This window comes from Coenobita brevimanus, chromosome 20 (assembly GCF_032717465.1).
Source record: "Coenobita brevimanus isolate Jiangsu-jjx chromosome 20, ASM3271746v2, whole genome shotgun sequence".
In the NCBI taxonomy this organism is placed as follows: Eukaryota; Metazoa; Arthropoda; class Malacostraca; order Decapoda; family Coenobitidae; genus Coenobita; species Coenobita brevimanus.
In genome coordinates, this window is record NC_136973.1 from 8702311 (window position 1) to 8990668 (window position 288358).

The window sequence follows — 288358 nt, forward strand, 5'->3', positions numbered from 1 at the left end:
GAAGCCCTTTCCTGGTGGGGCCTTGACCTGGTGAATGGTCCTTGGGGCTGGGGCCAAGCAGTGTCAGGAGCTGGGCCTGCCACCTCTTACTCTGGGCGGAGGGCCAGTGGTGAGTGGGGTCAGGGCTGTCCCACCCTGGGGTCCTGGGGGTGTCCCTGGGAAGACGGGGGCTGCGGTCGCCTCTGCACTTGGGCGCCATCAGGGGTTGGCTGCGGTGTCTCATCCGTGGTGTGTCCATCAGGGCCGGGCGTCGTCCGGGGTCAGGCTGAGGGGTGTGGATCCCTTCCTAAGGTAACAGACCTCACCACCACTCCTCAAATGGCAGCTCCTCCAGGAAACCACATCTGGAGGGAGAGACAGAATGGCATCTTGTGGGGCCTCTGGCTAGAGAATGGGCCGCGCCAGAGACCTCCTCTGATGGGAGAACCCTCGGGGCAGTGAATGAAGGGTGTACAGTGACCGTCCCTTCCCCGGTGTGTACAATGGCCGTCGCCATGGTTTGACAGACTCTCGGGATAGCAGCAGAAGGACATACAGTGGCTGTTCCTTCCCCAGTACGTACAGTGGCCGTTACCACAGTGCTGCTCCCGAAAGAGGTACAGGCAGAAGAGGGATGTACAGTGGCCGTTCCCTCCCTGGTGTGTACAGTGGCCATCATTGCGGGTCTGCCTGCCTGACGGGAAGTAGCTGAGGGATATACAGTGGCCGTTCCCTCCCCAGTATGTACAGTGGCCGTTACCGCGGTGCTACTCCCGTAGGAGGAGGAGGTGGACGAGGGACGCACAGTGGCCGTTTCCTCCCTGGCGCATACAGTGGCCGTCGCCTTGGTTCCACCTCTCCTACTCCTGCCTGCCAGCATACGTGCAGTGGCTGTCACGCCGGGGCTAACCCCAGATGTTGCTGCAGCAGCAGGGCATACAGTGGCTGTCCCTTCCCCAGTACGTACATTGGCCGTTACCATGGGGCTGCAGGGGGAGACAGCAGAAGGGCATACAGTGGCCGTCCTTTCCCCGGTACGTACAGTGGCCATTACCGTGGTGTTGCCTGGGACTGTATCTGGAGCAGTCCCACCCTGATCCTGACAAAGGCTGGTCCAGCTGAGATGTAGGTGGCCGTTACTGAGATGTCATAGTTGGGCGTGTTGAGGGGAAGAGGGACATAGGGCTGGGGTGCACCTGTGCCCATTTTGCCCAAATTCTCCATTGCATTCACCTGCCCCACTGTGATGTCTTCCTGGGGTGAGGGTGAGGCTACGGCTCCGTCCTGGGGAGGGGGATTCAATGGGAGCACATATATAAATATATATATATATATATATATATATATATATATATATATATATGATCTTCAGAACATATCTTAAATTCAAAAGATTATTGGATGTTAAGAATGTGGGATACTGACTTTTTCTCTTCGACTTTTTCTTTTTATATATATATATATATATATATATTTTATATATATATATATATATATATATATATATATATATATATATGATCTTCAGAACATATCTTAAATTCAAAAGATTATTGGATGTTAAGAATGTGGGATACTGACTTTTTCTCTTCGACTTTTTTTTTTTTCTCTAAAAGCCTTCACTTCGGTATTTTTCACTGTATTTAAATTGCTGGGAATAGCGACTAAGGGCAAAACAACACCCCCAGGAGGAGCCTATGGAGGGGCAGACAGAGCACGACCCGACCCCAGGTGACAGGGCACACCCCTATGACCCGGAACTCCCCCCCCCCGTCGCCATAACAGGAAAAGGAGACTACCTGGCGGCCGAGCTGACCCTCAACAGGATCGGGGTGGACCTATTTCTCTAGCTCCAGGCAGCATCCCAGCGACAGCCGGTAGCCACACCCTTCTTGAGATGGCCTGCAGTTGCTCACCCCTTCTTCAGGAGACGGCTGGTGGCCGCTCCCGCCTTGATCTTGAGATGGCCAATAGCCGCTCCAAAGGTGCCCTTGAGATGGCCAGTAGCTGCTCACCCCTCTTTCAGGAAGCAGACAGTAGCCGCTCCCGCCTTCGTATTGAGACGGCCAGTAGCTGCTCTGAAAGTGCCCTTGAGATGTCCAGTAGCCATTCACTCCTCCTTCAGGAGACGGCCAGTAGCCGCTCGCGCCTTCGTCTTGAGACAGCCGGTAGCCGCTCTGAAGATGCCTTTGAGACGGCCAGTAGCTGCTCACCCCTCCTTCAGGAGATGGCCGGTAGCCGCTCACCCCTCCTTCAGGAGATGGCCGGTAGCCGCTCATCCCTCCCTTGGGAGACAGCTGGTAGCTGCTCCCGCCTTTGTCAGGAGACGGCCGGTAGCTGCTCCAAAGGTGCCCTTGAGACGGACAGTAGCCGCTCACCCCTCCATCAGGAGACGGCCGGTAGCCACCCCTGCCTTCGTCTTGAGACAGACAGTAGCCGCTCTGAAGGTGCCCTTGAGACGGCCAGTAGCTGCTCACCCCTCCTTCAGGAGACGGCTGGTAGCCTCTCCCCCACACAGGCCACGGCCAGTAGCCGGGCCCTATGGCAGGAGGCAGCCAGCAGCCGCTCCTCCATCAGGTGCTGCCACACCCCCATGACATAATATCCTCCAGGAGGAGGGTCCCAGTCCTGAGGACCTGTGGAGAGGCCCTATGCTATCCCCAGGGTTGTACTCCACCCAGCCAGCTCCAGAGGGACCCTACCTGACGGACTCCGATGACGACAGACGCCGCAGCTCATCCCTGACGGCGTCCCCGATGGCAGGAGGCTGCAGTCACCGGGCCCCCACGGCTGCCCCCAGGACCCCAGGCAAGGCCTCTCCCAACCCCGACGACGATGACCCTCGTCCTCCATCACGCGCCTGAGTGCATGTTTCAGGGAGCTGTCCGCCCCAGCCCTGAGGGCTGCACTCCAACCCCCAGCCCTGACAGTGCAGGGCCCTTCGCCGCCCCTAGCCCCGGACGAGAGAGAACGCCTCTACGAGTGATTCCGTGGCCGCTGGATACAGAGACCACAGGCGGGACTCAGCCTCCCATCAGGAGTTGGGCTGTGAGTCCTCCGGCCACCCCACTAACCACACCGCTGCCCTACCGACAGTGACTAGTGCAGTGACAGTGTGACAGTGACTAGAATATCGGGCAGGTGATATCCAATAGAATATAAGTCCAAGGCCTAGTAATATATGCTAATCAAGATCCGGGCAAATAGTGACATAGTGAGAGTAAGAACAGAGATTTATTAAGAGTACAGTGATATCAGTAAACATCAGACTCGACCCTTATAGTGTAATTCCTCTGCACTACAAGACCAGTGTAATACTTGCCCAGCCTAAGTGTAGCTTCTATTTCCCTCCATGTGACAGCAAGCTATTCTCCGTGCCCGAAATACTACAAACACTATTTATTGTGCATTCACCTGCTATCCTGAACTATTGACCAAATAGTATCCTGCGCGATACTACGATACCAGTATATAACTTATCATTACCCAGATTCCTGTTGTGACATCTACCTGTTCCACAAATAGAATTAGTCAATACACATGTAAGGTTGTTGCCTTGAGTTTTTGTGTCCTGCCTCTCTCTTATTTGTCTAAGCTCCAGTCTAGGAAGAGAACCCAGCTGCATACTAGGTACTGAAGGGACAGGAAGCTGACCCTTAAACACCTAGCATAACACCGGTGGACAGTGGTGGTTCTTGACCCGGGCATATAAGAGAGGCATTCAGCAAATACCAGCAAAATGGCAACCAAACTGCATGTGCAATTGTGTAAATTTGACCCAGAACAGTATGATGTCCACATGTATCTGGCGATTATTAAGCCATTGCTAGATATCAGGTTTGAGGAAGATAAACAAAAAATAGCAGTAACACTCCCACTACTGGGCAAAGTGGCGGCAAATATCGCGCCAAAAATCGTCCTGGGGCTCACCTGGCAAAACTTCACGAAGCTCATGATCCAAGCCATCACACCCTCACTAGGAAAAGTAGTAGCACTATCCCAGTTGGATAGCTTAACATACGATGGCAATCTTGATGATACTTTAATCCAGGCCAGACACCTGGTTACTGCCACCTACCCAGAGGCAGATGATGAAACCCGGGAGCAACACACCTTCAACACCCTCCTCTGAGTCCTCCCCAGCATGATCAAGGAGCACTTCACGATCCACGACCCAACAGGGGACCTGGACATGGACATCCAACTTATACAATGCCTTTTGACCTCCCGCCCTACCCCCCAACAAATCAACGTGGTGAATGAGTTCCCCACCAACAAACCTGCACCTCCAGTCAAGCCTCGTCTGCCTATACTGCACACCAGCCCCACCCCAACTTCCAGGGTGCACCCCACCCACAGACGCCCCAGCTACAAGGAGAATCCTAACTTCATCCTGATTAATCCCTGGGAGTTCTCGGCGTGCAGCTCCAGGTGCCCACTCCACAACATCAGAGACCAACTTAAGGCTGCTAGACGCAAGCGAATCACCCCAGGCCTACGTAAAGTCTCCTTCTTAGAAAACGAGGAGCCAGCTGACAAACCCGCACCCATGGAAGAAACCGAACCTGGGGAGATGGAACCAGAAGAGGAAGAAGGAGGTCCTCGACAACTGGATTTTTTAGGACCGCCCCCGCACCTCCCCACGGTGGCGGGAGCCACTTCCCCTAAATACCGTTCCCTAGTCTAGAACAAGATGAGTCTGAATGGGATGAAAGCCAGACTTCTGGTCGAAATGGGAGCGGCCAGATCCTGCTTGTACAGTCATTTTTACTCCTGTCACAAGTCGACCTTTGGCCCGCTCTTCCTGACGTCAACCCATCTTGTAGACGTGGGGGATGGCCACCTGCCTATCCGTGGGGAAACTCAGGCCCTTCGTGTTGACACACACCAGCCAGCATCGACACAACACAAATTCATCATATTCGACTCCACCTGTTGCAACTAAGATGGATACCTGGGGCTGGACCTGTTACAGAAATTAAGAACTACCATCAATTGCCACAACAGGCAGCTCCAGTTCCTGAAGTCCCCAGACCCTCCCCCCTCAGCAGTGTGCACTTGCACGCCTCGACCCCAGCCGATTCCCCCCCTTCTCTCCCTCTACCCCTCCCCTCCAACATTCCCCGCCATCACCTCCTCCACAGTAATGATTCCACCCCACCACGAAACCTGGTTGCCCCTGAACAGGCCCACGGGCATGTCCGTCCTGTTCTACCTCCACCTGCCAACCGGGACCCTCTCGGCCTGCCTTTTGTCCCCCACTTTTCTCCCCCCTCATGTCGCGGGAGTCCAGATTGCTACCCTCGCTCCCTCCCCCCTAACACTACACAAAGGGCTCTTAATAGGAGAGATGGAAGAAGCCGAGCCTTGCCCCTCCCCCCCCAGCTCCCCCTCTCCCCTGCCCCCCATCCCCGACCATCTCTTCCCCCACCAATCCGACACCCTCCGCCACCTTGTCCTGGACTTCCAGGACCTGTTCACAGCAGGACCCACTGACATTGGATGTACCACCTACCTTGCTCATGAGATTCACATGACAGGTCTGCCGATCTGCCATCCATCCCTGCAAAACAATCCCAAGCAACAGCAGGAAGAAGACCGCTAGGTCCAGGAAATGATCAAGGCTGGAGCCGTTTCCCCTTCTACCAGCCCCTGGTCTTCCCGTCATGCTCGTGAAGGAGAAGGATGGCACCAAGCAGTTCTGTGTCGATTATCACTGGCTTAATGACACCACCATCAAGGATGCCACCCCACTCCCCAGGATAGATGACTCCCTTGACTCCTTATACGGCGCCTCCTGGTTCTCCACCCTTGATCTCCAATCAGGGTACTGGCAGGTACCAGTACGGCCAGAAGATAGAGGCAAAACCGTTTTCTCTACCAGCAATGGAAAGCACTACGAGTTCAACGACTTGCCCTTTGGTCTCTGTAATGCCCCTACTACCGTCTCGCAAGTGATGGAGTCCGTCCTCAGCGCCCTCACCCGGGAGATCTGTTTGGCCTACTTGGATGACGTTATTGTATTCAGCAGGACCTGGGCCAACCACCTCCAGTGCCTCCAAAAAGTCTTTTCCCGCATCCGACAGGCCGGCCTCAAACTACGGCCCTCTAAGTGCGTCCTAGCCACCAGAACCGTCTCCTTCCTGGGGCATGTCATCTCACAGGACGGCATCTCCCCTGACCCAGACAAGCTCCGCGCCATCATGGACAATCCCCCTCCACAAGACGTCCACAAAGTCCGAGCCTTCCTCGGCCTGACCTCCTACTACCTACGCTTCGTGAAGGGATTTGCCCACATTGCCAAATCTCTCCACGACCTTACCCGGAAGGGAGAACCTTTCCTCTGGATGGATGAGACGAGCCACCTGCCAACAACTAAAGGACAAACTCTTCTCCGCCCCGATTGTGGCCTTCCCCGACTACTCCCTTCCACTCTATCTCTACACTGACGTCTCCTTGATAGCAATAGGCGCTGTGCTGGCCCAAGTCCAAGAGGGTCATGAACATATCATCGTCTGTGCCAGCCGCACCCTCAATCAGGTGGAGAAGAAATACACTGTTACGAAGAGAGAATGCCTGGGCATCGTCTGGGCTTTGGACCACTTCCGGGCATACCTGTCAGGGACCCAAGTTAACATCATTACCGACCACCAATCCTTCCAATGGCTGCGGCAGTCCGACACCCACAATGCCCAGCTCATCAGATGGCATGAAACACTGGAGGAATTTAACTATGAGATCTCCTACTGCCCCGGCAAACTTCACACAAACGCAGTTAGTCTCTCCCGACTTCCCATCAATGTCATACAGCCCAAGCCCGATCTCCTCTGACAGTGGCAGTATAAGGAAAGACCCCCTTGGATCCCCTAGCACCTCTTCCAAAAATTACACCACCAGGGCGACCACCTATTTACCCCATCGGGGCACATCGTCCTTTCCCCTGACACTGCTTTTGACACCCTCCGACACCAACACACCCACAACATGATCTACCAGGGCAAGAAGAAGCTCCTGCAGGCTTTCACTGACGCATAATGGACTCCCACCCCACCCACCCTAGCCAAGGATATTGTCCAATCCTCCCGGGCGTGCGCCTTAAGAAACAACATTACCTGCACTGCCAGCCCGTCAGGCCACATCACTGCCCACAAACCCTGGCAGTTACTATCCATCGACATAGTGGGGCCCCTGCCACCGAAATCAGGTTATCGGTATGTCATCACTTTTGTTGATACATGCTCAAAATTCCTCATTGCCTGCCCAGCAAAGGAACATCATGCCATTGCAGTTGCCAACGCAATGATCTGACATGTTTTCCCATATTTTGGCATCCCACAGGCTATCCACTCAGACAACGCCCCGGAGTTCACCAGTAAAATCTGGCAGGAATTAGCTCAAATCTTTGGTTATCACATCTCCCACTCGCCCCTCTACTGGCCACAGGGCAACACCATTTGTGAACTAAGTCATCGCACCTTAATGAACCAGCTCTGCACCTGGATAGAAGAAACAAAGAATGATGACTGGCCCACACACGTCAAGATCGTACAATGGGGCATAAACTCTTGCCCACAAGAAGACAGCATATCGCCCTACGAACGTGTTTGGGGAAGCGCCTCTCCTCCTACCAATGTGGTGACACATACAACCCCCCACAACCTCCCCCACATTTGACCCCCTTCACTATCTCAAAAGGTGGCTTTCTCCTTGCATAGTAGCCTGGACCGCCAACCTGACACCGCGTCCAACCCGTACAAGCCAGGTGACACTGTCATGATAGCACAGCTCCCTACATCCCACAAGCTTGCACCTCGCTTCATAAGACCCAACACCATCACCAACGTCCCCAACCCCTGCCAAATGACGGTCGATTATCATAACACACCCTGCACACTCAGGAATTGCCATGTGCACCCATTCCATGTCCCTGCTCCCCCAAACTCCACCCCGCGCCCCACACCACCTTCCATAAGCCTGCCCCACCTCCCCCTACCTCATACGACTGCTACATATCCCCCTCGCTTTCCCTCTCAGCCTCCCCCTCCCCGTCCTCTACCACCCCTCCCCCCATCACGCCCATCACACCTCACCTGAAGACTCAACGACGCCGTAAATTCCCAACCTCTCCCACTCCGTCCTTCCCATCCCCCACACCCCTACCACCTGTACCGCCCACGTGCCAACCTCTCCTCTGCCCACCCAGCCTTCACCCAACCCACCATCCATTCCCACCCCCAGCCCCGTTGTCGCCCCTCCACCTTCACGCTCCCCACCTGCCTCTCCATCCCCCACACCCATCACCACATGTCCTGCCCACGGACCAACCTCTCCTCCACCCACTCGAAGTGCACCCCGCCCACTGCCCATCACCACTCCCAGCCCCGCCACCACATCACCACCCCCATACAAAATGCCCACCTCCCCACCATCCTCAACTCCACCACACCACCCACATGCACCCAATTTGCCACCCACACCCACCCTAAAAACCACCATCACACTCTCTGGCCACCTTTCCCACCCACTTGCCTGATATGCCCCCACCCCTACACCACCCACCTCGCCCACAACACCACACTCCCCCTCCTAACACAGTCATGCTACACCAGGCCCAAATCCCAGCCACCACCACTCCCAGCAGACATCACGCCGCATTGCCCCATCATAAAACCCCACACTCCATGGCGATCTCCAGCATTCAGCAGGGCTCTCTGTGAGAGACAAGACCTACCGACATGAGAATCTGATGAGCCACATGGGCACCACCCACCGGATACCACCATCGCATCTGTGGCTCCCTTCATCTCCTGCGACTCCTCTGCAACACCACCGACATGTCCACCCTTTTCGTCACCTGTGACACCCAGATGTACGAAAATCCAGCCACCACAGCATGGAACGCCCTCCTTCAACATCTCCGACCTGTGCACCACACCACCACCACCAAAATCTGTCACCTCCAGTCACGGGTACGTGACTTTCTCCCCGATGGCGGCAGTAAAATGCCAGGAATAGCAACTGAGGGCAACACAACACCCCCAGGAGGAGCCTATGGAGGGGCAGACAGAGCACGACCCGACCCCGGGCGACAGGGACATACGGTAAATCCGCCCAGGCCACGCACCCCTATGACCCGGAACTCACCTGCCACCTCCATAGCAGGAAAAGAAGACTACCTTGCAGGCGAGCTGACCCTCAACAGGATCGGGGTGGAGCTATTACTCTAGCTCCAGGCAGCACCCCAGCGACGGCCGGTACCCATGCCCTTCTTGAGATGGCCTGCAGTCACTCACCCCTTCTTCAGGAGATGGCTGGTAGCTGCTCCCGCCTTCATCTTGAGATGGCCAATAGCCACTCCGAAAGTGCTCTCGAGACGGCCAGTAGCAGCTCACCCTTCCTTCAGGAGACGCCAGTAGCTGTGTCCACCTTCGTCTTGAGACAGCCGGTAGCTGCTCTGAAGGTGCCCTTGAGACAGCCAGTAGCTGCTCGCGCCTTCATCTTGAGATGACCGATAGCGGTCTCTGAGGGTGCCCTTGAGACGGCCAGTAGCTGCTCCCGCCTTCGTCTAGAGATGGCCGGTAGCCGCTCCGAAGGTGCCCTTGAGACAACCAGTAGCCACTCACCCCTCCTTCAGGAGATGGCCGGTAGCCACTCCCCCTCACAGCCATGGCCAGTAGCCGGGCCCCTAAAAGGCCACAGCCAGTAACCGGGCCCTACAACAGGAGGTGGCCAGCAGCCGCTCCTCCATCAGGTGCTGCCACACCCTCACAATGTGATATCCTCCAGGAGGAGGGTCCCAGTCCTGAGGACCTGTGGAGAGGCTCTGTGCTATCCCCAAGGTTGTATTCCGCCCAGCCGGCTCCAGAGGGATCCTACCTGACAGACTCCTGACGGCATCCCCGATGGCAGGAGGCTGCAGTCACCGGGCCCCTGCGGCCGCCCCCAGGACCCCCAGGCGAGGCCTCTCCCCAACCTGATGCCGACGACCCTCGTCCTCCATCAGGCGCCTGAGAGCATGTTTCAGGGAGCTGAAACATGCTTTCAGCCCTGAGGGCTGAACTCCAACCCTCAACCCTGACAGTGCAGGGCCCTTCACCGCCCACAGCCCCGGACGAGAGAGAACGCCTCTACAAGTGATTCCGTGGCCGCTGGATACAGAGACCACAGGCGGGACTCAGCCCCCCATCAGGAGTTGGGCTGCAAGTCCTCCGGCCACCCCACTAACCACGCCGCTGCCCTACCAACAGTGAGTAGTGCAGTGACAGTGTGATAGTGACTAGAACATCGGGCAGGTGATATCCAATAGAATATAAGTCCAAGGCCTAGTAATATGTGCTAATCAAGATCCGGGCAAATAGTGACATAGTGAGAGTAAGAACAGAGATTTAATAAGAGTGCAGTGATATCAGTAAACATCAGACTCGACCTTTATAGTGTAATTCCTCTGCACTACAAGACCAGTGTAATACTTGCCCAGCCTAAGTGTAGCTTCTATTTCCCTTCAAGTGACAGCAAGCTATTCCCCGTGCCCGAAATACTACAAACACTATTTATTGTGCATTCACCTGCTATCCTGAACTATTGACCAAACAGTATCCTGCGCGATACTACGATACCAGTATATAACTTATCATTACCCAGATTCCTGTTGTGACATCTACCTGTTCCACAAATAGAATTAGTCAATACACGTGTAAGGTTGTTGCCTTGAGTTTTTGTGTCCTGCCTCTCTCTTATTTGTCTAAGCTCCAGTCTAGAAAAAGAACCCAGCTGCATACTAGGCGTTCAAGGGACGGGAAGCTGACCCTTAAACACCTATCAACAGTATGCCTTAAAATGCGTGACTTACAGAACAGTGCCCTCGAAATATACCATTGTGCCCCCGACAACAGTGCAAACAAGATACAGTCCAGTATGCCCGGGAACGTGCCGACAGCCCCACACAGACCCCACGGGGTAGCCGCCACCAGTCGGAACAACCCCCGGCAACAACGACATGTCAGCCCGGGCCGTGCGCCCCTATGTCACGCAGCCACCACGCCGTCGCCATCGTAGGAGAAGGACACTACCTTCATGGAGTGGGACTGTTGAACCAACTAGGGGTGGAGTTGTTCTAGACACTCCAGACAGTGCCCCTCCTCGTGAGATGGCCTATTGTCACTCTGAAAGTGTCCCGGTAGAGACGGCCTATTGTCGCTCCCGCCCTCGTGAGATGGCCTATTGTCACTCTGAAAGTGTCCCGGTAGAGACGGCCTATTGTCGCTCCCGCCCTCGTGAGATGGCCTATTGTCGCTCCCCTCCTCATGAGACGGCCTATTGTCGCTCCGAAAGTGTCCCGGTAGAGACGGCCTATTGTCGCTTCCCTCCTCATGTGACGGCCTATTGTCGCTCCCCTCCTCATGAGACGGCCTATTGTCGCTCCGAAAGTGTCCAGGTAGAGACGGCCTATTGTCGCTCCCCTCCTCGTGAGACGGCCTATTGTCGCTCCGAAAGTGTCCAGGTAGAGACGGCCTATTGTCGCTCTGAAGGTGCCCTGGTAGAGACGGCCTATTGTCGCTCTGAAGGTGCCCTGGTAGAGACGGCCTATTGTCGCTCCCGCCCTCGTGAGACGGCCCACTGTCGCTCCGAAGGTGCACAGAAGGAGGCAAGGAGCGAGATGTCACCCCGGCAGGAGACAAGAGCCCAGGCCTCCCATACCAGAGTGGCCCAGACAGGCCTCACAGCCTCCCCTGGCCTCCGCTCCCTACGTTTGGCTCTAGAACAGACGCACCTGACGGGCCCCAGCGTAAGTTGATGCCGCAGCCCTCCCCTGTCGGCACCCCTAGACGCTGGAGACCGCAGTCCGCAGTCTCTCCCGATTCTTACCAGGACACCCGGGCGCGATCTCCATACGCCCCTACGACAACATAAGGCTCCCACCTCTGGCCGAGACTTACACCAGAGGTTCCTGGAGTTATTAGGCCCCAGTCCCGAGGGCTATACTCCTGAGCTCAGTCCGGAAGCCATGGGTAGCCCAGGACACGAGAGGACGCCCTGACGAGTTGTCCCGTGCCCTCTTGGTATGCCTCCCCTTGGCGGTGCCCCTAGCCCGGCAGGATTGCCGACGGCGTGTTCCCGCCTATCCCCACGATGAATACGCGTGGTGCTACCCAGAAACAGTGCAAGTGATTTAGGTTAAGTGTGACTTCGCCTAGTATAGTATCGTGCAGTGACTTATTATAGTGAATATCGGGGCAAGTAAGACCACAGTGAGAGAATAAAGGACGAGTGTGTGAACCAAGATCTGATGAACTATATTTATGAGTGACGTCCCTTATATACAATTAGTAAGACTGTGCCGCCTGGAAATTTCTCCGTAGTGATACACCCCTACTGCTGTGAGCTCTAAAAAAGTAATACGAGAAAGTATTAGTGATATTCCCCCACTCACGCTGCCCGTAAATCTTGTACGACACTCGTCCCAGTATCTAGTGTAAGTGTAAATCGAGAATAAAATCAATTACCAAAGTCCCTTTGCTATTGGAAAACGTGTAATCCTCATTGTTAATATTTGCCTTTCTCCAGTATTACCATAACTCCCTCCTAGCCGTCACAAGTCACTCCCCGCACCCTCCCCCTTTTCTCCCCCCCCCCCTTTGTGAGACTCACTCCCCGCGCCTGCCGCGCGCGCCTATATTCACTGTACCCTGAATACACTAGGATTGATTGTGTTGGCATTAATATCAGATAAGCAAGTATCCTGCGAGATACACATGTCCTAGATAAGGTTTTATATTGCTATATATTATGTTTTAATATCTGCTGATTTGTCCTGTGTCTGATTGTGGTAATATACGTGTTAAGGTTATTGCCTAGAATTTTTGTGTCCTGCTTCTCTTTATTGCACTAAGCTCCGGTCTCGAAAGAGGACCCCGCTCCACGTTAGGTGTATTAGGAATGAGAAGTCGAGCCTATTTACACCTAGCATTACACTGGTGGCCAGTGGTGGTTCTAGACCCGGGCGTAAAAGAGAGGTAATCAGGAATATTTGGCAAAATGGCAGCTAAACCGCACGTTCAGTTACCCAAGTTTGACCCCGCCCAGTATGATATACACACATATCTGGCAATAATTAAACCCTTACTGGATATTGGCTTTGAAAATGACCAACAGAAAACTGCAGTCACACTCCCACTATTGGGTAAAGCGGCGGTGAACATAACACCGAAAATCGTCCCAGAACTCACCTGGCAGTACTTTACAAAGTTCACTGTACAAGCCATCACCCCATCATTAGGGAAAGTGGTGGCTCTGTCCCAGTTGGATAGTTTTTCATTCGACGGGGATTTAGATAATACCCTGATACAGGCAAGACGCCTGGTTACTGCTGCCTACCCGGAGGCAGATGAGGAAACCCGGGATCAGCATACATTTAACACTCTGCTCAGAGTGCTCCCAAGTGTTGTGAAACAACACTTCACTATCCATGACCCAACAGGAGACATGGATAGAGATATACAGCTGATACGGTGCCTCCTGACCGCCTGCCCTTCTCCACAGCAAATCAATGTTGTTAAGAAATTCCCCACCCGACCCCCGGCTCCCCCAGCCACACCACGTCCACCTCTGCCTCACACCAGCCCGACCCTGGCACCTAGCCCGCCCAGGGCACACCTCTCCCGTCGGCGCCCTGTCCCGCGAGAAAACCCGAACCTAATTCTTGTCAACCCATGGGAATTCACAGCCTGCAACTCCCGCTGCCCCCTTCATGACATACGGGACCAGCTTAAAGCTGCTCGCCGCAGAATCACAGCCCCGGGTTTGCGTAAAGTGTCCGCCTTAGAAGGCGAGGCCCCCAGGGAACGAGCTGAGGCCCATGGACGAGCCCCAGTCAGGAGAACTGGAGCAGGAACAGGAGAATGAAAGCCCTAGCCAGCTGGATTTTTGGGCCCGCCCCCGCACCAACCCACGGTGGCGGGGGCCATTAACCCTAAGTATCGCCCCCCAGTATACCACAAGATGAATATAAACGGCGTGAAGGCCAGACTGCTAGTCGATACGGGAGCGGCCAGGTCCTGCCTTTACAGCCACTATTTCTCCCGCTACAAATCGCAGTTTGGCCCACTCTGCCCTACTACCACTCACCTTGTGGACGCGGGGGATGGCCCCCTGCCCATCCGTGGGGAAACTCGGGCCCTACGGGTCGACACCCACCAGCTGGTGTCCACCCAACATCCATTCATCATTTTTTATTCCTCCTGCTGGAGTTATGACGGGTATTTAGGACTGGACTTGCTCCAAAAACTCGGAGCCATGATCGACTGTCGCCACCGACAACTTCAGTTCCGCCCCCCACCCCGTTCCACCTCAGCCGTTTGCACATGCACGCCACGGCCCCTGTCGGAGGATTTGCCCCCTTCCTCCCCTCAGTGCCCCCCTTCCCCCCCTTCCCCCGCCCCCCTCTCCTCCCCCTCCCGTGCCTTTCCTCCCCACTCCTGCTCCTTCTTTCCCTGCCACTGTCTCCGCCGCTGTTACCATCCCCTCCCACCATGAGGCTTGGGTGCCCCTTAGCAGGCCCTCAGGTCCCTCCGTTTTGTTCTCCCTCCTCCTCCCCTCCGGAGCCCTTTCTGCCTGCCTTGTGTCCCCCACCTTCCTCCCACCCTACCACGCTGCCATCCGCATCACCAATCTCGCCCCGTCCCCTCTCACCCTCACCAAGGGGCTTATCATCGGAGAGATAGAGGAAGCCGAGCCCTGTGCCCCATCCTCCTCCCACCTCCCCACCCCTCTACCCCCCATCCCTGACAATCTCTCTGACCAGCAGTCAGACACCCTACGCCTCCTCCTCCTGGATTTCCAGGATTTGTTTGCGACAGGACCAGCAGTTATAGGGCATACCACGTACCTGTCGCATGAAATTCATATGACAGGCCCACCTATACAACAACCATCCCGACGTAAGAACCCCCGACAGAGAGAAGAGGAGGACCGCCAGGTGTGCGAAATGGTAGAGGCAGGTGTTATTTCCCTCTCGATCAGCCCATGGTCCTCCCCCATCGTTCTAGTAAAAAAAGAAAGATGGCACGATACGATTTTGCATCGACTACCGCCGTGTGAACGACGTCACCATTAAAGATGCCACCCCCCTCCCCCGCACTGACGATTCCCTAGACTCCCTCTACGGGGCGTCTTGGTTTTCTACCCTTGACCTCCAGTCTGGATACTGGCAGGTCCCCGTCCATCCGGACCATCGAGGCAAGACGGCCTTTTCCACCAGTAATGGCAAACATTACGAATTTAATGTTCTGCCATTCGGCCTCTGCAACACCCCTGCCACTTTCTCCAGACTAATGGAATCTGTCTTGAGCAGCCTCACTTGGGAAATATGTTTAGCTTATCTTGACGACGTCATTGTTTTTAGCCAGACCTGGGCCGACCACTTGCAGCACCTCCGTCGAGTTTTCACCAGAATTCGCCAGGCAGACCTCAAGCTACATCCTTCTAAATGTGTCCTAGCCATCTCGTTCCTGGGACATACTATTTCCCAAGCAGGAATTTCCCCAGATCCCGACAAGCTCCATGCCATAGCGGACATACCGCCGCCGCAGGATGTCCACGGCGTCTGCGCCTTCCTGGGACTCATGTCCTATTACTGTCGCTTTGTGAAGGGATTTGCGCAGATTGCCAAGCCTCTCCACGATTTGACACGGAAAGGGGAACCTTTTCTCTGGACTGAGGACCGACGAGCTGCTTTTCAACAGCTAAAAGACAAGCTCGTCTCTGCCCCCATCCCCTGCTATGCCCTCCCTTTTCGCCTCTACACCGATGTGTCCCTTACCGCGATAGGCGCCGTCCTAGCCCAGGTACAGGCCGACAGAGAACACATCATTGCCTGCGCCAGTCGCACTCTGAATCCAGCTGAAAAGAATTATGCCGCCACCAAGCGAGAATGCCTCGGCATAATCTGGGCCCTCCAATATTTTAGGGCTTATCTTTCCGGGACCCAAGTCACGATAATCACTGACCACCAATCACTCCAGTGGTTACGCCAGTCGGACTCCCATAACGCCCAACTCGTCAGGTGGCGCGACACCCTAGAGGAGTTTCAGTATGAAATTTCATACAGGCCCAGAAAGCTCCACACCAATGCGGATGCCCTCTCCCGCCTCCCCATCCACGCGGTACAGCCAGACCCGGACCTCCTACAACTCTGGCACCACAAGGAACGGCCCCCTTGGATCCCTGCCCACCTATTCTCTAAACTATGCCGACAGGGCGACCACCTCCTAACCCCATCTGGGCATATCCTCTTGGCCCCCGATGCGGCACGTGACACCCTGCGCCACCTCCATGCCCACAACGGCATCCACTTGGGCACCAAAATTTTATTACAGGTGTTCAACGACATTTATTGGGCCCCAAATCCCTCCACCCTCGCCAAGGAAATTATCCAGACTTGCCGTGCCTGCGTACTTGGGAAAGATATCACCCGGACCGCCGGACCATCGGGCCATATCACCACCCACAAGCCCTGGCAACTCCTGGCGATCGACGTAGTAGGCCCTCTTCCCCCCAAATCTGGATATAAATACGTGATCACTTTTGTAGACATGTATTCAAAATTTGTAGTAGCCTGCCCGGCTAAGGAACATCATGCCGTCGCTGTCGCCGATGCCCTTCTCCAACACGTGTTCCCTTACTTTGGCATCCCACAAGCCATCCATTCCGATAATGCCCCCGAGTTCTCCAGAAAAGTCTGGGAGGAGCTAGCCAGGATTTTCAGATATAAGATCTCCCACTCCTCACCATACTGGCCTCAAGGGAACGCCGTATGTGAACGTAGCCATCGTACCCTTATCAATCAGCTACGTACCCAAATCGAGGCTACAAAGAACGATGATTGGCCGGCGCATGTGAAAATTGTACAGTGTGGCATGAATTCATGCCACCGAGAAGACGAGGTTTCCCCCCACAAAAGAATCTTTGGGGAAACTCCCCTCCTAGTACTCCTACGCCACCACCTGCAGCCACCAGCTTCTGTTCCCACTACAGACCCGCTACACCTGCTAAAAGGGCGGATACACCACCTACAAAAGAATCTGGACCTTGGACCCGACACAGCCTCCAACCCCTTCAACCCGGGTGACACAGTCGTCATCGCCCAACTCCCCACTCCCCACAAGCTCGCCCCCCGCTTCACGGGACCCCACACAATCACCCGCATCCCCAACCCATACCAGGTGGTTATAGACTACCACGGCACTCCCCGTACCCTCCGCAACCGCCACGTGCGGCCTTTCCGCACGCCCACATCCCCCCCCCCGGCCCCACACCCCCAACCCCATCCAGCCCCCGCACCACCCTCTACATTCACATATGAGTGCTACATTTCCTCCTCACCCTCCCACTCCACCCCCCCTACCACCTCCGCCTCCCTGGCTGCCACCACCCCCAGCACCTCACCTGATGCCTCCCCCGCCACCCCTCCCTCACCCTCACCCCTTCCCTCTGTTGCCCCCCCCTCAACGCCCACTCCCACCTCTTCCGCCCATGCCACCACACCCTCACCACAACCCACTACCACCACCCCTCCCCCACCCACCATGCGTACACCCACTCCATCAACACAACGCCCCACTGCGCCCACAACACGCGAAACAACCCGCCCACCCCATACGTCCACTTCTCCTCCCACCCGGACCCTCAAGACCACCACCACCCGCTCGGGCCGCCTCTCACGCCCGCCCGCCGGATACACACACACCCCTACACCCCCCACCTCCCCACGACTTCACACCATCAAGCTACATCAGGCCCAAATCCCCTTTACCTTTACTCCCCAGAGACTCAACGCCGCATTACCACGGCACAAAACCCGGCCCTTACCCTCGGTATCCAGCATTCAGCTTCCGACCACACCGACAGCCACACCAAGCAAGATGAGAGTGAAGCGGGCCGTATGGGCGCCTACCCTCGGCAGGAACCACAGACTCCGTGGGCCACACCACCTGCTAACCCTCCTCCAGTCTACCACCACCGCCTCCACACTCTTCCTCACCTGCGACCCGGAGCAGGAAGAAAACCCCTACACCGTCACCTGGCAAACTGTGTTGCAACACCTCCAGACCATGTACACCACCTCCAACACACAAGCATTCCACCTCCAGCCACGAGGACGTGACTTTTTACAGGGGGAGAGTGGTAAAATACGTGACTTACAGAACAGTGCCCCCGAAATATACCATAGTGCCCCCGACAACGAGGCAAGCAAGATACAGCCCAGTATGCCCGGGAACGTGCCGACAGCCCCACACGGACCCCACGGGGTAGCTGCCACCAGACAGAACAACCCCCGGCAACAACGACATGTCAGCCCGGGCCGTGCGCCCCTATGTCACGCAGCCACCATGCCGTCGCCATCGTAGGAGAAGGACACTACCTTCATGGAGTGGGACTGTTGAACCAACTAGGGGTGGAGTTGTTCTGGACACTCCAGACAGTGCCCCTCCTCGTGAGATGGCCTATTGTCACTCCCCTCCTCATGAGACGACCTATTGTCGCTCCCCTCCTCATGAGACGACCTATTGTCGCTCCAAAAGTGTCCAGGTAGAGACGGCCTATTGTCGCTCCCCTCCTCATGAGACGGCCTATTGTCGCTCCGAAAGTGTCCAGGTAGAGACGGCCTATTGTCGCTCCGAAAGTGTCCAGGTAGAGACGGCCTATTGTCGCTCCGAAAGTGTCCTGGTAGAGACGGCCTATTGTCACTCCGAAGGTGCCCTGGTAGAGACGGCCTATTGTCGCTCCGAAAGTGTCCTGGTAGAGACGGCCTATTGTCACTCTGAAGGTGCCCTGGTAGAGACGGCCTATTGTCGCTCCCCTCCTCGTGAGACGGCCTATTGTCGCTCCGAAAGTGTCCAGGTAGAGACGGCCTATTGTCGCTCTGAAGGTGCCCTGGTAGAGACGGCCTATTGTCGCTCTGAAGGTGCCCTGGTAGAGACGGCCTATTGTCGCTCCCGCCCTCGTGAGACGGCCCACTGTCGCTCCGAAGGTGCACAGAAGGAGGCAAGGAGCGAGATGTCACCCCGGCAGGAGACAAGAGCCCAGGCCTCCCATACCAGAGTGGCCCAGACAGGCCTCACAGCCTCCCCTGGCCTCCGCTCCCTACGTTTGGCTCTAGAACAGACGCACCTGACGGGCCCCAGCGTAAGTTGATGCCGCAGCCCTCCCCTGTCGGCACCCCTAGACGCTGGAGACCGCAGTCCGCAGTCTCTCCCGATTCTTACCAGGACACCCGGGCGCGATCTCCATACGCCCCTACGACAACATAAGGCTCCCACCTCCGGCCGAGACTTACACCAGAGGTTCCTGGAGTTATTAGGCCCCAGTCCCGAGGGCTATACTCCTGAGCCCAGTCCGGAAGCCATGGGTAGCCCAGGACACGAGAGGACGCCCTGACGAGTTGTCCCGTGCCCTCTTGGTATGCCTCCCCTTGGCGGTGCCCCTAGCCCGGCAGGATTGCCGACGGCGTGTTCCCGCCTATCCCCACGATGAATACGCGTGGTGCTACCCAGAAACAGTGCAAGTGATTTAGGTTAAGTGTGACTTCGCCTAGTATAGTATCGTGCAGTGACTTAATATAGTGAATATCGGGGCAAGTAAGACCACAGTGAGAGAATAAAGGACGAGTGTGTGAACCAAGATCTGATGAACTATATTTATGAGTGACGTCCCTTATATACAATTAGTAAGACTGTGCCGCCTGGAAATTTCTCCGTAGTGATACACCCCTACTGCTGTGAGCTCTAAAAAAGTAATACGAGAAAGTATTAGTGATATTCCCCCACTCACGCTGCCCGTAAATCTTGTACGACACTCGTCCCAGTATCTAGTGTAAGTGTAAATCAAGAATAAAATCAATTACCAAAGTCCCTTTGCTATTGGAAAACGTGTAATCCTCATTGTTAATACTTGCCTTTCTCCAGTATTACCATAACTCCCTCCTAGCCGTCACAAGTCACTCCCCGCACCCTCCCCCTTTTCTCCCCCCCCCCTTTGTGAGACTCACTCCCCGCGCCTGCCGCGCGCGCCTATATTCACTGTACCCTGAATACACTAGGATTGATTGTGTTGGCATTAATATCAGATAAGCAAGTATCCTGCGAGATACACATGTCCTAGATAAGGTTTTATATTGCTATATATTATGTTGTAATATCTGCTGATTTGTCCTGTGTCTGATTGTGGTAATATACGTGTAAAGGTTATTGCCTAGAATTTTTGTGTCCTGCTTCTCTTTATTGCACTAAGCTCCGGTCTCGAAAGAGGACCCCGCTCCACGTTAGGTGTATTAGGAATGAGAAGTTAAGCCTATTTACACCTAGCATTACAATTCCTACCACCTATGGACGATTTTAATCAGTTTAGGGAGAGAAATACGGTCATGAAGGGGTTAATAGACTTTTAAACCCAGGCATTAGAAAATAATGATCTCGACAAAGTTTAAGGAAATCTTGTGGAGCTACAAAAATTACACATACAAAAAAGTCATCGGATTAAATGAAACGAACGAAAGTATATGGTGGTGGTGTTGACAAATGAACCAATATGGCTGTGTGTTCCAATGATATACTGATTCATATTAGTATCGGTGCATAAACGCGGAACACTAACACAGACAATGTTTTTTGCTAAATGTTCCTTGGTCCTCATTTACCCCACATTAGACACTCTTCACTTTAACTAGGCCTCCATCTTCAGTCCTAAACTGTAATATGAGGTTGACAATAGAATACGAGTTACGATGAGGTTATGGGAAGGACGTAGAATGGTACTGTCAAATGTAGTGAACTTAGGGTAGCGATGTTGTCTTCATTTCCGTTAGGCTGGTGTTACTGTAGCGATGTCTTCATATTCATTAGGCTGGTCTAGGCCTGAGGTATTTCTGTTGTCAGAGCTGGACACCTAAATATGAAGTTGTAAAGAGTGTCTTCAACCTTACATAACTGTGGTGTAGTCACTGGTATGTTTCTTACGGTTCAGTGCAAGTGTAGTTCTTGGCGGGATGAACGCACTTAACAGCGGTACAATAGCTCATCTTGCATTAGCGACATCTCTCCGTTTTAAAAAAATAAGCAAGTGCTCTTATCTTATACAATTATTAATTTCACATTTTATAATAACGATGCAATTTTGAAAAAAAAAAAATCACTAGGAACTTTGTGGGTCATAGTTTTCACCGAGTTGTAGGTTATTCTCACTTTCCGAAGTTATGCTGTAGGTTATTTTCATTTCCCGATTTGTCGGCTGAGCTCTACTATAGAGCTCAGTGGTTATGGGTTATTTTCACTTCCCGAATTGTAGATTATTCTCATTTCCTGAGTTGTTAGTTATTTTCACTTCCCAAGGTATAAATAGCCTCTGCCTGAGAAACTCGTCATTTCTATCCTGAGTTTGGGTGAGTGCATTGCCTGCTTTCACCTGAAATCAAAATGGATAGGGATATCACCATTCTGCTCGAATACGATGCAAGATTAAAAGACGTGGCTCGGCTGAACATAAATGATATAAGAAATTTGCTTCACAAAAGCAAATTAACCAAGCACTGGCGTATAGTTACCTCTCGAGATCTATACAGTTTCATTCTCAGACCGGGCTAGGGAATGCTGATGTTTTGTACTTCGCTAACGGGCATAGACTATGCTCCAGGCATGAGCGTGAGCCTTCCAGGCGAGGGGCTCCATATATATGCCCTGTGGCGGGGCCTAGATGGACACCTCGTTCACTTTGACTCAGCCGCTCTTCGAGGGCGTGAACTCCCAGCTGTAACCGCAGCCTGGCTGAGGATGGGAAAGCCTCGGCTATCCCGGCTGGTTACCCGGCTACAGGGAGTAGGAGCGGGCACTTGCGCCTACCATGTCATGTCATTCGTGCACTTTGTTGCCAGCCATTTGTTTCTTCCGTCCAAAGACGTTCTTGTCCACTATCGGTCTGTAATTTGTGGCATGTCGGACTGGAAGGCTGTTAGCTGTGTGGAGAGAATGATGAAGGCGGCAGGCTTGCCTGTAAAGGCGTTTAACCCAATAGACTGTAGTTCATACAGGATTTATGAACACATTACCTGATGGGCAACGATTTGCTCTACCCTGCTTGTACCTGGAACTAAAGTAGGTATCCGAATGTACAATTAACCGACGGTTGCGTGTCGTATTCCGAGAGAATGTTTGGGAGCTTACTTGCCTTGTCTGTTCATCGCCATGAGCAACGAAGGCTCTTGGTTAGAAGTATCTGTATGAAGAAAGGGAAGAGGCCCGCCCCTGGTTAAACAAAACCCCTTTCTAATGATTCTTTTACTTCGATGATCCCCAGGGGTGAGACAGTACATCATGTCGCCAAAGGCCAACAACAACAACAACACTGCACCAGTCACTAGTGCTACCCTGAAGGTTCCTGAACTACAAGAAAGGTTACATAACGACGAAAATCTCTATCTAGGTAAAATAAACTATAGTTTCCAAGCCATTATGTCACTTCTTTGCAATATTTTCTCTCTCAAAGTATTTTTATGCACACTAACATGCAAGCAAAATAATCTTCCTTGGACAGGTAGGGCTGTGTTTAGGGTATCATCAGATCCTTCCTCCGTGATATTTGTTGATCCTGTGTGCCAGCTGTTTGGAGAGCCTTTCTCACAGGTAGCACCGCGTAATTTATGTAGCCGCCGCCAGGGCAGCGCTGGTGTAGGGGCATACCATGTTACACCACGCCTGATGCCCGCGTTTTTGTACTGAGCTGCTGTGTGGGTTTTTGAAAGCAGCTGATGACTCCGGAAAATATAGTGTCATGGTCCACTGTGGAGCTTGCGGATACACAAATGGGCACAGGATTTCTTCGAAAAGAGATGGCGTTGCATCTCACAAGTAAGAAACATGATATCTTGTTGCTAATTCTTTAACATTATTAATTGTCCCTTGGGGTGGGGAGGGAAGATTCTTCCCCAGTATCCCTGCATGAATGAGGCTACTAAAAGGGACCCATTTATCTCCAGTCTTTGTCTCCATGTCCTCTTCTCTTCTGTTCACACTGTCATGTAGATATTTCCATGTTTCTTCCGGCCTTTATCAATCTGGACATTCGGTTTCATGACATGGACAGTCTAAGGACTTCCCACACCATTATTTCGACGTAAAACAACTTCAACATCACTACCATTTCAACGTTAATACCACACTATCTCTTCCCTTTTTACCATTACCTTTCTCTGCCTTAGTAGTCCAGGCTAGAAATCGTTAGACCTTGTCTTTAAACATATAGCAGTTTTCATGACTGTTTCTAGATTATTTTTTGTGCTGAATCCAAATATGATGAGTGCCAGACGTAAAACTTTGAACGTTTTTGTAAAAACGCAAAAATCCAAAATTACTGCCAGGAATCCTATGAAACGCTGAGAATGAATCTAAATGGTTATTAAAGGTATAAATTATATGTTATATTTTTGTTGACAAAACAGTTAGATAATATTGCCAAAAATGCGGCAATAATGATTTATCCATACATGAAAAAAGTACACAAAGCCTTATATCGTAATGGTATCATATGACGGGTTATGAGTGTTCAGTTCTAGAAATCAATTCAAGAAAATAATTCTGACAAAATATAATGTTTATAATAATATAGTCACACAATATTTATTCAGACTCATCGCCACTGTCAGCACTGCTGTCCATGTTCAGGTTGAACCTGGTTTTGATAGCTTGTCTGGCCCTTGCATTTGCAGAAGTCTGAGCACGGTGTCATATGCACGGAGTGACTTTATGCTGGAAGTTACCGTCCCCTTTTCTATTAAGCCTAAATTAACTTAACCTAACCAAACCTGACCTAACCTAACCTTAACCTAACCTTATCTTAGATCAACCTAACCTAAATAAACCTAAATTAAACTAATTTTAATTCACGAAATGACTTTTCACAATCTGCCTGTAAGATACATATATATCTTTATTTATATATAACCATATATCGACCTATAGTTACCTACAGGTTGATAAGACATCCAGCTATCTTCCTGACACATGTATTTCATACAGTGTTGTTGATAAATGGCACAAAATTTGAGATAACATGCAGATACTTTCAAAATAGAAGCTAAACGGCCATTCGGCGCATGCGCACTGAGCGAAACGGTAACTTTCAGCATGTCACTCCGTGCATACGACAACGGAAGTGAAATTTTTGTGCATGGACGGTGTGTCGTTTTGCAGCCACAGTTGGCGAGATTAAGCACTTCATCTGGTACAGTTAACTGTCCAGGCAGAGCATACTTTGGTCGCAATTCTTGTCCATTCATTTCCCAGCCATGCTGCAGAGGGTCCAAGTCGGGAGGCGAAACCATGCCTGCTGATTTCCACAAAGCTGTTTGGAAATGGACTCGCTCACAATGTAGCTTAAATGCACCTTGAGTAGGTGGAAGGCTGCTCAAGTTTGGTGGTACATGTTGTTTACCAGCAAGTTTTCTCGTGAATATATTAGCACGCATGTGGCCTAGTGATATCTTTGGCTCCTGCCCATGTAACATGGCTACATATTTCAAACAAGGGCTTGTGACGTCATCTGGTGATGCTGCAATATCACCTAGAGGAAGCAAAACTAGTGAACTTTTCAAGTGTTCTGAACACAGTTGCCTTGCCAACACCAGCAAATGAAGAGACTGCATCACATCCAGTTTAAGCATTTGCTCCAAGAAGGTTACGGGTGACTGCAGCATGCTTATTGACCACCTCACTGACATTGATGACAGTGTGCTTTCCAGAACATGACTCCATGGTTACCTCAACCGTAGTTGGCAAGCCGTTGGTTCGTGCATGCAGGTGATGTGCAAGGATAAGCACATCAGTGTTATCAGATACAACCCGAATTGGTGAAAAGCCTGCAGAAGCTTCGTGAATCATGTGATATGCCATGATGACATCTGCCTCCTCATGTGTTATTGCTGTCTGCTGTGGACCAACCCCAACTTCTATTGGATGTGGATCAGGGCCAGTCGCGATGATGCAATTTCCTTGTGGGACCTGGATGGAGCACAACTTTTTTACAATCATATGGATGACCTGTTCTTTGTTTGCACTTACATTCAACACGATGGCCTGTTTGGGTAAAGGCAATTCTTCTGTCAGCTTGAACACGCGACTCAATCCTTTCTGTCGTGAGGTTCGACAGCATGAGTTTGTACTCAGCTTACAGTATCTGTCAAACTCCACATGAAGGACTGATGCTATCTCAGTATATCTCATGATTCTGGACACTGCAGTGCTGATGAACGTTGAAAGCTTTGCAGGTAATGCTGGCCAAGGAATTGTCCATAACAAAGCACGACCATCTAGGATTCCCACCATTGGATGTTGACTGCCGTATTCCACATAGCCTACCATCTGAAGTTTATTCTTGAGTACAGACTTGCTGCTTGTCCTCATTTCACCATTCTACTCAAGAGTCTAGTGCACTGTCACCTGCCGTAGAAGTGGATTCAGTTGGACTGTTAGTGAAAAATTTAGCAAGACAGTCTTTGTGGTAACGGTCGTCTGCTGGATGCAGATCAGTCAATGCACAATTAACTCTGAATGTCCCATATTTTGCCCAGGCATCATTTCTTTCACTTGCTCTCCTTAGAATGGCTTCTCTTGATATGGTCTTTCCAACATCAGAAGTTCTACAAACATTTATTTCTCTCCAACGACTTGAATTCTTTGCGGGGCGTTCCACTGAGCATTTCTGACCACAAAACAAACAGTCTTCAAAGAAGTTAAATGCCTGACTTCCTCTCAGTCTTTTACTACTTGTGCCATCAGCTGGCTGCAATTTACGCTTTTTTAGAAATCGCTGTATATGATGCCTTGAGCAGTAAGTGCTGATGCAGTTCTTGTGACAGGTGAATTGTGTAACACCTTCTGCAAGACTTTCACTCAAACCATCACCACGTTGACGACTCGCATCATGTAGACTCTAGATTCTTGAAGACTGTATAAGCTTCGGTTTCTTGCTACCACATAATATGCAATCCATCACTGCAAGAAAGACAAAGACAAATATATACCAGCCTTATGATCAGAATTCAGTTTGGAATGCTACTATAAATTATAGCAACTTTAGTTTTTTTTAAATATACAATAATGACCTATTTTGTAATAGAAAATAAGAATGAAATGTAAGATTAAGTTAAAGAACTCCATACAAATTTGTCTATCTTGGCAGAGTTCTTGCTCTAGATAGGTATAAGAGGAGATAGTCAATGCCTTTTATCGTGATTTTATATACCTGCCTTCAAGAGATGTCTACAAAAACGCTCAACTTTTATCGTCTGACACTCATCACATCTGAAATCAGCAGGTCGAAATTGTCTAAAACCAGTGTAATATATATTATATATATATATATATATATATATATATCCATCCATCATCCAATCCTACGTTGCCCCATGAGGAGCGTAGAAGCCCGGGGCTAGGCAGTTGCTTCCGACACATAAGATGAGCGACCAGCCTCACTCATCCCTGAGTGGCATTATATGAGCAATAAACCCCAACCATCCTTTGAATATAAACCTTCACCGGTTCAATCCGACTGGAGCACAATAATTACCCACTAAACCACCAGGCGCCAAAATTTGATCATATGGTTACCACCCAGCGTAGTAAATGGTTTCCTGGTGTACAGGAAACCATTTGGCTTGTCACTCAGTGTACAGTCACCCCCAGGCAGAAGGAAGAGGAAAGATTGAAGGAAAGACAGAAGAGGGAGTGTTAAGTTACCCGTAGGCAGAAGGAAGAGAAAAGAATGAAGGAAAAAAAGACAGAAGAAATGGAAGAAAACAAGGATGGAGGAGAGGACAGGGCAGACACCCGAGAGCAGCACTACATTGAGTGAGTGGATAGTGGGCGCCCCACCTACCTACCTATATATATACTGTATATATATATATATATATATATATATATATATATATATATATATATATATATATATATATATATATGCTGAATGTGACATTGATGAGTTGAATGACAAACTAACAAAAGTACTAAAAGAATCAGCGGAGGTAGTAGGAGAACCTAATACAACCAAAGCCGGGAAGTATTCAGAGAAGACACTTGAGCTTATGAAAAAAAGAAAGGTAATGAAAGTAAAAACAAAGAAAGATGAAATAGAAAAAGCGGAATTAAATAAGCTTATCAACAAAAGACAAAGAGAAGAAAAAAGAAAGTGAAACATAGATCAAATCAAAGAAACCAAAAAAAAAGGAAAAAGTCTGAAACAGGACCGAAATAAAATGGCACTTCGAAAGCAACGAATGACATCACAAAAAGACAAAAACGGTGAAGCCATTAAATGCAGAGATATGATGCTGAAGCGAGTTGAAGAATTTTACAAAGAACTGTATGCATCAAAGACAGTAGTACCAATAGCTAACTTTTCATTTGACACAAGTGAAATACCTGAGGTAACACCAGACGAAGTAAATATTTCTCTTAAAATATGAAAAGAGGGAAGGCTCCGGGAGAAGATGGAATAGTAACAGATTTACTGTTGGATGCAGGAGTAGAAGTACAAAAAAGGCTTGCTCACTTATTTACCCAATGTATATAACAGAAGAAAATTCCAAAAACATGGTGTAATGCAATTGTTATTCTACTTTATAAAAAGGGCGACTCAAAAGACCTTAGTAACTATCGACCCATTAGCTTGCTATCAGTCATTTACATACTTTTCACCCAAGTCCTTACAAACAGAATAGCTACAAATTTGGAGGAAAACCAACCTCGTGAACAGACAGGATTCCGATGCTGGTATTCGACCACTGATCATCTGCACACAATGAATCAGCTAATTGAGAAAACTACGGAATATAATAAACCACTGCGCTTAGGTTTTGTTGATTATGAAAAGGCTTTCGACTCAGTGGAGCACATAGCAATTATAAATTCATTGCGAGAACAAGGAGTGAATGAGAACATTGTAAAACTGCTCGAAAACATATAAAGAGGGAACTGCTACAGTTAATTACATAAGGACTCAGAGACAATTAAGATTGAGAAGGGCGTGCGTCAGGGAGATACAATTTCACCAAAGTTATTTACAGCATGCCTAGAAAGTATTTTCAGAAAGCTAGACTGGGAAAACAAAGGAGTAAACATAGATGGAGAAAAGCTAAACCATTTAAGATTTGCAGATGACATTGTCCTAATCTCAGAAAAAGCCGAGACATTGCAAGAAATGTTAAATGACCTGAATAGAGAAAGTCTCAAAGTAAGGCTAAAGATGAACCGAAGTAAAACTAAAGGAATGTTTAATCCTCAAACACCAAAGAGCGTGATAAGAATAAGTGGAGAAATTCTTGAAGAATTTGAGGAGTACAATTACCTGGGACAAATACTAAAATTAACGAAAGATAATGATAGCGAAATAAAAAGACACATTACAATTGGATGGAAAGCTTTCGGTAAACATAGAGACATTATGAAAAGTAGCTTGCCAGTTTGTATGAAACGAAAGTATATAAAGAATGTATAATTCCAGCTATGACGTATGGTTGTGAGACTTGGAAACTGACAAAATCGATGGAAAATAAATTAATTCGTTCTCAGAGAGCAATGGAAAGGTCAATGTTGGGAATATCTTTAAGAGACAGGAAAAGATCAACTTGGGTGAGAGAGCAGACTAAAGTCAAAGATATTATAGAAGTTATAAAAGAACAGAAATGGAGGTGGGCAGGCCATGTAGCAAGAACAAGGGATAATCGATGGAGCAAGAGGTTGACTGACTGGACACCAAGAGATGGTAAGCGTAGCAGAAAAAGGCCAGACAGGAGGTGGAGAGATGAGATAGAGAAATTTGCAGGGAAAACGTGGCAAAGATTGGCTCAGCCAAAGAATTCGTGGAGAAGGTTGAGGGAGGCCTTTGTTCAACAGTGGACTTGTAATGGCTGATGATGATGATGATGATGATGATGATGATGATATATATCCAAGTGCAAGGTTCACTCAAAAATCGTACTTTCTAGCCGTAAAGGGTAAATTCTGCACTGCAGCAACCTATGGCGTTGTTTAATACTCATTGGCTAAACGTACCACATATAATTCGTTGAACCAGGCCGGGAAAGAAAACATCACAATCCATAAATGTTTTGTATTATAAGCGACGAGTGTAGGTGTGTCAATATGGCGGCCAAAATCACACGCTCGCGGCGAAGATAGCCTCTCCATGCTATAGAGCTCAGTGGTCAGGCCACACAGTGAACACACATGAGTGGATGGTGTTCCAAAAACTGTTATTTAACATTTTTGGTTTTCACTTGCTGTTACTTTTCTTCCGTTTTCAGACTCGACGTAGTTGTCGTCGGCGTCTTCTTCCTCATTATTATTATTATTATTATTATTATTATTATTATTATCATTATTATTTATTATTATTGTCAATGTTGTTATGTTTGTTGTTGTTGTGCTGATGTTTTTTCATGCCTGATACCCTTAATGGGATATTATAGCTTAGCGGTATTAGTTCTGTCTTTGCTATATATTTGAGGCTTTTTTTTTTTTTTACCTCATTTCCATGCAGTGTACAATATCACATTATGAAGACTGGCTTTTCCTTATTAACAGCATTCCTGTCACAGTAACGAAATGTGTCTAGAGTCGTAATATACTCGGTTTGCCGCAGCTTCTTTCACCAGAGTGATGAGGGACGCCTTCATGCGGTGGCACTGATAACGCCAGGCCACTCAACTGCTTGGCTAAATGAAGGTCCCTCAGCTATTTCCCCATCTCTTGAAAAGAGGACGGCGAGTTGCCGAAGAAGGCTAGTTCCCATCTGCATTGCCACCGCCCCTGCCATTGCTGGTACTGTGCGCTTTTTAAACCAACTTGGCCTAAAAATGCCATCTCTACATCTTGAATAGTGAGTTGTAACAAGAGATTAATGCTAGAATATGATGCTAGTCATGAAGAAGTGCTGCGGGAAAGATGTAGAGTCGTAATATTGTACTATTCTGCCACAGATACAGTAACTGAAGTAAGCTGCAACAGGACGAAAATTTGAGCCAGATTAAGGTCAAACAACTATAGACCACTACTACTGCTACTATACTACAACTACTACTACACTACACTACACTACTACTACACTACTACTACTGCTGCTGCTACTGCTACTTCTGCTACTACTACTATTACTACTACTACGTACTACTACTGCTTCTTTGACCTGACAGATCAGTTCGGCTCAGCTGATGATTAAGTGTAGTCACATTGGAGGGCTGATATGACTACTAACCAAGGAGACTCATTGGCACCCCATATATACAGGTCATCCAATTCCTTGCCACTACGTCATGTTCTTCAGGTGCTGAGAGTTGCCCAGTTACGCCAGATGAAAATACACCGAAGATAGCACCTGTGTCCATCAGCTTAGTTTGTTATGGCATGGTAGTGTGTGTGTGTGTGTGTGTGTGTGTGTGTGTATTTACCTATTTGTACCTATTTGTAGTATACAGGAATTGAGCAATGCTCGTGTTGTCCTGTCTCCAAATCCACATTTATCAAGTCTACCTTTACACACATGAATGTTTTTCTCCTGCACCACCTTTTCGTCTAAGTCGTTCCAAATATTTAAGTATTTACCTAATATACCTAATTGTGATATACACGGAATGTGCTATGCTCGTGGGTTTCCGTCGCTGTTTCTCAATAAGTCAAATTTAGCTTTAAACTCGTTTAAGTTTTTAGACTGGACGATCTCTTTGTCCAGGCTATTCCATAAGTCTATACTTCTGTAAGGAAAGCTATATTTCTTGATATCCTTCAAGCAGCTTGACTTTTTCAATTTCATTCCGTGTCCTCTTGTTGCTCTCTTATCCCATGCAAACAGATCTTCTTTGTCAATTATATCTACTCCCACCATGGTCCTGAACACTGCAATCATGTCTCCCCTCTTTCTCCTTTCCTCTAAGGAAGGCAAATCCAGCTTTTCCAGTCTCTCTCTGTATGACAGGTCTGTCAGACTGGGGACCATCTTGGTTGCTGTTCTTTGTATTCTCTCAATCTTGTTTATATCTTTCTTTTTGTGTGGGGACCACACTACCACTGCATATTCTAACCTGGGGCGGATCATGGCCACTATCAATTTTTTCATCATCTCCTCATCCATATAATGAAATGCTACTCTTATGTTAGTCAAGAGTTTATACGTCTCTCCAACTATCTTGTTAATGTGCTTTTCTGGTGACAAACTATCTTGGACCAGCACTCCCAAATCTTTCTCTTCTCTCCTTTTTGTGATTAATTCATTACCCAAAAAATAATTCAGTGATGGTCTCCTGGTACTTTTACCCATTTCCAATATTTTACATTTCTTTACATTAAATTTCATTTCCCACATCCGGCTCCAGTCATGTATCCTATCCAAATCCTCCTGCAATATTTTACAATCCTCCTCAACCTCTACCTTCCTCAAGATCTTTACATCATCAGCAAACAGGCTTGCATAACTATTCACTCCATCTACCATGTGTGTGTGTGTGTGTGTGTGTGTGTGTGTGTGTGTGTGTGTGTGTGTGTGTGCGCTTTAATGTAATCTCTCTCTCTCTCTCTCTCTCTCAGACGCAGCCCGTTTGTTGCTAATCAAAAACTTGTACAAGTACTTAACTACGAGAGAATAAAATCTAGCCTAGAGATACAAGTAAATCTTCATATGACAGTGCCCCATTTCTATTCTCTTTTCAATTTAAATAGGCGTAAAACTGTCATCTCTTTTGAATCCTGATCCATAGCAGCAGATTAACGCTAGAATAGGGTGCTAGTCACGAAGAAGTGCTGTGAAAAGGATCCCGAACAGTATTATTGTTTTACTGTGCCACTGAGCTACGGGAAAGAATCTGCAAATAGACGCATATCTCGGCATAGTTCAAATGAATGGACTTAACATTAACACACCACCGACTCTCCAACTCAGTAGAGTTTGGTTTCAGCCTGCACCCCACTGGGTTCACGTTCAGTTGAGCCTGGGTTGCTACTACTACTACTACTACTACAACTCAGGACTCTTGTGTGGCGAGCTACACCTCGCAATTGCGAGTATTTTTTCCCTTCGGCAAATAAATTTTATATGCAAGTCGCCATTTGGTGAGGAGAAAATACATCCACTTCAAAACCCAGTAAACAAAATAAGTAAATCTTACTTAAATGAACAGAAAAAGCACGTTGTGATCGATTATTAAGTCTTTCCTTGTCACCATTCTGAATGCTTAAAAATAGGCTGTGTAAATAAGTAAATAAATATATTTTAATGCTCGTAAAATATTTCGGTTGGTAGTCAGTTTGGCTACTAAAAATGTATTTGGCTAGTAAATTTGAAATCTTAGGAGCCAAATGGCTGGCAACCATCGGCTATTAGCAAGAACCATGCAACTACTGCTACATCTACTGCTACTATTACAGCTACAACGTGTTACGGGTAGTAGTAGTAGTAGTGGTAGCAGTAATATGGAATTTGGAGAGCTTTACCTACTAATGGGTTTCCATGGTTACTAGTTATACCGACCCTCCTTTCTGACTACCCTTGGCCAGTACAAGAGCGAAAAGGGGTTAGGGATCTTTGTCATAGGACAGAGTAGAATAATAATAATAATAATAATAATAATAATAATTATTATTATTAGTGGTAGTAGTAGTAGTAGTAGCAGTAGTAGTAGTAGTAGTAGTAGTAGTAGCAGTAGTAGAAGTAGTAGCAGTAGCAGTAGTAACAGTAGTAGTAGTAGTATAAATCCAACACCCATGGCAGGCTACGGCTCAATAACTTCAGTCAGGTTCACCGATTCCTTGTCACACAAGAGTTGCGTCCAGGCTGAGACGAGTGAAATCGACAACAAAGGCAGAAAGACATAAAGACACAGATAAGCAAAGAACGTGAAGCAAGACAAAAGAACCAGCTGCAGCACATAACTGGACAACTTACATCAGACCAGTGCAGAAGAGTTGAATTGGCACAGGAGGTTGGGGCATCAAACTGGCTGACAACCCTGCCGCACAAGGCAAAAGACTTCCACTTCAACAAACAAGAATATATTGACGCCATAGCCTTGAGATATAGGTGGCCAATAGAAAACCTACTCAACAATGTGCCTGTGGCACTGTCTTTGATGCAAACCATGCAATGGTTTGTGAGAAGGAAGGCTTTATGTGCATTCGACGTGATGAAACATGCGACCTCACTGCGGCAATGCTGCAGGAAATGTGCCATGATGCCGCCATAGAGCCAGCTGTGCTACCCCTAGACCCGTGGTTCTCAGCCTGGGTGACGTGCCGACCTAGAGGAAAAAACAGAGTGACCTGAGCAAGTGTGTGTGTGTGTGTGTGTGTGTGTGTGTGTGTGTGTGTGTGTGTGTGTGTGTGTGTGTGTGTGTGTGTTTGTGTCACGATGAATCACTGATTGATACTCATTGTTAATATTCTGTTCCTTACTCCAGCCTTCAAAGCACATAGTTCCTTGTACCTGTGTATTAAGTTGGTTTGTTTCCTTTTCTGTTTGTCGCCTGACTTTTTTCTCTAATCTGGTCGTGTCGAGAGATTAAAGATACCAAGGAGCATTATAGTGTATGATAGACCACAGCCCAATTAGTAAGGCTGGAGCATCAAAAAATTGGATTTCGTTCCTAGTCTGTGTATACATCTGCCCTGCTTTTTTCCACTGATCATTTAAAATTTCACCAACTTCAAATGCCAGTAGCTCGCCATGTCCACAGGTGACAACTTCCCGTCTCTGGCACCCACGTCCTTGTTTCTTGGACTGGCTGATGCTGAAAAATGTGAACCAAACAACATTATGCATCGGTACATCTGTAAACTGAAAGAATGCAAATTGGTGTGTGTGTGTGTGTGTGTGTGTGTGTGTGTGTGTGTGTGTGTGTGTGTGTGTGTGTGTGTGTGTGTGTCTTAACAAAAAGGAAATGTGATAAATAAAAAGCGACGATGAACATACATTTGCTGAGTGGATGTTTGTGGCGGAGGCTCTGTTTTTCACTCCTGGGTTGATTTGACGTTTATGACTCGGTGGAGCTGCCGTAGGACGATGTGCAAGTGTTGATGACCAAGTAGTGATGCTTCAGGACCATTTACTGTGTTTATGACTATGACCATTTTGTCTTGTTTATGACCGTGTGGTGGTTGTGTTTGGCTATGTGGTGATGTTAATGACCATGTGGTGGTGTTAATTCCTATGTGGTGGTGTTAATTACTATGGGTTGGTGTTAATTACTATGGGTTCGTGTTAATTACTATGGGTTCGTGTTAATTACTATGGGATGGTGTTAATTACTTTGGGTTGGTGTTAATTCCTATGTGGTGGTGTTAATTACTATGGGTTGGTGTTAATTACTATGGAGTGGTGTTAATTACTTTGGGTTGGTGTTAATTCCTATGTGGTGGTGTTAATTACTATGGGTTGGTGTTAATTACTATGGGTTGGTGTTAATTACTATGGGTTGGTGTTAATTACTATGGGTTGGTGTTAATTACTATGGGGTGGTGTTAATTACTATGGGGTGGTGTTAATTACTATGGAGTGGTGTTAATTACTATGGAGTGGTGTTCATAACTATGTGGTGTTTATGTCCATATGGCGATATTAATAAACCTATGGTGGTGTTTCTGACCATTTGCAGTGTTTATGATCTCTCCTGTGTCAGTCTTGTGTTGATGTGGTGGTTTTACAATCCAATGACCTCCAGAAACGAGTATTTCTGTGAGAACATTTTTTTTCTCCGTTCCTTGCCCTCAAACCAACACACACACACACACACACACACACACACACACACACACACACACACACACACACACACACACACAAAGGTGAATTTTGTGGTCTGCATCGTCTCTATGACACACGGCCTTGCACTCAAAATCAAGAACAAAGTATCAGTATTAAAATCTTTAGTTTGCTGTGTAATACTGGGTTGCTTATGTGGACTTGGTATAGTTACAAATTACTTATAAGGAAAACAGGATTATTGTTGTTATTTTGTCTTTCAATGAGATAAGTGTAGTAGAGGGGCGCCTTCACGTGGTGGCACCAAACCTGGGGGGTCCAGTACCAGATTATAAAAACTTTCCTCAGCTGCCGCTGTCCCCTGAAATTGGTAAGAGCGTATTGCAGGAGAGGGGCTAATTCAGTCTGTGTTCAACTGGGTTCGCGTCCATTTGAAACTGCAGCATTAGTAGTAACAACAGCGATTCAGGAGAGAAATGTTTGGAGTCTGAGAGTGACGGGAAGCTGGGGGGGGGAGGGGGGCTTGGATATGTGGACCAAGGCTAAGGGGAGCGCGGCCCGGAAAAGTTGAGAACTGCAGCTCCAGGCGGTGAGCACTTCATGCACTGCACAGCATACACATCAAATGATGCCAGAGTGGATGACAGTGCTCGAGGTATATATATATATATATATATATATATATATATATATATATATATATATATATATATATATATATATAATAATAATAATAAACAGAAACTATCAAGAACGGTCCACTGCCCTTGTGTTCACATCAGGTGGGATGGGTCCAGAGGCGGTGAGATTATATTCGAGACTGGCAGAGGTTCTTTCTGAGAAGAAGCGTCAGCCCGAGTTGTGTTATGATCTGGATGAGATGTGGACTGTCATTCTCCCTCGTGAGGTCTGCAGTCCTATGCCTCAGGGGCACAAGACCATCAACTCTCAGGCCTGTCTCTCTGGGGGGTATGGATTACGGAGCCACTGTGGTCGAGAGCCACACTGACCAGCGACTCCAATGGATTAATGGTTTTATTAGCATTGTAATGTCGATAAAAAATAAAGCAGCAATAAAAGTAGCAGTATATGGCTGGTAATTGGTGTGTTTAGAGCCAACGGATTGTATTAATAAGATTAGTGTTGATTTCAAAGTGTTATTCCCAAATGGAAGGAGGTTATCTGTCGTGGAAAACAGTAGTAATAGTAGTAGTAGAAACAGTAGCAGTAGCAGTAGCAGTAGTAGTAAGCGAAGTCGTGAAGTAGCAGCAGTAGCCCCTGGTTTATTTAAAACGAACTCAACGGACTGCAGGCTGAAGCTGTTCCTCTCCTGCAGTCCACCATCCTACTCTCGGGTGATAGGGAGTTGAGGAATGTTTGTATGACCATGTAGCTGCACCACACCTTCTGTCTGTGCCACCACATGAAGGCGTCCCTCTTCAGCACCCAGGTAGGAGTCAACGCACTAAACAAATCTGCTACCGACATCGATTTCCTGCCCTGACTGAAGATTTAGGGTTGCAGGAAGACCTAGGGACGCGGGAAACTTTCTCACATTCCTCTCCTAATTCATCCTGCAGAAAAAAAGACATAACCTAAGACTGTTTGCCGCCTAATTATGATGATGAGTACTATCGTTATTATTATTGTTATTACCGTATTATTATTGTTATTATTATTATTATTATCACCATCTTCATCGTCAATATCAAAATTATCGTCATCATTATTTTTCCAGATGATACGACATGGGAAGGCTATGCGCTGTCCTTAATATTAATAATCTATCTCTATAGCCAGACACCATAATCTCATCAGGGGTGGCCGTTTGTCTTTGAGTTGGCGGTTTAACAGGGGAGGACACTAACCCTCCACCAACTCTTGTTGACACGTAGGGAGCACATGTGGGTTGGATATATGGTTACCACCCAGCGTTGTAATTGGTTTCCTGGCTTACAGGAAATCAGTAGGCTTGCCACTCAATGTAGAGCCACCTGGAAAGGAAAGAAGAGTAATAAAAAGTGGCAGGAAAGATGAGAGACATAGGAAGAGAGGAGGACAGACACAGACAAAAAAAAAATGATAACGGTGAAGGAAGAAGCAGGCAGCACTTCAAATGAGTGTGTGATGGTCGCCACCACCTAATAATAATAATAATAATAATAATCATCATCATCATCATCATCATCATCATAATACCTGCGATAGGCCAGTTGGCCCATGCTAGGCAGTTCTTATAGGAGTAACTCAGCTAGTAGAATAAGACAAAGATAGCAAAGAACAAGGCTCTCTCCCGCCCTCTAAACCCTCCAGCGAACACCGACAGGGAAAACTCAGAAGGAACACCACACAGTATAGAAAAACTGGCGTGGATATTTTGTAGGAAAGTGTGAAAGGAGAAAAAAGACTATCGTAGTGTAACCTGAAAAGAAAAAAGATTGAACTGGTACTGGTTATTGGACTTTTTTGTTTTGTTTTAATATCCAACCCTTGCTTGACATATGCTTATCTAGCCTATGCTTGAATCTGTCAGTGGAAGGGGCAGCAACTACGTCACTAAGTAGCTTATTCCATTCGTCCACTGTTCTATTGCCAAACCAATTTCTACCTATTTCCTTATTAAGACGGACTTTATCTAGTATGAAACTATTACTTTAGTTCTGTCATGTGTGCTGACTTAAGCACCTTGCTAATATCTCCCTTGTTTATTCCCTTCATCCACGTCAACACCTCAGTTAAGTCTCCCCTCACTCTTCGCCTTTCTAGTGGGTGCAGATTTAGTCGTTTCAATCTGTCTTCATATGAAAGGTTTCGAATATTATTGTCATTCTTCTCTGTACATTTTCTAACGAAGAAGTGCTACTCTATTTTAGCAAATAAAATTAGAGAACACTTAAAAAAATTTAATCTCATAAATGAAAGTCAGCACGGATTCAGGCAAGGACGATCCTACCTCACAAACTCTGTCTGTCTCTCTGTCTGTCAACAACTTGACGCGATAACTACTGGTGCCATTTTGACTAAAATTTCAGGGATTATGGGCTATGAGCTTCTGATCTGATTAAATTTTGGGCCAAAGTGGGCCAAGGCCCAGGCTGTAGGCCCCAAAAAAGTTTTTTTTTTTTTTTCGCCATAACTCCTTTCAGATTCGTCATATCGACATGAAACCAAAACCTAAAAATGCATCTTTCAAATCTGCATCCTATAACATGCCTCAATACATTACGGGAGTCACCCCCCAGTTGCCGGTAGGAAGGTTAATGTCAGGTGGGTGGGGCCTAAAATTTCAAATGGGCTTAAAATCGTAAATTTTCACCCGATTTATTCCAAATTTGATATGTGACATTTTTTATTAGATATCCTGTTGTGTGTATACGTCAGCGCTAAATTGACTGTCTGGGACGGGTTTGCTGTGCCTTGGCACCGCTTGTTTGTTCCTGAAGGTAGGCCAAGAAGAGCACAGAGCGCAGTCTCCCCAGTTCCCCCAGTAAAGTCAATAAAGTTTTTTTTCTTTTTAATGCGAGGAAGAAGGAACCAAAGGCCATGAGCCCGCAATAACAGTTCCCTCCAAGAGAAAAATAAAATACAATAGTGAGCCAAATTAAAGATCCGATCATTTCGAGATGCCTGGACACACTGCGTTTGAAAGACTGGAGATCATAGGCAGCAGGAAATACAGACAGAGGGAGACAGTTCCAGAGTTGACCTGATGCATAAATGAAGGACTGGGAGTAACGGTTAACTCTTGCATTAGAGAGTTGGACAGAAAAGGGATGAGAGTGTCGCTAGACGGGTGCAACGCGCCCGTCGTAGAGGGCAGTGACCATTAAAGTAGCGATAGAAAAGAGATAAAGATGCAACAGTGCGGCGAAGAGACAGAGGTTGAAGGGAGTCAGTAAGAGGAGGAGAGTTAATGAGACGAAAAGCCTTTGACTCCACCCAATTGAGAAGAGCTGTATGTGGGGAGCCTCCCCACACATGAGAGTTGTATTCCACACAGCGGCAGATAAAACCTCTGTATAGAGTCAACAACTGTGCAGGGGTAAAGAAAGAACGGAGTCAGCTTAGCACACCCAATCTCTTGGAAGCAGATTTTACAAGAGATGTATTATGATCTTTCCAAGATAAGTCCCGAATAAATGAAACCCCAAGTCTGTTCAAGGATGATGCAGGATTAAGCTGAATATTATTAAACATTAGTGGGTACACCTGCAGAAGATTTTGTCGGGTTGATAGGTGTAAGAACTGAGTCTTAGATGCATTAAAAATAGCCAGATTATTTTTACCCTAGTCATAGATACGAGCCAAGTCAGACATTAGGTGTGCCATAGCCTCATCCCTTGTTTGTTGAAGTAACTGCTGAGATGGGCGTTGCGGGAACCGAATGGAAAGGTGAAGGGAGGAGTCATCAGCGTATGAGTGGATAGGGTTAGATGTACAGCTTAGAAGGTCATTGATGAATAAAAGGAAGAGAGTTGGTGATAGGACAGAGCCCTGAGGAAAACCACTGTTGATAGATCTAGGAGAAGAACGATGGCCGTCTACAACAGCGGCTATAGGACGACCAGAAAGGAAGCTAGTGATGAAGGCACAGATAGAAGGACAGAAACCGTAAGAGGGCAGTTTGGAAATTAAAGATTTATGCCAGACTCGATCAAAAGCCTTTGAGATGTCAAGTGCAATGGCAAAGCTTTCGCCAAAGTCCCTAAAGGAGGATGACCAGGAGTCTAAAAGGTAGGTGAGAAGATTGCCGGTGGAACGTCCCTGACGGAACCCGTACTGACGATCAGAAAGAAGATTGTGATAGGAAAGATGCCTTAAAATTTTTCTGTTGAGAATTGACTCGAAAACTTTTGAAATACAGGACGTTAAAGCAATTGGACGATAGTTGGAGGGTTGGGCATGGTCACCCTTCTTTGGGACTGGCTTAATGAGAGCAAACTTCCAGTAAGAGGGAAAGGTACAAGTTGACAGACAAAGGCGAAAGAGGTTGCCTAGGCAGGGTGTAAGCACAGAAGCACAGTTCTTGAGAACAACAGGAGGGACTCCATCAGGCCCATATGCCTTGTTAGTATTAAGGCCAGTGATGGCAGAAAATACATCAGCTGAAGAAATTTTAATATCAGCCATGAGGAAGTCGGGGGGGGGGGGGAAGTGATGGAGGAACAGCACCGGAATCGTCTAAGGTGGAATTGGAGGAGAAAGTCTGTACGAAGAGATCTGCTTTATCAGTAGAAGAAATAGCTACAGAACCATCAGAGTAGAAAAGAGGAGAGAAGGATGATGAGGTTAAGTTATTAGAAAGGTTTTTGGCAAGGTGCTAGAAGGAGCGGGAAGAATTCGAGTTGGAGAGTTGAAAGGATTTAGTACGGATGAAATTATTTTTAGTAGAGCGAAGAACAGACTTAGCACGATTCCGGGCAGAAACGTATAAAAGATGTGATTCAGGGGTGGGTTGGCTCCGGTTCCTTTTATAGGCCCTTTCCTTGTTGCGGACAGGATTAGAATAAGTGTGATTAAACCAAGGCTTTCTTGCGTTAGACAAAGGATACGAGAAAGGAATGTTTGCTTCCATGCCCGAGAGAATAACCTCCATAATGCGCAAGGCACACTCAGATGGCTCCCGGCCATGGAAGGAATAATCATTCCAGGGAAAATCAAAGAAGTACTGCCTGAGGGCCTCCCAATCTGCGGCTCCAAAATGCCACAGACGACATTTCCCTGGTGGGTCCACAGATCGTAACAGAGTGATAGGACAGGTTAAGGTGATAAGGTTGTGATCGGAGGAGCGCAATGGAGTGAAAAGATTAACAGTGTAAGCAGAAGGATTAGTTGTAAGGAAGAGGTCAAGTATGTTGGAGCTCTCACCAACGCGGTCTGGGATACGGGTAGGGTGCTGTACAAGCTGCTCTAGGTCATTAAGGATAGAAAAGATGTAGGCTTGTTCACCAGGTGGATCAGTGAAAGGAGAGGAGAGCCAAAGGTGGTGGTGAACATTGAAATCTAAAATGGAGATTTCAGAGAAAGGAGAAATGGATAGAATGTGTTCCATCGTAAAAGTAAGATAGTCGAAGAATTTTTGATAGTCAGTAGAATTAGGTGATAAGTAAACAGCACAGATATATTTAGTCAGAGAATGACAGGAAAGCCGAAGCCAGAGTGTAGAGAATTCAGAAGAATCGAGTTCAGGAACACGAGAGCAAGATAAGTCGTTGCGTACATATACACAACAGCCACCTTTGGCTTTGAAATGAGTATAGAGAAAGTAGGAGGATACAGAAAAAGGTTTGCTGTCAGTTGCCTCAGACAGCTGAGTCTCAGTTAGAAAGAGAAGGTGAGGTTTAGAGGAGGAGAGGTGGTGCTCAACAGAGCGAAAGTTAGAGGAAAGGCCGCGAATGCTGCAGAAATGAAGAAGTGAGTCAGACAGTGGTTCCAGGCACCTCGAGTCGTCACCGGGAGAGGGGCAAAAGGTGGGGGCATTTATGGTCCCCCCCCCCTGGGGACTCCGAGGCTGAGTGTTGAGACGCCATGATTTTTTTGAATTTTGGAAAGGGACGTGTAGTGTGTACTGTGCATGTAGTTTGGTGTAGATAGATAGAGAAATTTGTACTGGAGAACATGCTGGCCTACTCTCTGTGTAACTGAGACACTGAAAAAATTCAGCAAAGGGGGATGGTCAGGAACTAGTCCTGAGGGCTGATGAAACGGGAGCTTCAGTGCTCGCTGTCATCAGCTTTCCATCCAGAGGATATTCTTAGGTTTGACCTCTGTACACCTGTAGCATAGTCCCAGGCCGCTCCACCTTACTGCATCTCTCCTCTATATTTGTTAATAAAAGAAAATATCGTTGGCTTGATTTTTTTTTTTTCTGTAGCAAGGACAAGGGGAGGAATACACAGAATTTTCCCGTGCCTCTCGTCCTTCCTGCATTTTTTGTTTTGTTTTGTTTACTGCACCTCATTTGCCACATGCAAATGAACAGACCTAATAGCACAGATCATAAGTTACAAAAGGCGCTTGGGGTGTACCAGTACTGGCTCCTTATTTGTCTATAAGATTAATTAAGATAATGCAAATTTTAAGAACTTCTTGATTGTTTTTTGTAGCACGTGATGCTGCAGATGGTGCTGTGTTTGTTACTGAAATGTTGCTCCATCAGGAAGCCAGGATTGTTTTGTTGCAGGGCAGTGCAGTAGGTAGTACCTGAAGGAGTGTCCTCTTTCTTCTTCGCACAATCTACATTTGTGAAGGTCCAGATTGAGGATAACCCAAGCAAATTCTGGCTATGGCTGTATGGATTCTTTGTGATGGTATCTGTCGATAATCCACTGCATGATCACGGGTAACTAGGGTATAGTGTTGGAAGGTGTTACCGAACGGTATAATTCTGTCTACAGAGTTCCTGTAAGAAATATGCAGCTTCCTTGCAATGAGACTAGGCATTTGTTTGGTGGATAGTTGTACATTGCAGTCGACTTCCTCAATCTTGGTGGCTTCATTTGCGTAGCCTATACCTGTCGGCTGTTTCGTTCCCTGGTATTCCTGTGAGAGATGGAGACCAAACGAATGTGATCCTCTGGGATCTTGCATCTAGCAGGTTTAGTAGCCGGTGAATCTCATTAAGTAGCTCTTAATTTGCAGGATGTCGACTTGTAATAGATAACATTGCAGACGTACTGTCTGAGACTACGATGACATTGGATGTCCCAGTTACGATGTCTCTGAGGAGAAGTAGGATTGCTATTGTTTCAGCAGTTGTCATGGACGAGTGGTCTTGCATTCAAACACAGAAGGCTTTAATTGATTCCGTCCCATTTCTGGCTAGTGAATCACTGCAGATCTGCCCTGCCATTATTTTGTACACTGCCATCACAATAATAGACTTCTTCATGGTTAACTTCACCCATATCCCAAACTGTGAACGTATGAGTTGTGGATTGCTGTCATTCTTTGACACTGACAAGTCCATGATTTTCACATCTGGTTTGATGATGTTCCATGGTGGACTTCGGGGGAAGGTTATGAGTGGGGTGGTGTATATTTCTGCCATCTGGAGAGTATGAATGTGGTTCACTGTTGTGTCAAGCCACCAGTTGATTGGTCTCTTGTATGGAATATTTCTGGGATGGACAAGTCGTCTCTGGTGCTGGTATTCTGGGATGGACAAGTCGTCTCTGGTGTTGGTATACAGTGCACGAATATATCTCAGGAAGTGCACGAGACTAGTCTGTGTTACTCTGGCTGAAATGGCAGGAAGGTGAAGTTCTGATCTCATGACATCAAGTCTAACATTGTTGGGACACCCCAGAATGGTCCTCATGGCTGTATTCTGTATCATCTCTAGTTGGTGGAGTTGTTTCTGGGTGGCTAGCGCAAGAACAGGGACAGAGTAGGCTAAGTTACGACAGTAAGTAGATTGTAGATGTGTCTGAGAGGCTGGCATTGTCGTCGGTTAAGGAAGCTCCCTAAAACCTTTTCCTAAGTAATTTATTTGTTTATCAGCCTACACCTTATTGTCCTCTGTTACATAAATCCTTCCACTATTGCCATGCTCTACATACATAACGTACAAAACGATATTAAGCAGCCATCTCCAAAAATATACACCCAAGGAATGGATGTTAGGGAGCTTCCTTACCGAACTCCCATCCCTGTTCACTGGGGAAGTTGTTGACAAGCTATGCCCGTTTTATTCTAACTTGGCCTCTCCATCTTGAATGCCGAGTCAGAACAAGAGAATAACGCCAGAGTACGATGGTAGTCACGAAGTGCTGTGGAAAGGATGTAGAGCAGTACCATTATTATCACCCGTCTTTACAATGCGGAGCGATAATGTATTTGCCCGCCTCTGTGTGTGTGTGTGTGTGTGTGTGTAATTCACCGGGTCGGTCAGGATCACTTGATGGTCGTGATCGTCAGCTTTTACCCTCCCGTGTGTGTGTGTGTGTGTGTGTGTGTGTGTGTGTGTGTGTGTGTGTGTGTGTGTGTGTGTGTGTGTGTGTGTGTTTTCCCATTATATCTCATGAACGGCTTGAGCTATCAGAATGAAACCTTCAGGGTATCAAGATATGGCCAAAATCTTGGCCGAGTTCGAAAATGGGGACTCGGGGTCAATGCCAAGGTCACCAAAATGGCTGCCAAAGGTCAACTAGTTTTTATCGCCCCCGTTTAGCGCAATTACATATCATGAACGGCTTGAACTATCAACATAAAACCTTCAGAGTATCAAGACATGGTCAACAGCATATTCTGGAGGGCGATTAGCATTCTGCGCCCGATTGCTTTTCTTTCATTTTGTTCTGTCACTAAGTTACGTGAAATAAGGTGCAATAAGACAGAAATATGGGCCAAGTTAAAGGTAAAACGACTATAGTTATTATTTATTATTACGTTATTGTCAGTGCGGCGCCCATCATCCACTCACTCAATATAGTGCTACTCTACTCCAGGGTGACTCTGCACTGATTGACAAGCTAAATGATTTCCTGTAAGCCAGGAAATCATTTAATACGCTGGTACGTGGTAACCTTATAAGCAGCCAAGTCGTGTTCCCTCCGAGTTAACAAGTGGCTTACTGGAGGGTTAGTGCCCCTTCCCGGAAAACAACTAACTAAAAGACAAAAAAAAAAAAAATGCCTTGGACCAGGACAGACCAACAGGTGACGACCAAGGACCGTACAAAAGGACACGGTGCATTTTTTGAGTGGAATGTTTTACGGGTGCGAATGATGAGCTGAAGGAAGGAGATTTATCTCGCCCATGCGCTTGCGAATGCAAAAGTGGATATGTGTGGATTGACTGAGACCAAATGATGAAGTGAGAGTGTGAGAATGGGGATTGGGTATATGAGTAGGTGAGAATAAGAGGGCGAAGGAGGGTGCAACGGATTGACTTTGGAGCCGAGTCAGCTTGAAGGTTCAACATAGCGGATGGTTGCTTGTCACGCTTTGCGTGCGAAACTTGATGTTGTACAGTTTATCTTCAATATTACGCTTTGCCGCAACTTTTCAAAGTTATCACAGTGATAATTACATTAAAGTCTATCGAGAAAAAAATGGCAATTGTAAATTCTATACATGGGGAGCTCGTGCAGTTTCGCCATATAATTATAAAGGTATACAAAAGGAGGTGGTGGGTCTTGCCATACACCTTCAGCAGAGTTATAAACAGTTAGTGGTTATAAATTTGTGCATGTTATGCAGCGTAGTCTGGGCCCCGACTTCTCGGGTCCAGGTAGCCTACGGTGCGGGCCTTGGGTTCTTTGTTCTCAACCGAGCCAGAGTATGCAGACAAGGAGGGGAAGCCCAAACACCAACTGATCAAAGGCACACGTACATTGAACACAGAACAGGATACAAAGATAGGTACAACGATATACACAATGGTACGTGACCAAACCTGTTCAATACAGTTATACCAACTAATGCTGAGAAATACAATTCACACTTACATTAAATATTTCCACGATACAATACACATGTGGCACTTACAATATACTGAGTATGTGTCACTAGAATACACATAGAGATGAGGACACAATAGAACCTCTAACACAGGCTATCTCAGTGTGCATACGTGCACATGACAGGGACGGGGATATTCCCTTATTCCACAACACACCTGCGTGACAGACACAACTTTATATCACCTATAACACATCCGCGTGACATAGACGAGGTACAGGCTGTCTTATATTACATTCGCGTGACATGGGACGTGGGGATATATCACTTATTATATACCCGCGTGACATGGACGGGAGGTGATACTGTTTCACAGCATTCTCGCGTGACATGGATGCACAGAGTATTACCCTTAGCACACTCACTTGACATAGACGGGATATAACTATGAGGTACGTATTGTATACAACAACTCGGGGGACAGTGACATAACACTGAAACATGTATGGAGTTAACTGTGTATTGCACGGGGGGGGGGGGGAACGCACACGTCAGGTGGCTGGGGCCTAGTGCCTTTGTACCAACGTTAGCACTCGGTATGAGTTCTTTAGTGGGTTCACAATTCACTGGATGGGGGGGGCGGAATATCACTAGGGACACTGGGGGAATTTACTTCACACAGGGTCGTACTCTATCACGCAAGGGGGAATACTGATGGGGGATATAACGACAGTCTATAGTTCTTTTACTCACAGGTACAGGCGGTGAGTGGCGCTAGGGCGCTCCTGGGCCCACAACGCTGGCAGCCGCAGGTGGCGGCCGGGTGTAGGGGGCAGGCTGTTTGGAGTGCGCTCCAGGTGTGGGTTGCTGTCGGGATCGCCAGGTGTCCTGGTTGAGCTGAAGGGCAGCATGGTGAGCAGCCTTTTCCTAGTAGGGGCCCTAGGAGAGGAGTGTCCTCAGGACTAGGGCCGAACAGGGCCAGGAGGTGCGCAGCACGGAGCCTGCCTTTCATCATGGTGGGTGTCCTGGAGGCGGACCTGGCCAGGCTCGGGCCAAGGGTCGGCTGCGGAGCTGTGGTCGCACCTAGGGGAGGCAGTCATCAGGGGATGGCTGCGGCCGCCTGCGCTGGGGGAGTCCGGCAGTGGTGACGGGTGACAGGGGCGATCAACTCACCGCCACTGGGGGCTGCGGTCTCGCCTCGGGGAGGAGGCTGTCAGGGGTGGTCTGCAGCTGCTCACTCTGGGGGAGTCCAGCAGTGGCTGTCGGTGGCGAGGGTGGTGCCGCAGCGACAGGATGCCTGGCCTCAGGATGGTCTCGCCCTGGCATGTCTCTGGCAGGATACCTGCGAGGGAACAGTCTCCACTGTCCGTATAGGAGGAGCGGGGAGAGGGGCGCCTCACTCTGCCACAGGAGGGGCAGGCTGAGCAAGAGGCGTCACCTTCAGTAGGAGCTTCTGGGGTCATGGAGGGGGAGCGACCGGTGGTCTGCTCCCTGGCTTGGTGGGCCAGACCATCCCTGCTGGAACTCCATGCCAGGGTGCGAGAGGGAGACCCGGTGGGCGCTCCTTCGCCCAGACAAACCCGGTGGGCACTGCTCAGGTTCCTACACAGGGCAGTGGCCGAAGGAGATCTGGAGGACACTCCTTCGGGTGGCCACTTGTCCCGGGGACGACCGGAGGGGGAGGCCCAGTGGGTCTGCTGGCTGGCGCCGCATGTCCAGTGGACTCTACCCTCCTGGCGTCGGGGGATGATGCAACTGGGGGATGACCAGTGGTCCGGTGGATTCTACCCCTGGGTCCTCCTCACGCCTCGGGAGATTCAGCGAAGGTCGTCTGGGAGACGTGCCGACGTGCTGGCTCCCTAAGGTGGGTGGCAGAGGGAGAACCGGTGGTCGCTCCTCCCACAGTAGATCCAGAAGACGCTACTGTGCCGCTGCTCTCCTGGGGCATTGCAGGACGTGAGGCTCCGGTGGAGTCCCCTCCTCTTGTGAAGGCCGATCCAGTGGACACTGCGTCCGAAGGTCTGCTTGGGACTCGACTATTGCAAATCCCATCCCGATTCTGGCGAGTGCTTTCTCTGTCGGAGGGTAGTGCAGGCAAACTGAATACTGCCTGGGGCTGGTGGTCTGGCTGCGTGGAAGAGGGGTGTCGGGTCATGGGGGAGATATGTCGTTTCCGCTCGGGGCGGAAATACCTCCCCATTGTCTCCTTGTGGGGTGGGGGCTACCTCCCTCCGCCCTCCTCCTGAGGTTGTGGTATCGGGCTCGCTCCGCTGGCGGATATTTCAGTGCCTGCAGTAAAAAAAAAAGGTGGGTCTTGCCGTACACCCCTTGAGCAAAGAGGTGGAGTAATGAGGAATGTACAGCTTCGGCCAAGAGTAAGTATCCACCCTCTCCCAGCAAACCGGACATTTGGCACCGTCGCACTCATGGATACGAGAGATGATGCAGGGCACGACTCATCAACCTGAGTCAGACCAGCGTGTGTGTGTGTGTGTGTGTGTGTGTGTTTTATCGCTTTGAACGACTTTCGTCGAGGTTCTGCAAAATGGGAACCTAGAGACAAAATATTTTTAATGATACGCCTGAAAACGATAGATATTTCATGGTTCCATCTGCCACAAAAATGGCATGAGCCTTATACGACACATAAAGATATCGAGTGAATACTAGCCTATAGGTGACAATATAATTACGAGTATATTATAACAACAATGTTCTATGCCCATCTGTCATAAATGAGGAACACTGCCTTTTATTACCATCTCGCTAGCTCAAGTAAATGATTCGACTCAGGTTGATGAGTCTTGCCCTGCTTCACCTGTCAAATCCATAGTTGCGACGGTGCTACATGTACGGTTTGGCTGGGAGAGGGTGGATTCTTACATTTGGCCGAGGCTGTACAGTAAGAGTAGGCTTTATCAGTTGGGTTATTTTACAGTTTTCTATCTATAGCCAGACGCCAGAATCCCGTGTAAGGAGTGGCCTTTGAGTTAGTTGTTTTACGGGGAGGGGCACTAACCTTCCGCCAACCTACTTGTTGACACGTAGGGAACATGTATGGATTGGTTATATGGTCACCACCCGGCTTTGTAAATGGTTTCCTGACTTACAGACCATTTGGGTTGTCACTCAATGCAAAGCCATCTGAAAAGGAAATAAGTGCAATAAAAAGTGACAGGAAAGTTTGGAGACAGGAAGAGAGGAGAGCAGACACAAAAGGTGAGGGATGTAGGGCGCACTACATCACGTGAGTGGAAGATGGTCGCCACGATAATTATAAAGTATTCCCATGTTTAAGTGAATCCGAAATGATTATTTTACTCCGAGGGGAGAACTTTTCTGGACCAGGTGAGTGCATGAAGTTGGATTACAATCTTTAAAACCACCTATAAATGAGCAACAAAGGACATTGGTGTCTAAACGCATCAGTTATTACTCTTCCGGGCCTCGGTAGAGTTACCAAGCCGATCGCAAGTCTCGCTAAACTTGCTCTCAGAACCCGCTAAAGTGTCGGTGGGTACAAAAGTGACCAGAGAATTGCTAGAAGTGTTACAGTTTCTAGCTTATCACTAAACTGTATAAAAAGGATACTGGTAGCTTTCCTGTAGTCGGACATTAAAACTGCTGCTAAATGGAAGTTAACATATCTGACGCTAAACTGCCGACCCTCCTGTGATTGCCATTTCGTAGTCCATCTATTATGTCTCCCTAATTCTCATTGGTTCTTCAGCTCAAGAATAACCAATCACAGAACTTGTTTTATTCCTCGCTTCCGCCCATCAGATTTCATAAGGATGGCGCTGATTGGTAGTCGTCATCGATTTCAACCAATGGCAGCCGAGCTTCCTCACCCTGTTATGGTTGAGGTGAGATGTTGCTGTGTTGTTTTAGCAACCAGGGACTAATTTCGGCCTCATATAACGGTCTGTAAGCTTGTGTGCTGGCCCTATAGTGTCTGTATAAACTGTGTAAGCCATAGGGCCCCTTTGGTGCGTGTAAATACGGTATAAAAAGTTATTAAAGTCACGAAATACCCTAAAGTCAACCAGTATCCCACGAAACGGAAGCGTGTGCGGGAGTGCTCATTGTCCGTCATCCGAGTTATTATCCTCTTTATATCCCAGGATGTGGTAGGGAGTCATGGAGGTGGTGTGCAGTAACCGCTATCTATCTACAAACTACACTGGTGAGTATGGCTGATGTGGAGTGAACGTGACAGGGTTAATGGGGCAGCTAAGAGCTTGAAGTGCATGCGGGCTCAGCTGATTGTGTTCATCCCATGCTATTTTATATTTATTATTATGCTCTTATGCACGCTGTTTTTACTCCTTGGTTTTTATTATTGCCGGGGCTACAATGTTTCTTTATCGATGTTCAGTCTATAAATTTTTGCTCCCAGAATATAGGCTAATGGGTTATTAGGTTAACGAGGACAGCCCATTATAGTATTTACCAAATTCGCCGTTTTTGTAAAACTTTTGATGCTTTTCCCTCAGCATTACCAGGATTTTTATGTCTTGTATCATATTCACTGCACAGTATTAGAAATCCTCTTGGATATAACTGTGTTATCTGTTTCACAGTTGCTGTTGCTCAAACCTATATATGCCATGGTATACTTTTATGTTTAATTTCTCCTTTGCCAAGTTTTAGTGCCTTTTTCCTCGATTCATTTACATGTGAGTTGTAAGGGAAGTGAATGGAGATGTCAGAGTGTTATGGAGTCCTTTATCATGTGAGGCTAACAACCTAAAATCAAAGCCAAGGCTCCATAGGCTAACAATGCAAGGGTTAAGATTGGGCTGAGGTAAACTTTTATCCTTGGCAACTATTATGATGAAGCAGATTTTTAGAAGATTTTTTTTTTGGGCATTAATGTCATTTATTAGTCAAGCTTGTCAGGAATTCCAGCCTTTTCTGTGACATAAACTCAAATTAGGGGGAAGCCTTCTCAGTGACATTTCCTTTGCAAATGTGTCTACCGAAGGGTAGGGGTAGAGTTTGATGATGTCAGATTGGGTTAGGTTAGTTTAATTAAAAAAAGCACATCGGCGGAAATTAGTTTCAGAATCATTCGAAGTATGGATAAATCCTTCCTTTAATGAAAAAATTAAGAAAAATTTGTTTTTCCTGTTGATTTTGAGGATTTTATTTCATATTACAACAATAAATTTTATCAATCAATCATATATGACATCAACCCCAAGTAGGGGTTAGGGATCATGTGCCGTTGAAATTAATCCCTAAATCATTCGAAGTAGGGGTAAATCCTACCCCTAGTGAAAGAAAGAATTATATACCCTGACTGTAATAAACGACAAAAATTACATTTTTTTTCTTATGCAATATGTACAATTTTCAGCATTAAAGATGCATTGGTGATAGTAAAGATGGCCTATTAATTGAATAGTGTTGAATGTTTACCACAGCTTAGTCTTTTTTATATACAGATGCATTTCAGTTTGGGATTTTTCTTTTATGGTAATTTGGAACAAATTTGCTGTTATGAAGTTGCTGGCCTAATTATCAGTAGCCCAGCATCTATTAAAGGACAAGTATTCTTGGAGGAACCAAGTAGTTTTCTAATAATTTTTTTATGTGAGTCATTCAGTTTTGACCATCATTTGTCAGATGTTGCATTGCTACTGGAAAGGATAATAATCAAAGGTAATCCTGAAGGAGGCACAGGACCACATTATTTGGCAGTTTTCTTCTTTTTTCTTTACCTTAGGTTTTTGTGGGATTCTTTGAGTATTATCTGATTGCGTTCTCATGTTTCACTGTTTTTTTTTTTTTTTAACTGGTATTTGTAAAGTGGTGAAAAACGGTCTTGATCTGTAACGGCACCAAAGGTAGATGACTGCCATTTTCTGGTGCACTAAGATAGACAGGTGCCATCTTGATATTACCCTAATTAACGCTTATTGGTCCAAACCTAACCAATATGTGCATAGCTTGTCCCAACCTTATACTGTATATCCAAACCTAACCTGTTGTATGCTAACTTATCCAAACCTATGCCATATGTAGGCTAATCATATTTTCCTTGATTATTGATGGATCCTCTTCACACCGGTACTTGAATATCCACTTCTGTACACCTTTATAATTTTACAGTTGCTGAACCAGTTCAATGGTAGGTTAAACTTTTTAAAAATTTGAGGTGGTTAGATGTCTCCTAATGGATTGCATTCAAATCAGTTATTACTGGTATTGATAATATATTTGCCGTACATTATCTACTTACGATCTCACCACATGGATGCGTCAGTGCATTCTGCCCTAAACTGATGCAGCCTGACTGGAGGCTGTACTCCCACAAACCCCCCATATTTCCAAACACTAAGGATTGTCACTAAACCTAACCTTGAAAGCTTCTTATACCTATATCAACCTGTTAAAGCCTGCCACCCAGCATCAAGCCATTTTTGCTGAGAATTGCTTTCAGTGCAAGTATTCTCATAAATATCTAATTGTACAATGGTGAAATCATCCTTACAGAGCAAATGGAGTACCATACACTCAACCCTCAGCTATCACTCCCAGTTGGTCCCGCTATGGCTGCGCTATAGCCGAAACCGTGATAGCCGAATTAAAGAACTTATGGTAATAATTCTAATTGGTGCCATGACCTCAATATTTACCCCAGAGATACCTTTTTTGTACCACATATTAATATATAATAGTCTAAAAATGAGCATGTTTTATGATGTGATCACGATTCTTATAAATACCCCTCACAGTTGATTCATTCATGTATGTTTCTTCCCCACACTTCGCTTGGTCTCACCATTCTCCATAAGTTTCACATTTCCAGTTTATCTGCATAACTTAGGTTCTTCCTCTTCTTTATTTCCCTGCCAGGTGCCACAGCATTATGTTGGGTGATGGTAGGGGAACGGGGAGGGGGTACGTTGGCCATGGTCATATCATAAAAAAGGTTATTGTTCTCGCTGTCACTGTTCACGGTCTGAGGGCGCACACTTGAATGGTTTGGCGGGCAGGAGACTCGGTTGGGCGGCCAATCAGCACTTGGCTGGCGCTGACATCACACGACTAATCACGGAGTGAAGCTTTTGTTGGCTGGGCTGAGCACTGGAGCCTGGCCTTTTTAAAATTTTCGAACATTTGCGGTGCGCGATAGCAGGCATTTAGTGCATGATAAAGGTATTTGGGTAGTTTTTTATATAGGTGTGATAGCGAGATACGCTGTAGCGGAACCTGTGATAGCTGAAGGTTGAGTGTACTTGTAATTTTCTCGTAATTTAAACCCAGCGTCTTTACAAAGGGTGGTCTGTGTGGGGGATGGAATTTCAAGTGTACTGTTAGCACCACAAACATTCAGAAGGAATTCCGGTATAGTTTATTTGAATCGAATGCTTTTGTTTTCATTTTTAAAGGCTCCAACGTGCTTGCATGCATTGGACTTGGTCACCTAATGACAGCTTTCCATGCTGCTCAATCTTTAGCAGCCTCCCAATTCAGTCTCCTAATTCTGAGGTCACACTCAGTGACCTCACCCCAGGTCTTTTTCAGTCTGCCTCTTGCAGCCTTACCTGTAACATTAACACTTCTCTTTTTTACCTAATTGTCATCCCCCGTCCTCTCCACATGCCCAGACCACCTCAATCTTCTCCTCATCACAACACCAATACACTCCAGTCCCATTCTACCACTTAGCTCTTTCATCGTTAACTTTGCCCCCCCAGGCCTTGCGCTCAAGGACGTATATACTTCACATCGACCTAATCATTGTCATTTCTGTACGTTTGAGTCTGCGTATATCCTCTTCCTTTACTGACCAGGTCTCACTACCACACAGCATTACACTCGTAACATCTGTCACATACAAAGATCCTTTAGTATGGAGGGAGAGCCCTCTTAGTGTCAGGAGGGACAACAGATCACTGAACTTTTTCCAACCACTCCTCACTTTAGCCACAGAGCTAGCCCCAGCCCCACCTCCAGCACTTAACATGTCTCCCAAATAATAAAACTCTTCCACACACTTGATTGACTCACCAGCAAGGTCAGTTGTTTCACGCCAGACAGTCTCCGCATGCTTTCTGCGACACACTACACAAATAAATTCAGCATTATCTGGCAGTCTGCCTCTATCACTACATCTCTTATGCACCCAGTTATCACAAACACTGCACAAGATGGAATTACTTCCCATGCGCCTGTGGCAAACTGCACATTTTTTTTTTTTTTTTTTTTTTTTTATGTGTCCGACTCTGGGCAAAGGCTTCAGAGCCTATTGCTTGGGGGCACTGAACTATCCCAAGGCCCAGTAGTCCTCCTACACCTCCACATGTCACCACTTCGGCGCTAACACCCACCATCCATATTGAATACATGCTAGGGCTGTCTCATACAGGATTGGTGTATTGGTATTAGCGGGGGTATTTTTACGACATGTCGGCGGGTCATCTGGTAGATCAGGAAAGTCTGCTTTTAGGAAATTCAAATCCTCAAACTGTTCCCTGCCCCAGCCGGGATTCGATCCTGGGACCATTAGGACCGCAGGCCGCCTCTCTACCGATTCAGCCACGCCTCCCCCAACTCTCCCTCTTGTTTGACAATACTGTACTGTACTGCCACTAGCCCTAGATACCATCACCTTTGTTTTATCTGCATTTACTCCATCAGTCCCTTGTGTCTCATACCGGTACCATGTCTCCACTTTCTAAATCTTTCCTCCGTTTCCCTTTCATTCTCTGCAATCATCTTCATACAACATCTCCCACGGGAGCCCATTTCAGAAGTCACTTGAGAGGGCTTCAAGTACCATGGTAAACAACAAGGGGCTCAAGACTGTCCCTTGATGCAAACCAACATTCACAGAAAACTCATCACTCAAATCTGCGTTCACTCTTACCTGCGTGTGAGATTCCATGTACAGTACATAGCCATAACCACCCTAACCAGCCACTCCTCAATCCCAAGCTCTCTCATTGCCCTGTTCACCACCTCTCTAGGGACTCTGTCGCCTTCTCTAAGTCAACAGAAACAAAGTACAGGTCCCTTTTCATTCCTATATATTTTTCCTGAAGCTGTCAAACAATGAATATGGCATCAGTGGTCTCTTTGCCTGGCATAAACTCAAACTGAACATCATCCATGTTCACACTTTCTCAAATCATACCTTGTAGGACTCTTCATTGCCTTCATTATCTGGTCTTAAAAACACTATGCCTCTAAAATTTCCTCATTCCAGGGCATCACCCTTTCGCCTATACACTTTTACAATCAGTCTTCAGCCTGTCATCTGGGACAACACATTCATATAGCTGTGGGACCGGTATATACTGTATACAGTAATCATATTTATCAAGTCAGTATATAAATGATCCCCATCTCATATCTCCTGAGGCCATTAGCATTTCAGCAGCCAACCCAGACACCCAGAAATGTTAAAAGTGCCATACATAAAAGCATAAAGCTAGAATGCCCCTCCCCTTCCATTTTTATATATGGTATGGGCAAACATGATACTTAGTTGTGTGTTTGCTGTGGATTTCTTTCAAGAGCTAAAACTTTTCCAATTCCATTTCCTCTGGAAATTAGTAATAACAGAAGCATTACATAAGCTACAGGGGGGGTGAGAATAGGTTAGGTTATTAGAAAAATTTTTTGGTCCAAAATCTCGTGCTTGACTGAAACTTTATGGTATCGGGGCCAATACCAAACTGTGTAGGACATGAATGCCCGTGGGCAAGAAAAGAGGGGAACAGTTGTTGCAAGGGTTAGCTGCTGACTAACTGTTAGTTGTGTGCTTGCTAGTTTTACCTGTTGTTTGCTGGGGTTATATGTGCCAAGTGAGAAGTGACTCATTGACCTTTGTATACACTAGGAGTAGCTATATTTATACTGTGTATATATATATATATATGCAGTATATATATATATATATATATATATATATATATATATATATATATATATATATATATATATACCTGGTATATGTGAATATATATATATATATATATATATATATATATATATATATAGTATATACAGTACCTGGTATATGTGAATATATATATATATATATATATATATATATATATATTCATCATTCATTCATTGCCAGACGCCATGTATCCCAGATGGGGTGGCCAAGGGCTTAGAGTTAATTGTTTTACAGGGAGGGGCACTAATCGTCCACTAACCCCACTTCACACGTAGGGAGAACGTTATGCCAACAGCATCTGGTGTTCCCAGGCGGTCACCCATCCAAGTACTAACCAGACCCAACGTTGCTTAACTTCGCTGATCGAACGGGAAGCGGTGTACTCAACGTGGTATGGCCGTTGGCATATATATATACAGTAAAATCTCAAATTTCGACGGTTTAGAATTCGATGATTCGAATTTAGATGCATTTTGGAGTGGTCTGCCTACCTCACTTTTTGTTGCAAAATCGCGAATTTCGATGCTCTCAGGGGCTTCATAAGCAGAAACAGTCAAAGATCATCACCTTCTTCAGGCCAATTATGGTGTTGCAAGATATAACCATTCAAGAGGGTGAAGAGGAAGATGTTGACACTGCAGATGTCCAGATACCCAAGGATGATTTTCATTTTGAGGAATTTGGGTTGGATACCTCCACAGAGCAGGCTGCTTCAACTAAGTGGTCCACCCCTGGCACACACCACTAACACCAGCCAGCCAAGTGATAATATTCCATAACCTAAGGTTAATACTGTACTGTACAGTATGCTGTAACTACTGTAATAAAAACTGTGACAGGATACTGACAAACTGTAACAAATTTTGCTGTATTCTACACTACAGTACAGTATGGCAATACAGTGCAGAACTACAGTTACTCAACCACATTTATAGTTCATAAAGTTTACAGGGAGTGTGGGCAATAGATCATGATTTTACGTGGTGAAGTTGGGAGGCCCTGGACCCAAATTGATTTTTACCTTAACAAGTTCAGTGTAAATTTCGATGTTTTAAATTTAGATGCGGTTTTTTGGTACATATGTCCATCGAAATTTGAGCTTTTACTGTATATATTTTTAAAATTCTTTTGCTACTGGAGCCTGAGATCTTAACCACCCACACATGGTGGCCCCAGAATTGTTTTTTATTTATTTATTATTTAATGCAGAACTATACCACATGTCCTTTCCAATTGCTGCCACTTGGAGATATATCAGTCTTAGTAGATGATTGATTAAAAAAGATATCCCATTCTTTGGGTTGTATTTTCTGGTACGGTAGGTGGTGACGACCATCGTCCACTCACTTGATGTAGTGCTGCCTACTTCTTCCCTCACTTTTATCGTTGTTTTTCTCTGTCAGCCTTCCAGTATTCCTATTTATCCCATCTTTCCTGCCACTTTCTATTACTCTTCTATCATTTTAAGTGACAAGCCTAATGGTTTCCTGTAAGCCAGGAAACCATTTACAGTACAGGATGGTTTCCTTGTAACTAACCTGTACCTGTTCCTTATGTGTCAGCAAGTGTGTTGACGGAGGGTTTGTGTCCCTCCCTGTAAAACAAGTAGCACACTCAAAGTCAAACGGCCACCCCTTACAGGATTATGGTGTCTGGCTATACAATGGAATCTCCTGAATCATCATCTTTATGGAACTGAGCACACGCTGCGATTTGAGAATTCTGCTTCCTTATGGAGAAGATTACTTCTGGGTCTGTCATCTCGGAAAAGTTGTCCCCCTTACCCCCAAACCTACATCAAACTGGTCACCAGCAAACACTAACAACCTGGAAATGAAATTAGTAAAGACTATGTAATGGGACTGAACAATATTGTAAGATTCTTACCAGACTCTGAATGATGACATTGCTTGAATGGACTGGGGAGGGGCTTCGAGACTTGAGGCGGACTATGGCCTCACAGCATGAGGCAGCTGTGCTGCCATCTCTGTGTCGCCTTCTCCTCAGGAACTCCTCAAAGCTCAGTGTGGAGACAGTGAAAACGGTGTCATCGCAAGAGTCTATGATTCATTGAGATTAGTTCTTTATGAAATGTGCGTGGCCTTTCCATATATCCTGTTGAAAAGAGTCTTTCACAGGTTACTTGTTATTATTCTCGGATTACCACAGCTACAGGGTATCTTTATAAACTCTACCTCTGAAAGCTGTAAATGGGGATTTAGAGTTCGTGATGCACTGACACATTCAGTCAAAGCAGTGGTTGGTAAACAGTGCGGCTGCTTGGAGAGATCGTCAGTAAACACTGCTGCAGGCGACCATCCCACTTCCTTATATACCCCAAAATAGGTACCATATACAGTATTTTGTTGTTTTCCACTCACTTCTTGCAGTCACAATTCAACAGTTAACCATCTGTGTTGTGTATGTACCAAAGGTACCAAGCTTGAGATCATGTTTGTTATACAGTAGGTGGAATCTCCGTGCCCATTTGTTAAAGAATTATCTCGTTGAGTCCGTAATGGTAGGCAACATTGGCTTTTACCGCTGTCAGTCCTCCTAATTACATCTAACTTTTGGGTGTAAGTTAACATTGGCTTCTTCTTCTTCTCCATCCTCGAAGAAGTTGTAGGCATAGGAGAGTTATGACTGGCCATGGTAACACTAGGCAGGTGGAGGAAGCACAAGGGAAAAACTCATAAACCACACTGGAACCACATGCAAATAATGGAGAGGATGCAAATACTGTGTACTGAGCAAGGCACCGGGGTGTGAAGCGTGTGTGTCCTTCATGCTTTGCATGGTAGGGAGGTGCTGTGTGTAACTTATAGTAAGTGCTATGCTTGAATATGGTTGGTTTAGTAATTGTCGTGCTTGGCCACGATTGGTTTATGCTCTGCTAGACGTGCGGGCTTGAGGTAATGGCGGCATGTATTACTGTACATGAGGCATCAACAAAGCGTCACTTTTGAGGCTGCATTCACGATTTTTTGTAATTTCCGCAAGTTACTGATATTGTTAACAGTTGCATGATGTTGCCATGTATTGTGAATATGCAGTTTAGGATCACACAATTTAGGAGATACCACGGTTGATAGATTTTCTTTGTGCTAGTGTCTGCCTTACATTAGAGATTAAAAAGTGTGGTGATATTTGAAAGGTAAATGTCCAATTATGCAAAAGTTTACAGAAACATTTCTGCTGGCTGTGACAGTAGAAGGTACTATGTGCTGTTTTTGTGATTGTAATACAAAACACAAAAAGGAGTATGAGAAGGAAGGATACTGTTTGTCATTTGGGGAGGAATGAGAAGTATGTCTGCCATGGTCACTTAATGGTAACTGTCCATGTGGCTTGATCTCTGACAGCCTCTCTGTTTAGTCCCATAATCCTGGGGGCACATTGTATTACCTCGTCCCCCTCCCCCACAGCTCTGCCCTCAGTTTTCATCCTACCTTTCACACCTAGTTGTCATCTTCCCTCCTCTCCACTTGCCCAAACCATCTTGTTCTGGCCTTTCTCATTGTAACACTATAGGATAGTTCTTTTACTTTGACATTACCCCAATTTTTGTCCTTTTGTGGTTTATTTCATGCAGCTCAGTGACAGAGAAAGACAGTGCTGTGGCTGTACATCCTATCCATACCTCTTCTTCATGACCCGCATCACAATGTAGTGTTAATCTCTTGTTTATAATTCAGAATTCAGGATGTGGAGACAGCAGTTTTAGGCCAAGCCAGAGTAAAAGGAGTACAATACATTAAAGTCCTATCCTTCCTCTCAACTTTTCATTTGCAGTTCCCCCTCCCCTGCCCACCTGTTGTTCAACGATGCACTACACATGCAGCAGATTTTTCTGGTTCATTCATTCATCATCTAGGCCAATCCATTGTTGCCCCAGAGGAGTGTAGGAGCCCAGGGCTAGGCAAGTTGGTCCTGACATTTAAGATGAGAATGCTCAGCCTCACTCATCGCTTAGTGGCATTACGAGCAATAAACCCCAACCACCTTATGGATATAAACCTGCACTGGCTTAGTCCGACTGGAGTACCGGTACCTTAATTACCCACTAAACATCAGGTGCCACAATTTGGTTATGTGGTTGCCATCCAGTGTAGTAACTGCTTTCTTGGTGTATAGGAAACCATATGGCTTGTCACTCAGTGAAGTCACCTGTAGACAGAAGGAAGAGATAAGAATGAAGGAAAGAAAGACAGACAGAAAAGGAAAGAAGAGAAGAAAGGGCAGGCACCCGAGAGCAGCACTACATCAAGTGAGTGGATGGTGAGCTTCCCTACCTACCACTAATATTTTCTCGTGTCTGTATATTTGAGCCTATGAATATCCCCCTTCTCAACTTCCCATGTCTCATTACCATACAGCATTAGCCTCCTTAGCACATGCTGCATACAAAGACCCCTTAGCAGCAAGGGAGGGCCTTCTCATTGTCAGGAGAGGCAACAACTCCCTAAACTTCTTCCAACCACTCCTTACCTTTGCTACAGAGCTAGCTCCAGTCCCACCTTAACCTCTCCATGGCCGGCGGTGTCAAGTGATGTTTTACTGTAGCGTGGCTGCTGGCCTCAAATCATGTTTTACCATAGCGTGGCCACCGTCCTCAAATGTTGTTTTACCGTAGCGTGGCCGCTGGCCTCAAATGATGTTTTACCGTAGCTTGGCCTCTGGTGTCGTTCGAGCGCAGCTTAAAAAAAAAAAAAAAAAAAAAAAAAAAAAAAATTCTGGTAAGTGAGCTATCGATTTGAACGTCTTGAGACTGACCTACACTACACTCCCAGACACCTCATCAAGCATTTCAGAGCCTGCTGCTGTTATGAGTGGATTTTCAATTTTTTTTTTGCCTGCGGCCATGCCTAAACAAGGACAACTAAACCCATTATCACGACCCAGACAGAAAATATCATCTTTGTCCTCCCTTGCAAAACACACACAACCACCCTGTTTATGATTATGAATAAATACAGGCACAAACAAAAAAGACGATAATAAGAGAAATATATATTTTTGTCTTGGTATCTTTACCTATTTGCTCAGGTTTGTTGTACTGGTTTGGACCATTTGATGCAGTGCGACATTAGAAACCTGTGAAAACTTTCGGGAAGTGAACGAACATCTGGGACATGAAACTGACCTTCACTTCATGCTGTCACTCTTCATTTGTCATTGTCAGTTCACCACCTTCTGCTGTGATGAGTGGATGTACAGTTTTTTCACCCATGGCCGTGCCTAAACATACGTAGTTACCCCCATTATCTTGACCCAGACAGAGAATATCATCTTTCCCTTCCCTTGCGAAACACACACAACCACCTTGTTTACAATTATAAATAAACACAGGCATAAACAAAAAAGACGTGAAAATAAAAGAAAAATTACTTTTTGTGCGGTATCTTTACCTATTTGCTCAGGTTTGTTGCACTATTTTGAATCATTTTACATATTCTTTGCCTTCTACAAGCATAACAGGAAAGTTTTCTGTGTTCTGTGATGCTTTCGTGGGTGGAAAGGCCTCCCTTCCCTTCCTGCTAATCAGCTCATTTGAGGTGCAAATGGCAGATTGTCTCGCATTTCAACCCTCACTGTCCAGCCTGTACACTCAAGGGATGACGTTGATCTCATTTAGGTCTGAAACTAGAAGCTTTCGCCTCCCTTTTCCAACAGACTCCACCACCCAGACTACAAAAATGTCGATACCACCATAAACACAATAAAAGCCGAAAAATGCAAAATAAATTCATAATATGATCTTCAAAATTCAAACCTCGCATATTATGTACTGAAAAACTTCAAAATACACATATATAGTTATTTCACACCTTTTCAGCATCGTTGACAATGTTTTTTGGTAAAAAAAAAATGCAATGTTGCATCACTGCAATGCCTAAATTTATGCAACTTCCATATTCAATTGCACACCACAGGATGGGCCTAGGAAGCTGAAATTTGCACTACCAGGTGCTTCGGAACTTCCTCTTCAATATGGCAAAAATAAAAAAAGATTTTCAAAACTGAAAAATGGTTGTGGGGTCGGCCTGTGAGGCCCGACAAATTCCGCGTGGTCGGCCGTGGAGGGGTTAAGCATATATCGTTTACCTCAAATAACAGAACTCCCCGACACTTGAGAGACATCAGCAAGATTAATCTTTTCCCACCCTCTCACATGTGCTTTTCGTTTGATACTACACATTCAGAATCAGCATTATTTTGAAGCCTACTTTTAAAACCACTACATCTCTAAAGCACTCACTTATCACAAGCACAGCACTGTAGCACCAGTCGAGCAGGGGAATACTCCCAAGGTGGATGGAAAGCTGATGACAGGAAGAGCTGGAGTTCCCGTTTCATCAGCCCTTGGTACTAGTTCCTGACCATCCCCCTTTGCTGAACTTCTTCAGTGTTTCAGTAATAGAGAGAGTAGGCCAGCATACTCTCCAGTACAAATTACTCTGACTGTCAACACCAAACTACATGCACAGTACACAATACATTTCCTTTTCAAAATTCAACCAAAATGGTGTCTCATAATCAAGCCTCAGAGTTCCCGGGGGGGGGGGGACCATAAATGCCCCTACCATCCTCCCCTATCCCAGCAACCACCCAGTGAGTTGCCTGGATTCACTGTTTGACTCGCTTTTTCTTCAATTCCGCAACATTCACATCCTTTCCTCTAACTTCTCTCTGTTGAGCACCATCTCTCCCACTCTAAACCTCACCCTCTCTTCCTAACTGAGACTCGGCTGTCTGAGGCAGTTGACAGCAAAACCCTTCTCTGTATCCTCCTACTTTCTCTATAGCTACTCATTTCAAAGCCACATGTGGCCACATGTGGCTGTTATGTATATGTATCCAGTGACTTATATTACTGTATTTTGATCTTGTGTTCCTGAACTTGAATCTTCTGAATTCTTGACCCTCTTGCTTCTGCTTTCATGTCATTCTCAGACTAAATATATCTGTGCTGTTTACTTATCCACTAATTTTACTGACAATGGAAAATTCTTCGTCTGCCGTATCTTATTTCCACAATGTAACACATCCTGTCCATTTCTCTTTTCTCTGAAATCTCTTTTCTGGGAGATTCCAGTGTTCACCACCACCTTTGGCTCTCCTTTCCTTTCACTCATCCACCTAGTGAACATGCCTACATCTTTTTTTATCCTTAATGACCTAGAGAAGCTTGTACAGCACCCTGCCTGTACCCCTGACTGCCTTGAAGAGTTCCAACATACTTGACCTTTTCCATACAACTGATCCTTCTGCTTACACTGTTAATCTTTCCTTTCTGTTGTGCTCCTCCGACCACAACCATATCACCTTAACCCGTTCCGTCGCTCCAGTACAGCCTGTGGATCCTCCAAGGAAACATCAGTTGTGGCACTTTGGAGCCCCTGATTTGGTGTCCCTCAAGCAGTACATCTTTGATTTTCGATGGAATGATTATTGCTTCCATGGCTGAGGGCCATCTGAGTGTGCCATGCGCATTACGGAGGTTATTATCTGGATCATGGAAGCATACATTCCTTTCTCATATCCTTTGACTAATGCAAAAAAGCCTTGGTTTAATCATACTTGTTCTAATGGAGTCCACGACAAGAAGGTCTGCAAAAAGTACTAGTGGCAGCCCTTTCTTGAATCTCATCTTTTTTATAATACTGCCCAGAATCATGCTAAGTCTGTTCTTCACTCTGCTAAAAATAATTTCATCCATTCTAAATGCTCTGAACTCTCCAACTCGAATTTTTTCCACTCCTCCTGGCACCTTGCAAAAAACCTTTCTAACAACTTTATCTCAATCCTTCCCTCCTCTTTTCCACTCTGATGGCTCTGAAGCAATTTCTTCTGTTAATAAAGCAGATCTCATTGCTCAGACTTTCTCCTCCTATTCCACCTTAAACAATTCTGGTGCTGTTCCTCCATCACTTCCCCCCTCTGACTTCCTCATGGCCGACATTAAAATTTCTTCAGTTGATGTATTTTCTGACATCACTGGCCTCAATACTAACTAGGCATAAGGGCCTCTTGGGGTCCTTCCTGTTGCTCTCAAGAACTGTGCTTCTGTGCTTACACTCCTGCCTAGGTAAACTCTCTTGTCTTTGTCTGTCAACTTGTACCTTTCCTTCTCTGGAACTTTGCTCTCATTCAGCCGGTACCAAAGAGGGTGACCATTCCCAGCACTCTGACTATCGCCAATTGCTTTAACATCATGTGTCTCAAAATTTTTTGAGTCTGTTCTTAACATAAACATTTTTAAGCATCTTTCCTATAACACCCTTCTTTCTGCTCGTCAGGATGGGTTCTGTCAGGGACGCTCCACTGGCAATCTTCCCACCTACCTTTCAGACTGCTGGTCATCCTCCTTTTGGGACTTGGTGAAAGCTTTGTCATTGCACTGGACATCTTAAAGACATTCGATTGAGTCTGGCATAAGTCTTTAATTTCCAAACTGCCCTCTTTTGGTTTCTATCCTTCTATCTGTGCCGTCATCTATAGCTATAGCTGCTGTTGTAGATGGCCACTTTTCTTCTAGATCTGTCAGTAGTGATGTTCCTCAGGGCTCCATCCTATCACCAACTCTCTTCCTTTTATTCATTAATGACCTAAGCTGCTTATGATTCCACTTTTCACCTTTCCGTTTTGCTTCCCGCAGCATCCTTCTCAGCAGTTGCTTGATTAAACGAGGGATGGGGCTATGGCACACCTAATGTCTGACTTGGCTTATATCTCCGACTGTGGTAAAAGTAATAGTTTTGTTTATAATGCGTCAGAAACTCAGTTCTTACACCTATCAACTCGTCAGAATCTTCCACAGAAGTACCCACTGGTGTTTACTAATGTTTTGCTCAATCCTTCATCATCTTTACACATACTTGGGGTTTCATTGTCTCGTATTTTATCTTGGAAGGATCATATTTCTTGTAAAATCTGCTTCCAAGAGATTAGGGGTGCTAAGCCGACTCTGTACTTTCTTTGCCTCTGCACAGTCTTTAACTTCATGCACAGGTTTTATTCACCCCTGTGTATAGTACAACTTATGTGTGGGGAGGCTTTCCACATACAGCTCTTTTCAACAAGGTGGAGTCAAAGGCTTTTCTTCCCATTAACTCTCCACCTCTTACTGGCTCACTTCAGCCTCAGAGTCTTTGCTGCACTATTGCAGGTTTATCTCTTTTCTATCACTATATCAATAGTCACTGCTTCTCTGAACTATCTGGTTGTACCCCTCCACCACTACGATGGGCGTGTAGCACCCGTTTAGCAACAAACTCTCATTCAATTTCTTTCCATCTTTAATGTGAGAGTTAGCTGTTACTTCCAGTCCTTCATTTATGCAACAGGTCTTCTCTGGAACTGTCTCCCTCAGTCTGTATTACCTACTTTCTATGATCTCCAGTCTTTTGAATGCAGTGTGTCCAGGCATCTCGAAATGAACTGATCTTGAATTTGGCTCCCTGTTGTATTGTTTTTTTTGTTTTTGGAAGGAATGGGTAGTGGGCTTGTGGCCTTTGGTTCCTTCTCCCTTGGGGGGGGGAAAAAAAAAAAAAAAAAAAAAACTTACACCCTTGTGGCAAACTTCACATAGCCATACTCCTGCTTTGACAACACATCCATCTTCATCTTCATCTGGCGTAGATTTAATTTTCCTTTCTATTTGGTTTAAATCAAAATTTACATCCTCAGTATTCCCTGCTTGTCGTAAGAGGCGACTAAAAGGGACACTTTTATCTACATTCTTTTTGCTCTTTCTTTCCCTTGTACTTTGTCTGTCCAAACCCTCTGCATTTTACTTTCATTTAGTTAATTTCCTCTCTCCACTGTCTGGTTCCTGCGAGTCACTGGCATTGGCTCCGGGGTAATATATTTTACCGCCTAAGAAATCTTGATGAACTCTGGTGACAAAGCAATGGCCCTCAGTTCCGTGCAGCCCTTAAGTGGGCAGGGGGTGCTAAGAATCCCACGGTGTAAAAATAAGTTCATAAATCCAAAAAGAACCTTAAGAATAGGAAACTGGAATGTTCGAACTCTCAGTCAGGCTGGTAAAATGGAAGAACTTATTTCAGTGTTCAAGGAATACAAGATGGATATTTGTGCTCTTACAGAAACGAGGTTGCTTGGAGTTGATAAAATGAATTTGGAAGATGGTATTACTATGTTGGTTTCTGGTAGGATTAATGGAAATCATTACCAAGGAGTAGGCTTACTGCTGAGTAGAGATGCTTGCAAGGCACTATGTGAGTTTGAACCAATTAATGAGCGCTTGCTTTATGCTCGCTTAAAATCTGACCATGGTAATATCATTATGGTTGTAGGGTACGCTCCGACAAATGAGGCTGCTGATGAAATGAAGGATGACTTTTATGAGAAGCTGCAGGATGTAGTGAATAGAGTGGCAAGACATGATGTGTTAGTTTGCATTGCTGATGTTAATGCGATTGTTGGCAGTAGTAGGGATGGCTTTGAAGATTGTATGGGTAAGGAGGGTGTTGGTATAAGAAACGAAAATGGGGTGCGACTTGCAAGCTTTTGTTTGGCAAATGACCTTATAATTGGTGGAACTATCTTTGAGCATAGAAAAATACATAAGACTACTTTGATTTCACCATGTGGTAAATATTGTAACCAGATTGACCACATTGCAATTAGCAGAAGGCATAGGAGTTATTTGCAAGATGTTTGCGTACGGAGGGGGGGCAGATATAGGTAGTGATCATCAACTTGTTGTGTCAAAGATTAAAATAAAACTTAAGAGAAACGTTAATGGTAATTGTACAGGAGGTAATAATTATGATTTTGATGAGCTGAGAAGTGATGAGAGCACGAGGGAAAAGTTTCGGTGTGAATGTAGAAACAGGTTTCTAGTCCTGCAGACTTTGATGGAATCTGAAGACAATGATATTAATCAAATGTGGAGAGAGGTAAAAGAGGTTTTGCATGAGAGTGCTAAGGTTACTATTAAGAAAAAGGGAAAAGCGAGAAGGAAAAATTGGATGTCAGATGAAACATGGAATGTAATTCAGAAAAGGAAAGAGGCGAAGTTAAGAAGTGAAGAACAACATGTTGATGACCAGGTAGTTGAAGTACTTAGAGCAAAGTACTGGAGTTTACATTCTGAAGTAAAAAGACTCGTTAGACGTGATAAGAGGAGACTATGTGATGAAAGGGCAACAGAGACAGAAATTAAATTAAGTAAAAATGACGGTCAGAGCACAAGAGCAGCGTATCAGGCCATAAAGGAGTTAACTGGGACTAAAAGAGAAGGAAGGAAATACCTATACGAGATAGAAATGGTAATCTGATGACTAAAGATTTGGATATAAAAGGAAGATGGAAAGAGCACTTTGAATCTGTTCTAAATAGACCAATCCCAGCTGAAGAGGACATTTTGCCAGCTGAGAGAGATTTGCAGATAGAAACAGGGGATATAACTTTGGAAGAGGTAGCAAAATCTATAAAGGAGTTAAAGAATTTTAAGGCTCCAGGTGAGGATGGAATATTCGCTGAAATGCTTAAGGTGGAAAATGACGAGTTGATGAATGCGCTTTTGAAACTTTTTAATGTGGCTTGGGATAATGGTGGAATTCCAGAAGAGTGGAAAAATGGAGTGATTATAAAAATACCAAAAAAGGGAGATTTAAGTGTGTGTGGCAATTGGAGGGGGATAACTTTGACACCTGTAGTTGCAAAAGTCTTTTCCAAAATCTTGTTGAACAGAATAGAGCCAGTAATTGATAAAATTTTAAGAGAAGAACAAGCGGGATTTAGAAAGCGTCGAGGTTGTAATGATCAGATTTTTATTGTAAGGCATCTAATGCAACAAGCTAATGAGATGAAAATGCCACTTAACATGTGTTTTGTGGATTTTGAAAAGGCGTTTGATAGTGTGTCACGTGGAGCTATGTTGAAAATTATGAGATTCTATGGTATACCAGAAAAGATTGTAAATATTATTAGAAGCCTGCATGAAGGTACTTTTTGTAAGGTAATGGTGGGTGGTTCTTTGAGTGATCCATTTCAAGTTAGGTCAGGAGTGATTCAAGGAGGAGTTCTTTCGCCATTGTTGTTTGTTTTGGTTATGGATTATGTTATGAAAAAGGTTGTAAGGAGAACAGGTGCAGGAATTAACTGGAAAGAAAATAACAAGCTGATGGATTTGGACTATGCTGATGATATTGTACTGATTTGCGGAAGTATTTATGAGATGCAGAGGGTGCTCGATTGTCTGGTGGAGGAAGGAGAAAAAGTGGGATTGGTAATAAATTGTAGAAAGACTGAAATTATTAATATGAACGTGGAGAACCAAATCGATTGTGTAATTGGGAATAATGTGGTGAAGAATGTAGAAAACTTTAAATATCTGGGAACGATTGTATCATCTAATGGATCATTAAACAATGAAATTGAGGAGAGGATTAGACAGGCTTGGCGAGCTGTTGGAATGTTGAAATCTGTTTGGAATAATAATATGCTTTCAGTACATACTAAAGTGAAAATTTACAAGTCCATGGTTAGACCAATTTTAATTTACGGGCATGAGTCATGGTACAGTACAATTGCAACAGATCAGAAAGTATTAGGATTTGAGAATAAAATACTGAGAAGGATTCTTGGGGTAAAGTGGCAAGACAGAGTTACAAATGAAAGAGTAAGGGATATTACGAGAGTGGAACCAGTTAATGAATATGTGAGACTGTCTCGCTGGAAGTGGCTGGGGCACATATACAGAAAAGAAGGTTGTTTAATACAGGATGTGCCAGATTGGATTGCTAGAGGAAGAAGAGGTAGAGGTAGGCCGAGGGAAACCTGGTTGAGGACAATGAAAAAAGAAGCAGGAGAGGAGTGTTGGTGGGACCTGAAGGAGATGGCAAGAGACAAATATTGGTGGAGAGAGTTCATTGAGGCCCTATGCATCCCGTGGGGTGCCACAGGAAATGATTGATTGATTGATTGATTTCATTAATTTGCAATAACTAGAAGCCAGAAAAAAAGTAGCTAGCTATTATTTGTATTGCATCATTCCACTCCTGAATGACTGTTACATCATCCACAGCCAACTTATGTCATGCCAGTACCTCTGCCAGCTTGCATTGTTGCAATAGGCCTACCCCTTGATCACAGATGAGCAGTCACATAGGGAGGATGTAACTGTATTTACTGTAGTCTGGTACCATTACCAGATAGAGTATTGACTCCATGGAAATGTGAAGTAACCTAGCCTAACATAAGGTGGGTCAGTTTTCCATACAAGAAAATAGCAGTAGCTAACCCAGGGGACAGTTTTCCATGGGGTCAGGTTTCTTTTATGACACTGTTCAGTACAGTACAAGGCTAATTCTTAAAAAAGGCAATCAAATGTTGCAGTATATTGATTACTTCAAGCTGTGGCGAAGAATGTACGTCCAAGTGCAAAGAAAAGTTACGGTATTGGCTGGAGTTTAAGGGTCTTGTTGTAAGAAGAAAAAAATAAATCCAGTATCAGATGCCTACTGGTACTTTAAATTCCTGCTTGTTTGAAGCATAGGCTAAGTACAGTACATTACAAGATGTAGATAAACAATACTCACCAAAAAATAAATATTGATAACAAAGCATACCGGTAATCATTTACTTTGTGAGAACTCTAAAATGTCAATTTTACTGAAGTGGAAAGTCCTTGTGCTGAACTGATATTTAACTCTGTGCACTGTAAGAAGTAGCCATATTGTTTTTGTGGTTTATTGATGTAGCTATCATTTACAAAGACTCCAACATGCATACATGTGTTAGCCTTGGTCACCTAATGGCAGCTGTCCACATTGCTCGATCTCTGGCAGCCTCCCTATTCAGTCTCTTATCTGTGAGGTGACACTTCTTGACAATGTCCCAGGTCTTTTTCAGTCTGCTCGTTGCAACCCTACCTTCGATGTTCATACTTCTTACTTTCCCGCACCTGATTTTCATCCTCCATCCTCTCTGCGTGCTCAAACCATCTCAGTCTACACCTCCTCATCACAACACCAATACACTCCAGTCCCATCAATCCTTTTAACTTTTCAATTTGCAAGCAGTTTGTTTACTTGGATCTTCCTTTCCATTTATATTAACCCTCTTGCGCATGATAGGTTTTGGTAAGTTTTCTGGCGCACGATTTTATCCACCTGGCCACCCAGCCCGGCTGCCTGCGCGCGGCAAATAACACGTATATTCTCCTTATTTTCGCCACCCAAACATCAATATACTGCTATGAAACCTGTGTCATCTTATTCGTCGATGTTTGTTGTAGCTGATAAGCACCACAAAAAAACAGGAAAATACAAATAAAACAACATTAGGTGGCCGTGACAAAACATTTCGCTACGTCAATTTCACTTCCCAACATCACCATTCGAATGCTTTCCATCATACAGGAAAAGGTTATTAGAAGTTTTGATAGAAACTCTCATCAGCTTTCTATTGAGACAAATATGTTTGTGATAAGATTTGTAGTTTTCGAGAAAATAGCCAAAAACTGAAAGCCATTTTTGAAAAAATTCAGGGAGCTTTTAAGAAGAGCTTTTCACACACACCATATGTTTTTATTGCATAATAGTATGCAGAATTTCACGAGCTTTCACATGAACACCCCTTGGTTTCGATATGCCTCACATTTTTGAGTAAATCGCCAAAAACGACTGGGTACCCACGTCCGTGCGTCACTTTCGTGATGCACGCACAATAATTATTATATTCCCGTCTTTTCGTCAGAGATATTATATTGTTATGTCCTGAACATATGTAGAATTCACTGATCTTTATCATGGCTCTTACGGGAAATCGATAGGTACAATAGTTTTGGAGTAATTGGACGACAAACGTTGAGTACTCCTCCTCGCCCACGGGCTAGATAAAAACATTCTTTCCCTGCCTCACCCACACCTACATATTTTCGCTTGTTAGGTTTTATTATTTTCTTTTTTTACTCAAAGTATACATGTAAAATATCATAAGGTTTTTGATAGTGCCCTCAGAAACTGGACATGAGCACTAGTCTTTTTGCTAGGTACTGATACTGAAGCTGAACTTTCTTCCATCTCATATTTGTGTAGGTAAAAAACAATACTTATTTGTGTAAAAAAATATTGAACTATAGAAATAGGTCAATATACAAATCAACAAAATACGGATAACTCACTTCCTCCAGAGCTGTTGAGATGCTGGCAGAAGCTTGAAGGATTGCTGGAAGATGAGGAGTTATGTAGTGTGTAAGCATGTGTGTGTGTGGGTGAGTGTGTGTGCGTGTGTGTGTGGGTGTCTGTGGCTGTGGCGTATTTTCTTCTCTCCTTGCGATATGTTTGCCTAAAACACTTGCGATGCACTCAGTAGATTTCTCCACGAACATTCACTGCACGACATACATATCTATATGGGGCTGTGGCATATTTCTTTTCTCTGATACTTGCGCTATGTTTTCGCTAGGTCAGTCAGTGCATGCAATATTTCTTGGTGAACACACTCTGCACCATTTTATACGAATGTTTCATACTAAACCATATGCAATATAGCAGTGTTTGAGATTGGTACAATACCTTTTCACTGAAGTATGTGATCGTGTGGCGTATTTGTTGTCTCTGATACTTGCGCTGGGTTTGGGCTAAGTCAGTCAATGCATGCAATATTTCTCAGTGAACACTCGCTGCACTACATTATATGTATGTTTCACATTAAACCATACTCAATATAAAACACTATCACATGATTCCATCCCAACGTCCTCTATTTTTCCCTTCCTGACTCTATGGCGTACGTGACCGCTTGTTTCCTTAGCAACTATGGCATAAATATATGACATACATAATGCCTGCTATGGTAGGTCAGTTATTTCACTAGTCCATGCGCTATATGTTTCACAAAATATAAGTATTGGCTTCACTATAAAGGTAAAATACTCACATAATTTACGGGTAGGGTGAAGCAGAGTGGAAACCCCGTTAGAACAAACCACACTCCTGCCTCTAGGCCTAACGGCTGATAATGGGCCCCAATGCTTTGCCAACAATATATCTATGTTCCATAGACACAGTCACTTCACATTATAGTAAACAACACTGTACAATCACAATATTTCAATAATGGCTTCTGCCTCGGGTGGGAGGGGGTTTAAAGGGACGGCTGACAGCTCCAGCCCAGCTGCGTGTGAGATACTGAGGTTTCTCTGCTACGCATTGTCTCATCAGAGCAGTCACAGTGTTGCCAATGCCTTACCTCAGGACAAACATGCGCTTGCTAGAACGCACCAAAATTTGATGCAAATCGGCCGCAAACTTAATTTTTGGTTAATTTTTTTTTATGCTTAGGAACGCAATTCGCGTGTGTGCTTCATCCTACAAAACCACATGGAACGCGATTCGCGTGACTGTGCCGGAGAGGGTTAAGGTACATGTGAAATAAACATTTAAATCAGCTAGATTAAAATCAAACAATTCCAAGCCATGCAGCCCTAGCTCCATCCCTTCACCATGCACTCCCCCCAGACTCGTTCCCCTAAAAATGTATGCAGGCAGTTCTGTTTTTTTTTTTGACTCTGGGCATAGGCTTCACAGCCTGCTATCAAGGCCCAACAGTCCTCCTACATACCATACACCTCCTCATGTCACCACTTCGGTGCTAACACCCACCGTCCATATTGAATACATGCTAGGGCTGTCTCATACAGGACTGGTGTACTGGTATTAGTGGAGGTATTTTTACGACATGTCGGCGGGTCTTCTGGTAGATCAGTAAACCCTGACTTAATGAAATTCAAATCCTTAAACTGTTCCCTGCCTTAGCTGGGATTTGAACCTGGGTCCGTAAGAACGGCAGGCCACCTCTCTACCGATTGAGCCACGTCCACACATTAGGGAACTAAAAATTGGGAAACTGGCAGTTCAGCCTGACGGAGAGCAAAGGAATCTTAGAAAAAATTTCACATTTTTTACGTAGAACTTCACCGTTAACAAAGAACACACAAGGGGTGACTTACAATAAGGATGATTATGGTATTGTATCCTTTTGTAAATCTGCTTACCAGTATATATCCCTTGAGTCAGAGGACTTCAGTCGTATTTTACATAGGTTAATGATGCTCTCGTATTTGGCTTGTAAGAGATATTCTCGGGTTGAAGGAGTTATATTTTATTTATTTTTTTACTTGTGCTACAAAGCTTTAGGAGAAATAGTTTGAGATGGTTAAGCCATGTGGAAAGGATGGAGAAACAGACTATAATCCTTTTACTGTAACTTGGCGCAAAATTGCCATCTTTCCATCACAAATGCTGAGTTGTAAGTAAACATTAGGACTAGAATACAGTGCTTGTCACAAAGAAATGCTGTGCAAAGGATGTAGATTAGTACAGACTGTCTTCTTCTGCCATTGAGCTCCATGTTAAGGATGAAAATTTGGGCCAAGTTAGATTAAATGGAATATAGGAGAGTACATGTGAGCGAGGTGAAAGGGGAAGGGAGAATGGGATGGAGGGATGGGAAGGAGATAGATATGAGAGGGGGATGTGAGTTTGAAAGTGGGCTTGTAGCCTTGATGGCAGAGGACTGGATCACATGGAGGCTTGTCATTTTTGGTCAGCCAATAAAGAATTAAAGCATCTGCCAGTAGATAAATACTGGTAGTATAGCATGATGATGATTCATGTTTATTCTGGCTAACTGATGATTTAATTCAACATATACCGGTATATGACATTTCGTTAGCCAAGCAGGTTTTTGATTGGATACCGTATGTTGTTTATGTGTATGAGAATTTGTAGGAATCAATACTTATTCCCTTGAAATATTGAGTTGATATGAAAATATGAAATGCATTCAGTTTATTGCTTAGCTACTGTATGAGTAACACTCTGGCTTCTCTGATTCACTTAGGGTCTTATGACTCACTCAGGCTTTTATGACTCACTTGGGATCCAGTGGCTCATATGAATTGACTAAATACCATTGTTTTGTGTCAGCAGGAAAAGTGTAGGGGCATTCCATGCAAATGTCAGCCTTCAGTGTCAGTCTCAATTGATCAAAAATATAGAAATTATATTGTATATCATTTTAAAGCTTAAACTTTTAATTTTATGAATCTGGACAGAAAAAGTTCCTAAACTGTGTACTGTGAGTGAGGCATTAAAAAATATATCATGTTACTGAAGAAAAATTCATGTTGGAGTTAGTGATTTTATCATCATTGACCTCAGTATGTATTTATTGGGAATGCTTTTGTTGGTTTTTATTGAAATAGCATCTGTTTGAGTTGTAATTGCCACTATAGTTCTTTACATACCGGTATACTTTGCGGTCAGACTATGGCATGACCTTGAAGAGGAAGTACATCAAGAGTAACGTGTGACATTTTGATTAACATTTTTCCCATGCGCAGTTTACGAATTGGAGGAAACTAACATAAACTTTATACCGTATTATAAATAGGCATCTGAGCACCTTACTGGTGTAGCCCTGTGATATCTTGTAAAAGACTCTGGTAAGCCATATACGCTGTCACACATTACATGCATACCGTGAAGAACGTTACCGGAAAAAGATGTAACGTTTCTCATGCACAGCCTTAAACAAGAAATCATTGTAGCTACACTGAATTCAGGGAGAGATGGGTGGGTATGATGGGAGGGCTGGATGGGTTGATGTGATGGATAGCATTGTTAAGTGAGCAGGGTGGGTGGCATTCATGGGTGGGGAGGGTGGATGAATGTGGTTGGTGGGCAAAATGGATCGTCGGAATGTGTGGGTCACCAGGGTATGTGGTGACACGGTGGGTTGCCAGGGTGGCTGAGAAGATTGTGTAGCCAAGGTGCTCTGAGTGGGTGAGTGGGTTCAGGGTGGGTAGATGTGTTGGGTAGCATTGTTAGATGAGCCTGGTGGGTGGCATTTTTTGATGGGCAGGGTGGATGGCCGAGATCGATGTGCTTGGTGGGTCGCACAGGTGGCTGGGAAGGGTGAGTGTTGGATGGGAAGGGTGAGTGCTGGATGGGTTGAGTGAGCAGGTGGATATGTGGCTCCCCACATGACAAAGCAGGAGTGGAACTTTTAGGGTTAGTAGTCATATAACTTATCACTTAATTAGATTTAAGTACAGTATATCGTTTAGAAGACGAATACGCTTTTGTAATAAAAATTCTGTTCAGCGGGGTCTTTCTGTTGAATTGTTAAAGCTTCAGTATAATTATTTCTCTCTGAGCTGCGGGTGGGTCTATACTTGTAATAATACATGTAATAGTATAATAAATTACACTAATATTACATGCAAGAAGATGTGTGAGAGAGTGAAGCTTCAGAGATATGATCCATGCGTCTAACAAATCGGTGGTTTTGTGGGGGTAAGGAGGGGGAGTTGGGGGATAGACGTGTGTGATTAACCTGCCCTCTGGTGGCAGACTACCCTGTCCGTTTATTAGTGTTCATTGCTGTACTGGTTCATTATATAACCAAGAAGTTGTCCAAACATATGAACTGCAGTCATTGAGTCAGTGCCTGAAGAGGGTATGATCAAAGTTACTTATCTTAGAAAGAGGAACATCAACAGACTGGGTCATGCTCAGTTTCATAACCCAGAAAGAGGTGAGATAGCAGAAGACATGGTTGTGCAGGCTTTGCCAACAACTGAAGTATCAAGAATGGTACATACATTCATAGGGGTGACTCCCCTCCTTGTTCAGCTAGTCTGTGTTGATGTCATGTTGCTGTCACTTGAACATGTTGGTGTCACTTAAACAAGAATTGTCTTCTGGTTAGTGTATTGATTCATCATCTAATCCAGTGTTGCCCCATGAGGTGCATAGGAGCCCAGGGTTAGGCAAGTTGGTCCTGACATGTAAGATGAGAGTGACCAGCCTCACTCATCCCTGAGTAGCATTAGATGAGCAGTAAACCCCAACTACCCCTTGGATATAAACCTGCACGGGCTCAATCCGATATGAGCGCCTAATTGCCCACTAAACCACCAGGTGCCATAATTTGGTTATATAGGTACCACCCAGCATAGTAAATGTTTCCTGGTGTACAGGAAACCATTTGGCTTGTCACTCAGTGTAGAGTCACCCATAAACAGGAGAAGGAGGACGGAATGAAGGAAGGAAAGACAGAACAGGAAGGCTGGAAAGAAGGCTGGAAGAGAGAGTAGGGCATGCATCCAAGAGCAGCACTACATCGAATGAGTGGATGGTGAGCACCCCCACCATCCACTTTTTGGTTAGGTTATTATGTGAATTTCACGTCAGTACATGTTTTGTTTGTTTGTGACACAGTTACAATACTGTAACTGTAATAGGAGTGAATTGTATAGGCCTAATCATATTTCAATTGAAATCGCACAAGTAACGTTTCTCACTTTTCTGGCAGCGTGTCTCACAGTCACATTTTCTTAAACAGAACAACAGTTATTAGTAATAATCAGATTTGTTGGGTATGGTTATGATCCTTATCTGTTGACATGTATGAAGCACCCCATGATTGAACCAGTCAGATCACCAGGGTTGGCAAATATATATATATATATATATATATATATATATATATATATATATATTTGAATAAGCCCGTCATTTTTTTTTTTTTTTTTTTTTTTTTAAAAAAATAACCTGAAAATAACATGCAAAGATGGTTTTTTTCAAAGCGTACCATAAAACAAGTATGGTAGGACAAAAATATTTATACCTATGGACAGCCCAGTTAGATTTTAATTTTACACAATGAGAATTTTACACAATGAGTTGAATGAGGGGGATCATCATGTTTTGACTACTGTAGTCTCTTACCCCTGGGCTGCCTATCACACTGTAAAACATGTTCCAGCATGAGAGCACGCCTTGTAAGTTGACAGAGATCAGTGCACACTACACAGTAGTAGGAGAAGGACTCATTTTCTTTGGTGCTACTACACAGTAGTAGGAGAAGGACTTACTTTCTTTGCTGCTACAGCTTTCTTTGGTAATTTTACACTTACATGTCCCATTCTTCATACAAGTGAAAAATCACATCCATAAGTGAATGTACACATCATCTTAACAGTAATAATAGCCTTGGGGTAACAAATCTAGGTCTGTCAAATAGACCTATATTCAAAAAGTTGCAATGCTTATTATAAATTTCTTAAGATGATTGAGATTTGGTAATAATATGAGGCAACCATACCTGGCGTGGGCCTAAGCTAAGTGCTGATAACAAATTTAATCCTTAACTCCTTAACCACGGGGTGTCACTTTCGTGACGCTTGGGAGCAAGGGATCATACCGCGGTGCGTCGCTTTTGTGATTCTGTGTTATTTTGAATTCACCTGGGCTTCCAAGTGGGGGCTTGTATCATCTATCAGTACTGCCAATGTCCAACACTAGTCAGCACTCCTTATCTCATCTGTACTCCCATCCATTGTTGACAATTTAGCCATTTCTCCCTGTTCTTGACTCCTCTCCCTCCCCCCCCCCTCCATTACCCTATCCTCTCGCCTGCCCGGCCAAGCTACGCTAAGTAAATCTTCCCTGGAATTTTTCACTGATTTCATCCATTGAAATAAGCCCTATGCCCTATTCTTATACCAAATAATATATACAAGAAAGAAATAAGGTAAGTGAGAGTGCCATACACCTGGAATTGGCTAATTATCACCTGACAACACCTCACATGCACTCGTTCGCTAATTTTCGCTGTTTTTTTCCCCTTGAAATATGCCGTATAATCTATTTTCGTAATAAATATACATGTAAGGAGGGAAGGGAGAAGCCTAAGTGATATTTACATTCACCTGGAACTATCTAATTTATAATGTATTGTCTAGATTTCCTGCCAATCATTTCAGTGCTATACATAGCTGTTTCAAGAGCTAACATTGGTAGCACTGAATATCCCCTAAGTAGGCCTCTACCCCGGCCCTCCCTTATCAGTTTACTCATCTTCCGAAGTAGAGGTACGTCTGTTTCTTCTTGCTGACTTCAGGGACTTTTTCACCCCCATGCAAAGGGCCCTGTGACCTTTACCCCCTACTAAACCTCGTGTGGAAAGAGGTAAAGGGCTGACAATTGATAAAAGAGTGACTACGATCTTTCTATTGAGTAAAACAGTGCAAGTGGAATTGTAAATAATGTGTAAATAATGTGTAAACAGCAAGTGAAAGTAATGAATGTAAATATACGTGAAAAATGGAAAATAGTTTTATAAGTTACTTCAAGTGACAGTGAATAACACAGTGTAAATAAAATAGAAATGTAAATAACGTAAATAAAATAGAGAACGTAAATAGAAATGTAAATGAGTAGTATTATAAGAATACGAGTATATACCCTAGGAGTAATGAAAGTGAAAGTTTCACTCTAGCATGTCTGAATACTATGAGTTATGAGAGTGAAGATGAAAGTGACATTCACTCTCAGTGCTAGTATACAGGACGAGAAAGTGAATGCTACTTATTTTACTGAAAGAAATTGAATCCCTACAGTGACAATAAACTAATACTACTGAAGGAAACTTATGGCTAAAGACTGTAGATATATATAAGTGTTGTATAGTAATAGAAATATAAAGTGTGAGGGGTTTTATGAATAATAAATGACAGAGTACCAAGAACAAACTAGCGCAAGTGCGATGGTCAGATGCGCTCGTAATTTTCATTGCTTTCACAGTGGGTTTTTTTTTTTGGAGTATGGATCCCAAACTACTTGAAAATCATAGAGTAGTGTTTATAGTGTTAATATCTGGCTGTGGTAATCATATTACGGGTTGTCGGGAAGTGTAAAGTGGAGACTTCGTTACCCAACTTCAGAGGTCTCCACAAGTCCTACGGTAACTGACGAAGGCTCAACAAACATTCCAGGAGAAAGCTGAAGGTATGTGCCATAAGCATATGTAATTTTAATATTCTAGGACTAATAACTGATTTTTGGCAAATATTTTTTGAGAGTCTGTCGGAGCCCGAATAACCCCGCAGCACACGCAAAACATCGGTAAACATGCCCGCGGTGTAGGGGTTAACCCCTTAACCGCGGGTATTGTTTTGGTCTGACTGTCCTCTCCCGCGGTGGTTTCAGCCAAATGTAAACAAACCTTTAAACCTTAATAACTCTGCACAGAATAAAGCTAGAGAAAAAAATAAGGTACCATTAGAAAGTACAAACCTTCAGCTTTCCATTGATGTAGGTTTCATGACTTCGTTGACTTTCACAGGACGGGGAGAGCCGTTAGAAGTGAGGGGTGTGAAATAACTATTTTACGCCCCACACACCAGTACCAAATGCCAACCACTCTCTCATAATAGTAATATAAACATATATGAACACTGTACATACGATAAACACCCACTCTGTGTTCACTGAGGTAGGTAAAAGGCACTTCCCTGCGGCTGCGCCTCACTTCACTGCGGCGGCACCCGCTCACTGACGTTTCCTGCGATCTTTTCATTATTTCTAACTTCTATTATTATTTTACATATAATATGGGCAATGTACATTATATTTACAATGCACTTATTACTATATTGCGTCACTGGCGCATCACAGAATTACATAAGTGCCGCAGAATTCCACAAGTGCCGCAGATTCTCTTATTACAATATCACTTATTATACTGGCCAATATTTCCTTTATTTTCTAGGCAAAACATCCCTTATTACTACATTATCCATTATACAATTATTGGCAAAGCACGTCACTGTCGCATCACTATATATCACTGTCACTTTCAGTATTTACTCAGAGAGTGGTACTCGGCAAAGCACGGAGTTACACATAGAGCGACTTGGTATTCAAGGCACTGGTGTGTGCTCATTTTTCTCGTCGTAGGCCTTCGTGTGGTGGTTGAACATACTCTGCAGCGGCCCTGTGACAACCTGCCGCCTGCTTTAGGAGGCAATTTCACAAGCTGGTGCCGGCTCATGTAATTGCGGCACTCAAGACGGTGAGGTTGTGTGTCAGAGTGTCGCCTCGGGATCAATGCCGTCACCTGACCAAATCGTTCAAGTAGCTGCTGAACGACAGTCTTGGAAAACTGTCTCAGTGATGGTTGCCTTATGCCCCCGACTTGTGTCTTGTAAAGAATGAAGGCATTGAGCATGCACATATCGAGCATGTGCAGGCAAGCCTTCCTGTACCATCGGGTGTTTCTCCTGAGACAGTCTATTTCGCCAATCATCATATCAGACTTATCAACGAGTCTCATATTTACATTATAATCAATGACGGCATCAGGCTTCATGATTGGCTCTCCCGTCCTGTAGCTGACCTTCCCAGTTCTCTTCATTTCCCCCTTGTGGATGGTGCTGATCATATTGACAACCTTCTTGTCATGCCACCTGATCGCAAGAAGCTTTTCTGACTTCTTCAGGTGAACATCTCCCCTGGATGATGATGATGCTTCGGGGAAACTAGGCCACTCTTTCCTATAGCTCCGTACAGTGCCAACAGTGCCAATGCCGTGTTCAGCAAGGTATTTGGAGAGTTTCGGTGCTGTGTAATAATTGTCTGTGTACAGCACATGATTACCACCAAAATACCTCTCCATCAGCACTTTTACAACGGAGCCAGAGAAGCCAAGGGGGTCTTTCCTGTTCACATCCATTGTGCTAGCCGAGTAAATGACAAAATCCATTATATACCCCGTCTCACAGTCACACAGCACAAAGAACTTTATCCCAAAGCAGTGGCGTTTGCTGGGGATGTACTGCCTGAATTTGAGACGTCCTCTGAACAATACCAGGGACTCGTCTATGACGACTTTCTGCATAGGCCTGAAAAATCGCATAAATCGATCCCTAATCTTGTTGAGGAAATCCCTCACTTTCCACAAAGGGTCAGTTTGGGACGGGGTTGTCATTATCAGCGAAGTGCAGGTATCCAAGCAGCTGTCGGAACCGATCCCGTGACATATACTTCCCGAATATGGGGATAGTAGTTATGTCATCCACGAGCCAGTACTCCTCCAACTCATGTCTCTTTATATGGGGCATCAAAAACATGAGTGCAAAAAAACATACAGCTCTCTGATCCCGACAGGCAACCACGACACTTGCTTTGGCGAGCCAATAGGTCCCAGCCCTTGTGCTGCACACTGAGTTGCATACCTATTGGTCTCATCGCTGACATGCTGCACAATTTCATCATCAAGGAAGGCCAGGAAGTAATCAACAAACTCATCACCTGCGTTGCATGGGAAGGCAGGCTGTATTCCAGCATTTGTCATATCAAACGGTGGATTGTGTGGCTGGAAATCTCCACCGTCAGTCCAAACAAATGCATCAACTTGCCCTGTGCGTGGTTCAGTGGCAGGGGCAGGTTGCATTTCACTGCGTTTCCCCCGTGAGAAGGAGCTGATGTAGAGGCAATGGGTGAGGCAGGAGGGGAGGCAGGAGGCAAGCGGGAGGTGGGTGAGGCAGGAGGCAACGGGGAGGGGGGGTGAGTGCGGGGCGGTGAGCGGGGGTGGCGCGGGTGAGGGAACTGAGCGGGGGGCAGGCGGGGGGGTTTCTGACCTGGTGCGTGGTGAAACTTGACCCTTTCTACCCCGCTTATCACCTCGCTTATCACCTCGCTTATCGCCTAGCTTTGCCCTCCAACTGCCACGCATCCCCTTTGTTCTAGGCCTGCCTGCACGGCCTGCACGGCCTGCCTTCCCTCGCTTTGCAGGCTTTGGTAATTCGTACTCCTCAGATGATGTAGACTGAGGAGAGGGCACGACAGATGATGATGATGATGATGTGAGGCAATTGGGCTAGGGAACGGGAAATTGATGGGAAATGCGTACAGGGCCTGGTGTGGGAGACGTGAGCCTGCGCTTCACTCCCCTTCCCACGTGCAATACCAGATTTGCCCATAGGAGCCTTTCCTTTCCCAGAGTAAGTTGGGGTGGTGGGGGAATCAACACGATCACTTTCATCACTGTCACTATCAATGGAAAATGGTTCACCACCAATCACTGCCAAATCATCACTGCTTGCTGTGAGTGTGTCACTTTCACTGCCACAATCAAGAGTAGTACTTACTGTTTTGTCCAGCTCAGTTCTAATTTCAGGAGTGCTCAACCCCTTCTGCCTCATTGCGTCGGCAGTTCCTTTACCGGTGTAGAGGTAGAGGGAACACTAGCACTAAACATTGTAGAGGAGGAAGCGAGCAACGATGAGTCGGGACGGAGCGCCATTATCACGCACAGAGCTGGACAGATACTGACTGACGCGGGACAGGGCAGGGGTGGGGGGGGTCCCCTCGGGGTTGGAGGAGGGAGGTGTGGGATGGCTGGCGTGAAAGAACTCGACAGCTACTCTTGCGTGAGAATATTTGCGCGCCGGGAAAACGCGCGGTGTTCAAAATATTCACGATCATTCCAGAATGCCACCCGCGGTTTGGTCCAGTTTTGTCGCCGTCATTCTGGAATGACACCCGCGGTTAAGGGGTTAATAAACAAAAACCATATCTATCAAAAACAAACTTACTGGTAGCTAATCCTAAAAGGTTACAAAATTAGCTAATGCTGGATATAAAGTATATGCTCACTGGATAATTGCATGAGGAAATTTACCTTAAATTCAAACTACAGTACAGTATTAACATTTGTTTTCCCCACAGTTATCCATGTTTACAGTCATTGTCACACAGAATTTATGTGAGTAAATACATTACTGTATTTTGGGGAAAAAACTGAAGTGGGGGAAAATATTTTTTTAAAGTGGGTTTTATTGAAAAAAAACCCAGGTGGGCAAAAGTGGGTCACCTACTTTATTGAAATTACTAATGCCAACTACAAGAGGAGGTAACATCGCAGTAATGTTCCTCATGCAACTTTTGAAAATCTGTATAGCATCCAAATTAAAACATATAAACAATTTGACTGTGGTATGATGTAGGGTGAAGTGTTAGTTATATAGCCTACAAAAACCATTTATTTATAGTGCATACTTTTGCAGACATAACAGAGTAGTTCAGTAACTTGTCTCCAAATGTAATGTTCCTCAGTGGAATGACCATATACTGTAGAGAGGTGCCTCAACATAGGAAGTTAATGGCATTAACATTTATGTTCCTGTGACTTGCTCAAACGTGACTAAAATATTTCATTGACAACAGAATTGAAAAGAATTGTTTCATCTTGAGGAGGTTAATGGGATGAACTGAATCAGTCTGTATTCCTGGTACTAACTGGCCTTCCCACCCGGTCCTCTACTTCTTAATTCTTACAGTACCGGTATATAATGTAGGTTATATGGTACCGTACCATACTGTAGTGTGCTTATGTTAGTACCTCTGTTATCCAGTTTCTGTCACTCAGTATTGTCAGAACTTTTTAAGTTCTGTATGGTATTCACTGTTCAGTAATAAATTGATGACTTCAGAAGAGGGACTCCATTCGTGTTTTTTTTTTTTTTTCTCTCACCATCATTCCTTCTTCCCATCCTCCCATTTACTTCTAGGCTGATTTATCAGTAGTAAGTAACATATATATATATTTTTTCCTTATTATTTGTTCAGTGCAGTCCATGCTTTTACTGTACAGTTCATGTGATAGTTCATATAACCCTGCTGGTTCCCCATTGCCAAATTTTTGTGCTGTATTCTGGTGCTTCACCGTATAGTGAATGGCAATTTGTTTGCAGTAGACCCATCCACCCTTTGGATTTAAATGATTATTGGCTACATCCATTTAAAGCACCAGCCCACAAGACCACCAGATGTCCATTTGTTGCTTGTTTGGTTACCACTTAGTGCTAAATGATTTTAAGGTTCATGGGTTTTAATTTCTTGTGCCAAAATTCTCTCTCTCTCTCTCTCTCTCTCTCTCTCCATTTCCAGTTGTAATTTCTCATAAATATTTAACATGTTTACTGTAGCTCCCTGCCTTTTGGCATTTCCACCGATCTTTGTTGTTACTGATTCCCTTTCCATCTGGCTTGAGTTAATCCCTTCACTGTGATGTTTTTAATTCTTTCTGTCCCTGTATCATTTTACTTACTGTAAGTACTGTAATGAGAGTTTTCTGCCAGGTCCCTGTGCTGCTCATCCCTCTGTCTTAACACTTTCACTTCAGTGACTTATTTAATTCTTGCTATTACTGAATGATTCTATGGAACTTGGGAAGAATGTATAGCTTGGAGGGGTTAAGGAAAGCTGTCCAAATCTTTTAATTTGGAAGTCTTGCAGAAACTGGGTAAATCATCTGAAAGTAGGAAGAAGGCATAATAAAATATGCCTGCATGAGGCAGTTAACACAATCTATGTGATGAATTCATTTTTACTATATATGCTAGCTACCACAAGACAGTTTTTCTCACCTGAAGAGTTTGTAATTTTATGCATTTTAACTTTATATGAATGATTCTATGGAACTTGGGAAGAATGTATACCACTACTTGGTGGTGGCCAGAATTAGGATTCAAGTAAGATGGAGGAATAGAAGAAGGGCAAGACGAGAGGAAGGAGTAGTTGCAAAGAGAGTGGAAAGGTTACAAGAGGATGAGAAAAAGGCAGAGTATAAGACAGAAGTGGAGGAACGATTGGGCAAATATGAATTGGAGCAGATGGGGGACGTGGAAGGTGTGTGTAGGATATTTACAGAAGAAATATGTGCAGCATGTGATGTGGTGTTTGGACGGAAGAGAAGACGGAGGGGGGTGCAAGGAAAAGCGTGGTGGACTGAAGAGGTGAGACAGGCTGTGGCACAAAAGAAGAAAGCATACAATGAATGGATGAGAAATAGGGACGTGGAAGAAGTTGAGAGGCGGAAGAGAGAGTTATATGTAGAAAGAAAGAGAGAGGTGAAAAGATTAGTAAGAGAGAGTAAGAAGAGAGTGGATGAGGAATTTGGAAGGAATTTGAGTGTAAAATGGAGGGACTGTAAGAAAATGTTCTGGAAAGAGGTGAAAAGAGTAAGACAGGGTGGAAGTGAAGTTAGCAGGGGAGTGAAAGATAAAAATGGTAGATTACTAGTGGAGAAGGGAGAAAAAGTGAGCAGATGGAGAGAACACTTTAAGGAATTGTTGAATTATAGAGGATGGAAGTAATGCGAGTATAAGTGGCTGGGGAGTGGCTGGGAGAAGGAGGGAGGTGAGAAGACAGGAAGAAATCAGTAGGATAGAGGTTGTGGAAGCAATGAAGAAAGTTAAATCGGGGAAAGCCCCTGGAATTGATGAGTGTGTGGTGAAATGCTGAAGCATGGGGGAGAGATAGTAGTAGAATTGATGTGGTAGATGTGCAGATTGGCCTGGGAGGAAGGTAGAGTCCCGGAGGATTGGAAGTCAGGTATAACTATTCCCTTGTACAAAGGAAAAGGGGAAAAAGAAGTGTGTGGTAATCATAGGGGCATTTGTCTTCTTAGTATAATAGGAAAAGTGTATGGTATGATACTTATTGACAGAGTTAGAGAAAGAACAGAGAAATTGGTTGGAGAAGAAGAGGGAGGCTTTAGGAAGGGAAGAGGTTGTGTAGATCAGATATTCATTCTTAGATCTTTAGTGGAAAAGTTTCTAGAGAAGGGAAAGAAGTTGTATGCGGCTTTCATGGATTTGGAGAAAGCATATGACAGGGTGGATAGACAAGGATTGTGGAAAGTGTTAAGAATATATGGAGTAGATGGGAAGTTGTTGAATGCTGTGAAGAGTATGTATGATGGTGCGAAGTCTGCAGTGCGTGTGGATGGTGAACTAAGTGAATTTTTCTCTTTGAAAGTTGGGTTGAAACAGGGATGTGTCATGTCTCCATGGTTGTTCAATCTGTACATGGATGGGGTAATAAAAGAGGTACAAGGTAGGGTAGTGGATGTTGGAGTGGCCCTGGTGAGAGAGGATAGTGTTTGGAAACTCCCTGTACTGTTGTTTGCAGATGATACTGTGTTGTTGAGTGAAGATGAAGGGGAGCTGCAAGGCTTGGTGGATGTTTGGGAGAGTGTGTAAGAAACGGAATCTTAAGGTGAATGTAGGGAAGAGTTAAGTGATGGTCTTTGAGAGAGGTGAAGTCAGTTAATGTACAGCGAGGTTGGATGGTGAGGAATTAGAAAATGTGAGGACGTGTAAGTACTGTACTTGGGTAGTGTGATGAATAGGGATGGAGGTTTGGAGGGTGAAGTGCTTGAAAGGGTACAGCAGGGAAGAAAGGTTGCTGGTTCTTTGAAATCAGTGATAAGAAACAGGGAAGTGAGCATGGAAGTGAAAAAGTTAGTACATGACAGTATTGTGATACCAACTCTAATGTACGGAAGTGAAGCTTGGACGTTGTTGGAAGGATACAAGTCAAGAGTGAGAGCAGTGGAAATGAGTTATTTAAGAGGAGCCTGTGGAGTCACATGGAGAGACAGGCTGACGAATGAGGATATAAAGGAGCGTTGTGGTGTGGATGTGGATGTGATGGAAGCGTTATGAGGAACACACTGAGGTGGTTTGGCCATGTGGAGAGGATGGAGGGTGAAAGACTGATGAAGAGAGTGTATGTGAGTGAGATGGAGGGGGGAAGAGGGAGGGGGAGGCCGAGGATGAGATGGAAGGATGGGGTGGAGAGGTATATGAAAGAGGGGGGTGTGAGTTGGGAGCAGGGCAGTGAAATGGCGGGGGACAGGGCGACTTGGAGGCGATTTGTTTGTGGCCACCCCAAACGGGATTGAGGCGTCTGGCAATAGATAGATAGATAGACTTTATAGTATTTTATTTTAACAGGAGGAATGAGAAACAGCCTCCATTATGTTAACCCATTCACTGTGTGAGATCTTCATTGCACTGAATCATATCAGCAGGAAATAGCAGGAGTAAAATAAACAATTCCTTCAACCTCATAACGGTTTGTAAATTTCAGCTTTCGTGTTACTGTCGTTTCGTTTTAAAGGCTCCAACATGCTTGCATGCATTGGTCATGGTTACCTAGGCTAATGACGGCTCTCCATGCTGCTCTATCTCTGGCAGCTTCCCTATTCAGTCCCTTATCCCTGAGGTCACACTCAATGACCTCGTCCCAGGTTTGTCTCTTGCAACCGTACCCCTAATGTTAACATTTCTCATTTTCTGTGCCCAGTTATCATCCCCCATCCTCCCCACATGCCCAAACTATATCAGTCTACCTCCTCATCACAACACCAGCACACTCCAGTCCCAACCTATCTCAACTCCTCCGTCATAAACCTAGCACCCCCAGGTCTTGCACTCAAGGATGTACTGCATATCCATCTGTTACCATCAGGCTGTTTTACTGTATTCTGTGTGGGAGAGGATTAGAGAGGTTAAGTATAGCTTTCATTAACCTTCTAACAGCAAGAATGCTCTGCAGTGAAAGGAATTGACTCTGGGAGCAAGAGTAAACCAATAAAATACAGATGTGTCGCAAGGTTCAGGGGTTTGATTTCCAAATAGCCACATGCATTTTGCACTTCAGCTTCTCTTCCCTTTCATTTTATAATTTAGTATCAACTCCATATATCCATTTTTTCCTCCCTACTTCCAGAGGACTTTTCAGGTGCTTGATGTAGCTTTAATCCCTGTACCATTATGGCATTCAGTTGAGTAAAGCGTGTGGTAATAGTGAGAATCTATTGGTCTGTTTATGTGTAGCAACAAGTCGTAGAACCAGAAGGAATAGCCTGAAACGAATCCTCTCTGTGATTCCCTATCCTCTACCAGTCTGTCTCCACACTACTTCCTCTCAGAACTTATTTTCAGTCCTCACACTTGTAAATTGCTCTTCCAACAAGCCACATTTCTGTATGTTGAAATGGTGATAATGCTGTCATGCTGTGACTTTTCTTACATGCACACTTCCCTATTCCTTATCATATCTTCATATGCACCTGCAGCCATTCTTCTCTGCTGTACTCTTTCTTGCACTTCGTCCTCCATATTTCTGTCCTTGGTCATTACACTGCCTATGTTTGAAGGCACTCACATTTTCCATTTCCTGGCCATACAGTTTTTATTTCATTTTCTTGCAAAGGCTATAACTTTACTTTTTGCTTCATACACTTTTCAGTTTTGTTTCACTGACTGCACAGTATTTCCAAAATCATTTGCCAAACCTTTCAGGAATATAATAAGGTTACTTTATCAAAGAGATTAATGCAGTCACTCTCCTGCAACGCAGTCCCACCTAGCCTAAATAAAATAATTTGGCATTAGCGTAGGGTGGGAACATGGAATGTGAGAGGAGTGAATGATGAAGTGAAAGAGAGAGAGATTGTTCAGGTGCTTGAGGATGCAAAAGTGGATATATGTGGATTGACTGAAACTAAATGGAAAGGTGAAAGGGTGAGAGAATGGGAATATGGTGTAGGTATATGTGCGGGAGTCAGTGAGAATGAGAGTGCAAGAGAGGGAGTATGTCTGATGATAAGCAAGAAGTGGAAGGAGAATATAAGAGAGTATGGAACAGTGGGTGCAAGGATTGTATGGGTGAGGATGAAAGTAGGTATACAAGCATGGGCGATTGTATGTGTGTATGCTCCAACAGAGGATCGAGTGGCAAGAGTGAAAGAGGAGTTTTGGGCGAGAGTAGAAGCATGTATGGACAAGTTTGAGAGGAGCGAGAGAGTGCTGTTGATTGGAGACATGAATGGCAAAGTTGGGAATGTACGAGTGGATGGAGTGGTTGGTCAGTGGGGTGTGCCAGCTGAAGTAGATGGGAATGGTAGTGCTTTGGTGGACATCTGTGCTTGTAAGGGGTTGGCAATAGCCAACACCTACTTTCGTCATAAGATGATCCACCGGTATACATGGAGAGTAATGAGGAGGATGGATGGTGAACTTGTTGAACGAAAGGCAATGATAGACTATGTGTGTGTGGATGGGCGAATGAGAAGACAAATGTTGGATGCAAGAGTGTGGAGAGGGTGGGGGAATGGAGTCTCGGACCATCACTTAGTGATGGCCAAGGTAAAGATGCAAAGAAAGTGGTTGAGGAGGCGAAGGGGAAGACAGGAGGAAGCAGCTCCTGTGAGAAGAGTGGAGAAATTGCAAGATAGTGAGAAAATGACAGAGTATAAGAGCATAGTGGAAGAAAGATTGGGAAGGTATGAGCTAGAGCAGAAGGAAGGGGTGGAAGACGTATGTAAGATATTCACGGAAGAGATAGGCGCAACGTGTGAGGCGGTTTGTGGAGTGAGGAGGAGATGCAAGGGTGTGCAAGGGACAGCATGGTGGAATGATGAGGTGAAACGAACTGTGGAACAAAAGAAGAAGGCATATGGTGAATGGTTGGCGAGTAGAGGTAGGGGAGAAGATGAGAGAGAGAAGAGAGAGGTATATGTGAGCAGGAGAAGGGAGGTTAAGAGACTGGTGAAGGAGAGTAAGAAGAAAGTGGATGAAGAGTTTGGGAGGAATCTGAGTGTGAAATGGAGGGAGAGTAAGAAATTGTTTTGGAAGGAGGTAAAGAAAGTAAGGCAGTGTGAAAGGGGAAGTAATAGGGGAGTGAAAGATAGGAATAATAGATTGTTGGTGGAGAAGAGAGAGAAATTGAGGAGATGGAAGGAGCACTTTGAGGATTTGTTGAATGTAGAGAGTGAGAGCAGTGTGAGTATAAATGGTTGGGGAATGGCTGGGAGAAGAAGAGATGAGAGGAGGGAGGGTGAGATCAGTAGGGCGGAAGTAGTGGAAGCGATGAAGAAGATTAAGCTGGGAAAGGCCCCAGGAATTAATGGAGTGTATGGTGAAATGCTTAGGTATGGGGGTGAGATTGTTGTGGAGTGGATGTGGAAGTTGTGTAGATTGGCTTGGGAAGAGGGAAGGGTTCCAGAGGACTGGAGATCAGGTATAATTGTTCCTCTGTACAAAGGAAAAGGGGAGAGAGAAGTATGTGGTAACCATAGGGGTATTTGCCTTCTTAGTGTGACTGGTAAAATATATGGTAGAATACTCATTGATAGGGTTAGGCATATGACAGAGGAGCTAGTTGGAGAAGAACAAGGGGGATTTAGGAAGGGAAAAGGATGTGTAGATCATATATTTGTTCTAAGATGTTTAGTGGAGAAGTATCTAGAGAAGGGAAGGAAAGTGTATGCTGCCTTCATGGACTTGGAGAAAGCTTATGACAGAATAGATAGGCAAGGTATGTGGAAGGTATTAAGAATATATGGAGTGGAGGGGAAATTGTTGAGTGTTGTGAAGAGTATGTACGAGGGAGCCAGGGCTACGGTGCGAGTGGATAGTGAGCTGAGTGAGTTCTTTGATCTCAATGTGGAACTGAAACAGGGGTGTGTGATGTCTCCATGGCTGTTTAATATATATATGGATGGGGTTGTAAAGGAGGTGCAAGGTAGGGCAGTGGATGTGGGGCTGGCCCTAATGAATGAGGGTGAGATTTGGAAGCTTCCTGTGTTGCTGTTTGCTGATGATACAGTATTGTTGAGTGAAGATGAATGGGAGTTGCAAGGTTTGGTGAATGAATTTGGGACAGTGTGTAGGAGGAGGAAGCTGAAAGTTAATGTAAACAAAAGTAAAGTTATGGTGTTTGAGAGGAATGAAGTCACAGAGTGTGCAGTGAGGTTGGATGGTGAGGATATGGAGAATGTAAGTGCATTCAAGTACTTGGGTAGTGTGATGAGTAAGGATGGAACTTTGGGGGATGAAGTACGTGAAAGGGTACAGCAGGGAAGGAAGGTTGTTGGTACACTGAAAGCAGTGATGAGAAATAGGGAGGTGAGTATGGAAGTTAAGAAGTCACTGCATGATGGTATTGTGATCCCTACCCTGACGTATGGAAGCGAGGTGTGGACCTTGCAAGAGGGGAACAAGTCAAGAGTGAGAGCAGTGGAAATGAGTTACTTGAGAGGAGCATGTGGAGTGACGTGGAGGGACAGGTTGACGAATGAAGAAGTGAAGGAACTTTGTGGGGTAGATGTGGATGTGGTTGAGAAGATTAGGAGAAATACACTGAGGTGGTTTGGACATGTGGAGAGAATGGAGAATGAAAGACTGACTAAGAGGGTGTATGTAGGTGAGGTGGAGGGAGGGAGAGGGAGGGGTAGACCGAGGATGAGGTGGAGGGATGGAGTTGAGAGGTATATGAGGGAGGGGGGGGGTGAGTTGGGGGGAGGGTAGTCAAATGGTGGGTGACAGAGTGACTTGGAGGCGTTTTGTCTGCGGCCACCCTTTGCGGGATTAGGGCGTCGGGCTATAGATAGATAGATAGATAGAATAGAGTACTGTCCTAGAGTTCTCCCAACCATGAGAAGGTGACTTGCTTTGTTGAGTGAAGTAATTTGATATTAGGTGGAATCAAATATGAGACAAGCTATGATTACAGTATTAAAGGCTTAGCATGTTATGAGTCCCTTGTATATCTTAATTTTTGTTTTCAGTATCATATACTAGTCACTTTCTTCCTCACAGACTTTCATCATCATCATCATGACCTTTTCCCCCACCAAAGGGTGGGGTGAGGTAGCTAGGATCCAGAAAACAAGGAAAGAGAATCTCTCTCTCTCTCTTTCTCTCTCTCTCTCTATTGTTTTACCATTGTTGTTTCAGTGATCAGGCTCTTTGGATCTGCCTGTGTACATTCCACCTCTGTTACATAGGGCACGTAACACCTGTGTAGCAGTGCATTGTCATATATTTTCTGTCCAGATCTTTAAATCATTGAACAAATAATGCTCACTTCATCATATATGCAGTGTGTTGTCAACTCTTGGAACATACTTCCTTGGTTTGAATTTGCATCCACTTATGATCTTCAGGAATGCAGTGTGCAGGAATTGTTAAATGAATGGATCTTGGTATTCGGTATTGTAACATTTTTCTTGGATCATTCCATTCCTAGGTTCTCTTGCCTTTGCCAAAAATGGATAATCAAAGTCACATTCAAGGCAGCTTCCTAATTACAGTATATATGTATATGTACTGTGCACATATACAGTGCTCATCAGAAGTGTTGAGCGCGTATGGCAGGGCGCGCAATACTTATGGCCAAAAAAGAATCACTCGTTTTTGGTACTAAAAATTGAGCCAGATGTTTGGGGCGCTGGCATGACGTCACAGGAGCTTGAGGTCTTACTGCGCGCTGGTTGGTTCCTGCCTCAGTTGCCTACAGGCTGCGTGAGAGAGAGGAACTCTGCCGCGTCTCCCTCTTTTATTGCACCATTTTTTACTGAGTGTGCCGCAGTGTTTTGGCTTTTGCCACTTTGTTATGGCACCTACCCATGAACTATCGAGTGAAATCATATCCCAGATCATTGCTCTAAAGGAGGCAGGCCACCCCACGAAGGAAATTAGTGAATTGGTTGGTGTGGCTCGATCGACAGTGTGTGGGTGGTGCCCCCGTTTTCGAGTGGAAAACAGTGGTGACGTTCCCACAAAGAAACCGCGGTCTGTTAGGCCCAGGAAAACTTCCCCGAGGTCTGTTAATGTTTTAAAACGTGCAGTGGAGTCTAATCCTCGTGTGAGTGCAAGGAAAATAAAGGAGAGCAACCCGGAAGTGTTTGGTGAGGTTTCTGTGCGCACAGTGTCTTGAAGAGTCCATGAACTTGGTTACACAAGTCACAGGCCTGTGGGAAAGCCTCTTGTTACACATTACCAGCGACCTCGTAGGCTTGCTTTTGCTAACAAGTACCTTAACTGGGGTGAGGAGCAATGGTTGTCGGTGTTGTGGTCTGATGAGGCAACGTTTAGTGTTACCTGTAATCGAGGAGCACGGGTGTGCCGGCGCAAAGGTAGTGACCCGCTTGACCCCTGTTACATGGAAAGCACAGTTAAACACCCTGATTCACTCATGGTATGGGGTTGTTTTTCTGGTAAAGGTTTGGGGAAGCTTGTGCTAACCAAGAACTGCAGAGTGAATCAGGACGTTTATCTGGAGCTTCTTTGTGATCATTTACCTGAGTCCTTCGAGCTCACAGGTGCACGAGTGTTTCAGCAGGACGGTGCACCTGCTCATAAAGCCAGTTCGGTCACCAATTGGCTTCATGACTGTGAGGTACCATTCATGAAAGACTGGCCAGGCAATAGCCCAGACCTCAACCCGATTGAAAACCTCTGGTACCTTGTAAAGAAGAATCTCCAAGGGAAGGACGTGAGCTCTCTGCCTAAGCTGGAAGCCGGCATTCGTGACTCCTGGGACAAAATACCCCTCCAGCACCTCAGGAACCTTGCCCTTTCACTTCCAAGACGTCTCAGGTCCATGAAGAAGCGTAAAGGATACCCTATCAAGCACTAAAGGTAAATAAAATGCATTATATATATGTTTTTTCGATGTTGAAAGGTTTGTTTCGTAGGAGGGATGCAGGGCTCGATACTTCTGACGAGCACTGTACAGTATTCATGTCATCTCACTGTTTTTGCATTCACCTCACAACATTGCATGTTATATATAATACCCTCAGCACTCCCCATACTGGTACCAAAACAGTTTTGTATTTATTGTAATGTGCTTCATCTATAATTCATACCAGAGTTCTGCTCCTAAGACATTAGTCCTAGCAGTATGTTTAACATCCACAGGTAAAGAGCACTCAGCCATTGCCTGTTTGAAGTTGGTATATAGTACTCAGCTACTGCCTATTTATAGTTGGTATATAGTACTCAGCTACTGCTTATTTATAGTTGGTATATTGTAGTTGGCTACTGCATATTTGTAGCTGGTATAGAGCATTCAGCTACTACCTATTTGTAGCTGGTACAGAGCACACATATATTGACTATTTATAGTTGGTATACTGTATAGTACTCAGCTACTGCCTGTTAACCCCTAAAACGCGGCTGTGTACAGTCGATCCCCCCCCGAGTGGCGGGGTTGTATCGTGGTCTGAGTACCTGTAGGAAAATATTCGCCAAAAATCAGAGATTAACCCTAGAACATTATACTTTTTTTTTTTTTTTTTTTTTTTTTTTTTTTTTTTGTCCGACTTCTGGGCATAGGCTTCACAGCCTGCTCTCAAGGCCCAGCAGTCCTCCTACATACCATTCACCTCTCTACATGTCACCACTTCGGCGCTAACACCCACCGTCCATATTGAATACATGCTAGGGCTGTCTCATACAGGACTGGTGTATTGGTATTAGCGGGGGTACTTTTATGACATGTCGGCGGGTTATTTGGTAGATCAGGAAAGTCTGCTTTTTTATGATATTCAAATCCTTAAACTGTTCCCTGCCCCAGTCGGGATTCGAACCTGGGTCCATCAGGATTGCAGGCCGCCTCTCTACCGATTCAGCCACCTCCAGAGACAGGTGTTGAGCCTTCGTGGACTACCCAAGGACTTGTGGAGACTTGAAAAGTTGGGTAACCAAATCTTCACTTTCACACCTCCAGCAACCCGGTTTCCCCTCTACCACAGCCTCATTCTGTCACAGTAAACTTTATACTACAACGTAAAGGTAGTTAGGAATCCGTAATTGTACAATAAGCACTGAAAATAAGGCTAAAATCAACGGAGCGTATGGCCGACATGCACTGTGGCGGTGGTCTTCCCGTCACTCAACAAACATTTCCATTTTCACAGCTAAAAACATGTATACTACATTATTTTCAATCATATTACTTCCCAAAAATCACCACGGCGCGCTTTTTATTCTGCCTTACGTCCGCCACTTTATTCTCGTTCCTGTCGGCCGCTTGCACTGACTGGGAAGAGCTAGAACTCGCCATAATCTCACTTTGAAAGCCTGCAGTAAACTGACGCTAAACAGAGGCAAACCGTGAGAAAAAAAGCTAGTGTTACAACTGGGGAAACAAGCGTTTCCTAGTAGCATAAACTGCTTGTGAGAGGAGATCGCAGATTTACAGTTCTGAGCGCTCAGAGCACTGCCATGTATCACAGCCAGGCTGGCCGGGCCGTGGTGGGGGGGGGGATGGGGGGAAAACGCGATATTTGGCAACAACTGAGGTCAGTAGTACAAAGGTAAAGTATGCTAGTTGTAGCTAGAGGGTGGTGGTACTGATAGACAATACCAGCTGGAGCCTGCTTGCCCGCGGTTATTCAAAATTTACTAAAATCGCAAACGCAACGACCCGCCGTCCTGTCCTTTTGGCCGAGCGTCGCAAACGCGACGATCCGCGTTTTAGGGGTTAATGGGTCGGTATAGAGCATTCAGCTACTGCCTATTTATAGTTGGCATTTAGTACACAGCTACTGCCTGTATATAGTCAGTAAAGAGCACTCAGCTACCATGTATTTATAGTATTTATATGATACTCAGCTACTGCCTGTTTGTATCTGGTAAAGAGCACTTAGCTACTGCCTGTTTGTAGCTGGTAAAGAGCGCTCAGGTATTGCGTATTTAAAGTTGGTAAAGGGTATTCAGCTACTGCTTGTTTTTAGTTGGTAAAGAGCACTCAGCTACTGTCTATTTGTTGTTGGTAAATAATACTTGCTACTGCCAACTCATAGTTGGTAAGAGCACTCTGCAGCTGCCTTCTTCCTTCCCCAGTCGCCCAGTCCTCCTTTAGCTGTTCAGTTCTCGTCATTTCACTTCCCTGACTTAGCTGGTCTTTCTTCATCATCCATGCTGCATTACTTACACTTTGTCTCCCTCCATATGTAACTCATTCCTATACTTATTCAGTGCATTATCTTTTTCTATCTTTCCTGTATTATTTCTTTGCTTTTAGCTGTGTTTTGTTTCTTTGTTTCTGGATCCTGTGTCTCCCCATCTCTAGGAGGGAAAAAGTGCCAGGATGATGATGTCAAAGGAGAAGTAATTCACTTACTATCTAGTTTAAAATACATCAAAAATGTTATTTTGCAGTATTTAGTGTACACTCAACCCTCTATTTCCCGAACTAAAAGGGGGAGCAACCAGTCCAGGAACCCCAAAAGTCCGGGAATCGCAAAAGTCCGACCCCACATACCATTCCTCGGACTAATACCATACTTTGTCCGAATTCTCCAATATTGTCCACCAATTATTCCGATATTCTAGAGCATTCAGGAATGTAGACTACCTATACCAACATAACTAACATAAACAGTACATAAAATAACAACACTGACACAATAACAATAATAATAACTGACACAATAGCGTTATTTTGCTAGCTGCAACGCTAATAATGGTTGTTTAGACAATTGTTGACGAGAAAGTGGAGGGTATGATAGAAGAAGATCAGAAAGCTGAGGAAATAGAGGAAAATTAACGAGGAATGGAACACCACAAGGTGAGCCACCCACTGATCAGCTGACTGAGATACAAACATGCAATCATCTAATGTGATCTCGATCTTGGACCAAATCAGCAATTTTAATTGGAAAACTTTATCACCATATAGGTATGCACACCTAATTATTTGAAATTCAGTAAAAAATTGTACCTAATTTAATTATTAATAGAAAATCAGGATTCACAGCAAAAATTTCTTAAAGTTAGCAGAAGTGTTTTGCCTCTAGCCTAACAAATCGCCTAGACGGACTTCTGTTTTGTAATAATTATTGATTCACAATGCAGATACATTTTTTTTTTTTGCACTCATAATATTTATGCAAAATAGAAGTCTGTCAAGGCATGCTGACAATCTGAAGGGCAAATATCTGCTAACATTGGCCGACCACTCATCAGCTGACCAAGATACAAACACGCAGTCATTGAATGTGATCTTGATCTTGGACTAAATTGGCAATTTTACAGTAAAACCTAGATATAACAGACTTCAACAGACTGGAATTCGCTTTTATCGGACTTGAGGAGCTACCGGACTATCCATCCATCCATTGCCAGACGCCATGTATCCCAAACGGGGTGGTCAAGGGCTTAGAGTTAATTGTTTTACAGGGAGGGGCACTAATCCTCCACCAACCCCACTTGACACGTAGGGATGCCAACAGCATCTGGTGTTCCCAGGTGGTCACCCATCCAAGTACTAACCAGACCCAACGTTGCTTAACTTCGCTGATCGGACGGGAAGCGGTGTACTCAACGTGGCATGGCTACCGGACTAAATTCCTATATATCGGAAAAAGTCTGATAAAGCCAGAAGCAGTCCGAACAGCCTGACCATTTCAGCTATGTTCACCACAATAAGTTAAATAAATGACATGTTTATTAGTGTACAGTACAGTATTATTATGTATATTATACCATTTGACTGCTGTAGTGAAGTTATAACACAGTACAGTACTGCAGTGGTAGCCAAAACAGTATAAAAACCATTCATACGATCCGGACTAATGTCTAATATATTGGAAAAAGTCCGGTTTAGCAGGGGGAAGTCCGAATGTCGCTTTTAGCGGAATTTCGCATTTTTCGAAATGGCATGGGCCCCAATTAGTTCATTATAGTGAGGTCTTACTGTAATTGGAAAATATTTTACTCTTTTATCACCATAGAGGTATGCACACCTAATTATTTGAAATTCAGTAAAAAATTTGTGCTTAATTATTAATAGAAAATCAGGATTCACAGCAAAAATTTCTTAAAGTTAGCAGAAGTGCTTTTCCTCTAGCCTAACAACTCACCTTGACAGACTTTTGTTTTGTATAGATATCCCTTTGCAGCAGATACTGTACATTTTTTATACTCAATAAATATTTATGCAAAATAGAAGTCTGTCAAGGCATGCTGACAATCTGCAAAGGGATTTTTTTTTTTTTTTTTTTTTTTTTTTTTTTTTTTAATGTATCCGACTCTGGGCATAGGCTTCACAGCCTGCTCCCAAGGCCCAGCAGTCCTCCTACATACCCTCCTACATACCATACACCTCTACATGTCATCTGGTAACATTGGCGCATTTTAGCTCTGAAACCTAATTTTTTTTATTAAGTTACATTAAGTACAATTTTTTTTTTAGCAGATATCAGATAATTAGGTGTGTATGAGCCACTGTGGCGAAAAAAATTTAAATATTTTCCAGTGAAAAGTGCTGATTCGGTATTTAGTCACACCGAGTCGGGTGAGCTGAGTAGGAATGGATCCCATTGACTTTGACCGTAAGATTTTTTTTTTATTTTTTTTTTATTATTACGTGAATTTTATTGTGCCCAAGCCTTCTTTAAATTTTATTGTTATGCAATAAACTATTTATAGTGGCATTTGAGAAAGGTAAGAGACAAATAGGATATTGCCACGAGTTAGAATGAACTGGTGGGGTGAAGCGGGTTGATGGCCAAGATGCATTTCATGTATGAAAATATCTTGTTGTGTGTGTTACAAATGGCCGTTATCAAGTCAAAACCTTGCTAAAATTATACTGTGTTGTGCAGCAGACTGCTTATAGTTTTATATGGGAGAATAATGGCCGGAATTTTGTGAGAATCTCGGACTTGTATGAGCATTTGTCCGGCATTTGATAATATTGTCTGGCCTAAGCCCGTGTCCGGGAAATCAGAAATCCGGGAAATAGAGCTACAGGAATTCAAGGGTCGAGTGTATTTAACTTCATGCCATATTGATATTAATATTATTGTAATTGTTTTTCAGATACTGCCCCTGCATGTGGTGACAGCACAAAAGCCATAATTGAACAACCACAGATGGGTGAACAAGGTCAGGAATCAACAAATATGGAAGCAGGAAAGGTGATAGAAGATGAAGAAAAGGTAAGTGTTTGAAACCGATAGCGGATTTTAAGCTAGGATAATCATAAATCACATCTGTATCTTTGCCCTCAGATTAGCACTATGGTCTTAGTTGCAGTGGGGTTGCTGTACTTTACATACCGGTATTTACTTCAGCACCTGACGCTGACAAGGAACCTAGCTACATGTGGTTGCATTGTGCTCGGTGGGTGGTGCAGCTGCAGCATCCATCTGGGAGCCAAACCTTTTCATATATCACTGCATGTTGCCATTTGAATGACTCTGGTCTGACCTGGTGTTTTGTCTGTCACAAGGGGGTGCCAAATCCCAGCAAGGTGTGTGCACTGTACGGTGTGCCTGTGAGACAGCTTGGCAGAAGTCAGTTGCTTACCTGTGGTCAATGGGTCTACTGTCAGGACAAATTACTGTACTGGTTGTTGTTGCCGTTATGGTGCCAGGCTCATGAGGACGTGGACCTGGTGAATTGCAGGCTGAAGTTGCCCCTTCTGCAGTTCACCATCAACATTTCAGGGGGACAGGGATAGCAGCTCTGCACATGGCAATATCCGTTCAGCTGCATGAAGATGCCTCTCTCCAGCACCTCTGCACCTCACGAGCAGTACGGTATGCCACTCTAATGCAGCCCGCTTACACCACAGTACACTTACTCATCTCCTGCCTTCACTTTCCCTGCACAGATAAACCTTCAGCATAATCTCAATAAAAGATCTTTGACAGTGCCTATGTCAAGGTGAGCTTGAGACTGCATCGGCAACCTTGCTCCTTGTTGCATGCCATTTTTTTTCTGTGGGCTAAGTATTTCCACTTTGCTCCCAGAGAACAGTGGGCCTGTGAACAAAGTAGGCAATTTATATTGGGAATCTGCAGTGCCACATGCAATTGCTTTGTACAAGCTTACAGCCTTTCCTGGTGTTGATCAATCCTGGTCTCTGTCTAAGCAGCCCCATTACTCAGAGGCAAGCAGCCACTCCTGTAGGCTCATCCTGTGCAGTAAACCTATGTTTCCTTGTAGGTGTCAGCACCTTGCCACAACGAGAGTGGGAAAAGTGTGCAGGTTTGGTTCGCGGATGGACTGTGGATTGGCATCTCACCACCCAGTTAGAAGGGGCTCTATATGTAGCAGGCTTCATGATATCCCATTGTTTGGTTATGTGGTTACCATCCAGAATAGTGAATGGAGTAATGAAAATAGACAGGATGGAAAGGGAGAAGTAAGAGAGAAGAGGACAGACTGAAAAAGAATGATAAAAGGAAGAAGTAGGCAACAGTACATCAAGTGAGTGGTTGATGGTCACCACTACCTATCACCAACTTTTCTTGTGAATGACCCAACTCAGATGGGCTATTTACCATATACAGCAACTGGGCTACATCTAGCACTGCCGTTTGTTTTATGTGGTCTGTCATAGTGTCCAGCTGTAGCAAATTGTCTTGGAAATCTCATACATTTAGACATGGTACACAGACTGTGCATTATGTATGAGAGTTGAGAGGCTGTACAGTAGCTTTCAAGTAAGAAAGCTGTTAACCGTCCCTTTGACAGTAAACTATAACTTATCAGTCAACATTCACACATATGCTGTATATGACGTATGTCCAGAAACAAACAGAACTTTTTAAACAGCCCACCAACTGGCAGCCATATTATAATCGTGATGGAAGCACTGTGTAGCGGCAACTTTGAGCTGTAGTCTAACACTAGCTGCATCACGCCGTGTCACTTCATTGAGGCACACATGCTTGACTGTGTTTAGTGCATTTGGTGAATTTTGTACTATCTCTTTTGTTGTCTGAAATTGGTGATCCCTCTGGGTGGATTTGAACTTTGGGAACATAAAAAAGTCCACAGGGGCCAAATATGGAGAGTATGATGGGTGGGGGACAGCTGATGTCTCGTGTTTCGGCCAAAAGTCACTGATAAGGAACGATGCGTGAGCAGGTGCATTGTCATGGTGCAGCATCCAGGCTTTGTTTATCCATGCCTCAGGCTTGTTCCTTCACGCTGCCGCCCTCAGACACTTTAGGATGTTCAAGTAAAACTCTGTTCACTGTCTGGCCACATGGAACAAACTCATGATGAATGATGCCCTTCCAGTAAAAATAGACGATCAGCAGCACCTTCACATTTGAGTGACTCTGACATGCGTGTTTTGGTTGTAGTGACGATTTTCCAACCCACTGTGATGGTTGCCTTTTTGTTTTGACCTTGTAACCATACACCCATGTTTCATCCCTTGTTATGGCTTTTTTTAGAATTGTTTTTTGTTTTGTTTCGTCTGCAAAGCCGTCAACATGCTTGCATTCGTCAGCCTCATCACCTAATGGCAGCGCTCCATACTGCTTGATCTCTGGCAGCCTCCCTATTGTGTTCCTTATCCCTGAGGTCACACCCTTATGATCTCATCCCAGGTAAAAGGCCTGCCTCTTGGAACCGTACTCCCAGCATTGACACATCTCACTTTCTGTACCCAACTGTAATCCCCCATCCTCTTCACATACCCAAACCATCTCAGTCTACCTCTCATCACAGCATCAATACACTCCAGTTCCATCCTTTCTCTTAACTTATCCATCAGAAACCTATCCCCCCAGGCCTTGCATTCAAGGACGCACTGCACATCCACCTAATCACAGTCATTTCTGTATGTTTGAGCGTGTGACTATCCTCTTCCTCTACTGCCCAGGTCTCACCACCACGCAGCATTACACTCCTAACATGCTGCCGACAAAGATCCCTTAACAGAATTTCATGCAGACACATTGCTCTTCAAGATATTCCATTGTTGAAGAATCACCAAGTGCACTAAACACACATTCACTCAAGTGTGTGTACCTCGATAACAGAGTGACATGGCTAGTGTAAGACTAAAGCTTAAAGTCACCACTACACAGCACTCCTATTGTGATCGTGATACGGATGCTAGTTGGTGCGTTACTTAAAAAAGTTCGGTTCATTTTGGACAGACCTTGTACTATGGGTCACAAAAGTATTGGCGCACAATATGCGTGAAACATTTTGGATCACAGAACAAAGGCCACTGAAATATTAATGTCCGACCCACCATATGTTGGCAGCCCTGATGTCGGGAGGTGTCATATATTGCTAGCTAGCAGTATCCTCTTGCAAACATATAGCAAATGTTAAACAGTATCAGTGTTGCAGGAAACAGCATCTTTATTGTGTTCAAACGTTTCGACATATTGAACTAGGTCATCTTCATTGGATCCAAAAAGATATGAAATGGCCTGTAAGATGATTAAAATCCTAAAATAACTATTTGAGCTTGAGCTCATCATACAAATAAAGAAACAAAAAAACATGTTAACTTACAGGGGGGTCTTAATTACACAATATATTTAAAGGGACAGCAGACTTGACAGTTGTTTAGGGCCAGTTTTTGTTTATATATGGATTCTAGTATTCTCAGATTCTTATTGTCACATGTATCTATGATACAGAAGTTTTTGAAATCAGCAGAACTATTTTAGTGATATGAATGTTCCTTTACCACTGAGTGAGGAGGGTTGCTCACAGGGAGACCTGACCTACTCGACGAGCATGGAGGTCAGTCAAGTAGGTCAGGTCTCCCTGTCAGCAACCCTCCTCACTCAGAGGTAAGGGAGCATTCATATCATTGTAATACTTCTGTTGATTCCAAAAACTTCAGTATCATAGACACATATGACAGTAAGAAACTGAGGATACTAGAATCCATATGTATAAACAAAAACTGGCCCTAAACAACTGTCAGTCTGCTGTTCCGTTAAATATGCTGTGGCGTGTACGTGCCAATGCAAAATCGTGCAAGCAGAGTGAGAGAAGAGTTCTGGACAATGTGGAAGTGTGCATGGAAAAGTTTGAAAGGATGAGAGAGTGTTTTTGATCGGTGATATGAATGGTAAAGTAGGGCTTTTGAAGGTGGATGGAGTAGTTGGTGAGTGGGTGTGCCTGCTGAGATAGATGAGAATGGCAGCGCTTTAGTGGACATTTGTGCCAGGAGGGGGTTGGTGACAACCAATACCTTCTTCATCCATCCATCATCGAATCCTACATTGCCCCATGAGGAACATGGGAGCCCGGGGCTAGGCATTTGCTCCCGACATTTAAGATGAGAGTGACCAGCCTCACTCATCCCTGAGTGGTATTAGATGAGCAATCAACCCCAACCACACCTTGGATATAAACCTTCACCGGCTCAATCCGATTGGAGCACAATAATTACCCACTAAACCACCAGGCGCCAAAATTTGGTTATATGGTTACCACCCAGCGTAGAAAATGGTTTCCTGGTGTACAGGACACCATTTGGCTTTTCACTCAGTGTAGAGTCACCCACAGGCTGAAGGAAGAGCTTCAGGCACAAAATGATCCACAGGTATACATGGCAGGTGATGACAAGGATGGGTGGTGAACTGAATGAAAGGAAGGCTATGATTGATTATGTGTGTGTGGATTGAAGGATGTGAAGGTGTGTAATGGATGCAAAAGCATATAGAGTTTGGGGGAGTGGACTTTCTGACCACCACCAAGTTGTGGTCAGAATCAAGGTCCAAGTAAAATGGAGAAATAGAAGAAGGAAAAGACGAGATTCCGGAGTAGTTACAAGGAGAGTGGAAAGGTTACAAGAGGATGAGAAAAAGGCAGGATATAAGAGAGAAGTGGAGGAATGGTTGGGCAAATATGAATTGGAGCAGATGGGGGACGTGGAAGGTGTGTGCAAGATATACCCAAAAGAAATATGTGCAGCATGTGAGGTGGTGTGTGGGGTGAAGAGAAGATGAAAGGCAGTGCAAGGAACAGCATGGTGTTATGAAGAGGTGAGACAAGCTGTGTTAGAAAAAGAAGAAAGCATATAATGAATGGATGGAAAATGGGGGCGTGGAAGAAGTTGAGAGACGGAGGAGAGAGTTATATGTAGAAAGGAAGAGAGAGGTGAAAAGATTAGTAAGAGAGAGTAAGAAGAGAGCAGATGAGGAATTTGGAAGGAATTTGCGTGTAAAGTGGAGGGACTGAAAGAAAATGTTCTGGAAAGAGGTAAGGAGAGTTAGACAGGGTGGCAGTGAAGTTAGTAGGGGAGTGAAAGATGAAAATGGTAGATTACTAGTGGAGAGGGGAGAAAAAGTGAGCAGATGGAGAGAACACTTTAAGGAATTGTTGAACATAGAGAATGAAAGTAATGTGAGTATAAGTGGCTGGGGAATGGCTGGGAGAAGGAGGGAGGTGAGAAGACAGGAAGAAATCAGTAAGATGGAAGTTGTGGAAGGAGTAATGAAAGTCAAAATGGGGAAAGCCCCAGGAATTGACGGAGTGTGTGGTGAAATGCTGAAGCATGGGGGAGAGATAGTAGTAGAATGGATGTGGAAGATGTGCAGATTGGCCTGGGAGGAAGGTAGAGTCCCGGAGGATTGGAAGCCAGGTATAATTATTCCCTTGTACAAAGGAAAAGGGGAAAAAGAAGTGTGTGGTAATCATAGGGGCATTCGTCTTCTTAGTGTAATAGGAAAAGTATATGGTAGGATACTTACTTACAGAGTTAGGGAAATAACAGAGGAATTAGTTGGAGAAGAACAGGGAAGTTTTAGGAAGGGAAGAGGTTGTGTAGATCAGATATTCATTCTTAGATCTTTAGTGGAAAAGTTTCTAGAGAAGGGAAAGAAATTGTATGCGGCCTTCATGGATTTGGAGAAAGCATATGACAGGGTGAATAGACAAGGATTGTAAGTATTTAGAATATATGGAGTAGATGGGAAGTTGTTGAATGCTGTGAAGAATATGTATGAGGGTGCTAAGGCTGCAGTGCGTGTGGATAGTGAACTGAGTGAGTTTTTCTATTTGAAGGTTGGGTTGAAACAGGGATGTGTCATGTTTCCATGGTTGTTCAATCTGTACATGGGTTTGGTTATAAAAGAGATGAAAGGTAGGGCAGTGGATGTTGGAGTGGCCCTAATGAGAGAGGGCAGTGTTTGGAAACTCCCTGTACTGTTGTTTGCAGATGATACTGTGTTGTTAAGTGAAGACGAAGGGGAGCTGCAAGGCTTGGTGGATGAGTTTGGGAGAATGTGTAAGAAACGGAATCTAAAGGTGAATGTAGGGAAGAGTAACGTTATGGACTTCAAGAGAGGTGAAGTCAGTGAATGTGCAGTGAGGTTGGATGATGAGGAAATGGAAAATGTGAATATGTTTATGTACTTGGGTAGTGTGATGAGTAAGGATGGAAGTTTAGAGGATGAAGTGCTTGAAAGGGTACAGCAAGGAAGAAAGGTTGCTTGTTCTTTGAAATCAGTGATAAGAAACAAGGAAGTGAACATGGAAGTGAAAAAATTAATACATGACAGTATTGTGATACCAACTCTTCACATATGGTAGTGAAGCTTGGACGTTGTTGGAGGGTCACAGGTCAAGAGTGAGAGCTGTGGAAATGAGTTACTTGAGCCTATGGAGTCACATGGAGAGACAGATTTACAAGTGAGGATGTGAAGGAGCATTGTGGTGTGGACGTGGATGTGATAGGAAGCGTTATGAGAAACACAACGAGGTGGTTTAGCCATGTGGAGAGGATGGAGAGTGAGAAACTGTTGAGGAGAGTGTATGTGAGTGAGGTGGAGAGGGGAGAAGGGGAGGGGGAGGCCAAGGATGAGATGGAGGGATGGAGTGGAGAGGTATATGAGAGAGGGGGGTGTGAGTTGGGAGCAGGGCAGTGAAGTGGTGGAGGATAGGGCGACATGGAGGCGATTTGTTTGTGGCCACCCCATATGGGATTAAGGTGTCTGGCAATAGATAGATAGATAGTGTAATTAAGACCCCCCTGTAATTTAACATGTTTTTTTTTTTTTTTTTTTTTTTTTTTTTTTTTTTAATGAGCTCAAGCTCAAATAGTTCTTTTAGTATTTTATTTACCTTACAGGTCATTTCATATCTTTTTAGAGCCACTGAAGATGGCATAGTTCAATATGTCAAAACATCTGGACACAATAAAGATGCTGTTTGTTGCAACACTGATATTGCTTATCCTGTGCAAGTTGTGGTTCCCTCAGGACAAGCCTGTCTCAATAGTAGATGTTATGTTTATATAACAGACATTATTCATACACACTGAGATGTTGGCAATGTATGGTAGCCTGTCAGCAGTTCTTCGAATGTTTTCAGTAGGCATTGAACCCTTGTGCACCGATACTTTTGTGACCCATAGTACATGCATACTTTTTTTAAAGCTATGTTTTATGCTTATATGGTTCCCATGATGGTTGTTTTTGAAGCTGTAGAGTCCCCTGCAGCATTGTGGCCAAGCCCCCTAATCTATAGGTTCTTTCTAAGGGCCTCATTATGTTTTTTCATGTTTGTCCACAAGGGCTGTCCTCCACATTCAGGTTACTCACACATTCCCCCCACTTGTCATGAACACTTCAGCCTTACCTGTGCACATCACTTCAGTAACACAAACTGTGCTCTGTATCCTCGATGTGCATGAATTGTTCATTCCATGGGTGTGCCATGACACCCATGTCATCATTCTCATTTTACTGTCCTTGGATCTTTGAACTTGTTCCTCATTTACGTTCTGTGTTGCCATCATACAGCATCACTCTCCTTGTGTATGACCATAAAGTTTTCCTTTCATGCGGTGAGATTTCATTATTATCCAAGCTAATAGCTCTCAAAACTTCCATCTACTGCACCATCACAACCTGCACTGATTGCATTCCCAAGTAGTGTAACTCATAACCACACAAGGGAACCATATCTACATCACTCTCCTCCAGCCCTGCCTGCACCACACAGTGTGTTTTAGCTTCTTGTGCACTAATAATTGGTAATACTTTGCAGGCTGCTTTTCACACCATTACATCTTACACACCCAGTATCCTGAAACACCATGTGAAGGTAGTACCAACACATTTCTGTTTAGGCAATGGACACCCTTGCATATGGCACCACAGTAATACCAACACCCTTGCATATGTCACCACTGCACTACCAACACTGTTGCATATGGCACCACTGTAATATCAACATTCTTGCATATAGCGCCACTGGACTACCAACATCCTTGGATATAGCACCACTGGACTACCAGCATCCTTGCATATAGCATGACAGTACTACCAACATCCTTGCATGTAACACCCCTGTACTACCAACATCCTTGCATATAGCAAGACAGTATTACCAACACCCTTTCATATGGCACCACTCTACTACCATCATCCTTCCTGTTCCTGTGTATGGCATAGGGCCACTGAGCACTCATCAGTGAGCCTGTCATCCCACTAATGGAAAATTTTGTCATACCCATGTTTACTCTTAAACTTATAGATTGCATACCATCTATCCACCTTGTAAGTTTCTCCTCAGTGCTTTTTACTTTCAGCATTTAGTGCCATACAACATATTGGCAACATACAGTACGTGGCTGCCCAGGCATGAAACCTTACCATGACTCTTTAGTCACAAAAAGAAATGGAGATATTTGTGGAAGACCTCTGCACACCCACCCCTACTGTAATCTCTTTCTTTTACTCCACCCATTCTGTTACATGTTCCTGAATCACACATCTCATGACCACCGGCTCAAGCCACTGTTTTAGTCCATCCTCTCATTATTCATATAATGGCCACTCTAAACACCCTCTCAGATACCTTCTCCAGATGTATAAAGATGTAATTCTTCCCATCCAGTACTGGTATTGCTCCATCATGATGTGTACTGTAGAGGCTGAGGGCTTGGCCACTCATTGCATTTGAAGGAGTGACTATTTGCTCATTCCCGAGAAGTATTTTGTTAGCAGTAATTCCCAGCCACCCTTAGGAAGCAGACTACTAAGAGTCACATCCAGTGGAATTGCCTTAACTTGCTAGACAACCAGGTATCTGAGAAAGTGTAGGAGGGCAGCAAGGCTAATGCACTCCATCAGTATCCACAGCATGAAAGCCCATCCTTGATCTCCCTTCATGCATGGAAGAACTGCCTCTTAAAGGGAATGTATAATTTCCCAGTTATGCAGATAGCCAAGCACTCCCTTCCCCTTGTCAGCATTCACAGTCACCCTTGTCAGTTCCTCCTCACAGTTATTGTGATTAAGTTGGTACTGCAATCATCCTAACATCAGTATTGTTGGAAGCTTTCAACATGCCATTGACTAATCAACAATTACCGGTACCATCTGTCTTGCCATTCTTCACTGTATCTACTGTACAGCACTGCTTTCTTCACACTGCCACACTGAATCAAAGGGGACTGACCCTGAACTGGTACTGCATTTTCAAGCTATGGCCTATCTGTCTTTAGTCAAAATATACATTCAGCCATCTTTCATAGTTATCCCTCCAAGCAGTCCTGATATTTGCATTTTCAATAATTGCAATAGCTAGATTAATTCACATATAGTCATCATCATCATCATTATCATTATCATCAGTCAGTCAGTCCATCATCATCATCATCAGCAGCAGCAGCAGCAGCAGCAGCAGTCAGTCAATCAATCGTCATTGTCGTCCATCATCCGTCGGTCATCATCCATCACTGGCCATCCATTAACCATCATCCATCAGTTATCATTATCATCCATCAGTCTTCTTCACCCTTATGCTCACCTATAAATGAAATGAGACAGACTCCAAAAGCATGAAAAGAGCAAGTATGAAGTGGAAGAATTTTCAGCAGCATGTTCAGTGAAATAGTTCACAAATTGTTCAGACCATCAGACTGCAAACTAGATCTTACAAGCATACTAACTTGCATAGCACATATGTTTGTCAGTCATTCCATGGATTCTCAAGTTACAGGGCTAGGCTACCAAACCCTTCTTATGTGCCCCTCTGTATTGTACATACCTCATCCAACTTGTTTAATCCCTTATCAGTTTCTTAGCTTCGTCATCATCTGTACTTCCCTTCCTCACGTACAGCACTTATCATAGTTAAACGTCCACTGTCTTTGCCAGTGACTCTCTCTCTCTCTCTTTCTCTCTCTCTCTCTCTTTTTTTTTTTTTCCCATAGGCCCAGCTGCCCTCCTATGATTATATTCACATATCACCACTGCAACACTAATATCGGCCATTCATATTTAATATGTGCTAGGGCAGTATGATTTATGACTGGTGTGATAGTACACTACTCCTTCCAAGATCTGACGTAATTGAGCCAAAGGCATGTCTGGCAATTGGATTTGTTTGGGACTTGGAAAAATGCCCCTGGACAGGTACTTAGTCCCCAACCCAACCTAACTTTGAAAGCCACCTAAATAACTCTCTACCAGACATGCACAGCACCTATTTAAGACCCTATGCACACAGATAAAAGACAGAAACTATGAAATAAATGAAGAGGAACCAGAGAATGAGAAATAAGAAGTGAGTATGGAAAATATTTAGCAGTGTACAAGGTACTTACGACACGTCCGTGACCGTCACAAAACTTAACCCGCCTCCTCTGTGGCTCTGACAGTGGTGAAGGTGCACTTGAAGCACGTACAGTAATCCAGCATTGTGCTGCACTTAATCTTTTTCATTTTGAATTATAATTTTTTAACAGTGCACATTGTGTTCTTTCTTGCGTGACGCCAGTTGCAACACGGTGTTGGGCTCTGCTCTTAATCCTTTGCACTCTGAATTCTAATTTCTTAACACTGCACAACACTATAAATTCCCATGTGGTCTGGTGGCGAGGTGTTGCAGTTTATTCACAAAAATGAGCACCTGGGCAGGCATGGCAACGATCGTTCACTCACGACGGTAGTTAGGCTGGAACTGGGGAGGATGCAGGGGCGCTTTAGTGGACGTCGCCAGAACTACACGCCAAAACACAGCTGTTTGTCACCTCGTGGCAAATTTAGATTAGCTTTTTTTTTTTTTTTTTTTTTTTTTTTTTGGGTGTCTGGGACTTGGGTGTCTGGGTCTTAAAAGGATTACTGTATTAGCAGGAATGTGTTTATGACTTGTCGGTGGGACTTGCAGCAGATCATTTAAGTATATTTTAGCAAAATTCTACTAATCAAACTTTCCTCACCACAACCTGGTAATAGAGGCATACTGTACTGGGAGATATTGCTGATTTCGTGTGTATGGTGTTGGGGAGAGCATGTAGAGATTGTCAGGTGTGAAAGGATTAGTCGTGCTGGCGAGTCTCGTGAGTGTGTGGAAGTTTTGTTATTTGGGAAACATGTTACGGTATGTGCTGGAGGTGGGGCTGGAGCAAGCTCTGGCTAGGGTAGGGAGTGGTTGCAGGAAGTTCAGGAAGCTGTTGCCTCTCCTGATACTGAGAGGGATCATCCTCCATTCTAAGAGGTCTTTGTGTGCAGCTTATGTTAAGAGCACAATGCTAAATGGTAGTGATACCTGGGCAATAAAGGAAAAGGATATTTGTAGACTCAGACATATAGAAGTACAATGATTAGATGAATGCAAGGCCTGGGGGGGCTAGGTTTATGATGAAAGAGTTGAGAGGCAGGAAGAGACTTGAGTACGGTATATAGGTGTTGTGCTGAGGAGGGGTAGACTGAGATGGTATGACATGTGGAGAGGATGGAGGATGGCATTTGGTTGCAGGAAGTGGAGGTGTGAATGTTGGGGGTTGGGTTGTGAGAGGCTGACCAAAAAAAAAAAACGGGTGAGCTCATGGAGTGTGACCTTAGGGATAAGGGACTGAACAGGGAGGCTGCCAGAAATTTAGCAGAGGGGAGAGCCACCATTAGGCGACTAAGGTTGATGCACGAAAGCATTTTGGAGCCTTCATAAATGATACGATATGACGAACTTTGGATTGAACTACCTTTGACCATACTACCTAAGCACACACTCTACACATTATTACTGAGCCTCCATACCCGCCTTCTATCATGAGTAACTTTTTTGTATTTTGTGAACTCTGCACACCAGATTTATTTCTAGTAACCCCATTGTTACGACATGTGTTTACTTTTCACACGTATCCATTAATGAGAGCAATAATGCACTTTAATGTAGTCCTTGCACAGTCTCCAAGCTCAAATCTGTTTCATATCAGTGCCTGCATTGTGTTGACCACCTTTGTTCTGAGAGCCTCTTGACTCTTCATTTACCTTTTTCTGTTACTGGACCAAGGTACTTCAGCCTGTTTGTCAATTGAAATCCTCTTCATTCACATTCACTAGCACATCACATTGGAAGTCATGTCTCTCAACAGTGATCTCCTTACTTTTACGGTACTTCATTTTCAGACCATGCTGCTCATAGTCATTCAGAAACTCAGAACCAGTTTGCAAACATCCTCTTCACTCTTGGCAAGCTACACAGCATCATCTGCATACATCATATTTTAGATACTTCACCCTTCACGATTTATTACCCTTCCCACTCCCCATTCCATGACATCAAGATTTAATATCTTGTAATCCATATATTGGATATCCATAGGGTCATTACACACCCTGCTCTCGCTCCACATTGATACTCCTCCTCTAGACATTCATGAAGTCTTACATATGCTTCAGTAGCAATACAAAAACTTTTAAAATATGCAGGAGTTTTTCAGCCACAATTCATCTATAAAACCTTCCATAGTCTTTCACAGTTCACCTTTGTGTGTGTATATTTACCTAGTTGTATCTGTCTAGTTGTGATATATATACAGGAAATGAGCTATGCTCATAGGGTCCCATCTCAGTGTCTCAACAAGTCAAACTTTGCTTTAAACTCGTTTAAGTCTTTTGACTGGACGATCTCTTTGTCCTGGCTGTTCCACAGGTCAGTGCATCTGTGTGGAAAATTGTACAGTATTTCTTGATATCCTTAAAGCAACTTGTCCTTTTCACTTTCCATGTTCTCTTGTTGTTCCCTCATCTCATACAAACGGATCTTCTGTGTCACTTTTGTCTACCCCCATCAAGGCCCTGAACACTGCATTCATGTGTGTGTGTGTGTGTGTGTGTGTGTGTGTGTGTGTGTGTGTTTCTAGGTCTGTTAGGCCGCTTTCACACGAGGCCACCGGTGGCCGCAATTAGTTGCCTCCCATAGTTTTCAATGGAGCCTTTCATACGAGGCCACCGGTGGCCGCAATTAGTTGCCTCCCATAGTTTTCAATGGAGCCTTTCATACGAGGCCACTGCGGTTACCCGGCCAGCTCCCGGCGGTGGCTCGCACACACAACTAGTGTCTGCCACTGGTGGTTGCTGCCACTCGCTGTAAAGCATTTTTTCAAATCGGAGCTTTCATACGGCTACACTAGTTGCCGGTCCTTTCACACTGGGCCACAAGTGGCGGCCACCAATGGTGGCCACTGGTGGCCTCGTGTGAAAGTGGCCTTAGTGCCATAATTGCCTTTCGTTCCTTCTCACTCATTTTCTTGACTGTCCTACTGCAAATAGGAGATTCACACATCACTTACCCCTCCTGAAGCCACCTTGTTCATCACTCACTAGATATTCTGATACATTTTCTAATTTCACTGAAATTATTACTACCTTAATGTACAGTATATAGTAATGTCATAAGTGTATATAGATTTATTAAAGATAATACTGTAGGTATATGGAGTTTAAACTGCATATTATTTTTAAGATGTATACTGACATTTCGATTTTTTTAAAATTGAGAAAATAGAAAAGTTTTAATTTGACATTGATCCTCTTTGTGTAGGGTACTGGTATGGCATCAGTAGAGGTCAGGTGGAGGAGCAGTGGAGGGGAAGGTAGGGAGTGGTTGAGGAGCAGGAAAGGACAGAAGAAGCAGTGGTGTTAAATGTAGGAAATTGTGGGAGAGAGATATCTGGTTTTACTCTGTTGTCCATTGAGATCAGTGTTATGTAATTTCAGTACAGTATTTACAAGTAGCTATGGCCATAAAACATAGTTTGAATCCATTGTGTGAGTGACCAGTACAGCAAATGCCCATAACACTTCTTGTCCTATGGTACAGAATGTGCATTTCCCCACCTTTCAGAAAATATGTAATTCCAGCTTGGCAGTGGTTAAATTTGGCAAGTCTCATGTAACCCATGAACTACAGCTTAGAGAAGTCAGCTGTCTCACCCCATGCACAAGAAACTTAGTCTTTTAACTTTCTTGTTTTGCTTTTGGGCATGTGCACTGACAGAGAATGTATCAAAGTATTTGTGCTGTATAGTCTATACAGGCAGACCCTGAGATACGATACCCTAGATGCGATACCCCTGCATAGCGATGGGGAGAGAAATACCACCATACCCCGCCTGATGATGGCTGAGCCCTGGTTTAACAGTGGGTCCCCCAATGTCTCTCCCAGGAGTGATTAGCCAAAATTTGCTGGTTTTAGTGAGTTGTTTACCGGTGTTAGGCGTAGGTTTGCTTCTTTTACGGCTGTTAGGCCATTTAGATTGGCTTTAAACTTTTTTTGAACTCATTTGGGTGGGTTTTGGACTTGGTTGGGAGGGATATCCAAGGCTCAAAAACGTATCCCTATACATTACCATGTTAAATCTATCCTGAGATACGATACCCTGCCTAGCGGTGGATTTTTACATAATCAATTGCATCGTTAAACCAGGGTATGCCTGTATGTGAATTTTTAGATTGGGATGAGGTAGAGTATGGAAGAGGATGTGTGGAAGTATGGATAGCCATTAAAATTTTCAGGCCAGGGTCTGCAGTACTGTATTTTACCTGCAGGGGAAAAAAAAAAAAAAAATTTGGTCTCTGATGTCTATTGCAGTCAGCCACGTCCTAAATTGGGCTGTGTCACAGTGTACAGATTGAAATTTATGACATGTGCTTGGACAAGTCTTATTTAAATGAAACAGTTTGAAGTGAGAGTTAAGATTACTTTAACCCTTCTCAGGTAAACCTATAATTTTATCCTTACTTAGGTAATGTGGGGTCTGTCAGACCCCAATCTTTAAAAAATCATCAAAAATACTTACAACAACTTTATTGAAACAGTTGCTTTTACACAGCTTTTGTAGGCCTTTTCCTTCAATTTATTGCAAAATGTATGGAAATATAAGTGACGAAATATTTTATGGAAAATTAAATGAAAAAACATTGACAAATTTTATACCATCTGAAATTAGTGGCTGCCATACCAACACTGATATGTTCCACCAGTGTTCTATCATTGCATGCTGTACAGTAATGGCCAATGTTTCTGTAAGCAGTAAGAGAAGCACATCATAAAAAAAAATAAAAATAAAAATTGTATGAAAGATATATATATGGGAAAATAATCACAGGTTAGGTAAAGTGGGGTCCACAAAGGCCCTTTATCGCGAAAACAGAGCCAGATCCCGAACTGACCCCATCACCTCCCTAAACTAGTCTACTAGTCAGGAAGGTAGAGGGAAAACCAGATCCCAAGACCTTATAGTAACACTGTATATGGAAAACACTAAGAAAAATAGCGTGGGGTCCCACAGACCCCACATTACCTGAGGAGGGTTAAAACAATTATAGTGAATCATGAGGGACTTTTAAGTGGTTAGTAGGTATTAATTTATCAGCTCATTATTTATGAAACAGCTTTAACCCATTTGGTGCAGTTTGTGCCCATGGATATATTAATAGGACTAATGTCAGATGGTTTCGTTAATAGAAAGACATCTGACCATCAAAGGTTTTAAAATCCAAGTAGCCCAATTCCCTGCTAATAGAACACCTGGAAATTGTTTAGGGTTAGGTGAGGACTGCTGTAACTGCATAGCCTTATCAGCATAAACTATATAGTGATAACCAGTGCTAGGGTATGGGTGGGAAAAAGAGGTCAGTATGATGATGATGAAATATACACCACCAACTACTACATTATTGATTTGCGTATGATAATTGTGTTGATAACTCCCTTTTGTATGTCAGAACCCAGTTTCTCATTTGCATTCATGCATATCAGTGAAGTTTGACTTTATATATACCGGGTATGTTACTTTTTTCTTTTTTCTATAGGCTAAATGCGTAAACACTCTATCAAACCTCCACTGGTACTGCCGTGTAGCCTAACCTGAGTTATACTGGTAGCTTTTAGTTTATTGTGAAGTTAGGGTTTACGTTTTGCATAGTAGCTACTTACATAGCTACTGGTACTTTTGTAAACAATTATTTGAGTACATTCACCTCACAATACTTTTTCATTGAGTAAAATTGTATAAGTGAAATTACATGAACATATGTAACAAAGGTTCATGCCATATACTGTACAACTCTACCCTATATTTGCACCTCACTCCAACCCCTAGTTTATCCTATGTTGTCTGTTTGATCACACTTTTGGCCAAAATTGCGTACTGTCTTACAATAGGGTGTGTCAGTTTTCTAAATTATGGAAAATAAAGAAGCTTGGGTGAAAAATTGATGTGAATGGTTTTACCATGAAGGATAGTAGGAAAAAACTGATGACAAAATAATTTTAGTTAGCGGCCTGCTAAATCAAAAATTCTGGAATTGATTCCTTTAAATGTATAGTGGTTTTATTGGTGTGGCAGCTTTGAGCAATATGTTCACATAAACCATGCAGAGAATTCATTGTGTTCCGAGTTTAAACAATATTGGATGAGGTTCTGAATGCTTGAAAGTCTAGTTATTTTCTCAAATACAGTAGCTTCATCATGCTGTAAAATTACATGAAAAAGGCGTATGAAATAGGCTTTCATTAGTAAATGATACCTAGATGCTAGTGAACCCCGTGATTCAGTACTCACGGCTTTCCATGTACTTCAAATCATCTGGATAATCAATTTTTGTGTGGAGCCGATTTCACATGGTTTATTTAGTTTCAGAATGTCGTACTTGTACTTATGTTATGTACAGCTATGTACATTGTATATGGTTCTTGTCTGTCAGCTTGAACGTCCTGCCCCAGGTCAGCTGTGTCCACCTGTCAGAAAAGTAATAATGTGACTGTGTACTGTGTGAGAGATTAAATGGTGACATAGGTTCTGTTTCGATAGCCTTTAATCATGAAGTGCTTGCGTTATTTCATTGTCATTGTCTCATTTATGCATCGTTATGGTTTATTCACATGGATATTGTCAAATTTGTAGTATGGTTTTTTGTATGACTTGCTATCAATGTCCCCATGTTTTTGCACATCATGGTACTCCATTTTATGTTCAAAATACATATTTCAATAAGCCATATAGCATGTCATTAATCAAGATAATATACACTTCATACATTACTGGCATATCAGGCTTTTGTATATTAAGAGTTCATGTTCAGTTACTGTTTCTTAAAGTATGGAAACATAGCACAAAACATATACTCTAATGCTCATAGACATTGTGTCTATTCTTTATGTAATTGTTCAGTGAATTGTTTGAGTGCGTGGGTGGTGGTGCATGTGCATGCAAAATTTTGCCATTGGTTTGGTTATGGTTCCTTCATTGTTATACCTTTCAGACTGACTTGTTGGCATGATCAACTAACTACTGTAATACTGCATATTGGTGGTTTTGGATTAACATGAGTCCAAAAGTTCTCAAAACTAGAGGTTCTGTTCACTGTCATCTGACTGATTTAGTGAGTAGTGGACAAGATCTGCCACCTGCTAGCCTTCCAACAGAAGAGACATACTGCGGTATGGTCTATTTCTGAAAGAAGTCAGACATGAAGATCCCAGGAACTACCCCGTTGGTCACCTTATCAGGGATGAATTGGTCCCTGCCTTGCTGGCCAGTGACAAAAGGCAAATGCTTTGTTCAAGCCACCTGTGATTATTTCTGAGGCCAGTGTTGTAGCACAGGTGAAAGATATTTGGGAAAATGCTCTCTAGGTGGCTCGTGGCAAGTGCGGGAATGTGCTCAAGGCGACGTTAATCTCCAGGCTCAATACTCTTGTAGACCTTCTTCGCTGTCAATGTCCAGTGACATCATGTGAGATGGCTGGTTGCTCTTCATCATGTTCATCAGTGCATGTTACCTGCACATGTCCGAAAGACCAGAAAATTCTGACTAACGAGCTCCTGTTCATTCAAAGCCAACGGAAAAAGGTTGGAAGCCTTGGCTCCTACCAAATAGGCCTGGAAGACTCAGCTGAGACGAAAAAGCAGGTGAAGGTAGCACCAATGCTGGGCAGGTGCGCAATGACTTCCGCAGTGCGCAATTGCAGACCATTGCGCTCTGGTGAATATCATTTGCGCATTGCGCACTGCAAGAGACCTTGCACAATATTGTGCTTTTGCACATGAAAAGGCAGGTGCGCAAGTGCAAATTTAGTTGCGCTTGTACAATTAAATTTGCACTTGTGCACCTGCCTTGTGCACCTGTCCTGTAGATTGTGCACTGCTCAGTCCACAGGACACGTGGTCTTGGGAGCTGCCCTCATGGCCGGACAAGGGATGGGGGAGGCTTGGGCGGGTCATGAGGGTTCTGGATTGTTGGGGGGAGGCGGGAGGGTAGTAGCATTTCTTATAATGCTTCAACAGAGATAATGTATTTAAATTTTTTAAAAATTATTATTATTAATAAATAATAATTAATTAAAGATACATTTTTTACTAAGAGTAGCATATGCAATTCTTTACGAAGATCATTAGACCATATGATTTAAATCAAATATCCACAGCCTAATAATTTATTAGGCTGTGGATATTTGATTTAAATAATATATTTTAATGATTTTTGTAAGGAATTGCATATGCTATCATATATCTATCTTAAAATATTAAATAAAACGTCCTGAGAAAATGCAGATAAAAGTAAAACTGGCAACATCACAGCCCTTGTTTCCCTGTCTCTCCGTTCTGCTGACTCCTCTGTTTGAAGTTCCGTGAGTTAACAACGTCTTGCTCCAGTCCTACTGCCTTAGTCACTCGGTGTGTCAAGTGAATCATCCTATTTCACAGTAAATAAGAGGTTGGTGGAGGCCAAGGATGAGATGGAGGGATGGAGTGGAGAGGTATATGAGACAGGGGGGTGTGAGCTGGGAGCAGGGCAGTGAAGTGGCGGGGGACAGGGTGACATGGACGTTATTTGTTGTTTGTGGCCAGTGGTCACCCCTTATGGGATTAAGGCGTCTGGCAATAGATAGATAGAATAATAATAAATAAAAGTAAGCAAGTATGCTAATTTATTTAAATATCTCAATATTTTATGGTAATTCCCACAAATATTTGCAAATGATTTGCGCTAGCGCTTTGCGACATTGCGCAAGCTAAATATTAGATTGTGCTCTTGCGTAAATTACAAATAATAGAAAATAATAATAATAATAATAAATAAAAATAAGTATGCAAATTTATTTAAATATCTCAATATTTTACAGTAATTCCCACAAATATATGCAAATGGTTTGCGCTTGTGCTTTGTGACATTGCGCAATCTAAATATTAGGTTGCGCACTTGCGCGTTTGCAAGGTAGTGAACTGTGGATTGCGCATTGCGCTTGTGCAAGGTCCTTTTTCGTTTGTGCTGCCCACCACTGGGTGGCACTGGGGCAAGCATATAGGCGTCAGGAACAGGAGAAGAGGAGACTGGCTTTGCAGCGCGAATATGATGCTTGCCAAGGACAGGTGACTGGTGCTGGAGCTTCTAGACTGTCAGAATTGGAGAGTAGTGACATAAGCAGTGACAGCGTGAGCAGTGAGATGTTGGATGAGCAAGACGTCAAATTCAGCCATACTTCTTGTGGTTTGTGCATCGTATCTGTTTCATATGCATATGCTCTCACCTCGTCGTTAAACATTCATGTCATTTTGAAACTTTTAATGATCTTTCTTTTAATTAAAACATTTTTACTTCAGTGTTTTGCTGCAGAATGAGAGTATTGACCACAACACATTCACACAGTCCTACTGCCTTAGTCACAGTCATTTTCAAAAAAACTTAAAGTTGTTGCTGTAGCAGTAGCCTTTCAATCTGAGCGCATTTGGTGTCAGTGGCACAAGTAATTGATGACTTGGCATCTCCAGATTTTCAAGCCAGAGTGTGAAGTTAATTGTCTATGGTGATGAGGTTCTGTGCTCACAATTCACCAGACACATGGAATTTGATGTGGAGGCTTGATGGAGCCTGCCGAGGGACAATATTTTGTTCATCATAGTATATGATTTTACAAACATTATTATTAGTCTCTGTATGACTGTTTGTCTTTTTATGTTCTCTTGAGTGAAATGTCCTTTTGTGCGTTGAAAATTGCGTTCCTTTAAAGAATTTGTCATGCAAGTGATTCTCATATAATTTCTATGCTATGTATTTTTTCAGACTCAGTTACCGCTAGCTAAACATCATTTTATTCATTTTTAATTGTCATAATCAGAATTTGCATGTCAATTAGCACCAATTTTCCATACAAGCTTTTTGATCCATGGAATTTTTCTGTTTTGCCTAGGAAATTGACACACCCTACTGTAGTATTACAGTGAGTTGCTTGGAGGGTTGTATTGCAGTAAGACCTACTATTATGTTAGAAACAAAAGTGGCATGATTTTTATGGTATTATTTTTTAAAATTAGAACTGTAGACAGTTAATTTGTAGGGACAGCTTCAACAGTCTTATATTTGGCTACATTTTTTTTTTTCTTCCCCTCCCTGTTTCTCTCTTACCTTCCTTTCACTTTTTATTACTCTTCTTTTCCCTTCAGGTGGCTTTACACTCAAGTATCTAATGTAACGGTTCTCTGTAGGCCAGGAAACCATCTGCAGCCCTGGGTTGTAACCCTATAACCAGATAATGGGGTAGTGTATTGTGGAGCCTGCTATGGTGTCCCTGGTGACTGGATGGAGTGACAACTGCAGCATCCATCCTGGAACCAGGGAAACCATCTGCAGCCCTGGGTTGTAACCCTATAACCAGATAATGGGGTAGTGTATTGTGGAGCCTGCTATGGTGTCCCTGGTGACTGGATGGAGTGACAACTGCAGCATCCATCCTGGAACCAAACCTCCATGGGGAGGCAGTGGCTCAATCGGTAGAGAGGTGGCGTGCGGTCCTAACGGACCCAGGTTCAAATCCCGGCTGGGGCAGGGAACAGTTTAAGGATTTGAATTTCATTAAATCAGGCTTTACTGATCTACCAGAAGACCCGCTGACACGTCGTAAAAGTACCCCCGCTAATACCAATACACCAGTCCTGTATGAGACAGCCCTGGCATGTATTCAGTATGGACGGTGGGTGTTAGCGCCGAAATGGTGACATGTAGAGGTGTATGGTATGTAGGAGGACTGTTGGGCCTTGATAGCAGGCTGTGAAGCCTATGGCCAGAGTCGGACACATTAAAAAAAAAAAAAAAAAAAAAAGTTACAAGTGTTTAGCCTTGAAAATTTAATTTTGTGGCCCATGACCCCCCCCCCCTCATCCAGTTAGCTTGGGAACATTACTCCTATTTTCACAGAAGATGTGTACCCTTTTCAGACATGATCCTCCCCTGACATACCACCCTCAGAAACACATCTACCACATTAGAGAAAGGTCAGATGTATTTTATTGTGAAACAGTGAAGAGCAGTAAATTAGTCCTTACTCGTCACACTATATAAATATTTGAAGGCTCCCATCCACCCCCTGAGCCTCACTGTACATTATCACTTCATTCCTCTCAAAGACCTTAACAGTACTCTTTGCTACATTCACTCTCAGATTTCATTCTTACACACACACACACACACATCTTCACATCATAGAACTGTATCATTAGCTATCATCAGTAGGCTACAGGCAATTTCCACACAGATCAACTTACAATTCAACTCTCATACTTTAGAGCATTCCAATATCCATTACCCTGCTGTATTTATGCCTTAACTCCTGCCCACAAATTTTGGTTTTGGTTTAGGTTTAACACCTTTACATGAGACAGGATTGATAGTGCTGGGTGGGTCATTCAGGAATGGAGCCAAGTGTACGTTGGGTGGGTCATTCAGGAATGGAGCCAAGTGTACGTTGGGTGGGTCATTCAGGAATGGAGCCAAGTGTACACATGTGAACTTCAGAAAGTCTTCCTCTGTCAGAGTTTCCCCCTTGACTATAACCTTCAGTCTCAAATTGCAGTTTGATCTTAAGTCTCAGAAATAATGTCTTAATACAGTTCTTCAGGACTCTTTTACACCTTTGGGAAGAAAAAGTTCTTATGGGTTAGCCTTTGGCACCTTCTTCAGCAAAAAAATAAAAAAGGTTGCAGCTTACTTTACTGAGCAGTAACTATATAGCCAACAAATAATATGCTTGGTGATGTGTTGGGTTCAGTTGCTTCAACTGGAAGTGACCCATAAGGGTATATATGCAAGTAGTGGCAGGTTTATTATTTACTTGGGTTACTCAGAGATGAGATTAACTGTCTGGACTGAGTGGCCTAGTCCCTGCTCCTAGGCTCCTGATGGAGAAACAAGATTGGATGTAAGGTAGAATACCAATAGGTTATTAATTTGTTTATATTAATGTGCTGTGGTTTATTTCAGGAAATGGAAGAGCCTGTATTGGATATCATCATAAATAATGTAGTGTCATCGTTCTCTGTGGCTTGCCATCTAGACCTACATCATTTAGCACTTAATGGACAGAATGTGGAATTGCGGAAGGAGAACGGGGTAAGAATTTTGTTCAGAATATTCTCTGTGCATGTTACTGTTAGTGATATGTTCCATTGGCTTTGAAGGTCCTCATTATGTCGTATTCTGTTTTGGTGTTAACCTCCTCTGTCAAAGGCCATAGTTTTTATATGGTTATTATCACCAGACAATTTTATGCTGCTGGGGAGAGACTTTTCAAACTGGAGGGATTAGGTGTAGTCTCCAGTATCATCCTGGTTACAATGCATCACCATGGAGTTAAATAAAATCATGTGCGGTGTGCTCCTTGTATTTTAACTTGGCCTAAAATTGTAATATATCTGTCTTGAATGCTGGGTTGTAACAGCAGAGTAGTGCTAGAAAAGTATGCTAGTCTTGGAAAAGTACTGCAGAACAAATGTAGAGCCATAGTACTGTCTTGTTTTGCCACTACTCAACATCAGATAAGCTGCTCTGGGATGAAAACTGGATGAAGTGTAGGTGAAAAGGATGTAGTTGTAACATGAAAAATTATGGTCAAAGTAGTTATGTTATTGAAGGGTTTAAGGCCACAGGTAATTGCTAAAACTTGCCTACTGAAGTTATAATGTTTGCATATTAAGTTATCGAGAACCTACTAGCAAAAAAGAAAAGGAAAAGTGATACCAAAAATGAAGGCTTGAAAAATAATGTGATTAATGTGAATATAACCCTTGCTTCATATCTCATTCCAGATCCCACTGAGACCAAAATTATCTAGCTATCTACAGTACCTTTGTGTCCAAGGCAGTAATATTGTTGCCTGAGGGTCCTGTCTAGGACAAAAAACGTCTTGGACCAACGCGAGACTTTAGGGAAAGAATTAATATTGTCACAAAATCTTCGAAAAGGGCCCCTAAAAACATCAACCTAGACCTATTTTGGCACCAAAACAAATTTTCTCACCTTGAAAATGTGTGTTTCTGAGCTTACCTCCAGCTTAGTAGCTCAGTTATCACCAACTTAGTATCCTGAGGAGGATGGCAGCAGTTCATGGGGTTAGCAGACGGTGTCCTAGGCATGGTTACATAAGGAGAGGCAGTAACCTAGGAGCAAACGCTGAGTGCAACACACGGTGTGTCCACGATGCTCTGGTGAGAGAGAAAAGCAACTAAGCAAGCCGTGCTTGCTCATTACATGACCAGATGCCTTTATTTTAATGGACAGCACCTCAACCATGCCACTCTCCCGGGTGCGGGAACCATGCTAGACCAGGTGAGACCGTCTAAGCTGTATTCTCCTCGGATTTGGGCCGTTATGAACTGTTAGTTCCATATTGGACGTATGCAACCGTATTATAGCAATACTGTATTTTGGATTATTATTTATGGTCTCTGTCTTGGACGCGAAACATCTTGGACAAACCCGTCTTGGACGCGAGGGTACTGTTTATGTAGTTCATCACCATCATCATCATCATCATCATCATCATCCTGACCTCCTTTTCCACCCAAGGGCAGGGTGAGGAGTAGCAACATCCAGACGGCCCAAATTTGCCCAGTCCAATGGGCCATGCTTCCATTCACTCATCATTCAAGCCCCCGGAATCCTGGCTCTATTGGATACACTAAAAAACATTCACCACGTTCTGCAGCTTCACATAAACGTATCCGATTGAGTTAATCCGGACGCTGCCACGTTAAAAGGGGTGCCAAAATCCCTGATCATGCACTTCTCCTCACAATATTCATCCAGCCAGCTCAATCTCTTGTCAGTTCCCTAGCCTCATCAACTTCCAAACCTTTCCTCCTCACACACTCATCCACCATATCTCTCCTCCTTCTCCTTGGCCTACCTCGCCTCCTCCCTCCTTCCTTCAGATTCGCTCAGATATACCTTTTTCACCACTCTATTGTTGTCCATTCTCTCCACATGACCATACCATCTCAGTACACTCTCTTCGATTCTGGTGTCTGCTGTCTTCCTCACTCCACACCTTTCACGAATCACATTATTTCATATCCTATCCACGCTCTGCACTCCACATACATTCCTCAGCAGTCCCATCTCCGCTGCTCTCACTCTTGACTTTTCATTTTCATACCACACCATAGTCTCACATCCATATGTTAAAGTTGGCACTAACACTCCCTCATGTAAGCCTAGTGCAGCTGCAACACTCAAGCCTCTGTTTCTTATCAAGGCCTTCATTGCACCAGCTACTTTTCTTCCATGTGTCACTCTACTTTCAACTTCTTTTGCACATTTTCCTCTCTTTTCTATCACTGTACCCAGGTATTTGAACTCTCACCAATTCCAGTCTCTCTCCATTCACTGTAACCTCACACTGGGAGTCACCTTCTCTCTCAATAACCATCACTTATTCTTTTCTACATTTACTCTCAAGGCATGGTGCTCACAGACATCAGCAAAACTTTGCACAAGCCTACCAAGTTCTTGTCCAGTACTTGGAAGCAGTACTGCATCATCAGCATACAACAGATTTGAGATATTCCATCCATCACCTTTCATTACCAACGCCATCCCTCTCCCCATTACTTTTGTTTTTACTTCTCTCATCACCCCGTCCATATATATATATATTGAACAACCTTGGGGACATCACACAACCTTGTTGCATGCCCACACCGATCGTGAACCATTCACTTAGATGCCCATTAACCCTTACACATGCTTCGCTACCATCATAAAAACTCTTGACAACATCTACTACCTTACCATCTATACCGTACATTCGCAAAACTTTTCACAATCCCTCTCTCTCTACTTTGTCGTATGCTTTTTCCAGATCCATGAATGCCATAAACACTTTATGGTCCTTCTCACAAGCCTTCTATGCTGTCTGTCTCACTGCAGGTATTTGATCCACACATTCTTTGCCACTCCTAAAGCCACCCTGTTCATCACTCACTAGGTCTTCTGATATCTCTCTTACTTTTTCTATAATAATTCTTCCATATACCTTCCTTACCACACTCAGTAAACTTATGCCATGATAATTCTTGCACTCACTTTGCTCACCTTTATTTTTGTACAGGGGTACAATCACAGTCTTTTTCCACTCTGCAGGCACGGTTTCACTCATCCATGCCTTCTTACGCATCTCCAACAAGCACTTCATTTCACTATTCCCACTACACTAAAGCATTTCTGCATACATGTCATCAACTCCAGCTGCTTTCCCATTTTTCAGCTGCTTCACAGCACTCTTCACCTCTGCGAGTGTCACTTTTTCTGGCACCGCATTCCTTCTCTGCACACCCCCCAAACCAATTATGTTTACAGCCGCTCTGCTCTCTTTATTCCCATTCATCAGGCTGTCAACTCCATCTGATCCTTACTTCGTGTATATGTAGTCAGATGCCATAATCCTGTAAGGGGCGGCCATTTGTCTTTGAGTTGGTTGTTTTACGAGGAGGGACACTAACATTCCACAACCCACATGTTGACAGGGAGGGAACATGTATGGCTTGGTTTTATGGTTACCATCCAGTGTTGTAAATGGTTTCCTGGTTTACAGGAAACCATAGGCTTGTCACTTAGTGTAAAGCCAACTGAAAAGGAATGAAGAGTAATAAAAAGTAACAGGAATTATTGGAGAAATGGGAAGAGAGGAGAGCAGACACAGAAAAACAGTGATAAACGTGTAGGAGGAAGTAGGCAGCACTACTTAAAGTGAGTGGATGTTGGTTGTTACCACCAACGAAACTTGTAATCTTTAAAAAAAAAAAAAAAAAAAAAATGTAAGTCCTCCTTAATTCAATTGGTTTTATGTTTTTTGCTGTCAGGTTCATGGTAAATAACAGAAAAATTACCAATGCAGGCTCCATTGTTCCATGTAAGTTTGATTTCTCAGTTTTCCATGATTTACGAGGTCTGTTCGGGAAGTATCCGATCTTAGCCCCCCCTCCCCCCCAAAAAAAAGAAAAGAAAGAAAGAAAGAAGAGAAAAATGAATAGCTAACCTTCTGAGCTAGGACACTAATCTCCCACAAAGTACAGTTCATCCCCACAGTGTGCGAGTTTCGAGTACGTGATCTACCTTGTATGCGAGGACCTATTTTTTTTAAAATTTCAGTGTATTTCTTATTAGTACTCGAACTGAACTCCTTGTAAGCGGGATGGGCAGCGATGAGTGGCCCAAATCCAGGGTTACCCCGAGTACACGACATTGTCCCCCCAAGAAGCAATAACGGTTGCCTACGCTCCTCCCACCTTGAGCAGGAGATAGCAGCAGAAAGGCAGCAACACTAGTGATGGAGAATGATGATTTGACCATGATGGAAATCAGCAGGGTACTGTGTGCCCTTGATAAATTCAAGGAAGAATTCAAGGACATCGAACGCTCTTAGTTGCGAGTGGAGGAGGTGATGTCTTCACTGGACAGAACCTTCCTGCACCGACAAGCACAGCCAGGAAGTAAACAGACGGAAGCAAACATTCATCACCCGTTTCCTTCGGCTCGAACAAAGTGAGGAATCGCTCCCTTCAACATTAGAATAGCCATATCCTGAGGGATGTCAAGAAGCTGATTCAGTGTCTGAGGTGTCAGAAATAGACTTTGAAGGGTTTATGAATGAAGTGAGTGCATTAGGTAGTGAAAGTGTCGAAAGTGGTGAGGATGGTGGTGTGGTGGGTGATGCAGGAGATGCACGTTAGGTGCCTTATCTTGCCTCGGATCCTCTTCTTACCTCCATCACGCCTGTTGTCCTCTTGGGTAAAGGTGAACAGCCATATTCTTGTTGGTTTAGCTAAGCCATATCCTTGTTCATTTACCTAGTAAAGCCATAATCTCGTTGGTTTACTTTATCTTAGGTAATGTGTCTTAGTTTCCCTGTATAGTACAATACTTAGGTCTGAAAGGCATCTTAAAGGTTGCCCATGAAAGGGGGTGCTGCTGATATGAAATTTTTCCCTTAAGTTTATGTATTGACAGTACACGAATTCCTAGTATGCGACATCCTCTGACGCCCATGTAGGCGGGTACTAGGGGGATGAACTGTCGTACCCTTCTAACTTGACACAGGTAGCCCAGCATTCGTTCCACTGCCTGAAACATTTTTCAGAGTTGGTTTTTGGTATCTCATGGAGATGCTTTGCCTCATTTGCCATGGTCTTTTCCCTCATCTCAAATCTGGAACCCTTCAGTGGAGTTTTGAGCTTGGGTAATAACCAAAAGTTACTTGGAGCCATGTCTGGTGAGTAGGTCACCTGCTGGACCTGCGGAACATTGTGCTTGGCCAAAAATTTCTGAACCAGTTGAGAAGAATGGACCGGGGCATTGTCATAGTGTAGCTTCCAATTTGCCCCTTTCCAAAGGTCTGGTCTCTTCTGCCGAACTGTATCATGAAGATGACGGATAACATCGAGGTAGTAATGTTTGTTGACAGTTTGACCTCCTGGTGCATATTCATGATGCGCAACACCACAGTAGTAAAAAAAAAAAAAAAAAAAAAAAAAATGATAAAAAAAAAAAAAGGTCAGCATGTGAGTGAATTTCACCTTGCTTCAGACCTGTCATGCTTCTTTTGGCCGAGACAACCTTGTATGCTTCCACTGGGACAACTTTGCTTTAGTTTTTGGGTCGTACCTGTACACTCACATTTCATCTCCAGCGATAAGTCTTCAGAAGGTCTGGATCGCGATTTGCGCCCTCCAGCATGTCTTGAGCAATGTTCATCTGAGAGAAGAGATCATGATGGATGCGATGAAACAACGGTCGGAGATTCCAAAAACCAACTTCAAAAAATGTTTCAGGCAGTGGATAGAGTGCTGGGCTATACGGGTCAGGTCAGAAGGGGCCTACTTTGGAGAAGATAGTGTCCTAGCTCAACAGGTTAGCTATACAGTATATATATATATATATATATATATATATATATATATATATATACATACTGTACAGTACTGATACTGTGTGTGCTTGAGATTATACTAGGCTCACTATAATAGTCTATCTATCTATCTATCTATAGCCCGACGCCCTAATCCCGCAAAGGGTGGCCGCAGACAAAACGCCTCCAAGTCACTCTGTCACCCACCATTTGACTCCCCTCCCCCCAACTCACCCCCCCCTCCCTCATAGACCACTCAACTCCATCCCTCCACCTCATCCTCGGTCTACCCCTCCCACACCCTCCCACCACCTCACCTACATACACCCCTCTTAGTCAGTCTTTCATTCTCCATCCCCTCCACATGTCCAAACCACCTCAGTGTATTTCTCCTAATCTTTTCAACCACATCCACATCTACCCCACAACGTTCCTTCACTTCTTCATTCGTCAACCTGTCCCTCCATGTCACTCCACATGCTCCTCTCAAGTAACTCATTTCCACTGCTCTCACTCTTGACTTGTTCCCCTCTTGCAAGGTCCACGCCTCGCTTCCATACGTCAGGGTAGGGATCACAATACCATCATGCAGTGACTTCTTAACTTCCATACTCACCTCCCTATTTCTCATCACTGCTTTCAGTGTGCCAACAACCTTCCTTCCCTGCTGTACCCTTTCACGTACTTCATCCCCCAAAGTTCCATCCTTACTCATCACACTACCCAAGTACTTGAATGCACTCACATTCTCCATATCCTCACCATCCAACCTCACTGCACACTCTGTGACTTCATTCCTCTCAAACACCATAACTTTACTTTTTGTTTACATTAACTTTCAGCTTCCTCCTCCTACACACTGTCCCAAATTCATTCACCAAACCTTGCAACTCCCATTCATCTTCACTCAACAATACTGTATCATCAGCAAAATAGCAACACCGGAAGCTTCCAAAACTCACCCTCATTCATTAGGGCCACCCCCACATCCACTGCCCTACCTTGTACCTCCTTTACGACCCCATCCATATATATATTAAACAGCCATGGAGACATTACGCACCCCTGTTTCAGTCCCACATTGAGATCAAAGAACTCACTCAGCTCACCATCCACTCGCACCGTAGCCCTAGCTCCCTCGTACATACTCTTCACAGCACTCAACAATTTCCCCTCCACTCCATATATTCTTAATACCTTCCACATACCTTTCCTATCTATTCTGTCATAAGCTTTCTCCAAGTCCATGAAGGCAGCGTACACTTTCCTTCCCTTCTCTAGATACTTCTCCACTAAACATCTTAGAACAAATATCTGATCTACACACCCTTTTCCCTTCCTAAATCCCCTTGTTCTTCTCCAACTAGCTCCTCTGTCATATGCCTAACCCTATCAATGAGTATTCTACCATATATTTTACCAGTCACACTAAGAAGGCAAATACCCCTGTGGTTACCACATACTTCTCTCTCCCCTTTTCCTTTGTACAGAGGAACAATTATACCTGATTTCCAGTCCTCTGGAACCCTTCCCTCTTCCCAAGCCAATCTACACAACTTCCATATCCACTCCACAACAATCTCACCCCCATACCTAAGCATTTCACCACACACTCCATCAATTCCTGGGGCCTTTCCCAGCTTAATCTTCTTCATCGCTTCCACTACTTCCGACCTACTGATCTCTTCCTCCCTCCTCTCATCTCTTCTTCTCCCAGCCATTCCCCAACCACTTATACTCACACTGCTCTCACTCTCTACATTCAACAAATCCTCAAAGTGCTCCTTCCATCTCCTCAATTTCTCTCTTTTCTCCACCAACAATCTATTATTCCTATCTTTCACTCCCCTACTATTTTCCCTTTCACACTGCCTTACTTTCTTTACCTCCTTCCAAAACAATTTCTTACTCTCCCTCCATTTCACACTCAGATTCCTCCCAAACTCTTCATCCACTTTCTTCTTACTCTCCTTCACCAGTCTCTTAACCTCCCTTCTCCTGCTCACATATACCTCTCTCTTCTCTCTCTCATCTTCTCCCCTACCTCTACTCGCCAACCATTCACCATATGCCTTCTTCTTTTGTTCCACAGCTCGTTTCACCTCATCATTCCACCATGCTGTCCCTTGCACACCCTTGCATCTCCTCCTCACTCCACAAACTGCCTCACACGTTGCGCTTATCTCTTCCGTGAACATCTTACATACGTCTTCCACCCCTTCCATCTGCTCTAGCTCATACCTTCCCAATCTTTCTTCCACTATGCTCTTATACTCTGTCCTCTTCTCACTATCTTGCAATTTCTCCACTCTTCTCACAGGAGCTGCTTCCTCCTGTCTTCCCCTTCGCCTCCTCAACCACTTTCTTTGCAGCTCTACCTTGGCCATCACTAAGTGATGGTCCGAGACTCCATTCCCCCACCCTCTCCACACTCTTGCATCCAACACTTGTCTTCTCATTCGCTCATCCACACACACGTAGTCTATCATTGCCTTTAGTTAAACAAGTTCACAATCCATCCTCCTCATTACTCTCCATTTATAACGTTGGTTCATCTTATTTCGAAAGTAGTTAATTGCTATTGCCTACCCCTTACCAGCACAGATGTCCACCAAAGCACTACCATTCCCATCTACTTCCGCTGGCACACCCCACGACCAACCACTCCATCCCACTCGTACATTCCCGACTTTGCCATTCATGTCTCCAATCAACAGCACTCTCTCGCTCCTCTCAAACTTGTCCATACATGCTTCTACTCTCGCCCAAAACTCATCTTTCACTCTTGCCACTCGATCCTCAGTTGGAGCATACACACATACAATCGCCCATGCTTGTATACCTACTTTCATCCTCACCCATACAATCCTTGCACCCACTGTTCCATACTCTCTTATATTCTCCTTCCACTTCTTGCTTATCATCAGACATACTCCCTCTCTTGCCCTCTCATCCTCACTGACTCCCGCACATATACCTACACCGTATTCCCATTCTCTCATCCTTTCACCTTTCCATTTAGGCCTGTAAATATGCAATAATATGACGCTCACTATAATACAGTAGTAAGGCCTGTCAATATGTGATAAGTTATATAAGGTGGAAACTGGTATGATGTTAGTGGAAAAGTATAATGTAAGTTGAAAAACAGAATGTAAGTTGAAACAAGTCGTAGTCAATTGTGCAAGCATTCGGCAATTTTCATGCGTTCGTGAATTAAACAACACATACATTGCCTATATTTTTGTATGAAAACCAATATATTCTTGTACTACATGTAAATTTGTACCAAATTAATAAATATCTATGTATTTTGAGTGGTTTCCAAGAGTTACCCTTACCATAGAAAACGCGACAGTAATAGCACGGCTACAAAGCACTATTAGGTGTTCGGAGGGTCACCTGTCTAGACTATTTCTAACCTCAGGTGAGCACTTTCTTGGTGATTTTCCATTGTTTCTTACTGAAAGTGGAGGTTTGAGCCAAGGGGGAAAAAAAAAAAAAAAATGAAAATTTGTCAGGTTTTGGGGGTGGGTTTTGTAATAAATTCTTGGGTATGGGATGGGTTAAATCATACGGTATATTCAGCTTGATTATGGTACCACTGTCTTTATTGGACTTTAAGGAGTTCAGTACTAAATTTGAATGTCACTTGCAAAAGCAATTTTGTTTAGCTTACGTGAAAAAACACTGGTACTTAAAAAAAATTATGGTAATATATTAGACTGCAACGAAATACTGTATCACAGTTTCTTTAGCTTTTCTGCATGGGTGATTATTTTAAAGAAGCTGTAAATTGATAACTGCATTATTCTCTGAAAATATATGAAAACATTAATTTTCACAAATAAGGCCCCCCTGGGGGTAGGTTTTTTTTTCAAGAATACTCCCCCAGTATCCCTGCTTGTTGTAAAAGGCGACTAAAAGGGTTGGCGGAGGGTTAGTGCCCCTCCCCGGAAAACTAACTAAAAAAAAACAAACAAACAAGCCTCGGACAAGGACTGACCTAACGATGACGACCCAGGACCGGATAAAGGACTTGGTAATGGCTACATGGAATGTAAGAGGAGCGAATGATTAGTTGAAAGAGAGAGAGATTGTCCAGGTGCTTGAGGGTTGAGAAAGTGGATGTATGTGGAATAACTGAAACAAAATGGAGAGGAGAAAGTGTGAGAGAATGGGAGTATGGACTGGGTATATTTGCAGGAGTAGGTGAGAATGAGAGGGCAAAGGAAGGAGTATGTATAGTTGTGAGTAAAAGATGGAAGAAGAGCATAAGACAGTATGGATCAGTTGGGTCAAGGATTGTGTGGGTAAAGTTGAAAGTTGGAATACAAATGTGGGCGATTTTGTGTGTGTATATGCGCCAACGCAAGATCGTGCTAGCAGAGTGAGAGAAGAGTTCTGGACAAATGGGAAAGTTTGGAAGGAATGAGAGAGTGTTTTTGATCGGTGATATGAATGGTAAAGTAGGGAATGTGAAGGTGGATGGAATAGTTGGTGAGTGGGGTGTGCCTGCTGAGATAGATGAGAATGGCAGTGCATTAGTGGACATTTGTGCCGGAAGGGGGTTGGTGATAGCCAATACCCTCTTCAGGCATAAAATGATCCACAGGTATACATGGCGAGTGATGAGAAGGGTGGGTGGTGACCTGAATGAAAGGAAGGCAATGATTGATTATGTGTGTGTGGATGAAAGAATGCAAAGATGTGTAATGGATGCAAGAGCTTATAGAGGTTGGGGGAGTGGACTTTCTGACCAACTACTTGGTGGTGGCCAGAATTAGGATCCAAGTAAGATGGAGGAATAGAAGAAGGGAAAGACGAGAGGAAGGAGTAGTTGCAAGGAGAGTGGAAAGGTTACAAGAGGATGAGAAAAAGGCAGAGTATAAGAGAGAAGTGGAGGAATGATTGGGCAAATATGAATTGGAGCAGATGGGGGACGTGGAAGGTGTGTGCAGGATATTTACAGAAGAAATATGTGCAGCATGTGATGTGGTGTGTGGGATGAAGAGAAGACAGAGGGGGGTGCAAGAAACAGTGTGGTGGACTGAAGAGATGAGACAAGCTGTGGCACAAAAGAAGAAAACATACAATGAATGGATGAGAAATAGGGGCGTGGAAGAAGTTGAGAGGCAGAAGAGAGAGTTATATGTAGAAAGAAAGAGAGAGGTGAAAAGATTAGTAAGAGAGTCAGAAGAGAGTGGATGGGGAATTTGGAAGGAATTTGAGTGCAAAGTGGAGGGACTGTAAGAAAATGTTCTGGGAAGAGATGAAGAGAGTAAGACAGGGTGGAAGTGAGGTTAGCAGGGAAGTGAAAGATAAAAATGGTAGATTACTAGTGGAGAAGGGAGAAAAAATGAGCAGATGGAGAGAACACTAAGGAATTGTTGAACATAGAGGATGGAAGTAATGCGAGTATAAGTGGCTGGGGAATGGCTGGGAGAAGGAGGGATGTGAGAAGACAGGAAGAAATCTGTAGGATAGAAGTTGTGGAAGCAATGAAGAAAGTTAAATTGGGGAAAGCCCCAGGAATTGATGTAGTGTATGGTGAAATGCTGAAGCATGGGGGAGAGATAGTTGTAGAATTGATGTGGAAGATGTGCAGATTGGTCTGGGAGGAAGGTAGAGTCCCGGAGGATTGGAAGTCAGGTATAATTATTCCCTTGTACAAAGGAAAAGGGGAAAAAGAAGTGTGTGGTAATCATAGGGGCATTTGTCTTCTTAGTATATTAGGAAAAGTGTATGGTAGGATACTTATTGACAGAGTTAGAGAAAGAACAGAGGAATTAGTTGGAGAAGAAGAGGGAGGCTTTAGGAAGGGAAGAGGTTGTGTAGATCAGATATTCATTCTTAGATCTTTAGTGGAAAAGTTTCTAGAGAAGGGAAAGAAGTTGTATGCGGCTTTCATGGATTTGGAGAAAGCATATGACAGGGTGGATAGACAAGGATTGTGGAAAGTATTAAGAATATATGGAGCAGATGGGAAGTTGTTTAATGCTGTGAAGAGTATGTATGATATTGCTAAGACTGCAGTGCGTGTGGATGGTGAACTAAGTGAATTTTTCTCTTTGAAGGTTGGGTTGAAACAGGGATGTGTCATGTCTCCATGGTTGTTCAATCTGTACATGGATGGGGTAATAAAAGAGGTACAAGGTAGGGTAGTGAATGTTGGAGTGGCCGTGGTGAAAGAGGATAGTGTTTGGAAACTCCCTTACTGTTGTTTGCAGATGATACTGTGTTGTTGATTGAAGGCGATGGGGAGCTGCAAGGCTTGGTGGATGAGTTTGGGAGAGTGTGTAAGAAACGTAATCTAAAGGTGAGTGTAGGGAAGAGTAAAGTGATGGTCTTTGAGAGAGGTGAAGTCAGTGAATGTACAGCGAGGTTGGATGGTGAAGAATTGGAAAATGTGAGTACGTTTAAGTACTTGGGTAGTGTGATGAGTAAGGATGGAGGTTTGGAGGGTGAAGTGCTTGAAAGGGTACAGCAGGGAAGAAAGGTTGCTGGCTCTTTGAAAGCAGTAATAAGAAACAGGGAAGTGAGCATGGAAGTGACAAAGTTACTACATGACAGTATTGTGATACCAACTCTGACATATGGAAGTGAAGATTGGAAGTTGTTGGAGGGATACAAGAGTGAGAGCAGTGGAAATGAGTTATATAAGAGGAGCCTGTGGAGTCACATGGAGAGACGGACTGACGAATGAGGATATAAAGGAGCATTGTGGTGTGGATGTGGATGTGATAGGAAGCGTTATGAGGAACACACTGAGGTGGTTTGGCCATGTGGAAAGGATGGAGGGTGAGAGACTGACGAAGAGAGTGTATGTGAGTGAGGTGGAGGGGAGAAGAGGGAGGGGGAGGCCGAGGATGAGATGGAGGGATGGGGTGGAGAGGTATATGAGAGAGGGGGGTGTGAGTTGGGAGCGGGGCAGTGAAATGGCTGGGGACAGGGCGACGTGGAGGCGATTTGTTTGTGGCCACCCTAAACGGGATTGAGGCGTCTGGCAATAGGTAGATAGATAAAAGTCATGTCCTTGACACTTGGCAAGTAATAGGAAACAAAGCACACACTGTAACTTTTGTGCAACAACACTCAGTCATTTGACAAATAGTAAACACATATCATTTTAGTTTCTAAGCCAGTTCTTGGTAATTAATGATAAATGAAATGCATATTGTATGTAAGCTTGTGGTCATTATGGAGATACAACATTTATACTGTACCTGAAAGTATTGTACTGTATGTATATTCTTGCCATTAACCATGAAATGAAACAACATTTATGCTTAAAATGTACATAACTTTTGATCATTAGCCAATTCAGGCCAGATCATCCTAGAGTTAATGCACAGTGGAAAAAATACACTTGCTTTAATCCCTGTGATTGGATTGATTTCATCAGAGACGAAACTGCTTTCATTCAGTAAAGCATGAATAACTGAGTTTAGTGTATTCCACCTACTTACAGTACATATGTCCAGTAGTATAGTGTACTGTACTGGCTCACATTACACACACAAAAATGCCATGCTTTTCTTGATTTTGAGATAATCTTCAGTCATGTATATCTTATTTACTTAGGAAAGCTTAGTATTGAAGGTTCTCTGGTTGAACTGAGCAGCGCTTTATGATCACATTGTATTCTGCCTAGCTAAATATTCGTTATGAAGTTACACTCAAATCTGCGCGTCATTTATGCTCATGAACACTAACTACTGTAGTAGCTTACACATGAAATTGACAGATGTCGTTCATCTCCTCGTCTCAGAGTTACTCTCCCATTATTACCCCCATCTACTGCCTTCATTCTTATTCTATGCAGTAAATCACTTATTTGTTTAAGACTACAGTGAGAAGAGTGACTTAAATATTATGACTAAGCAAAATACTGTATTATAAATAATGGGTGCAGACGTGTGTACACTATTTACGTACATAAACCCACACAGCCACCACACATACACACCACACAGTATACCTCACTCACGTAGCTCCTTTTGGCCTTCAGTTCTTTTCTTTCTTGTCTTCATTTCCATTCACACAGTTATTATTCTGAACCTTGAATGGTTTTCAGTAAGACTTTATTAAGCTGCAATACAGTGTCAAGGTAACAGCATTCATTCATACTGAATCAGGTAAAACAGTGAATGAAATCTTCAGTAAAAGTCATTTTAATGTTTTTCCGTCTACAGTCAATATTCCAGTATCGATAGTAAATATCGGTATCGGTTCGGTATTGAAAAAAATGCAAATCTCAGCGATATATTGGTTTGGCAAATCGTATTGGTTACAGCACTCGTTGCCATGGAATTTGTATGGTGATGGCATTTAATGATTAAACCACTTGCCAACTCCCTCCTGAAGCCATCCAATCAACTAGCAGGGGAACAAGAGAGACTAGTTTCTCTGGTCTAGCTGATTGGGGAACAAGAGAGGCCAGCTTCTCTGGTCAGGTGGGTTACAGTGCTTACTTTCGAGTTGAGCCCAGTCCAGGAGTATTTGTTAATATCAGAAAGGTCAAAATAAACATGTACTGACTTCTGTTTACCAAGAACAATGTCACTGTTTCTAATAGATAAAAATAATCCTGAAAAACTTTTCATATGCAACAAATTTGGTGACTGAACTCATAACAAGTTATATCCATACTTTAGTGGTGCCCATACTGCCACAGGTGGTAAGTGTACAGTAAATCATCAGTATATATTGCTTTTGGTTACCCCTCCTCCTCTTTTTATCAGTATTCCCCTAGTAAATTGCAAAAATGGTCATATTTGTTTTTCCATTGTAAAGCTGATATGTCAATTTCCCCCAGTTTACAGCACCAGTTGTATAAAAGTTTAGTAGTACCATTTTTTTTAACACATTCATGACTTATAGAGGACTGACCATAAGAATTAGCTCATGGTAGTCCTTCACTTAAAACGTGAGTCAGAATTCAGGTATGTTTTCATTTCTGTACTGAGATGTAATTTCATTCTTGTTTTCACCAGCAGTGCAAGTAAATGTTAGTTTTACATGTTCAGTTACAGTGCTCCTAATTTAAAGGTACTCAGAATGAATGAGCATAACTAGGGCAGTGAAAAGGGTGTATCTGAGGGAGTTTGAAGATGGGAGGAGGCGTGACAGGCTAAGAAGATGGATAGATAGGGCTAAATAGTGTGAGAAAACAAGGTATGGAGGTTGATGAGACAAGGGAGTTGGCAGGGATTGAACTGTTTGAGGAAATTTTGTAGAGATGAGTGTGTGATTAGTTTGACACTCTTGTCTTTACCTAGTGATGTGGTTGTTATTGGGTTGACTGTAGATGATAGGTAGTGTGAAGCTTATAAATGTGGATGGTTATATCCATGGGGTACATGTTAGGAGCTTGAATAATGTAATTTGGTATACTCATGATTATTTTTCCCTCAGATGTTTTTCTTGCTATGTGGACTGGGCATCACCCCTTCCTTGGGAGTGGAAAAGAGGTTTGGATGATGAATTTAGTTGTTGAGAATTTTAATGTTAATACCAGTTTTTAATTTTGTTGGTATTTTTAGGTGCTGACGATGAAGTTGCGACATCCCCCCACCACCGCCTCAATTTGGTCCTCTGGGAAGGTTACATGTACAGGTGAGTTTTTTTTTTTTCCTTACTACTTCATCGGTAGTTTCAGTTTTATTATAGCCATCTCTGGAATTTCATTCCTTACTTTCTGGGTCTTTCTTCACTCCATCCATAGGTGGGAAGAGGTTGGGATGTGATTCCTCATTAACCTTGTCATCAGCAGACTTCCTCACTCCACACCTTTCTCATTGTATTTACTTTATTTCTCTTTGTATCTGCCATACCACACACATTCTCCCAAAAGTCCATTTCACTTCTCGTACTCGACTTTTTGTTTACGTACTTGTGATAATTATTGCTTGTCATAGCTGACAGAGGACAAGATGATAACTTTTTAATTAATGTTGATTGAACTGCTAGTAGTTTTTGAGATCAACGATATGGCAGCAACCAATTTTGTATAATTAATAGTTCTTGTTGCCCAACCCCATTTTGCCTGGCTAAACTGATCTGTCAACCTCAGATAAGTAACTCCCCGTATTGGGAGTCAGCACTAACTGTAGTAGTTAGGGAGATCAGCATTGGTATGACTAATAATGCACCATATTGGGATTGTTTTGTTTCATGTGAAGACCTTCATTGCTTCAGCCATTGTTCTTTTCGTCATGACTGAAGTGCATACTGGGGACTGCTGACCACAAACAGCTAATGTTGCCTTTCCTGAATTATTTTTTGTCTGGCAGTCGGGAAATATAAATTCAGGTTTTATTATTTATTATACATAAACATGTTTAAAGTTTCGTCAGCACTATCTTTACCATTTTTCCACACCAGAAGGTGGGATGCGGTAAGACCTCAGAAATAAGAAAGGTCTAACTACAGTAATGGGAGACCTACTAACAGCATGTTCAGTGAAATAGGACATAGACATTCATATGTCAGAACAGTAGAATCCTGGTTCCCTCAGACATGCCAAACCGCCTGCACTGACAATAACCCAGAATTTAGATACAGTAATCCCTCCAGTATCCGATGTAAGAGAGCTAAAGGTGTGTCCGGAAAGTGGGTCCATCCGGATAGTGGGCCCCTGCCTCCTGGACTGCTAATGGACCCTAACCCAGCCTAACTCAGAAAACCTCCTACATAACTCTCTACCAGACCTGCATAGCACCTATTGAAGACCCATCCATCCATCCATCCATTGCCAGACGCCATGCATCCCAAACGGGGTGGTCAAGGGCTTAGAGTTAATTGTTTTACAGGGAGGGGCACTAATCCTCCACCAACCCCACTTGACACGTAGGGATGCCAACAGCATCTGGTGTTCCCAGGCGGTCACCCATCCAAGTATTAACCAGACCCAACGTTGCTTAAATAAGGGACAGAAAGCATGAAATAAATGAAAAGGAACTAGAGAATGAGGAATTAGAAGTGAGTATGGAAAAAGTTTAGCAGTGTACAGGGTACTTACAACACATCCGTGGCCTTTCGTTATGAAGGTTAACCCTCCTCCTCTAAGGCTCTGGCAGTGGTGAAAGTGCTCTTGAAGCATGTACAGTAATCCAGCGTTGTGCCGCACTTAATTCTTTGCACTATGAGTTATAATTGTTTAATACTGCACATTCTGTTCTAAATAGCACCGCGCCAGTTTCAACCACCAGTTTCAACGGCCATTTTCCACTGTGTACATAATCTTTGCACTCTGATTTCTGATATCATAACACTGCACAACACTGAATTCCCATGTGGTCTAGTGGCGAGGTGTTGCAGTTTATTCACTGTTTTTTCACAAAAATGAGCACGTGTGGCATCCATTGCAATGAGCGTCTAGTCAGGATGGTAGTTAGGTGGTAACTGGGGAGGGGGGAAGCAAGGGGTGAGCGTAAACACAGCTGTTCAGCGCTGCATGCCAATTTCAAAGTACGATTGAAAAACATGTTGGATTTTTTTTTTTTTTTTTTTTTTTACATTTTGGGGGCATTTTTGGGTTCCAAAGGCCCGGGGCCTAAAATGTCCGGGTAGTGGGGAGTCCGGATAGTGGGCATCTGGATAATAAAGGGATTACTGGAATTAGTATGTGGTAGGTGGGGGTGCTCACCATAAACTCACTCGATGTAGTGCTGCTCTCGAGTGTTTGCCCTTTCCTCTCCTCCCTCCTTTTCTTCCTTCCTCTTCTGTCTTTCTTTACTTCGTTCTTTCCTCATCCTTCTTCCTACAGGTGACTTTACACTCCCTGTTTTGTCTTTTTTTCTTTCATTCTTTCCAGTTCCTTCTATCTGTGGGTAACTCTACACTGAGTGACAAGCTAAATGGTTTGCTGTGCACCAGGAAAGCATTTACTATGCTGGGTGGTAACCATATAACCGAAAGTATGGTGCCTGGTGGCTTAGTGGGTAATTGTGGCGCTCCAGTCGGATTGAGCCGGTGAAGGTTTATATCCAAGGGTGGTTGGGGTTATTGCTCACATAATGCCACTCAGGGATGAGTGAGGCTGGTCACTTTCATCTTAAATGTCAGGACCAACTTGCCTAGCCCTGGGCAGCTACGCTGCTCATGGGGCAATGTAGGATTGGATGATGGATGGATGGATTAGGTTTGGAGTAAGGCTTTTTTCTTTTCTGAAGACAAGAGCAAGAATAAGAGAGGCCATTGGCACACTCTGCTATCCTGTAGTGCAGTACATGGTATGAGGCAGCATGCAACCTGAATATGGTAGTAGACAGTGGGATCTTGAAACACTTTCATTGCTGTATGGAGGGGCCTGTAGTCCTACTCACACCTCTTTGAAACACCTTAGACAGTATGCTGGAGTTATTAGAATAGTATTGCGTGGAGTTGGATGGCTACCATTGACTATGGTAGATGCGGTTCTACTGTACCAAGAGAATGAAATGTGGTGAAAACCTTCGTAACTAACCACACAGTATCACTCATTGGCAGGGAACATTCAGCCTCAAATATAATCAGTATGATCTTTCTTCAGAGTAACTGTATCATAGCTTAGACTGTCACATTGTTATAGATCTACTTATCTCAAAAATTTTTCCCCCTCAGCAGCTTCCAGCAACTATTGGGAAGTAGTTACCATATTATTAGGCATGTAAGTCGCTGCACCGTGTAAGACGTGCCCTGATTTGGGAAGTGCAAGCCTAAGGAAATTTTTTTTTCTTGACTCATAACCAACACCCATGAAACCTTAGCTTGATATAGTCATACACAAATGCACCTTACCTCATTTACATCTCCAGTCAGTGCTATGCATCACTCAGTAGTGATGAATGGCATCAGTGCTGTGCATCACTGTTACAAAGTAGTGAAAATGTGTACATCCTCCAGCACTTCCACCTGTCTCAGTCAGTGTTGTCAGTCCTGTCTCCCCGTGAATGCGAACCCTCGGTTGCTTGAGTCTCGTTTTGAGCTGCCAGTGGTGAGGTACAAAGGGCAGTTGGGAATTTTAGGACAATGCAGGGGGTGGGAGAGAGGGAGGATGATGGGGTTTGGTGTTTCAGGAGATTAAATAGAATAGCTGATTAGGAAAGACAAAGGGCTATCCTGCACCAAAATACTTAATACACCCAGGAAAACTAAAGAAATAATATAAGTGGTATAAGTGTCAATTTATCTTACCAGTTAACAAGAGAATAAGTTAATCCAGTACAACATACTGTGTTTACACACACACACACACACACACACACACACACACACACACACACACACACACACACACACACACACACACACACACACAAGGAAAGGGTAGACTGTGTATAATCTCTTTAAATGTTTCCAGCATATAAACTAGAGTGCTGTATGTAGGAATAATGCATCCATATATCATTCAGGCCGTGTGTGCCATATCAGGAGTGATGGGGTCTGGGTCTTAGTTACATGGCATAGACATTTAAGCCAAGGATGACCTGCTACACTCCTCCATGAGTTGCATTATCTGACTAGTAGAGTACAACAACCCCAAGAACATAATCTCTTGCCGACTCAATCAGGTCGTGAAATGCCTTAACCCACTAGACCACCAGTCATCATTTGGTGATGTGCTTTTCTTCCACCACAGCAAATTGTTGTATGGGTTACAGCAAACCATTTTTGTCACTCAGTGTAGTCACCTGCATTGAGTGAGTGAATGATGGATGCCCCAACCTACTACACTAAAGGAATAATGGTACTCAGTAAACTATGAAATTGTTTCTCCTGGGTCAGAAAACACGTATTATTTATAATGCAAGTGGGATATTCCTAAGTGCCACCAGTATATAGTTATATTGGGAGATCATTTGTCCATTCATCTAATCCTGTGTTGCCACATGAGAAGTGTAGGAGCCCAGGGCTAGTCAAGTTGGTCTTAACATTTAAGATGAGAGTGACCAGCCTCACTCATACCTGAGTGGCATCACACAGGCTCAATCTGATTGGAGCACTTTAATTACCCACTAAACCACCAGGCGCCATAATTTGGTTATATGGTTACCACTCGGCATAGTAAATGGTTTCCTGGTGTACAGGAAACCATTTGGCTTGTTACATAGTGTGGAGTCACTCGTAGACAGAAGGAGGAGGAAAGAATGATGGAAAAAAAGAAAGAGGAGGAAGGAAGCAAAGAAGGAAGAGAGGAAGGGGCAGTTACTCAAGAGCAGCACTACATTGAGTTAGTGGATGGTGAGCACCCTCACCTACCAGTACCACATATTATTGGGAGGTACTTGCTCAAGTAAAAATAGCATTATAAAACCCTAACCGGGTGTGTGTGTTTTTAGATTGAAAGTGGTGGTAAATCAAGCAGATGGTCTGAAAACAGGGAAGAGGGGGGGTTAGGGTGTTATCAGGCGAGTTAGATCTGCCAGTGCTGCCGGTCCTAGATATGCCAATATACTGCTGCCACAGTCGTGATTTGTGAAGATTTTTAAAATATGATTAAAACACGTCCATAACAGCCGTACTCCATGATATTCGTTGGCAGTAAATTTGCGCCAGACATGCCCAAATATTTAATAATATTACAGCAGAATAATGCAGACGAAAACGTAATTGGTGACAAAATGCCTAAAGACTGGTAATAAGTTAACCTTATGAGGTTTCTGGGCCAGGCAGTTATGTCTGAGCTAGAGTCAGCAGCTCTTGCGCGGACCCACGTCTTTGCATCGTGATATTTTTCTTTGATCATTCTGAGTAAATACCGGTATACTTTTCTTGGTAGAATGTTGATTTTGGTGTCATTTTAAAGCTGAAGAGTTATACTTTATTGTAGTGTGTTCAGAAAAGTAAAACAAAGATAAGAAAAGGTCAAAATGACGAGTTGAATTTAGCCGAAAAACAAAAATTTTGTACCTTGCCGTAGACAAATATTTGCCCCCCCCCCCCACAAAAAAAAAGTTATGTACATCGGGTTTAAACCATGCAAAACTACAATAAATTGCCTTTACAGTGATATATAGATTATGGTTAATTCTGTATTTTATTTGCAGTAAAGCGAAAGGAAAAATATGTACAATTTTTTTATGATTCTTAGCAGCATATTTAGTTTGGGATCTTTTTCTTTGATTGGTCAGCATAAATACACTTTTTATGATAGGATGCTGGTGGTGTCATTCTGAAGCTGAATAGTTGTACTTTATTGTAGTTTGTTCAAAAAAGGAAAACAAAGAAAATAAAAAGTCAAAATAATGAGTTAAAGTTAGGTGAAAACCATAAAATTTATACCGTGCCATAGAAAAATATTCGGGAGGGGAAGAAGACATATAAGTCTGCTTTAACCCGTCACGTCCCGAGGTTTTTCGCACCTCCGACATCCCCCAATCCCGAGGTATTTTCGAAATTTTTTTTTTTGGCTAAAACCTCCGCTTTTGGTGAGAAACATCAAAAATTCATAGAGAAATCGCTCACCTGAGGTTTAAAATACTCGATCCAGGTAGGAGTTCCTCCTTACCTGACTGGGTTTTCTAACATGCTGGCACCAAAGAAAACGAGTTCTATGGGAGGGTAACTATTTCACACAACCCATAAACGGTATTTTATTTATTTACTTGGTACGAATTTTTATGTAGTATGAGAGTATATTGGTTTTCAAGCAGTAATATAGGCATTATAAGCATTGTTTCACTCACTAACTAATCACCATACCTGACCTTTTTTTGCCACATCACCTGATCATTATTTCTGACTGTTTCTTCTTCTAATGCTATGTAAACTTTGTCCTCCACATTGTCATCGATTGGGGAATCACTCTGGCCCTGAATATCTTAATTGGCCAGGTCACTGGTAACAGGTGAATTGCCGAGACAATGGCGTGAGGGGGGGAGGGGGAGGTTATGCGGTGTAAGGCATTGTCCCTGCTTGGCATCTTGTAGAGGAATAGAGGAAGGTGTCCCGTGTATACGTACGAAAAATCACACTCAAAAATTGAAAATTGTGCAAATTAGGGACCTTGCAATTGCACGACGTACCGGTACGTCGCCGGGACTGGCAAATACAAAATGTTGCAACGTACCCATATGTCGACGGGACGGGGCGGGTTAAACCATGCAAAACTAAGATAAATTACCTTTACATTGATATCTAGTTTATGGCAATTTTTGCATATTACTGCGTGGTAAAGTGAAAGAAAAGATGCAAAATTTTGTATGATTCTTGGCCTCATGCACTTGGCGATCGTTTTCTTTGATCAGTCTCTGTAAATATACTTTGCGTGGTATAATGCTGGTTTTGGTGTCATTTTAAAGCTGAATAGTTGTCCTGTATTGCAGTATGTTCATAACAAGAAAACAAAGAAAATAAAAATTCACAGTGACGAGTTAAAGTTAGGACAAAAAATTTTATACCATGCCGTAGAAAAATATTTGCCAAGAATAAAGTATTAAAGAGACAAAGCTATGAGTCAGACCTGCTGTGCAGTACCCGCCATGGATAGAGCAAGCATTCTGTGACGTCTCGCTCGAGTCTCTTTGTTACAACATGTAAATGCGATTTAGGGTGAATATTTTACATTAGTATCTTAAAATGACACATAAACAAGTCCCTGGAATCTCTGAGGTTGGATTTGAAATGACGTGAAAACGCATCATCGGAATCTCAAAGGGTTAAAATATGTTGATAAGGTTGCACAAATTTAAAGTGTACAATGGTTTTATTGTTTATTTTAAGGATATGGAATGAAATGAATAGAAACATTTTTAACTTTTATTTAAATGATAATATATGATATGACCAGTTAGAAATATGATTGGCAGATGCAGAGACAAAAAGGTGAAGTCAGACCATAAAATTATTTATGTATTTATTATCATGAAAATCAAATAGTCATCAGTTATACAACCAAACTTCCCTTTTACCCCCGTCATCAGGAAATAAGTATGTCTTATTATGTGCACATGACAGTGGAAGGATGTAGGGGAGGGGTTAACCGGTAATAGGTGTCAGGTATGTGTGAGGATGAATGGTGGGAGGACGTAGAGTGTGACAGGATTATTGTTGACATCGATCTATATTCTGACTCATATCATCTTTGGTGAGGGATATGATTTAGAAATTGTCTTGTATTGCTAGACCAGTTAAGATTTATATGGATTTCTAGTGTGAATGTCACACAACGGAATGTTAATGATGTCTGAGTATGAAAGAATGTGAAATTGTGTAAATAATTCTAGTCGGTATGGCCATCTAGATATTCAGTTCTGAGGAGCAATTACCAGGCCACAAATTTTTACATAGTAAGGCCACTGTTTGTGTGCATGTGTGTTGCATATCCCCTTGTGTGTAAGATGTTGAACAGAGGGGAGGATGAGAAAAACATGAGTAGGCTTATGGATACAGGAAAGCATAATTAAGGCTCTTCATGCCCATTCCCTTTTCCTTTTTGCCCAGATCCCAGTGCATTCTATGATCACCCTTTGCAGCTTTAAATGCCATTGGAACTTGATGAAATTATATTTGATAATTTCAGTTTCCACAAAACAATTTCCCTGAAGACCCATTATTGTGATTCGGTTATGAAGAAATTTTCTGAATGGGAATTATTATCCTTAAAGAGAAGATTTTTGTATTAAACAGGCTGATGAGCTTTGGGGATTAACTGTAGAATACTTGAATAGGACTTTGCCTTATGATCAAGTGTTGTGTTCCTGTATGGGTAACTGGAGGTTCATCTTAATGCTGCCAGAAGTGTCAGTCAGTCACCTGCCCATGATTGCCCTGTACGACTGTAGCCAAGACATCAACTCAGCAAAGGGAAAATTATGGATCTGACTGCTTTTTTTTTTTTTTTTTTTTTTTTTTTTTTTTTTAATGGAATAATATGCATTAAAATTATTGAGAGCTAGGGATAAAGAAAAATTGTTATATACTGTATGGTAAATTAAGTTTCAGTATTATGTGCATCTTGATCCATCATGTTTAATAAACAATGCAAGATTATCTAAATCTTGTCATCCATGTTGGTGGAAATAAGTTTTTAATAATCTTTCAGTACCCCAAAACCATAATCCATCAGCACCAGTATTTGCATTGTAGCTTATGCTTTCTTGGCACAATCTTACCCACCACCACTACCCCATATAATCCTGCCTAATTCTGTTTCTCACGTCCATTTCCTTACACCCATCTCCCATGTACATTCATATGTCGAGGATGTAATTATATAACCTTTAGTGCTCTCAGACCACTTAATTCAACAGCATCTAAGTTCTAAGGTTATAATATTCTTCATCAGTCTCACTACCTACTGATTTGGTCATCCCTCCCATTCTGTAGCTAAACACGTCCTTTTCTCTACCCCATTGACTCTTCATGCTGCTGTCCAGGTCATGTGGTCGATGAGTGATCATTTACATATTTCCTCCAGCACAAAGAGTGTTCAAAAAGGTGTCTCAGCCATACTGATTTTGAAATTCCAAGATTTACACTACAAAGCACTTGGTGTAAAGGTTCTTTCAGGTAACAAAAATATCACTTCAGGCATTGTGTTTGTGTGTAATTCACTGGGTCGGTCAGGATCACTGGATGGTCGTGATTGTCAGCTTTTTACCCTCCCGGAAGGGAGCTGAGAGCTCATATACAGGGTTGCCAAGGTCGCGGTTTTCCCGCCAAATTGGGCTCGTTTTGAAGCTCTTCCGCGGGCAGATTTTACCGGTCGCGGGTTGCGGTTTTTTGGGCTGGTTTGAAAACTGTCGCGGTTGTTTGGGCTAGTATGGAGTTAAACCACATCACGACAATATACTGAGAGAGAGAGAGAGAGTTTAAACATATGGCGGAGAGAGACCCCCTAATACTCCCACAGGGACCAGTGGATGCAGCCAGTGCGGAGACTCCGGAGAGAGTTTTGTTTTATCCCAATTATCGTTGCCAGCAAGCACTGCTGCAGTAGAGAGGATTTTCTCTCAGTATAATTTAGTGAAAAGTAAATGAAGAAACAGACAGCAACATGAAACAGTTGAAAACACTCTTCATGTTAGAGCAATATGCGGACATAAAATCTGTTGTAATGATTTCACAAACAAAATTATGTTAGCAAATTTCACATATGACGTACACAGCAACGAAACACAGTGATGATGATCATATAGATTTTTGAATAATATAAGTGTGATGGAAAGTTGACTCAGAGGGAGAGAAAATACCTTCACTTGCATGTTGTATTACCTAGTGTAATGATAAGTATATTTCAACAGAATCATTGTTGTTTTATGGGCAATAGTGTTTTTATGGGAAATAGGGAAAGTTTAAGTGAATCAAGTGATCATTTCAGGCATTAATAGGGACCTATATATGAATTATTAATATAAAACACTAATTTCGCATAAATAGAGGATTTTTAAAATAATTATTGGTGTTGGGCTACTTTTGGGCTGGTTTTCAGTTGGGTTTCCGCGGGCAGAGCAGGGTGCGACTTGGCAACCCTGCTCATATAGTCCGATCCAAGGGCAAGGCTGTGACCTTCACACACACACACACACACACACACACACACACACACACACACACACACACACACACACACACACACACACACACACACACACACACACACACACACACACACACACACACACACACACACAGAGAGAGAGAGAGAGAGAGAGAGAGAGAGAGGGGGGGACAGTCACCACCCACTTCGTCAGTGAAACTTTTTGCAACCTGAGTGAGGCGCAAACTCCCGTCCACCAGTTGGCAAGCGAGAACGTTACCACTGCACGTGTGTGTGTGTGTGTGTGTGTGTGTGTGTGTGTGTTTTATCTGTATATGTGTGTGACTATTAATAAGTGTCAATGAGCATGTGTGTGTGCAAATGTGTGTGCGCATGCTCATGCATGTATATGTTTGTGCGCTGGCACTTGACTGTGTATTTGTGCCTGTATGTGTGCCTATGTTGGTTTATTTTTGTATGTTTGTATAAACTTGTCCATGTGTATGTTGTATGAATGTGTGCATGCATAGGTGTGTGTGTGTGTAAACAGAATTTATGTTGTGCTGGATTAACTTATTCTGTTGTTAATTGGTAAGATAAATTGCGACACTGTTTTATCATTTATATTATTTCTTTAATTTTCTTGGATGTTATTAAGTACAGTAACCCCTCGTTCTGTGATGCCTCTTTATACGATATTTCGCTTATACAGTAATCCCTGTACTTTCCGGACGCCTACTTTCTGGACATCCCCACTTACCTGATATTATGGGCCTGGACCTTTGGAACCCAAAAATGGCCAGAAAAAGAAAAAAATCCCCCCCAAATCCGAATTTTTTCCCACCCATAATTTGAAATTGCCGTGCGGTGCCAAACAGCTGTTACACCACGGACCCTCCCCCCTTCCTTCCTCCCCCCTCCCCCCTCCCCTGTCAGGGTTGCCATTTGGTATTTTTCATTACCAAATGTGGGCAGATTTGGTCATGAAAATTTTTTTTGGTAATGAATCAGAATAATGCATTACCAAATGGATTTTTCACATGTATGAGGATACACAGGATGGAGATGGTGGATTGTTTGCTCTCTCTGATTAATCTGCTAACATACATAGTGTGAAAATAACATGCTGTTAATTATAAGAAGAGTGATTACATGTATTTCCACTTGTATATATACAGTAATCCCTCCAATGTCCGACGTAATAGGGCCATAGGCAGGTCCGGATAGTGGTCCTGTTCGGATGTTGGGCCCCAGCTTATGGACTTGTACTTATGGACCCTAACTCAGAGAAACACCTATACAACTCCCTCTGGACATGCGTAGCACCTATTTAAGACCCAAATCACACCAGTAAGGCACATAAAAGACTGAAATAAATGCAAAAGAAGTATAAAATGAGGGTTTTGAGGTAGGTTCATACAATATTAAACATTCTGGGTACATACAAGTGCCTGGCTCCTGGACTGGTACTTATGGACCCTAACCTAGCCTAACTCAGAAAAACACCTTCCTACTGCACATGCATAGCTCCTAACACCCTATTCACACCAATAAAGTACATTAAAGAGTGAAATGAGGTGTTTGAGGTAAGTATAGTATGGAAAAAGTACAGTATGAAACATTCTGCCTACTTACAGCAAGTCCATGGCCATCTAGATGAATAACCGCCTCCTCTCGGACTCTGACAGTAAGAAGGATTTGCTGAAGCACTTGCAGTACACTGTTCATGAAGTCTTGCACTGAACTTAGTCAATCGCACTCAGAAGTCCGGTCTCTTCACAGTGCACACTCTTGTCTAACTTATGCTTCATTGTAACTTACTAAGTGTTGCACTCTGCACTTTAACTTTTCCTACTCTTCTAACCATTTTCTAAAGCAAAAACAAACAAGTCTATTTACGTTAAATGTTTTTTCAAAATTGTATTCTCACTCACAACTGTAAATCCTTAACACAGTTTTTTTCACTGCACAACACTGTAAATTCCCGTGTGGTCTAGTGGAGAAGTTCTTGCTGTTTAATCACTGTCAGAGTCCAAGAGTATTACTGGCAGGTGACCTAGGGGTGCGTCGCTGGGTCGTGGTGATGGCGTACCCACTGCAGACGACTCTGAAGACAGATGCAAACTCACGTCGAGCGGTGACTCCACTGTGGCTGATGTGCTGGGCTGTGGCTCGGAGCATGGGGGCCTATCTTGGGGAGGCAACGGAGTGGAGCCAGGGCTGGGCACAGCGGGGATCACGGGCCTGAAAAAACTGTCAGTGGTTGATTGACGCAAGGACCGACGATTCTGACGATTGATGATGCGCTGCCTGAAAGCACGCACTTCCTCCACAAGTCCCAAGGGCCCCATCTCCCTGTCGCAGTCCGGGTGTTCCAGGTAGTCGAGAATGAACTCTAGGTGTTCCCGGAGTGCTTCCCGGAGTGCGCTCAGCTTGGGGATGGCTGGAGTAGTGTCCTGCTGAGAGGAGTCCGCATCATCGTCGCCGTCCTTGTCGGAATCTTCAAGCTGGGTACTGACACCTGCAACTGAAGATGCGATCTCGATATCAGACAATGTCTCATACCCAGGATCGCCCTCGTCATCATCCAACCACTCACGCTCATCGTCCACATCAACATCGTCGCCATGCGTACGTAGCCGTGCATGGAAGTCACCCACGTCAAACCCTAGAAAATCGTACTCCACATCCGTTCCGAGAAGCAGATGAGACCAACCATTTTCTAGAGCCTTGACAGGGACTTCCTTCCATGCACTGGCCCAGTTGTAGATTGCAGACTTTATGTTGTAGCGGCGAAGGTTTTCCAAAGTCCGCTGGCCTTGCGTGTCCCATCCCTCCCTGCGCTCGTCCTCGTCCTCGAGAACAACCATCACCTCGTCCAGGAACTTCCGGTGGTATAGGCGCTTTGTTGCCACGATCACTCCTTGGCCCATTGGTTGGATGAGAGCAGTCGTATTAGGTGGCAGAAACATGCACCTAATCCGGCCATTCTCAGCCACCAAGTCCTTGTCGCACGGGTGGGCAGGTGCATTGTCGAGGAGGAGGGCCTTTACCTGGTCGTGCGGGATTCCCAGTGTCTTCGTCTGGTAATGTATGACCTCCTTGACAAAGTGGCGGTGGAACCAGTCTTTGAAGATCTGGGCTGTAAACCATGCCTTCAAAGAATGGTACCAGACGAGAGGAAGGACATCCATCACCCCATGAAGACACCGAGGCTGCTTTGCACGGCCAACAATAACGGGCTTAAGCCGGTGCATGCCGTTAGCATTGGCACAACACAAAGCAGATATCCGTTGCTTGGAGAGCTTGCGGCCAGGTACATGCTTCTCCGTCTCCTCGGCTAGAGTGTTCGTTAGCAAAGAGTGAAATAAACCAGTTTCGTCAGCATTGTAAACTTGACTGAGAGTGAGGCCCTCCCTGTCGATCAAGCCCTTCACCTTGTGCCGAAACTCGTCAACTCCATCCTCGTTAGCGTCCAAAGCTTCGCCATGAGCTTAACGGTTGGTAAGGCCATGCCGTACCTTGAACGCGAAGAGGCAACCCTCGGATGCCTTGAAGTCTAGGGCATCGTGAAGCCTGGCGAACTTCTCAGCAGCAGCCTTCAGCTCTGTTCCAGGTACCATCACACCAGCAGCACGTTGCTGTCGATACCAAATCAACGTGGAACGGTCGATTTCAGCAAACTTGGGAGTAAACATCACCTTCCTTTCCATGTTGCGTTTGCTTCTCGACGAGAAGTCAGCCGTGTACTGCATGAGTTTGTCTCGGGATCTCTTGACATCAAACAAAGTAGATCGGGCCAGGTTGAACTCGCGGAGGATGTGGGAAGAAGACCACCCCGCATCTACTTTCTCCAATATCTCCCATTTCTTCTCCAGAGTCAACACCACTCTCTTCCTCTTCTCAAGCGGCGGGGCCATCATCACACACACTAATAGGAGGCCCGAGAGCAGCAGGAGTGCCTGCAGCAGGTAAGGAACCACCACAAAAGCGAGCATGTGGGCAGCCACGACGACGAGCTTGCGCTCGCAACGAGAGACAGGCGGAAAGTGGGGAGGATGCAGTGGCGCTCTATCGGACATCGGAGGAATGACGCGCCACAACAAAGCTGTCCCGCGCCACGCGCACCAAGTTCAAATTACAGGCGGGAAAAATTCTTTTTTTTTTTTTTTTTCCTCCGAATTTTTTGTGGTTTTCGGACCATTTTGGGAATATTGGATCCCGGGACGATTATGTCTGGTTAGTGGGGATGTTCGGATATTGGGCGTTCGGATATTAGAGGGATTACTGTTTAATTAGTGAAGAATAAATGCTTGCTTTACGAATTTGGTAATGAAGAGTTAAATTTGGTAATGAAAACTGAGGAGTTTGGTAATGTGGCCATTGTGATCTGGCAACTTTGTTTCCCCCTCACCAATACCCAAACAGTTATTGCCTAACTTCGATCGCGAGTGGTAGCTTATCGTAATGGAAGCCACACATGATTATTTTTTTGTGAATAAACAGTGAATAAACTGCAATACCTCGCCACTAGACCACACGGGAATTTACAGTGTTAAGAAATTAGAATTTAGAGTGTAAAGGATTAACTGTGGAGTGCAAACTGGCAGTTGAAACTGGTCTGATGCAATTAACAATGTGCAGTGTCAAACAATTATAACTCACAGTACAAAGAATTACTGTAAGTGCAGCACAACACTGGATTACTGTACGTGCTTCAAGAGCATTTTCACCACTGCCAAAACCTTACAAAAGGCGGCCACAAACGTGCTGTAAGTACCCTGGCTGAGGTACAATCACTTCTAATTCCTCATTCTTTGGTTCCTTTTCATTTATATCATGCTTTATGTCCATTATTGGTGTGAATAGGGTCTTAAATAGGTTTAAATAGGTGCTATGCATGTCTGGTAGGGAGTTATTTAGGTGGCTTTCAAAGTCAGGCTGGGTAAGGGTCCATAAGTACCAGTCCAGGAGGCAGGGGCTTACTATTCGGATGGGACCACTTTCTGGACATGCCTTTGGCTCTATTACATCTGGTAGCGGAGGGATTACTGTACGATGTCGATATTTTAGTACCCTATACTTCCTATACAATGGGAACAGTTCGCTACAACGACTGATCGTCCGCTGCTCAGTGAACAGCGAATGTGCGAACGCAGTGCAAACGTCCCCACACGGTTGGCGCTGGACAACACACACTCGTCCACCAGTCCAACCTCATCAGCCAGCCCTGTCCAGCCAGCCAGTTCTGACAGTGATGAGTGAGGGCTGTGAGGCCCTTACTGTCCCATAGCCTCGGAGTCGGGACAGTTCGCTGTCAGGATGATTTCCCGTCATGTTTATACATATCAGTTTATTTAGCAGGTAAACTAGTTTTTGAATTATGAGTTATAAATGTGATGGTGGTTTATTGCTTCTATAATAAATGTAACATATGGGATCAAATAATGGGTATTAACTGAAAAAAATATTCATTCATTCATTCATTCATTGCCAGATGCCATGTATCCCAAACAGGGTGGCCAAGGGCTTAGAGTTAATTGTTTTACAGGGAGGGGCACTAATCCTTCACCAACCCCACTTAACACGTAGGGATGCCAACAGCATCTGGTGTTCCCAGGCGGTCACCCATCCAAGTACTAACCAGACCCAACGTTGCTTAACTTCGCTGATCGGACGGGAAGCGGTGTACTATCTTTCCTTCATCGTTTAACATAAAGCTACATATGAGACATTGGCATTTATATAAATGCCTAATGACCTTAAGTGAACGATCAGCATACTTTGGAATTATACGAATAATCTTCATATTACGTCTATATAAACATTTCGGGACAGTTCACCGTCGAGTCAGTTCACCGTCACAACAATAACAAGACAATTCTCCATCAGGACTTTTTTGCCGTCAGGACGATTCCCCATTGTTTATTTACATATCAGTTTATTTAACAAGTACATTAATTTCTGAATACATTACTTGTACCTCTTCAAAGTCGTTTTAAAATATTCCCAAGATGTTTTAGTACCAATGGAAATTAATGAAGACAGCTATACGTGACACTAGACTATAATTCAAAGTCAGCTACAGCTAGGTAGAAACAAGTTCATTATTGTCTTAAAGTGCAACTTATACATGATATCCAAAGCCTGCACTATTGAATTAACATAGACTTTGATAGATCCCCCTGAAAATTAGTTATTAAAGTATCAATTAATCAATAATGAGTATATTTATAGAATGATGGGGAATTGCCCTGACGGGAAATCTTCCATATTTTGAATACGAATTCATTTAGAAAACAACCCTACTTGCTTCTGCAAAGGTAAGAACTACTATATACTGTAGTTTCATGTTTTTTCCTCTTTATTCATTATTAATTTGTTACTTTATATGTTTAAACATAAGGATATTTCATATATGTGAGTGCTAAGGTGTGGGTATGTGAGTTTATGCAGATCTGGGAACGTATTGCCATCGATTCCATGTTATAATGGGCTTACTATACGATGGGGTTTTCAGGAACGGAACCCCTTCGTATAACGAGGGGTTACTGTATTTTGGTGTAGGATAGTCCTCTGTCTTTCCTCTCCAGCTATTCTATTATTTCTGAAGCACCAAAGCCCGTCATCCTCCCTACCTCCCACCCCCTGCATTGCCCTAATATTCCCAACTGCCCTTTCTCCCTCACCATTGGTAGGTTGAAATGTGAGTCAAGCAACTCGAGGTTCTCATTCACGGAGAGAAGGGACTGACAGTGCTGTCTGTAACAAGTAGACGTGCTGGAGGATGTACCACAGTCGTGCATATAAATACTGCAAATTACTTCTGTCCATCCTTCTGCTTCTTTACAGAGGATGAACCAGGTGGTTTTTAAATACATATTCACTTCTCATTATCTCTATTCAATACTAATTCTTCAGTCTGCTATATAAAAGTGAAAATTTTTAACAGTCATGCAACAGGTATGTATACTAGATATTGCTTTTGTCCCCTCTTTTTCTTTGTGAGTTTGACCCAGCTGAGTTTGTCCTCAGTTGACTGCATGTAAAGTATCAGGATGATTCATGCAGAGAATATAAAGAAAAAAAAAAAAATTACAGAGCAGTAAAAAGTTATAAGCACTTGTTCTTCCTAAAAACCCATGCATGCATTGAGGAATTTTAGTTATATTTACCAGCAGACACCAGGTAGCAGCACCAGAGTTGTGGCTGTCCTTGATTTTTTGTGTGTGTGTGTGTGTCCGACTGTGGGCATAGGCTTCACAGCCTGCACTCAAGGCCCAGTAGTCCTCCTACATACTGTACATACACCTCTACATGTCACCACTTCGGTACTAACACCCACCGTCCATATTGAATACATGCTAGGGCTGTCTCATACAGGACTGGTGTGTTGGTATTAGCGGGGGTATTTTTACGACATGTTGGGGGGTCTTCTGGTAGATCGGTAAAGTCTGATTTTTATGAAATTCAAATCCTCAAACTGTTCCCTCTACCAGTCGGGATTTGAACCTGGGTCCGGTAGGACTGCAGGCCACCTGTGTACCGATTGAGCCACCGCCTTATTACAAATTTTTCAGCAATTTTAGTTGAATTAAATATTTTTATTATGTATCCTACCAGTGATAAGGAGTTGTTAGGATAAATGCCTGTATGGATGGCTGTTCTTAATAGAGTCAGAGCTCACTTCAGTCTAAGCTCATGACATTCATCTTTGAAAACACATGGGGACTTTTCTGTGTATTTTTCTACCAGTCTGTCTGTCTGTCTATAGCCAGACGCCATAATCCCATAAAGGGTGGCTGGTTGAGTTTGAGTTAGTTGTTTTGCAGGGAGTGGCACGAAACACTTCTCCAACCCACTTGTTGACATGTAGGGAACACATATGGTTGATTATATGGTTACCACCTAGCATTGTAAATGGTTTCCTGGCTTACAGGAAACCAATAGGCTTGTCACTAAGTGTAAAGCCACCTGAAATAGAAAGAAGAGTAATAAAAAGCAACAGGAAAGATGGGAGAAGTAGGAATAGAGGAGGCCAGACACAGAAAAAGAATGATTAAAGTGAAGGAAGAAGTTGGGGGGGGGGAGATGCGTCCTTTATGCCAAAAAATACAATAGCTGGCTCCGACCCCAGTACTGGGATTTGTCAACTGTATGTATGCTGTGTATGGAAGTAGAAAGCCTTCTGAACTTATGAAAATACATGTCTAAGACACAAGAGTTGGATGGTTTCCTTTTCCATCTCTAGTAAACAGTGTGTTAATCTTTGTGTTTATTTTCCAGGGTCCACATCTGAATATCAGGCAAGAATAGCTGGGAGGAGAATTGCCCGATGCATCCAGAAAATGGACTACAATGTGAAGTTTAAGAATTTCCGGATAGTTAATGTTTTAGGCACCTGCAGTTTACCTTTTGCAATAAAAATAACACCATTTTCTCAAAAATTTAGAGAAGCAGCTAGGTGAGCATTGTTGAGTTTTTATTTACAGTACCATAAGCTGTAATACCTCATGCATGAAAAGTTGCCTTGAAGTAGCCATGTGATGTTCATCATTAACCCCTTCAGCCCAAAGACAGTTTTCATTTTCTTCTTGCCAACTCCAGAGGAATGTATTCAGACTGGGAGAGTGAAAGAGTTAGTGGGGGCTATACCAAACTCAGTCTGAAAGGTCCCTTCTAAGTTGAATAAAATTGTGTAAGCTGCAAGAATGAAGTGGGGATGTCATTGGATTGATTGATGGGGTTAAGTGTAATACAGTACAGTATAAGTAGGTCCCCCATATCGTGGCTTATTGGTTCTGGGGTTGTGGCTTGAAAAATTATTGAGAAATATGGTAGGCAGGGAAGCTGGAGGGGATGAGGATGGATATTCAAAATATACAGGATTTTTAAAGGCCACTGCAACCATTGGGCGTTTGTAGATCTCCCGTTCATTAAACCGTAAGAGAGTTAATCACTGTTTTGCCACAGTATCCCCAGTACAAGAGATCCCTGTTATATGATGGGATGAATCACTTATACGATGACTAAATATTCTTGGACCGTTTTTCGATAAACAGTTAGACCTCGCTATGACGGACTGATCGGGGTAAAGGTGGACAGTATATCTGATAACCGTCTAGATAAGATGTTCGATAGGGACCCGCTATACTTGTCTCAGGGTCACCATACATGAAAAAGGTCTGGTAGGTACTGATACCCCACGTAAGACAAGTTATAATACATCCGTAAATCGGTATATATTGTATACTGTAGGATTGGCCTGTGTTCCTTGAAGAATCTATAAGCAACACAGAACTAATGTTGGCCCTCATTTCAGTGGATGATAATGAAAAGAAGAGGTAATACAACAAGAAAGTTTTTTATTTACCTTGTAACTTCGGCCCTCCTCCATGTGCCCGGTGACCGGCTGCTCCATCTGCAGTGACAGGCTGCTGCATGTTCACTCTGCTTACAACATATGTATAGTACACTGATCTTACACACTTAACAATAATTACAGTACAGTAAAGTAACTTCAAACAGTCTTTTCCACATGCCCACGCAGTCCACTTAAGCCTCTACGACATAAGCATCATGCGAGAACTTGGTAGGCGGTGGAGTGGTGTGGAGTAGAGATGTTGTCGGTACGAGGAGCAGAGCGACAATGACAAATCAGGTACTTGACCTGGGATGTGTCGTATTTCCTGCGCACTGATCACATGATTCACCCTGCATTTCTCAGGGCTTGTGTGGTGCATCCCATGTCTCCATTGTCCGCCACCTCGGGTGTAGCTGTCCGGTAGGTCGATGCCTGTGCTCCCTATACTGGGCCTGGGTTCGGTATTTAACAAATTCGTCAGATAGGTTGGTGGATGTGCTTTCTATACTGGACCTTGCTTAAGTGCATAACAAAAGTTGTCTGGTAGGATCAAGGGGCCTGTTACATCCGAAGTTCGGTATAAGCGGGTCCATTAAAGTAAGGTCTAACTGTACAATAGAAGTTTTGATTATACAGTCATCCTGATTCCACACAAAGCCTAGTTAGTCGATATACAGTCGCTGTTTTCGCCTATGTGATTGCCCACACGCAAGCCTACAGTGATTTGGTTGTTCCAAGATGGCCTTTCAACTCGTCACTATCTGTTATGTTGGCGTCACCAATGGAGCAGCAGTTTGGTGTTGAAGTTTAAGCAGCAAGTGAAATGCAGCGAAGTGATATAGCTACCAGTTTAGGTGAGTTGGAAACTTGCTTATACTGTAGGTGTAGTTTTGGTGATAAGCAACAAGTGCAGTGCAGTAAAGTGAAATGACTATCTCTTAAGGTGAGTTGGAAACTTGTTTTTAGACTTTATTGGGTGGGTAACTCTTGGCCAAAAACACATCCCCATTGAACCCATGTTATATCTGATATGATGTACAATAAATTATGCCTTTTTTGAATGCTTTTTCATTGGAAAACAAGGGCTTGCTGTATCACTCTTGCATTTAAAAGTACCCATCATATGGTAATTTATAATGCCTCATATAGGTAACTGTAAATAATCATAAGTTAGATGCCCAATATCCACCATTTTCACTTCACAGTTTTTCCAGTCATACAGTAAAACTTCTTTAAGTTGGAATAATAGGGGCTGAGACGATTCCAAATTCACTGAAATCCTGAGTTACGGAAAGTGTGAGGCCTCTTGACTAGCCAGATAAAAAAATCACTTACCATGTTTGCAGAGGGTGTAATCCAAGCATAAGGAGGGCCTTTGGGTAGGATATAGAGGTGTTAGGGGGGCACATGATTGCCTCTGTGCAACATATTCATTTCTGAGCAACATTGTCTAACCATACTCACGATTGCACTACCTAACACTTTATGTACACTTTACAGTATATACAGGCCTTAAGAACACTATTACACTTTATATACTCAGATAGATTATTTTTTGGTTAGGAGGGCTGATAGGAGGTTAGTGAGGGATGTTAAAGTTATAGGAAGTGAGGAGTGTGTGCAGCAGCACAAACTATTGATCTGTGATACGGTGCATAAAGAACGAGTGATGAAAAAGAGGACTTATATACCTAGGAGGAAAATATGGAATCTGGAAAACCGAGTAGTAAGGAATGCCTTCTCTAGCGAGATGAGGAGAATGGTGGCTGAACAGGGAGCTGCAGACAGAGGCGTTAATGAACAGTACAGAGCCCTCAAGAACAATCTCTTGAGAGTTACTGATGTAATATGTGGTTGGACAAGAGGCCCACCAAGACGTAAAGTAACTCGGTGGTGGGAGGAGGGTGTATAAGCTGCAGTTAAGGAGAAAAGAAGGCTTTTCCAGGAATGGAAGAAGGGTGGTAACAAGGAGAAATACTTGGCTGCCAAGCGTAGGGCTAGAAGTCTGAGTCACAGAGACTTTTACTTGATAACCTAAATCATGGGGAAGGGAAAAATATGATGTGGCAAATCAGATGAAGAGAGATAATCGGGATATTAAGGTGAGCAGTATGTGAAGAATGATTTTTTTTTTTTTTTTTTTTTTTTTTATGCGAGGAAGAAGGAACCAAAGGCCATGAGCCTGCAGTAACAGTTCCCTCCAAGAGAAAAACAAAATACAATAGAGAGCCAAATTCAAGATCCGATCATTTTGAGATGCCTGGACACACTGCGTTTGAAAGACTGGAGATCATAGGCAGCAGGGAATATAGGCAGAGGGAGACAGTTCCAGAGCTGACCTGTTGCATAAATGAAAGACTGGGAGTAACGGTTAACTCTTACATTAGAGAGTTGGACAGAAAAGGGATGAGAGTTTGCTGCCAGACGGGTGCTACGCGCCCGTCGTAGAGGTGGAGGAATGCAAGCAGACAGTTCAGAGGAGCAGTGACCATTAAAGTAGCGATAGAAAAGAGATAAAGGTGCAACAGTGCGGCGAAGAGACAGAGGTTGAAGGGAGTCAGTAAGAGGAGGAGAGTTAATGAGATGAAAAGCCTTTGACTCCGCCCTATTGAGAAGAGCTGTATGTGGGGAGCCTCCCCACACATGAGAGTTGTACTCCACACAGGGGCGGATAAAACCCTTGTATAGAGTCAACAGTTGTGGTGAACAGTGAGGATATTAAAGATGCATGGAGAGAGCATTATAGCCAGTTGTTGAATGAGGAGTTTGACTGGGACAGAGAAGGTTTGGAGCAGCAGATCCAGTCTTTGGCCCTTGGCCTCTGATTGACACTGCTACTGTGAGTGAGGCAATGGGCAGGATGCACGTAGGGAAGGCAGCAGGTGTGTCTGGGTTGACTGCCGAAATGTTGAAGGCCTCAGGAGATACAGAGGTGAGGGTAGTCACTGACCTGATAAATATGATGATATATGAGTGTGTTGTCCCAAATGATTGGTTGAAGAGTGTAACTGTAATTGTGTATAAAGGGAAGGGTGATGCCCTGGAAAGAGGAAATTATAGAGGTATAAAGCTTTTAGATCAGATAATGAAGGTAATGGAGAGAGTTCTAGAAGGTATGATTAGAGAAAGAGTGAATATTGAAGATGTGCAGTTTGGGTTTATGCCAGGCAGGGGGTCTACTGATGCCATATTCAATGTTCGACGGGTTCAGAAAAAATATATAGGAAAGAAAAAGGATCTTTATTTTGTTTTTGTCGATTTGGAAAAGGCCTTTGACAGAGTCCCTAGAGAGGTGGTGAAGTGGGCAATGAGAAAGCTTGGCTTGGAGGAGTGGCTGGTTAGGGTGGTTATGGCCATGTATGTGGGTGCTCACACCCAGGTAAGAGTGAGTGGAGATTTGAGTGTGGGTTTTCCGTGAACATTGGTGTGCGTCAGGGGTCAGTTTTGAGTCCCATGTTGTTTATTATGGTACTTGAAGCCCTCTCACATGACTTCAGAAACGGACTCTGGTGGGAGGTATTGTATGCTGATGATTTGGTGTTGATTGCAGAGAACAAGAGGGAGGTGAAGGAAAGATTTAGGAAGTGGAGAGACTGTGTGGGGCACAAGGGGTTAAGGGTAAACGCAGATAAAACAAAAGTGATGATATCTAGGGTTGGTGGCGGTACTGTCAAAGACGAGGGAGAGTGGTCATGTGCAGTTTGCCACAAGGGCGTGGGAAGTAATTCCATCTTGTGCAGTGTTTGTGATAAATGGGTGCACAAGAGATGTAGTGGTATCAGAGGCAGACTGCGAGATAATGCTGATTTTATGTGTACAGCGTGTCGGGGTGAGCAGGTGGAGATTGTCAGGTGGGAAAGGATTGAACTTGCTGGTGAGTCTCTTGAGTGTGTGGAAGAGTTTTGTTATTTGGGAGATATGTTGTGTGCTGGAGGTGGGGCTGGAGCTAGCTCTGTGGCTAGGGTGAGAAGTGGTTGGAAGAAGTTCAGGGAGCTGTTGCCTCTCCTGACATTGAGAGGACTTTCCCTACGTGCTAAGGGGTCTTTGTATGCAGCATGTGTTAGGAGTGCAATGCTGTATGGTAGTGAGACCTGGACAGTAAAGGAGGAGAATATTCGCCGGCTCAGACGTACAGAAATGACAATGATTAGGTGGATGTGCAGTGCGTCCTTGCGTGCAAGGTCTGGGAGGATTGGGTTTACAATGGAAGAGTTGAGGTAGGATGGGACTGGAGTGTATTGGTGTTGTGATGAGGAGAGGTTGATTGAGATGGTTTGGGCATGTGGAGAGGATGGGGGATGATAATTTGGTGCAGAAGGTGAGAGGTGTTAGTATTGGGGGTGGGGTTATGAGGGGTAGTCCGAGAAAGACATGGGACGAGGTCATTAAGTGTGACCTCAGGGTTAAGGGACTGAACAGGAAAGCTGCCATAGATCGTGCAGCATGGAGAGGTGGCGTTAGGTGACCAAGGCCAACACGTGCAAGCATGTTGGAGCCTTCAAAAATGAAAACGATTACATACAGGCCATAATCACTACTGTAAAGCACTGTTGTATGGAAAATTAATTACTATTAGAGTCACTGCAGAAAATTTGTGCAGGCAACTCTGAGGACATACTGGTTTGGAGGCTGCATGTTGATTCACTTGGCCCTCACAGGCTAAAACATGACACTTGTCACTAGTGCGTCATGCCGAGATTGGGTTTCCATTAGAGGACATTTTATGACTTAGGGGATTTTTTTCCAGGAGTTTTGCAACAATTTATTCTAATATTTATTTTCATCAACGACAGTCATATGCCTTACCGACTTAAGCGTAATCCTTACTAAAAGTGTTCTGACTTATGGAGGTTTTACTGTATTTCAACTAATCTTGAGTGGTAATGTTTTTTGTAACTTTTTAAAACCAGATATAAGGCCTCCATAATCACATTCCTGTGTTTTAAATTGTTTATTTTATATTTTGCCTTAAAATTGCCGTCTTTTTTAAATGTTGACCTGCTGCAAGAAATTGGTCCTAGAATACTGTATAGTGCTGATCATGAAAATGTAGTGACCAGGTTGTAGAGCTGTACCATTGACTTAATCTGCCTTTGAGCAATGCAAATTGAGAAAAATCTCCACCAGTTTTAGCTGTGTTGGAACACGGTGCATATCTCCTCTTGGTAATTGCCGTGAGTTTCACACTTGTTTTTGCAAGTGCAGATTTTCATTAGTCACTTTATTCTTTTTTTAGAACAAACATGTAATTCATATTGCCCCTTTCAGGGCGCATGAGGATCTTAGGCTTGACAACTGTATTTTTGATCATTTAAGCCATAGGAGACTACCCTACATCCCTAGTAGCATTTAAATTGAATGAAAAACCTCTAATCATCTCCGTCATTTGAACTGTGATGCTTTAAAACAGTTTGCTTTGACTGTACTGTAGACCTACTACCACACCACAGAGATTTTTTTTTTTTTTTTTTTTTTTTCCTGCTATATTCTTTGTCACAGCTGAAAACACCCCAGTGAATGATTATAGGAATAAAGACAGCAGTGACGAGTTTGCTGGTTCTCTTTTATTGTTCCTTTTCTAATCATTAATTTCAAGTTGAAAATTTACCGTGCCCACAAGTTACTGTATTTCACTTAGATTCATTATGTCTGTTCCATGTTGAAATTTTTTTTTTCAAATTTGTGCACTTAATTTCATAATGAATCATGACTTTAGTGACTAGGGTGCCTTGGGAAACAAATGTAATGAATTTCCTGTGGGTTTCTGTTGTCTAATCTTCATGATTAACAGCTTATGGTACTATAGATATATAGCTTGAGTAGAATGTCGACATGAAAGTCTTGAAATTTTTACTAGAGTCTAGATATCTCCATAGTCATGTCTACTTTCACCTCATTATTATTATGACCTTTAGTGTTGGAATGAGCCATGCTGTTTCGTCTGTACAGTATAAGTAAATATGTATGCAGTACAGTCTTAAACTCTTAAACCTCCAAGCAACAGAGTAGTACACACTGATTTTGCCATTTTAGTAAAACTCCCACAAATTGCAAATTGCAAACCAAGTGAAATTATGAACTTGAGTATTGCATGTTCACCAAAAGAGTTAAGAAGAGTTGGCAGTGTTACACAAGGACAGAGATTTGTCATATACAGTCATGTCTTGCATAGCGATTCGTCGTATGGCAAGGTCGATATAACATGGGTTTCATGGGGATAAAGGAGTAGGCCTATGACCATGTAACTTAACAAAAAAAAAAAAAAATTTTCAGCTTGCCCTCAGCAGCACCACGCTCTCCACTACTGGTAGCCACCTTGCAGACACAATTGTATACCTGTAGTTACAAGTTTCAGTATTTCGTACACAGAAAGTTATCACTTCGCTTAATATCACACACTGCTCTACTGTATTTGTTACGCACTTGCATTGCCGGTGTTATTTGGCGATAGAAATGGTGTTTCAGTGGCCTTTAACAAAATGTTACAAAAGGGAGATGATCACTGTGAATGTAAACACTGGGTGTCTATCTTGGCTGAAACAGCTGGCTGGGAGGCATCATTTTAGTGAAATTGCAATAATTTTGCCATCGTTACAGCAAAACAGGGAATTGTAGTTCATCATTCTAGCGATGTATCACATAGCGAACAGACGTATAGCCAGACTAATCAGTGATTTCTGTGATTTTCATATTTACTGTAAATAATTATTATCATTAATGGTCATTATTCATGAATGGAGCCATGGTTTGATGAGTTTTGAAGAAGTATCAGTTATAAGGAAAATATATATGGGTAATGGGGAGACCACCGTATGTCAGTGATTAAATTACTGTATATATACAGTATATATATACAGTATTTATACACTGTATACACAGCAGAACTTAACTATAAAGGACTTCAATAGACCGGAATTCACTTTTATCGGAATTAAGGAGCTACCGGACTAAATTCTTACATACAATATCGGGAAATAGTCTGATAAATTCAGGAGCATTCCTGACTGGGTGACCACTTCAGCTATGTTCACCAGAATAAGGTAAATAAAAGACGTATTTATCAGTGCACAGTACAGTATTACTGTATATATTATACCATTTGATTATTGTAGTAAATGTATAATACAGTACAGTACTGTATTGGTAGTGAAAACAGTTTAAAAACCGTTGGTGCGATCCAGACTAATGTTTGATGTATTGGAAATAGTCTGGCCTAGCTGGGGGAAGTCCAGATGTCACATTTATTGAAATTTTGCTTTTTTCGGAATGACTTGGGCCCCAATTAGTCCGTTATAGTGAGGTTTTATTATATCTATCTATCTATCTGTATATATATATATATATATATATATATATATATATATATACACACACTCAAGCCTCGATTTAAGGGAGTAAATGGGGAATGAACTTGTCCCCTACTTGAAAATGTCCCTTACTTGAAAATGTCCATTTTTTTTACCACATATAGACAATCTTATTATGAAATGCAATGATTGCCTCATTTATATGACTATGAATATTATTTTACTGGTACTGTATAAAGAAATTTATTACTGTGTATAACCTAGACATTACGTATCACTTTTCAGTGGTCTTTTACGTTTGTCAGGTAGAATATGGAGTCCCTTAAATCTGAAATCCCTTAGAGGACCCTTAAATCGAGGTTTGAGTGTGTATATATATATATATATATATATATATATATATATATATATATATATACAGTGTATATGTATGTATGTATGTATATACATATACAGGCATAACCCGATTTAACGATCTAATTGGTTAGGTAAAACTCCATCATTAGGCGGGGTATCGTATATTGGGGTACTTTTAACATGTATTTCAATGTGGACCGTTTACTAGCCTTGGGTTTCCCCCGAAATCAAGTCCAAAACCCACCCAGATGATCCCCAAAAACAGGTTTAAAGGCAACCTAAATAGTCTAATTGTTAAGGAAGCAAACCTAAGCCTAACACCTGTAAGTGACTCACCTAAACCAACAAATATAATCTGAATATCGTCCAATATAAGCCTGGAAAAAATCAAGCTAGTAAACTGTACCCCAAAATGACAATGTTCACCCCACCTATGGCTAAAACACATTAATTGAAGTCTAAAAGCAGTTTATTAATCAACCTAAACACACAATTTTAGTCTAAAATATCATCAAAATTGGTAAGAAAAATCAAAACCCATCGTTAATCCAGGTTTGGCCATCATTAGGAGGAGTATGGTGCAATTTCTATCCTCATCGTTAAGCCGGTGTATCGCATCTAGGGGTATTGTATATCAAGGTATTACTGTATATACAGTATGTATGTGTATATATATATCTATCTATCTATCTATTGCCAGACGCCTCAATCCCGTTTGGGGTGGCCACAAACAAATCGCCTCCAAGTCGCCCTGTCCCCCGCCATTTCACTGCCCTGCTCCCAACTCACACCCCCCTCTCTCATATACCTCTCCACCCCATCCCTCCATCTCATCCTCGGTCTCCCCCTCCCTCTTCCACCCTCCACCTTACTCATATACACTCTCTTTGTCAGTCTTTCACCCTCCATCCTCTCCACATGGCCAAACCACCTCAGTGTGTTCCTCACAACGCTTCCTATCACATCCACATCCACACCACAACGCTCCTTTATATCCTCATTCGTCAGCCTGTCTCTCCACGTGACTCCACAGGCTCCTCTTAAATAACTCATTTCCACTGCTCTCACTCTTGACTTGTGTCCTTCCAACAATGTCCAAGCTTCACTTCCGTATGTTAGAGTTGGTATCACAATACTGTCATGTAGTAACTTTTTTACTTCCATGCTCACTTCCCTGTTTCTTATCACTGCTTTCAAGGAACCAGCAACCTTTCTTCCCTGCTGTACCCTTTCAAGCACTTCACCCTCCAAACCTCCATCCTTACTCATCACACTACCCAAATACTTAAACGTACTCACATTTTCCAATTCCTCACCATCCAACCTCGCTGTACATTCACTGACTTCACCTCTCTCAAAGACCATCACTTTACTCTTCCCTACATTCACCTTTAGGTTCCGTTTCTTACACACTCTCCCAAACTCATCCACCAAGCCTTGCAGCTCCCCTTCGTCTTCACTCAACAACACAGTATCATCTGCAAACAACAGTACAGGGAGTTTCCAAACACTATCCTCTCTCACCAGGGCCACTCCAACATCCACTACCCTACCTTGTACCTCTTTTATTACCCCATCCATGTACAGATTGAACAACCATGGAGACATGACACATCCCTGTTTCAAACCAACTTTCAAAGAGAAAAATTCACTTAGTTCACCATCCACACGCACTGCAGCCTTCACACCATCGTACATACTCTTCACAGCATTCAACAACTTCCCATCTACTCCATATATTCTTAACACTTTCCACAATCCTTGTCTATCCACCCTGTCATATGCTTTCTCCAAATCCATGAAAGCCGCATACAACTTCTTTCCCTTCTCTAGAAACTTTTCCACTAAAGATCTAAGAATGAATATCTGATCTACACAACCTCTTCCCTTCCTAAAGCCTCCTGTTCTTCTCCAACTAATTTCTCTGTTCCTTCTCTAACTCTGTCTATAAGTATCCTACCATACACTTTTCCTATTATACTAAGAAGACAAATGCCCCTATGATTACCACACACTTCTTTTTCCCCTTTTCCTTTGTACAAGGGAATAATTATACCTGACTTCCAATCCTCCGGGACTCTACCTTCCTCCCAGGCCAATCTGCACATCTTCCACATCCATTCTACTACTATCTCTCCCCCATGCTTCAGCATTTCACCACACACTCCATCAATTCCTGGGGCTTTCCCCGATTTAACTTTCTTCATTGCTTCCACAACTTCTATCCTACTGATTTCTTCCTGTCTTCTCACCTCCCTAGTTCTCCCAGCCATTCCCCAGCCACTTATACTCGCATTACTTCCATCCTCTACGTTCAACAATTCCTTAAAGTGTTCTCTCCATCTGCTCACTTTTTCTCCCTTCTCCACTAGTAATCTACCATTTTTATCTTTCACTCCCCTGCTAACTTCACTTCCACCCTGTCTTACTCTTTTCACTTCTCTCCAGAACATTTTCTTACAGTCCCTCCACTTTACACTCAAATTCCTTCCAAATATATATATATATATATATGTATATATTATACATTCGACCCTCGATTCACCAGACTAATAGGGGGGGACGAGTGGCCGTTGCTTGAAAAGTCCGCTGCTTGAAAATGAAGGGAAAAATAGCCTAAAACCCGAAAAATAGCAAAAGAAATACGATGGTATCGAAGATGAGGTGCAGTGACGCTATTGGGTACTAGTTTACCTCACAATACCCCATTTTCTATGGACCCATTATATTACGACTTGCTTTATGGTGTACAGTAGAGTCTTCATACAACACGAGATAGGCTATGCAGAACCTCGTGCAAAATCAGTTTCATGCCAAAATGTGCCATATATTTACATGTATAATGGGGGGTTAGGTTCTAGGAGCCCCATATTTTTTGTTGAAAATATATTTAAAGATAAGTTATTACAAATATGTCTGCTGTAAGACATCCAAGACGTGTTTACGATGTCGCCGACTTGACACCAGTGCATTCTAACCAAACCTGACTGACTAGTTTTGCCCCCTAATACTCCCCATAAAAATTTTAACCACCAAGAATTGCCATGAAGCCTCTTGAAAGTCCTCATTACCATTCAAGCAAAAACTTCTGACCTAATCAACATGTGAATAATGGCCGCCCATAATCATGCATATTTCGCCTAGAATCACTTTTGGTGCACTTTTTTAAAAAGGAAAAAAAAAGTGTGAAACTATTTTTGAGTCATTAGTCATCAACAATAAAGGAAAAAAAAAAACTATACTGAAGTTGTCAGCATGGAGTGATTGCGTACCTCTCACTTGTCAAATACACACGAATGCAGTAATCATGAATAATAAACAAGTCAGCCAAGCAGGATAATTGGTATGACAGTACAGTATACAGTAATTCACAAGAACTGAACTCACATAATGATCTAACCTAATTATTTACGTCAACATGTAGTGTTTTCACACACTGTAAGAGCTGAATTTTCTCTACCAGAGACAGTCAGTTCTTAACAAAGGTCCGGCACAAAGCTTTTTTTTTTTTTTTCCACATGTTGCACCCAAGGCGAAAACATGAATTTTACTGCTCCTTTATCATTAACTTTTTTCCCCTCAATAAAGAAACTATCCACATCGTAAATACACCCGAGTCATTTCATGTCATCGTTTACATATAAGCTTCCACACCACACGCCACTTCGGCCAACAGTTTTATATTTTCTTTTGGAATAAATGCTTTTCTTGTGTTCATAGCACTGTCAGGGTGCATAGGCATAACTAAAGTTAGTTTGGAACTACGTGCTCAGAGATCTGAGAGGAAATGAGGAGCAAGGAAATAAGCAAATAAACACTTCTCACCACAGTGACGATACACACAACACTGATGCAGGCAGTGGCAGGTGGTATGGGACATGGGTCACATGGGTCAAGTACAGTACTGTGTTACAGTAATTTTTGTTCAACGACAGTATCATTCATTTTTGTACCTGTAAAGAGAAATACTGTATGTACTGTACAGTACCCTTTCGTCCAACACAGTAATATTGTCATGCATGGATCCTGTGTTGGACCAAAAACTTGTTGGACAAACAACAGAGCTTATGGGGAAAAATGAATTATGTCAGCAACCCTAGGAAAAGTCACCCTAAATACCTACCATATACCTATACATATATTGGTACTACTGTAATTATAATAAATGGTACTGTACTATGAATAATAACTAACCTTTTAGGATAGTGTTGGTGGGCTTGCTGGGAATGGAAGGTGATATCCGAGACTAGGTAATCCTACTGGGTCCCCGAAGGATGGCTGCTGGCGTCACTAGTGGGTAATGGCTGCTGCTCCTCCTCAACCTCCCTCATAAATCCTTCGAAATCACACTCGGAATCACTATCCTCGTCCACATCCATGGAAGGTCCTGCTTCTGCCTGTCCTAGCACTCTTCTCTCTTCCTTCTTTTGCTGGAAGAGGGCTTCCTAGGCATTATGAGCAGGGTAAAATGCAGTAGCAAGGGCAGAAAATGCAGCGAGAAAAAAGCACCGTACAATGCGAATTATGCGACTGAGTGGCGCTGTGGCAGGAGAAATTTAAACAAAACATCATGTGAGAGCAGAAGCGTTTTTCATTGGGCGACATCACGATCACGTCACGATAGCGGGCAGGGGAGGCTACTTGATCGGAAGTTTTGATTGGCTGTCAGCGTCACGGGAACGTCTAGTATGACCATGTCGGACCGGAGGTGATAGTGCTAGAGGCGAACTCTGTGGATTTTGCCCATTTCTCGGAGCTCTGTCCGAGTTATGTTAACGCACCCACGTTACAGTAATTAAATTGTATTAAATCGTACTTATTTTTTGCTCTCCGTGCTGGACGCGAATTGTGCTGGACAAACGCGTGTTGGACACGAGGGTAGTGTAGTTAGAAATGACAAACTTTCAAATAATGGACAAATGACCGGTGTCCGGAGCGATTCTCTGCCAGCTGATATTGTCCGTTGCTTCCGAACTCCATTGATTCGGGGTTCGTAGAATCGAGGGTTGACTGTATGTACTGTATATATATATATATATATATATATATATATATATATATATATATATATATACTGTACGGTATATATATACAAGTATATATATATGTATATATATATATATTATATATATATATGGAGCCTCTGTGGTACAGTGGTAGAGTGTGCGTTTCATACACGGGTGGACCAGGGTTCGCGCCCCGCCAGAGTTATAAACTTTGGGAGTGTTCACCCGGCCACGTACTGCATTGGCGGACACAAGGGGTGCTGTGGTTGAACCAGTGTCGCTTGCTGTAAAGTATGCTTGCACCGACTCGGCTTGCGTGGGCCGATTACACTTGATTCACAGACTACACACACATCCAAAGCCACTCCAACACTACAATTACACTTACAAGCACTTCTCACCTTACATTCAATCTCTACTAGACAGCCTAAGCCACTTGGTAGAGATACATTGGCTGTATTGTCCCGACTTCGGTCGGGATAGGCCGGTCCTGCAGTGGATACTCAAACGGCTGATGATGATGATGATGATATATATATATATATATATATATATATATATATATATATATATACTGGTCTATACAGTATATATATATATATATATATATATATATATATATATATATATACACACACACACACACACACACACACACACACATATATATACATACATGTACAGGTATACCTTGATATATGATACCCCTAGATGTGATACTCTGGCTTAACAATGGAAGTAGAAATACCACCATACCCCTCTTAACGATGGCCAGACCCCAGTTTAACGATGGGTTTTTGACTTTTTAAAACTAATTTTGGTGATATTTTAGACTAAAATTGTGTGTTTAGACTGATTTATAAACTTTTTAAACTTAGATTAATGTGTTTTAGCCATAGATGGGGTGAACGTTGTCATTTTAGGGTACAGTTAACTAAGTTTGATTTTTATTCCAGGCATATTTGATGATTTTCAGATTTCATTGGTTTTAGTGAGTTATTTACAGGTGTTAGGCTTAGGTTAGCTTTGTTTTTACAGCTGTTAGGCTATTTAGATTGACTTTAAACTCATTTGGGTGGTTTTAGGACTTTGATGGGGGGAAACCCAAGGCTCAAAGACGCATCCCTATACATGTTAAATCTACCCGAGATATGATACACCTCCTAACGATGGGTTTTTACTCAACCAATTGCATCATTAAACCGGGGTATACACACACACACACACACACACACACACACACACACACACACACACACACACACACACACACACACACACACACACACACACACACACACACACACACACACACACACACACACACACACACACACACACACACACACACACACACACACACACACACACACACACACACACACACACACACACACACACACACACACACACACACACACACACACACACACACACACACACACACACACACACACACACACACACACACACACACACACACACACACACACACACACACACACACACACACACACACACACACACACACACACACACACACACACACACACACACACACCACAAACTCACACACACACACACACACACACACACACACACACACACACACACACACACACACACACACACACACACACACACACACACACACACACACACACACACACACACACTGTATATATATATTTGCAGTCCAAGTTAGAAGACTACTGTAGAAAACTAAATAAAAAATATTTTGTAATGTATTGGACATTTGTATTACTCTAAATCTTGAAAATGTACATTGTTGCATGTGAAATGTACTGTACTGTTTGGCATTAGGAGTGTTTGTAATTGTCAGTGTAGCTGTAGCATTAAGAACAACTTTTTGATTGAAGTAAGGTATTGGAATTTTTGAGCATTTTTTTTTTCTAATTGCTTTCTGTTGGTTTTCATTTGTATGTACCATTTTACTCTTAAATCCATGGTGTATTTGCTCGATGATTGTTTTTGAAGTTCCATTGCTACCTGTAAAAGCTGAATTGCCAGTCTTTCATATGACAGTACCATTTTATGTGTAGAAGTTGTGTTATTTTAGAATGCGCCCTTTCCAGATTATGACTGGTGCCTATGACCCACAGATTTTGGTATCCATAGGTCTGTAACTGTTTTGATAGGAAACAACAACAAAGTAGCATTTTGTCATTAAATAAATTTATAATCTAGCAAAAGGAGTGTTGTACTCCCAGTAGGCAAGCGAGTAACTTTTTTCTTACGCCTGTTCTTACCATTTTTATACAGCTATGAGCCTGAATTGCATCCGGGAGTCACCTACAGAATTGAATACCCCAAAGCAACACTGAAAATATTTAGCACAGGGAGCATTACTGTTACTGGTAAGTGTATTTTTATTATTTGATTTTTGTATTTATTGTGTAGTGTAAGTATTTACTCCACTAGTTCACTGTTTTAGCATTAGATTATCTCAGTCTTCATACTGACAACTATTTTGTTTTTAGGTACATATCTATCTATAGCCAGACACCATAATCCCGTAAGGGGTGGCCGTTTCTCCATGAGATAGCTGTTTTACGGTTACTACGCAGCATTGTAAATGGTTTCCTGGCTAACAGGAAACCACTAGGCTTGTCGCACAATGTTAAAGGCATCTGCAAAGGAAAGAAGTGATAAAAAGTGACAGGAAAGATGGGAGAAATAGGGAGAGAGGTGAGTAGACACAAAAAAATATAAAGGTGAAGGAAGAAGTAGGCAGCATTACCTGACGTCAGTGGATGATGGTTGCCATTACCTACCACAAACTACTATGTCTGTCTGTATATTGTCTGGCTACCTGTCTGTCTGTTTATATTCATATCTGTCTACCTGTCTCTCTCTCTCTCTCCCTCTCTCTCTCTGTATGTATATGTATGTATATGTATATATATATATATATATATATATATATATATATATGTCTATCTATCTATCTATCTATTGCCAGACGCCTCAATCCCGTTTGGGGTGGCCACAAACAAATCGCCTCCAAGTCGCCCTGTCCCCCGCCATTTCACTGCCCTGCTTCCAACTCACACCCCCCTCTCTCATATACCTCTCCACCCCATCCCTCCATCTCATCCTCGGCCTCCCCCTCCCTCTTCCCCCCTCCACCTCACTCACATACACTCTCTTCATCAGTCTTTGACCCTCCATCCTCTCCACATGGCCAAACCACCTCAGTGTGTTCCTCATAACGCTTCCTATCACATCCACATCAACACCACAACGCTCCTTTCTATCCTCATTCGTCAGCCTGTCTCTCCATGTGACTCCACAGGCTCCTCTTAAATAACTCATTTCCACTGCTCTCACTCTTGACTTGTGTCCTTCCAACAATGTCCAAGCTTCACTTATGTACGTTATTGGTATCACAATACTGTCATGTAGTAACTTTTTCACTTCCATGCTCACTTCCTTTTGAATGGTTCTAATAAGTTTCCAGATAGATGGGTGCTGGTATATATATATATATAATTTTGAGGCTGTGTTCCGCTGCAGCCGCAATTCGGGGTCTATTTTTCAATTTTTGCCAAGGTAAAATTTTTTTCTTACAGATTTGAAGAGCTTGCATTTACACACCTGAAAATGCCAATCTCAGTCTCCAAGGCCTAATGGTTACTGGAATACCACCCATCAAAGATGATAAAAGTTCCCCCTCGTGATAAAGAGAAAACCGGAAAAATTGGTAGAAACATATTTTTCGCTTGAGAACCTTACCAAATCAGTGATTCAATATGAAATATGTTTTTGTTGATGAAACTAGGTGGAGTCAGTTTGAGAAAAAAAAAAAAAAAATCTCAAACTCAGAAAAATCGCCAAAAAGCTAATTTTTGCTACAGAACCTTACCAATATTAATAACATCAATGTGAAATGTGTTTCTGTTGTTGAAACTAGTGCAGGAATCAGCATGATAGCTGATAACCTTACCTAAATTACTATAAACTTTTAACAAACCTTTCTTGGCATCAGTCAGTCATTTGGTAAGGATAAGAAGTGGATCATAGCAGGGAAATTACTGTGTCATATTCGGGGCACAGGCTAAGGAGGGAGTGAGGTGGAGGTGGGGTGGGGGATCTCAGGTGGGGGTGAGACACACCCTCAATGTGGGGGAGAAGTGGTGTGAGGGTAATTTTGGTGAGAGTAGACAAACACAGGCCGATCATGGCAGGAAAATTGCCGTGTTATATTCCGGACATAGGCTAGGGAGGGAGTGAGGTGGTGGTGGAGTGGGCAGTCTCAGGTGGGGGTGAGACATACCCCCAATTTGGGGGAGAGGTGGTGTGGGGGGTTATTTCGGTGTGAGTAGAGACACACAAGCTCCTCATGGAAGGGAAATTACTGTGCCATATAGACAAAGAACAGGGAGGGAGGAAGGTGGAGGTGGGGTCGAGGGTCTCTTGTGGGGGTGTGGGGGGATGAAATGCACCAAATGTGGGGGAGGTGGTGTTGGGGGTAATATTGTGGGAGGAAACACACACATTGATCGGTGAATGGTATTAATGGCACTGGTAAAAATGGCACAGGAAGAAAAGGCACGGTAAAAATGGCCCAGGTAAATATGGCACAAGTGGAAAAATAGGAAAAAATGGCACAACTGAAAAAATGTTCATTGGAAATAAATATAAATTTGCATAAATTTAAAATTCGTGTAGGTACAATGATTAAAATTCATGCAGGCACACGGATCAGACATGAAAACACTGATTGAGGACACTTTTATGACAACTTGAGAAACCAAAATCTTAACTAGAATCTAATGTTATGACCAAGTCCTTGTAACACTTGATCGATGATTTTCCTTCCTTCCTGTATAGTCTCTGCATAAATTCTTTAGTCTTTGTTGCAAATCAACATATACTTTGTTTTCTTCCTGGATGGTTCTCCAAGTGAGTCCTTAGCAATCACTACACTTACAGCAGCCTCTTCCTTTTGAATGGTTCTAATAATTTTCCAGATAGATGGGTGCTGGTATCCAACAAGATGGTAAAATTTGTTGTTCCAACCTTCACATAGGTTATTGGTTCTGGGACAGTCATTCATGGTAGCTTGATGTACAGTACCCTCGCGTCCAACACGATAATATTGTCATGCGTGGGTCCCGTGTTGGACCAAAAACGTGTTGGACAAACAACAGAGCTTATGGGGAAAAATGAATTATGTCAGCAACCCTAGGAAAAGTCACCCTAAGTATCTACCATATACCTATACATATATTGGTACTACTGTAATTATAATAAATGATACTGTACTATGAATGATAACTAACCTTTTAGGATAATGTTGGTGGGCTTGCTGGGAATGGAAGGTGATATCCGAGACTAGGTATTCCTACTGGGTCCCTGGAGGATGGCTGGTGGCGTCACTAGCGGGTAATGGCTGCTGCTCCTCCTCAACCTCCCTCATAAATCCTTTGAAATTCCTCTTCCCTTTCTTCTGCCTCTCGATGAATTCTAGCTTGGTGGCCTGAGGGGGGGTGCCGCCGCTTCTTGGGGTTCTCAGAAGGCTTCCTAGGCATCATGAGCAGGGTAAAATGCAGTAGCAAGGGCAGAAAATGCATCGAGAAAAAAGCACCGTCCAATGCGAATTATGCAGCTGAGTGACGCTGTGACGGGAGAAATTTAAACAAAACATCACGTGAGAGCAGAAGCGTTTTTCATTGGGCAACATCACGATCACGTCATGATAGCGGGCGAGGGAGGCTACTTGATTGCAAGTTTTGATTGGCTCTCAGCGTCACGGGAACGTCCAGTATGACCGTGTTGGACCAGGGGTGATCGTGCTAGAGGCGAATTCTGCGGATTTCGCCCACTTCTCGGAGCTCCGTCAGTGTTATGCTTACGCACCCGTTTTACAGTACTTAAATCATATTAAATCGTACTAATTTTTTGCTCTCCATGCTGGACACGAATCGTGCTGGACAAACGCGTGTTGGACGCGAGGGTACTGTATGTTCCAAAGTTGTGGAGGGAATCTTACTGGAATGCATTGAAGGTTTAGTGTTGGAAAGCTTGGCTGGGGGTTGCGTCTTCTTCTCTGAACATAAGTACCAGAAACATAGGTTTGGTTGAAATACTCTAGCATTGGGGCTGCCTCCTCAGGACATCTAGCTTTGAGTAGCTGCATTCTTGCTGGTACATCATCAACTGGTAGAAATGCTAGTGAGTCTGTCTCTCCACAGAATTGACAAAAGTCATTACTCTCTTTGTAGTGGTTGGTCAGGCCAAGGTCCTGTGTTTTTTTCCAGGTACTCTGAGTCAGGTGGTAGAAGCAACCTTGTGTCCTTGTCTGTGGTCCAAAAACATTGTTGATGGCTTGGATGACTGCCTGCTCGAAGTCAACAATTATGGTTGCTGGGTCTGGGTAAAGTGCAATCTCGTGGCAGTGATCGATGACTGCTTGCAGCAGGGTTTCATATGTATCTTGTGTTTTAGTCTGCAGACAAGCAAAACAGTAGAAACTGCTGTATTACCAATTGGGGCACGTATTACATAGAGCTGTAGAAGTCCTGGTGGAGCCATTGTGTAGCTGCCATCCATCAGCCATGTATCAGCAGAAGCAAGTAACTGCAGCGATTCATCAGAACCAAACACAATGACACAGTTGTCAGTGTCTGGTCCATTGTCGAGGAACCTTTAGTGATGGGCTGCCTCTTCCGGTGTATTCTTGAGTGCTGCAGTGGCTTGACTGAATTGATTTGACTGTGTTAGGATTAATTTTGGATCGGTTTTGTGGTTCATAAAGATTCATTCAGGTTCACAAAGATTTATTCATTTGGGATCGATTTTGTGGTTCATAAAGATTCATTAAGGTTCACAAAGATGTACAAAGGTTCTTAAACATTTTACTACCATCAGATTTTGATTACTTTTTGATTGTGCCATTTTTTCCTAGTTTTCCATGTTTACCTGTGCCAGTTTTACCTGTGCCATTTCTTCCTGTGCCATATTTACCTGTGCCATTATTACCTAAAATCACATTGATCTTAGCAGAGAAATTGCCTCATCATTTGATACAAAAAGGGGGGAGGGAGATGGAGGTGGGGGGGTCATGACGGGGGGTGAGCTGGCATGGGACACCCCCCTATACACTGTAGATGTGGTATTGATGAGTAGTTTGGGTGGGAGGGAACAGAGTGGCTTCCTCTGCCAGAGGGAGGTGAAGTGGCTGGGGGGGCCCCCCCCCCACAGACCTGGTGAGGGGGGGGGTATCTTTCTTCCCACCAACTCATCTCCAAGTTCTGATTGGGTAGGAGCTGTTTATGTCATAAAAGGGGCTGTCTTAGAGCTTGGCTGTTTTTGACAGACATTCTGCAGTTATCAGTCATAGGACTCTATGTGGCAAACTTGCAAACTGATGATCGTCAGTCATAGTACTTTAGGAGTTAATTTTGTCTGATATGAAATAAATTCACACAACCAAAAGGAATTATATCTTGAGTCACAGCTGACTGTCCCTTGCTTTTGGCTGCTTTTGAGCAGTATCCAGGGAGGCAGCATTATATGTAGATTTTTAAATGTAGTATATGTCACTTATGCAGTTTTTGATGAATGGTTAGGGTAAAATGGGGTCATTTCACTGTGAACAGTGGGTTTTGCTAAATACAAACTGCCGCATATGGAGTATTGACATTTTATTATTTTATCTATACTGTACATTCAGCCCTTCTGCTAAAGATACCAATAATTGTTTTTGTCAAAGAGAGAGAGGAAAAAAAAAACATTCTACAGATAATAAAAAAAAAGTCTCATGGCGAAATTACTTCGCCAGATGGGGTAATTTCGCTGTGACCTAATTGTTGTTGTTATTGCTCTAATATTTATTATTATTATTATTGTTATAATACCACACTACTTATCAATCACAATTGATTATAACTAGGCTTAAGCAGCTTACGCTTCCATACAGTAAGGCCTATGACATGTATTGGGCTAACTTTACATTGATGGCATCCATCATTGTTTCATCAGTTGTTTCATGGTTGGTAAGTTGGTCGGGAGGACTCGCATGGAACAAGCGGATGGCATGGTGCTGTTTTGTTATGTGTGTGTGTGTGTGTGTGTGTGTGTGTGTGTGTGTGAGGACTCCATATTATAATAATACAAATCATAATAGATAGGAACACAAATGTGTAGTTTAAAGGTAGTCAAGCTAGGTGAGAAAGGAAATGTGTTTGCAATTTCAGTGGGAAAGGAAATATGTCAGCAAGAGTTAACCAAAGGAATGCTAGATGGCACCAGAAGCGCTACATACACACAGGCACACACAAGCTTCTAGAACCCATACCTATGGGTTGTACACATGACACAAAGCCCTCCTAGACAGGGAAGGAAGAGTTAGAGATTCAGAAGGGGGCTAGCTGTAGAACCGAAAGGTTGTAGAGAGAGGAAGAGAAGAGGGGTCCAACGAGAACTTAGCTAGTAAATATACGCTCCTGTGTAATACACATAGTCTTTCAACTTAAACGCATGCATGCACGTTTGCGTGCATGTGTGAGAGTGAGGTTTTGGTTAAAAAGTCATTTGGGTGAATGTTGTAGATGGTGTGATGAGAGTAGCCATTTTCAGTGGAAATGAACTGAATTACAGGGCAAGAGGACAAGCTTTATGAATGAATGGACGGGTACAGTGCATGCATGGATGTGCACTTACATAGATGCTTATATGAAATTTGTACTAGGTACTGGTGTGTGGGAGGGGGATAAAGAGAATTGTGTATGGCGTTGAATGGATGGATATGTGGTTTGGTTAGGCCTGTGAGGGTAAAAGGGGGGAATTGCTTTGTTGCTGTGTGGTAACATTTAAATGTGTTGATGCAAGGCTTGTGTGGTGTGAATGTAATGAAGACATAGACAGATACCCATATCAAAAAGAGTATATAAACATATGAATATGAAGTATTGGAAAAGAATGGAAGAAAACAAGACCTTTTTGGGGGGAACTATTGAATAAATGGATTAAAGTTATTACATTAGGAAATATGAAGGAAAGAGTGGGAAATTTTTTCATAATCATGTCAGTTGCCTTACTTTTTCCAGAGAGCCTCCCAATAAAAGATGGCAGTGATGGAATTGCCACCTTTGTCTATGGCTACAGTGTATACTTTACTCATTTGGATGGGAGTGTGCTGTTTGATGATTTAAAAAATGACAAATCATGATGAGAATAGCGAGCATATTTTAGCAGTGCAGCAGTACTAGATAAGAGAGGAAAGCTGCTGCCTTTTTGAGGTATGGTACAGAAAAAGGCAATTTAGTCTACTTGACTGAGAAGAAATTATAGCAGCATTAGTAGACTGAAGATGAAACAACAGGATTGTATGAAATTATCGAGAGGATTCATGTATTTTGTTGAGGAGGGAGTTATCATAATTCATTGTGTAAACTGATGTGGGATAACAGGAAAGTAGTTCCTTATGTAGAAGGCAGCATAATAAGAAAGTGTCTCAGACTCATTGATGGATCAGTTGTTGAACATATTAAGATAGGTGTATCACCTTTTATTGAGGGAGGACTACTCCACTCCTGTAATGAACAAAGCTACAAATAACAGAACCTTGGTGTAGAACAGTGTGCTTGTACTCGAATATATGCAGATAGTTAAGATTGTGAAGTGGAGCCAGGCTTCCAGAGGCTTGAATGATGAGTGTATGTAGCATATTTCACTGTGCGTGCAGAGGATAGTTCTCCCACTTTTGCAAATTCTTTTATTAACCACATCTCATCTTTCGATGAGGAAAAAGGTCAATATGATGATGGCGTAGTTTAATATGAATATTGTTTTTACAGCTCCAAGCATCGACAACGTACAGAGTGCCATAGAGCATATATACCCTCTAGTTCGAGAGTTTGGCAAGCTACGGACTGAGGAGGAGATGGCAGAATTTAGGAGGAACCAAGCCAGAAAGCATGCCGGTTTGCCTTCCATGGAAGACTTTGAAGAAGACTTTTCTGAATCTGATATAGAAGATTATATTCTGGATCAAGTGTAAGAGTGGAAATTTAAGCAGTGTGTATGGAAAGAGCTTGTTAACAGTATTCTTCCCTCTTTGCAAATGACTGATGCCTAAAGTTACAGCCTATAAATGGGGCATTGCTCATTGTGATTGGTGGAAATGTGGTTTTGATAAGGATACAACTGTTAATACTTGTACATCAGTTCCCCACTTATGATTTTCTATTTGTTTTAACAAAAATGAGTTTAATCCCTTGAATCTGGGTGACAGTCTATTTTTTAATTCTTGCTGTCACCAGACAGTTTTGCCCTCCTCCTCCCAATGCATACAAATGTGTTGGAGTCTTTATAAATGAAATATCTTACCCCTCCACTTTGAAAAGTCTCTCTTAAGTTGTATAAAGCTATCAGATGACAGCAAGAAAAGATGAATAAGACATTCCCAGGCTCATTGTGTTAAAAGAAGGAATATCTTTGTGAAGTGTCTGCACTGGTACTCGGTATGAAGGGGTTCAGCCGGGCACCAACTCAAGCTTTCAAGCAGCCCAGAGCCCGTATTCTCGACTATGAAAGCTCCCTAGCACCTCTTCCTTACCAGGGTATTTCTACGCAGGTGTCCCTTTCAAACTAGCAATATATTTTATATTTTTCCTACTTTGAGATGATTGACTTTGGAATAACCTTTTGAACAGGGGGAATTAGATGCATCTCATATTTACCTGTTTAGTTCTTGAGGTCTTTCCTGATTAGAATAAATTCATGTAGAGGTATTAAAAATAACGTCTTCAGATGAGTGGGGCATGTTATTAATTTCCTTGCACATTTTTTATGCAATAACGGTATGACCGTGTTAAAAAGGTACAGTATTAACAACACAAGGGAATATGATAAAAAGGTATAAGCAACCCAGAGGAGTAAGATGTTTAAAAAGTATAAGCAACCCAAAGGAGTAAGGTGTTAAAAAGGTATAAGCAATGTGCAAGGGAGTAAGGTGTAAAAATATAAAATAAAAACCAAGAAAGAGGCGGTAGGGAGCCTCTTTAACTGATGAGAATATGACCCCTAGTCAGTGCTTGTGTTGCCCCACCGACTAACTCTAAGCTGCAGTACTGGAAAAACAGTGGTGATGCAAAGCAAAGCCTGTTGGACATTTTCATTAAGTAAAGAGAGGCATTGATCAAAACTACATTTTTTTTTTTTTTTTTTTTTTCTCCATTCTAGCTCCATTCTGTGCTTTCTCCGCTCAGTGTCTTATGGTATTTACTCTCAAGATCATGTATACCCTGGTGGATCTTACCTTCTCTGACTAATAATATCGTGATAGACAGGTTCTTGCTTCTGGCCTTATCAAACTTAGAATGGAATTGAATTAATAGAAATCCTCATGACAAGGTACCCGTTGGATGTTTTTTGGTTGGAATTGGACATAGTCTTCATTGTGAGGTGCATTTTTGACATTCATTTTGGTTGGAATTGTATGTATGGAAAGTATTATACTGCTTGTAAGCTATCTTTTTTATATTGTTCACTGTAATTACTCTGTTCTGGCTGTGTTTTGATATAATTTATTTCTACAACCCCCAGGTGAATTTACCAAACATAGAAAATATATCTTGTAATGAGGGAGTTAATGGAGTGGTGTAACCCCTCCAGTACAGAAATTCTCTCCAAAGCTGACTGAATTAAAGTGGAGATAGCAGGATTAAAGTACATCATTGTATTGAAGGGGCTACTTCCAGAAAACAATGCTGATAGAGATTTTTACATAAAGGTTCATTGCTCGCTTGGCTAATTTGCCAGTTTCTCCCAGCTGCAAGGACTGCCCTGTATTCTGATGCAGTTTTTCCAGTTGTGTAGTCACAATAGGAATTCCTGTTTCATGTGGTCACATTCAGGCCATGTTGCTTCTGTTACGTGTGTTGTGTCAGGCATTTAGAGGTGGAATACTCGGAATGTGGCTCAATACCTTGGCTTAAACACAATCAGCTAATTTACATCAGAATACAGTAAGTCCTCATAGTTTTTTTTTTTCATATTAAGCTCTCACTTTAGTGAAGGAAATTTTGTGTTGAATTTCAGTCACCTATGAAGCTGATTTTGCTTGTATCCCTAGAAAGTTGCGATGTCATGGAACACATCTCTTACTTGTATCCCCTTCAGTTCAGTGATGTAATTTTTTATCATATTCTTGCTACCACAAGAGCTTTATTTATTTATTTATTTATTTTTTGAAGGGATTAAGGGAGGCTACAGCCTTGTGAATTCTCAGCTGAGCTCTCTGCAGTAAAATTATCTTGAGGTAGCATGAATACTTGTAAAACATAAATGAAGAATCCAGGTTCCATTGCCTTCAGCAAAGCTTTGGCCACTTTGCAGTACCATTTGTATGTAAACTGTTTATATTTTGGAACACATCCCATATTTATCATGAGGACTGTCTGTGTGGGCTGTGTTCTTGGTGGCATGGGAGACCTTGTAGCTAGATTTCTTTAGTGATAACATTGAATGGTATGTTGTATAAGTAGTATTAATACCAGCATTTGCCATCAGTAAGATCAAGGTAATATTGAGGTGTATTATGCAGAATAATTCACTAATGAAGAGGAGTTATGAAGTCTCCAAAACCACTTGGAATACAGCACTGTGTCCAATGCCGGCCTGAGTGTGAAGATGCCATGAGTGTGAGTCATCGTTAATGCAGTCACCGTCTGTCACATAAAGGCCTCTAATCAGCTCATATTCTCTTGTGGCCAGGCCCACCTTCTCAAAACCATAGTTTTGTTAGCTAAGGAGGCTCCCTAGCATTGTATTGTTACCAGTTAATTTCTGCACAGTAATTCCTCATTTAACACTCATTTTCACTGTAAATCCATTCATCAGTGAAGGAACATTTTTCACTGATGTTTTTCGTTGTAAATGTGGTAATCAATATTGCAGCACTGAATGTTTTTCCACAATTGTCATCAATATAGGAATACTTTTCACTTGTTTTTCACTATGAAATCATTCATTATCACGGAACACTTTTCAAGTAATGTGCCATTGTTCATTATTAAGTGATTAAGATGTACACTGGAAGGGTCAGGGTTGTTATGATTCAAACTGTTAATTATCAAAGTGCATCTCATATTTCTTTGAAATGATTTTGAATTTTAATATTTAATTGCTCATCTAGTGACAATATCCAATACACTAATACTTATCTCTGGCTTTATACATTATTATTATGATTGTTATTATTATTGTTATTATTATTATTATTATTAATTTGTTTTTGATGTTTCAGAGGATATTCTTTCTTACTTGGATGTAACTTACTTAAAATGATTTTTACTTAACACTGCTATTTAATGAACATATTCCCAGTGTTAAGTGAGGAATTTCTTTATCTGGTATATTACTTACTTTGATATAAATAAGAGTAAAAGCATAATAAGCTTTATGAGCAAAGTAAAATGCTTAGGAAAAAGTCTACCTTATACAAGAGAATATGGAAAGTCTTTGTTGTATGTCTATTTTAGCATTCTTTTTTTACCCTTAATTCCAAAGTTATTTAGAGAAATATTGCTTATTAAAGTTCTATTGTTACTTGTAAAGCAGATTTGCCAGTTTCCTAAAGTTAACAGTACCCATTGTTTGGAAAAGGTTGTGATGTTTTGGACTACATTGGTGACATACAGTAATGAGGACTTACAGAAAGGGCCTGTAGTATCCAAAATACAATGATTTGCAGAGAGATGCTAGAAACCTCCCAAGCCAGTGGGAAGACAGCCATCAAAATGGTGATGGAAAGACTTTTGAAAACAAGGTGCTGGCAGTTACCAGTGAGGCCTTTGGATTCAGATGGGAGAATCAACGTAGGTGGGTGTTGAGAGCATTGAGACTAACCCCTTGACGCTGAATACTGCCATTTATCATCCAGTCCTTTATTGCCCCATTTTGTCAGGGGTGAAGGGCTGTAGGGCCAGGTTACTCACTTCAGACATTATGGAGGTAATCAGTCATTAATTTTGTCCCTCAGTGGTAATATGTGGTCATTTAACCCCAGCCACTCTTATGGACCATATCCCATCAGATCACCTTACCCCACTAGACTACCAGGCTATTAAATTGAGGTTTGGTGAGACTTTTTGAACTGAAGGAATTAGCCTTCACTACTAAAGGCTGTCACAAGTTAAATATAATGAACAGATAATAGTGAGAATAAAATATTAGTCATCATGCTGATGGGAATAAAATTTGTTCTTTACTTTGATATGTATTGTGATAACCAGCCATGTGATGTGGTGAACTTGGGGGAGGGGTATGTTAGATACACCCTTCATTAACCCGTGCATTGCGCAATTACCTTTTTTTATCCCACCTCGTGGTGTGCAAAAAGTAAAGGGGAAAAAGTTTTTTTTTTTTTAGTTTTTGTTTATTATGAACTTAAGATAAACATCCAGGGCATCATCTGGTGGAAAAAAAAAAAAAATATCTCTCCATCTTTGTGTAGGGCCATGTGTAAGTTTTGCTACGAGGGTAGTGAAAAAATGATTTTTTTTTTTTTTTTTTTTTTTTAATTATTATTATTATTATAAATGATAAACATCCAAGGTATCATCTGGTGAAAAGAAGAAAAAATATCTCTGCCTTTGAATAGCACCATGCTCAAGTTTGCGTGGGGGTCGAGTTGTTTATGGTGATGCACGGCCAGCATGGCCTGAGCTGTGGCTCGCAGTCCACGGGTTAACCCTTTCATTGCATTACATATCCCTTAAGCTGAGTAGTCATTGAGTAATAAAAGGAATAAGAGACAAACTGTATCAGTGAAGTGGAGTTGAAAATATTCAGTACAGTACAGCATGTTGTTGTGGCCCCAGGTTCATCTGGATGAGAACCCTGTGGACTGCAAGCCGAAGTTGACCCTTTTTGTGCAGTCCACCGTTCTCTGTTTTGGGGAAAGGGAGTTGAGGAAAGTTTGTATAATGGGCAGTGGAGCTGGCTGGTTACACGGGTGCCAAAGTATGAAGGCATCTGTTTCCAGCAGTATAGCCAGTATACCACCTTGTCATTCTCTTGCAGCAGGAAAAGTTGGTCATTGGTTGATTTACCTTTCTGACCTTGAAGGCTTCATTATTAATCTTGCATGCACATGTAACAATACAGTAAAACTTGGGTTATAAAACAAATTTATTGTGACAAGTGAATGAATTAAGTGGGAGGAAATAGCTTAACATTCCCAGGCTTCAGTTACACAGCTGATTAAAATCATTGCATTAACAGGGAGAGAATGCTAGAGTTGTTTTGACCTTGAGAGGGTTAATGGTACAGTATTAGCACTCTCAGGCTCTCATGATACTCAGTATAAAAAACAAAGTCCTGACCACAAGAGGGTTAATGATACCAATAATAGCACCCATGTTCCAGTGACTCAGTCAGCAGAATAAAATAATCTGGCTTTAGCTGGAAAACACAATGTGAGTTGTTCAAACCATTAGATGCATAAGTTCTTTATTTCCCCTGGCATATCAGACAACACAGAACTTCTCTGCAGATAGATTGTAGACTTACAGCCATTCAGGTTTTAAGGAAAGCCTTGTATATTGACTTATTTTTAAAAGACTGCCCTTCATTCTCAGGCTCCTATGACTCAGCTGAGTATAAGAATCTTGTGTCAGCTGGAATAGAATACTAGAGTTGTTTTTGCTGTGAGAAGGTTAATGATGACAATAAACAGTCTTGGTCCAGGTAACTTGAGTACTCTGTTCCAGTTAATCCCGGGTGGTTTTATTCATCTGAGTGAGTCAGGAGCCTGTGTGTGTTAGAGTTCAATTGCTACTTATAAAGTTAAATTACCAGCCCTCCCAGTGCACTGTACAGGTTATATGAAAGTTATCCTTGATGTACGATAAGGACTTGGCCTAATGTATTAGACTGGCTCGGCATCTGTAAGGGGAGATCCTGCAGAGGTGGGGATGAGTGTTACTTTTCTTTCTCTTTGTATTGACACCATTAAAAGTTTATTGATTGTTTCCTGCTGGCTGTGGTGATGGAAAGTAATAGGTGAAGGATTTTTAAATGGCAGTACTGTAATAGGATGAACACAAGAATATGAGAAGGATGTTATGGGAAAAAGGAAAGATATGAAAGGTAGGACACACTGCCAGCATGGAATTATTTTTGAACTTTTACTCCTGGTAGTGCATTCTCTCTGAAGATAAGCTCTGTGTAGTTGGAAGCATGAGGCAAAGAAAAAACAAAAACATTTACACTTTATCTTGTGTTTTCCTCCAAGCCATTTTATCAACTTGGTTTATACTTACAATATTCTGTGGAGCATGTCAACCAGAACAATAATTAGTAATGTATGTTTCTGTAATCATATTGTAATAATTTATCATATGACATCCAGTTTTACCATTCCCAAAGACTTCCCTCACTTTTCCTCATTGTTATTAATCCCCTGTCTGATGATGTACTTTTCATTTTAATCAGACTACCAAATGATTTTATTCAACTTGGGAATGCCTTGTAGCTGTGAAGGAATTTGTGAAGTCTGTTATTTTGTTTCTACAATGTGGAAACTGTTGTGAGCTGAATGAGACTGTTTGGTGGCAGGAAGTATAAATGAAAATGGTGTGCTCATGTTGATGGGTGAACCACATGAATCAGAGTGATACCCTTTTCGCATATTCTTGGTGCAGCCTGATAATTTATGAAACTTTGCAAAGGCCTCATATTGAAGGAGTTTACTAAGGGGTGCCACAGAGGGACACCTCCATATGGTGGCACCACCATAACCAGCTGGCTCCAATACCCAGTTATACAGACATCCTTCAGTTTTCTTCCTACCCCTCAAAGAGAGGCTGGTGGACTGTAGGACAGCTTCAACCTGCATTCCACTGGGTTCACATTTGAAATGAACCTGGGGTTATAGGTACTACTACTACTACTATACTACTGTACTACTACTACTACTATACTACTGTACTACTACTACTACTGTACTACTACTACTGCTACACTACTACTACTACTACCACTACACTACTACTACTACTACCACTACACTTAGCCCTCGTAAATTGTGGCAATTTGGGTCTGGATCACTGCCGTGATTTACAAATTCCTTGATTTATGAATAATAACTCTTATGTGAAAAATTAATTTGGGTCTGGACTTTGGCCAACCCGCCCCCACAGCACCCTACCTGCACCTATCTAGGCACCATCAAACGTAAACATACAAATTTAGGAATATTCAGTGCATGTATTAAATAAAAATAAGCCATGTTAAGGGATCTCACCTTAATCCTATGATGAAATTGCTTAACCCCTAATGCGCGGCCAATGGACAGCCAACCCCCCTCTGGTGGCGGGGTTCGATCGCGGTCTGAGTACCTGTAGGAAAATATTAGCCAATAATCAGAGATTAACCCTAGAACATTATACTTGGTACGGCAGATAGTACTTACATTCAGCCTTCTCCAGAGACAGGTGTTGAGCCTTCGTGTACTACCCAAGGACTTGTGGAGACTTGCAGAGTTGGGTAACAAAAACTTCACTTTCACACCTTCAGCAACCCGGTTTCTCCTCTACCACAGCCTCATTCTGTCACAGTAAACTTTATACTACAACGTACAGGTAGTTTGGAATCCATATTTGTACAATAAGCGCTGAAAATAAGGCTAAAATCAACAAAGCGTACGGCCGACATGCAGCGCAGCGGCGGTCTTCCCGTCACTCAACAAACATTTCCATTTTCACAGCTAAAAACACGTATACTGCATTATTTTCAATCATATTACTTCCCAAAAGATAACCGCAGCGCACTTTTTATTCTGCCTTACGGCCATCACTTTATTCTCGTTCCTGTCGGCCGCTCACACTGACTCGGAAGAGCTAGAACTTGCCATAATGTCACTTTGAAAGCCTGTGGTAAACTGACGCTAAACAGGGGCAAACCGTGCAAAAAAAAGCTAGTGTGACAACTGGGGAAACAAGCATTTCCTATTAGCATAAACTGCTAGTGAGAGGAGAGCGCAGATTTACAGTTCTGAGCGCTCAGAGCGCTGCCATGTATCACAGCCAGGCTGGCCGGGCCGTGGTGGGGGGGGAGGGGGGAAAAACGCGATACTTGGCAACAACGGAGGTCAGTAGTACAAAGGTAAAGTATGCTAATTGTAGCTAAAGGGTTGTGGTACTGATAGACAATACCAGCTGGAACATCCTTGCCCGCGTTTATTCAAAATTAACTCAAATCGCAAACGCGACGATCCGCCGTTATGTCCTTTTTGGCGAGCGTCGCAAACGCGACGACCTGCGTTTTAGGGGTTAAATGAATGGAGTGGGGTGGTGTTGGGAAGAACTTAGAACCTCTCAGCACTTGTTCTTCCCAAACTCTTTCACCAGCTTTGAAAACTTCTCTCCCCTCTCAACACGACAAATGAGCTCCAAACGTTGACTGTACAACAACTGCAGCAGCTTCTTGACGTCATACTGCATTGAGCGCTTCATTGTGGAGTTGGGAGGGGCCATGGCAGGTAGGAGGCGAGGGGAAGTTGCACAAAAGGGTCAGGTAACTCTTGTACTCCACGGCGACGGTCTGTAGTGTGCGGACTGGCGGGACAAGAACAATAACATGGCGGCATTAGTATGCACATATGCCACAAGGGACGATCAGTGATTGGTTGTTGGGTCGCGATTTTCAGTTTGAATGCTGCAGTTTACAGTTCTCCTCGGAAAAGGCCCACTTGGGTGCCTAGATCCGCGATTTTCGTGACTTAACAGTGATTTAAGGTTGCCGGCAGTCTGACGGCCACCTAGCCGTGATTTATGAACACGTGACACGAGGATTGAGTGTACTACTACTACTACTACTACTACTACTACTACTACTGCTACTACTACTGAGACTCAAATTCTCACAGGTCAGAAGGACTCTCAGGCTGATTGTGATATTCTGGAGATGGTAAAAATAAGTGTCTTGGAGTTGAATTTATTGACCCTCTCAGCCTGACGGTTTGTTGTTTTTTATTCTGTTACCTGTAGATTATATTCAGCTAAAGGGAAACTTTTCACACTAGATGGGGTTGTATTAGTAGCTGTAGCCCCAGGTTCATGTGAAATGTGAACCTAGTAGACTAGGGTGTAGTTGCCTTTCTGCCACAGTCCACCATCTTCCTTTCAGGGGATTATTAGATGGGGTACATATAGCTTTCAGCACATGTTTAGTACTAGAGGTCCTTGCTAAGTTGAATATAATCATCAGATGGCTGTCAACCTAAAATGTAAAGTACATCCCCAGAGTGAATGGGATAAAAGTCTGGTAGTCCTATCTGGTGCACAAGGTTATGTATATATCAGCAGCCACTATATGTTTGGCTTCTCATTTATCACAGTAATAAACCTGATGTGGTGATCATTGATTTTACCCGAAGATACTGAACAAGGGTCATATTTTCATCGGTTTAGGAGGATTTTTGGCACATTCTTCTGACAGATGTGTTGAGCTTATTGCGCCATATTCTTACCTGTATGTTATGCTCCAGTGTGGACAGCATCATTATCATGCAAGAGAGTACTAAGACATAGGTTTTTGTGATGCATTACCGGTATGTTGAATGAAACTGTCTGGTGTTAGTTGTCATATATGAGTTGTACTGGCCATGAGAGGGTTAATGGTGACAGTATTAACACTCTCAGGCTCTAATAATGCACTCAGTATAATAAAATCTTTCGGTGTAAACTGGAATAGAATACTGGAGTTGTCCTGACCATGTGGGGGGGGGGGTTAATAGTAACAGTATTAACACATGCAGGTACTTACAAGACACACCCAACTGAGTCAAATTGTGTGCCATTACCTGGAATGCAATACATGTACTCATTGTCCTGACCTTGAGAGTGAACACTATGCATGAGTCAGTTGGTAAGGAAGAGGTGCCAGGGAGCCTCCATAACTGATGAAAAAACAACCCCATGCTTTTAAAAAGTTCAAAATATTTATTATCTAGCAAGAATTTTGTCCAGTACCATCTGTAATTGTGTGTTACTAATAGGTTAAGAAGTGAGGTAATTTTCTCACATGTGTATTATAATATGTATTTAATTGTGTTGGTGTGAATGGAGCTTGTTTGGCCAGACATCAAATTGCTGCATTTTATGTATTATATCTGATACAAGTGGATACATTAAGTCCTCATTATATATTGCCTTTCTTGTCCGTTGATGTTAATTCTTATATATTCCAGATATATTGCCATTTAAGTTTCATTGCTGCCAGTGAAGCTGATCTGCTAGCTCCTCCAGTTTACAGTGATATATGTCATCCAATTCATTATTACCCCATCAAGAGCATAGGGGTCTAGAGCTAGGCTACTGAGTTTGAACAATGAAGGTGACAGTGACCAGTCAACCATTTAGTGACAAGTCAGTTATCCCTGAGTGGTGTTATGTGAGCAATAAACCCCAACCACTCCTCAGATGTAAATCCTTCTTGGCCACATCCGGTTGGAGTGCCTTAACCCACTAGACCACCAGGTGTCCATTAGGTAGCATGGGTACCATTCATGCTAATACTGTAAATGGTTTCATGAGCTTCAAAAATACAGTAACCTGTAGCTGTTCACTTTGTGTAGACACATGTGCAGGTAGCCTTACAGCAAGTGTGGAAAAACTGGTGGTATTTTTAACACATCCCTGACATATAATGAGGACTTAGCTGTACTACTGTATATCTTTGACTCAGTGTATATTCCTGTGTCAGTTGTCTTGGTGCATACATACAATATTTGACTCAGCTGTACAGCATTTATTTTTATTCCTGTCAGTGAGTGATGTCCTTTGGTTATTCTTACTGCAACCAGGTAATTATATTCAGCTTAGGGAAGGCCTCATGCATTGAAGAGGTTATAACCCGTAAACTGCAGAATACATCTTGAGCTGTATCCAAGAGGACGTGAGTGTACATTTTGATCGTACTCTACTGTAGTTATCAGAAGTTGAATTTAATGTTATTTTGGAGCATGTTACAGATAAACTAGGGTAAATGTTGACCTTAAAAATTTGCATAACCATATTTTTTGCCTGCCCTTTCTGTCATACTTTTTTTTTTTTTTTTTTTTTTTTTAAATAGCTTCATGGACCGTAGCAGCTAAACTATAGCACATGTCAACTTAATAATTGAAGCACACATTCTTCACATTCTGTGTGAGCTAGTACAGGGTGACAGAAACACCAACTGGATTTTTTTTTTAATTTTTTATCATCAGGTGTGACATTTTTTGTGCTTCAGTTTACGGGTTGTGGTAATAATTCAACCCCTACAAATCAAAGAGTTTCCCATGCTGAATATATTATTAGGAAGTGAGAAGAATAGGGTGAAAATGACATCCCCAGGTTCAGTAGGTTAGCCCCTTTATAAAATGATGGCTGTACGGTGTTTTGTTGTTTGTTCCTGCTACCACCAGACCTCTTTGTTGAGCATGGAAGGGACTTTTATAAACATGAGGGGTTAGAGCTGGCCTTCTATAACCCTTTAAGTACAAGAGATCCTTCCTAAAGAAACTTTAATAGTCATGTGGAGGTGGCAAGAATTAACACAGCTAATACATCATCATAGTGGAGGGGATAATCTTTGTGTGACAACATAGCACATTTTACCACTTAGCAAATGTGAAACTTTTATACCAGTGTAGAGAAAAAAACTCTTCCAGTCTTAGCTATAGGTAGTAAAGTTTGCAATATTCCATTGTTAAGGCAGTTAGAAAATACTGTACCATCATAGCAATATGTTCTAGCAGAAAATGATAAATGCTGAAGAGATTTATAGTTGTATTATTTAAGCTCTGTTGTATCATTAATTTATGGTTAGGCTTGAGTTTTGCAGCTGCATGAGACTTACATGAAGGAGTGTTAGTGCCAACTTTAACGTCTGGGTGTGAGACTATGGTGTGGCATGAAAATGAAAAGTCATGTGTAAGAGCAGTGCAGATGGGACTGCTGAGGAATGTATGTGTAGTACAGAGAGTGGATAGGATATGGAATAATGTGATTCGTGAAAGATGCAGAATGAGGAAGTCTGTGGACACCAGAATTGAAGAGAGTGTACTGAGATGGTATGGTCATGTGGAGACAATGGATGACAATGAAGTGATGAAAAACGTTTATCTGAGCAAATGTCAAAAGTGGTGAAAAACGTTTATCTGAGTAAATTTGAAGGAGGGAGGAGGTGAGGTAGGCCAATGAGAAGGTGGAGGGATATGATGGATGTGTGAGGAAAAGAGTTCTGGAAGTTGGTGAGGCTAAGGGACTGACAAGAGACTGAGCTGGCTAGATGAATTTTGTGTGAAGAAGTGCATAACCAGGGATTTGGCACCCCTTTTTAATGTGACAGTGTTGGGATTGACTCTGTCAGATAGGTTTATGTGAAGCTACAGAACCTGGTGGAATTGTTTTTTGGCCTGTCTGATGCAGCCAGTATTCCGTGGGCATGAATGATGAGTGAATGGAAGTGTGGCCCATTGAGTTGGGCAAACTTAGGCTGTCTGGACGTTGCTACTCCTCACCCTGCCCTAGGGTGGGAAGGGAGGTCCGGATGATGATGATGATTTAAGCTCAGTACATGAAGTTGCAGGCAAATCCCGAGTCAGTCCCTTCAGTCCCCTAATGTATAGATTTGTTTTGGTACAGCCATGAGCAAAAGTTCACTGTCGGTCCTCTACCAGTGTTATGACCTGCCTCATATTTCTAAAGCCTTCCCAGATGGCACAGAGTACCCTTCCATCTCATGTTCTTTTGTTGTTTCATATAACATAAAATAGCTCATGCAACACCATTCATTCTCTCAGCTGTCAATGGTGTGTCAGCAACCTTTGGTCATGGCTGCACCTCCACATGGTATTAAATTTAGAAGATCTAATATTGAAGTGGTTAGAGAAGGCTGTATTTCACATCTTCAGCTCCAAAAGTCTTTTCAGAGCTGAACAAAATCCAGAGATAGCAAAAATGATATATAAATTACATCATCAGGTTCAAATTGTTAATGACCATCACATTTCAAATGTTTGAAGGCAGGAAATGGTAAGACTGCATTGTACATCAAATAATACAGTCAGCAACAAGGTAAAAAGGTCAATTTTCTCTTGCTTTCCTTAATGTGTTTTATCATTTTCAGGCTCATTGGATGAACGCTGAGCTGACATAAAATGTCTGGTGATGTAGTAATGATAATGGTGGTGGTGTCAGCAGGAATAGAATCCTGTACTAAAGGTGGCCTAACCATGACAGGGTTAATGGTGACAGTATTAACACAGCTATTATGCCGGGAGCTAAATACTGTATATATAATGACTTGTTATTAGCTGGAATAGAATACCAGAGTTATCCCAGCCATGGCAGGGTTAATAATGATACCAGTAATTAGGGTCTGAGCCATTGAGTTAAATATCATTTCCATAATGTTCTTGCTATCTCAATTTTTTTTTTTTTTTTTTTTAACGAGGCATTAGATAGAGCCTTTATAAACCACTGACAACACAAAGAGGCCTTTTGTAATTGGAGTAAAACTCTTGTAGCAGAAAAAAAAAAAAAAGTACAAACATTTTCAGTCAGGTGATGTTTTTTATTGCCTTACTCTTGCTATCTCCAGGTGACTTGATTCAGGAATAGGGAGATGTCTTTTAATAAAGGGGTACAAGAAGGCTGTATCTGATCCCTCAGCTATGAATTGCGTTGCTTGAATTGTACGGAGTTCCTCAGGGATTTAGCAAGGGTGACATGAAAATAAGTCAGCAGATTGACAGGGTTAATGGTATAGTAGACGAGGGAACCATAACAAGGGCATATCCAGAGTTGACATCTTTACTACTTTGATGAATTCTTTGTTTTATTCAGGCAACCACCAGATGATTTTATTGAGCTTTTTGGAGTAGAGAGGATAAGTGCAGTAGGCCTGTTGGCCCATGCTAGGCAGCTTAGAAGAGTAACTAAACTGCTAGAATGAGATAAGGATAGCAAAGAAAAATGATTTCCTCTGCCCTCCAAGCCCTCCAGCCAAGGCTGGCAGGAAAAAGTCAGAAGGAATACCAAGCATCAACTCAATGTAGAGTGATGCCATATGAGCTCTACACTGAGTGTCAAGGCAAATGGTTTCCTGTACCCAGGAAACCATTTACTATGCTGGGTGGTAACCATATAGCCGGGGTTTCTGGCAGGGTTAAGTGTCTGCCAGATTCCCCTATCCAAAATCAATTAATCATAGCAGTCGTTTCAGAGAGCCTCAGAGGATCCAATACCTGCCCAGGGTCCCAACCAAATGGGCAGATTTGCATGGCCATGTGAAATGTGATAGGTGTGAAAGTGGTGAATGTGTTCAAGAGTGCAAGATATGCCGTGATGGCACTGCGTGAAACGAAGATGAAAGGGAGCGAAGTGGAGGAGTGGGAGGGTGTGAAATGTGTAAGATAAGGAATGAATGGGCGAGGAAGATGCAAGGAAGGAGTTGCTTTGTTGATGAATGAGGTGTGGCAGAGTGGAATGAGAGACTACAAATGTGTCAGCTGGAGGTGTATGTATGTCAATTTCAAGTTTGAGAAGGTGAAAGTGGCAGTGATTGTAGCATATGCACTGAGGACAGGAGTGAGAGAGAGAGAGAGACAGATTTTGGGATGAGCTGGATGAAGTAGTGGGAGAAATGCCCAGGAGCTGCGAGGTGATCACAATGGGGGATATGAATGGAAGAGTAGGCAGTGGTCCTGAGGATGACATAATGGGTTGGTATGGAGTACCAGGAGAAAATGATATTGGGGAGAGACTAAAGGATGTGTGTCAGGAGAGGAGGTTGTGCATTTGTAACTCGTAATCAAACAAAAAGATATACATAAATATACATGGCATTGAGGTAACGGGGATCGTGTTGAAAGAAGCCTGATTGATTACGTGCTCGTAGAGAGGTCGATAATGGGAATGGTTGCTGATACGAGGGCCGTGAGAGGACGATGTGGAGGTCTGTCAGATCACATGTGGTATGCAAGATCAAGCTGAGAGGAGTGAGGTGGATCAGGAGAGAGAGGAGCAGTCAGGGAGAAAGACTGAAAGTTGAGAAGCTGAGGATCAAAGAAATGGCAGATGATTACAGGACCAAAGTAGAGGAGTTGTTTGAATCAGTGAACTGGAATGAAATGGATCTGGACAGCCTGTGGAATGCATATAAAGATTGCTTAGTTAGGAATGCTAAAGTGGTGTATGATGTGGCACGAGTAACAACAAAGAAGAAAGGTATGGCATAGTGGGATGAGGAGGTTAAGAAAGCGGTGGAGGAAAAGAGGAAGAAATGGCTAAAATGGTTACAGGACAGGGGTTCAGTTGAAATAAGAACTGAATATATTGCAATTAGATGCACGTAAAGAGAATAGTGAAGAGGAAAAGCAAGGAGGTAAATGATGATCTAGGAAGAAAAATGAATGCTAACTAAAATGCAGTAGGACATCAAAATAAACCACAATGAGCCACCAGAAGGAGCCCATGGAGGAGCGTACACGGCACGAATGAGCTCCGGGCGGAAACGGCTTAAGTTCACCCGGGCCGCGCGCCCCTATGACACGGAACTCGCCCACTGCCACCATAGCAGTGATACAAGACGAGCTGCCCACAGATCAGACCGGGGAGGAACTGTTTCTCCAGTTCCTAACAGCACCCCTGAGACGGCCGATAGCTGTTCACCCTCCTACAGGAGTCGGCTGGAAGCTGCTCTGGAGAAGACCAGGAGATGACCTGAAGCCGCTCCTGCCTTCGTCAGTAGATGCCCTGAAGCCACTCAGAAGGTGCCCTACCACGAGACGGCCTGCAGCCGCTCGCCCTCCTACAGGAGGCGGCCTGAAGCCGCTCTGGAGGAAAAGAGACGGCCTGAAGACGCTCCTGCCTTCGTCAGGAAACAGCCTGAAGCCGCTCGGAAGGTGTCTCTCAGAGAGATGGCCTGCAGCCGCTCACCCTCCTACAGGAGACGGCCTGAAGCCGCTCTGGAGGCCAATCAGGAGACGGCCGGAAGCCGCTTGGAAGGTGCCCCTGGAGAGACAGCCGGTAGCCACTCACCCTCCTACAGGAGACGGCCTGAAGCCGCTCCGGAGGGCAATCAGGAGATGGCCAGAAGCCACTCTAAAAGTGCCCTGGAAAGTTGGCCTGTAGCCGCTCTACCCTCCTGCAGGAGGCAACCGGTAGCCGCTCTGAAGGTGTCCCAAGACAGCCACGGCCAGTAGCCGGGCTCTACCACCAGAGACGGCCTGAAGCCGCTCCTTCGTCAGGTGCTGAGCCCAGTCCACCTATCCACGACTTGGAGGGAGCCCCCAGCCTGGAGGAGTATTGGAGAGGCCCTGTGACCATCACCAGGCTCTTCTCCCTACAGCCGGTGGAGACGCCCGTGACGGACCCCGATGCCAGCCAACACCGCAGCTCACTCCTGACAGCATCCCCGACCTGCAGGGACCGCAGCCTCCCGACCACCTCTCAGACTCCCGGGCAGGACCTTCCTGCACCCAGACACCAGAGATCCTCATCCTCCATCAGGCGCCTGACTCAGAAGTTCAGGCGACTGTTTGGCCCCAGCCCAGAGGGCGGACTCCCACCCCGAGCCCAAGCAGCCTCGGACGAGAGAGGACGCCCCTACACGCTGTCTCCCACCCCGGGACCTAGCTGCCCCTGGCGAATCCCAGCCCTGTCAGTAAGGAGACTGAGACTCTGCTGCCGCCCCTGCGCCTGACTGTGACACGTCTGACATGACAGTGAGTGAAAGTGAACACACGCAGCATACAGACAGTGTAGGAGTGACAGAGTAAAGTGGGCTGGTGGTTAGAGCGTAAAAAGAAAGTGGTGGAAAAGATAGTGCAACAGTAAGACAGTGAAGGACGGGCCTACCATAGTGTACAGTGCCGTCATAAGACAGTGAAGATCATACATAGGCCCCTGAGTTGAAGTTCCAGTACCGCCAGCTCCACCTGGGTACATAGTAAAGTAATGTAAAAGTGATCTACGGGCCAAGGTACAGTGAACACTCTCTGCAACAGTGACGGCACGTCTCGATAAGGTCACGCTTAGGCCCAGTATAAAATATAAACGCTACCCTGGGAAATCGAGACACCCACCACCACCGGCCTAGGAAATCTAAACTCCCCCACCAACATAAGTGTCTAGCTCAAGTGTTGTTCCCCCAAACCAATCTGGTCCTGTACAGTATCCTGCGTGATACTATTATTCCATATCTGCAGCCCAAGGATTATAATTGTCCAGCTTGTTTGTATTTGTGACATCTGCTCGTTCCTGTGTTAAAGTTAGTAATACACATGTAAGGTGTTGCCTTGAGTTTTTGTGTCCTGCCTCTCTCTTATTGGTCTAAGCTCCGGTCTAGAAAGAGAACCCAGCTACTCACTAGGTGCTCTAGGGACGGGAGGCCGACCCTAAAACACCTAGCATTATAATGGTGGACAGCGGTGGTTCTTGACCCGAGCATACGAGAGAGGTGATCAGGAAATACTGTCAAAATGGCAGCCAAACCGCATGTGCAATTACCAAAATTCGACCCCGGACAGTATGATGTTCACACATACCTGACAATTATCAAACCTTTGCTGGATATCGGATTCGAGGACGATTAGCAAAAAATCGCAGTTACGCTCCCATTAATAGGCAAAGCGGCAGCTAATATAGCACCGAAAATCGTTCCGAGGATCACTTGGCAAAATTTCACGGAACTCGTGATTCAAGCTATCACTCCCTCACTAGGGAAAGTAGTAGCGCTGTCCCAACTGGATAGCCTAACCTTCGGTGGAAATTTGGATGATACGCTAATCCAGGCTAGACGCCTGGTCACTGCTACCTACCCAGAGACATGATGACACCCGGGCACAACACACCTTCAATACTCTCCTGAGAGTGCTCCCTAGTATGGTGATGGAGCATTTCACAATCCATGACCCTACAGGAGACATGGGTAAGGATATCCAACTGATACGCCACCTCCTGACCTCCCCCCCTACACCCCAGCAAATTAACGTGGTAAAGAAGTTTCCCACAAATGCTCCGGATCCCCCAGTCAAGCCACGCCCACCCATGCCCCACACCAGCCCCACCCTAGCACCCAGCCTACCTATAGGGCACATCCTGCCCACCGACACCCCAGTCACAAGGAGACCCCCAACCTCATCCTAGTCAACGCCAGGGAGTTCTCCGCCTGCAGCTCCCGATGACCCCTGCACGATATCAGGGACCAGCTAAAGGCTGCCAGACGAAAAACCACCACCCCGGGCAGGCGTAAAGTCTCCTCCCTAGATAATGAGGAGCTGGATGACGAACCTGGCGCCGTAGAGGAAGCCGAACCCAGGGAGCAGGAGCCAGAGGAAGAAGAAGGAGGCCCCCGACAGTTGGATTTTTAGGACCGCCCCCACACCTTCCCACGGTGGCGGGGGCCACTTCCCCCAAATACCGACCCCCAGTTTACCACAAGATGAAGCTGGACGGGATTAAAGCCAGATTGCTGGTCGACACGGGAGCGGCCAGATCTTGCCTATATAGCCACTACTTCTCCCGTCACAAGTCGACCTTTGGCCCGCTACTCCCGGCGGCTACTCACCTGGTGGACGCGGGGGATGGCCCCCTGCCGATCCGTGGAGAAACACGGGCCCTGCGCGTAGGCACCCATCAGCCGGCATCGGCGATGCACAAATTGATTGTATTCGACTCTTCCTGCTGAAACTACGATGGCTATCTGGGACTGGACCTGCTGCAGAAGCTGGGCGCCACTATCGACTGCCAGAATAGACAGCCCCAGTTCCGGAAACCCTCCGCCCCCCCCCTCCCTCCCACGAGGGCCGTCTGCACTTGCACTCCACGGCCCCGGCAGGAAGACTCCCCCCCTCCCCACCCTCCCAGTGTCATGCTAGGTGTTTTAGGGTCGGCCTCCCGTCCCTAGAGCACCTAGTGAGTAGCTGGGTTCTCTTTCTAGACCGGAGCTTAGACAAATAAGAGAGAGGCAGGACACAAAAACTCAAGGCAACACCTTACATGTGTATTACTAACTTTAACACAGGAACGAGCAGATGTCACAAATACAAACAAGCTGGACAATTATAATCCTTGGGCTGCAGATATGGAATAATAGTATCACGCAGGATACTGTACAGGACCAGATTGGTTTGGGGGAACAACACTTGAGCTAGACACTTATGTTGGTGGGGGAGTTTAGATTTCCTAGGCCGGTGGTGGTGGGTGTCTCGATTTCCCAGGGTAGCGTTTATATTTTATACTGGGCCTAAGCGTGACCTTATCGAGACGTGCCGTCACTGTTGCAGAGAGTGTTCACTGTACCTTGGCCCGTAGATCACTTTTACATTACTTTACTATGTACCCAGGTGGAGCTGGCGGTACTGGAACTTCAACTCAGGGGCCTATGTATGATCTTCACTGTCTTATGACGGCACTGTACACTATGGTAGGCCCGTCCTTCACTGTCTTACTGTTGCACTATCTTTTCCACCACTTTCTTTTTACGCTCTAACCACCAGCCCACTTTACTCTGTCACTCCTACACTGTCTGTATGCTGCGTGTGTTCACTTTCACTCACTGTCATGTCAGACGTGTCACAGTCAGGCGCAGGGGCGGCAGCAGAGTCTCAGTCTCCTTACTGACAGGGCTGGGATCCGCCAGGGGCAGCTAGGTCCCGAGGTGGGAGACAGCGTGTAGGGGCGTCCTCTCTCGTCCGAGGCTGCTTGGGGTGTAGGGGCCGAGGCTTCTGGGCTCGGGGTGGGAGTCAGCCCTCTGGGCTGGGGCTGAACAGTCGCCTGAACTTCAGAGTCAGGCACCTGATGAAGGATGAGGATCTCCGGTGTCTGGGTGCAGGGAGGTCCCGCCTGAGAGTCTGAGGGGCGGTCGGGAGGCTGCGGTCCCTGCAGGTCGGGGATGCCGTCAGGAGTGAGCTGTGGTGTTGGGCGGTGTCAGGGTCCGTCAGGGGCATCTCCACCAGCTGTAGGGAGAAGAACCCGGTGGTGGTCACAGAGCCTCTCCAATACTCCTCCAGGCTGGGGGCTCCCTCCAAGTCGTGGATAGGTGGACTGGGCTCAGCACCTGATGAAGGAGCGACTTCAGGCCGTCTCTGGCAGTGGGGCCTGGCTACTGGCTGTGGCTGTCTTGGGACACTTTCAGAGCGGCTACCAGCCGCCTCCTGCAGGAGGGTAGAGCGGCTACAGGCCAACTCTCCGGGGGCACTTTCAGAGTGGCTTCTGGCCATCTCCTGATTGACCTCTGGAGCGGCTTCAGGCTGTCTCCTGTAGGAGGGTGAGTGGCTACCGGCTGTCTCTCCAGGGGCACCTTCCGAGCGGCTTCCGGTCGTCTCCTGATTGGCCTCCAGAGCGGCTTCAGGCCATCTCCTGTAGGAGGGTGAGCTGCTGCAGGCCGTCTCTCTGAGGGGCACCTTCCGAGCTGCTTCAGGCCGTCTACTGACTAAGGCGGGAGTGGCTTCAGGCCATCTCCTAGTTTCCTCCAGAGTGGTTTCCGGCTGTCTCCTGTAGGAAGGTGAGCGGCTATCGGCCGTCTCAGGGGTGCTGTTAGGAACTGGAGAAACAGTTCCACTCCGGTCTGATCTGTGGGCAGGTCGCCCGGCAGGTCGTCTTGTATTCCTGCTATGGTGGCAGTGGGCGAGTTCCGTGTCATAGGGGCGCGCGGCCAGGGTGAACTTAAGCCGTTTCCACCTGGAGCTCATTCGTGCTGTGTACACTTCTCCGTGGGCTCCTTATGGTAGCTAAAATGCAGTATAATGCCATGGAGGGCAACCTAACACCCCTGGAAGGAGCCCACTGAGGAGCATATACAGCGCTCTGGACTCCGGGTGACAAGGACATGAGTCCGCCCAGGCTGTGCGCCGCTATGACCCGGAGCTTGCCCACCACCACCATAATAGGAATACGAGACTACCTTCCAGTCGAGCTGACCACCAACAACCATGGGGTGGAGCTGTTACTCCAGCTCCAGTCAGCACCCCTGAGACGGCCAGTAGCCACTCAACCCTCCTACAGGAGACGGCCTGCAGCCTATCTGGAGGGAAACAGGAGACAGCCTGTAGCCGCTCCCACCTTCGTCAGGAGACGGCCAGAAGCCGCTCTGGAGGCAAACAGGAGACGGCTTGTAGCCGCTCCCACCTTCGTCAGGAGACGGCCAGAAGCCGCTCTGAAGGTGCCCCTAATGAGATGGCTTGTAGCTGCTCGACTCTCCTACAGGAGACTGCCTGCAGCTGCTCCGGAGGTAACCAGGTGACAGCCGGTAGCCACTACTGCCTTCGTCAGGAGACGGCTGGTAGCTGCTCTGAAGGTGCCTCTCGAGAGATGGCCTGTAGCCGCTCGACCCTCCTATAGGAGGCGGCCTGCAGCCACTCTGGAGGTATCCAGGAGACGGGTGGTAGCCACTCCCGCCTTCGTCAGGAGACGGCAGCCGCTCTGATGGTGCCCCTCGAGAGACGGCCTGTAGCCGCTCAACCCTCCTGCAGGAGACGGCCTGCAGCCGCTCCGGAGGTAACCCGGTGATGGCTGGTAGCCGCTCCCGCCTTTGTCAGGAGACAGCCGGTAGCTGCTCTGAAGGTGCCCCTGAGTCGGCCTGTAGCCGCTCCCTCCCCCAGGCCATGGCCAGTAGCCAGGCCTTAGTGACAGCTGGTAGCTGCACCCCTAGAAGGCCACAGTCAGTAGCCGGGCCCTATGGTAGGAGACAGCCGGTAGCGGCTCCTCTGTCAGGTGATGACTCCTGCCCACCGACCTACGACCCAGAGGGAGCCCCCAGCCTGGAGGAGTACTGGAGAGGCCCCGTGACTACCACTGGGCTCTTCTCCCTGCAGCCGTATCCTGAGAGGACTCGCCTGACGGGCCCCGATGTAGGCCGACGCCGCAGCCTCCTCCTGATGGCGTCCCAGAACATCAGGGACTGCAGCCCTTGGGACCTCCAGTCTGCCCCCAGGACCCCCAGGTGGGACCTCCCTACACCCAGACGTTGGAGATCTTCATCCTCCATCAGGTGCCTGAGCGAGAAGTTCAGGCAGCTATTCGGCCCCAGCCCCGAGGGCCAGACTCCCACCCCAACCCCCGAAAGTGTGAGACCCTTCACCATCAGCAGCCCTGGACGAGAAGGGACGCCCCTACGCGTGATCCCGTGGCCCCTGAACACAGAGGCCCCTGGCAGAACCCAGCCCCGTCAGTAGTGAGGATGAGTCACCTCCGCCGCCCTTGTACCTGACCGCCACGACGCCCAGACCCGAAAGGAGTGACAGTGAAAGCACAGTGTCCGTGACATAGTGAAGTAAAGGCAGAACAGTGAATTAACAGTATAAAGGAAGTCAGTGAGAAAAGCATCAGTGACAATATACAAGAGTGGTGGAATAAGCAAGGTAACAGCGAGACTGTGAACATGGCAAGGCAGTGAAATACGGGTCTAGCACGGTGAACACGCTACCAGATAGTACCGCCGCATCACACTAAGATTATACGCAGGCCCCAGTGTTAAAGTAATAATTACCCACAGTGAAATAGTGCCACCAATTCCACCAATATATAGAACTTGGACTTCCTGCAATCATAGTACATAACCCCTCTGCCCTAAGTGCTGTTCATCTTACCCGACCTTGACCTGAGTAGTATTCTGCACAATACTAACAACCCATATCTAGGCCTAAGAATTATAATTGTCCCGTATATCTGTATTTGTGACATCTATCCGTTCCGCTGTAGAATTTAGTAATACATATGTAAGGCCTTGAGTTTTTGTGTCCTGCCTCTCTCCTATTTGTCTAAGCTCCGGTCCAGAAAGAAAACCCAGCTGCACACTAGGCGTTAGAGGGACGGGAAGCCGACCCTAAAACACCTAGCATTACAGTAGCGAAGCATGTGTAAGGGTTAATGGGCATCTAAGTGAATGGTTCACGATAGGCGTGGGCGTGCAACAAGGTTGTGTGATGTTCCCATGGTTGTTCAATATATATATATGGATGGGGTGATGAGAGAAGTAAAAACACGAGTAATGGAGAGAGGGATGGCGTTGGTAATGAATGGTGATGGATGAAATATCTCAGATTCGTTGTTTGCTGATGACGCAGTACTGCTTGCAAGTACCAGACAAGAACTTCGTAGACTAGTAAAGAGTTTTGCTGATGTCTGTGAGCGTCGTGCCTTGAAAGTAAATGTAGAATAATAAAGTGATGGTTATTGAGAGAGAAGGTGACTTCCAGTGTGAGGTTACATTGAATGGAGAGAGACTGGAATTGGTAAAAGAGTTCAAATACCTGGATACTGTGATAGGAAAGAGAAGAAAATGTGCAAAAGAAGTTGAAAGTAGAGTGACACAAGAAAGAAAAGTAGCTGGTGCAAAGAAGGCCTTGATAAGAAACAGAGGCTTGAGTGTTGCAGCTGCACGAGGCTAACATGAAGGAGTGTTAGTGCCAACTCTAACATATGGGTGTGAGACTATAGTGTGGTGTGAAAATGAAAGGTCAAGAGCAAGAGCAGTGGAGATGGGACTGGTGAGGAATGTATGTGGAGTACAGAGGGTGGACAGGATACGAAATAATGTGATTCGTGAAAGTTGTGGAGTGAGGAAGTCGGTGAAACCAGAATCGAAGAGAGTGTACTGAGATGGTATGGTCATGTGGAGAGAATGGATAACAATAGAGTGGTGAAAAAGGTATATCTGAGCGAATTTGAAGAAGGGAGGAGGCGAGGTAGGCCAAGGAGAGTGTGGAGAGATATGGTGGATGAGTGTGTGAGGTAGGGAGGTATGGAAGTTGGTGAGGCTAGGGAACTGACAAGAGATCGAGCTGGCTGGATGAATGTTGTGAGGAGAAGTGCATGATCAGGGATTTTGGCACCCCTTTTTAACGTGGCAGAGTCCGAATTGACTCAATCGGACACGTTTGTGTGAAGCTACAGAACGTGATGAATGTTTTTGGCGTATCTGATAGAGCCAGGATTCTGGGGGCTTGAATGATGAGTGAATGGAAGCGTGGCCCATTGGAGTGGGCAAATTTGGGTTGTCTGGACATTGCTACTCCTCACCCTGCCCTTGGGTGGGAAAGGAGGTCCGGATGATGACGATGATGATGATGATGATGACCGAAAAACTGGTGTGGACATTTTATAGGGAAGTGTGAATGAAGAAAAAAAGACTCTCATTAGTGTAACGTGAAAAAGAAAAAGATCCACCCCTTATTTGTCATGTGCTTGTCTAGCCTATGCTTGAAACTATCAATGGAAAGGACAGCAACTACATTACTAGGTAGCTTATTCCATTTGTCCACTACTTTATTGCCAAACCAAATTAAAATGCCGGGAATAATGACTGAGGGCAGCACGACACCCCCAGGAGGAGCCTACGGAAGGGCAGACCGAGAGCGACCCGTGCCCAGGCGACAGGGACATAAGTCCGCCCGGGCCGCGCGCCCCTATGACCCGGAACTCGCCCTCTGTCACCATAGCAGGAAAAGGAGACTGCCTTATGGGCGAGCTGACCCTCAACAGGATCGGGGTGGAGCTATTTCCTTAGCTTCAAGCAGCACCCCAGTGACGGCCAGAAGCCGCGCCCTTTGTGAGACGGCCAGTAGCCGCTCAGCCCTTCAGGAGATGGCCAGTAGCCACTCTGCCCTTCAGGAGATGGCCGGTAGTCGCTCCCTCTTAAGAGACACGGCCTGTAGCTGGGCTCAGGCGATGGCTGGTAGCTGCACCCTTAAAAGGCCACGGCCTGTAGCCGTGCCCCATGGTAGGAGATGGCCGGTAGCTGCTTCCCTGTCAGGTGCTGCTATACCCCCCTACAGGATCCAGCAACGGCCGGTAACCGCACTGGGGAGAGAAGGGTACGTTCCCTCTCCTGTAGTTGCCTCAAAGGACAGGACACAGGCGATGGTCGGTAGCAGTGCCTGTCGTCAGGAGATGGCCTGCAGTCACTCCTCCTTGGCATGTCATCCTCTATACGGGGCTCAGGCAATGGCTGGTAGCCACGCCTACAGGCAAGTGACGGCTGGTAGCTGCACCTACAGGAAGTGACGGCCAGTAGCTGAGCCTACAGGCAAGTGATGGCTGGTAGCTGCACTTCGCCTGGATCCCCCTCAGGGAGTCGGGCCCAGGAGATGGCCAGTAGCCGCGCCTATGATGAAGGGACGGCCAGTAGCCGCCCTCGTTTTGTTGCCCACGAGAACCCAGCGATGGCCAGCAGCCACGCCGGGGAGGAGCACCAAAACCACTCGCCCGCTGTGACTCCACTACGAGAGGGCATTCTGCCATCAGACTTGCCGACCGGTGGGGGCGCAGACGACCTTACTGTCCACCACCAGCGAGGCAACCTTTAGGAGGAAGGCCTCAGCTTTGAAGATCTGTGGAGAGGCCCTATACATCTCCAGGGCTATACTCTGCACAGCCGGCTCCAGAGGGATCCTACCTGACGGACTCCAATGGAGGCCGATGCTGCAGCCCACTCCTAACGGCGTCCGACAGCAGGAAACCGCAGCTGACGGTCCCCTGAGGCCACCCCCAGGACCCCCGGGCAAGAACCTCTCCCCACCCCGACGCAGATGACACTCGTCCTCCGTCAGGCGCCTGAGTGAACGCTTCTGGAAACTTTTCCGCCCCAGTCCCGAAGGCCGGACCCCAATTCCCAGCCCCGACAGTGTGGGACCCTTCACCGCATGCAGCCCCGGACGAGAGAGGACGCTCCTACGAGTGATCCCGTGGCCACAGGATACGGAGGCCCCTAGCGGAGCTCAGCCCCTTTCAGGAGCCAGACTGTGAGCTCTCCCGGTGCCCTCCGCTAACGCCGCAACCCTACCCAGTCCCGACAGTGAGTGACAGTGAAAGTGCAGTGACAGTGAAACAGTGACATAGACACTGGACAGCGTGTTAGAATACCAGAGGGAAATTAGGCCCAAATCCTATCAGTGTCACAAGACCGGGAGTGTAAACCAACAGTGAAACAATGTCAGAGCAAGAGAAACCGAACAGTGATTGCAGTGACTTGAGTGAATGTGTAACTCGGCTCTAGTAATATAATACTTCCGCGACATAAGACTTACAGCCACGCTACCTATCCCAACTACAGTGTAAATTTCCCTCAGAGCTACAGTGACTGATTCCCCTGCCCAACACCTTAAGTGCTGTTTAGTGTACTATACACTTTTATCCTGGATTATTGTCTCAACAGTCTCCTGCGAGATACTGCTACTCCCGATCTCAGTATATGGTATATGATTGCCTAGAATCCTGTCTGTGACATCTACCTGTTCCACATTAGAATTTACCAATATACGTGTAAGGTTGTTGCCCTGAGTTTTTGTATCCTGAGTCCCTCTTAGTTTACTAAGCTCCAGTCTAGAAAGGGAACCCAGCTGCAGTACAGGCGTTCAAGGGACGGGAAGCTGACCCTTAATCACCTAGCATAACACAAATTCTGCTTATTTCTTTACTAAAACGGAATTTGTCTAGTTTGAAATCATTACTTCAAGTTCTGTCCTGTATGCTCACTTTAAGTACCTTGCAAATATCTCCCTTATTTACTCGTACTCCTTTCATCCACTTAAGCACCTCAATTAAGTCTCCCCTTACTGTACGCCTTTCTAGGGAATGCAGTGTAATGCTAAGTGTTTTAAGGTCGCTTCCCATCCCTGTAACGCCTAGTGTGCAGCTGGGTTCTCTTTCTAGACAAATAGGAGAGAGGCAGGACAAAAAAACTCAAGGCAACAACTTTACACGTGTATTACTAAATTCTACAGTGGAACGAGTAGATGTCACGAATACAGATACACTAAACAATTATAATTCTTATTAGGCCTAGATATGGGTTATTAGTATCACGCAGGATACTACTTAGGTCAAGGTCGGGTAGGGTGAATAGCACTTAGGGCAGTGCTTTATATAGTATTATCGCAGGAAATCCACGAGTGGGTGGCACTATATCATTGTTGGTAACTATTACTTTAACACTGGGGTCTGGGTATGATCTTAGCGTGATGCGGCGTTACTAGATGGTAGCATATTAACTGTAATCGAAAGTATTTCACTGTTCGGCTGTGTTCACGGTTTCACTGCTGTTTTTATTTACTCCACCACCTTTATATTGTCACTGGTGTTTTCTCACACTGACTACATTTATATGGTTAATTCACTGCTCTGCCTTCATGTCACTAAGTCACGGACACTGTGCTTTCACTGTCACTCCTTTCGGGTCTGGGTGTTGTGGCGGTCAGGTATAAGGGCGGCGGAAGTGGCCCAGTGTCCCTATTGATGGGGCTGGGTACCGCTGGGGGCCCTCTGTGTTCAGGGGCCATGGGATCACACGTAGGGGCGTCTTCTCTTGTCAGGGGCTCTGCGCTTTCGGGGCTTGGGGCGGGAGTATGGCCCTCGGGGCTAGGGCCGAATAACTGCCTGAACTTCTCACTCAGGCGCCTGACGGAGGAAGATCTCCGTCGTCTGGGTGTAGGGAGGTCCAACCTGGGGATCCTGGGGGCGGTCTGGAGGTCCCGAGGGCAGCAGTCCCCAGTGTTCGGAGACGCCGTCAGGAGGGGGCTGCGGCGTCAGCCTATGTCGGGGTCCATCAGGTGGGTCCTCTCTGGATCCGGCTGCAGGGAGAAGAGCTCAGAGGAAGTCACGGGGCCTCTCCAGTACTCCTCCACACTGGGAGCTCCCTCTGGGTCATAGGTTGATGAGCAGGAGTCAGCGTCTGATGGAGGAGTGGCTACTGGCTGTCTCCTGCTGTAGGGCCCGGCTACTGGTCATGGCCTGGGGAAAGGGGCAGCTACAGGCCGACTCGGGGCACCTTCACAGTGGCTACAAGCCGTCTCATGACGAAGGTGGGAGCGGCTACAGGCCGTCTCTTGTAGGAGGGTCGAGTGGCTACAGGCCGTCTCTTGTAGGAGGGTCGAGTGGCTACAGGCCGTCTCTTGTAGGAGGGTCGAGTGGCTACAGGCCGTCTCTTGAGGGGCACCTTCAGAGCGGCTGCAGGCCGTCTCCTGATGAAGGCGGGAGTGACTACAGGCTGTCTCCTGTAGGAGGGTCGAGTGGCTACAGGCCATCTCGATGGGGGCACCTTCAGAGCGGCTACAGGCTGTCTCTTGATTCCCTCTGGAGCTGCTATAGGCCCTCCCCTGCAGGAGAGTTGGGCGGCTACAGGCCATCTCTCGAGGGGCACCTTCAGAGCAGCTACAGGCCATCTCCAGACGAAGGCGAGAGCGGCTACAGGCCGTCTCCTGTTTTCCTCCAGAGAGGCTGCAGGCCCTCTCCTGTAGGAGGGTTGAGTGGCTACCGGCCGTCTCAGGGGTGATGACTGGAGCTGGAGTAACAGCTCCACCCCGATGTTGGTTGTGGTCGGCTCGCCCGGAAGGTAGTCTTGTATTCCTGCTATGGTGGCGGCGGGCGAGCTCTGGGTCATAGGAGTGCGCGGCCCGGGCGGACTTATGTCGTTGTCATCCTGAGTCCCGGCGCACTGTCAGTGCTCCTCTGTGGGCTCCTTCTGGGGGTGTTAGGTCGCCCTCTGTGGCACTATACTGCATTTTACCACTGTCTGGTGGGAAAAAGTCACGTCCCTGTGACTGAAGGTGGTAAACTTTGGTATTGTAGGAGTGGTAGACTGGCTGTAGGTGTTGGAGGAGGGTGTGTCAGGCTGTGGTGGCTGAGTTCTCGTCTAGCTGTTCGTCACAGGTGATGGAGAGAGTGGATGGGTTGATGGAGGAGTGGAGGAGTCGTAGGAGGTGGTGAAGTCCTTGGACTCGTTGTTTTCGTCCAAAGGGCGGCACCCATACGGCTCGTTGAATCCTCATTGTGCTAGGTGTTATCTTCCGTGCAAGGCTGTGCTGAATGCTGGAGATGGACGGTGAGTGTGGGGTTTTATGCTGGGGTATTGCAGCGCGGCGTCTTTGGGGAGTGTAGGTGGCCGGGATTTGGGCTTGGTGTATCATGAGTGTGAGATGATTTAGGGCAGGGGTAGGGGTGTGATTTTACAGTGAGGTGGGTGGGGTGAGGGAGTGGGTGTATCGGGCAGGTGGGTGGGAGAGGCGGCCGGAGCGTGTGATGGTTGTTTTAAGGGGTGTGTGGGCGGTGATGTGGGTGTGCGGTGTCAGGTGCGTGTGAGGTGCGCGGGGCGCGTGAGGGCGGCTGAGGGGTCGTAGGAGTGTGGGCGGCATGGCACAGGGAGCGGGGTGTAGGGTTAGTGGGTGGTGGGGGCGTGGGCAGTGCAGGTGGAGTTAGGGGTGGGGGACAGGCCAGGTAGGGTCAGGGTGTGTGTGTGGTCGGCGGGCTGGGAGAAGCAGTGGTAGTGGTGGGTGATGGCTGGGGTGGGGGTGTGGTGGGCGGAGGAGGTGCTGGGGTGTAGGTGGGACACGCGGTGCTGGGCGTGGGAAAGGAGGCAGCGGGTGGCGAGGATTTGTGGGAGTGGTGGAGAGTTGATGGTGTCGGTGGGTTGTCAGGTGAGGCGTGAGCGGCATGACGGGAGGTGAGCTGGAGGTGGCAGGGAAGGGGGAAGGAGAGAGAGATGGTGAGGGGAAGATGTAGCAGTCATAGGAGGTAGAGGGAAGTGGCACGGGGGTAGTGGGTGGGGCGGGGCGCGGGGCCAGGGCAGTGGAGGCAGGAGTGTGAAAAGGGCGTACATGTCAGTTTCAGGGAGTGCGGGGAGTGCTGCGGTACTCAAGAGTCACCTGATATGGGTTAGGGATGATGATGGTGTGGGGCCCCATGAAGCATGGCGTGAGCTTGTGGGGGGTGGGGAGCTGCGCTATCATAACAATGTCGCCTGGCTTGTAGGGGTTGGAGGCGGTGTCAGGGCGGAGGTCCAGGTTATTTTGGAGGTGGGTTAGCTGACGTCTGAGATGGTGTAATGGGTCCGATGTGGGGGTCGAAGTGGAGGGTTGCAAATGCTGCTCAAGGGGCAGGAGGAGGGGTGTTTCCCCAAACACTCATTTGTATGGTGAAATTCCGTCTTCTCGGGGGCAGGAGTTCGCGCCCCATTGCACGATTTTTATATGGGCAGGCCAGTCGTCGTCTTTGGTGGCTTCTATCCAGGTGTAGAGTTGATTCATCAGCATACGATGGCTTCGCTCACATATGGCAATTCCTTGGGGCCAGTAAGGGGATGAGTGTGAGATATTATAGCCAAATATGTGGGCCAGCTCCTCCCAGATCTTACTGGTGAACTCGGGTGCGTTATCTAAGTGGATCGCATGTGGGATACCGAAGTACGGGAATACGTGTTGAATCAGGGCGTCAGCCACTGCGACAGCGCGGTGTTCCTTTGCTGGGCAGGCTACAACGAATTTGGAGTAAGTGTCAATGAACGTGATCACGTACCTATAGCCTGATTTCGGGGGTAAGGGTCCCACTATGTCGATCGCCAATAACTGCCAAGGTTTGTGCATGGTCATATGGCCTGATGGACTGGCGATACAGGTGATGTCTTTGCCGAGAGCGCATGCTCGGCAGGATTGGATAAGCTCCTTGGCAAGGGTGGAGGGATTGGGCGCCCAGCAGGTGTTGTTAAAAACCTGCAGGAGTTTTTCCGTGCCCAGGTGAAAGCCTTTGTGGGTGTGCAGGTGGCAGAGGGCGTCAAGGGTGGTGTCGGGGGCTAGGATGATATGCCCAGACGGGGTAAGCAGGTGGCCGCCCTGGCGATGCAGATTCTTGAAAAGGTGCAGGGGGATCCAGGGGGGTCGCTCTTTGCGATGCCATTGCTGGAGGAGATCTGGTTCCGGCTGGGCGGCGTTGATGGGGAGCCAAGAGAGAGCGTCTGCATTGGTGTGGAGTTTGCTGGGCAGTACGAGATTTCATAGTTGAACTCCCCCAGGGTTTCGCGCCATCAGGTGAGCTGGGCATTGTGGGTGTCAGACTGCCGCAGCCACTGGAGGGACTGGTGATCAGTGATGATGTTAACTTGGGTCCCTGATAGATATGTCCGGAAGTGCTCAAGTGTCCAGATGATGCCCAGGCACTCCATCTTGGTGGGTGCATAATTTTTCTCTGCCTGAGTAAGGGTACGGCTGGCGCAGGTGATGATGTGCTCGCGGCCCTCTTGGACTTGTGCCAACACGGCACAGATCGCAATTAGGGAAACGTCCGTGTAGAGCCGAATTGGGAGGGCATAATCGGGAAAGCCACAATGGGGGTGGAAACGAGCTTATCCTTAAGTTTTTGGAAGGTGGCTCATCTCTCGTCTGTCCAGATGAACGGTTCTTCCTTACGGGTCAGGTCATGGAGTGACTTGGCAATGTGGGCGAACCCCTTCACAAAACGGCGGTAATAGGACGTCAGGCCGAGGAAAGCTTGAATCCCATGAACGTTTTGTGGTGGGGGTATGTCCGCGATTGCACGGAGTTTGTCTGGGTTGGGAGATATGCCAGCCTGGGAGATGACATGCTCCAGGAATAAGACGGTTCTGGGGGCCAGGACACACTTGGTGGGCCGGAGTTGAGGCCTGCCTGTCAGATCCTGGTGAAAACCCAGCGGAGGGACTGCAGGTGGTCGGCCCAGGTCTGGCTAAAGACTATGATGTCATCCAAGTATGCAAGACAGATCTCCCATGTGAGGCCTCTGAGGACGGATTCCATTAATCTGGAGAAGGTGGCGGGGACGTTACAGAGGCCGAAGGGCAAAACATTAAATTCATTAAGTTTCCCGTTGCTGGTCGAAAGGCGGTTTTCCCTCTGTACTCCGGGTGCACCAGGACCTGCCAATACCCTGACTGGAGGTCAAGGGTAGAGAACCAGGAGCCGTATAGGAAATCCAGGGAGTCGTCTATGCATGGGAGTGGAGTGGCATCCTTGGTGGTTATGTTGTTAAGCCGGCGGTAATCGACGCAGAACTGCATCATGCCATCCTTTTTCTTCACAAGAACGACGGGGGATGACCAGGGGCTGGTGGAGGGGGAGATGACTCCGGCTTCGATCATCTCCTGTACCTGGCGGTCTTCCTTTTCCCGCTGTTTGGAGTTCTTCCGCCGGGATGGCTGTCGGATCAGAGGGTCTGTCGTATGAATCTTGTGAGCCAGGTAGGTGGTGTGTCCAATGTCGGCGGGTCCCACTGTGAACAAATCCTGGAAATCCAGGAGGAGGCAGCAGAGGGTGTCTGATTGGTGAGCAGAGAGATGGTCGGGGATGGGGGACAGAGAGGCGGGGAAGCGAGAGGGGACACAGGGCTCGGCTTCCTCCATCTCTCCGATTATGAGCCCTTTAGGGAGGGTGAGGGGGGAAGGGGCAAGGTTGGCAATCCGGACTGCCGTGTGATGAGGGGGAAGGAAGGTTGGGGGCAGAAGGCAGGCCGAGAGGGTTCCGGGTGGCAGGAGTGGGGAGAACGGGACAGAGGTGCCTGAGGGCTGGTTGAAGGGCACCCAGGCTTCGTGGTGGGGGGGAATGGTGACGGTGTAGGAAATGGTGGCGGGGAAAAGAGGGGGGGAGGGGAGGAAGGAGGGGGGGCATTGAGTCTTACGGCCGGGGCCATGGCGTGCAGGTGCAGACGGCTCGAGGGGGAGGGGGGGGTTGGGTGATTTTTGAAACTGGAGCTGTCTGTTGCAGCAATCAATGGTGGCTCCTAACTTCTGCAACAGGTCCAACCCCATGTATCCATTGTAGTTGCGGCAGGAAGAGTCGAATGCTATGAACTTATGCTGGGTTGATGCTGGCTGATAGGTGTCGATGCGCAGGGCCCATGTTTCCCCACGGGTTGACAGGGGACCATCCCCTGCGTCCACAAGGTGAGTAGCCGTTGGGAATAGCGGGCCAAAGGTCGATTTGCGACAGGAGAAGTGGTGGCTATACAGGCAGGATCTGGCCACTCCCGTATCGATCAGAAGTCTGGCTTTCACCCCGTTCAGCTTCATCTTGTGGTAAACTGGGGGGCGGTATTTGGGGGAAGTGGCCCTCGCCATTGTGGGAAGGTGTGGGGGCGGTCCTAAAAATCCAACTGTCAAGGGCCTCCTTCTTCTTCCTCTGGCTCCTGCTCCCTGGGTTTGGTCTCCTCCACGGGTGCAGGTTAGTCCTCTATTACCTCCTTCTCTAGAGAGGAAACTTTACGTTGGCCTGGAGTGGTGGTTTTCTGTCTGGTAGCTTTGAACTGATCTCTGATATCGTGCAGTGGGCACCTGGGGCCGCTAGCTGAGATCTCCCAGGGATTCACCAGAATGAGGTTGTGGTTCCCCCTGTGACTGGGGTGCTGGTAGGTGGGGTGCTCCCTCGGCGGACTGGGTACTGGGGTGGAGATGGTGCAGGGTATAGGTGGACTGGGGGAGCCGGAATATTCGTGAGAAACTTTTTTACCACGTTGATTTGCTGGGGTGCGATTAAGGTGGGAGGTCAGGAGACGGTGTTTCAGTTGGACATCCTTATCCATGTCTCCGGTCAGGTCATGGATTGTAAAGTGCTCCTTGATCATGCTGGGGAGAACTCTCAGAAGAGTATTAAAGGTGTTTTGCTCCCGGGTTTCATCATCTGCCTCCGTGTTGGCAGCGGTGACCAGGCGTCTGGCCTGGTTTAGAGTATCATCCAATTTGCCATCGAAGGTTAAGCTATTCAGTTGGGATAGTGCCATCACATTACCTAGTGATGGGGTGATGGCTTGAATCATGAGTTTCGTGAAATTCTGCCAGGTGAGCCCCGGGACGATCTTGGGTGCTATATTAGCTGCCGCTTTGCCCAGAAGTGGGAGTGTGACTGCAATTTTCTGCTTCTCATCCTTGAAACCGATATCTAGCAAAGGTTTAATAATTGCCAGGTATGTGTGCACATCATACTGTTTGGGGTCGAATTTAGGTAATTGCACATGCGGTTTGGTTGCCATTTTGCCGGTATTTCCTGATTACCTCTCTTGTATGCCAGGGTCAAGAACCACCGCTGTCCACCAGTGTAATGCTAGGTGTTTTAGGGTCGGTTTCCCGTCCCTGTAACGCGTAGTGTGTAGCTGGATTCTCTTTTTAGACCGGAGCTTAGACAAATAGGAGAGAGGCAGGACACAAAAACTCAAGGCAACAACCTTACACGTGTATTACTAAATTCTACAGTGGAATGAGTAGATGTCACGAATACAGATACACTAAACAATTATAATTCTTAGGCCTAGATATGGGTTTACTACTTAGGTCAAGGTCGGGTAGGGTGAATAGCACTTAGGGCAGTGCTTTATATAGTATTATCGCAGGAAGTCCACGAGTGGGTGGCACTATTTCCCTGTTGGTAACTATTACTTTAACACTGGGGTCTGGGTATGATCTTAGCGTGATGCGGCGTTACTAGATGGTAGCATATTAACTGTAATCGACCCGTATTTCACTGTTCGGCCGTGTTCACGGTTTTACTGTTGTTTTTATTTACTCCACCACCTTTATATAGTCACTGGTGCTTTCTCGCACTGACTACATTTATATGGTTAATTCACTGCTCTGCCTTCATGTCACTAAGTCACGGACACTGTGCTTTCACTGTCACTCCTTTCGGGTCTGGGTGTTGTGGCAGTCAGGTATAAGGGCGGCGGAAGTGGCCCAGTGTCCCTATTGATGGGGCTGGGTACCACCGGGGGCCTCTGTGTTCAGGGGTCACGGGATCACGGGTAGGGGCGTCCTCTCTCGTCCGGGGCTGTGGGTGGAGAAGGGGCCCCCGCTTTCGGGGCTTGGGGCAGTAGTACGGCCCTCGGGGCTGGTGCTGAATAATTGCCTGAACTTCTCGCTCAGGCGCCTGATGGAGGATGAAGGTCTCCGGCGTCTGGGTGTAGGGAGGTCTCACGCGGGGGTCCTGGGGATGGTCTGGAGGTCCTGATGGCTGCGGTCCCCGGTGTTTGGAGACGTCGTCAGGAGGGGGCTGTGGTGTCTGCCTACGTCGGGGTTCATCAGGTGGGTCCTCTCTGGATCCAGCTGCAGGGAGAAGAGCTCGGTGGAAGTCACGGGGCCTCTCCAGTACTCCTCCAGGCTGGGAGCTCCCTCTGGGTCATAGGCTGATGAGCAGGAATCAGCACCTGACGGAGGAGCGGCTACCAGCCGTCTCCTGCCGTGGCCTTCTGGGGGCGTGGCTGCAGGCCATTGCTAAGGCCCGGCTACTGGCCATGGCCTGGGGAGAGGGGCGGCTACAGGCCGACTCAGGGGCACCTTCAGAGCAGCTACAGGCCGTCTCCTGACGAAGGCGGGAGCAGCTACAGGCCGTCTCCTGATTCCCTCTGGAGCGGTTATAGGCTGTCTCCTGTAGGAGGGTTGAGTGGCTACAAGCCGTCACTTGAGGGGCACCTTCAGAGCGGTTACAGGCTGTCTCCTGACGAAGGCGGGAGCGGCTACAGGCCGTCTCCTGTTTTCCTCCAGAGCGGCTGCAGGCCGTCTCCTGTAGGAGGGTTGAGCAGCTACCGGCCGTCTCAGGGGTGCTGACTGGAGCTGGAGTAACAGCTCCACCCTGATGTTGGTTGGGGACGGCTCGCCCGGAAGGTAGTCTTGTATTCCTTCTATGGTGGTGGCGGGCGAGCTCCGTGTTATAGGGGCGCGCGGCCTGGGCGGACTTATGTCGTTGTCACCCTGAGTCCCGGTGGGCTGTCGGTGCTCCTCTGTGGGCTCCTTCTGGGAGTGTTAGGTAGCCCGCTGTGACACTGTACCGCATTTTATGTAGATTTTGACTTTCTAGTTTTTATATGAAAGGTTCCTAACATCATGTATAATTTTTATCATTCTTGTCTGTACATTTTCTAAGAAATTTTAAATACATTCTACAGTAGGCTACGGACACCGAAATTGCACGGCGAAGTCTATATGTGGCCTTACTAATGCTAGATAAAATTCCAGTATTACTTTATATGTCCTATTGCTCACGCTTCGTGAAATAAATCCTAGGACCCTATTTGCTTTATTTATCACATTAATACACTGTTGCCTTGGTTTGAGGTCTTTACTAACCAACTCTTAGATCTCTCTCGCATTCCAATTTACTAATTTCTTTGTTATCTAAGTCGTATATAGTATCTTATTTTCCAATGTTTGCCTACGTTAAGTACTTTACATTTTTCAATGTTAAATTCCAACTGCCAGTTTTTAGACCATTTGAACGATAGTCGAACATCTTACATCAGATCAGTGCAGATGAGTTCAAATGGCACATGAGGCTGGGGCATCGAACTGGCTGACAACCCTGGCGCTCAAGGCAAAAGGCTTGCATTTCAACAAACAAGAATTTATTGACGCCATAGCCTTGAGATATAGGTGGCCAATAGAAAACCTACCTCAACAGTGTGCCTGTGGCACTGTCTCTGACGCAAACCATGCAATAGTTTGTACGAAGGGAGGCTTTGTGTGCATTCGACGTAATGAAGCAAGCGACCTCACTGCAAATATGCCGCAGGAACTATGCCATGATGTCACCATAGCGCCAGCTCTGTTACCTGTAGGCAGTGAGCACTTCATTCTTCGCACAGCAAACACATCAAATGATGGCAGAGTGGATGTCAGTCTCAAGGTTTCTGGACACATTGGGAGAAGGTCAAGGCTTTCTTCGATATTAGGATATTTGATCCTATGGGAGCATGTCACATTGTCACCGCGAACTGTCTCTCAAGGCCGCATAGAAGAGGAATGAAAAAAAAAAAAATCAAGAAAAGACCCAACATGTGGACCACGGTCGATTCACTGTTCTTGTGTTCACAACATCAGGCGGGATGGGTCCGGAGGCGGTGAGATTCTACTCGTGACTGGCAGAGGTTCTTTCTGAGAAGAAGCATCTAGCTCAGAGTTGTGTTATAGTCTGGATGAGATGTGGACTGTCATTCTCCCTCGTGAGGTTTGCACCCCTATGCCTCAGGGGCACAAGACCATCAGCTCTCAGGCCTGTCTCTGGTGGGTATGGATTATATAGCTACTGTGGTCGAGAGCCGCACTGACCAGCGACTCCAATAAATTCTATTTTTTTTTTTTTTTTAGCAATGCAGTGTCTGCAAAATAATAGTAATAATAATAATAATAATAATAATAATAATAATAATAATAATTGAAATTCGTGAAATCCAGCATAGTGCCCCCAGAAACTCCCCGACACCCCCACCAGGACCCCACAGAGGAGCAGCAGCGCACAGCGAGACTCAGTGCGACAACGGCACAAGCCAGCCTGGGCCGTATGCCCCCATGACGTGCAGCCACCTCACCGTCGCCATAGCAGGACTCCTGCACTACCTTCCGGGCAAGGTTCTACCAAATCAGATCAGGGTGGAGCTGTCTGTCCAGCTCCGATCAGCGCCCCTCAGGAGTTGGCCTGTAGCCACTCCCGCCTTCCTAAGGAGTGTGCCAGTAACCTCTCCAAAGATGTCTTCCCTTTAGGGACGGCCTGTAGCCGCCCGCCCCTCGTAAAGGAATCGGCACACCACTGACCTGAGGGTAATCAGGAGATGGCCTGTAGTCTCTCCCGCCTTCATCAGAAGGTGTTCTTCCGGGGATGGCCGGTAGCCGCCCCACACTCCCTCCTGGAGGAGTCGGCCTGTAGACGCTCCCACCTTCGTCAGACGGCCTGTAGCCACTCTGAAAGTGTTGCCCCCGAGTCGGCCTGTAGCCGCTCCTCACCCCTCCTACAAGAGTCAGCCTGTAGCCACTTCCGCCTTCGTCAGACGGCCGGTAGCCGCTCCAAAGGTGTTGCCTCCGAGTTGGCCTGTAGCCGCTCCTCACACCAGCAGAAGGAGACGGCCTGTAGTCACTCCCGCCTTCGTCAGACGGCCGGTAACCGCTCCAAAGGTGTTGCCCTCAAGTTGGCCTGTAGCCGCTCCCGCCTTCGTCAGATGGCCGGTAGCTGCTCCGAAGGTGCCCAGAGGTGTGCTGGTATTGATTCCCCCTCTCAGGCCACGGCCAGTAGCCGGGCCTCGGCGCCTTATGGTCGCACCCCTGGGAGGCCACGGCCAGTAGCTGGGCCCCATGACCGGACGCAGTCAAGAACAGCCCCGCCGCCCCAGCGTGAGACGAGTATCCCGACCCCCGATGCAGAGGACGTAGGAGAATACTGGAGAGGTCCTATCGCCTCCTCTGGCCTCCGCTCCCTACGCCTGGCCCTGGAGAAGACCCACCTGATGGACCCTGATTCAGGTTGCTGCCGCGGCCCCTCCTTGACAGCGCCGCTTGGCTCTGGGGGCCACAGCTCTCGGGAGCTCCAGGCCCTCCCCAGAACGCCCGGGCGGGACCTCCCTACACCACGAGGGCGGAGGTCCTCCACCTCTGGCCGAGACCTGAGCCAGAGATTCCTGGAATTATTTGGCCCCAGTCCTGAGGGCCACACGCCTGTTCCCAGCCCGGAAAGTACGGGCCCCTTCGCCACCTGCAGCCCCAGACGAGAAAATAAGCTCCTGCGTGTCGTCCCGTGCCCTCTCGACACGACCTCCCCTGGCGGTGCCCCAGTCCCAGCAGAATTGATGCCGGCGTGTCTCCCCGCCGCCCCCACAGCATAGTGACTCATGACGCTGTGATTGTGCCCTGAAGTGACGGGGTGCTATAGTGCACCCCAAGTACCAGGTCAAGTGTTTACGTGAGGTTGGACTAATAAATTAATATACTACAGGGCGGAATAGTAAATAACAAGTGCAGAATCCAAGTGTTGGTGAACCAGACTCATAGCGTGACGCCCTTCGTATTATATCAGTGAAACACTCAAGCCGTGGAATTCATATTAGTAAATTATCCAAATATCCCTTGCTATCAGAAAATAGTAAAGCGACTGTGCTAACAATAACCTCCACTTGATATTACTATAAATACAATTAGACCCCCAGTGCTTCGCCACCTCCCTCATGAGACCCACCTCCAACTTCCCCACGTGCACGGAGACCCTGGACGATATTAATCCTGTACACTACACCTAGAGTGTTCTTACCAGGGCACATTGAACTAGTATCCTGCGAGATACCGTACTGATTATCTAGTTGTAAGAGTTGTAATTGACCAAATACTGTGTTGTACTAGCTGCTGTTTTGTCTTGTGTCTGACTAAGTAATATACGTGTAAAGGTTAATGCCTAGAGTTTTTGTGTACTACCTCTTTCCTATTTGTACTAAGCCCCGGTCTCGAAAGAGTTCGTCGTTCGTTCGTTGAAAGATTCCCTGCACATATAGTGCAGGCCGGGCCATACATTAGCCCGGTCAGTGGTGTATAGGCTGATTAAAAAACAGTAAGTGGGGAGGACAGGACCTGGGGATTGCCCAGCACACACGTCCTGTCTCCTGACTGGCTTTGTGGTGTGTGTGCTCGAAAGAGGACCCCGCTACGCGTTAGGTGTTCTAGGACCGAGGAGTCGGGCCTGAAACACCTAGCATTACAATAATAATAATAATAATAATAATAATAGTAATAATAATAATAATAATCATAAATAAATATAGTAGTAATAAAAAGTAGTATCATATTGTTTGTAACCACAGTCGTTGGTGTGTTTTGGGTCAACGCATTGTATTGTCAAGGTTAGTGTTAACCTTCACATTACAACTCCTAATGATCCATCTGTCTATCTATCTGTCTGTCTATTGCCAGACTTCTTAATCCGTAAGGTGTGGCCAGAAACAAATCTCCAGATAGTGAATAGATTATGAAGGTTGGTGCTGATATTCACATTATAATTCCCAAGTAGCAGTAGTGGTAATAGTAGTAGTGATAGTAGTATTGGTAGTAGCAGTCTTGGTAGTAATAGTCTTGGTGGTAGTAGTAGTAGTAGTAGTACCGGTATTAGTAGCCCCAGGCTTATTTGAGCCGTCTGAACGTTAACCAGTGGACTGCAGGCTTAAATTTCCTCCTCCTTCCGGGGGATAGGGAGGTGAAGGACGTTTAATAAATACACTGTAGTGAAGGAGTTAATGGAGGGTACAAGTATCTAACCCTTCCAGTTCGAAAAGTCTCTATTAAACTGAATGAAATCGCTTGGGGACACAAAGAATAAAACAATAAATATCGCGGTGCCGAAGATGTTACTGTGAGCCCCGTTACATAAATTATTTCTTAGACTCGTATTATTAATCCTTTCAGTCCGACGACGAAGTTTCATCTTGTCTTAGTTCACACGATTTTCTTCTCCCTAGGACACACTTTTATTTATTTATTTATTCATTCATTTCCTAACTTTAATTCATCTGATTTCTTTTTTATTGTTACTTTTTTTTATTCACCCTAGGACAGACTTTTCGAACTGGTGATGTGAAAATAACCTTCAATAATCGTTTCAGTGGAAAAGGCCTTTCCTTCTAGTAAGTGTGTATGGAAGTAGAGGATAAAATAAAATAAATTAATACATGTAAGTCATCAGAATCATGGAATTTAAGTCTGAGAGCGGGAAGGCTGTAAGCAACGGGTGGCAAAGCTCTTAGTTGTTATCGTGTGCTGTTGGACCCACTCTACGTACAGGATTGTCTGGTGTCAGCTGGAATAGAACAATGGTAAGTAAAATGCAGTGCAGTCTCGCGGAGGACAGCCCAACACCCCAAGAAGGAGCCTACGGAGGGACAAATAGAGCGCGACCGGACTCCGGGTGACAGGAACATAAGTCAGCCCAGGCCGCGCACCCCTATGACCCGAAGCTCGCCCGCGGCCACCATAGCAGGAAAGCGAGACTACCTTCCGGGCGAGCCGACCACCGACAACCATGGGGTGGGGCTATTACTCTAGCTCCAGTCAGCACCCCAGAGACAGCCGGTAGTCGCACAACCCTCCTACAGGAGACAACCTGCAGCTGCTCTGGAGGTAATAAGGAAACGGCCGGTAGCCGCTCCCGCCTTCGTCAGGAGACGGCCGGTAGCTGCTCTGAAGGTGCCCTTACAGAGACGGCCTGTAGCCACTCGACCCTCCTGCAGAAGACGGCTGGCAGCCACTCCGGAGGTAATGAGATGGCCGGTAGCCGCTCCGGAGGTAATAAGGAGACAGCCGGTAGCCGCTTCGAAGGTGCCTTCGAGCCGGCCTGTAGCCGCTCCTTCCCCCAGGCCACGGCCAGTAGCTGGGCCTTAGCTACGGCCTGTAGCCATGCCCTTAGAAGGCCACAGTCAGTAGCTGGGCCCTACGGCAGGAGACGGCCGGTAGCTGCTCCTCCGTCAGGTGCTGACTCCTACCCACGAGACTACGATCCAGAGGGAGACCCCAGCCTGGAAGACTTCTGGAGAGGCCCTGTGACCACCATCGGGCTCTTCTCACTACAGCCGGTTCCTGAGAGGACTCGCCTGACTACGTGGGCCGAGGCCGCAGCCCACTCCTGACGGTGTCCCTGACCACCAGGGACCACAGCCCGTGGGACCTCCAGACCGCTCCCAGGACCCCCGGGCGGGATATCCCTACACCCCGACGCCGGAAACCCTCGTCCTTCGTCACGAGCCTGAGCGAGAGGTTCAGGCAGCTGTTTGGCCCCAGGCCAGAAGGCCAGACTCCCGCCCAGAGCCCCGAGAGCGCGGGACCCTTCGCCACCAGCAGCCCCGGAGAGAGAGGACGCCCCTACGAGTGATCCCGTGGCCCCTGAATACGGAGGCCCCTGGTGGAACCCAGCCCCGTCATTAGTAAGGCTGAGTCGTTCCCGCCGCCCTTGTACCTGACCGTCATTCCGCCCAGTCCCGAAAGTGAGTGACAGTGAAAGCACAGCGTCAACGATATAGTGAAGCAAGGGCAGAACAGTGAATTATCAGAATATGGGAAGTCAGTGAGAAAAGCATCAGTAGTAATGTAAGAGAAAGGTGGAATCAATGAGATAACAGTGAGACTGTGAATACAGCAGGGTAGTGGAATCAATGTTTGTCTAAGTGAACACGCTACCATATATAGCCTCACAATAAGATCATGCGGAGGCCCCAGTGTAAGAACAATAATTAACGACACGACCGACAAACCAGTTAGACTGCCAACAGTGAAAACAGTGCCACAAACTCCACCCGACAGACAAAACCTAGACTTCCCCAAGTACAGTAATAGCGTTTGGCCTCACTGCCCCAAGACTCCTGATTATAGTGCTATTCACTTTACCCGATCTTGTCCCAAGTAGTATCCTGCGTGACACTAACGCCCATAATCTAGGTCTAAGGGTTATAATTGTTCAGTATAATTACTCTCGTGACATCTACCCGTTCCACTGTAGAATTTAGCAATACACGTGTAAGGTTGTTGCCTTGAGTTTTTGTGTCCTGCCTCTCTCTTATTTGTCTAAGCTCCGGTCTAGAAAAGAGAACCCAGCTACACACTAGACGTTAAAGGGACGGGAAGCCGACCCTAAAACACCTAGCATTACAGTAAGGTTAACAGTATCAGTATTAACCCCTAGAATTCCCTGGCGACTTTTACAGTATTTTTGCTTCTTCCTCACGACTTTATTCAACGTGGGAGGGACCTGTGGTAGGGAAGAGGTCAGTGGGAAATGTAGTTCGAAGTCTCTCCAAACACGAGTGAAAGAGTTTGAGAGTAGGAAGAATAATATAACCACGACATCGGACTGAAGGGCTTAGCTTTCGGACTTCGTGCCATTCTCAGCTGAATAAAACTGTCCAGCGACACTCGTTAACTGGTATGAAAATATTGGAGAAGACCAAAGCACGAGATGGTGAATGATAATTTCTGGTGCAAATTGTGATGATAGAACACGTCTGACCCTCCTGTACCGTCGCTGCCAACGCTGTATAATGTGGGGTGCTGGCTAATTACACCTGACAGTTACAGGTGTTTCATAAATGACCGTCAGAAATCATGGTCTTGCTTAGACTTTGACGTCCTCAGGTGTTACTATACAGAAGTTATTTTACTTCTCTTGCACGGCGCGGTGAATACTTCGTTACGTTACTGCCTGCTGGTTTAGTGTATACGGCGCCATTATTATTTGATCACGCTAGCTTGGAGGATACTTTTGTCCTTTGTAGCCTAATTGGTCAGTGGCAGAATAAGTCAGTATCACGGTTTTGCATCCTTTCCGTAATACTTCGTGACTTAACACCATATTCTAGTTCTAATCAGTTATTACATCTCAGTACCTAAGACAGCAGAGCACTGGCAGTTTCACGTTTAGTTAAAATGAAGAGTCTAGTTGGAGTGAGTGAGGGGCATGCATGCGTTTAGTCCTGGAGACTTGTGACTATACAGTAGACTTTTTACTCTACCTTGGCCAAAAATTGCCATCTCTCCATCTTCTGTACTGAGCTGTAACAAGAGGCTGACCTTAAAATACGATCCCAGTCATAAATAATTGCCATTGGGTGGATGCTGAACCATCCTTACGCCTCAGTGGGGTAAGTGGGATTGGCACTTTTCATTCTCATTACTCCAGGTGTTCGGATATTACTATACGCCTTTTACTGTAACCTGGCCTAAAATAATAAGCTTTCCCTCTTTAGACCTGAGATAACACTAAATTGCAACAGAACGTGATGCTAGTCATGAAGACGTGCTATGGAAAGGACGAAGAGCCACGGTGTTGTCTTATTCTGCCAGTGAGCTTTGTGGAATACGCTGGAAGAGGACAAAATCTGGGCCAAATTCAGGTGAAAAGGTTACAGTTTTTATGGATGAGTAGTTCTGTAAATTCCCATTTGGTAAATTCCCAGTATCTGAAACACTAAATGTTTTTGGTAACCGGCCTTGATTAGACGACCTGCTGAGTTTTATGGAAGGTTATTAAGTATTATGGAAGGTTATTAAGTATTATGGAAGGTTATTAAGTATTATGGAAGGTTATTAAGTATTGTGGAAAGTTATTAAGTATTGTGAAAGGTTAAGTATTGTGGAAGGTGAATATGTATTATGGAGGGTTGTAAAGTATTGTGGAAGGTTACTAAGTATTACGGAAAGTTATTAAGTATTATGGAAGGTAATTAAGTATTACAGTATGGTACGTTATTATTATGAAAGATTATTAAGTATTATGGAAGGTTATTAAGTATTATGGTAGATTATTAAGTAGTATGGTAGGTTATTAAGTATTATTGTGGGTTATTAAGTATTATGGAAAGTTATAAAGTACAGAGTGAATCATAAATACCGCTCACCTACAAACTCACTTTTTTTTTTTTTTTTTTATGTGTTCGACTCTGGGCATAGGCTTCACAGCCTGCTATCAAGGCCCAACAGTCCTCCTGCATACCATACACCTCCACATGTCACCACTTCGGCGCTAACACCCACCGTCCATATTGAATACATGCTAGGGCTGTCTCATACAGGACTGGTGTATTGGTATTAGCGGGGGTATTTTTACGACATGTCGGCGGGTCTTCTGGTAGATCAGTAAAGCCTGATTTAATGAAATTCAAATCCTTAAACTGTTCCCTGCCCCAGCGGGGATTTGAACCTGGGTCCGTTAGAACGACAGGCCACGTCTCTACCGATTGAGCCACTTCTTGAGTTCCGGGTACGGCTCAGTCTGCTAGTGTGGCAGTGGGGGTAAGAGGTGAATAAATGCTGCAAGATACACATTGATAACGCTGACTGAGCCGTACCCGCAACACACAAGAAATCGGCCGGCGGAATGGAGGAGAAGCGTAACATTATGAATCACCCTGTAGTAGTTATTAAGTCCTTCAGTGCCGTAACTTTTTTCTTCCTTCTTTTCTTATTTTCTTCCCTTTTCTTTTTTTTCCTTTTTTTTTTTTTTTTTGTGAGGAGGTGATCACGAGATTTTATGCTGCTCAGGATTAATTGTTGAAACTGGGCGGGTTCGATATTGCGTTCTTCAAACAGCTGAACCCCGTGACGTCTTTTTCGTTTAATTTTTGCCACCTGATGATTTTTTTTTTTTCAATTGATGACAGACTGAAGCTAAAGGGTTAAAAGAAGCCTTAGTTAACCCCTTCAAGTACGGGAGAAGTGACAATTGCGATGTGGTGTTGATGACAAGAAGAGTGTACTTGTGTTTAGGTAAATGGGGACAGGGGAGGGGGAGACCGAGGATAAGATGGAGGAATGGAGTGGCGAGATGTATGACAGAAAAGGAATGTGACTTGGAGAAAAGGTGGGCTTATGGCGGAGGAGAGGGCGACATGGACGTAAATTGTTTCTGACCATCCCTTACGTGATCAAGGCGCCTGGCTGTAGATAGAGATAGTATGAGAAGCCTTTCCTGTGTTTAGTAAAATAGTGTGGATAAACAAAAAACAAAGAAAACAAAGGACGTTACCTGCAGTCTTATGTACAAGCCGGCCATGTACAGCGTTCCTCTTACACGCCCAGCTGCTTCCTTGTTTGTTTTGGCGACGGGTTTGCATACGTGTAACTTGTGTCATTTGTTCATTTCTTACCCGCACTGCCACATCCATGTCCACACCAGCAGACTCAGCCATTCCTGCAACATACAAAATACTGTAATATCAGGCGAGGTTCGAGTGGGGTGATATTCACGGGCCACACTATACGCAGGCTGGTCCTTATATACAACCTTTGTTATCGTTCGTTCGTTCGAAGATTTCCTGCACGTGTAGTGCAGGCCAAGCCATACATTAGCCCGGTCAGTGGGATATGGACTGATTAAAAAATATTAAGCGGGGAGGACAGAACCTGGAGATCGCCCAGCAGACACGTCCTGTCTCCTGACTGGCTTTGTGGTGTGTGTGCCTTTGTTGTCACTCCCTTTGTTATCACTCTACTCCGCAGTTCATTGTGTGAGACTGCTGAGCTAGCGGTGTAAATGTCATTTTGTATCAGTTCTTCATTTACTACTCCCTGTGTCACACCTACGCCCACACCGGCAGACTTCCCACTGTCTATCGTGCATCATTTATTTCCTACTCCCTGTGTTACACCCACGCCCACGCTAGCAGACTTCTGTCTATCGTGCATCATTTATTAATTTCCTACTCCCTGTATTGCACCCACGCCCACACCAGCAGACTTCTCACTATTGTGGATCATTTATTAATTTCCTACTCTCTTTGTCACACCTACGCCCACACCAGCAGACCAAGCCGTCCCCACAACACGTAAGATACTCCCTGGTGGGTTTATACTGGAGCGCTGTTTCTGACCCACCCTGTATAGTTCATTCATTATAAGTTGGCGGAGATTTTCGTCCTTTGGCAGCATATTTCCCGTAGGTCAATGACAGAATAAAACAACATACGGCTCCATATCGTTTTCATAGTACTTCTTTGTGATTAGGACTATAATTAAAACAACACTACGGCTCTATATCTTTGTAATAGTGCTCCATTGTGATTAGGAATATATAATAAAACATTATTGCTCTATATCCTTCTCATAGTACCTCTTTGTGCCTAGGAGTATATATTAAATCACTATGGCTCTATATCCTTTCCACAGTATGTAGGCTATTTGTGATTAGGACCATATATTAACTCTTTATGTCCTACGGTTCCTGTTTGCGGGATTGTGCTGGAAGGGTACTAAGCGTACTGCCCTCCGCCTATCGGCTCATAGTCCCGAAGCTCATAGGTCTCTCTCCCGGGGTTCCCTTTCTTACTAACTTTTGAAAATGTCCAGTTCCGTTTTAAGCCTATACTGAGGACACTGGGCGTAAACGGGTTAACACTAAATTCTGGTTAGACCTCATGATTCAAAATTGAGAAATGACTGTTACGCCCAGCCAAAGTGAACAGAGTATAGACAAAATGATGTGGCGGAAGCGTGAACAGAATGACATTGGCGTGACTGGAGGGTTTGTATCTTGTAATGTCACCAGGGGAGGCGGCCTGGTTGTTTACATTTGAAGATTTTGCAGAGATTTACAGAGATTTACAGAGATTTACAAAGATTTACAGAGATTTTCAAAGATTTACAGATTTACAAAGATTTACAGAGATTTACAGAGATGAAAATAAAACTCTTAAGTCTCATATAGGATTTATTCTTCCTGATGAACATTTTATTCCAGGATAACGTTTTAACATCGACACAGTTTGCAACAGTAAAACACAAGACGATATCAAGCTGTGTGCGGAATTAATCGCCAAGGAAAAGGTGTTACGCTGCCTCCCATAAGATTCCTAGCACATTTTCCTCAAGTCACATATTTTGCACAATTAGACTGATGAACATCCCCTTCTGAGTTTTTATATGGTTTCATTTCGACGTTTAGTGTGGAGAATAAATCGCCAAGGAAGAGGTGTTACGGGTATTAATGTATATATGTGGAGAATAAATTGCTGAGAATGAGGTGTTATGAAGTCTCCCATAGATTAAATGTCCAGAATAAATTGCTGAGGAAGACATGTGATGTGGAGAATAAATCGCTAAGGAAGAGGTGTTACGGGCACTGAAGTGAAATGTGGAGAATAAGTCGCAAAGGAAGAGGTGTTACGGGCACTGAAGTGTAATGTGGAGAATAAATCACAAAGGAAGAGGTGTTACGACTGTCTAGGTGCAATGTTGAAAAAGCTGAATATGAGGTGCCAGAAAGTCTCTAACAAATTTAATGCTTAGAAAAAATAAATCACTAAGGGAGAGATGTCAGGAAGTATCCCACAGATTTAACGTGGGGGAAAAAAATGATAAGGAGGACGTACAATGTCGAAAATATGTCGCTGAGGAAGCCTTGTAATGTCGGAAATATATAACTGAGGAAGAGGTGTTAGGAAGTCTCTCGAAGATTTAATGTGCAGAGTAAATCGCTAAGGATGAGGTGTTAGGAAATATATCAGGCCATTCCTAACACGAACCCAGACCCACACTTGCTCCAGGACCGACCACACACCAGCGCCACGACAGAATAACGCGCCATAGTATATATATATATATATATATATATATATATATATATATATATATATATATATATATATATATAATGCTAGGTGTTTTAGCGTCGGCTTCCCGTCCCTCGAACGCCTAATGTGGATTGGGTCCTAGACCGGAGCTTAGACAAATAAGAGAGAGGCAGGACACAAAAACTCAAGGCAACAACCTTACATGTGTATTGATAAATTCTACAATGGAACTGGCGGATGTCACAAATACAGTTATGCTGGACAACTATAATTCTAAGACCTAGGTATGGGGCGTTAGTATCGCGCAGGATACTACTCAGGACAAGATTGGATAAGATGAATAGCACTTAGGGCAGAGAGGTTATGCACTATTATTGTAGGAAAGTCTAGGTTCTGTGTACTGGTGGAGGTGGTGGCACTATTTCACTGCGGGTAGGCAACGGGTTTGTTGGTCGGGTCGTTAATTATTACTTTTGCACTGGGGTCTCCGTATGATCTTAGTGTGAGGCTGTGTCACCATCTGGTAGCGTGTTCACTGAGATACACCCGTATTTCACTGCCTTGCCGTATTCACTGTTTCACTGTTACCTTGCTTATTCCACCACTCTTTTATATTATTACTGACGCATTTCTCACTAACTTCCCCTATTCTGTTAACTCACTATTCTGCCCTTACCTCACTATGTCACGGATACTGTGCTTTCACTATCACTCACTTTCGGATCTGGGCGTAGTGGCGGTCCGGTACAAGGGCGGCGGAGGTGACTCAGCCTCACTACTGACGGGACTGAGTTCCACCAGGGGTCTCCGTACTCAGGGGCCATGGGATCACGTGTAGGGGCGTCCTCTCTCGTCTGGGGCTCCTGGTGGCGAAAGGTCCCGTGCTTTCAGGGCTTTGGGCGGGAGTCTGGCCCTCAGGGTTTGGGTTGAATAGCTGCCTGAACTTCTCACTCAGGTGCCTGATGGAGGACGAAGATCTCCGGCGTCGGGGTGTAGGGAGGTCCCGCCCGGGGTTCCTGGGAGCGGTCTGGAGGTCCCAAGGGCTGCGGGGCCTGGCAGTCGGGGACACCGTCAGGAGGGGGCTGCGGCGTCGGCCTACGTCGGGGTCCGTCAGGCGAGTCCTCTCAGGAACCGGCTGCAGGGAGAAGAGCCCGGTGGTAGTCACAGGGTCTCTCCTGTTCTCCCCCAGGCTGGGGGCTCCCTTTGGGTCATAGGTTGGTGGGCAGGAGTCAGCACCTGACGGAGGAGTGGCTACCGGCTGTCTCCTACCATAGGGCCCGGCAACTGGCCGTGGCCTTCTAGGGGTGCGGCTACCTGCCGTCACTGAGGCCCGGCTACTGGCCATGGCCTGAGGAAGGGAGCAGCTACAGGCTGACTCGGGGGCACCTTCAGCGCGGCTACCGGCCATCTCCTGACAATGGCGAGAGCGGCTACTGGCCGTCTCCTTGTTACCTCCGGAGCGGCTGCAGGCTGTCTCCTGGAGGAGGGTCGAGCGGCTACAGACCGTCTCTTGAGGGGCACCTTCAGAGTGGCTACCGGCCATCTCCTTGTTACCTCCAGAGCGGCTGCAGGCCGTCTCCTTTCGGCCACCGGCCGTTTCCTGACGAAGGCGGGGGTGGCTACTGGTCGTCTCCTTTCGGCCACCGTCCGTTTCCTGACGAAGGCGGGAGCAGCTACCGGCCGTCTCCTTGTTACCTCCAGTGCGGCTGCAAGCTGTCTCCTGTAGGAGGGTCGAGCGGCTACTGGCCGTCTCATTAGGGGCACCTTCAGAGCGGCTTCTGGTCACAATATAACAAAAGAAAAATCTTCAAGTCAAAGAAATAAAACTATGTATACCCTCACAAGAAGAACTGATTGCATTGGAGATTAACACATCTGAAGGGGAAAGTAATTGTGGCAAATTTATTCATGTTGCTCAAAACAAACACGTGAGAAAGAGGCGAAAATGAAGACCTGGCAGCAAGTACAATTCAGAATTTAAGAGCATTACTACACAGAATGGAAGAGGAATATAAAAGAATTACTTTAACTGGAGTTTTCAATACAAAAATAAATTGGAATACTTTATGAAATACCAGCATGGCGAGGTGAGCCTGACACCACCACCCCAGGAGGAGAGAGTGAGGGGGTGACACCCACCCCACAAGGAGACGACGGAGGGGCTGATTTACCTGGGCCAATGTCCAGGCAACAACGGCGCATCTCTCTCGCGACCCGGCGCCCCTCTTCTGCGCAGCCAGACCACCCGGCAGTGTACAGAAAAAGTACACTACTCTCCAGTTGAGGGAATGCTCGCCAGAATGGGGATGGGACTTGCAGTGGCAAGCTCCCAAGCACACCCTCAGCCGCCGAGTCCTCTGAATCGGCTCCACATTTGACTGAAGACTCAGGAGGAACCTCTAGGGTTGCTATTCCCCTGCCGAGACTGAAGGAGGGCATGCTCCGTTGGAGCTGTGGTGACAGCCGAGAGAGTACGTCCGACCTCTTCCTCCCAACATTAGAGGCACAAGACCCTCCCACACGGAAGGAGGGCATGCTCCGTCGGAGCTATGGCGTAAGCTGCGAGAGTTCTTTTTTTTTTTTTTTTTTATGTGTCCGACTCTGGGCATAGGCTTCACAGCCTGCTATCAAGGCCCAGCAGTCCTCCTACATACCATACACCTCTACATGTCACCACTTCGGCGCTAACACCCACCGTCCATACTGAATACATGCTAGGGCTGTCTCATACAGGACTGGTGCATTGGTATTAGCGGAGGTATTTTTACGACATGTCGGCGGGTCTTCCGGTAGATCAGTAAAGCCTGATTTAATGAAATTCAAATCCTTAAACTGTTCCCTGCCCCGGTCGGGTTCGTTTGACTTCGTCCTCCTGTCATCCCTGGGACAGGTAACTCCGACCTGATGATGGGAGGGCACGCTCCGTCGGACATCTCAAGGGCAGGAGGCCCTAGCCCTACGACAGGAGTGTCTCTGCACCCCTGATCCATGTAGGAGCACAGGCAGTGCCCGACGGGGCTGCCTTATGACAGGAGTCACCTCTGCCTTGACCCACCACCCTGGGGTTAGAGCAAGGTGCCACTCTTTCCAGCTCTCTCCTTGGAAGCCTGGAGTATCTCCCCCTACCAGCTCCCCACCTGAGTCCGGACCAGATGAGGCGTCCCCAAGGCCCAGGATCCAGTCACTCCAGCCTGGGCCACCCCAGGTGCTGATGGGCTCCACCACAACCAGAGGCCGCAGCTTACCCTAGCTGCTGGCCTCCCCAGGTGCTCGCTGTGGCCGAAGGGCCTCCCCTGATGCGAGTGGCCGCAGTTCTTCCCTGATGGCCACCTCGGACCGAGGTGCAAGTCCCCCCACCCCGGCAGCACCCTTCTCCACCGGGCCCTCACCCGGACCCCAAAGACGACCAAGGGCCAACGGCGTCTAGCCCAACTCCTGGCCCTCTTTGGTCCCAGTCCCAAGAGCCCTGCCTCCTGCAGGGCCGACACGGTGAGAAAGCCGCCCCAGATGCCGCTCCATTCCTCCCGGACTAGTGGCAACTCCCCGGGCCCCACTGTCCTGCACAGTTCCCTGGACGGCCTGCCTCCCACGCCTGGCCTCCACCTGGAGCTCCCCGCATAGGTCCTCTTCCCCGAGGGCCATGGTTCCCCCCCTCTGTCAGAACCATGAGTAACAGGACTCGTGATTGTATACTTCCCCAGCGTTGTGAGCCCCCCCCCTCAGTGAACTACCAGTGAACCGTTCCCCTGTGTTCCTCCCCCCTATCCCCGTACAAGGCACATACTTCCCCCCCCACTCATAATGTTTCCCCCCCTTGCCGATGAATCGAGCCCCTGCGAATCACGTGCGGAGTGTATAACCCCAGCCCCGGGTTAAGACCCCCCCCCTCGGACGGTGACAGTCGAGCCCGTGTCACTCACGTAACACTGCAATATCTCAGTGTATCTCAGTATTATACCCTTCCCCCCTTCTCCTCCCTGCCCCCGGCCTGGCCCCACAGAGAGAAATCCTCCCTATCCTCATTAAGCCCCTCTCCCCCCCACTTCCTCCAGGGTGACCTACGGTATGTTCTCGGCCTGTGTGACGCGTGTATACAGGCTAGGTTAGCTAGGGACTTCCGTACACGTCACGCAGAGATGATGTATTAGCTAGGACCCGTCTATATCATGCGAACACCTAGGCTTAAGAACTGTCCCTGTGGGTATACTGGGTTGTGTTGTCTGCAAATCTGTCTGTGTTGATATACCAGCTATATTGGTGAAATATTGCCTGTGATACTGCGAGGAAATAACCCAGATGTGAGACAACGATGCTGAACTAGGTGGACAGTGATTGAGATCAACATCAGTGTAAGGCATTGTGTAATTTCGACTCTGGTCATAGAATGTTGTGGTTAGTATATTTGTTTACTCGTGGTGTTTGTGTTTCCCTTTCTTGCTACTGCTGACCTTTGCACCGTGACTGGACCCGAGAAGTCGGGACACAGAACACGCAGCATATCACTTTAGATGTAAGAAGCCATGAAAGCTGTTGGGATCAAAAGCTCCTGGATCTTGTGAAGGAGTATTTTTTTAACACAACATGTAATGGAAAACACCAGAAAAAGAGGACTTGATGATCTATCAATACTAGAGCTTATAGGCAAGAAAATAATATTGACAATAAAGTATCACCCTCCAGTCGGCGAAAGCGACCACACAGTATTAAACTGCAACTTCAGGATTGCATATGACATAGTTAACGGTAATGAGAGTTACAAAAAGAGCCTAAACTACAAAAAGGGCAACCATCATGACTTTAAGAAGTACCTCTTAGAAACAGACTGGGAAAAGGAGCTTAGTGGACAAGATTTAAATGTTATATAGAGAAAATTCTGTGAATTTTATGAAATAGGAGTCCAAAATTACATCCCTCAGCACAAAGAAACAGAAATGAAAAAAAAAAAAAGTTTAATACAGAATGTAAATAATCAAAAGAAAAAAGAGATTTGCCGTGGAATAGATACAGAAGACACAATAGAGAAAAGAGAGAACATTTAACAACTATTAACAGGCAAGAAATGATTATACAGGGATAAAGAGAGAATCTCAAAGACAGTTTGAGGAGGACATTATAAATAAAAGTAGTGATCAACCTAAGCTATTTTACAGCTACATCCGAAGCAAAACCAAAGTTAAAGAGGAAACACAGTCCATTACGGACGAGAGGATCATCTATACACAAAAGAAAGATATTTGTGAAGCACTAAATAAAAATTTCCAATCAGTTTTTACAAAAGAAAATAATTTTGAGAGAGATGATATGGAACATGCATGCCCACACATATTACCAGATGTACAAATATCAGAAAAAGAAGCACAGGAAGAGAAAAAAATTAGACAAAGGAGACGCATATGGTCCTGATGAAATTTCATGTTGGGTGCTACATGAATGCGCAAAGGAGCTAAGTAGACCATTATATTTAACATTCAAGGAACCCTTAGGTCAAGGTAAACTACCTGATATTTGGAAGAAAGCAAACATTGTTCCCCTATTCGAAAAAAGAATAGACAGAATCCACTCAACTACCGACCAGTATCACTGACCAGGGTTGTAAGATATGTGAAAAGCTGAAAAGAAAAGTTTGGATAAACCATCTAGAAGAACACAGTATGATAACAGAAAGGCAGTTTGGTTTTAGAAAAGGAAAATCATGTGTTACTAATTTATTAAGCTACTATGACAGAGTTACAGAAACATTACAGAAAAGAGAAGGATGGGTGGACAGTATCTATCTAGCTTTCAAGGAAGTACTCGACAGAGTACCACACCAAAGACTCATGGAAGCTGTACCACCAAGGAGGTATCAAAGGCAACCTGTACTGTTGGATGCAGGATTTTCTCAAAAAAAAAAAAAAAAAGGAAATGAGAACAGTACTAAGGGGAAATTACTCATCATGGAGGGCTATGACTAGCGGAGTTCCACAAGGCTCAGTGCTGTCACCAATTACAGTATGTTTTTAGTATATATAAATGACATAGATAGTAACACTGGATGTGTAAGCTATCTAAATATGTTTGCTGATGATGCAAAAAAAAAAAAAAAAAAAAAGAAAAAAAAAAAAAAAAAGGAAAATTACTAACACAGATTCTTGCAGAGAGCTACAAGAAGAATTAAATAAACTTCATGAATGGAACAATAAATGGCAAATGGAATTTAACGTGGACAAGTGTCATGTAATTACGTTTGGTAAAAGTGAAAAGAGACCAGACTGGGATTATAGGTTAGGAAGTTCAACCCTACACATATCAGAAAGGGGGAGGGACCTAGGAGTGATTATCAATAATAGATTATCTCCGGCTAACCATATCAGTGAGAGGGAACGTAACATGTATACACTGCTTGCCAGTATGAGAATAGCATTCACATATAATTATAAATGAAGACATGCTGAGAAAGATAATATCATTCATCAGACCAACCTTAGAGTATGCATCAGTAGTCTGGAATCTTCATCTAAAAAAACTCATAGATAAGTCTGAAAAAGTACAAAAGGCAGCTACAAGATGGGTACAATGCTTAAGGGATCTAAGCTACGAAGAAAGACTAGAAAAACTGAATCTACCAACACTAGAGGAAACAAGGAAAAGAGGAGACATGATTATGCTATATAAATGCATCTCAGGGAAAGAGAAAATAGACATAAAAGAGGATATAATCTATGGGGATGCATCAGCAAGAGGACATTGCAAAAAACTACGTAAAAAGAGAGGCGATAAAGACGTAGGGAAATTTAGTTTCCCAAGTAGGGCAATTGATCAGTGAAATGCACTACCAAATGAAATAGTGTGTACCAAAACAATTCATAAATTTAAAAATATGTATTATAAAAATGGTTTAATACACGGGATAATACGACCTTGACTCATTCCTGTAAACATACTGTTAGGTAAGAACAATTAGGTAACAAGACACACACACACACACACACACACACACACACACACACACACACGGAATGGGCAAGTGTTACTGTGACCTGCTGGCCAGGAAGACGCGAGATCAACCCCTGGATAGAGCAGGGAACTGTTGAAGGTGCGAATTTCGTTACCCGCCTTATCGGTAACCTACTGATCTTATCCCATTAAAAAAAATCATTAATAAGGCAGCCGTGGCATGTATTCAGTATGGACGGTGGGTATTGGCGATAAAAAAGTGACATGTGGCGGTGCGTGGCATGTTGAAGGACCATTTGCCCTCAGGGAGCGAATTGTCTAATGATTCATGGCAAAAAGTTGATACAATAGATGGGGGGGAGGGAAGAATACATTAAAAAGTTAACCCCTTCAGTCAAGTACAATGGCAGATAAGAATATCGAGCCAGTTATTAGTCGAACAATTGTGACACTGTACAATGTCTACATAGTGTTCTGAAAAGTGTTGTCCTCCGGATATCGCATGAGTGGGTTTCAAAGGTTATTGCTCACTGTCTCGTTTAGCGTTATGGAGTCATTCGGTAGGCCTAGTGATGCCCGCAAGTGTGTGTGTGTGTGTGTAATTCACCGGGTCGGTCAGGATCACTTGATGGTCGTGATCGTCAGCTTTTACCCTCCCGGAAGAGAACTGAGAGCTCATATAGTCCGATCTAAGGGCAAGGCTGTGACCTTCACACACGCACACACCCGTCCCCTTGCTCAAGGGGGAGAGCAACAACCCACTTCGTCAATGAAACTTTTCGCAACCTGAGCGAGGCGCGAACTCCCGTCCACCAGTTGGCAAGCGAAAACGTTACCACTGCACCAGCGAGCGGTGTGTGTGTGTGTGTGTGTGTGTGTGTGTGTGTGTGTGTGTGTGTAAAACTCCGTGTCATCCAGCTATCGGTGCATGGTAAGCGGGTTGGTGGGTCGGTGGCCGGGTGGATGGGTAGGTTCTTGCTGGATGTTGGTCTGATGGGTGTATTGGGTTAAGTGGGTGGGCGCGGTGGGTGAGGTGGGTAGAGTGGGGTTGTTGGATTGATTAAGTGGGGTTGGTTAAGTGGAGCTGTTGGACTCAGCAACACCACAACCAACCCTCCGCTCTTCCTATTTCTCCCATCTTTCCTGTCACTTTTTATTACTCTTCTTTCCTTTACAGGTGGCTTTACATTGAATGACAAGCCAAACGGTTTCCTGTAAGCCAGGAAACCATTTACAGTGCTGGGTGGTAACCATATAACCAACCAATACGGGTTCCCTACATGTCATCAAGTCGGTTGGTGAAGGGCTAGTGTTCCTCCCCATAAAATTACTAACTAAAAGACAAACGGCCACTCTTTACGGGATTATGGCGTCTGGCTACAGATAGATAGATAGATTGATAGACTGATAGACAGATGAACAGATAGATGGACAAATAAACAAATACAAAGGCTATTATCGGACTGAGAGGATGAAAATAATCTATATCGTGTCTGTGTAATTATCATGTCCAGTGTGTCTTGGCCCTTCAGACAACGGCATAATTTTCATTTTGAAAAAGCTTTGAACAGACGATTTTTTTTTAACATTTGGAAGGCTGTCTAGGTTTTCAGTGGTTAATGAAGGCTATACCGAGCCCCTCCAAGACTGGAAAACCTTCACTATAGCTACATAATAACGTCTACATATAGGCCTACTGTGGCAGAGATAGAAAGACCAAAAAAAAAAAAAGAAAGAAAGAAAGAACGATAAAGTCTCTGGGGTAATGGATGTCACAAAGAAAGAAAGAAAAAAAATATATACCCGGAAATTGCCATAAATGGTGTAACAAAGAAAGAAAAAAGAATCATTAGGCTCATGCTCAAGGATGTAAGTATTCGTGTAGTTCTATTTACTTGGGGTCTGGTTGGCAAGGCTGATTGATGGTGCTTTGCTTTTTTTATGCAAGGAAGAAGGAAGCAAAGGCCAGAAGCCCACAATATTGTTCCCTCCATGAACAAACGAAAACAAGATAACAGAGAGCCAACTTCTCTTGTGACTCATTAAGCTGACAAAAACGGCATGATGGTAACTAAAACAGGATACTAGAGTTGTTCCGAGCATGAAACGGATAAGGTGTTGATATTAACTCGCAGACTAAAAAAAAAAAAAAAAAAAAGTATCCTAACATGAACAAGTGGTGGCAGGCACAACAAACTTCGCCCAACAGCAGTTACTTTATTGGCGGTAAACACTGACTTGTTGCTGCCATATACTGTAGTGTCAGTGCACAATTATAGTCTAAGGTAATGGCGCGAAGGTTTTCAAGTTACGCTCTCTGAAAATCTGTGTTCTTGCGTTTGCCCTTTCAAGGCCACTCAAGGTCAAAGGTCATGGTGCCAAATGGAAGCCCATGTAAGACATCCTGTATCTTGGTAATTGTAAATATTTCTGTCTTCAACGAGTTTGGAGTTACAGCCCCCTGAATATCCGTGACCTTGAGTTTGACCTTTCGAGGTCACTGACGGCTAAAGTTCAAGGTACCAATTAAAAACTCATATGAGATTTCCTATTTGTCTATCTATTGCCAGATGCATTAATCCCCTAAGGGGTGGCTACAAACAAATCATCTCAATATCACCCTGTCCCCTGCCATTTCACTGCCCTGCTCCCAGCTCACCTACCCCCCCCCCTCCTCTTATATACCTCCCCATTTCATCCCTCCATCTCATACTTGGCCTCACCCTTCCTCTCCCCTCCTTCACCTCACTCATATACCTTCTCCTCATCAGTCTCTCGCTCTCTATCCTCTCCATATGGCCAAACCACCTCAGTGTATTTCTCCTAACGCTTCCTATCACATCCACATCCACACCACAAAGCTCCTTCACTTCCTCATTTGTCAGTCTCTCTCCATGTGACTCGGCATGCTGCTCTCAAATAATTCGTTTTAACTGCTCTCACTCTTGACTTGTGTCCCTCCAACAAAGTCCAAGCTTCACTTCCGTACGTTAGAGTTGGTATCACAGTACTGTCATGCAGCGACTTTTATACTTCCATGCTCACTTCCTTGTTTCTTATCACTGCTTTCAAAGAACAAGCAACCTTTCTTCCTTGTTGTACCCTTTCAAGCACTTCATCCTCCAAACTTCCATCCTTACTCATCACACTACCCAAGTACTTAAACGTACACACATATTCCATTTCCTCATCATCCAACCTCACTGTACATTCACTGACTTTCTTTCTCTGGAAGACCTTAATTTTACTCTTCCCTACATTCACCTTTAGATTCCGTTTCTTACACACTCTCAAACTCATCCACCAAGCCTTGCAGCTCCCCTTCGTCTTCACTTAACAGCACAGTATCATCTGCAAACAACAGTACAGGGAGTTTCCACACACTGCCCTCTCTCACTAGGGCCGTTCCAAGATCCACTGCCTTACCTTGTATCTCTTTTATAACCCCATCCATATACAGACTGAACAACCATGGAGACATGACACATCCCTGTTTCAATCCAACCTTCATATAGAGAAATTCACACTGTTTACTATCTACACTCACTGCAGCCTTAGCACCATCATACATACTCTTCACAGCATTCAACAACTTCCCATCTACTCCATATATTCTTAATACTTTCCACAATCCTTGTCTATCCACCCTGTCATATGCTTTTTCCAAATCCATGAAAGCCGCATACAACTTCTTTCCCTTCTCTAGAAACTTTTCCACTGAAGATCTAAGAATGAATATCTGATCCACACAACCTCTCCCCTTCCTAAAGCCTCCCTGTTTTTCTCCAACTAATTCCTTTGTTATTTCCCTATCTCTGTCAGTAAGTATCCTGTCATATTTGGGATTTCCTTAATGCTGATAATAATAAATATATCTCCATCTTCAACCAGTTTCGAGTTATAGCTCCCTGAATATCCATGACCTTGAGTTTCACCTTCCCAGGTCATTCATGGTCAAAGGTCTTAGTACCAAATGAAAAACCATATTACGAGTTTCTGTATGTAAATATCTCTATCTTCAACCGTTTTCAAGTTATAGCCCTTTGACACCGTGACCTTGATTTTGACCTTTCAGGGTCACTGGATTACCTCCAAAATTTAATAACTTTCTTTGGGGACCAGTGCCCATATGTCCTGAAAGTTTCATATAATTTCATTCTGCAGTTTTTCCGTAATGTTACAAACAAACAAGCAACGAAACAAACAAAGAAACTCGACCAAAAACAATACCTCGTCGGACTCCGTCCGGGCGAGGTATCAAAATCGTGTGGCGTCAGTTGGAACACAATACTAGATTTTCCCCAACCGTGAGACGTCCTTGAATGCGAGGTCTCAGGTGTTAGGTTTACGATGGAGGAGTTGAGAGGAAGGATGGGACTGGAGTGTATTGGTGTTTTGGTGAGGAGAGGTAGACTGAGATGGTATGGGCATGTGGAGAGGATGGGGAATGACAATGGGGTGCAGAAAGTGAGAAGTGTTAACGTTGGGGATAAGACTGAGAGAGGCAGACTGAAAAAAGATCTGGAACGAGTTCACTGAGTGTGACTTCAGGGATAAGGGACTGAACAGGAGGCTGCCAGAGATCAAACAGCATGGAGAGCTGGCACTGGGTGACTCAGATCGGCGCATGAAAGCACGTTGGAGTCTTTATAAACGAAACGAAACGAGACGATGAAAACTGACAGTATTAACTCGGACTCCTATGCCTATTATAATTATACAAAACCATCTGGCTCTAGTTTGTGCCTTGACCGACAGTCAGCAGGTGATGAGTGCAGGTGTGTAATGTAGAAAGGCACGGCATCACTGCAGTCGATGGTGTTCTCTTGATCGAGGTATTTTTTCCATTAGTGTAGGTTTAGCTATTTGTATCTTGGGGCATTTGTATAGGTTAGCGATTTGTCTGTTGAGTTTATTAATTTTAGGGTTTTTAGATTAGGCATTTTTCATAAGTTATGTAATATGGAAAAAAAGAAAAATTAATAAAAAATGAATATAAATATTATATAAACGGTATATTATATACCACAGCTACTTGGCGTGTCCTTGGGTTGCAGATAGGGGAAGGCCCTGTAGACATACGAGGTATCGTCTTGGACGGCGCGGACCTTGGGATCCCCTGTAGATATATAGAGCTCCACCGAATATACTGAATAAGGTGGCACAAAAGAATTACATCTCACCAGAAACTGTGTGGCAGGGAGGTGAGATTATTTGCCACAGTCCTCTCAATCAAACATGAATTCAATTGCAAATGATTTGACGGGCGTTCCTGTTGGATCATCATCTACTAAAGGTCCAACCGCACTGCCTCCTGTGCATACGGGCAGTGTGCCACCGAAAGTGAATAGGCACTGTGTAGGCAAATTAGAAACTGGAATATTACACAATCTGAAATCCATGAAGATCTTTACAAACAATGTAAGAAGCCTCGCAGAAGATTACAAACGTGATAACTTAATGACTGAACTGGAAAACATTAGTTGGGATATTGTAGGTTTGAGTGAGACCCACAGAAAAGAAGAAAAAGTAATTCAGCTGGAAGACAGCAACCACCTATTTTACTACAGAGGAAGGCAAAATGAAAGAGTTAGTGAAGTAGGATTTCTAATTAACAGAAATCTTGCAGACAGCATTGTTAAATTCAGCAGTGTATCTGACAGAGCAGCATTGGTTGTAATTAGACTATGCAAAAAATGTACCCTGAAAGTAATACAAGTATATGCACGAAGTTCTTAAAGCTCAGATGAAGAAATAGAAACATTCTGTGACGACATCTCCCAGATTATGGAAGACGAGAATACCACATATGCTAGACTTATGGGAGACTTCAATGCAAAAGTTGGCAAATAAAAAAATGGAGAAGCACGCATACGAAAATTTGGAGTGGGAGAAAGGAATGAAAGAGGAGAAATGGTGGTAAACTTTGCTGAAATATATGATATGAGAATAATGAAAACATTCATTCACAAGAAATCCAAATGGAGAAACAAAGAATGAAATCGACATCATTAGAGCAGATAATAACACGATCGCAAATGTCACAGTTATCAACAAAGTATATATAGGAAGTGACCATAGAATGGTGGGTTGCACAGCCAGATTCAATTTCAGAAGTGAAAGAACGAAGATCTACCTCTATCTATCTGTCTATTGCCAGACGCCCTAATCCCACACGGGGTGGCCACAAACAAATCGCCTCCATGTCGCCCTGTTCTCCGCCATTTCACTGCCCTGCTCCCAACTCAAACACCACTCTCTCATATACCTCTCCACTCCATCCCTCCATCTCATCCTCGGCCTCCCACTCCATCTCCCCCTCTCCACCTCACTCACATACACACTCCTCGTCAGTCTCTCACCCTCCATCCTCTCCACATGGCCAAACCACCTCAATGTGTTCCTCCCAATGCTTCCTATCACATCCACATCCACACCACAACGCTCTTTTATATCCTCATTTGTCAGCCTGTCTCTCCATGTGACTCCACAGGCTTCTCTTAAATAACTCATTTCCACTGCTCTCACTCTTGACTTGTGTCCTTCCAACAACGTCCAAGCTTCACTTCCATACGTTAGAGTTGGTATCACAATACTGTCATGTACTAACTTTTATACTTCCATACCCACTTCCCTGTTTCTTATCACTGCTTTCAAGGAACCAGCAATCTTTCTCCTTTGTTGTACCCTTTCAAGGACTTCACCCTCCAAACTTCCATCCTTACTCATCACACTCCCCAAGTACTTAAACGTACTCACATTTTCCATTTCCTCACCATCCAACCTTGCTGTACATTCACTGACTTCACCTCTCTCAAAGACCATCACTTTACTCTTCCCTACATTCACCTTTAGATTCCGTTTCTTACACACTCTCCCAAACTCATGCACCAAGCCTTGCAGCTCCCCTTCATCTTCACTCAACAACACAGTATCATCTTCAAACAACAGTACGGGGAGTTTCCAAACACTACCCTCTCTTGCTAGGGCCACTCCAACAACCACTGCCCTACCTTGTACTTCTTTTATAACCCCATCCATGTGCAGATTGAACAACCATGGAGACATGACACATCCCTGTTTCAAACCAACCATCAAAGAAAAAAATTCACTCAGTTCACCATCCACACGCACTGCATCCTTAGCACCATCATACATACTCTTCACAGCATGGAACAACTTCCCATCTACTCCATATATTCTTAATACTTTCCACAATCCTTGTCTATCCACCCTGTCATATGCTTTCTCCTAATCCATGAAAGCCGCATACAACTTCTTTCCCTTCTCTAGAAACTTTTCCACTAAAGATCTAAGAATGAATATCTGATCAACATAGCCTCTTCCCTTCCTAAAGCCTCCCTCTTCTTCTCCAACTAAATCCTCTGTTATTTCCCTAACTCTGTCAATAAGTATCCTACCATACACTTTTCCTATTACACTAATAAGACAAATGCCCCTATGATTACCACACATTTCTTTTTCCCCTTTTCCTTTGTACAAGGGAATAATTATACCTGACTTCCAATCCTCCGGGACTCTACCTTCCTCCCAGGCCAATCTGCACATCTTCCACATCCATTCTACTACTATCTCTCCCCCATACTTCAGCATTTCACCACACACTCCAATTCCTGGGGCTTTCCCCAATTTGACTTTCTTCATTGCTTCCACAACTTCAATCCTACTGTTTTCTTCCTATCTTCTCACCTCCCTCCTTCTCCCAGCCATTCCCCAGCCACTTATACTGGCATTACTTCCATTCTCTATGTTCAACAATTCCTTAAAGTGTTCTCTCCATCTGCTCACTTTTTCTCCCTTCTCCACTAATAATCTACCATTTTTATCTTTCACTCCCCTACTAACTTCACTGCCACCCTGTCTTACTCTCTTCACCTCTTTCCAGAACATTTTCTTATGGTCCCTCGACTTTACACTCAAATTCCTTCCAAATTCCTCATCCAACTCTTCTTCCTCTCTCATACTAATCTTTTCACCTCTCTCTTCCTTTCTACATATAACTCTCTCTTCCGCCTCTCAACTTCTTCCACGCCCCTATTTCTCATCCATTCATTGTATGCTTTCTTCTTTTGTGCCACAAGCTGTCTCATCTCTTCATTCTACCATGCTGTTCTTTGCACCCCCTTCCGGCATCTCTTCACCCCACACACCACATCACATGCTGCACATATTTCTTCTGTGAATATCCTGCACACACCTTCCACGTCCCCATCTGCTCCAGTTCATATTTACTCAATCGTTCCTCCACTTCTCTCTTATATTCTGCCTTTTTCTCATCCTCTTGTAACCTTTCCACTCTCCTTGCAACGACTCCTTCCTCCCGTCCTCCCCTTCTTCTATTTTTTCCATCTTACTTGGATCTTGATTCTGGCCACCACCAAGTAGTGGTCAGAAAGTCCACTCCCCCAACCTCTATAAGCTCTTGCATCCATTACACATCTTCGCATCCTTTCATCCACACACACCTAATCAATCATTGCCTTCCTTTCATTCAGTTCAATCTCATCACTCGCCATGTATACCTGTGGATCATTTTGTGCCTGAAGTTGGTATTGGCTATCACCAACCCCCTCCCAGCACAAATGTCCACTAACGCACTCCCATTCTCATCTATCTCAGCTGGCACACCCCACTCACCAATTATTCCATCCACCTTCACATTCCCTACTTTACCATTCATATCACCGATCAAAAACACTCTCTCATTCCTTCCAAACTTTTCCATGCACACTTCCACATTTGTCCAGAACTCTTCTTTCACTCTGCTTGCACGATCTTGCGTTGGCGCATACACGCACACAATCGCTCACATTTGTATTCCAACTATCTTACCCACACAGTCCTTTAGCTAACTGATCCATACTCTCTTATGTTCTTCTTCCATCTTTTACTCACAACAATACACACTCCTTCTTTTGCCCTCTCATTCTCACCTACTCCTGCACATATACCCCATCCATACTCCCATTCTCTCACACTCTCTCCTCTCCATTTATTTTAGTTTCAGTTACTCCACATACATCCACTTTCGCACCCTCAAGCACCTGGACAATCTCTCTCTCTTTCACCTCATCACTCGCATCCCTTACATTCCACGTCGCGATCCGTACCATGTCCTTTGTCCGATCCTTGGTCGTCATCTTTTGGTCAGTCCTTGTCCGAGGCTTCTTGCTCGTCTTTTTAGTTAGCTGTTTTCAGGGGAGGGGCACTAACCCTCCACCAAGATGATTAAAGAAAAAAAGATATGCCCAATAAATGTAAACGAAAATAAAGCAGCCTTTCAGTTGGAAATAAGGAACAGATTTCAGGTTCTAAGTAATGCTGAATGTGACCCTGATCAGCTAAATGACACTAACAAAAGTGCTAAGATAATCAACGGAGGTAGCCTAGTAGGAAAACCTAATACAACCAAAGCCAAAAAGTATTCAGAAAAGACACTCGAGCTTAAGAAGAAAAAAAAAAAAAAATCAAATGAAAGTAAAAACAAAGACAGATAAAATAGAACCAACGGAATTAAATAAGCTTATCAACAGGAGACAGAAATAAAAGAAAGAAAAAGAAACATGGATCATATCAAAGAACCCATCAAAAAAGCAAAGTCTGAAACAGGTCCGAAGTAAAATGGCACTAGGAAAGCAACGAATGATATAACTGAAAGACAAAACGGTGAAGTCATTAAATGCAGATATAAGATGGTGAAGTGAATTGAAGAACATAACAAAGAACTGTATGCATCAAAGACAGTAGTACCAATAGCTAACTTTTCATTTGACACAAGTGAAATACCTGAGGTAACACCAGACGAAGTAAATATTTCTCTTAAAAATATGAAAGGAGGGAAGACTCCGGGAGAAGATGGAATAGTAGCAGATTTAATGTTGGATGCAGGAGTAGAAGTACAAAATAGGCTTGCTCACTTATTTTCTCATTGTATAAAACAGAAGAAAATTCCCAAAACATGTTGTAATGCAATAGTTATTTTACTTTACAAAAAAGGTGACTCAAAAGATCTTAGTAACTATCGACCCATTAGCATATTATCAGTTATTTACAAACTGTTCATTAACGTCCTTACGAACAGAATAACAACAAATTTGGAGGAAAATCAACTTCGTGAACAGACAGGATTCCGAAGCGGGCATTCGACCACTGATCATCTACACACAATGAATCAGCTAATTGAGAAAACTACGGAATATAATAAACCATTTTCCTTAGGATCTGTTGATCACGAAAAGGCATTAGACTCAGTGGAGCACATAGGCCTATCCATCATCCAATCCTACATTGCCCCATGAGGAGCGTAGGAGCCCGGGGCTAGGCAGTTGGTCCCGACATTTAAGATGAGAGTGACCAGCCTCACTCATCCCTGAGTGGCATTACATGAGCAATCAACTCCAACCATCCCTTGGATATAAACCTTCACCAGTTCAATCCGATTGGAGCGCAATAATTACCCACTAAACCACCAGGCGCCAAAATTTGGTTATATGGTTACCACCCAACGTAGTAAATGGTTTCCTGGTATACAGGAAATCATTTGGCATGTGTAGAGTCACCCACAGGCAGAAGGAAGAGGAAAGAATGAAGGAAAGAAAGACTGAAGAGGGAGTGTAAAGTTACCTGCAGACAGAAGGACAAGGAAAGAATGAAGGAAAGAAAGACAGAAGAGGATGTAAGGAAAGAAGGATGGTGGAGAGGAAAGGGCAGACACCTGACAGCAGCACTACATTGAGTGAGTGGATGGTGAGCGCCCCCACCTACCACAGACATAGGCCTATCTATTATAAATTCATTGAAAGAACAAGGAGTGAATGAGAACATGGTAAAACTGTTCGAAAACATATATAAAGAGGGAACTGCTACAGTTAAATCACATAAGGACTCGGAAAAAATTTAGATTGAGAAGGGCGTGCTTCAGGGAGATACAATTTCACCTAAATTATCTACGGCATGCCTAGGAAGTATTTTCTGAAAGTTAAACTGGGGAAACAAAGGAGTAAACACAGATGAGAAAAGCAAAACCATTTAAGATTTGCAGATGACATTGTCCTAATATCAGAAACAGCAGAGACATTGCAAGTTGTTAAGTGACCTTAACAGAGAAAGTCTCAAAGCAGGACTAAGGATGAACGGGGATAAAACAAAAGTAGTGTTTAATCCAAATACACCAAGACCGTCATCAGAATACGCGAGGGAATTCTTGAAAAAGTTGAGGAGTACAATTACTTGGGGCAAATACTAAAATTAACCAGGTTTGCCATATCTGAACTGTCAAAATAACGGACACCTCCGCTGAAACCCATGCTTCCCCCGCCCCCCAACACACTTCGGGCCTTTGACGTTATGAAACCTTTATATATATATATATATATATTGAAATGCGTGGCTTGCAAGACAGTGCCCCCGAAAACGAGGTGAGGGAAAAACAGCGTAGTGCCCCCAGGAAAACGGCGAGAGGAGAACGGTGTAGTGCCCCCAGAATCGCAGTGAGAGAAAAACAGTGTAGTGCCCCCAGAAACACACCGACACCCCTACCCGGACCCCACGGAGTAGCCACACCCACACTAGGGGATCCAATACGACAACGGCATATTACAGCCCGGGCCGTGCGCCCTTACAACACCCAACCGTCGCACCGCCACCCTAGCAGAAGGAGGACACTACCTTCGGGGAGTGGGATTGCCAGATCAGACCGGAGTGGAGCTGATATCTCAGTTCCTGACAGCCCCCCTCTGGAGACGGCCAATTGCCGCTCCCGCCTTCGTCAGTCGGCCTAGCATTGCACTGAAGGTGTTTCCTCCGAGACGGCCAATTGCTGCTCATCTCTTCTGCTCAAGGAGACGGCCTATTGCCGCTCTGGAGGCTCTGCCCCTGAGACGGTCTATTGCCGCTCTGGAGGCTCTGCCCCTGAGACGGCCTATTGCCGCTCCTCCCTCCTGCCGAAGGAGACGGCCTATTGCTGCTCTGAAGGCACTGCCCCGGAGACGGCCTATTGCCTCTCCCCCTCCCTCCTGCCGAAGGAGATGGTCTATTGCCACTCTGATGGTGCTGCTCCTGAGACGGCCTATTGCCGCTCCTCCCTCCTGCCAAAGGAGACAGCCTTTTGCCGCTCTGAAGGCACTGCCCCAGAGACGGCCTATTGCCGCTCCTCTCCCCTGCCGAAGGAGACGGCCTATTGTCACTCTGAAGGCGCTGCCCCTGAGACGGCCTATTTCCGCTTCACCCTCCCACAGGAGGAGACGGCCTACTGCCGCTCCCACCTTTGACAGATGGCCAATTGCCGCCCAGAAGGCCATGCCCCTGAGACGGCCTATTGCCGCTCCACCCTGCTGCAGAAGGAGACGGCCTATTGCCGCTCCAGAGGAGACCAGAGGTGCGCTGACTCCCCCACACAGGCCACGGCCGATTGCCGGGCGTTGGCGCCCCCTAGTTGCGCCCCTGGGCGCCACGGCCAATTGCCAGGCCCCACGGCCAAAAGGAGGTAGCGTCAGAGTCTTCGCCCCTGCATGAGGCAGACGCCCGGCTCCCCAGCACCAGAGAGACCCCGCGAAGCCTAACGGCTTCCCCTGGCCTCCGGTCTCTCCGCCTGGCCCTGGAAAAGACTCACCTGATGGGCCCTAGTGCAGGGTGGTGCCACAGCCCCTACCTGACGGCGCCCCTTGATCCTGGGGACCACAGCCCTCAGTCTCCCCAGGCCCTCCCCAGGACCCCCGGGCGCGACCTCTCCACGCCCAAGAGACGGCGAAAGACCTCCACCTCCGGCCGAAACCTGAGCCAGAGACTTCTGGACCTGTTTGGCCCCAGTCCTGAGGGCCATACCCCTAAACCCAGCCCGGAGACTACGGGCTCCTGCGCCACGTGCAGCCCTGGACGCGAGAGGACGCCCCTGTGAGCCGTCCCGTTCCCTCTTGGCACGCCCTCCCTTGGCGGTGCCCCTAGTCCAGCAGAATAGACGCCGGCGTGTCTCCCCGCCACCCACACGACACGAGTGAATTATGTCAAGTGTGGTATTGCCCCAGAACTAGTGAAGGAAATTATGTTAAGTGTGATGTTGCCCTAGAAAACAGATTACAGTGATACAGTGACTTAATGTACGTCAAAGATCGGGGTGAGTGAAATCACGGGCGAATGAGTAAGAACGAGTACAGTGAGTGAGTTCTGAGGAATCCGACTCATAACTGACGCCCTTATTAGAAACCAGTAAGAACTCTTCCCCTGAGGAAATCTCTGTAGTGAAAATATACCTATGTCCCTTGTTACTAGAAAACAATTGAGAAGTGAGAGTAATATCCTCCCCTTTATATTACCGTAAACACAGTGGATATCTATAGTGTCCCTCTACTCCCTCGCTTCCTACAAAATCCCCTCCCCGTAGCTAACGTAACGTAAACGAGAGATAGAATCAAATGTCAAAACCCCTTTGCTATCAGGTGATATTAAGAGTGAATTAGTAATACTTACCCTTTCCCAATATTACCATAACTCTGTTCCGGCCCGTCACGAGTCCTTCCCCTCCTCCCCCCCCCCGTGTGAACTCCCTCTTCCCGCGCTCCCACGCGCGCCCGTGTTCCCTGTATATCTGTACACTAGACTTCCTGTATTGGCAACCGTAGTGGTTAAATCAGTATCCTGCGAGATACTAATATCCTAGTTAAGGTTTTATTTCTGTGTCACATATTGTGTTGTAATATCTGCTGCTTTTGTCCTGTGTCTGACTGTGGTAATATACGTGTAAAAGGTTATTGCCTGAAGTTTTTATGTCCTGCCTCTCTTTCATTGCACTAAGCTCCGGTCACGAAAGAGGACCCCGCTACATGTTAGGTGTTTTAGGACCGAGGAGTCGGGCCTTTTTCACCTAGCATTACACTGGTGGCCAGCGGTGGTTCTTGACCCGGGCGTAGAAGAGAGGTAGTGAGAAATATTTGGCAACATGGCAACTAAACCGCACGTACAATTACCTAGGTTTGACCCTGACCAGTACGATATACACACGTATCTGGCAATAATCAAACCCTTACTGGATATTGGCTTTGAAAATGACCAGCAGAAAATTGCAGTCACACTCCCACTATTGGGCAAAGCGGCGGCGAACATAGCACCGAAAATCGTCCCGGAGCTCACCTGGCAGAACTTTACAAAGTTCTCTGTCCAGGCCATCACCCCATCATTAGGGAGAGTGGTGGCTCTATCCAAATTGGATAGTTTTCATTTGACGGGGATTTAGACAATACCCTGATACAGGCAAGACGCCTGGTTACCTCTGCCTACCTGGAGTCAGACGAAGAAACCCGGGACCAACACTTGTTTAACATTCTACTCAGAGTGCTCCCGAATGTCATTAGACAACACTTTACTATCCATGACCCAACCGGAGACATGGATAGGGACATCCAGCTAACACGGCTCCTCCTGACCGCCTGCCCCACTCCTCAGCCGATTAATGTGGTGAAGAGATTTCCCACTCAACCCCCGACTCCTCCAACTATGCCACGACCGCCCATGCTTCATACCAACCCTACCCCGGCACCCAGTTCACCCAGGGCACACCCCTCTCGCCGGCGCCTCGCCCCACGGGAAAATCCGAATCTGATTTTGGTAAACCTGTGGGAGTTCACAGCCTGCAGCTCCCGCTGCCCCCTACATGATATACGGGACCAGCTCAAAGCTGCTGGCCGCAGACCCACAGCCCCGGGTTCACATAAGGTGTCCTCTTTGGAAGGCAAGGCTCCGGAAGACGAGCTGGGACCCGTGGACGAGCCCTATGCGGGAGAACAGGAGCAGGAGCAGGAGAATGAAAGCCCCAGACAGCTGGATTTTTAGGCCCGCCCCCACACCAACCCATGGTGGCGGGGGCCACTACCCCTAAGTATCACCCCCCAGTGTACCACAAGATGAAATTAAACGGCGTGAAGGCCAGACTGCTGGTCGATACGGGAGCAGCCAGGTCCTGTCTATACAACCACTGTTTCTCCCGTCACAGGTCGACCTTTGGCCCACTACGCCCTACCGCCACTCACCTTGTGGATGCGGGGGATGGCCCCCTGCCCATCCGTGGGGAGACTTGGGCCCTACAGGTTGACACCCACCAGCTGGTGTCCACCCAGCATCAATTTATTGTTTTCGACTCCTCCTGCCGGAGTTACAACGGGTATTTAGGACTGGACTTGCTCCAAAAACTCTGAGCTACCATTGTCTGCCGCTACCAACAGCTCCAGTTCCGTCCCCCACCCCGCCCCACCCAGGCCATTTGCACCTGTACGCTGTGGCCTCGGCTGGAAGATTCGTCCCCTCCCTCCATCCCACCCCCCCTCCTCCTTTCCTCCCCCGCCCCCCTCTCCTCCTCTCCCAGTGCTTCCCCCCCGCTGCCCCGGCTCCTTCCTTCCCCGCTACCGTCTCCGCTGCTGTTACCATTCCCTCTCACCACGAGGCTTGGGTGCCCTTTAACCGGCCCTCCGGCCTCTCTGTACTGTTTCCCCCCTCCTCCCATTGGGAGCCCTTTCTGCCTGCCTTTTATCTCCCACCTTTCTCCCCCCTCCACCACACCGCCGTCTGCATAGCCAACCTCGCCCCTTCCCCCCTTACCCTCCCCAAAGAGCTCGTTATTGGAGAGATGGAGGAAGCCGAGCCCTGTGCCCCATCCTCCTCCCACTTCCCCACCCCCCTACCCCCAATTCCCGATCATCTCTCCGCCCAGCAGTCAGACACCCTATGTCGCCTCCTCTTGGATTTCCAGGACCTGTTTGCAACCGGACCAGCAGATATAGGGCATACCACATACCTGTCTCATGAAATCTATACGACAGGCCCACCAATTAGACAGCCTTCCCGATGCAAGAACCCCTGACAAAGGGAGGAAGAGGACCGCCAAGTGCGCGAAATGATCAAGGCCGGCGTCATTTCCCCCTCCACCAGCCCTTGGTCCTCCCCCATCGTTCTAGTAAGAAAGAAGGATGGTACGATGCGATTTTGCATTGATTACCGCCGCCTGAACGATGTTACCATCAAGGATGCCACTCCCCTCCCACAAATCGATGATTCCCTAGATTCCCTTCATGGGGCATCGTGGTTCTCTACCCTCGACCTCCAGTCTGGGTACTGGCAGGTCCTGGTACACCCAGAACACTGAGGCAAAACCGCCTTTTCCACGAGCAATGGCCGACACTTCGAATTCAACGTCCTGCCGTTTGGCCTTTGCAATGCCCCTGCCACCTTTTCCCGGCTAATGGAATCTGTCCTGAGCGGCCTCACTTGGGAGATATGTCTGGCCTATTTGGACGAAGTCATCGTTTTTAGCCAGACCTGGGCCAACCATTTGCAGCGCCTCCGCTGGGTTTTTACTAGGATCCGCCAGGCAGGCCTCAAACTTCACCCCTCTAAGTGTGTCTTGGCCACCAGGACTGTCTCGTTCCTGGGACATGTTATCTCCCAGGCAGGTATCTCCCCGGACCCTGACAAGCTCCGTGCCATAGCGGACATACTGCCACCGCAGGACGTCCACGGCGTCCGCGCCTTCCTAGGACTCACGTCCTACTATCATCATTTCGTGAAGGGGTTCGCACAAACTGCAAATCCTCTTCACGATCTGACCAGGAAGGGGGAACCGTTCGTATGGACTGAAGAAAGACAAGAAGCTTTCCAACAGCTGAAAGACAAACTCGTCTCTGCTCCCATCGTGGCCTTTCCCAATTAAACCCACCTGTTTCGCCTTTACGCAGACGTTTCTGTCACTGCAATAGGCGCCGTGCTCGCCCAGGTACAAGCCGGCCGAGAACACATCATTGTTTCCGCCAGCCGCACTTTGAATCCAACCAAGAAGAATTATGCTGCAACCAAGCGAGAATGCCTCGGCATAATTTGGGCCCTCCAACACTTTAGGGCTTACCTTTCCGGGACCCAGGTCACAATCATCACTGACCACCAGTCCCTCCAGTGGTTACGCCAGTTGGATTCACATAACGCCCAACTAGTCAGGTGGCGCGAAATCCTAGAAGAATTTCAATATGAAATCTCCTACAGGCCTGGGAAACTGAATACCAACGCAGATGACCTCTCCCGCCTCCCCATTCACGCGGTACAGCCAAATTCGGACCTCTTACACCTATGGCACTGAAAGGAACGGCCCCCCTGGATTCCCGCCCACTTGTTCACCAAACTATGCCGACAGGGCAATCACCTTCTAACCCTGTCCGGGCATATTCTACTGACCCCCAATGCGGCACGCGATGCCCTACGCCACCTCCATGCCCATAACGGCATCCACCTGGGTACCAAGAAACTAGTACAAGTGTTTAACGACATTTACTGGGCAGCAAACCCCTCCACCCTCGCCAAAGAAATCATTCAAACTTGCTGCGCATGTGCGCTAGGGAAAGATGTCACCCGGACCGCCGGACCCTCGGGCCACATCACCGCCCACAAACCCTGGCAACTCCTGGGGATAGATGTAGTGGGCCCCCTCCCTTCCAAATCTGGGTATAAATATGTGATCACTTTTGTCGACACATTCGAAATTTGTAATAGCCTGTCTGGCGAAAGAGCATCATGCCGTCGCTGTCACCGATGCCCTTCTCCAGCACGTATTCTCTTATTTTGGCATCCCTCAAGCCATTCATTCTGACAATGCCCCAGAGTTCTCCAGTAAAATCTGAGAGGAATTTGCCAAGATATTTGGATATAAAATCTCCCATTCCTCGCCTTATTGGCCACAGGGAAACGCAGTATGTGAACGTAGTCATCGTACTCTTATGAACCAACTACGTACATGCATTGAGGCTACGAAAGACGACGACTGGCTGGCCCATGTGAAAATCATTCAATGGGGCATGAATTCCTGTCCCCGAGAGGACGGAGTTTCCCCACATGAGAGAATATTTGGCGAATCCCCTCTCCTGCTGCCACTACACCAACATCTGCAACCACCTGCCTCTGCCCCCACTACGGACCCGTTGCACCTTCTGAAAGGCCGACTGTGCCACTTAGAAAACACTGGACCTCGGCCCCGACACTGCCTCCAACCCTTTCAGCCCGGGCAACACTGTCGTCATCACCCAACTTCCCACCCCCCACAAACTCGCCCCCCACTTTCCGGGACCCCACAAAATCACCCATGTTCCAAACCCCTACCAGGTTGTCGTGGATTACCACGGCACCCCGCGCACCCTCCGAAACCGCCACGTGCGCCCCTTCCGCCCACCCACCTCTGCCACCCCGACCCCACACCCCCAACCTCCCCCTGCTCCCACACTGCCTGTCACTTCCACATACGAGTGCTATGTTTCCTCCTCACCATCCCCCTCCACCCCCCCTACCACCTCAGCCTCCCCCGCCACCACCACCCCCTGCACCTCACCTGACATCTCACCCGCCACACCAACCTCCCCTCGCTCAGCTTCACCCCTTCCCTCCGCCGCCTCACCCTTTTCACCTGAGCCCACGTGCCCCGCCCACGCCGCCACCCCCACAAGACAACCCACTACCACCGCCCCCTCTCCTCCACACTTACGCACGCCCACTCTGACGATCTCACCCTGCACCGCGCCCCCAACACGCGCAACAGCCTATGCTAACCAATCCCGCCCACCCCGCATGCCCGCTTCCCCACCCACACCCACCCTCAGAACCACCACCACCCGCTCCGGCCGACTCTCACGCCCACCTGCCTGATACACCCATACCCCTACACCTCCTGCCTCCCCCCATCTTCACACCATTATGATACTTCAGGCCCAAATCTCCTCCACCTATACTCCCTAGAGACTTGACGCTGCATTACCACGGCACAAAACCAGGCCCCGACCCTCAGTATCCAGCATACAGCCCCCTACCACACCAGCAACAACACCAACCAAAATGAAGGTGAGAGGAGCCATATGGACGCCGACCATCGGCAAGAATTGTTGGCTCAGAGGACCACACCACCTGCTTACCCTCCTCCGGTCCACCCTCACTGACTCAACGCTCTTCCTCACCTGCGACGCCGAACACGAGGAAAATTCATACACCACCGCTTGGCAAGCACTACTCCAGCATCTCCAGCCTGCATACGCCACCCACGACACTCACGTATACCACCTCCAGCCACGGGGACGTGACTTTTTCCAAGGGGAGAGTGGTGATATGCGTGGCTTGCAAGTCAGTGCCCCCGAAAACGAGTTGCGGGAAGAACAGCGTAGTGCCCCCAGGAACACGGCAAGAGAACAGTGTAGTGCCCCCAGAATCGCAGTGAGAGAAAAACAGTTTAGTGCCCCCAGAAACACACTGACACCCCTACCCGGACCCCACAGAGTAGCCACACCCACACTAGGGGATCCAGTACGACAATGGCATAAGCCAGCCCGGGCCGTGCGCCCTTATAACACCCAACCGTTGCATCGCCACCCTAGCAGAAGGAGGACACTACCTTTGGGAAGTGGGATTGCCAGATCAGACCGGGGTGGAGCTGATATCTCAGTTCCTGACAGCATCCCTCTGGAGACAGCCAATTGCCGCTCCCGCCTTCGTCAGTTGGCCAAGCATCACACTGAAGGTGTTTCCTTCGAGATGGCCTATTGCCGCTCATCTCTTCTGCCCAAGGAGATGGCCTATTGCTGCTCCTCTCCCCTGCCGAAGGAGATGGCCTATTGCCGATCTGGAGGCGCTGCCCCTGAAACAGCCTGTTGCCGCTCATCCCTTCTGCCGAAGGAGACGGCCTATTGCCACTCTGAAGGCGCTGTCCCTGAGACGGCCTATTGCCGCTCCTCCCTCCTGCTGAGGGAGACGGCCTATTGCTGCTCTGAAGGCACTGCCCTGGAGTCGGCCTATTGCCGCTCTTCCCTCCTGCTGAAGGAGACGGTTTATTGCCGCTCTGAAGGCACTGCCCCAGAGACGGCCTATTGCCGCTCCCCCTCCCTCCTGCCAAAGGAGACGGCCTATTGCTGCTTTGAAGGTGCTGCCCCTGAGATGGCCTATTGCTGCTCCTCCCTCCTGCCGAAGGAGACAGACTATTGCCCCTCTGAAGGCACTGCCCCTGAGATGGCCTATTGCCGCTCCTCCCTCCTGCCGAAGGAGACAGCCTATTGCCGCTCCTCTCCCCTGCTGAAGGAGACAGCCTATTGCCGCTCTGAAGGCGCTGCCCCTGAGACGGCCTATTGCCGCTCCACCCTCCTGCATAATAATAATAAAAAAGCTCGTGGCTGAACAACAGGAAAAGGCAGCAGGGCCGGATTAAGCTTAATAGGGGCGTGAGGCACAGATCAGCCTGGGAGCCCCCACCCCTAAATATATATGTACAGTAACAAGAACAATAAAAAAATAAATTGCTTGTTACTACTATTTATTCAAAAACTAAAGTCCACAACTTTTGGTATCTTAAACACTTTTCTTTCTTTCTAGAAAATTCTTCAATGATATCATCAAAATTCAATCAACCCTAAATGTATATGAAAAATACAAAAACAAAAAATAAAAAATGTTTTTTACTATTGTTTATTCAAAAATCAAAGTCTACAACTTTTGGTAATTTAAACAAACATTTTTCTAGCTTTCTTTCTAGAAAATTCTTCAATGATATCATAAAAATTTGATGGCTATATTTTTATCCTTAGAATCTGGGGGCCCCTTGGAGTCTGAGGGCCTGAGGCCAGTGCCTCGTGGTTAATCCGGCCCTGAAAGGCAGGACATTTTAGCTGGCTGCTAGCACTAAACCAAACAAGTTGGCAACACTTAACAGCTGACGAGAACAACGAAGGTCTCTCTCTCATCATTAGAGTGTAATGGTATTGTAATGCTAGGTGTTTCAGGGTCGGCCTCCCGTCCCTAGAGCACCTAGTGAGTAGCTGGGTTCTCTTTCTAGACCGGAACTTAGACAAATAAGAGAGAGGCAGGACACAAAAACTCAAGGCAACATCTTACATGTGTATTACTAACTCTAACACAGGAACGAGCAGATGTCACAAATACAAACAAGCTGGACAATTATAATCCTTGGGCTGCAGATATGGAATAATAGTATCACGCAGGATTCTGTACAGGACCAGATTGGTTTGGGGGAACAACACTTGAGCTAGACACTTATGTTGGTGGGGGAGTTTAGATTTCCTAGGCCGGTGGTGGTGGTTGTCTCGATTTCCCACGGTAGCGTTTATATATTATACTGGGCCTAAGCGTGGTCTTACAGAGATGTGCCATCACTGCTGCAGAGAGTGTTCACTGTACCTCGGCCCGTAGATCACTTTTTCATTACTTTACTATGTACCGGGGTGGAGCTGGCGGTACTGGAATTTCAACACAGGGGCCTACGTATGATCTTCACGTGATACGGCGGCACTGTACACTATGGTAGACCCGTCCTTCACTGTCTTACTTTTGCACTATCTTTTCCACCACTTTCTTTTACGCTCTAACCACCGGCTCACTTTATTCTGTCACTCCTACACTGTCTGTATGCTGCATGTGTTCACTTTCACTCACTGTCATGTCAGACGTGTCACAGTCAGGCGCAGGGGCGGCGGCAGAGTCTCAGCCTCCCTACTGACGGGGCTGGGATCTGCCAGGGGCGGCTAGGTCCCAGGGGCGGGAGACAGCGTGTAGGGGCGTCCTCTCTCGTCTGGGGCTGCTGGGGGCGTAGGGGCCCAAGGCTTCTGGGCTCAGGGTGGAAGTCTGGCCCTCTGGGCTGGGGCCAAACAGTCACCTGAACTTCTGAGTCAGGTGCCTGACAAAGGAAGAGGATCTCCAGCGTCTGGATGCAGGGAGGTCCCACCCGTGAGTCTGAGGGGCGGTCGGGAGGCTGCAGTCCCTGCAGATTGGGGACACCGTCAGGAGTGAGCTGCAATGTCAGCTGGCGTCGGGGTCCATCAGGGGCGTCTCCACTGGCTGTAGGGAGAAGAGCCCGTTGGTGGTCACAGGGCCTCTCCAATACTCCTCCAGGCTGGGGGCTCCCTCCAAGTAGTGGATAGGTAGATCGGGCTCAGCACCTGACGAAGGAGCGGCTTCAGGCCATCTCTGGTGATAGGGCCCGGCTACTGGCCATGGCTGTCTTGGGACACCTTCAGAGCGGCTACCGGCTGCCTCCTGCAGGAGGGTAGAGCGGCTACAGGCCGACTCTCCAGGGGCACCTTCAGAATGGCTTCCAGCCGTCTCCTGACGAAGGCGGGAGCGGTTTCTGGCCGTCTCCTGATTGACCTCTGGAGCGGCTTCAGGCCGTCTCCTGTAGGAGGGTGAGTGGCTACTGGCCGTCTCTCCAGGGGCACCTTCCGAGCGGCTTCAGGCCATCTCCTGACGAAGGCGGGAGCAGCTTCAGACCGTCTCCTCTTTTCCTCCAGAGCGGCTTCAGGTCGTCTCCTGTAGGAGGGCGAGCGGCTGCAGGCCGTCTCATGGTAAGGCACCTTCTGACCAGCTTCAGACCGTCTACTGACAACGGCAAGAGCGGCTTCAGGCCGTCTCCTGGTCTCCTCCAGAGCGGATTCCGGCCGTCTCCTGTAGGAGGGTGAGCGGCTACCGGCCGTCTCAGGGGTGCTGTTTGGAACTGGAGAAACAGTTCCACCCTGGTCTGATTGATGGGCAGCTCACCTGGCAGGTCGTCTTGTATTCCTGCTATAGTGGCGGTGGGCAAGTTCCGTGTCATAGGGTCGCGCGGCCTGGGTGGACTTGGGCCGTTTCCGCCCGGAGCTCATTCGCGCTGTGTACACTCCTCCGTGGGCTCCTTCTGGTGGCTCGTTGCGGTCTGTTTTGATGTCCTGCTGCATTTTAGATATATTAAATTTTTCAAGAAAAAGTGATGGAAACTGAAATTCCGGACTTTTGGAGCATTTTTAAAATTCCTCCCAGACGATTTTCACACCTAAATGCAGGACATGTTCGGGAAAATCCGGACGTACGGCAACCCTAAATAAACGATAATCCATGAGAGCGAAATAAAAAGACGCATTACAGTTGGATGGAAAGCTTATGGTAGGCTAAACATAGAGACATTATGAAATGCAGCTTGACAATATGTATGAAACGAAAAGTATATTGAATGTATAATCCCAGTTATGACGTACCGTTGTGAGACCTGGAAACTGACAAAATCGATGGAAAATAAAGTTCTCAATGGGCAATGGAAAGGTCAGAGTGCTGGGAATATCTATAAGAGACAAGAAAAGTTCAACTTGGGTGAGAGAGCAGACGAAAGTCAGAGTCATTACAGAAATGATAAAAGAACAGAAATGGAGGTAGGCAGGCCATGTAGCAAAAATAAGGGATAACCAATGGAACAAGAGGCTGACTGACTGGACACTAAGAGATTGTAAGCAATGCAGAAAAAAGCCAGACAGGAGGTGGAGGGATGAGATAGAGAAATTTGCAGGGAAAACATAGCAAAGATTGACTCAGTCAAGGAATTCGTGGATAAGGTTGGGGGAGGCCTTTGTTCAACAGTGGACTTGTAATGGCTGATGATGACGATGATGATGATATACATGTACATACATACATACATACATACATACACACATATATATATATATATAGATAGATAGAGAGAGAGAGAGAGAGAGAGAGAGAGAGAGAGAGAGAGAGAGAGAGAGAGAGAGAGAGAGAGAGAGAGAGAGAGAGAGAGAGAGAGAGAGAGAGAGAGAGAGAGAGAGAGAGAGAGAAAGAGAGAGAGACAGTATATGTTTGTATATATACATTACATGTATAAATATATATATATTGTTACATAGCCTATGATTTTATCATCCTTTGTGTAATTCTAACGTACAGTATGTTGCATGTTTGATCACGAGCGTGTTCTGCCTCACTCCCCCCGTCCTCCCTTACAGTAGAGTAAGTCGTTCTTTCTGTTGTTCAGAGCAGGATTGTCAACTCTTTGTCCCCTCTGGCTTCATTTGCGCGTCCTTCTTACAAGTTGTATCAAGCTCTGCCGGCCCCTATATAATGAGCTCAGTCTCTACATTAATTGCCACTTAGATCTACTCCTCATTTTGTTCACATCTCTGTCCTCCCCTGTACAGTTATTATTGTTGTGAGTGCTCAGGAAGTCTCCAACCAACTAGCAGCTGTGTAATTTGAGTATAAGTGTTATTGTATTTTTTCTTGTACTGCATAGCATAAAGTGTTGATTTGTGGGCCTAGTGAGGCTTTTGTGATTAATGTAAAGTTTCATGTCAGCCATTGTTCATAATATTTCGTATCTGTAATAATATATCTTGCATTCACTGAGTATTATCTGGTATTTTCATTTTATCAGGGCTGACTTAGATAAATTTGCTCATGCTGGTTTCGTGTTAATAGAGGCTATTGCAGTTAACCATATATTTAACCTGTTTTTTGCCATTACATTATCCTTATGAGTCCTGAATGTTTTGTTGTTAGTTTGAGCATTAAACTTTAACTTGTAATTTTACCTAACTCCTTTGTTTTGAACCTGGAACTTTACGGGACAGTAGTGATTTTTAGTGTTCTCACTTGGAGTGTACATTATCTTTCTCTGTTCCGTAACATAAATTTGGCGACCTCTTATCAGGATATTCAGGATATTATCATAAGGATATTGCTTGATATTTTGTGACTGTGATTTATTCATGATGTCTACTATTACTACTCTTGATGAAGCCAAAGATGTTTTGTCAAATGTGCAAACAGTGTGTGATGTAGAAAACAGAACAAAGAATGAACTTAAGCTTGTTGCTCAACAATTGGGAATTGCTGTTCGCTCTCATCATTCTAAAGATCAAATTGTTGACATGATTAATGAAAGCTTGTTTAATGTAACTCCTCCAAATGAGCAAACGCAGATTGAATTAGCTAAGTTACAGCTAGCCCTGCAGGAGGCTCGTGTTAAGGAGGCTGAATTTCAGGCAAATGCTAAGGAGGCTGAGTTTCAGGCACGTGCTAAGGAGGCTGAGTCTCAGGCTCGTATTCAGGAGGCACAAATTGAAATTGCTAGGATTCAGGCAGACCATGAGTATCGCATGAAACAAGGTGGAACTGGATCATCTAGCTCTGATGATTTTGATGTGGCTAAAAACGTTAAACTTGTCCCTCCTTTTAATGAATCTGATTTAACAAAGTATTTTCAGTTGTTTGAGAGGATAGCTACAGGTTTTAATTGGCTCAAAAAGTATTGGCCAATACTCCTTCAAACTGTTCTCACCGGTAAAGCTCAAGTAACTTATGCATCTTTGCCTCAGGATCAATGTGATAATTATGATGTAGTTAAGAGCTTGATTCTTAAGGCCTATGAACTTGTTCCTGAAGCCTATACAGTAAAATTTAGGACAACTTATAAGCAAGATAAGCAATCCCATGTTGAGTATGCAAAAATCAAAGAAGATCTGTTAGAGCAGTGGTTAAATTCTAAGAATGTGGATTCTGATTTTGACAAATTTAAGCAGATGATTTTGCTGGAGGACTTCAAAAGGTGTGTTAATAAAGATGTAAGCCTATATCTTGATGAGAGAAGAATAGATAATTTGTCTGATGCTGCAGTTTTAGCTGATGAATATGTTCTCACTCACAAGAGATATTCTAGAGAAAGAAGGAAAGCTGAGAGTAAGTACGTTGCCTCTACTCAGAGTACAGGTAACAGGAAAGAGAATAAGGATGATGTTTCTCAGGAAGTAAATACCAGCTTCACCTCTAGATTTCAGAAAAGAAAATGTACTTATTGTAGTAAGCTTGGTCATACTACGGAGAAATGTTTCAGGAGACAGCGTGATGTGAACAAAAAGGAGTCTTTAAATATTCAGTCAATTGGTCTAGTGTCCACCCTTGAGAGTTCCCAGAATTCCTTAACTGAGTTAACTGAACCTGCTTTGAGGGGTAAATTAAATCCTCATGATGAAGCTCCTCTTTTGAGCAGTAACGTGGGTGACACTCTCAAGAGTTCATGTGCTAATTTCCTGTCTGATGGTTTTGTCAGTCCTCTGGACAGTAATAACAGGAAATCAGTTAAAATATATCGTGATACAGGTGCTTGCCAATCCCTTATGCTGACCAGTGTTCTAGGCTCTAATGTTAATTCCTCTGATGAAACTGTAATCTTACAAGGTGTAGGGAATAATTACTTCTCTGTCCCTCTGTGCAGAGTGAATTTAGAGTCTGGTTTTGTTAATGGTTCCGTTATGGTTGGGTTGATTGAGACACTCCCAATGTCAGTTGTAACTTTCTTACTTGGAAATGATATTGGTGGAAGTCAAGTGTGTCCAGCTCCTCAGTTGTCTAGTGAGCCAGTGGCTGCGGCCCGGGATTGTGATGTCCCTGATGTGTTCCCTGCATGTGCTGTCACTAGGGCTAAGTCTAAAGTTACTGGTGACTTAGAGGATAATGATGATGATGTTATCCTAGCTGTCACTTTTCTTGCTAATTTGGACCACTCACCAGATGAGGCAGTACCCCGTAGTGTTGATAATTTGTCTCGTCAAGGGTTGGTTGAGCTGCAGGTTGCTGACCCTGAGTTGAAAGGTCTAGCTAACTCTGCTTGCAGTGAGGAAGTCAGCTGGTGCTTCTACTTGTTATTATATAAAGTCAGGAGTACTTATGAGGAAGTGGAGACCCCCAACAGCATCAGCCGACTGTGAGTGGGAGGTTGTACATCAAGTTGTCATCCCTCGTGTTTGTAGGCAGGATATCATTAGAGTGGCTCATGATTCCAGTTTGGCAGGACACCTTGGAGTAAGGAAGACTGTGGCACGCATTTTGAAACACTTCTACTGGCCAGGTATCTTCAGGGATGTTTCCTGGTATTGTAAGTCTTGTCACACCTGTCAAGTTGTGGGGAAGTGTAATCAGACCGAAAAGGTTGCACCTCTAGTTCCCATTCCTCCTATTGAGGCGCCATTCACCCGTGTGTTGGTGGATATTGTGGGCCCTCTTCCTAAGACTTCTTCAGGATTTTCTTATGTGTTGACCCTGATTGATATGGCTACTCGTTATCCTGAAGCCATTCCACTTAGAAATATCTCAGCAAAGAACGTGGTTAAGGAAATGCTGGGGTTCTTCACAAAGTTTGGTCTGCCCAAGGAGGTACAGTCAGACCGGGGAAGTAATTTCATGTCAAATGTTTTCAAGCAGTCTCTGAAAGAGTTGGGCATCACCCAGATCACGTCCTCAGCTTACCATCCCCAGACCCAAGGAGCGTTGGAGAGATATCATCAAACACTCAAATCGATGCTCAAGAAATACTGTTTGGAACATCAGAAAGACTGGAATAAAGGTCTTCCATTCATTGTATTTGCCGCAAGAGAATCTCCAAATGAATCACTGGGCTTCTCACCCTTTGAACTACTGTTTGGCCATGAAGTAAGAGGACCCCTTAAGCTACTCAAGGAATGCTGGCTGTCGGAGGAAGATGACGTCAACCTGCTGGAGTATGTGATGAAGTTCAAAGAACGGCTGTCCACTGCTTTACAGCTGGCGAGAGAGAATTTAGGAGCTGCTCAGGAGAAGATGAAGACTTGGTATGATAAGAAGTCCAGGTTACGCCACTTTCAGCCAGGAGATCAGGTTTTGATTCTGCTACAGGTGCATGGGCAACCTCTTCAAGCCAAGTTTAGTGGTCCTTATTTCATGGAGAAGAAACTCAGTGATGTCAACTATGTCATCGCCACACCAGATCGTAGAAAGAACAAGCAACTTTGTCACATCAACATGCTAAAGTTATATCACAGGTGGGACGAAAATAACCCAGTCTGCACTGTAGCTGTTCCACCCGAGTCTGCAAGTGAAGTTCTCCCATGCAGCATGAGCCTGAGTGATAGTTTGGGGAAGAATCCTGATATCATGAATGATCTCCAGACTAAGCTTTCTCATCTAGCTCCCGAGGAAAGGCAGGAGTTTTCGGCATTACTGCGGGAGTACCCGCAAGTGTTCCGTGCCACTGCAGGAAGAACCACTGTGTTGATGCATGATGTCGATGTTGGAGACGCAAAGCCAATTAAACTGCCTCCTTACCGTGTGAACCCAGTGAAAGTTCCTCTCATCCAGAAGGAGCTTGGCTACCTGTTGGACCACAAGATGATTGAGCCCTGTCAGAGCGAGTGGAGTTCTCCTGTCACTCTAGTCCCTAAGCCAGGTGGGTCACAGCGGCTTTGCATCGACTACAAACGTGTTAATCAGATAACCAAAACAGACGCTTACCCTCTCCCTCGCGTGGAAGATTGCATAGACAAGATCGGAAAGGCTAGGTACATAAGTAAGTTTGATTTGTTAAAGGGATACTGGCAAGTACCTATGACTGAACGTGCTAGGGAGATCTCATGTTTTGTAACACTAGGAAAGACTTTTGCATGTTCTGTAATGCCATATGGTATGAAGAATGCACCAGCTACATTTCAGAAGCTCATGAATGTTGTAACAGAGGGTTTGGCAGGGTGTGTTGTTTATATTGATCATGTATTAATCTTCAGTGACAACTGGAAAGATCACCTATGCCATGTCAGTAAATTTCTTGAGCGTTTGTTTCAGGCTTATCTTGTAGCTAATTTATCAAAGTGTGAGTTTGGTCAAGCTAAAGTTCAGTACCTTGGGTATGTAATTGGTGATGGACATGTTGCACCACGAGCAGCTAAGGTTCAGGTTATAAGTGATCTTCCCAGACCTAAAAGTAGGAAAGAGCTACAAAGATTTTTGGGAATGGTAGGTTATTACCGGAGATTTGTTCTTAACTTTTCAATTCTTGTATAACCACTTACCGACCTACTGAAAAAGGGAGTTAAATTTGTCTGGACCGATAACTGTGAATCCTCTTTCAGCAAACTTAAAGCTATCCTATTAAGTCAGCCAGTGCTCGTTACTCCAAATTTTGCTAAGCCTTTTAAGATGGCTGTTGATGCAAGTGATACAGGAGCTGGGGCTGTTTTGCTGCAAGAGGATGATCAGGGTATTGAACATCCTGTATCTTATTACAGTAAGAAGTTCACTCCACCTCAAAAGAACTACTCAACTATTGAGAAAGAGCTTTTGGCCTTGATTTTGGGTTTACAGCATTTTTCATTTTATTTGTGTTCTGGTTTTGACCCCATAGTCATTTATACCGATCATAACCCACTGAAATTCCTTAGTAAGTTTAAAGATAAAAATCAGAGATTGACAAGATGGAGTCTACTTCTTCAGGAGTATTCATTAGACATACAACATGTCAAGGGGAAAGAAAATGTTATTGCAGATTGCTTATCTAGACTTTAGACAGATTGTTTTAGAGTAATAAGAAATTTCCTTTGTAAATTTCTTTTTTCTTTGTGGGGAGGTGTTACATAGCCTATGATTTTATCATCCTTTGTGTAATTCTAACGTACAGTATGCTGCATGCTTGATCACGAGCGTGTTCTACCTCACTCCCCCCGTCCTCCCTTATAGTAGAGTAAGTCGTTCTTTCTGTTGTTCAGAGCAGGATTGTCAACTCTTTGTCCCCTCTGGCTTCATTTGCGCGTCCTTCTTACAAGTTGTATCAAGCTCTGCCGGCCCCTATATAATGAGCTCAGTCTCTACATTAATTGCCACTTAGATCTACTCCTCATTTTGTTCACATCTCTGTCCTCCCCTGTACAGTTATTATTGTTGTGAGTGCTCAGGAAGTCTCCAACCAACTAGCAGCTGTGTAATTTGAGTATAAGTGTTATTGTATTTTTTCTTGTACTGTATAGCATAAAGTGTTGATTTGTGGGCCTAGTGAGGTTTTTGTGATTAATGTAAAGTTTCATGTCAGCCATTGTTCATAATATTTCGTATCTGTAATAATATATCTTGCATTCACTGAGTATTATCTGGTATTTTCATTTTATCAGGGCTGACTTAGATAAATTTGCTAATGCTGGTTTCGTGTTAATAGAGGCTATTGCAGTTAACCATATATTTAACCTGTTTTTTGCCATTACATTATCCTTATGAGTCCTGAATGTTTTGTTGTTAGTTTGAGTATTAAACTTTAACTTGTAATTTTACCTAACTCTTTTGTTTTAAACCTGGAACTTTACGGGACAGTAGTGATTTTTAGTGTTCTCACTTGGAGTGTACATTATCTTTCTCTGTTCCGTAACAATATATATATATATATATATATATATATATATATATATATATATATATATATATATATATATATATATATATATATATTGTCACGGGGTTTTTATAATATCTATATATATATATATATATATATATATATATATATATATATATATATATATATATATATATATATATTGTCACGGGGTTTTTATAATATCACGGTATTTTTAAAATATAAATGGTTAAATATTATTTAAATTGATATTTATATTCAATAATATTGAAGAGCAGAGACAATGATTGTCTTGCTACATCAAGCAACGATTACTTTACGCTGACTTGCTAAGATTCTCAAGAACGAGAATTTATAAACTTTCTCAACAGTACACAGCAGAGACTAATTACTCACAATTGCTGAATTACTGTACTGTTAGCCTCTGGAGAAAGTTACATCACCCCTGACAATAAATAACTAATACTAATAATAATAACATCAGGTTCTTGCTGATGCATTAACTCCTGGCACAACGGATTTTAAGTTAATACAACAAGACTGGTCTAAGTACCAGTTATGAATAGTAAAACGTTTATGCAAGCTAGGAGCTATATGGAAAATAAGCTTAATTATGGAGAATGAAACAAGGTTTTATTTACATTAAGCTCAAGAAAGGAACTGTTAAATTTATTAATCACAAAAAATAAATTTAACGTTACAATTCAAATCAATTAAATGAGACGCACTCACTCACTCTCACAAAAGCTAAATACTTATGCCTAGGGAAAACCACTTAACTAAGCTCTTAAAACTACAAAATACACAAAAGAAATACCAGTCGATGAATGCTATGTATCACCACTAAGGTGGGAGTACTGGGATTACTGAACTAGTGGAGCTTGGGGTGCTAGCTGACCTCTCCACTTCTGAGCACAGAACCTTTCTCCGTCACAGCAAACACAAGACTGAATTCAAATAATGTATAGGCAGGACGCACAAGCTACCAGAAGAAGGCATGGCTAACGGTTTAGGCGAGCAGAGGCGAACGATAAAGAAACAATTGTATCGCTCAGTAGCGCACTTAGTGACGTGCATTAAATCGGTCACTTTTAAACAGTGACGAATATTTTGAAAAGTATACCCCGAAATGGAGGGAGAAACGGTTAGCTGAGCGATACACAGTGAGTTTTCCACTAATATTTCGTGGCTTCTCACAAAACGGAAATGCCGCGAATTGATTCGTGACATTACGCCCCTACAAAATTAAATTTTTTCCTTATGGGAAAAAATTTGTGGATATATATATATATGTATACATCTTAAGTCATTCGCACAAGATTCACACTGTGGTGTGTGTGCTATCCTGCTACAGGAGAAAGTCGCAGTCGCCAGTGAGCGAAAAAACCTCGTATTTACGTTAATAGAAGCAAGCTTGAGGGAAAAACTCCGTGACGACGGTGAAAATCCTGCACTCAGGTCAAACTGAGCGAAAATTCGCTACATTTACACTGACAACTAATTGTTGTGTAGCGTGGTGTATGTAATACACGGTGTAGGTGTGACAGTTGTAGTGTAACTGTACCTACGTGTAAAATGACACAGTAAATAATATGGCGACGACGAAGGCAGAGGAGAAGAGGCAGCAGCGTGCGGCAGATGATCAGCTGGTCCGCACAGCAAAACTGCTACACCCATTGCTGAACCTGCAAAACCAATTGAGGTGGAGCATCAAAAGTGTCAATGAGACAAAATTTTATCATGTTACAATTACTCTCTCTGCCTAGCAATCAGTACATGCTACGAAAAGTACGCTCTGGCTGAAAAATACGAGTGACAGCCTAAGCTTCGTACATTCGAGGTCGCCATTAATTATAGCACACGATTATGTCAGCAAGTTGAGAATCCCTGTGCAAACTCGGGTCTTCCATAGCCTCGAACTGCACACGGGTCCTCAACCTGTGCCTCAACCTACAGTACTTATATTAATATCGGAGAGCTGAGAAACCTTGTGCAAACTTGGGTCTTCCATAGCCTCAAGTCGCCTCTGCAGAGTTCTCACTTCCCCCTTAACCTACAGTACAATACTTATATTAGTACCGGGAAGCTGACAATCCTTGTGCAAACTTGGGTCTTCCATAGCCTCAAGTCGCCTCTGCGGAATTCTCACTTCCCCCTTAACCTACAGTACAATACTTATATTAGTACCGGGAAGCTGAGAATCCTTATGCAAACTTGGGTCTTCCATAGCCTCAAGTCGCCACTGCGGAGTTCTCCCTCTCGAACTTCCCCCTTAACCTACAATACTTCTATTAGTACCGGGAAGCTGAGAATCCTTATGCAAACTTGGGTCTTCCATAGCCTCAAGTCGCCACTGCAGAGTTCTCTCTCGAACTTCCCCCTTAACCTACAGTACTTCTATTAGTACCGGGAAGCTGAGAATCCTTATGCAAACTTGGGTCTTCCATAGCCTCAAGTCGCCACTGCGGAGTTCTCTCTCGAACTTCCCCCTTAACCTACAGTACTTCTATTAGTACCGGGAAGCTGAGAATCCTTATGCAAACTTGGGTCTTCCATAGCCTCAAGTCGCCTCTCAACTTCCCCCTTAACTTACGGTACATAATATGTATGTACAGGCCCTGGACATAATGTGTCCTGTGGGGCCAATGGGCGAGACGTCAGGTCTGCACCCACTTCACCACTACCCTGTCTCTCAACTGACTCAGAGATTACAGGTGTAGTTACAAATGGCACAGGAAGGGCATGTCCCTGATTAGTGGTGATACTTTGGCACACACTGCAAGAACGGACAAAACTATCTATGTCCCGTCCCATCCCTGGCCAGAAAAAGTCAGCTCGGATACGGCCCTGGGTCTTCCTTTTGCCCATGTGACCTCCTGAGACTGAACAATGACCCCATTGTAACACTGCTAGGCGGTACTTGGCGGGAACGACAAACTGCAGTCGAACCTCGCCCTCGGGTGTTCGTGACTCACGGTAGAGCCATCCTTGTTTGCGAAGGAACTTGGCTCAACCTCCCCGTGAATACTTTATCACTCGACCCTTTTGTTTGTTCCGCACGGCAGCAAGTGTCGGGTCAGAATGTTGTTCTTGCACAACAAGTTGACTACACATCAGATCTTGCGGCGATTCAATGATCACTGGGGTGACACAATCTGGAGCCTCAGTCATGGCTCGTGTTACCGCAGCAGCCGAAGTCTGAGTAGCGTCATTGGAGCAACTATCCTTGACTCCATTAATATTGCCTACTATAAAGTCAAATAGAGGCTCTGGCATGACAACTGCAAGTGTCGTACCAGTATAAAATGGAGATGCCACCTGGATACATGCCTCAGGGAACAATCTCACTGATCCATCAATAAGCTTTGCATGGATCTGTCGACCTGTATACTGCTCAGGCCGAACTAAACTCTGCTTAACAGAGCAACCTGAGGAACCATTGTCTCTCAGGACCTTCACAGGAATGCCTCCCACAAACCCTGGCTGAACAAGGAAGGTACTGTCACCTGTGGGAAGGCCTGTGGAGGAAGCAGCTAGCCACTCATGAGGCTGCTGAATTGATGTGGCAAACATTGTGCCTTGAGGGTTATATTGGGAAGATGGAACATTGGCCATCTGTGGAGGGGGGTTCACTGTCACTGTGGGACTAGTGAACTGTGGGGAAGTACCCACACTGGTAGGGACGTGACCACCAGGATGCTGCTGAGGAATGCAGGCTGCATTCGCTTCCTGCCTCTTTTGAGCTGGTGGTGGAAAAGTTTGTCCCGACGGTCGGTTGCGTGGCTGATACTGCTGCTGGTTAGGGTACTTGTTGTACCTCTTCCACTCAGGTTTCTGAGTGTTTTGCCCCTGGTCCTTCCACTGCGGTTTCGGACCTTGGCCATTACTCTGAGAACGGCCTTGGTGCTGGGATTCAGTCTGAGACGGCTTCCCAGACTTGGCAGTATCTTTTCTGCTCCAGGTGTTTTGCTTACGAGCTTGATACCCGTATGCAGTAAAGAATGCGTCAGCCTTCTCTGCCATTTGGCTGGCATCTTTCACCTGGCAGATCTTAAGCTGTGCTATGAGCTCAGCAGGCCACGACCTCTCTAGCTGTGTACGCAGCATAAGGTCAATTATCCCCTCACGCGTGGAAGGAATTTCATCTTTCTCCATCCACTCATTTAAGTAAGCTGTGAGACGATCAAGGAACTGAACAGCTGTCTCCTTGTCTTGGAGACGAGCTCGCATGAACTGAACTTTGGCGTCGTCTACTGTGAGACCATACGCCTTAATGAGTGCAGCTTTCATCATCTCATATGTGAGATTGTCTCCACGAATTCTGTGGAGAATATCGAGGGCAGGGCCCTCAAATAAACTAAGAAATTGGATCCGCTTAGCTGCCTCATCCAGTTGATACATGTCTGCCATGTCCTCAAAACGAGCTATGTACGGCTCGATTCGCTCGCTTTCCTTGTATGAAGGAAGCTTGATGCGTGGGGTCGCCAGGACATGTGCAGGAAGAACGCTCGTGGAGCTTGGACCAACTGCACCAGATGTATCTGAAGCCAAGGAATCTCGCTTGAGCTTCATCATTTCATATTCGTGTTTTTCACGTGCCTCACGTTCGGCACGTTCGTGCTCTCGTTCTCGCTCGCGTTGTTCACGCTCGTATTCGCGCTGTTCTCGCTCGTGTTCGCGCTGTTGTCGCTCTTTTTCTAACTCGAGCTCGCGTTGTTTCTGCTCGTGTTCGCGCTGTTCTCGCTCGTATTCGCGCTGAATCTTACGCTCTTCACGGGCATCATTCTCGCGCTGCTGCTCCTGATTATGCCGTGAGAGTATATACTCTTTAATTTCGGTTGGGTCCGAAAGACCCATTTCTTTGGCTTCCTGTAAAAATACAGTAGTAGCCATTTCGCTAATTTATTAAGCAAACCGAAATTGAGTACTGACTGCTTAGCGACGAATACTAATAAACACAAGTAAAGAGTACAGACACAAGCTAGTGGTGACCAGTCTTATCCAGTTAACTGGCAAAGAATAAATCAAAAATGTAAATGACTGGGAAGACTCAATAATAAACACAATGGTACGGCGACTTCCCAGAAGCGAATAAAATTATCTGGCGTTACCAAAAATAAACTAGAGTTAAGTATTCTATTGATTAATAAAGCAAAATTCACTTGCTAAATTAAGGGTAAACACCAGTAAGCTTGTGCCTATAAACTTTAATGATAAATACCTAAATATGAATGAGTGAGCACTATCTCGTGAATAGCTTTAGAGCTAGGAGTTAATATCCTGGAATGAGGTCGCCAATTGTCACGGGTTTTTTATAATATCACGGTATTTTTAAAATATAAATGGTTAAATATTATTTAAATTGATATTTATATTCAATAATATTGAAGAGCAGAGACAATGATTGTCTTGCTACATCAAGCAACGATTACTTTACGCTGACTTGCTAAGATTCTCAAGAACGAGAATTTATAAACTTTCTCAACAGTACACAGCAGAGACTAATTACTCACAATTGCTGAATTACTGTACTGTTAGCCTCTGGAGAAAGTTACATCACCCCTGACAATAAATAACTAATACTAATAATAATAACATCAGGTTCTTGCTGATGCATTAACTCCTGGCACAACGGATTTTAAGTTAATACAACAAGACTGGTCTAAGTACCAGTTATGAATAGTAAAACGTTTATGCAAGCTAGGAGCTATATGGAAAATAAGCTTAATTATGGAGAATGAAACAAGGTTTTATTTACATTAAGCTCAAGAAAGGAACTGTTAAATTTATTAATCACAAAAAATAAATTTAACGTTACAATTCAAATCAATTAAATGAGACGCACTCACTCACTCTCACAAAAGCTAAATACTTATGCCTAGGGAAAACCACTTAACTAAGCTCTTAAAACTACAAAATACACAAAAGAAATACCAGTCGATGAATGCTATGTATCACCACTAAGGTGGGAGTACTGGGATTACTGAACTAGTGGAGCTTGGGGTGCTAGCTGACCTCTCCACTTCTGAGCACAGAACCTTTCTCCGTCACAGCAAACACAAGACTGAATTCAAATAATGTATAGGCAGGACGCACAAGCTACCAGAAGAAGGCGTGGCTAACGGTTTAGGCGAGCAGAGGCGAACGATAAAGAAACAATTGTATCGCTCAGTAGCGCACTTAGTGACGTGCATTAAATCGGTCACTTTTAAACAGTGACGAATGTTTTGAAAAGTATACCCCGAAATGGAGGGAGAAACGGTTAGCTGAGCGATACACAGTGAGTTTTCCACTAATAGTTCGTGGCTTCTCACAAAACGGAAATGTCGCGAATTGATTCGTGACATATATATATATATATATATATATATATATATATATATATATATATATATATATGAAATGCGTGGCTTGCAAATCAGTGCCCCTGGAGACGATGTGAGAGAAGAACAACATAGTGTCCCCAGAAACACGGAAAAACAACGTAGTGCCCCCAGAAACACAGTGAGAAAGAAACAGTGTAGTGCCCCCAGAAACACACCGACACCCCTACCTGGACCCCATGGAGTAGCCACATTCACACTAGGGGACCCAGTACGACAACGGCATAAGCCAGCCCGGGCCGTGCGCCCTTATCACACTCAGCCGTCGCACCACCACCATAGCAGACGGAGGACACTACCTTCGGAAAGCAGGACTGCCGAATCAGTCTGGGGTGGAACTGATATTTCAGTTCCTGACAGCGCCCCTCTGGAGACAGCTGATTGCCGCTCCCGCCTTCGTCAGTCGGCCAAGCGTCGCACTGAAGGTGTTTCTGCCGAGACGGCTGATTGCCGCTCATCTCTTCTGCCCCAGGAGACGGCTGATTGCCGCTCCACCCTCCTGCCGAAGGAGACGGCCGATTGCCGCTCTGGAAGCGTTCCCCCAGAGACGGCCGATTGCCGCTCAACCCTCCTGCCGAAGGAGATGGCCGATGCCGCTCTAGAGGCGCTGCCCCTGAGACGGCTGATTGCCGCTCACTCCTCCTGCCGAAGGAGACGGCCGATTGCCGCTCTGGAGGTGCTGCCCCCGAGACGGCCAATTGCCGCTCACTCCTGCCAAAGGAGACGGCCGATTGCCGCTCTGGAAGTGCTGCCCCCGAGACGGCTAATTGCCGCTCACTCCTCCTGCCGAAGGAGACGGCCGATTGCCACTCTGGAGGTACTGCCCCTGAGACGGCCGATTGCCGCTCACTCCTCCTGCTGAAGGAGACGGCCGATTGCCGCTCCAAAGGCGCTGCCCCTGAGACGGCCGATTGCCGCTCCCCCCTCCAGCAGAAGAGACGGGCCCACGGCCTCTGGAGAGACGACCAGAGGTGCGCTGACTCCCCCACACAGCCACGGCCTATTGCCGGGCCCTACGGCCAGACAAAGGTGCCAACATCGCCCCTGCGTGAGACAGACGCCCGGCTCCCTAGCACCAGAGGGACCCCGCGAGGCCTAACGGCCTCCCCTGGCCTCCGGTCCCTATGCCTGGCCCTGGAGAAGACTCACCTGTCAGGCACCAGTACGAGACGGTGCTGCAGCCCCCACCTGACGGCGCCCCTTGATTTTTGGGACCGCAGCCCTCAGCCTCCCCGGGCCCTCCCCAGGACTCCCGGGCACAACCTCTCCACGCCCAAGAGACGGCGACGGACCTCCACCTCTGGCCGAGACAGGAGCCAGAGACTCCTAGACCTGTTTGGCCCCAGCCCTGAGGGCCACACCCCTAATCCCAGCCCGGAGACTACGGGCCCTTGCTCCACGTGCAGCCCCAGACGAGAGAAGACGCCCCTGCGAGCCGTCCAGTGCCCTCTCGGCACGCCTTTCCCTGGCGGTGCCCCTAGCCCGGCCAAATAGACGCCGGCGTGTCTCCCCGCCGCCCCCACGACACGAGTGAATATATGTCAAGTGTGGTATTGCCCCAAGACTAATGACGGAAATTATATTAAGTGTGACGTTGCCCTAGAAAACAGGTTACAGTGATATAGTGACTAAATGTATGTTCAGTAGCAGGGCGAGTGAAATCACGGGAGAGTGAGTAAGGATGAGAACAGTAAGTGAATCCCGAGAACTCTGACTCATAAGTGACGCCCTCGTAAGAAACCAGTAAGAACTTTTCCCCTGAGGAAGTCTCTGTAGTGAAAATATACATATGTCCCTCGTTGTCAGAAAATCATAGAAAAGCGAGAATAATATCCGTCCCTTTGTATTACCGCAAATATCCAGTGTCCCGCTATTCCCTCCCTCCCTACAACATCCCCTCCCCATAACTAACGTAATATAAACGAGAGATAGGATCAAATGTCAAAACCCTTTTTCTATCAAGTGATACTAAGAATGAATTAGAAAGACGTATCCTTTCCTAGTATTACTATAACTCTGTTCCGGCTCGTCACGAATTCTTCCCCCCCCTCCCGGGAACTCCCCCTCCCGCGCTCCCACGCGCGCCCGTGTTCCCTGTACACCTGTACACTAGACTTCCTGTATTGGCAACCGTAGTGGTTAAGTCAGTATCCTGCGAGATACTAATATCCTAGTTAAGGTTTTATTTCTGTGTCACATATTGTGTTGTAATATCTGCTGCTTTTGTCCTGTGTCTGACTGTGGTAATATACGTGTAAAGGTTATTGCCTGAAGTTTTTGTGTCCTGCCTCTCTTTCATTGCACTAAGCTCCGGTCACGAAAGAGGACCCCGCTACATGTTAGGTGTTTTAGGACCGAGGAGTCGGGCCTTTTTCACCTAGCATTACAATATATATATATATATAGAGAGAGAGAGAGAGAGAGAGACAAATACAGTATATGTTTGTATATATATATATATATATATATATATATATATATATAGCCTACTCGTATATTTGTCTTAATCACCAGGGGCTTCTGCCCAAGTGGTGATAGGCAAAAAAAAAAAAAAAAAAAAAATCTGGCACTGGCTGGCATGCGGCACTAGAGTAGCTCCCACCTTGACAGAGTTAATGGTGATGTACCGTATAAGATATAAGTCTGGATGAGAATAAGGTGAAAGAGCTGGAATATGCACCATTGTACCTGCGATGTGTTGGCGATGCCATTTGGATGTGGTTCAAGATCCACTGCACTTGTGGGGGGGGAGGGGGATGATGATGATGATGAGGGCCGTCATACTGGGGGTCTGTACATACGAATTATAATTTTCTTACCGTCGAACACCATCCCATTCACACCAGTGTTTTGATTTTAGCTTTACCTCACACCCACACTTTATCCAATTACGTGGATTACAGAGTAAAAGGTAAAAAAGTTTACAAAGAAAACAAATGCCCAAAACTAAGGCTGCCGCCGCCGCCTGCCCCGCCAGGTGCTGCCCCAGCGCCACCAGGGAGCTGTGGTCCGACGAGGTGGACCGGGCAGCCCCTGAAGACTTTCCCCCCGTGTCCTGCCCCATACCCCCAGCCCTGCCCAAAGAGGCCTACGTGTGGTGGGCAGCGCCTGCACCCGCCCCCCCCACACCCCCAGCCTCCACCCAAGGCGTACCCAGCACCGCCTGTGGTCGCAGGTCTGACGCTGTGTGGTGGTCAGGCGTGGTACAGGGGGTCGCCTCCAGCCCCTACACCCACAGCACCGCCTGTGGCTCCTCCACCCACACCAGACGGGCGCCACAGGATGGGCGGAGAAAAGCCCCCCACTGCACCTCACCCTCAACCCGACGCGATCCACCCCAGCCCAGCCTGGGTCCACCGGGTAGACTGGGTCCAAAGGTTGGACTAGGTCCACAGACTGACCACGGGCCAAAGGGTGGGCTGGGTCCACAGGCTGGACGTGGGCAACAGGGTGGACGGGGGTCACAAGGTGGCCGCGGGGTACAAGGTGGGGGGGATAAAACCCTCCACCGTGCCCCTCCCTCAACCCAACGCGCCCCAGCCCAACCCCGCCGTGCCCCTGGCACACCGGTTGCCTCTGATGGGTTTGGGCAAGTGAAGACGGGCCGGAGGGTTAGGGATAACGGTGTTAAGCTTGTAACTATTAAGAATAAGTTCCAGGCTTTGGAAGATATGAATGACATGTGATGAAGGGGACTGGTAAATGTCACAAGTCCCGCCTTGGTCCTCGCCGGATTGTATCTGGTCTAAAAAAATGAAAACAGAATGCGATGAGAGGTCCGAATCGCATCGTCTATGACCTCGCCGGATTGTATCCGGTCTAAAAAAATGAAAACTCGATGCGATACCAGGCTGGAATCGCATCGTCTATGACCTCGCCAGATTGTATCCGGTCTAAAAAATGAAAACTCGATGCGATACGAGGTCGGAATCGCATCGTCTATGACTCATGCATGCATGTGTCGGTGTTGGGTCTCTGGCACCCTCCCTGCTAGATCTCTGGCAGCCTATCTCTTTAGTCCTTTATCCTTAAGGTTACACTGACCGCGTCCCAGGTCTTTTAGGTCTGGCTCTCACAAAGGTACCCCCACAACCATCGCCTTAACTTGGCCAAACCGCCCCAGTGTACCCCTCTTCATCACAACACACCAGTACATCCAAGGCCCATGTACTCCCGGCTGCACAGTGGTACACTATTACATCTCATCATTGGTCCAGTGTGAATAACCATTACCAACACGGCTCATGAACCTACAGGCAGGTTTACCTTTGAACCAATGCTCAGCAGTGGTCGTCATATGTCTCTCGCACCGATGATTTGTACTGACACCAGGAACAAAAGACACGAAGAACAAAGGTAGGCCAGTCCTACTGATTCTCCGGCGCACCTCTCCCCTTACTTCAAATAAGGGTAGAGCCAATCTGAAGCTAAAAATAAAATAGATATTCCTTACTTACAGCTAAATCTAAGCATAACATTGCCACCAAATACTTGATATTACGGCAGACATTCTTCACATAATTTTTTTCTACTATAAACACAATTTGTACGAGCACTATGCAATATCCATATTTTGAACTTTCTTGTTGCCCAAAACTCACAAGTGCGGAACTATGGACTCCTTTCTCCACCCGTGCTGGACTTGATGTATGTCTTCTAAGTGTGTGTGTGTGTGTGTGTGCGGGTATGTGTGTGTGTGTGTGTGTGTGTGTGCGGGTATGTGTGTGTGTGTGAGTGTGTGCGGGTATGTGTGTGTGTGTGTGTGTGTGTGTGCGGGTATGTGTGTGTGTGTGTGCGTCTCATAATTACGTGGGCTGTTTCCTCACCTACTCTCCTCTCCTCATTCACTTTTTGTTTTTCGAATCTTTCTGTTAATCATTTTTTCCTCATATTGTACTTTTTCTGGAATTTCTTTGATTATTTTTTTTTTTCATTAACTTCAATCACATAATCATTTTGTCTGCCTGCCTCACTCACCCACTTCCCTCACTCACTTTGTTCAATCATTTTCTATCTATATATCTATTGCCAGACGCCTTAATCCCGTAAGGGGTGGCCACAAGCAAATCGCCTCCATATCTCCCTGTCTCCTGCTATTGCGAGCCGTCCCCCCAGCTCACACCCCCCTCTCACCTATACCACTCCATCTCTCCATCTCATCCTCAATCCCTTTTTTCACTGTAATTTTTCCATAGTCCCCCCTTTCTCCCCCCCCCCCTTCTTTTTTCTTCCTTTCTGCCCTCCACCTCACCTTTCCTTTTCTTAACATTTTCTGTGCTGTCTGTTCTCACCCATTTTTCGTTGCTTTTTTCAGCCTAGATTTTTTGCAGTTCTCATCTATTTCAGGACTATTCCCTCTCTCAGTCATTTATTGAGAGAGAGAGAGAGAGAGAGAGAGAGAGAGAGAGAGAGAGAGAGAGAGAGAGAGAGAGAGAGAGAGAGAGAGAGAATATATGGGTGCGTAGAGATGATCGGACACAGACGCAAACATCAAAATAATTAAAGTCAATATTAAAACTACAGAAGGTGACATGAGATGAGTTACAGTGTGTTTGGTGGAGCCTGACAATGTTTCCTAACCCAATACACAGAGGTGGGCACCCGGTACACAAAAAGTACCGTCTGTAACGGTACCGGTACTTGCCGAAAATTGTAGTGTCACTACCGGTACCGGTACAAAAAAAAAAAAAAAAAAAAGAAGGACCGAGTATTGACTTGATACTCGGTATATGAATAAAGTAAACTTGCTCAGTAGGCTATTGATTTTTTTTTTTTTTTTTTTTTTTGTTACCACACTGAGGACCCAGAGACCAGTCTTGTCAGCAGAGCTGGACCTGAGGGGAGATGAAAGATGTTGTCAGACAACTGTCACAGTCACATTAACTATGGGGTGACTAAAGCATAAGGTTTTGCAACCGTTCAGTCCTTTACTTTCAATACCTAGATCGCTAAACATTAACCGGCCACTGTAATTTACATTCTTATACACCTAATTTAATGTTTATCAATGTAAACACAACTTTATGACTACATCGTGTCATTACATGCACAGTAATCTGATTAATAATTACACAGTGCACTTCAGTTTTCTTTTCCAGTGTTGCCCTTGAGGAAAATGAGCACTTCAAAATGATAGTCACTGAGTCCCGCCCGTTTTGGTTTGAGCACGTCCTTCCCCAGTGAAAACAGACGTTCCACAGCAGCACTGGATGGTATTGGCGTGTTATAAGTTACAAATAAGTCTCTGAAAACCTTGCAAGGAAAGCAGTCTTTGTTGATTTTATGTTTCTGGGGTTTCTCCAAAATTCCTTTACTAGCTTTATCCCAGTCTCCTTTTTCTTCCTCCCTTTTACACAGAGGGGTTCGAAAACTCTTCCTTGACATCCTGCTCGTCATCATCATCAGTGGTGCTGCTCTCCGCGTCCTCTAGCTTGCCCTCCAGAATTGACACCATCTTCTCCACCCTCGTCCTCATTTTCTCTATGTCGTAGGAGGCAGACCCAGGTAACCACGCCAACCACGATAGCTTGAATTGTGGATGAAAGGCAGCAGCAAGCAGGCAGTCACTGTCCTCGAAACGATGGTCGAACCTGCCATCCACACCCCCAATCACTGCGTTCACTAGAGGCCAGCACACCGTCAGATCGGTGCTTTCCTTCACCTCTTTTAATTTCTTGAGGCACATGGCCAGGGTCGGCAGCAGCACTCCCATGTAGGCCCTCTCCTCACCTTTTTTTTTTTTTTTTTTATACCACACGGTGCGTGAATATAGATAAATAAAATGTACCAGTACCGAGTACCGACAGAATATGCTTAAAAATGTACCGTCGGTACCAATTTAGATGCATGAAAAAAGTAATGTCACTACTGCTACCGGTACTTGAATTGTAACTCGGTAATGTAACTTGGTACTTTTATACTTCGGTACTGCCCACCTATGCCAATACACCCTTGTTTAAGTACAAGACTTGTGTTCTCCCTAGCACCTCCTCCTTAGCGATTTATTTTCGGATATGGCTGGTTAATATATCCTTTTGTACGTTAATTATGCACAGTATGGCGATATGGGAAGGATTTATGTAACACAGAAGAGGATAGTATAGTGTAACACACAAAATAAATCGCTTAAGATAAGGTGTTTGGAAGCTTCCTTAACCTACGAGGATACGGGTCCAAGTGCAGGAAGACTATTGTGAGTGTGTGTACAGGGGCGGATCCAAAAAGTCGGGAACAGGGGGTTCCTACTCTTGGAATCAGCGGACGGGAAGTGGGCGGGGTGGGGCAGGTGAGGATAAAAATTCCCAGTGTACGGACCTGTATTGTATTAGTCTACAAAAACTGTCTTCAACCAATGTTCCGTTTTCAGAGTTAATAATATGAAGTAATAATTCCCATCGTTCACGCCTACATTTTGTTAGTCTACGCATAATAATTGTGGTCAACTAATGGTCACCTTTCAGCTGGTACGGTTAACTAGTACAGTGTCCGATGGGATGCACATCCAATGTTGGGGGTACAATTTCAAGTGTTAGTCCACAATACGGTACTATATGAGACGTGCAACCCATGCCCAATTTAATCATAGTTCACTTTTCAGATTTTACTGGTACAGTATCCGATGGGATGCACAGGATTTTCAGTGTTCTACCGTGTCCTCTGAAAGTGGATCAATGAACAGCATTTTGTGGGGGTAATCACTTGCATTGGTGTCGATTATTTTTTTTATAATCCAAGGGCATATCCCTGTGGACGAACAGCAGGATAAGGGCATTCAGCCAATCTTCCTTCATGGTGCTCCTGTAAACATTCTTGATATATCTGTGTGCTGAATTGGTCCTCTTAGCCCCAGCACTTGTCCCAAGGGTCAGCATCAGGAAGTGCAGTGTTGCACACACGTTGGGCTAGACCCTTGAGTTGTAGTACTGATGTCCGAGTGTTGACTCAAATGAGGCTGGCTTATCTGGTACACCTTGCCATTGAGCTTTCCTTAACCTGAGCTCCTGTTCAAAAGACACAGGAGATGGCAGATCTGGTTGGTAGTACTGATGCAGCTCCTGTACGTGGCCATTGGTGAGGTTTCCAAGGTTTGCAGGGATGAGCAGGAGGCCACAGCGGGCATGAACTGTTGGTTGTGGGAAGGGGGATGCCAGTTGTTCTGCCATGTTGTCCACAAATGGAACAAACACTGATCTTCTTTGGCATTGTTTGCCTCCACATTACGGCCCAGTGTCTGTGTCTTACAGCGGCATGGCATCTGAATAGAATAGCCAACCTTGTCAGCCATCTCTGTAGCAGCCTCAAACATATGACTGAATTCATCATCAGCATTTGTCCTGATAATCCGTATTTCACTGAGGACAAGGGCAGTTTTCTCATGAGCTGTGATGACATCCATGCTACTTCCTTTCAGAAGCACACTGGGAGTCTTGGTGAAACCAAAGTCATAACGAACAATGTTTATCCTTAGCCCCCTCAAGGCAAAGGGACATGCTAATGTTAAGGCAACGCCAACTAAAAGTGTTATGCAAGCGTGTTCTGAGTCCCGACTTCTCGGGTTCGGCCACGGTGCAGTCCTGGGTTCTTAGGTCCTGACTGGGTCAGTATTAGCAAGGAAGGGAAAACACAAACACCATGGGTCAAAAGGTACACTGCTATATTTCAGCAAACAATTACACACACAATTATATAACCAAAGTTGGAATTGTACAACACCTTACACTGATATTTATAACATCACTGTCCACCTAGTTCAGCATACATGTCTCGTATATGGGTTTACACTTTCCTGGAGTATGACTCTATGCACACAGTGTCACAGGCAACATCTCACCAATATATCAAGTAGATCGCCACCAACATATTTACAGACAACACAACCCAACATATCCACAGGAACAGCTTGTATAGTCAGGTCCTTAATCCCTAGGCGCCGGTCCACATCATATGACGTGTTGGTAGGTGCCTACAGTCCACGTCATATGACGTTTTAATTTTTCGCGGGCATGTTTGAACTTAGTAGCGCACCATATGGACTCAGAGTATTGTCCTGGCATGGCTGGTGCGCGAGGTAATGCTGGCTGGCCGCGGGAGGGGACAGGGTTGTGGGTGGGGGGGTGGGAGGGCACCCCAGCAGTGAGGAGGGCTGTGGTGGAGGGTGGTGGAGGGTGGTGGAAGGCCGGCGTAGGGAGAGTGTGGCCTTGGAACCAGTTGATACTGGTTCAGGGGTGGGGTAGGGGTCGGGAGGGGTGGGATGGGTTGGAGTGGGGTGGTGGGGAGGACTACTATGGGGCCCTGAGGGGTGTGGGGGAGAGTGTATCGGTGCTTGAGTACACTTGTACTGACCAGAGCCAGACTTTAGGGAGTATCATATTGTCAAGAGTTACTAAAAACGGTGAAATAATGTGTAAATAGTGTGTAAATAATAGTGAATAAATAAATAGACATAAATTTGTTAGAAAATAAGTATCATGGAAAATATAAAATAAGCCAATCTTTCTTAGTTACTTTCTTGTGTTCTTTTGCTATTTTAGTTGTTATATGGTGTTCATACGGCATTGTGAATTACTGAGAGAAACAAATACACACTCAACAATTATTTTGGCATGAGGTAATCATCCCTCTTCCCTCCACTAATACCGCCAACACACCACCGCGACCTTGAACATGCTCAGCCCAGCTGCCACACACTGGCTCCCTCACACCACACCACCACCTCCAAATCGCCAACAGAGTATGAGTACGTGCTTTTTATGTGTTCTTTGTCATTTGTGATTGATTTGTAATGAAAAAAATTTTTTTTTGGGGAAAATCGATTATCCTGAAAATAACCCAGTTCTGGGACGTGGATAGGTAAACCCATGCCTGGTGCCTAGGGGTTAAGCCTAGGTGCTCGCGTGACATAGATGGGTCCTAGCTAATATAATATACCCGCGTGACATAGATGGGTCCTAGCTAATATAATATACCCGCGTGACATATACGGAGACCCTAGCTAAACTTAGACTATGCATGCGTCATGCAGGATGAGAGTATACTATGTATCACACCTGAGGGGGGAAGGGGGGCAATTAGTGAGGCTAGGGAGGGTCTATCTCTTGTGGGGCCGGGGCCGGGGCTGGGGGAGGAAAGTAAGGGGGAGACATATTGAACAAGGATGCACTGGGGTATTGCTGTTTTCTGTGAGTGACACTGATGTAGGTTTTCACTGCCCGGGGAAAACCATCCCGTGGGTGAAGTTAGACACTCCGTGTGTAGGTCACATGTACTCGATTCACTAGGAGGGGGTACTGAGAGAAGGGGGAGGTAGAGGAGCACGGGGGCGGGAGGAGGAACACTGGGGGGGGGGCACTCCGCATGCGGGAAACGTCACACTAGTTGGTTCACTGGGGGTGGGGTCCACAACACTGCAGGAAGGGTATACTCATGAGACCTGTTACCCACAGTTCAGACGGAGAGGAGAACACGGCCCATGGGTGGGAGGACCTATGCTGGGAGCTCCAGGTGGCAGCTAGGCATGGGAGGCAGGCCATCCGGGGAGCTACACAGGAAAGTGTGGTCCTTGCAGTTACCATTGGTCCGGGAGGAGTGGGGTGGCATATGGGGCGGCTCCCTAGCCATGTCAGCCCTACAGGAGGCAGGGCTCTCTGGGCTGGGACTGAAGAGGGCCAACAGTCGGGCGGCATGCCATTGGTCCTTAGTCGTCATCGGGGTCCAGGGATGGAACCAAGGGAGGCCCGGGTCTAGGTTCGGCCGGGGGGGGCGGCGTCTGGGCAGGGCGGCCTTCACGCCCATCAGGGGCGGCCGACAGGGAGGGACTGCGGCCACCGACTCCGGGGGAAGTCCTGCTGCCATGGCGAGCACCTGGGGAGACCTGCTGACTCCGGGGGCTGTGGCCTTGGCTGCAGAGGGAGGCCGTCAGGGTTGGACTGAGGCCTCTGGTTCTGGCGGAGCCCGTCATCTCCAGGGGAGGGCAGAGCTGGAAAGACCGGACACTGGGCCTCATGGATGCCTCGCCTGGGCTGGACTCAGGTAGGGAGCCTGTAGGGGGATAAGCCTCAGCCTCTCAAGGAGAGAGCTGAGGGAAGGGGCACCTCACTCTGCCACAGGGTAGGTGGGCCAAGCCAGAGGTGACTCTCTCTGTCAGACAGCCCTGTTGGGCACTGCCTGTGCTCCTACGAGGGTCAGGGGCGCGGGAGAGGTTGGGGGAGCCTCTCCTGGACATTGCCAGTTACAGCGACTGGGAGTGGGCACCCGCAGGGCTGTCCCGGTGGTAATCGTGGCTCCAGTGTAACAGGCCAGTTTAACCTCCCGCCAGAATATACCCGGGTATAAAGTGGCCTAGGCCAGTTTATACCCTGGGTATAAAATGGCCTAGGCCAGAATATATCCTGGGGTATAAACTGGCCTAGACCACTTAAACCCCACTATGCCATATTAACCCCCCTTTGTTTTTTATGATAATAATAAAATACAAGTTATGTTCTATTTATTTCTTTATTTCTTACAAAATACATGTATGACAGAGTTATTAATATTTATGAAAAAGGAGGGGGAAGTTAATCTGGCCTAGGGGGGGTTAAAATGGCCTAGGCCAGTTTATACCCCGAGTATAAAATGACCTAGGCTAGAATATACCCCAGGGTATAAACTGGCCAGGGGGGTTAAAACGGCCTGTTACGCCGGCGGAGTCTGCACTCCCGCCATAGGGCTGGAGTCTCCTGCCCCTGAGACGTCGGGAGGAAGTTGTCAGGTGTATTCTCTCGGCATCCACCACAGCTCCGATGGAGCGTGCCCTCTGTTCGTCGGGAAGGAGATACCAGTCCCTGGGATATTGGGAGGACGAGGTCGGATGACCTCTCTCAGCTTACACCACAGCTCTGGTGGAGTGCGCCCTCTGTCGGTCAAAGCAGGGGATAGCAACCCTAGAGGCTCCTCCTGAGACCACATTCAAATATGAGGCCGATCCAAAGGACTCAGCGTCTGAGGGTATGCTTGGGAGCTTGTCACTGCAAGTCCCACCCCGATTCCTGCAAGCATTCCCTCTGCTGGAGAGTAGCGTACTTTCCCTTTACACTGCCGGATGGTCTGGCTGCGCGAAAAAGGGGCGCCAAGTCATGAGAGAGATATGTCGTTGTTGGCGGGACGTTGAGCAAGGTAAATCAGCCCCTCCGTCGTCTCCTTGTGGGGTGGGTGTCAACCCCTCATACGCTCTTCCTAGGGTGGTGGTGTTGGGTTCACCCCACCGCTTGGGTATTTCAAAAAGAGTTTCTGATGAAGTAAGTAAGCAACTCAATGTAAACAGTTATGCAAGAAAATAAATTATAATGGCAACACACCTTCCGCCTCTGCCTCTTCCGTTAGACGCTGGTTACGTGACAGGCCAGTTTGCTACAAAAAATAATTAGGTTGCATCACATTTTTTTTTTTTATGTGAGGAAGAAGGAACCAAAGGCCATGAGCCCGCAGTAACAGTTCCCTCCAAGAGAAAAACAAAATACAATAGAGAGCCAAATTCAAGATCCGATCATTTTGATATGCCTGGACAAACTACATTTGAAAGACTGGGGATCATAGGCAGCAGGAAATACAGACAGAGGGAGACAGTTCCAGAGTTGCCCTGTTGCATAAATGAAAGACTGAGAGTAACGGTTAACTCTTGCATTAGAGAGTTGGACAGAAAAGGGATGAGAGTTTGCTGCCAGATGAGTGCTACGCGCCCGTCGTAGAGGTGGAGGAATGCAAGCAGACAGTTCAGAGGAGCAGTGACCATTAAAGTAGCGATAGAAAAGAGATAAAGATGCAACATTGCGGTGAAGAGACAGAGGTTGAAGGGAGTCAGTAAGAGGAGAAGAGTTAATGAGACGAAAAGCCTTTGACTCCACCCTATTGAGAAGAGCTGTATGTGGGGAGCCTCCCCACACATGAGAGTTGTACTCCACACAGAGGTGGATAAAACCCCTGTATAGAGTCAACAATTGTGCAAGGGTAAAGAAAGAGCGGAGTCGGCTTAGCACACCCAATCTCTTGGAAGCAGATTTTACAAGAGATGTCATATGATCTTTCCAAGATTAGTCCCGAGTAAATGAAACCCCAAGCATGTTCAAGGATGATGCAGGATTAAGCTGAATATTATTAAACATTAGTGGGTATACCTGTGGAAGATTTTGTCAGGTTGATAGGTGTAAGAACTGAGTCTTAGATGCATTAAAAACAACCATATTATTTTTACCCCAGTCAGAGATATGAGCCAAGTCAGACATTAGGTGTGCCATAGCCTCATCCCTTGTTTGTTGAAGTAACTGTTGAGATGGGCGTTGCGGGAACCGAATGGAAAGGTGAAGGGTGGAGTCATCAGCGTATGAGTGGACAGGGTTAGATGTACAGCTTAGAAGATCATTGCTACACAATATTCACGAGAAACATCCCCGAGCAAAACAGTATCAACTCGCAAGAAATAAGTCAACAAGCTTGGGGACATACTACATGGACATAATAAATAAAAGGTCTCAAGGGCACCAGTCAAGGCGAGTGATGTAATAACTGCGTCCAGCGTTCGCGAGGTACTGATAACTTAAGGAGGCATTATCTTATTCTCGTAATTATCTCCTAAATATCTGCATGCTGCCAATCTTATCTGAGGAGCCAAACGGGGGGGCGCCGCCTACTGAATCCGCGCCTGGCGCGAGCGCGCGTGCGTGCGTGCGTGCGTGCGTGTGTGTGTGTGTGTGTGTGTGTGTGTGTGTGTGTGTGTGTGTGTGTGTGTGTGTGTGTGTGTGTGTGTGTGTGTGTGAGTGTGTGTGTGTGTGTGTGTGTGTGTGTGTGTGTGTGTGTGTGTGCGCGCGTGCGTGCGTGCGTGCGTGCGTGTGTGTGTGTGTGTGTGTGTGTGTGTGTGTGTGTGTGTGTGTGTGTGTGTGTGTGTGTGTGTGTGTGTGTGTGTGTGTGTGTGTGTGTGTGTGTGTGTGTCTTATCTTTAACTCCCTCAGCTTGAAAACAGTTTGTCCAAAGCCAAAGATAAATCATTCCATTCACTCCCATTATTATTATCTTTACCTCATCATTTATCTATTAGCTATTCTTTATCTATTATCTCCATTATTTATTTATTTATTTTGCCAGCAATCGTTTTTATTCGGCTTTACGACTGTCCTTTCACCCCAACGTGGCCCACATTGTTGCCTTTTATTGCAGCTTATTTCACGTAGCTCAGTGGCGGAAAAGGACAATGCTACGGCTCTACATCCTTTCCACAGCACTTCTTCGTGACTAGCACCATATTTTAGTGTTACTGTATTGTTATAATCCAGCGTTAAAGATGGGGATATGATATTTTAGGTCGTTAAAATGAAAAGTATACTACGTCTGCAGTTAACCCACTGAGAGAGAGAGAGAGAGAGAGAGAGAGAGAGAGAGAGAGAGAGAGAGAGAGAGAGAGAGAGAGAGAGAGAGAGAGAGAGAGAGAGAGAGAGAGAGAGAGAGAGAGAGAGAGAGAGAGAGAGAGAGTATATAATCTAATACATCGTGGTACTGAACAAATTTTTATGGGACCAGCAGTAGTAGTAGTTGCAACCCCAGGCTCGTATAGAACATGAACCCGGTGGTCTGCAGGCTTAAATTGTCCTCCTCCAGTCCATCATCTTCATTTCGAGGGATAGGGAAGTAGTTGAGGGATGTTTGTATACCCAGGCAGCTGAGTTACTTGGTTATATCAGTGCCACCACATGAAGGCGTCCCTGCCCATCACCAGCACTGGACTGAAGGTGTTTTATGTACTGATGAACTACGGGAGCCTAGCCTGGGACCCTACACCTTCATGGAGCTAATATAGGCCTGCATGTTGCTATAATTCCTTCATCTTAGTTTGGCCAAATATTTCGTCCTTTTGCCGTTGATGTCATGCAGCTCAGAGAAAGACAATACTGCAGCTCTGCATCCTTTCCATAACACTGTTTGGTGATTACCAGCATAGTCTATTGTTAAATTATTGCTCCATCTCGGCATTCAAGATGGACAGATGAGTATTTTAGTCCAAATTTAAGTAAAAAGAGTATAGTTTTAATTTAGCGTCAGTACTTGAAGTCTGTACTGAGTATGTATAATGTCACAGTTTCTGTAACTATAAAGGTGCATACATGTTTCCAGCGCTACTGAATGGCACTGGACTAACTGGTACATCTGAGAAAAGAAAGATCAGATTATTATTATTATTATTATTATTATTATTATTATTATTAGGCCTACTATTACCACCACCACCACCATCAGTACTACTACTACTTCTATTGCCATCATCGTCATCATCGTCGTCAATCACCAGTCATCAATCATAATAATCAATCATAATCATCATCGTCATTATATCAGGTTCATGTTAATCTATACACCCTCGGCTGACTGAAACACACCACTGCAGCACAAAAGAGACAGATTAACACCTCCAGCCTGACTGCGCATTTTTGCCGCTCCCACAGGGGCTGCCAAATGTAGTGTTTGTCTCTGTCACTCACTCACTCATTCACCCAGTTATTATATGTATTTTTTAAAGAATGGCGCCCAAACCTTGTGGGAGGAATGTTATGAACACGAAATTTTGCATAATGGTTGGCCTCCCCCGGACCAGGTTTCAGGTGGGGTGAAAAATCCGAGGTGTCCCACCCAAAGCCGCTAGTCACGGCCAACTTTTACCTAGAAACACGAACTTTTGCGCGATGGTAGAGCTTCACTCGCACAACGTTATAAGCGTGGTGGGCTCCAAGGTCTCCCCCCCCCCCCCAGCGGGGCGACCCCCAGTGGTCTCGGCTAATGACGTTATGCACGGCCAAAGTTTTTAACTGAAGAACGTGAAATTTTTATCATTGGTGGATGTTCAGACTGACCACGTTCTGGGATAGGTGGAACCAAGGTAAAGAGAAGAGTATACTGAGAGGTAAGTACAGCACCCCCAAGCCGCGCAGATTCTGTGACGTCAAAGTTAATAAGAGAGAGAGAGAGGTGGGGGTGGTGGAAGAAAACGGGAGCTTGACAGAAAACCATCTGTATGTATGGTATGCTTTTGTATTATGAATGTTCACACAGGTCGCTACTCAACACACTCACACAGTAATGGAACTTACTTGTTAAACTCGGTAGTTGAAGAGTAGGCACTGCTCCTTTCTTGAATTTCCTTTGTCCGGGAGGCACTGGTAAACCAAGCAATTCATACTTTAGGTTGCGTTCAAAGGCAGTACTCTCAAAATGAGGGCTGCATACAAAACCAGATGACCGATTTTTCTTTATGTCACATAATTCAATCCATTTTTTTCTAAGTTCTTCATCTTTCGGCAGTGCATGAAAATGTATTCTCTTGTCACCTTTCACATGAATGGATTTGCATCCACGAACTATACAAATTGTTGGCATGTTCACAAAATTATCTGTATTGCCATAGCCACCCCTAAAAACAGAAAACAGAGTACCTATTCACAGGCAGGTGTGTGTGTGACTGGCGTGTGTTGAGCAGGATGAGCTGTAGTCTGTATTAACTATGACGTCATGCGCAGACCGAGACGCATTTTAGCTCTCCCCTCACCCCCCCATGAAACTACCTTTCATTCTCTTTACCTTGGGTGGAACCATGAAGGATCGCCCCTAACGGGGGAGGGGACGGCCCCGATGTTCCCGGGCCCGGCAAAGCCATAATGCACAGCCATTGTTTATAATAATGCATATTGGTAGGCGTTTACCCCGACCATGTTTTAGGCAGGGCAGGGTCCCTGATGACCATCCCCCGCCCCCAAAAGGGACAGTGCCATAGTTTTTTACCGACTGAAAAACATAAAACTTTGTACAATGGTAGATTTTTCCTGGAAACACGTTTTAGGGAGGATGAGGCCTCCAAAGACCACCCATCCACGGGGGAGTAGGGGGAGGAAGGTCTCCGGCCCCCCTGGGTCATGGTTTTTAAACTAGAAACATGAAATGTTACACACTGGTAGATGTTCACTCCGGCAACAAATAAAGTAGGATGGGACCTCCGACAGCCACCTCCCACGGGGGACTGTCTCCAGCAGGGACAACACCATAGGTTTGAAGTAGGCACACGAAACTTTAAACAGCAGTGACCTTTGCCCGGACCAGAGTTTATAGATAGTTGGATCCCATGGGTTTGCCCCTCCGTCTTCCCCGTTAATACTTCTTTCTTTTCCCTTACAGTAATGCAGAGGTGGGTGCGGCTATCAAAGGTGTCCTTTGTTTTAACCAGCCAAAGGTAGATTTTTTTTTTTTTTAATGTAGAAGTAGATGTAGCCTTAAGTAACCCCTTATCAAACAGACAGCAGCCCTAAAATCGTCTATGGTCGGTTTGTTTTCATGTGACGAAACGAAGCCATTTCCACAGCCATAATGCTATGTCGTGGCCACATGATATTCATTGAGCTTCAGCTCTGAGCCAGAAATGAGTGTCCTTGGTTACTGGTTAAAACGATCCTCTGGTCTGACTAAGTTTAGCCACCGGCAGAGCTGATAAGGGTACGGGATCTTTGTCAGGTTAGAACAAACGCGCTATGGTGACAACTTGATTAAAATGAAATACACACCATTAATGTGAAGGAACGAAATTGTCATCTGCGAAAGCCTCCTCATTCCTCCAACCTAAAAGGAATTGTCAGGCGGTAGCATGAATGAATGAAAATGACATCAGATTTAAGGGTTAATGCCTGGCACTTGCCCACGAAATAGTTTGATAACCTGTACCGTGCCGTCTTTTGGTATTGTATTATTTTTACTACTTTACTGTTTTTTAAAACTTAGGAGAGACATTTATAACTGGACAAGTTAAATTTAAGTTTCACTAACTCTTGGGCTACAAGAGATCTCCCATGGGGGTGAACTGCGGAGATGAATTCGTGCATGAAATTCTTAGCTTGCCAGCAATTAGTAGCCCAGCCGTCAGTACACGCTTTGTACTGAAGTACAGTACTTCAGTATTACTAAAAAGCGTTCAAGCAGTGTGTTACAGTTGTCCAAACACCAGTGTCTTGCTCGTAAAAAAAAAATCGTGACGTTACAAGTCATTTGTATTTTTACCTGCGTATCCTATACCGGAAGGAATTTAAGTCAAAAGTGAAACAGGTGTGTCCGGCTCTTGAACATCTCAGTATCTGAAATTGTTCATTTCACACCACACAGGTGACGTAGTTTTTCTATGCCAGTTGCTAAGCGGTATATTTTTATTTATTGCGGGGAGCGAAGTAATAAAATATTGATATTTCGCATGCACGAAGACGTAAGGTGAATAGCAGTATCTGATCCTATATGAAACTAGTCTATTTTTCATCTCCGTAGCTAAGCCGTAAGTTGAATACAATAGCTTGGTGGCAACCTGACGTCATTATATTGAAGGGATTTATACTGATGAGTATCTTTTAATTTCTGAAATATATCGTAAAATCTTGCTCACTTGTGCTAATGTTACTGCGCTACTTATCTGTTAGAAAGAGAGCACTGTAATGCTGGGCTGCAGCATTCTTTCCGTGTGCTGTAAACTGTGGATATGTTTGGGTTAGGCAGGTTGGTGTTGTGCTATCACGAGCCAGCCTTCGCCGAGAGTACCCCGCCAACTTTGTGTCCTGCCTTCATATTAATTTCTCCTTCCTCCGTGAATGTCAGACTCCCTTGTTGTATCTTCATAATTCCAGTCACATTCACTTTTTTCTATATATTCCTTCTGACTCGTTTATGGCACTGTTCAAGTTATTATTACATTTGTTTATATCCTTCCTTATTATTCATTTGTTGTATTTTTCATGTTGCTATCAATTTTTTTGTAATGAATCTTTTCTTATCATTTATTTTTCGTATGTTTCGTGTTACTATCACATTTTTCCTGGTAATGTATCCTTCCTTATTATTAATTTTGTTATATAATTGTTATTGTTATGGGGGTTGGAGTGCAGTGCTTGGCCCAGGGTAGAACAACAAAGGAAAGTTTTCACATCCTCAGATTCACCAAAGCTCAAAAGTGAATATTTGGCTGACGGGGGCACAGAATATGGGGGTAAGTGTTCCTGGTGTAGGTAGGCTGGTTAAAAGGGTGTATGTGCAGGTAGGCTGGTTAAAATATGTGAAGGTAGGCTGGTTAAAATATGTGTGGGTAGGCTGGTTAAAAGAGTGTATGTGTAGGTAGGCTGGTTAATAGGGTGTATGTGTAGGTAGGCTGGTTAAAATATGTGTAGGTAGGCTGGTTAAAAGGGTGTATGTGTACAGTAGGTAGGCTGGTTAAAAGGGTGCATGTGTAGGTAGGCTGGAAGAGTGTATGTGAGTGAGCTTGGAGATGGGATGGGGTGGTTGGCCAAGAAGAAACTGGATGAATATGTTGAATGAGGGTGAGAGGAGACAGAATACGGACGTTGATGAGGCCAGGGAGGTGACGGGGCATCGAGGTGGTTGAAGGAGCTATGTACAGATGAGCGCGTGACAAGGGTTTGACTCCTCTCTTTTACCTTGACAGTTGAAGGGTTGACTTTATCTGGCAGGTGTGTGTGTGTGTGTGTGTGTGTGTGTGTGTGTGTGTGTGTGTGTGTGTGTGTGTGTGTGTGTGTGTGTGTGTGTGTGTGTGGTGTGGGTACAGCTATTCCGTCGTTGTTTTCGCCTCTGCTCCGATGACGTATTTGCTACTTTATCCTTGGTACATTCAACTTCAAAATGAATATCTGGATGCCAAGTAGCTAATGAAGGCTAAAGCTAATCCCTCCAGTTACAGAAATTTCTCTTAGCTTAATAATAATAGCCTGGAGAGAACAAGAATAAAATGTAAATTACGCCATGTTGTTAAGACAGTGTTTAAGCCGCTCAATCCGGGGATGTACAGTATTGATCATTTTATTCCTTCATGTCTTGAAGATATTATTTAGTTTACGATAGATTTTCTGCACTAAAGAGGTTAGATATAGCTTTATAAATCCCTTCAGTACAAGAAGCCTAACATATATTAACAGGAGGGCAAAATTACGAAAGAAGTCACACGGATGCAAAAGCATCTTCAATGCTGAATTGTAAAAAGAGATTAACGCTAAAATATGCAGTTAGTCATAGAAAAGTGCAATGGAAAAGTTGTGGAGCCGTAGAACTCACTTTTTCCTCCATTGACATACGTGAAAGAAACTCCAGAGGACGAAAATCTGAGT

The 288358-nt window shown here is 45.0% G+C and overlaps 1 protein-coding gene and 2 non-coding genes across 4 annotated transcripts; 1 reads left to right on the plus strand and 2 right to left on the minus strand.

Annotated features, from left to right (window-relative positions):
* The first annotated feature begins 48998 nt into the window (after positions 1-48998).
* On the plus strand, positions 48999-177502 carry LOC145391974 (TATA box-binding protein-like 1). 2 transcript variants are annotated; one of them, XM_080266486.1, is made up of 8 exons: positions 48999-49036; positions 49295-49356; positions 97394-97512; positions 119844-119972; positions 135312-135384; positions 153518-153695; positions 169549-169643; positions 177090-177502. In XM_080266486.1, exons 2-8 carry the CDS (start codon positions 49311-49313, stop codon positions 177290-177292), a joined length of 843 nt encoding a protein of 280 aa, XP_080122612.1. In that variant the 5' UTR covers positions 48999-49036; positions 49295-49310; the 3' UTR covers positions 177293-177502. The 2 variants fall into 2 exon arrangements, with proteins under 2 accessions (XP_080122612.1, XP_080122611.1); XM_080266485.1 differs by lacking the exon at positions 48999-49036 and having other exon boundaries at positions 49193-49356.
* LOC145392001 (5S ribosomal RNA) lies at positions 55376-55494 on the minus strand. The gene has a single exon (XR_013895942.1). It is a non-coding gene; the product is annotated as a 5S ribosomal RNA (ribosomal RNA).
* LOC145391995 (5S ribosomal RNA) lies at positions 95794-95912 on the minus strand. The gene has a single exon (XR_013895936.1). It is a non-coding gene; the product is annotated as a 5S ribosomal RNA (ribosomal RNA).
* Positions 177503-288358: the final 110856 nt, after the last annotated feature.

Coding starts and splice junctions, on each gene's coding strand:
- LOC145391974 (XM_080266486.1), top strand. CDS start 49,311: ATGGAGGTGGTGTGCAGTAACCGCTATCTATCTACAAACTACACTG. Junction 135,385..153,517: donor TGGGAAGGTTACATGTACAG/GTGAGTTTTTTT, acceptor TTTATTTTCCAG/GGTCCACATCTGAATATCAG. Junction 169,644..177,089: donor AGGGAGCATTACTGTTACTG/GTAAGTGTATTT, acceptor TTGTTTTTACAG/CTCCAAGCATCGACAACGTA.